Source organism: Erinaceus europaeus, chromosome 20 (assembly GCF_950295315.1).
Source record: "Erinaceus europaeus chromosome 20, mEriEur2.1, whole genome shotgun sequence".
Classification (NCBI taxonomy): Eukaryota; Metazoa; Chordata; class Mammalia; order Eulipotyphla; family Erinaceidae; genus Erinaceus; species Erinaceus europaeus.
This window is the reverse complement of record NC_080181.1, coordinates 24,522,494-24,781,085: the sequence shown is the minus strand read 5'-3', so window position 1 is coordinate 24,781,085 and position 258,592 is coordinate 24,522,494. Positions and strand designations below refer to the sequence as shown.

General features: G+C 42.6%; 1 protein-coding gene and 2 long non-coding RNA genes across 10 annotated transcripts; 2 read left to right on the top strand and 1 right to left on the bottom strand.

Moving 5' to 3' along the window:
• Positions 1-16,102: 16,102 nt before the first annotated feature.
• On the bottom strand, positions 16,103-140,727 carry LOC132535010 (uncharacterized). The gene is made up of 4 exons (XR_009546793.1): positions 140,399-140,727; positions 138,979-139,017; positions 50,768-50,865; positions 16,103-16,585 (listed from the first exon to the last, which is right to left on the bottom strand). It is a non-coding gene; the product is annotated as an uncharacterized LOC132535010 (long non-coding RNA).
• LOC132534913 (uncharacterized) lies at positions 84,209-90,553 on the top strand. Its single transcript, XR_009546670.1, has 5 exons — positions 84,209-84,416; positions 87,338-87,398; positions 88,478-88,567; positions 89,829-89,900; positions 90,048-90,553. It is a non-coding gene; the product is annotated as an uncharacterized LOC132534913 (long non-coding RNA).
• A 10-nt stretch (positions 140,728-140,737) lies between the features above and the next one.
• On the top strand, positions 140,738-251,274 carry CDON (cell adhesion associated, oncogene regulated). 8 transcript variants are annotated; one of them, XM_060180141.1, is made up of 23 exons: positions 140,738-140,988; positions 160,540-160,579; positions 164,414-164,507; positions 179,674-179,785; positions 184,149-184,276; positions 186,051-186,323; positions 187,744-187,890; positions 189,100-189,243; positions 189,920-190,207; positions 191,736-192,005; positions 199,339-199,692; positions 204,388-204,677; positions 206,392-206,566; positions 210,520-210,648; positions 213,891-214,094; positions 216,623-216,804; positions 217,568-217,673; positions 225,090-225,212; positions 228,273-228,494; positions 231,719-231,987; positions 234,668-234,747; positions 246,838-247,112; positions 247,927-251,274. In XM_060180141.1, the coding sequence occupies exons 5-23, from the start codon at positions 184,201-184,203 to the stop codon at positions 248,166-248,168; spliced, it is 3,849 nt and encodes a 1,282-aa protein (XP_060036124.1). In that variant the 5' UTR covers positions 140,738-140,988; positions 160,540-160,579; positions 164,414-164,507; positions 179,674-179,785; positions 184,149-184,200; the 3' UTR covers positions 248,169-251,274. The 8 variants fall into 8 exon arrangements, with proteins under 8 accessions (XP_060036124.1, XP_060036125.1, XP_060036123.1 ...); XM_060180142.1 differs by lacking the exon at positions 160,540-160,579; XM_060180140.1 differs by lacking the exon at positions 179,674-179,785.
• Positions 251,275-258,592: the final 7,318 nt, after the last annotated feature.

The following is a 258,592-nucleotide window of genomic DNA, read 5'->3' as shown; positions in this document are numbered from 1 at the left end:
GTTGTTGGATAGGACAGAGAGAAATCAAGAGAGGAGGGGAAGATAGACACCTGCAGACCTGCTTCACTGCCTGAAGTGCAGTGACACTCCTACGGGTGGGGAGTTGGAGGCTTGAACCGGGACCCTTATTCCTGTCCTTGCGCTTCGTGCCACGTGCACTGAACCCCTGTGCTACCGCCCGACTCCCATGCACATGATTTTTAAGAAGTCAAGCACTAAATAATGAAAAGCAGCATTCCTTGGCCTCTGGGGCTTCTATTTTTAGCTGACTCCCCAGTGCCCCTTGTGTGTCTCTGGCAAGTACTGACTGACTTTGTGGAGAACTCATCCCTGCACTCCCTTGTGTTTGTATGTGTGTATGTGTGTGTGGGGGTAGCGCCCTGGAGCAGTACCTGGTAGACAGGCTGGGTCCCCTAGTTGGGCACACCCATCCAAAGCAGACAAGCCCTTTCTCACTTCTCATGTCTTACCAAAATCAATATTTTGGACTGGTTAGAGTTTTATTACAGTAAAAAGATAGAACCTACACTGGCCAGTCCAAAGAGGACACATGGGGTCAGATCTGTGAAGGTCCCCAACATAAGCCACCATGTCCTGTCCTATGGAATTACATGGGTGAGTGTGACCTACCAAGAAAGTCACTCAAGCTTCAGTGTCTGGAGTTTCCTTATATATAGTTCCCATCTCCATCTTAGGGCCTCCCATCTATAGTCACGTGTTAGTCTGTGGTTTTATTTTGTTTGTTTGCTTGCTTGCTTGCTTGTTTTCTGTGGTACCTGATATGGAGCAGCCTCCTGGGCCCAATTTCTTCAGTTTCTCAACTTAAAGAAAGGAGAGACACCACAGCTCCTCAGGTACTACCCATGGTGCTCCCATGTGATGCCAAAGCTTGAACTCAGGGCCTTTGAGGCTTGTGCTCTGCCAGTTAAGGTCACTTCCTTCCCATCCTGAACCTACCCAAGGGTCCACCATGAGCCACTTCCTTCATCTAAACACCAGGGCCCAGAATGAATAGCACTGACATTCCTGTCTTGGGAAATTCCCAGAATTCCGACCCTACTTCCCAGTAGCTAGAGACAACAGCTGTCCCCAGTTGTCTTCATTGCCTCTTGATTTCCTCTCCTAAATGATATCATCTGCTGATGGGATATTCTAGACAAATGACCTTAAGGTAGTTCTGTTCAAGGAATGTCCTCGGGAGTCGGGTGGTAGCACAGCAGGTTAAGCGCACGTGGCGCAAAGCGCAAGTTCCAGCTTAAGGATCCGGGTTTGAGCCCTCGGTTTCCCACCTGCAGGGGAGCTGCTTCACAGGCAGTGAAGCAGGTCTGCAGGTGTCTGTCTTTCTCTACTCCTCTCTGTCTTTTTCTCCTCTCTCCATTTCTCTCTGTCCTATCCAACAATGACGACATCAATAATAACTACAACAATAAAGCAACAAGGACAACAAAAGGGAATAAATAAATATAAAAAAATTTTTTTTTTAAAGGAATGTCCTCTACCTTGATTTTTATATTGTCAGCATCCCTGACAATATGAAAATCAAAATAAATACAGTAGCAAAAAGTAATTCGTTTTTGGCTTCCAGGGTTATTGCTGGGGTTCAGTGCCTGCACTACAAATCCACTGCTCCTGGAGGGCATTTTTTTAATTTTGTTGCTCTTGCTATTGTTATTGCTGTTGGATAGGACATAGAGAAATTGAGAGAAGAGGAAGAGAGAAAGACACCTGCAGACCTGCTTTACCGCTTGTGAAGTGACCCGCCCCCCTGCAGGTGGGGAGCCGGGGCCTATGGTGGTCCTTGAGCTTCACGCCATGTGAACTTAATTTGCTGCACTACCACCCAGCCCCCACAAGAAGTAATTCTGCCTGCAATGGACCACTCAGGTGGGGGAGCAGCAGGAGTTGTCAGGGTCTGCTGAAGAGAGCCCTGGGTGGGTGGGTCAGGAGTCAGTGCTAAGGAGAACAGATAGACACCACACTATTGGAGGGTGAATCTGAACTCCCTGGCGTTGACTCCTGACCCACCCGGGGCTCTCTTCAGCAGACCCTGACAACTCCTGCTGCTCCCCTGCCTGAGCGGTCCGTTGCATCTGCCCACTTCTCTTAGCCCACCGCCACTGCAGCAGTGAGAATGGATCTCAGTGCCAATGAGGGTGATCATGGAATAGCGTGAAGCACTTCCTGCACCGGGCCTTCACATGGTGTGGGACCCAGTCAGAGTGACTCCTAAATGCACAGGGAGCATCAGTCCACATATGGGCACCTCACCCTAAAAGCCACTGGATTTGGGGAAACTGGATTTGGTCAGGCCTTCCTGCCTCAGACTATCAGGCTTCCCCCTCCTGGGAGTGCAAGTGCCTGCCTGGATAGATAACCAGGTTGGCCAACATGTTCCATGGCCTTGGGGTCATGCCTAATAATAAACATGTCAGTCAGTAGTAGACCTTCTGGAAAGAGGCCACTTTAGTTCTCCCCTCCTATGTGAAGGGGCAGGGAGAAGCCCCTAGAAGAACTGGGGAAAGCTAGGGGGTCTTTGGAGGTCTTTGGAGAACTCTGGGCACCTTGAGATGGGTGCTGTGGCAGCTGACACTGTTCTAGAGCGCAGTTCTTGCTGACCTAGAGAGTAGCTGCCCAGATGTAGAGATGCTGAGAAGGTCTTCAGCTGAGGCCTGAGGTAGCTGCCTGGGAGAGCTGCAGTTAGGAGGTGGACTAGCCCAGCAGAGCCTAGATGAGCTGTGCTACAGGGACTGAGCAGAGGGGAGCTAAGCTCAGATGACTCCCCACCAGAATAAATGTCTATCTCTACCTTGTTGGTTCCTCCTGGTGTCTCCAGATCCCTTCAAGCTCTTATATCCTACTTGGAATTTGTCTGTGCTTAAGAAGAATTCAAGTGGGGAGTCGGTGGTAGCGCAGCAGGTTAAGCGCATGTGGCACAAAGCACAAGGACCAGCTTTTAAGGATCCCGGTTCGAGCCCCCAGCTCCCCACCTGCAGGGGGGTTCGATTCACAAGTGGTGAAGCAGGTCTGCAGGTGTCTTATCTTTCTCTCCCCCTCCCTGTCTTCCCCTCCTCTCTCCATTTCTCTCTGTCCTATCTAACAATGATGACATCAATAACAACAATAATAACTACAACAATGAAAAACAAAGGCAACAAAAGGGAAAATAAATATTAAGAAATTTTTAAAAATTCAAGTGGGGGTTGGGCAGTAGTGCAGTGGGGTAAGCACACATGACACAAAATACAAGGACCAGTTTAAGGATCAGGGTTAGATCCCCCTGCTCCTCACCTGCAGGAGGGTCACTTTACAAGCAGTGAATCAGGTCTGCAGGTGTCTTATCTTTCCATCTTCCCGTCTTCTCTCGATTTCTCTGTTCTATCCAACAACAATAACAGCAATAACAACAACAATAATGGCAACAACAATGAACAACAAGGGCAACAAAAGGGGGAAAAAAATGGCCTCCAGGAGCAGTGGAGGCACCGAGCCCCAGCGATAAACCTGGAGGTAAAAAAAAAAAAAAGCAAGTAACATTGGATTACAACATTATATGAGTTTCAGGTCATCACTGAAAACAATGTGGTGACTCACCTGGTAGAGGCGTATAAGTTACCATATGCAAAGACCTGGGTTCAAGCCCTTGTCCCCACCTACAAAGGAATAACGTCACAAGAGGTGAATCATGGCTGTAGGTGTCTCTTCTCTAGTCCTCTCTTCCTCTCTCTTGTTTCTCACCCTATCTAAAAGAAAGAAAAGGGGGGAAAAAATGAATGGGGGAAAAATGAATGGTGGAATCGGGCAGACACTGAGACCCAATGATAACCCTGTTGGAAAAAGAAAGAGAATAGAGAAATTCAACATGCATATATACTGTTAAATAGTATTATGTTCACAACATGCATATATTAGAATTAAATATTATTAAGCTGACCACCATCCCTCATCACACAATTGTCTTCATCATGAAAATATCTTTACTAAGATAAAATTTACATACTATAAAATTCATTTCTTAAAACAGAGTTCAGTGGTTTTTGTATATTTCACAGAACTGACAACTATCGCCACAATCTTTTTAAGATTATTTATTTGTGAGAGGAGAGAGAACCAGAGCATCACATGATGCCAGGGCTCAAACGCTGGACCTCATGCTTGAGAATACAATCCTTTACCAACTGCACCACCTCCTGGCCTGTTCTGGATAGAATTTTTCTTTATTTTTAATTTCTTTACTGGGGGATTAATGTTTTACACTTGACAATAAATACAGTGTCTGCTTGTTTTGAAAGAGATACAAGGAGAAAGTAAGACCAGAGCACTATTCAGCTCTGGTTTATGGTGGTGCTGGGGACTGAACCTGAGATTTCAGAACCTCAATCATCTGTATAAGTTTTATTTTATTTTATTTCAATGTTTATTCCTTTTTGTTGTCCTTGTTGTTTTATTGTTGTAATTATTATTGTTGTTACTGGTATTGTTGTTGTTGAATAGGACAGAGAAATGGAGAGAAGAGGGGAAGACAGAGACTGGGTGAGAGAAAGACACCTGCAGACCTGCTTCACTGCTTGTGAAGCGACGTTCCTGCAGGTGGGAAGCCTGCACTTGAACTGGGATCCTTAGGCCGGTCCTTGTGCTTTGCACCACCTGTGCTTAACCCACTGAACTACCGCCTGACTCCCAGTTTTTTATTTTTATTTTATCTTACTTTATTTTATCTTATTTGCCTCCATGGTTATCACTGGGGCTTGGTGCCTGCACTACAAATCCACTGCTTCTGGAGGCCATTTTTTCCCTTTTGTTGCCCTTGTTGTTCATCGTTGTTACCATTATTATTGTTGTTGTTATTGCTGTTGTTGTTGGATAGGACAGAGAGAAATAGAGAGGGGATGGGAAAACAGAGGGGAGAGAGAAAGATAGACACCTGCAGACCTGCTTCAATGCTTGTGAAGCAACCACCCTGCAGGTGGGGAGCAGGGGGCTGGGTCTTCACTTGTCTGAGGCAAGGCATACTCTCTTAAGATGGTGAGGGGGTTGGGCGGTAGCACAGTGGGTAAAATACACGTGGCACAAAGCACAAGGACCGGCATAAGGATCCCAGTTCAAGCCCCCAGTTCAAGCTCCCAGTTAAAGCTCCCAGCTCCCTACCTGCAGGGGAGTTCGCTTCACAAGCAGTGAAGCAGGGGTGCAGGTGTCTATCTTTCTCTCCCCCTCTCTGTCTTCTCCTCCTTTCTCCATTTCTCTCTGTCCTATCCAACAACAGCATCATCAACAATAATAATCACAACAATGATAAAACAAGGGCAACAAAAAGGGAAGAAGAAAAAAAAAACAGTCTCCAGGAACAGTGGATTCGTGGTGCAGGCACCGAGCCCCAGCAATAACCCTGGAGGCAAAAAAAAAAAAGATGTGTGTGTGTGTGTGTGTGTGTGTGTGTGTGTGTGTGTGCCTGACAGGACATACACTTTACTGCAGAGTCAGCCTCTTGGACCTAAGTTGCCATTTTTAAAGGTCACATTGGGTCAACTATGGGTATTTACTTATGTTGTAAATTAAGTTTTATTTTGAAGTTAATGTAAGTAAAGCATAACAAGGAAGAACTTGTGCTTTACCACATGCACAAGCCAGGTTTGATCCCAGCCCCCACTGCACTGAAGGAAGCTTTGGTGCTGTAGTCACTTACACTCTCTCTGCTTCTCTATCTCTCTCTACTTTTTTCCCTTTTTTTTTTTCTCACTATCTCTATGTTAAAAATAGGGGAGAGGGAGCAGGAGTGAGAGCAGTGCATCCTAGAGAATTATAGTTGTAGTTCCTAATTTTTCCACTAGATGACAGCAGGCACCCATGTTTCATTTCTCTACTGAGCAACTGGAAAAATTGGGAACAGGTGTTTTTTTTTATAAGGATCTTCCAAAGTTTTTCACTTTCTCTAACCTTGAATTTGGCTATGCCAGCATTGTAGGTCTCTGTTCCTTACTTTTTTGGGAGTAAACCTGTAGTTTTCTGTTATGGTGGAGGGTGAGGGGGTGAATTTGGTGAATAGGGGTCCCCTGGTGAATTTGAATTTGAGTCTTGAACAGTCAAGTTATAAGAGTACTTCAGGTTCAACAAAGAAATGTGGAAAGCAGTCAAGCTGGTCTCCACTACCAAACGCCTATAGGACTTATATGCATTTCCCCATAAATGTCTAGAGTTCTTAGCACCTGGCCAATTTTATATATGGCTCAATATGAAAACAAGACCACCATAAAAGGCTATATCTGATTAGTGGCCTCATGATTCTGTCCAATCAAAGCAGATGGAGAAACTGATAATAATAACTGATAATTTTTTTTAACTGATAATTTAATAGATAATCGAGCCTCAGCTATATGAATGCATTGTGGGTGATAAACTCCCCCCTTCCTCCACCCCTCTCTCCCCACAGGACCCTCTTGTTCCCACAGTTTTCTGAAAGGGATTTGAGTTCCTTGGGCCCCTAAGTCCCACTTCCGTGCATCTGAGCCTTTGTACCCGTTAGAGTTGATTGTGCACCCCTCTTCCCTGTTCCCCTCTACACTTTCTGAGGGAGGCCTGGGGGAGGGGACAGCTTTGCCCAGGCTGAGTCTTACAGTCTTCTTTTTTTTTTTTTTTTTTTAATTTTTTTATTTAAGAAAGGATTAATTAACAAAACCATAGGGTAGGAGGGGTACAACTCCACACAATTCCCACCGCCCAATCTCCATATCCCACCCCCTCCCCTGATAGCTTTCCCATTCTCTATCCCTCTGGGAGCATGGACCCAGGGTCGTTGAGGGTTGCAGAAGGTAGAAGGTCTGGCTTCTGTAATTGCTTCCTCGCTGAACATGGGCGTTGACTGGTTGGTCCATACTCCCAGTCTGTCTCTCTCTTTCCCTAGTAGGGTGTGTCTCTGGGGAAGCTGAGCTCCAGGACACATTGGTGGTGTCTTCAATCCAGGGAAGTCTGGCCGGCATCCTGATGACACCTGGAACCTGGTGACTGAAAAGAGAGTTAACATACAAAGCCAAACAAATTGTTGAGCAATCATGGACCCAAAGCTTAGAAAAGTGGAGAGGAAGTATTAGGGAGGTACTCACTGCAAACTCTAGTATACTTCTGCTTTCTTACTTTGGTGCCATACTCCAAACTCAGTCAATTTCTGCTTTGCGTTTCTACTTCTTTTTTTTTTTTTTTTTTTTACATGCATAACATTCCCCAGATTCCCATTTAGCAATACAACCCCCACTATTTCATTCATCATTTTTCATGGACCTGTATTCTCCCCACCTACCCACCCACCCCAGAGTCTTTTACTTTGGTGTAATACTCCAATTCCATTCTGGGAGCTATTACCATCTGTCCATCAGCAGCTGCTAGAGGCCAGGAGTGATGATCTGGTCCCATTCAGGGAACAGACCTAGGGGAATGGGTGCCCACTTTGATGTGAGTGAGGAGGTCAGGGAGGGGCAGGAGGTGAGGACTGGGGGGGGGGGAGGGCTTCTGGAGACAATCTCCTCTTCCATCAGGGGAAGCCGCCAGCCTGGCTCTGCGCTCCTTTCATCTCTCTCCTGGGGACCAGTTTCCCACCCACACCTCTGAGCTGCTCCTGCAACTGGCAGCTTGGGTCCCAAATGCCCCCCCCACCCCGCCCCATGATGGAGGGGTGCAGAGCTAGGACTGACTGGAGAGCACCTGGGGGTGGGGGAGAACAGGCCGTGGGAATCACTTCCTGCTTGAAATTCCTAGTTCTGAAGTCAGAGGAGACGACCTCCTCCTTAGACTCAGGAATTCCAGTGCTGGCAGGGGGCCTACCTCCAACTGTATTTCCGCCTGCCTTCCTTCTTCCTTTGCTCCTTTCTTTTTCTTTCTCGCCTCCTCTTTCTCCTCCTCTTCCTCTTCTTTTGGTCAGGTCCAGGGCCTGCCACACTGCTCAGTGGCCAACTTCTTCACTTTTTATTTCAGATCAGAAGGAAAGGAGAGAGAGCAGAGGCATCACTGCACTGGAGCTTGCCTGGGCATTGGGACACTCCCCATATGATTCAAAGACTTGAATCTGAGCCTTTGGCCATGTGTAAGGCATGCACTCTACATGGAACTCCTTAATTATATTCTTGACAAGACCCTTCCAGGTCTGGACCCACACTCTTGGATTAAAGGCCTCACCAACTGTCCAGGGTCCCTAATGGGAGAAGGAGCAGAGAGACAAAGGACAGTCGGAGAGAGCATGTTTGCATGTATGTGCACAACCCCTCTGCCCCCATCTCCTCAAGCCAGGCCTGAAGTGCCAGTCTGGTTTTGTTTGTTTGTTTGGGCTAAAGTTATAGAAGTTTCCCTGTTTGTCTCCCTTGAAATGTGAACCAGATTTCCTCTACTTCTCAGGCCTAGGGAAAGAGGTCCAGTGAGAGAAAGAACACAGAGAGAGGCAGAGATCATACCCCCCTTCCACTCTCCCCTTCTCCCCCCACCACCCCTGTAATTTTGGGGACCCAATCCTAGAAGTCACTTCAGTTTTCCACCTGTTTCCAGGGAAGCCTCCTCCATGTGGAGCTGATTCAAAGCTCCCAGCACAGGAACCTGGTGAGGAGCAGCCTACTCGGTCTGTCTCCCTAATCTTCATTGCAGGTGAGGACAATGAAGCCCAGAGTATTTATATGAGCCCACCTCTACTTACAGCAGAAGTGTTTTTATGTGTGTTAATTTCTCTAATAATAATTTTCATTATCAGTGATTTATAAAAAAAAATAGGGGTATGCTTTCACATCTACATAGTGTGAGTGTATAATTTACCACACTCACCCCCACAGTTCGGTGCCCCATTTTTCTGATAGCCACCATAGTTCTTAAAACATTTGGGGGGGGCGGGGCTAGGCAGTGGCACACCAGTTAAGTGCACATAGTACAAAGTGCAAGGGCCTATGCAAGGATCTGAGTTCGAACCCCCAACTCCCCACCTGCAGTGGGGATACTTCACAAGCGGTGAAGCAGGTCTGCATGTATCTATCTTTTTCCCTATCTCTCCTCTCAATTTCTCTCTGTCCTATCTGATATATATGTATATATATATATATATACGTATATATGTATATATATGTATATATATATATGTATGTATATATATCCCTTTCCCCTAACATCTTTAGCCCATAGATGGGAATTTAGATTGATTCTAGAATAGCTGTGCCAAGAAGAGTGAAGCCTGAGTTTGGAGTAGGAAGGAGCTTCCTGTGAAGAAGACATGAACTCAGCTTGCTTTCATTCTGCCACCAGGCAGCAGTGTCACTGCCCTCTAGGACCAGTGTCCGGGCTTGTTGAGCAGGAGTGTGAGACAGAACTTCTGACCTCAGTCCCCTCAGCTAAGACAGTCTACAAACCCTTCTGAATTTCCAGCCTGTGTCTGATCAAGCCAAGACTACCCCAGCCTCCTGTGTGGAACCCACAAATTTAGCATGTTGGAGAAGGGCGGTGCAGCATGTCCACCTGTGGCTCCAACATGGGATTCTTGGCTTTGATGGAGGGTGGGTCTGCTACCCCATGAACAACAAATGAGGAAACTGGTTCCTCCCTCTCCCCCCCCCAAGAAGATGGGGCACAGTCAACCCAGTGGGCCCAGCTCTCCCCACTGCTGGGCATGGTGTGTGGGTTCATCCCTGGGAGTTTGTCAAGCCTTGCCAGCAGTTCCTCAAAGCTGAAAGCAGCAGATACCAGTTCTTTTCCCTGTCTCAAAATTGTGGTGCTTGAAAGGGGTGGGGTGGGGGGGCTTGCTATGACAAAAATGCTTTTTTTCCTCCTGTTGTTCAAGCAGGTAACTCAGCACTGGGTCACTCATCTCTGAGTCATTTCTCCCTTGTTGCCCCACGGCCTGTGGCCTGTGGCTTGGTGCCCATTCGGGGGAGGGGACGCAGAGCAGGAAGGGGAACCCAAGGAAGCTCTGAGGAACACCAGTGGCTTTGTTCCTTGTTCTACCTTTTAGGGAGGCTGAGGCATGACTGGGGTGGCCCTGCCCCGATCTGGGGAGCAGCATTCTCTCTGGCTCAGGGAATTAAGTTGTCCTCACCTCTCCAGCATGAATGAGGCCTTGGGGGCTGTGACAAGACCTGTCAGTGCTGAGGGTCCTGTCCCACCTGTTGGGGCACTTGGGACAAACAGGCCTGGAAGAGCAAGGCAGGCCCATGGGGGCAGGCAACAACGGGAACACAACTACCTTTGTGCTCCTGCCCAGAATCTCCTGTTGGGGGTTGGGTCCTCTCCCTTCAGCTGAGCAGTGCTGTGGTAAAAAAAAACAACAACCAAAAAAAAACCAACTTAATATCTGAGGGTTCAAAGTTGGTTCTGCGGGTGTTTGCAGACCAGCCCTCACCCCCTACCCCCAAGCCAGTCCTGGGGCTTGTTGCACACCCTGCTGGAGTTCCTCCTGGAGGTGATGGGGTCAGGGCCTTTAAGTGCTCCTCACCTTCCATCCCAGTGTCACAGCCATCTCCCTTGCTGTGTAGCTGCTGGCAAGGTGGCGCACTGGCAGATCTCAGAGCATGCATGCACAGCTTCCAAAGTGTAGTTCCCAGCTGCATGTGTGCTAAAGCATATCTCTCTCCTCTCTCTCTCATAGATCTAAAATGTCTCTTACAAACCTGAATTATTTTATTTATTTATTTTTTGCCACCAAGGTCATTGCCTATATTACAAATCTACCATTCCTGGCAGTCATTTTTCTTTTCTTTTCTTTCTTTCTTTGGAAACAGAAGTTGAGAGAAAAGGAAGGGAGCGAGAGATCTGCAGCACTTACTGCTAGTGAAGCTTCTCCCCTCTGCAGGTGGGGACCAGGGGCTTGAACCTGGGTCTTTGAGCATTGTAATGTGTACACTCTGCTGGGTGTGCCACCACCTGGCCCCAAAGCTGAATACCTTTGAGAGCAAAGGTAGGGTCAGTAAACACAGCAGGTGTTATGAGAGATGGTTCACAGGTCCTGAGGCTTTGATCACCTCACTTGTAGGTCACTCAGAATCCAAATTTGCTGCTGTGGAAGCAGGAGTCGCAGGTCCAAATGAGTGACACACTAGTCCTCACTGACAGAGCCTTGCAGGACTAAAGAGTGGCTAAGTGAGGCAGGATGCAAATGGCTCCCCAGAGGAAAGGGGTCAGGAAGAAGTCCAAGCCCAGCTGCAGACTGTGGTCAGGGAGGTGCTCGCAGGCACTGCAAGCTGCTGCTAACCACTCCCCACTGCCCAGACAGAATTAGAGGAACAGACCACAGTGTAAAATCTCCCCATCACCCCTGGGAGCCACTAGGGCTTCGCAAGAGATGCTCTGCTTTCCGGTCACCAGCTGGGGTCAACCTCAGGGTAGAGATTCCTTTTTGCCCCATGGGCCCTCTGGGAAATGTGGTGGAAGTCACAGGCCAGGCCACCACAGGAAGTGCACACATGGTTTTGTAATTCCGGGGGATTCAGAGATCCCGGGTTAAGAATTTTTCTTCTAGGAATTTAGATATTTCCCTCTTTCTCCTTTACTGCAAGTTGACTATACTAGAGAGCTCATTCAAATACCCAAGCCAGTGGTTTTCAGTAGTTGCAGAATTGAGCAACCTTACAATTAATTTAAATTTTTAAAAAATATATAGTTATTTATTTATTTTCCCTTGTTGCCCTTGTTGTTGTTTATTATTGCTATAGTTATTATTGTTATTGATGTCATTGTTGTTAGATAGGACAGAGAGAAATGGAGAGTGGAGGGGAAGACAGAGAGGGGGAAAGAAAGATAGACACCTGCAGACCAGCTTCACCACCTGTGAACTGACTCCCCTGCAGGTGCGGAGCCGGGGCTTGAACCGGGATCCTTAGCCAGTCCTTGCGCTTTGCGCCGCATGCGCTTGACCCGCTGCGCTACCGCCCAACTCCCACAGTTAATTTCAGAGCATTTTAATACTCCAGGAAGAAACTTCTGCAGTCACAAATCATCATTCCCCATCCTGCCTTTCTTCTCAACCTCATTAATGGATTAGACTAATGACCTTGGTTAGACAAAGAAATCTTAGCTGCAACATGCAAAACAGAAGCTACTAAAGGAAAAAAAGATTAATTGGATATCAGCAAAATTAAAAACATTTGTGTTTCAAAGGACACCATCAGGAAAGACACCATCGAATCTAGCCTGGCTGTCCCCTTTTTAGAATCTCCTATGTGCTGGGAGTGGCCTAGGTTGCTGGGAACCATCAGTGGGCTGATTTTTTTCCCCTACAAGTGGGCTGTTTTCTTTTCCCTACTAGAGTTATTGCTAGCGTTCAGTGCCTGTATGGCTTTACCATTTCTGGTGACTAGCTTTTGGGGGTAAGGGGCTGAGAGGGTGATAGAGAAGGAGGGAGAGACATAGAGGAAAGACACCTGCTATACTGCTCTACTGGTCCTGAAGTTTCTGCCCTGCAGGTGGGCACTGTGGGTGTTGAACCCTGGTCCTTGTGCATGGTAATGTGCATGCTCTATCTGGTATGCCACCACCTACCCCCTGAAGCATCATTTTTATGAGGGAGAGAACTGCATGTTGCCCAGAGAGGCAAGGAATAAGAGTATGGGTAGGGATGTCTACTTTCTCTATGGGAGACGAGTCTTGGAATTAATCCAGTTTTTATCTGTAATGATCGGGCTATTCTGAATATTTCATATAAACAGAATTCTATATATGTGGTTCTTTTAAAAATACTTTAAAAGACTTATTTATTAACATGAGAGAGACACTAGGAGAGAGATCCAAAGCATCACTCTGTTATTTGCAATGCTGGGGATCAAACTGGGAACCTCACAACTAGTTTACATTTCTAGCTACTTGCACTTCCTGATGAAGCTACAGAACCTAGATACAGACCAGGGTCCATGAGATAGGGCACATGTGCTCATGTATCCATAAGTTGGGGGAAAATATAGACCTTAAAGTAAAAGTGCGCAATAGTTTGCAGTGACTCAGTAAGTGCAGCAAGCAAGTAGAAAAACCTAAACAAAGACACCATAATGTACTTAATCAAATAGTTTCTACTTAGACCTAGATACCCTCCTCACCTACTTCCCTCAATCACTCTAAGTCTAACCATGTCAGATAAAGTAAGGACTACAAAAGCTAGTTAAGGGAAAGAGACCAGCACACTTTAATGATGGTCCTTTTGGTCACTACCAGGCCACACCATCATCCAGGGCCCTAGACAGGGAATCCTTGGATTCCCACATAGATATGATAGACCTAGAGCTCTAACATATATCTCTCTTTCACCATCACTGGTCATCTCCATCAGAAACAACACCATAAACCCTCTTGTGGGTCTCTACAAGACCTCACCCTCAATGTAGAACAACAATGGTAGACTGCCCCACTCTCCAAAGGGAGGCTGGGTCAGCATACTCTGCCACTCAAGGCAGAAGACCGGTCCTGAAATCAGTGTGGCCTTGAATGTTCCTAGCTATGACTATGGAATGAGAGCTTAGACATACAGGGATGCAAAGGTTGCACAGGCTCCTGTGCTGATTATGAATAGACATGGGCCCCAGATCAGATCAATAGGGTCTATAGTTAGTGATATATATATATATATATATTTTTTTTTTTTCCCCCATATTCGGGAGCTACTCTCTTGCTTGATCCAGTTTTCTAATCCTATTTACAACTCTGACACCATCTCCCCACACAATACCTTTAGCCCACATGTCAGGCTCTGGCAAAAATTAGTGATGTCATGGGTCCCTTGGAATATACCTAAAATAGACTTCCAAGCTTTTTCCAAAATGGAGACTCCAAATCTCATCTTCTTACCTCATTATCTTTACTGTTAGGTTCCTGACTATTAAACAATTTGTTCTGCTTTATAACTTAATGATTTTCAACCACCAAGTTGCAGGTGCTACCATAACACCAACCTGACTTCCCTGGGCAGATGACTTCACCAATGTATCCTAGAACCCCACCTCTCCAGAGCCCTAACCCACTAGGGAAAAATAGAAACAGGCTGGAAATATGGATCTACCTGACAATGCCCATATCCAACAGAGAAGAATTACAGAAGCCAGACCTCCAATGTTCTACATCTCATAATGATCCTGGGTCCATACTCCCAGAGGGATAGGGAAATTTGCAATGGAGGGGATGGGATGGAAATCTGGTGGTGGGAGTTGTATGGAATTGTACCCCTCTTATCCCACAATTTTGTCAATCATTATTAAATCAGTAAAAAATTCTCATCACTGCATAACTTCCTGGGCAGCTATGTGGTCATTTCTGACCACCTTCTTTCATTTTGCTTGTTTTTGAGACTCTGCTGTAGTATGTAACATTAGTTTCATTTTCAAGTGCTAAATAATCGCCCATTGTGTGGACAGGTCAATTTTGCTTATTTGTTGGCCAGTTAGTGGGTATGTGGGTTATTCCCACTTTTGGTTTTGTTGCCCTTAGTTTTTTTTTTATTTTATTGTTGTTGTAGTTATTATTGTTGTTATTAATATTGTCATTGTTAGATAGGACAGAGAGAAATGGAGAGAGGAGGGGAAGACAGAAAGAGGGAGAGAAAGGTAGACACCTGCAGACCTGCTTCACCACTTTTGAAGCGACTCCCCTATAGGTAGGGAGCTGGGGCTCGAACCGGGATTCTTACACTGGTCTTTGCGTTTCATGCCACATGCACTTAACCTGCTGCATTACCGCCCGACTCCTGGCCCACTTTTGGTTTTAATGAGTAATGTAGCTATAAACACTGTGCTTTAAAAAATGCTTTATTTTTGGGAGTCGGGCGGTAGCGCCACATGTTAAATGCACGTGGCGCCAAGTGCAAGGACTGGCTTAAGGATTCTGGTTCGAGCCCCCGGCTCCCCACCTGCAGGGGAGTCCCTTCACAGATGGTGAAGCAGGTCTTCAGGTGTCTATCTCTCCTGTCTTCCCCTCCTCTCTCCATTTCTCTCTGTCCTATCCAACAACAATATCTGTAACAACAATAATAATAACTATAACAACAATAAAAAACAAGGGCAACAAAAGGGAAAATAAACATATTAAAAATATTTTATTTTTTAAATTATTTTTCCTTTATTAGGGTATTAATGTTTTACAGTCGACAGTGAATACCATAGTTTGTACTTGCATGACATTTCCCAGTTTTCCACATAACAATACAACCCCCACTAGGTCCTCTGCCATCTTTTTCCTGGACCTGTACTCTACCCCTCCACCCACCCTAAAGTCTTTTACTTTAGTGCAATACACCAACTTCATTCGAAGTTCTGCTTTGTATTTTCTCTTCTGATTTTGTTTTTCAACTTCTGCCTGTGAATGAGGTCATCTCATATGCATCCCTCTGCTTCTGACTTATTTCACTCAACATGATTTCTTCAGGCTCCATCTAAGATGGGCTGAAAATGGTGAAATCACCATTTTTAATACTTTAATAGTATTCAATTGTGTATATATGCCACAACTTGCTCAGCCACTCATCTGTTGTTGGACACCTGGGTTGTTTCCAGGTTTTGGCTATTAAAGTTGTGCTGCTATGAACATATGTGTACACAAATTTTTGGGATGGTTGTGCTTGATTCCTTAGGATATATCCCCAGGAGAGGAATTGCAGGGTCATAGGGCAGGTCCATTTCTAGCCTTCTGAGAGTTCTCCAGACTGTTCTCCACAGGGGTTGGGCCCATTTACATTCCCACCAGCAGTGAAGGAGGGTTGCTTTGTCCCCACATTTCTCCATAGTCTCCAGCATTTGTTGCCAAAAAAATTTTATTATTATTTTAATGAGGGTGGCATAGACATAGATAGATAGACAGATAGAGAGAGAGGCAAGAGCACTGCTCAGAACTGGTTTATGGTGATGCTGGTGATTGAACCTGGGAGCTCAGAGCCTCAGGCATGAAAGTCTCTTGCATAATCATAATGCTGTCTTCCCAGCATGTGTTTTCATTTCAATAGATATTGAGGTGTAGCAGTGCTGGGTCACTGGGTAAATCTAAAAACTTAAAGGTTTTACCTTTAAGGATCTGCCAGAACTGTTTTCCACTTACATTCCAGAGAGTTCCAGTTTCTCCACACTTATTATCTTTCTTACTTTAGGCATCCTAATGAATACAAAGTATATCCCTGTGTGTGTGTTTTAATCTTTTTTTTTAATTTTTGTGTCTGTGAGAGTGAGTACAGATTATCATTCCATCATTATGCACATGAAGCTAGAGTCTCAAAGGTGTAATTTCACTAATTCTGGTCCCCCTTTTTTTTTCGTTCAGAGAGACAGAGTTAGAAACACCATAGCACTGAAGCTTTCATGTTCCATGGCACTCCCATGTGGTGCTGGGGCTCAAGCCCAGTTTAGAACCCAGTGCTTTTCTGGGTCCACTCTGACCCTTGAAGAAGGGGTGAGCTTAATAGTCATAGGAGTCTGGATGTTTTGTTGTCAGCCAGGGACTTCTCAAGCACAGGATGAAGCCTGGCTGACAACAAATCCGGGGTGCTGGCCAGCTGCTTCCCTCCCGCCTTCTCTTGAGGCTGTGGGAGTTAGGAGTTCATCAGCAGCACGAGGCATCTTGTTCACATTTTCTCGGCTGGGCGGTCCTGGCAACCGTACTTCATTTCCTGTAAGGGAATGAGTTTTTAATCTCTGAGCTCAGCCTCAGTTAGGATTCAGTGGGAGGTGGGGGCAGGCAAACTGAATCCCCAGAAGAACCCCCTTCTCTCTGTCTTGGGTCACTGACAGGCTGATGGTGTCTGGAGTGTGGAAACCAGGGTTCTCATCACGCAGGCTCCTGGCACAGGTCCCAGAGGTGGGAGTAGTAGCAGGGATGAAGCAGGACCACTCCTCAGAGGTGGTTAAACCTGACCTTGGGTTTATAGTAAAGAACTGGTGTCTGTCTACTTCTGCTCTGGACAAGCTGGACTTTAAAAATCATTTTCTGGGCGTCAGGAGATGGCTGACCCTACAGTGCACACACCTTCCATGCTTGAGGCCCTGTGTTCAAGTGCTGGCACTACATGGAAGTACCATGGCACTGGGAAAGCACCACAGATGGTGGAGCAGAGCTGTGGTATCTCTCCTCTCAATAAAAAAATAAGGATGGTGGTGCACCTTGTAGAGTACACATGTTGCAAAGTCCCTGACCCCCATCTGCAGGGGGAAAGTGTCATGAAAAATAAAGTAGTGCTGCAGGTGTCTTCTCTCTTTCTTTCTCTATCTGTGTTCCCCTTCCCTCTCAGTTTCTATCTCTGTCCAAAAAATACATTAAAAAAAAATCATTTAAAAAAAATGGGCCCATGAAGCTACTCAGCAGTATCACACATGCTGGAGCCCTGAGTTCATTCCCCAGGACTGTGCTGAAAAATCACTGTCCCTGGTCCTGCTGTGCTCCAGGTTGGAGCTCACTTCAGTTGCTGCCCCCTTCTAGGAAGCTTCTTTGATCTCCCTCCTGGGTACTACCATGATAACACCCCTTTCCTGGCCCTGTCAGCAATGCCATCTGCTTGCTTGTCTGATAAGGATGCCTGGCCCATGAGTCTCTCTAAAGCTGGGATGGCCCTTCTGAATTGTCGCAGATGTGCAAGGAGGCCTATTAGGTGTCCCCTTAAGGCCCCCCTGGCATCAGGACAGGCAGGGTGTAAGCCACCTGGATGACTCCCTCAGGGTCTGTCAGCATTGAAAGGGGACCAAGGCTGAGCATCTTTGTTGTCATAGTAACACATAGTCCATCGCCAGGTGCTTTAGAGGCATTCCAGAAATATTTGTGTTCTGTTCAATAGGGACAGGAGAAATAGACCTGGAGCTTGTATATGTACCACCACCAAGTCAGCCCAGAACCAGTTTTCTATTCTTTTTATTTTTATTTTGGAGAGAGAGAGCAGAGAAGAGAAAGACATTACAGCACCGCTCCACCATCCATACTGCTCCCCTGGTTGTTCCTGTAGAATGCCAGGGCTCAAACCCAGGACCTCAAATATGGAAGGTATGTAATCTACTGAGTCGACTATCTCTGGGCCTTCTTTTTATTTTACTTTCTTGGGTTTATTTACTTATGAGAGAGAGGGAGATGGGTAGGGAGAGTTCACATGAGCATGCTGCTCATCTCTGGCATATGCAGTGTCAGCCTGGGGCCTCAGGCTTGCAAATCTTGTGCTCCACCACTGAGATCTCTCTAAGGCCCACTGTAAATAATTGAATGTGTAAATAATAGATAAGATAGTGTTTGAGAGGTCTTTTCTTCTCGGTGCTTAAAATATACCAGACCCTCAAGACATCCCTGTGCAACATGATCTTCAGTGCTTATACTACCCTAACTTTGAGTCCATCCCTCGTAACATGTGAGTTCTAGAATGCAGATCAGTCCTCAGGAGTGGTGAGTCAGAGCTTCAATATCACATTCCTTGGTCTGGATGATGCTCTCCTGTAACGCACCTGAGATCTGTGCCGACAGTGACAATGTACTAGAACCCAGAAGGTTTTCTTCCCAGATAGATTCTGCTGGCATCTGTCTTCCTTACCCTTATAAAGCATTCTCTCTATATATATATATGTGTGTGTGTGTGTGTGTGTGTGTGTGTGTGTATGTGTGTGTGTGTGTGTGTGAGAGAGAGAGAGAGAGAGAGAGAGAGAACACAATCATAAGCACTTGAATTTAGAGAAACTGAGAGTGAGAGAGGACTTTGTTTTTCCAACAACATGAGTACTAACATGAGTTAGTACTTTGTGAATATTTGAACCATGCTTGCAGAACAAGGGCTAAGTTTGGATCTGCCCCCAGCCAACCCCCAAGAAGCCTAGAAGGGGATGGAGGAAGCCAACTACTGATTCAGATTCTCACAGAATGCTAAGTCTCCCAATGACCCTCCATGTGTGGTCACAACAGACTGTGCCATTTCAGTTATCCCTGCAACCTTAGCAAGCAACAACAATAAAAACCCCTCCATCTAGCAAATGAGAAGAGCTCATGGAAATGATAAGACTTTTCTAGTGACAGATTTAGATGGGCATCTTGGTTCCCCTGATCTTTGCTGGGCCCTGTGTTTTTCTGCCATGGTTGGCTTCCCCCTCCAGGAAGGTATCCTTGCTACCTTAGGCCGTGGGCCACTGGAATAAGTCTTAAAAACAGGCAACAACACCACGAGGAACTTCATCAATTTGGGGAGTTGCCAGTGTCTTCTTTCCCCAGCCACATGACCATTTTCCAAATCCGGGGCACCATCTGTTGATGATGTGAGAATTGGGCGACTTGGACACTCATCATTAGCTTGGTGGTATGGAAAGTGAGTCCAGAAAGAACCCTTGTGGGTCATAAAGGGAATATGAGCCGTATGTTTCTCATTCATTTACTCTGAAGTCATCAAAATGTTGGTTTTAAAGAGGCTTTTGATGTCTAACTCGATTTCTGCTTTTTTTTTTTTTAATGGGCAGGGAGGGGACTGTCTAGAGACAGAGAGGGGGGGAGGGAGAGGGAGAGGGAGGGAGAGAGAGGAAGTCATGATACTCTAGTTATAAAGTGCTCAGTTTAGAGAAGGCTGGAGGTAGATCCAACACCCCCAAATAGTGAAAGAATAGAGGAAGTGCCAGGCAGGGATATTATCCTCATTTGTTTTTTGGAAGTGTAAGGAGTACAAGGCTCAGTAACAGATATCAGGGAAATAATCATCTTTCCCCATCAGTGTCAGCAAAGTGGAAAGACAGATATGGAGAAACAAGCCACTATGCTGTCCCTGTAGGCAAATGCCCTGTCCATAGTCACCTTCTGAGGTGACCACTGGAAGTGGCCATGCTGCAATGAGACTCTGTGAACTGCCCAGGGTGACCTGGGCTGAGGGTGCAGTCCGGTGCTGGGACTTTATTTATTGACCAGGTCGTCTTTCTCAAGTTCTTCTTGCTATTGCCTTTTTATCCTTGTGTTGTTTGTTTTTGATATGTAGAGCTTTGTAGTTTGGTGTAATTTTGTTTACTTAATCTTGTTTTAGTTAAGAATACAAATATATTTTTAATGGGCCAGCCCACAAGATAGTTCACCTAGAAAGTGTACCTACTTTGTAATGAATGTATCTCAGGTTCAAGCCCAGCCCTCACCACATTGGAGGAATCCTTCATGTTGCTATAATATCTTTCCCTATCTGCCTCTGTCCCTTTTCTATCTGAAAAATTCAGTGACTATCTGAAAAGCCTCAGTGACATGAACTAGAATAAAATAAAACATGAGGTAGGGAGGTTGCTCACTGTTCCCCAACATCTTATTTATTTATTTATTTATTTATTTTGGCATCACTTTAAAAACTAAATTAAAAGGAGGGAGAGGAAGGGAAGATAGAGGAGGAGAGAGAAGAGAAAAGGGTTTGTCTAGGCAGGAATAAGTGAGAGAACTGTAGCAAAGAGTTCAAGCTCCCAGTTCTCCCTTGCAGCAGGGAAGCTTCACTAGTGGTGAAACAGTGCTACAGGCATCTCTCTCTTCCTCTCTATCTCCCCACTTCCCTCCTATTTTCTCTCCTGTCAAACAAAATAAATAAATAAAAAATGAGAAGGTGGCCACCAGAAGTGGTGGATTTGCCATGTAGGCAACACGACACAGCAGTAACCCTCGTGGGCAAACCCGCAATCCTACGGCCTCACTGGGCCGCTCATTGGTTGGTTCAGGAGCCTCATCCCATCTTTTCTTTCTTTATTGGGGGATTAATGTTTTACAGTCGACAGTAAATACAATAGCTTGTACACACATAACATTTCTCAGTTTTCTTTTTTTTCTTTTTGCCTCCAGGGTTATTACTGGGGGTTGGTGCCTGCACAACTAATCCACTGCTCCTGGAGACAAGTTTTTCCATTTTGTTGCCCTTGTTGTTGTTGTTGTTGGATAGGACAGAGAGAAATCAAGAGAGGGGAAGACAGAGAGGGAGAGAGAAAGACAGACACCTGCAGACCTGCTTCACCAGTGGTGAAGTGACCCCCCTGCAGGTAGGGAGCCAGGGGCTCGAACTGGGATCCTTATGCTAACGCCCAGCCCCCATACATGGGCTTTTTATGTAAATTAAACCTGCAGATAAAAATGGGATGAGGGGGTACAGGGCAGTAGTGCAGCGGGTTAAGTGGACATGGAGTGAAGCGCAAGGATCCTGATTCGAGCCCCCGGTTTGAGCCCCAGTTCCCCAACTGCAAAGAGGTCACCTCACAAGCAGTGAGGCAGGTCTGCAGGTGTCTATCTTTCTCTCCTCTTGTCTGTTTTCCCTTCCTCTCTCAATTTCTCTCTGTCCTATCCAATAACAATGACAGCAATAACAACATCAATAATAATAACAACTATAAACAACAAGGGCATCCAAAGGACAAAAATAGCCTTCAAGAGCAGTGGGTTCGTGGTACAGGCACCGAGCCCCAGCGATAACCCTGGAGGAAATAAAAAGCCCATGTATATTTTCTTTTTATGAGAGAGAGAAGCTGGAGGACTAAGTGGTATGTGGCAGGCTCTACCCACTGAACCACCTCCCAGGCCACTTAGCTTACTTTTGTAGATCTTCCAAGAATGGAAATAGTCAACATCTGCTTGGAAACTTCCCCCTCAGTTTTGGGTAATCACCAATGAAAAGTAGTTCCTGCATTCCTACTACATTAAAGGTTCTGGGTAGCTCGAGTTGTAAGGAATTAGAAGACACATTGTTCAGGTGCAAGGTACTCAATCTGGGGAGTAAAGAAATAAAACAGAAAACTAGTAACACAAGGCATTATAGTCAAAGCACTAAAAGATATCTCTCATTTCTTTGGGCAGCCCTAGATTATTTTTGTCATTGCCAGAACTTCACTGCTCTGGTGCAACTTTTTTTTTTTTTTCCTCCAGGGTTATTGCTGGGGCTCATTGCCTGCACCATGAATCCGCTGCTCCTGGAGGCCATTTTTTGTCCCTTTTGTTGCCCTTGTTGTGGTTATTATTGTTATTGTTGATGTAGTTCGTTGTTGGATAGGACAGAGAGAAATGGAGAGAGGAGGGGAAGACAGAGAGGGGAAGAGAAAGATTGTGAAGCGACTCCCCTGCAGGTGGGGAGCCAGGACTCGAACCAGGATTCTTACAACGGTCCTTTCATTGTGCCACATGTACTTTACCTCTGGCCCAACTTTTTTTTAGATTGTAAGAGACAGAGAAGGGGGGGTTGGATGATGGTGCACCAGGTTAAGCACACAGTACGAAGTCAAGGACCTGCGCAAGGATCCCAGTTCGAGTCTCCCGGGGGTGAGGGGTGGGGCACTTCACAAGTGGTAAAGCAGGTCTGCAGGTGTCCATCTTTCTCTCTACCTCCCTCTCCTCTCTCAATTTCTCCCTGTCCTATCCAATAAAAATGGTAAAAGAAAAAAAGAAAAAAGTCTCCAGGAGCAGTGTATTCATAGTGTAGGCATGAAGCTCCAGCAATAATCCTGGAGACCCCCCCCCAAAAAAAAAAATAAGTCATTCTGTTTTTTTAAAAAAAAAGATACCGGAAATCGGGTGGTAGTGCAGTGGGTTAAGTGCACGTGGCACGAAGCACAAGGACTGGCTTAAGGATCCTGGTTCGAGCCCCCCGGCTCCCCACCTGCAGGGGAGTTGCTTCACAGGCAGTGAAGCAGGTCTGCTAGTGTCTGCTTTCTCTCCCCAACTCTGTCTTATGCTCCCCTTTCAATTTCTCTCTGTCCTAACAACGATGACATCAATAACAACAACAATAAAAACAACAAAGACAACAAAAGAAAAAATATATATACTGGTCTCAGACCTGGGTTGTGTGCATGCCAAAGCTGGTGCATGATCCAAGTGAGGTGTTTTGTTGTTGTTGTTTGTTTGTTTTGTTTTTGGCTCCAGTGTTATCACAGGGGCTCAGTACAGACTCTAGGAATCCACCTCTCTTGGTGGCCATCCCCCCCCCCCCCCAATTTTATCTGACAGGACAGAAAAAAATTGAGAGGGGAGGAGGGGATAGAGAGGGAGAGAGAGAGACATCTTTAGACCTGCTTCACTGCTTGTGAAGCGTCCTCCCCCCTCCAGGTGGAGAGTGGGGCTTGGAACCCGGATGCTTGTGTAGGTCATTGCACAGAATATTATGTGCACTTACTGAGTACATCACCGCCTGCCCCTCAAAGTGAGCTATTTTTCCAGCCCCAGAGCTAGATTTTTTTCTACCTGGGCTCCCAATTGTTCTTGGTACATTTTCACATCCACACAGTAAATGTCTTGGCATAATGTAGTTTGTTTTCACTTTGTCTTCCTCTCCCCACTCCTAGTTTATATAGATGAGGCCACTTAAGGCAGAACTGTGTTTCTTCTTTGAGTGGACCCCAATCTCAGTATCTAATTAATAGTAGGTTGAATAGATGGTTGTCAATGACAAGAGCATTAATAGATGACTGACAAAGATAATATGTTTTGTTTAGGGTTTCAGAGGCCATAGGGACAGCATGTTTAGGAAAAGTTTGACAATGGCAGTGAAGATTTACTGATACTTTTTAATATTTATTTATTCCCTTTTGTTGCCCTATTGTTGTAATTATTGTTGTTGTTGGATAGGACAGAGAGAAATGGAGAGAGGAAGGGAAGACAGAAAGAGGGAGAGAAAGACAGACACCTGCAGACCTGCTTCACCACTTGTGAAGCGACTCCCCTGTAGCTGGGGAGCCAGGGGCTCGAACCAGGATCCTTATGCTGGTCCTTGTGCTTTACGCCACCTGCGCTTAACCCGCTGCGCTACTGCCCGACTCCCTGCTGGTACTTTTTTAAAACATGTTTCCAGGAAATGAACCAAGATCTCATGCATCCTTGATGCTATTGAGCTCCTCCCAAGTGTAGTGCTGTTTCTACCCTAACTTTTTGGAAAGGTGAGAGGGAGAGACAGAGAGTGGGAGAAAGACCAAGGCTCTGCTCCACCATTCATGGAATTCTCTTTGATGCCATTCATAGTATTGCCATTGTGCTGCCAGGGATCAAACCCAGGAGCTAGGGTATAGTAAGGCATTTGTTAACCCTCTGAGCCATCTTTCAGTCCTACTACTGGTAAGAAATGAGAATCAATATAGTGATGCTAGAAAATGGTAAATGGGGCAGAAGAAAGTTCTCCCAGGATCAAACTATAGTTAATAATTTTAAGATGGCAGCAAGGCCACTTGTTTGAAATACAAACTAGAACAAGCTATCAGTGAAGTGTGGTAATCTGTGACTAAGTCATGAGGACAACAGTATCCTGGACTTTCTCTTGGCTGCCAGAATGTAAAATGTGTCTTTGTTTTTTTTTCTGGAGTTTCCCAGGCACCCACTCTCTCCATTAGAGACTGTGCCCCCTTCTGAGTCAGTCCTTTTTCCTCTTGCTCAAATTAAAATGGCTAATTTTAGACACTTTCTGATGATTCCTTACTGACTCTCATTAGCAGAATTATAATGGCTGGAACTTCATCTGGAGATGGAGCAACTTCATTGGTCCTGGTCTGTTTTCCATCTCTGCTTTGCTGTTGATGTTGGCTGCCTTGGAGAAAAGCAAAATGAACTCTCTCCTAAAAGCAGGGATCATGGGCTGCTGGCTAAGGGTCTGAGTCACGAGGGGGTGGAGGTGGGGGAATGGAACACATGGCTGAGAGAATATGACCACCTTTGGCGGCAGGCAGGCACATGTTATGCTCACACTACATCGCCAAAGTGCATAGGCATTCATTTTTTTTTTCATTTAGGCATTCATTCAACATTTCATGATCACAGCACATGCCAGGCTCTAAGCTATTTGCCAGGTTTTTAAAAAGACTTATTTATTATTACTAAGAAAGAGAGAACTAGAGAACCACTCTAGCATATGTAAAGCCAGGGATCAAACTTGGAACCTCATGTTTGAGACTTTCACACTATATCCACTGTGCTACCTCTGATGTCATTAACTACGAAAGCATTTAATGAGTGATTCCTGCTCGTTCAGAACTCCCAGTCAGGTGGGTGTGATAGACTACTGACTCACCTGATGCAGGAAGAGGCTCACCAAGGGCACCATGGTGACAGCATACAAATGATAACAAGTCATCTTTGGCTATCCACCTCATTTTGCCTAAGGCATTTTACTTTTAATGCAGTGCCGGGGGGTAAGCCCAGGGCCTCATGCAGGCAAGCTGAGACACCTCCACAGTCCAGTCCTTTGAAAGGGAAGGAAAGATGCCTCAGCACCACTCCACTATCCATTGAGTTCTATTGGTGCTGCCCATGGTGTTCCCATGTGGCACTGGGGCTGGGACCCCAGGCTTCCTGTATGATAAAGAGTGTGCTTTACGTGATGGGCCAGTAGCTCCTGCTCCCTCCCCCACCTAGGGAATTTACATGAATTCACGTAACACTCAGAATAGCCCTTTGAACGCAAAGCTGGGCCACCTAAGTAAAGGGAGTTAGGAATACAAGGTATAAGAGGGAGGGAAACCAGGTAGATGATTATAATACAGAGTTCAAACATCTCCAAGGCATTTTGATTCCACTGACAAACATCTCCTGTGATAACTGCTTCCTGCTGTATTTTCACCTCCTCAGATGGACACATGGCTAGAAGCCTATTAATCTGTCCATCCTAATGTCATCATGTCCTATATATTTTTAAGATTTATTTATCATGGGAAAGACAGAGAGAATGAGAAGGAGAAAGTGGAGGTGAGGAGAAGCCCAAGAACCAGTTCTGGCTTAAGGTAGTGTCAGAGAGTGAACCTGGAATCTCTGGGGGTCTCAGCAATGCAAGTTAGAGTTCTGACAAACTGAGCTATCTCCCCTACCCTCTTTTCCTTCCTTCCTCCTTTTAGATTTATTTGTTTATTTGTGAAACAGAGAACCTCCTTCCTTCCTTGTCCTTTTTTTTTTTTTTTAGATTTGTCTATTTGTGAAAGAGAGAGAGACAGAGAGAACCAGAGCACATCACTCTGGTACATGCAGTGCTAGGGATTGAACTCAGAACCTCATGTTTAAAATCCAGTTCCTTATCCACTGTGCCACCTCCTGGGCTGCATCATGTCCTTGCTTGTTCCTCCCCTGCTCTAATAAATTGCTCCCAGAAGTTCTTCTCCTATTTAATCTAGAGCCTCCCATATTTGCTCTTTTCCCTGCACCTTTAGCTCCTTTCCTAATGAGTCTCTCTTATCTCTTCACTTCCCATCTTTTTTTTTGTTTGTTTTTTTGCCTCCAGGGTTATTGCTGGGCTCGGTGCCTGCACCATGAATCCACCGCTCCTGGAGGCCATTTTTTCTCCCTTTTTGTTGCCCTTGTTGTCGTAGCCTTGTTGTGGTTATTATTATTGACATTGTTGATGTTGTTCGTTGTTGGATAGGACAGTGAGAAATGTAGAGAGGAGGGGAAGACAGAGAGGGGGAGAGAAAGACAGACACCTGCAGACCTGCTTCACTGCCTGTGAAGCGACTCCCCTGCAGGTGGGGAGCCAGGGGCTCGAACCAGGATCCTTACGCCAGTCCCTGTGCTTTGCGCCACATGGTCTTAACCCACTGCGCCACTGCTCGACCCACCATTTCCCATCTTTAAGCAGGTTCAATAAGTAGCCCAGAAACTCCACTGAACACACACACACACACACACACACACACACATACACACACACACACACACACACAAACCTACAGCAAGTCACTGCAATATCCCTCCCAAATGTGACCCAGGATGGACCTTATGGAGTTCAGTGTCACTTTCTTTCTTTTATTTTTAACTTTATTTCAGTTTATTTTTTTTACCAGAGCACTGGTCAGTTCTGGCTTATGGTGTTGTAGGGGACTGAACTGGGAACTTTAGAACCTCAGGCATGAGAGTCTGTTTGCATAACCATTATGCTATCCCCACCCTTAAACTTTTTTTTTTTTTAATTTTTGGTATTACATTTTTTATTTATTGGATAGAGACAACCAGAAATTGAGAGGGAAGGGGGTAAAAGAGAGGGGGAGAGACAGAGAGACACCTGCAATACTGCTTCACCACTCAAAAAGATTTTCCCTTGCATGTGGGGACTGGGAGCTCAATACCAGATCCTTTCACATTGTAACATGTATGTTCAACTAGGTGCACCACCACCTGACCCCAAGTTCAGTGTCACTTTCCATCTGAGAAGTTGATGCTCAAATCAGGATTGATGTGAATTCTAAACCAAAGGCCTCACATGGTGCCCAAGTCAAGCGTAGAAAATGAGGAGGGAGAGGCAGAGGGAGGAACTGTCAGCTCAATCTGGACCAGAAAGGAGTTACTTCTGGAACAACCAAGAGTCCTGGAAAGGCGGCACAAATGCTTTTCCCAGCCCCGGGTTAGGTGGCATGGGAATCTCAGCACATCTGGCTCTTCAAGGACTTGAAGCTCTTCCTCGGGCTCAAGGCCAAAGTAAAGGTGGCCTTTCCTTTTCTTCAGCACACCTTATGTCTTAAATCAGAGAAAAGGAAGTTTCCAGCTCAGGCTGGGACTAGGGAGTCAAGGAGGCAGTGTCAAGCTTCAGAGGGGAAAGGACTTTGCTTCTCCAAAGAGTCAGCTTCCCTCCTGCCTGTCTTGGCTCCAATGACCATCCTCTCAGAGCACTTGAGTCCTAGAGTCTTTTTTAATGGGAACAAGAGACTTGTAAATCCCAAAGCCAGACTCTCTTGGAAGCTCCTGGCTCAGCACTGGCCTCCTGGGCTCTCTGCCACAGGGAGCATCTCCCAATCTGCTCTTTCTCTCCTGACAGACTCACATATTACCTTCTGGTTGTGGAGAGGCGGCTCTGCCTGCCTGGTCTGAAGCCTTGGGCCTGCTCTGGTTACTGAGCAGGTGATGCATTTCTGGGGGGGTAGCTTGAGGCCCTCAAGTCTTTCAAAAACTGGGGCTGCTGGATCCAGAGAGTTCAGCCAGCATTAGGGAAAAGGTCTGGTAGATTAGATTTTGGTGAGGTCCTAGTCAACCATCAGCCCAGTAATTAGGGCAAAGAGAACAGCAAAGCCAGGAAATGGTTCATTGAAATCTACTTGAGCAGAGGCTTAAGATAGGGAGATAGGTTACCTGGTGGTACATATACCTTACCATGCTTGAGGCCCTGGGTTCAAGTCCCAGCATCACATAAGAGCACCATGGATGGTACCTGGGGAGCTCTATGGATGGTGGAGTTGTGCTATGGTGTCTCTCCTCTCTTTCTCTGTTGACAATCTCTCTCCCTCCCCCCTCAGTTAAGAGGAGAAGAATGAGGGGGCCAGGTGGTGGCACACCTGGTTAAGCTCACACATCACTGTGTACAAGGACTGTGGCTCAGGCCCTTGGTCCCCACTTTCAGTAGGAAAGCTTCACAAGTGGTGAAGTAGAGCTACAGGTGTCTCTGTCTCTTTATCTCTATATCTCCCCTCATTTCTCAATTTTTGTCTTTATTCAATAGCAAATAAATGAATGAATTTAAAAAAAGAGAGAGAAAGGAAAAGAAGAGAATGAGAGATTGAGAGAAATTAAGAGGGAGAGAGAGAGGAAGGGAGGGAGAGAGAGAGAGAGAGAAAGAGAGAGAGAGAGAGAAAGAGAGGTTCCAGGAGACAGTATGCTGCTTTCATAAAACCTTAAGGTCATTCCTGGCACCATGTTTTAAAAAGAACTGTGATTCAACAATGGCAATAATAACCGCAACGAGGCTGCAACAACTAGGGCAACAAAAAGGGGGAAAAATGGCCTCCAGGAGCGGTGGATTTATGGTGCAGGCACAGAGCCCAGCAATAACCCTGGAGGGAAATAAATAAATAAATAAATAAATAAATAAATAAATAAATAGAACTGTGATGATCCCAACACTCAGGTCCATCCATCCCTTCTGTGCCCCACCCCAGGATGTGCTGGAGCCCCTGCACCAGCTCCAGCCCCAGCCCCAGGGTATCTGCCTTTCTTCCAGGAAAGCTGGCTGCTTCCCACCCACTTCCTTTCCTTGTCAGCCTTGTCCTTCATCTGAGGTCAGGAGCAAAAACCTCCAGGTGCAGCCCACGCTGGGGTGAGAGGAACTGGTCCCACACTGTCAGGCACATCTGTCAAGAGGGCTTAGGCTTGTAATTAAGAAGGCCAGCTGGGTTCCTTTAGTCTTCAGCCCACTCCCACCCCTTAACCCCCACCTGGCTTAATACTTCTTAAGATGGAACAAAAAATGAAAAAGAAAGAAGAACTGGGAGTTGGGTGGTAGCGCAGCTGGTCGAGTGCACGTGGCACAAAGCGCAAGGATCCCAGGTTGAGGCCCAGGCTCCCCACCTATGGGGGAGTCGCTTCACAAGCAGTGAAGCAGGTCTGCAGGTGTCTATCTTTCTCTCCCCCTTTCTGTCTTCCCCTCCAATCTCCATTTCTCTCTGTCCTATCCAACAACGATGACATCAATAGCAACAATAATAACTACAATAATAAAAGCAACAAGGGCAATAAAAGGGAATAAATAAATAAATATTAGAAAAAAAGAAAACTCAAAAAAAAAAAAAAAAAGAAGAAGAACTATTGTGAATGAGGTCCAGGTTCAATCCTTGGCTCTGAATTGACCAGAGCTGAGTAATGATTCTCATCTCTTTGACAAAAAAAAATAAAACTGCAACCCAGGAGGTGTGTAGTGAACAGTTGTCATGGATAGATGTAGTGGTGTAGTGGATACTTGTAGATAGTTGTAGGATATTGTAGAAGTGTATGGTTGGACTCTCAAGCATGGGGCAGGGGTCTCAAGAATGATCCCCAGAATCATATGTGCCAGAGTGATGCTCTAGTTCTCTCTCATTAATAAATAATAAACATCCCAGAAGAGGAGAAATGTTAGGGAAGATGACCAGAGGGCTCGGAACTCCAATTCTATCAAGACTCAGAGAGAGAAAAGGGAAAAAATAGTTAAAAAAAAATAAAGTGAGCTGGGAGGTGGCATGATGGATAGAAATGGAATCTCAAGCATAAAATCCTAACTTTGCAGGTTAAGCGCACGTGTCGTGCGCTTAACAAGGACTGGCAAAAGGATCCTGGTTCGAGCCCCCGCTCCCCACCTGCAGGGGAATCGCTTCACAGGTGGTGAAACAGGTCTGCAGGTGTCTGTCTTTCTCTCCCCCCCTGTCTTCCCCTCCTCTCTACATTTCTCTCTGTCCTATCCAACAACAACAACATCAATAACAATAACTACAACAATGAAAAAGAACAAGGGCAACAAAAGGGAACATAAATAAATAAAAATAAAATAAAAATCCTGTTTGATTCCCGGCAACACATATGCCAGAGTGATGTTCTGTTTTTTTCTCTTCCTCCTTGTCTCTCATAAAAAAGGGAGAATTACTACTCCCCACTTTCTCCCTTTACCTTTTTTTTTTTTGCAGAGCGTACACATTTATTTATTTATTTATTTATTATTGAATAGAGACAGAGAGAAATTGTGAGGGGACGGGGAGACAGAGAGACACCTGCTTCACCACTCATGAAGCTTTTCCCCTGCAGGTGAGGACCAGGGGCTTGAACCTGGGTCCTTGTGCCCTGTAATGTGTGCACTTAACTAGGTGTGCCACCACCTGGCTCTCAAGCATGCACAATTTTACCACTTCTTAGGCACATTTTCATTCAGACTGAGAGACAGAGCTACACAGAGAGACCACAGTACCAGAGCCATGATAGCTTCTGTGGAGGGATTTGATTCCTGGCAGTTTTCATGGGAGGGAAATGCCATTTCTTTGTGGTATAGCAGGTCTGCAGTGAAGTGGGACTGAGGCATAGACACTCCACATTCCAGCCTTTATGGAATTTTACCCAGTAGGTGGAAAGACGTGGAGGACACCTGGAGGCTAGTTGGGCTCGGGTCCTAACGCGCAGGTAATCTTGGGCCAGAATGTTCTCTCCCCTGGATCTCAGTTGCTTTTCCCCCTTTATTCATGGACATAGGAAGACTTCTGCTTTGCCACTAGCTTCAGATAAGCAGCTATGGGGAAAAGAATGATGATCACTGGTTGCAGCTCATATAAATGGGGAGGGCTCTTTAAAGGACTTTATTACCTGGTTATACTGTCATGTTGTGATTTAAACATGATGGTGCCTGATGTGGGGCCTGGGGAAGTTGCTCAGCAGTAGAGTACCTGCCTTGCATGTTGGAGGCTCTGGGTTGAATTGTGGTAGCAAGAACTCTGCATGGTAGAGCAGTACTTCTCTCTCTCATCCTCTCTCTCTGTCTCGCTCTCATTTCCAAACACAGGAAAAAGATGGGCTAAGGGGGTGGCTCACTGGTTATGCCACTGTGTGAAAGTCTAGGTTTGATCTGGCACTGCATTAAAAATCCAAACGGGGAGTCGGGTGGTAGCACACGTGGTGCAAAGCGCAAGGACCAGCATGAGGATGCCAGTTCGAGCTCTTGGCTTCCCACCTGCAGGGGAGTCGCTTCACAAGAGGTGAAGCAGGTCTGTAGGTGTCTATCTCTCCCCTTCTCTGTCTTCCCTTTCTCTCTCTATTTCTCTCTGTCCTATCCAACAACAAGGAGATCAATAACAACAACAATAACCACAACAATAAGGGCAACAAAAGGGAATAAATAAATATTAAAAAATCTTAAAACAAACAAATAGGGAGTCAGGCAGTAGTGTAGCAGGTTAAGCGCACATGGTACAAAGCACAAGGACCAGCTTAAGGATCCCTGTTTGAGCCCCTGGCTCCCCACCTACAGGGGAGTTGCTTCACAGGTGGTGAAGCAGGTCTGCAGATGTCTATCTTTCTCTCCCCCCTCTGTCTTCCTCTCCTCTCTCCATTTCTCTCTTTCCTAACAACAACAACATCAATAACAACAACAACAATAATAACTACAACAACAATTAAAAAACAACAAGGGCAACAAAAGGGAAAATAAGTAAATATAAAATAAAAAATTAAAATAAAAAAAGAAAAACCCAAACAAACACAGATTGTGTATGTGGGCCGTGGCGAGGAGGCTGTCAACTGAGAGATAAGGCCACAGTGACACGGACAGCTGGTGTCACAGTCTGTGGCAGTCTAAGGTAGATTCCAGGTCTGCTCTCTTGGGCCCATCTCCAAGGAGTTCAGGATCTACAGGCATGGAGTTCTCAAAAAGCATTTCTTGACCACTAGGGTCCCCTTTCTCCACCCTGTCTGCATCTCCTAGGTCTCTGTCTCCGGGTCTCACTCTCTCCATGGGAACCTCCCCCTTCGTGGCCCAATTACTGGAATTTCCAGGAAAGTTTAATTGAATCTTTGTATTGAAACCAGGAGCCAGGGCGAAGTGCCCTGATTAGAGGAAGCCGGGGCAGGGAAAGAGCTGTGTTTGCTTTTCATTCCGGATTAGAGACCTTTAATTGTGCTGAGAGCAGAGAGTAGGTCTGGGGGATAATGAGTCTGAAGTTTGTTTCCCTCCCAGGTTGCTCCTCCTTCGTGTGTGTGTAGTATATATGTGGTGTGTGTGTGTTAGTGTGGTGAGAGTGGTATCTGTGGAGTGTGTGTGGTATAAGTGTGGTGTGAGCATGGCATGAATATGTTGTTTGTCAGGTGCCGGTGGTATTTGAGTGGTGTGATGTGTGGTGTGTGTGTGTGTTTGTGGTGGGAGTGCTCCTTTTCAGTACCCAGCTAGAGGGATGGAGTTGGTTCAGCCTCAGCAAAATGGTTTGTCAGGCCAAGGGAGCATCTGCGATGTCTCTAGTGCCAGTCACTAGAGGGCACATGGGGACTGGTCCCTTCCATACCATTTATCAATAGGATCACTGTAAACCTCTTCTCTGCTCTCTGGGGATGCTGCCTGTGGCCAGACTCACATCCCCTAAGGGAGCTCACAGCCTTGAGCTGCCATGAGCTAAGGGCAGGGCCGCTAGGAGCTCTAATCCTCCCACCTCCTCTGACCAGAGCACAGGCCCCTGGAGAGATAGTGAGCTGGCTGGATGTGTGGAAGTAGCAGGACTGTATGGCTCAGCGGTGAGCCATACAGACCCTACTCCCCTAGTCAGTAAACAAGTGACTCAACATTTTCATGCCTCAATTTCTTTCTTAAAATTGGGTAAAGAAATGCCAGACTAAATTGCCTGATGTCCCAGAGGTCAGTCCCTAGCAATAGCATATGCCAGAGCTCAGCGGTGCTCTGGTCTGTCATGAAAAATAATTAATTCTTTAAAAAAAATCAGGGGGAGTTGGGCAGTAGCACATCGGGTTAATCACACGTGGCACAAAGCGCAAGGATCCCAGTTTGAGCCCCCGGCTCTCCACTTGCGGGGGAGTTGCTTCACAGGCGGTGAAGCAGGTCTGCAGGTATCTTTCTCTCCCCTTCTCTGTCTTCCCTCCTCTCTCCATTTCTTTCTGTCCTATCTAACAACAGCAACATCAATAACAACAGTAATACCTGTAACAACAATAAAAAACAACAAGGGCAACAAAAGGGGAAAATTAATTAATTTAAAAAATCAGGTATGAATCCCTTTGCTATGACTGTGGCGAAGATAAGTGTGTTCCCTGTGTGAGGTACTGGTGAATACCCTGATGGGGTGGGGAGGAGGTTTGAGAGGATCCTTAACGCTTCTGTCTTTCTCTGCTAGTGACTAAGTTGCATCAAGAATTTCATCTCTCTGTTCCTGATCCTTCATCAGGAAAAAATAAATCAAAGAAACAAATCTCTCTCTTTAAAGTTTTACTATTGTTTCTTTTTAGATAGAGATGGAGAAGTAGAAAGGCAGAGAGAGAGAGTGAAAGAGACCATAACACTGAAGCTTCTTGCTTAAATGTTTTGGGGGCCAGGCTAGACCCTGGGTCGTCCACATGGCATTACAGTGCAAGATCCAAGTGAGCTATTTCACCAGGCCCCAAATCTCTTCTATAGCCTAGTCTGAGAGCCTTTGCCCACCATGCTTTTATTTTTGGTTCTCCGTTTAGCATAAGGGAAAGTGTGGGCTGGCTTCGTGGTCTCAAATAATTGACTTACAGATCTAATCATTCTGCATATAAATAAATCATGTACCTGCAGTGGGGAAATGGTAGAGTGCAGGACTTGTATATCTGCGACTCCAGGTTCCATCCCTGACTCTGCATATATGGAGGAGTGCTGTGGTTTCTCTTCCTCTCACATGAAACTGTACATCATCTACAATGAAATAAATATTTAAAATGATGTGCCGGGAGTCAGGTGGTAGCGCAGCGGGTTAAGCGCAGGTGGCACAAAGCGCAAGGACCGGCATAAGGATGGTTCGAGCCCCCGGCTCCCCACCTGCAGGGGAGTCGCTTCACAGGTGGTGAAGCAGGTCTGCAGGTGTCTATCTTTGTCTCCTCCTCTCTGTCTTCCCCTCCTCTCTCCATTTCTCTCTGTCCTATCCAATGACGACGACATCAATAACAACAACAGTAATAACTGCAACAATAAAACAACAAGGGCAACAAAAGGGAATAAAATAATTAATTAATTAATTTTTTTTAAAGTTAAAAAAAATAATGATGTGCCTGTCCTATTGGAGCAGCCCTCACCTCCCTGCTGTTACCCAGGGCAAGTAACCAGCCTGACCAGAGAGGCCTCTCTCACCTGCCCTGAGAGCCTTCCACAGAGGAAGGCCCCAGTTCTGAGACTGGACCTGCACACACACAACCTACATACACCTCACACCACACACACTACATACCACACACAAACTACATACTACATTCACACACTACACACCACACATACCATACACTTACACACTCCACTCAAGCACACCACACACGCACACTACACACACACACACACACACACACATACACACACACACACATACCAAACTCACATCACACACACACACACACACACACACACACACACACACACTACATTACATTCTACATATACCACATTCATACACACCACACCTACACACACTACAAACCAAAGCCCCTTATTGTCTGGGAAGCTGCCCACTGGGGACTTAAATTTGGAGCAGAGTGTTGTAGGCAGGAATGCTGCATGGGCCCCAAGGTCTGCTTCCCTCTGCCCCTTACTGTTCTGCCCTGGCACAATGCAACTGCAGAAGCCTTTGGGTTCTGCAGACAAAGCAGGTCTGTGGGGCTGGGAGGGATATGGCTTTTCTCAGGGACTTTGGGAAACATGACCTGTCATCCTGGGGGTGCCAGGGGAGCCCACTTGAGGATGGCTGGGTCTGGAGCAGAGAGGGGAGGTTCTCTCCCTGGGTGGGAAGGTGGAAGCAGGGGCCCAGTGGTGGCATACCTGGTTGAGCATACATATTACAATGCACAAGGACCTGAGTTCAAGCCCCCAGTCCACACCTACAAGGGGAAAGCTTTGTGAAGCAGAGCTGCAGGTGTCTCTCTGTCTCTATCTCCCCTACCCCCTTGATTTCTGGCCTTCTCTATCCAATAAATAAAGATAAAAAATATGAGAGAGAAGAGAGAAAGAGAGAGAGAGAGAGAGAGAGAGAGAGAGAGAGAGAGAGAGAAGGTGGAAGCAGCTGGGAGGAGACTGGGGATCGATTTGGGAAGGTGACAGTGGGGACAGGGCCCTGCCATCCTAGTTGGCTGACAGGGTATGTAAATCACATGCAAATGACCACTTTCTGTGTGTGTATTTGAGTCAATAGCCAGCATTTTTAATCTTTAACCACAGGCTTTGGTCTCTGTCTGTCCCAGCAGGTCACCTAGGCCCAGTGACTGTCACTGGGGATGGCCAGGCAGCCCCTCTGATGGGGTGCTGACATTTAAAGGCTGGGGTTGGGGTTTAGGGAGGAAGGGGCTGATGGATGGGATCTGGCAGCGGCTCCAGCCACCCTGCTGGGGATGGGGGTCAGACTGAGGGCGGAGGGAGCTGGGGGGGGTGTAGGAGGGGTGGTGGGAGGTGGGTGTCAGGGTATTTCCCAGCTGAAAGTCTGGGGTGGGGGTGGGGGGAAGGAAAGGCTGGTCCTCTGTGGGGAAGGGGCTAAATGACACTGTGGGGCAATGTGGCCAGAGGCCTCTTGGATTGTGTTTCTAGTTTTCCTAGAGGATTAACCTGTCTGGATTTTGTGTGTTTGGGGAGGGGTGAGGTCCAAATACAGTACTTAGGCAAAGCAGATGTTGTGTTTGTTATAGTCCTCTCCCTATCACCCCATGATAGAAAGAGAGGGAGAGGGAGAGGGAGAAGAGAGGGAGAGGAGAGGGAGAGGGAGAGGGAGAGGGAGAGGGAGAGGGAGAGGGAGAGGGAGAAGATCTGGTTTCCAAGAGAATTTGGCCACTTACACCACCAGTGTGACTGAGTCTACATTCTGGATTGCAAACACTGTCTCCTCCCCGAGGTGGTGTTGTTGCCCCCTCTTCCCTGCTGTCTCTAGGAGCTTCATACCCTCCTCCCAGCAGGCCTGAGAGTCTTGAAGTGGGGCTGTAGAGGGGGTGGGACAAGTCCTGTTTGCTCCTTCCTTGTCTCACCGCTGAGAGCCAGTCCTCAGGAGACTACCGCCACTGCACACTGAGGGTGTCCCTGTATTCCAAGGGGTCCCAGCCCTAGGGATTGAAGGGAGTTGGAAAGTGAGAGCAGGTGGTTTGGAACTTATGTGGGAGCCCAGGATACCTATAGCCATTACTGTTTTCTCTTTTGCCAACCCCTCTAGAACCTGCAGCTCTGTGTGAGTACCAGGAGGGGACTCCCCCCACCCCCCACGGCTGGTGACACGCTGCTCCACCCAGGTGAACAAATGCTCAGTGCTGGCAGACAGGCAACAGTGTTGGGAGCAGGGCCGCAGACAGCAAGTCAATCCAGCTGCCTCCTCACTTGGTAAATTCCCCTGCCATTTCCCCTGGATACCTTGAGTTTGACCTTGGTGCAGGAGCAAAGTCCTTTCTTTGTCTCCTAATAAACAGCCTCAGCGACTGCTGGCCTCCAGCTGTTCCTTGAGGCCCTTTGGTCCCCTCCCCCCCAACCCCCCAACCCTCCACCCCACCCCCTCACCCTGTAGGCTCTTTCTCCCCATGAAGTCTCATTAGCTGCCGGCTGAGGCCAGGGCTGGGCTCTGGCAGGCCACTTCTCTCCTTATTAACACAATCATTTCTGTCTGTTGTGACTTCTTTTGGAAACCTGCCTGCACAGGAGGCCACTGGACAACTGGGCCTTGTGTCCTCTGTGGCCTGGGCATTCCTCCCCTGGGGTCACCAGTGTGCAGTGGCTGTGGGGATTAGGGGTGACATGGGTCTTGCAGGCAGCAATGGATGAATCAGATACAGGCAAGGTGGGCCTTTCCAAGCCTCTTTTCAGGGCTTCTTAGGATTTTTGCCCACTGGATACCTATAAGCTCGAGTGACTCAGAAGAGCTGTCTCTGGATCCACAATACTTGACACAGCCAGTATGTTTCACATCAGGCCTCATCATTCTGGCATCAATTCTCACTGTGAGATTAAAAACTACTCCTGGATGGAGAGCACAACTTACACTAGAGTTACCAGTTTGGTGTTTAGACCATTCCATCAATGCTGTGAGTAGGTGGGTTGCTCTGGAAACTTTGAAAGAGGCCTTGTTTCATCCTGGATCTCTGAATCTTGAGCTCCCCCCTCCCTTTTGTTGTACTTGTTGTTTATCATTGTCTTATTATTGTTGTCATTGTTGTTGGACAAGACAGAGAGAAATGGAGAGAGGAGGAGAAGACAGAGAGGGAGAGAGAAAAATAGTCACCTGCAGACCTACTTTACTGCCTGTGAAGTGACCCCCCTGCAGGTGGGGAGCTGGGGGCTTGAACCGGGAACCTTAAGCCTCTCCATTACACTTTGCGCCATGTGCACTTAACTGGCTGTGCTACTGCCTTGCCCCTGAATCTTGAGCTTTTCATCCGTATAATGGAGAAGGAAAACTGGGTGGTGGTGCACCCAGTAGAGTGCACATACTGCTATGCTCAAGGACCCTGGTTCAGACCCCCAGTCACCACCTTCAGGGGGAAGCTTCATATGTAGTGAAGCAGTGCTATAGGTGTCTCTCTCTCTCTCTCCCTTCCTTCCTTCCTTTTTTTTTTTTTACAAAAGATATTTTATTTATTTATTAATGAGAAAGATAGGAGAGATATAAAGAACCAAAGAACCAGACTGGTACATGTGCTGCCAGGGACTGAACTCAGGACCTCATGCTTGAGAATCCAATGCTTTATCCACTGCACCACCTCCTGGACCACTCTCGCTTTCTTTCTTTTTTTTTAATTTTTTTAAAAATATTTTTTATTTATTATTTATTCCCTTTTGTTGCCCTCATTGTTTTATTGTTGTAGTTATGATTGATGTCGTTGTTGTTGGATAGGACAGCGAGAAATGGAGAGAGGAGGGGAAGACAAAGAGGAGGAGAGAAAGACAGACACCTGCAGACCTGCTTCACCGCTTGTGAAGCAATTCCCCTGCAGGTGGGGAGCCGGGGGCTCTAACCGGGATCCTTCAGCCAGTCCTTGTGCTTTGCGCCACCTGTGCCCAACCCACTGCGCTACCGCGGACTCCTTCTCTCTTCCTTTCTATCTCCCTCTTTCCTCTCAGTTTCTGTCTCTATCAAAAACAAAATATTTTTAAAAGAAGAGAAGAATTTTTTTATAAGGGGGGGGGTCTGTTCCTAAATCCAGCTAGTGGGTCTGGGGCTGGGAAATAGCTCTCCACTGGTAGAAAGAACATCAGTCTTTTATACCTGAGGTTCCTGGTTCAATTCTCCATGTCACATGTGCAGGAATGGTGCTCTGGCTTGTCTCTCTTTCCATCTCATGTGAAGCTCTCTTATTTATAATAAATGAGTGATTTTTTTTAACCCAGCTCTTGGTTCTCCCATTCCCCATATCCACTACCTGTAAAATCCTCTTTTAGAAGGAGGGGCCCTTGCAAAATTTGAGCAAAACCTGCCTCCATTGCAATGTCAAATGGCAATAAATGAGCATTTGCTCCTCTTCACCAAAAGTGATGTGACAGTGTTTGACCATGGCACCCTCTCAGAAGCCCCCCTTGTGAAAGACCCTCCAGGCTAGGCCAAGCTCTCAGCTGCATCCTGGGCCTTGAAAGATGCCAGATCTGGCCAGGCATATTGGCTCTCATTTTGAGACCATAGGTGTCCTTGGACCTCTTGTCAGCTCTGCTGTGTCCAGATGTTGCCTTCTGGAAATGCCTGATGAGGCTACTTGAGGCTCTAGATCATGAACTTAGCCAGCTTTAGGGTGGGCTTAGCCCAAGGGAGGTTCCATCATGCATAGTAGTGGCTCCAAGGAATAAAGCTTCCCACCTCTCCTCTGAGGCTGTCCACCAGTATCTCAGGCAAAGATATTTTGGCCCAGGGGCTCACACATGTATGATTCCACCACTCCTGGGATGACTTTTTTTTTTCTTTTTGTTATGACCCACTTTCTACAAAAAAATGTATTTTATTAGTGATTTAATAGTAATTTACAAGATTATAAATGAATACACCACTCCTACTTCTTCTAGCGTTTGCCCTTCTTCTGTAGCCAGTCAACAGCGTCAGGTTGAGCCTGATGTAAAGTTTCGAGACCTCCTTTGAATCTGGAGAGGTGGCAGTCGCTGACTATGTGGGTCATAGTCTGTCTGTAGCCGCAGGGGCAGTTCGGGTCCTACTACCAAAGTTCTATTCCCTCACCCCTCTCCAGTGGCTATAGTTCTGGTTGGACTATATATATATTTTTTTTTCTTCAAATTCATATATTTTAATTCTCTATATTCTACTTGTAAGTGAAATAATCTGAGATAATTTAGTCTTTTTATTTCAGATAGAGAAAGATCAGGGGCTAGGTGGTGGCACACCTGGGTAAGCAGTGCATACACTACAGTATACAAGGACCCAGGTTCAAGCCCCTGGTCCCCAGCTGCAGTGGGGACCAGGGGGTGGGTGAAGTAGAGCTGCAGGCCTCTGTCTGTCTCTCTCCCTCTTCCCATCTCAATTTCTCTCTATCTCTATCTAATAATAAGTAAATAAAAATTTAAAGAGAGAGAGAGAACCTTCCCCTGGTACCATCTATGATGCTCCCATGTTTGTGTCAGGGCTCAAACTCAGGACATCAGAACTGTAAAATTACACACTCTACCAGGTAAATTAGTTCCTGCCCTGAAAGCCAAGTTTTCTGACTCTACCCTGCCTACTTAGGGCACCAGGAGGTGTGGCAAGAGAGGCCCATTGCAAGGTCATCTCTGAGCAGGTCAGTGTCACTCTGAAATGAGAAGATCCTGTCTTCCCTTCCAACCATTTCATTCCTCCTTTCACTTCATGCTATTTGTTTCCCTTTCACTCTCCTATCCTCTTCTCCAGACTATCTAAGGGCTCAGCTCTGCAAGTGGGTGAGGGCCAGGCAGCCAGAACCTAGAGGCACTGGGGCCAGCAGGGAAGAAGCAGCCATTGCTTTCACTAGACACCCACCTCTGGCCCGTCTCCCTGTCCTGTTCTCAGAATTGAGAGGAACACCTACATACCATCTCAGTCATTTCCTCCTGGTCCTCCTGGTTCTGAGGCCCACTGGAGGGCAAGTCTTGCCAAAGTTGTTCTGTGAGCAGAATATTTGTAACGGATAAAAGGCCTTTTATCTAGTGTCCATACAATCTATTCATCCTGCTTCCTATCAGCTCTTCAGTTCTTTCCTCAGAAAAGGGGCCTGTACCACAGAACAGCAGGAAGGGAGGAAGTGGGATTAGGATGAGTGTACAGTGTCACCAAGGGTGGGATTAGGACCTTCATTATGTGGGATGAGGACCACGCCTGTCCTTTCCCCAATCCCAGAGCACACACTGCAGTCTCCCTGGGCTGGCAGAGAACAGGGCAGGATGGCAGCAGCCACCCCTGCACCCATTGCCTGGCCCTGGCAGCACAGCTTCCTCTGCCTCCTCTCTCTCTCTCTCTCTCTCTCTTTCTCCTTCTCCCTTTATGACAGAGTCCTCAGCCTGAGTGGAAGCCCCTACAGATTTATATGGTGCTATTTACTGGCCCTCTGCCAATTAGTGACACTTTGAAACTCCCTTATATGACGCACTGCTGCTCTGACAATAAACAAGTCATTAGCTGGGTCGGAGGGCAGCTTCCAGCTGGTTTTGATTCATTGTTTCTTAACAGACTCAAGAGGCTCATTAGGACACAGGGTCCCCAGTCCAATGCCCAGGAAACCCCCCAAACTGGAGGTAGATGGAGCTACTGTGCACCCAGGCACTGGTGCACTGAATCATCTGCCTTTCCCTCTCATCCCCCATGAGGCTTGTTACCCCACCACTGGAGGGGATACTCATTGCAACCATGGCCCCTTCTCTTTCTTGAGAGCCAGGATCTCATCTGGGGTGATACTCATGGAAGGGCATCAGGAAGGAGGCTGAGTTGAAAGGGGGAGATATGGGTGCTGTGGGAAGGTGAGGCAAGAGGGAGACAGAGACCCCAGTGTCTATGCAGCTTGGGGAAGGGGAAGCCTGGGGGACCCCTGGATGGAAGCCTGACAATTTCCTCCAGTGTGTGGCTTTACTTTGCACCTTCAAAGGCTGAGGGGTGGGCGAGTGAAACAGCTCACTTGAATAGTGTGCTGCTTTGCCATGAATGCAACTTAGGCTGAGCCCAGCCCACACTGCAGTGGAGGAAGCTTTGGTGCTGCTGTGGTCTCTCTAAATTAAAAAAAAAAAAAAAAGGCTGAGAGTCTCTTGGAAACAGCCTAGACCACCTCTCTGTCTCTGCTTTAAAGGCGGGGAATTAGACCCTCTAGAAAGGTGAAAGCAGGTTTCCCACATTCACCCAGCTCAAAAGTCCTTGAGATCAGACTAGAATGAGCTTTTACACTTGGACACTTGGTTTATTTCTCCTTATGACTGTACCACCTCCTGCAAAGGAACCAATCTCCTGGGAGAACAGGTCAGTGCTTATGCTTCTACCTGTTATACCTCCACCTCTGATCACCTAGCATGCCTCTCTGGAGAGAAAATTCTGCATAAGCTAAGGGGATTCTACATGGGTGCCTGGAGGACCAGGCATGACAGAAGAAGCAAAAGTGAATTAAACAGATTTGCTGGGAAGTACACAGTTTGTTTGCAGAAGTTTGTGAACTAGAATGCCAGGTTCAGTGACAGAGTCAGTAGTAGGCAAGACACACACACACACACACACACACACACACACACACACACACACACACACACACACCCCATATGCTTAGTCTCATAGGTGCTACCACTACACTATCTCCCTAGCCCCAGCTTAGTCTAAAATGTCAAGGTCCACAAACTGATACCCTTATCAGGGTGGCCTGGCAGACATCAGATTGGATGCAGCTCTAGATGCTATGGTTCTGCTGCCAACATGGGGGCAGGTGATCATTGCTAGTTCCCAAGAGCTGAATTATAATACAGCTAAAAGCAAAGTCTCTGTAAAAACTGGGACCTACTTTGAGTCTGTGTTTGCCTTGTTGAGTTAGGTGGGATTCCTGCAGACAATATATGGTTGGGATGTGTTTTCCTATCCATCTATTCCTACTCTGTGCCTTTTAATAGGTGAATTCAGGCCATTGATATTTATTGATATTATAGAATGAAGATACGTTAATGCCATTATTCTAAAATTTTAGAGTATTCTGGTATATACCATGTTTATGATGATGTGAAAGGATGGAAAACTTACCATACAAGCCAATGGACCACAAAAAAGGGCAGGAAAAGCTTTTTTCAATCTGACACAATAGACCTTAAAATAAATAAAATTTAAAAAGATAGGGATGGACATTACTTAATGCTTAGAGAATCAATCAATCAAGAGGTCTTAATGATTATTAACATCTATGAACCCAATGAGAGGGCATCTAAATAAATCAAACATCTACTGGAAGGGCTACAGCAATATATTAATAGCAACATAGTAATAGTAGGGAATTTCAATGCCATTTAGATGTTAGACCAGAAACTATCAAATACTTAGAGGAAAATATTGGCAGAACTCTTTTCCATCTAAATTTTAAAGGCATCTTTAAAGAAACGAATCCAATTACAAAAAAATAGTTGAACAATAAACACACAGCAGAACTTGGACTGGGTCTGGTGCACTGCACCAAAGTAAAGGACTCTGGGGTAGTGGGGGAGGGTTCAGGTCCTGGAACATGGTGGCAGAAGAGGATCTAGATGGGGGTTGAATTGTTATGTGGGGAACTGAGAAATGTGAACAGGGGTAGATGGCATAATGTTTATGCAAAGAGACTTATTCCTGAGGTTCCAAAGTCTCAGGTTCATGATGAATTTACCTTCTTTACCTCATATTGGATGGAGCTTGAAATTATCATGTTAAGTGAGATAAATTAGAAACAAAAGGATGAATGAATATGGGATGATCTCACTCATAGACAGAAGTTGAAAAACAAGAACAGAAGGGAAAACTCTAAGCAGAACTTGGACTGGAGATGGTGTATTGCACCAAAATAAAAGACTCTGGGATGGGGGGAGGGTTCAGGTCCTGAAACATGACGGCAGAGGAGGACCTAGTGGGGGTTGTATTGTTATGTGGGAATGTTATGTATGTACAAAATTTTACTGTTGACTGTAAACCATTAATCCACTAATAAAGAAATAATAATTAAAAAAAGCAAAAAACTGGGACCCAACCAGGGATATACTACCAGAGAAATAAGGACTAGAAAAATACCATTTCTAGCTTTAGGGTAGTAACAATTAAGTTTGTCCTTACTGGATTCTGACTAGAAAATGTTGGGGCTGGATATTAGGAGATAGCATAGTGGTTTTGCACAAAGACTTTTGTACCTGAGGTACCAAAAGTCCCAGGTTCAGCCCCTAGCACTGCTAGAAGCCAGAGGTTAGTAGTGCTGTGGAAAAGCAAAACAAAACACAAGCGATCAAACTTTAGAAACCAGAAAACGTTGGGGCCAAGAAGACAACATATTCAGTAGGGCTCACACTCTGCCATACTAAAGTCCCTGCCACCACATGGGAGCACCAGGCACATGAGAAACTTTAAAGAGTAGACCTGTGGTGTCTTCTCTCTGACTGTGCCTATCCAAAATTGAAAGGGGGAGGAGAAGAATGATAGAATCACACAGGGTGAAATCCCAGTAGCAAAGGAAAAGTGTTGAGGCCAGGGGAGATAGCACAGCAGTAGAGCAAAGGCCTTGCACACATGAGACCTCAGGTTTGATCCCTGGCACAGCATAGGCCAGAACTAAGAAGGATGCTATTCTGTTCATGTCCTGTCTCTCTTTTTCTCTCTCTCATTAAAAAAAAAAAAAAATCTTGGGAGTCAGGCAGTAGTGCAGCAGGTTAAGCGCACATGGTGTGAAGTGCAAGGACCAGTGTAAGGATCCTGGTTCCAGCCCCCGGCTCCCCACCTGCAGGGGAGTCGCTTCACAGGTGGTGAAGCAGATCTGCAGGTGTCTATCTTTCTCTTCCCCTCTCTGTCTTCCCCTCCTCTCTCCATTTCTGTCTGTCCTAACAATGATGACATCATCATCAACAACAACAACTACAACAACAATAAAAACAACAAAAGGAAAAATAAATAATAAAAAAAAATCTTAAAGGAACAAGTATCCAGTGAGAAACAGAAACACTGGGTCCAAGCCATATGTGGCACTACAGACTGACTATCCACAGCTGGAATTCCCAATCTAAGATTAATGTAAAAATAGGTCTCAGACCAGTAAAACTCATGGAGTATCAGAAGAAGGAAGTGTAGGACTATTCTGTAGGAATGTGCCTGCAGCAACAGCATTCTCACAGCACAATTTAATCTCCTTTGAAGTTGCAGGAACAGTACAAAAAAACTGCAAACTACCTGAGGCAATGACATACCACTAGACAAAGTCAGGTGACAGAAAGTTAGTTTAGCATTTTGATCACATAAAATAACACCACAATCTGAAAAATTAAAAAATATTACTTTAAAATGATTAAAGGAGGGAGTCAGCCAGTAGTAGCACAGCGGATTATGCGCATGTGGCACAAATTACAAGGACCCGCATAAGGATCCTGGTTCGAGCCCCCAGCTCCCCACCTGCAGAGGAGTTGCTTCACAAGCGGTGAAGCAAGTCTGCAGGTGTCTATCTTTCTCTCCCTCTCTCTGTCTTTCCCTCCTCTCTCCATTTCTCTCTGTCCTATCTAATGATGATGACATCAATAACAACAACAATAGTAACTATAACAACAACAAAATAAAAACAGCAAGGGCAACAAAAAGGGAAAATAAATAACTAAATTTTAAAAATGATTAAAGGGAGGGGGTGCTAAGCAGTGGTACATTGCATCCTGTACCATATGCAAGGACCCAGGTTCAAGCCCCTGGTCCCCACCTGGAGAGGAAAAATTTCAAGAGTAGTGAAGAAGTGCTTCGGGTGTCTTTACATCTTTATCTCCCTCAATTTCTCTTTGTCCTATAAAATTATATATTAAATTAAAAATAAATACTAAAAACTTTAAAAAGAAATCTTAAAAAATGATTTAAAAAAATGGAAAAATTATAAACCTTAGGAAAAGAGAGGCCCTCTCTCCATCTGCAGGAGGGAAGCTCCACTAGAGGTGAAGCAGTGATGCAGCTGTCTTCCTTCCTTCCTTTCTTTCATTCTTCTTTCTTTCTTCCTTCCTTTCTTTCTTTCTTTCTTTCTTTCTGTCTCCCTCTCTAACTCCTCTTCCCCTGTCAGGTTCTTTCTGTCTTATCAAATAAATAAATAAATAAATAAATAGTAAAAGAGAGCCCCCCCATGTGTCAGAAAATGTATTGTAAACCATTAACCTTTTAATAAAGTGATTTGGAAAAGAGAGGCTATTTTTAACTCTTTAAAAATAGAAAATATGGAGTTGGGCGGTAGCGCATGTTAAGCACACATGGTACCAAGCACAAGGACTGGCGTAAGTAACCAGATTCGAACCTCAGCTCCCCATCTGCAGGGGAATCACTTCACAAGTGGTGAAGCAGGTCTGCAGGTGTCTTTCTTTCCTCTTCTCTTGTTTTCCCCTCCTCTCTCCATTTCTTTCTGTCCTATCCAACAATAATGACATCAACAAAAACAACAACAAAAGGGAAAATAAATATTAAAAATAAGAAATAGAAAATATTAAAATTAAAAAATATTGTTAACTCTTTAAAAAATCAAATAGAACTTCTAGAAATGAAAACAGTCATTGAAACATAAGCTGGATGTGTAAAACATCAGATTAGACAAAGCTAAGCAAAGGGTTTGTGAACTGAAAGAGCAAAGGAAATTATGAGAGGGGTGAATAACACAGCAGTAGAGTGCAGGACTTGTACACTGAGAGCTCCAGGTCTGATTACTGGCATCAGAGCTGAGCAGTGGTCTTGTTTTCTCTCTCATAAAAATAAATACATATTTTGCTATCTGGGAGATGCCTCCGTGGTAGAGTTCAAGACATGCCTGCATGAGGTTCTGTGTTCAATTCCTGGCACTGTGTATGCCAGAGGGATACTCTAGTTTGCTCTCTTTCATTGGATGGATGGATGGAATATAAATATAGTTGTAATGAGGGCAGGATACAGAGAGAAACATACAAAAGAAGAGAGACCAGAGCATTGCTTTACTCTGGCTTATGTTGGTGCTGGGTATTGAATCAGGGATCTCAGAGCCTCAGTCATGAAAGAAAGTCTTTTGCACAACCATTATGTTTTCTTCCCTGCCCTTGGATGGATGGGTCTAAAAAAGGAAGGAAGGAAAGAAGGAAGGAAGGAAGGAAGGAAGGAAGGAAGAAAGGAAAAGAATGAATGAACGAAAGAAAAAATGAGTAGGAGGGGGCTGGGTAGTGGTGTACTGGGTTAAGTGCACATAGTATGAAACACAAAGACCTGTGCAAGGATCCCAACTCAAGTCCCTGGTTCCCCACCTGCAGAGGGGTAGCATCACAAGCCAGTGAAGCAGGTCAACGATGTCTTTCTCCCTCTCTATCTTAACTTCTTCTCTCAATTTCTCTCTATCCTACTCCCCCCCCCAAAAAAAAAAAGAAAATATGAGAAGTAAGCTAAGAGGAAAGGAAGAGTAAAACAAGAGGGTCCACATGACCCTAAGAAATAGTTGCACTGGGAGAAGCACAGAGAATGAAGGAATGGTAACATTCCATTTTTCCAGAGTTGGTGGAAGGCATTTATCCTATGCTTGAAGAAATATTGGAAGTTCTAAGGAGGATACATAAAAGTGAATCCACACAGATATTTAGAGTGAAACTGTGTTTAGAGATACACAGTTACTGTATGAGGAACTATACAAAAAAGAAGGGTTAATCTTGTCCAGGAGAATTTGAGAAAGTTCATGAAAAATGGAGGCTCAGAGGCTCGAAGGCCAAGTAGAATTTAAGAGGCAAAGACAGTGGTGATGGTGAGGTTGGTGAGGCAGATATAAGAAAAAGAAGGCAAATATGCAATTCCTGCCTAGTCAGACTAGTTTCTAAGTGGGTTTTGACACAATTTGTTTTGAATTAAGTGACAAAGGCTCTGGATACCTATCTGCTAATGAGAGGTTTCCAGGGCCCCTCCCTTGCTCTAGGCAAACCTAGTCTCTGTTCTTCCTGTCTGGGCCCAAGTTCTGTACCTGGATCCCTGTGACACCATGGTGCCTGGGAAGGCCTGGGGTTCTGCTCATCTTCCGGAGATTGCTCATAGCCACATGGCCTCCCACTGCCTATGGGGTAGACTTGAAAGAGGACTGACCCACCTTCCGCCTCTTTCCCTGGGGTCCTGTGGGGCAGACACAACCCCTGCTCTGAGCCGCTGGTCAGAGGGGCTCACCCTGCTGCATCTGTGCCTTATTAGCAGTGCCCGTGGCTTCAGAGAAGACCAGCCGGGCCCAGGTAATTGGCTCATGAAAGCTGCCTGTCGTTGGAGAGGAGGAAGGGACTGCCGGGGGAAGGGGAGAGGGCTTAATGGGAAGCAAATGCCCGGGGAGAGCCCTCCCCCATTCATGCCATTAGCATTCCTCAGACACCTGCAGGCACTTGGCCCAGGATGGGATGTGCTGGCTCCTCAGGCATGAAGTTTGGTTCCAATTAAGGAGGCAAGGAGGGGAGGGGTGACTGTGAGGCAAAGGACCCCTTTCTTGTCTCTTTTGAGAGCTAAGTTGCCATTTTATTTGGGAGTTGTCAAATTCTGCTTCACTTTCTGGCTGCTTAGGGTGTCCTGGAAAAAGCTGGGCTTTGGGGTTGGAGGCATCTGGTTCTGGGTCCCTTTTCAGGTTTTGCCACCATAGAAGAAGCATCTCAACCTCCTGCTCCACAAGAACCCAGAGGGACTAATAGATACTACATAGGTTTTGAACTGTGAAGAGTAAATAAGGCAGGGAGCAGGGAGATAGTTGGAGCCCTGGCACCACACAGGAGCACCATGGATAGCATGGGGGAAGCTCCACAGATGGTAGAGAAATGGGTGCTGTGGTGCCTGTTTTTTTTTTTTTTTGTCTCTCCCTCCACCACCACCCCCAGTCCCTGAAAAAATTTGGCCCAGGAGCAGTGAAATTGTGCATGCCCAAGATCCCCCCCACCTCTCTCTCTCACACACACACACACATATACACACACACATACACACACAGGAGGGGGGACAAATATGACAGACGAGCTGGGGAGACAGAATAATGATAATGCAAAAAGACATCCATGAAGTGCTAGTTAGTAGCATACCTAGTTGAACACATAGGCCCGGGGTTCAAGTCCCAGTCCCCACCTGCAAGTTTCTTGAGTACTGAAGCAGTGATGCAGGTCTTGTTTTCTTTCTCTCTAAGGTTTTCTTCTTTTAAACTTTTTTATTAATTTTATTTATTGGATAGAGATAGCCAGAAATTGAGAGGAAGGGAGAGATAGGGAAAGAGATATAGAGAGATGCCTGCAGCCCTGCTTTACCACTTGCAAAGCTTTCCCCCTGCAGGTGGAGACTGGGGGCTTTGAACTTGGGTCTTGGCACATTGTAACATGCACTCAATCAGGTGTACTACCACTAGGCCCCTAAATATATTTATTTATTTATTTATTTATTTATTTATGGATAGCAACAGAAACTGAGGGTGGAGGGGGAGAAAGATAAGGAGAGAGACAGAGGGACATCTGCAATCCTGCTTCACTGCTTGTGAAGCTTTCTCCCTGCAGGTAGGGACCAGGGGCTTGAATCCGGGTCCTTGCACATTGTAATGTGAGCACTTAACCAGGTGCACCACTGCCTGACCCCACCCCAGATGTCTCTCTCTGTTTTCCCCTCTCCTGAAAAAAAGAAGGAAGGAAGGAAGGAAGGAAGGAAGGAAGGAAGGAAGGAAGGGAGGGAGGGAGGGAGGAAGGAAGAAGGAAAGAAAGGGAGGATAGATAGCAAATGGTTACGCAAACAGACTCTCATGCCTGAGGCTCCAAAGTCCCAGGTTCAATCCCTGGCACCACCATAAGCCAGGGCTGAGCAGTGCTCTGGTTAAAAATAAATAAATAAGTAAATAATAAAAAGAAAGAAAAGGAAAGACATTCATGTCTGAGGTTCAAAGGACCGAACCCAGGTTCAATCTCTGGTACCACCATAAGCCAGAGCTGAGCAGTGCTCTGGTAAAAATAAAAATGGGCAGACCATCATAGGGTGCCCGGAAGAGAGCTTATTATAGAAAGGGCATTTAGAAAGCATTTATTTCCTTGGTGCTGGGGAGGAAGAGAGCTCAGTGGGTAGAGTGCCCCAGTTTGATCCCTGGTGCTGCATACCAAGAAAGACAAAACAGAAAAATAGAATATCATAAATGGCAGGGCTCTGGTCTCTCTCCTCTCTCATTTAGAGAATAATATGCATTGCCTCTATACCCAGGTTAGAAATACCTTTATGGGTAGAGTAGTGTCTTGCCCGCTAGCAAAGTAGACTATTAAATGAGCGTGTGAACACCATCACGCTGAGCTCTCACACCCCACACATAAAGAGGCCAGGAAGTTGGAGATGCCAGGAAGGAAAAAGAGGCTCTGCAGAGCGGTGAATCAAGCCTGGGAGCAGCAAGTGGCTGAGCCCCTCCAGGCCCTCCTTGGAATCTTGGGAGACTCTGGGTTCCTCTTACAGGAGGGAACAGGCTGGGAGGAGCACCCTGCAGAAGGACCCTTCCCATCCGTGGCAAGGAGGGTGCTTTTTCTCTGGGTGCCCCCAGAATCAGGCTGACCTGTAGCTGGAGGAGCATGACAAGGCAGTGGCTCCCCTCCAGCCATGAAGTCCTCTCTGGCCAGGGCTCCTGTCCACCTGTTCCCCAGCTGTTGCTGAAGGGGCTTGGGTCCACCCAGCATCTTCCACGCATCTTGAATCTGTCCTCCCTCTGTGCCAAACATCTGTAGAGTGGCTTGACCGGCTGGCCATTTTTTTTCCTGTTTGTCTTGGGTGTGACACAATCTCCATTCTTCACTTAAATGACTCTGCTCTTCATTATTATTCTCTCAACCACTCTGTTTATTTGCTCCCCCGCCCCCTTCAGCCCCTACCACTTTCCCTCTCTTCTCCCAGACTGACTGGGGACCGTGCCAGCCCTCCTAGCTTCCCTTCCTCCCCAAGTCCTGGTCTTCTCTGGCCTCCCAGGGCCCGGTGCTCCCTACTGGGAGCCTCACACAAACCAGATGTGGCTTCCTCCTCCTCTTCCTCCTTGCCTGACTCGCCAAGGGCTGCAGGAGAAAAGGGGGAGGAGAGGCTCCCCACACACACATCCTGCACACCCATCTGCTTCCCTGCTCTGCAGCCCACGCCAGGAAGGGTGGAGAGCCATGCGTGACCATGTGCTCAGTGCCAGCGGTGAAGGGCGTGGGCAACGCCGGCAAGAATTGGATCCCTGGGGACCTCGTTTCCATTTGAAGCAGAGCTGCCCTGGTAGGCTTTGGATACCATCCATGACATTAAGTATCCCAGACTCTTCAACCCTGGGTTGTGTCAAAACTAAATATTGCCCAACCTGCAGTGTTTTACAACTGGTCAGTACTTACAGGTGATGACAGGTCACCCTCCCATAGTCCTGGGATACAAGGTGGTTAGCTCCTGGTGATAGAAGGGTCTAGACCTCTGGATTCACTCAGCTAAAGACCTAGCAAAGATATTAAATGAAGCCTGGTTGGATTGAAGGGTAACCACTTAGTTTAAAAATAGCAAAGTGCAAGGACCGCATAAGGATCCCGGTTCAAGCCACTGGCTCCCCATCTGTAGAGGAGTTGCTTCACAGGCAGGGAAGCAGGTCTGCAGGTGTCTATCTTTCTCTCTCCCTCTCTGTCTTCCCCTCCTCTCTCCATTTCTCTCTGTCCTATCCAACAATGATGACATCAATAACAATATCAATAACAACAACAATAATAACTACAACAACAATAAAAAACAAAAAAGGCAACAAGAGGGAAAATATATAAATATATAAAATATATATGGAGTGGGGTTCTGGGTGGTAACTCAGCAGATAAAGTACATTCTTTTCTTCTTTTTTAATTTTTAATTTCTTTGTTGGGGGATTAATGGTTTACAGTAGATAGTAAAATACAGTAGCTTGTATATGTGTAACATTTCTTAGTTTCCACATAACAGAGTACACTCTTTGCAAGCACAGGTATGATCCTTGCCATTGAAGTTATCCGAGTGGTACAGCTCTGGTTTCTCAATGAGTAAATAAATGGAAAAATAGATACATCAATCCCCCTACCACCATCCAAAACACCTCCTCCCCTCCAAACTGGGACCTGTCTCTCTCTACCTGGCCCTCTTCTAACACAGCAATGAAACTCTTTTGACAAAAAAAGAACAAAGTTCGGGCCCCTTGGATGGCCTGGGACTCACTCTCCTCTGTATCTGAAATCATTTTTAACTATGGCAGCGGGAGAGTGGAATTCAGCCTCTGGGGATGTCTACGGTCATCCTGCCCTAAACACTCCTCATCTCAACTTCCGGGGTTTGTTTTTAAAAAGTGGTTAAGCTCTCACCTTGTGCAGAGTGTTGGACACTCTGAGGGACAGGGATACAGAACACACTGAGGATGGGCTGATCAGCAAAGGGGAGAATGTGACAGACTTAAGACTCTATACATCAAAGAGTTCACTCAAGGTCCAAGCCAATTTTGAGTGCTGAATCTACAAAATGGGCAGTGGGTAGCCTGGGAGGTAGTACAGTAGACAAAGCATTGGACTCTCAAGCATGAGGTACTGAGCTCAGTCTCAAGCATCACATATACCAGAGTGATGCCCAGGTCTCCTTCTCCTCCTTCTCTCTCATAAACAAACAAGCAAACAAACAAATCTTTAAAAAAAACATGCAGTGAAACTCTTTAAAAAATATTTGTTTATTTATTCCCTTTTGTTTCCCTTGTTCATTGTTGTAGTTATTATTATTGTTGTTATTGATGTCGTCATTGTTGGATAGGACAGAGAGAAATGGAGAGAAGAGGGGAAGACAGAGAGGGGGAGAGAAAGATACATACCTGCAGACCTGCTTCACAAACTTGTGAAATGACTCTGGTGGGGAGCCAGAGGCTTGAAATGGGATCCTTTCGCTGGTCCGTGTGCTTTGTGCCACGTGCGTTTAACATGCTGTGCTACCACCACCCAACTCCCTTAAATAAATAAATATTAAAAAAGAGAGAGGGAGAGAAAGAAAGATATTCACGAGTATGAACACAGTTACCAGGGTTGTTTCCAAACCCTGTGCTAAAAAGTCAGTGGCTTTCTGGAAAATCTACCCATAAAAGTGTTCGAGCAAGTTCAACCTGCAGGAGAGAAGTTTTAGGAGTAGTGAAGTAGGTCTGCAGGAATCTATCTTTCTCTCATTCTCTCTCTCTCCCCCTCTCCTCTCAGTTTCTCTCTGTTCCATCTAATAAAATATAGAAAGGAAGGTGGGGGGAGAGGACACTGGGAACAGTGGACTTGTGCCAGCACTGAGCCCCAGCAGTATACTTGGTACAATTTAAAAAAAAAAATTAAAAAGCAGACCCATCCATTATGCCTGGGATCCATGTTGCAATACAACCCTAGCCGTTCTGCTTTAGGGAAGCTGCAGTGGGAACCTTGCGACCCTGGAGGATCTAGTCCAGTTTGGTCAGGAGGAAGAGATGGAGGGCAGGACAGTCCCAATCCTAGAGCTAGTATCTGTCCCCCAGTCCCCACCCCCATTCCAGCTCACTGTCCTTTTAGCTTGCTGGGCCATTTTTGGCACAATTCACTTTCTGTGGCAGGTGCCTTATGAACATGGGGGCAGAGTGAATTGACAGATGTGAAGCAGGGGGACAGGGAAGGGAAGAAAGGACACACACGTGCATGTGTGTGTGTGTGCTGCACTCTCAACTAGGAGACTGAGGACTCTTGGAAGGTGAGAGACAGGACCCCCCAAAGGTGGGACTATTTTAAAGCTGCAAGTGCCTTAAGAGTGGGGCCTCTCTGGGGGTGGAAATTCCACAAAAAGGTGGCCAAAACCATCCGGGAGCTCCCCAGGTCAAAGGTTACCATACAAAGGGTCCAAATGTCAAGGCAAAGCTCTCATGGAGTCAAAATACTGACTTGTTTTGTTAGGAACTTTGTTTATTTGTTTGTTTTGGCCAGAGGTTTAGTCTGAACATGAAAATGACTTCCATCTGCTGATGAATGGATCTGTTTCTCCCCAGTAATCTCTTCAAAAGATGTGTTAGTTACCTATACTGAGGAGCCATAGGTGGGGAGACAGGAAGTGGGCTCCTCACGGCCTTGAGTGACAGAAGGGACACGGGAAAAGGAAGGAGATATGGATAGACAGAGAGCCCCTTGGAAAACAGGGCCCACCTGCTGTGTCTGGGCAGAGCAGCCGGGAGAGGGACATTGCTCTCTCAGGCTGTGTGAGCTGTACTTTCACAGTACACACACACACGCACACACATACACACACACACACACACACACACACACACACACACACACACACACCCCAATGTGGAGGAAGCCATTTCACTCTTCCCTCAGGTGACAGGGAGGAAGAAATGGCTCAACGCTGCAGGAGAACTAAAGAAATGGGCCTAGAGTGTATTGACCCAGCTGCTCACTGCACAACTCCAGGAGGCACCAGTCACAGAATGCTTTAGAGTCTGGTGACACATGGCCTGCTCTTGAGAGTGTGGTTGCTTACTTACTCTGCCTGCTTATGGGCAGAAAGGGCTAGTCAGTGCAGATGAGGCAGGGAGAATGGAAGAAAGAAGGGATGGGGAGGAAAGAAGGATGAAAGGGAAGCAGAGATGGAAGAAAGGAAGGAGGGAAGAAAGAAAGGAAAGAGGGAAAGAAGGAAGGAGGGAAGGGAGAAGGGAAAGAAGGAAAGAAGGAAGAAAGGAGAGAAGAAAGGAAGAAGGAAGGAAAGACAGTTGAAAGGAAGGAAGGGCAGCCCAGGAAGTGGTGCAGTGGTTAGAGTGTTGGACTCCCAAACATGAGGTCCTGACTTTGATCCCTGGCATTGTATATGCCAGAGTGATGCCCTGGTTCTCTCTCTCCTCTCTCATGTTAATAGATAAAATAGAAAGGAAGGAAGAAAAAAAGGCAGGAAGGTGAGAAGGCGGGCAGGCAGGTTTTCCCTGAATGCCTGGTGCTTGTCAGCCCAGGATGTGCACTGAGGTGGGCAGCAGAGAGAGAGAAGGCGGAGGGAGCACAGTAGGGCTGGGACTGGAGAGAGAAGCCGCCAGAGGAGGGCCTGTCCCTTGAAAGCTACTATTGTTTGAGGCCTCTGCTCGGAGAAAGAGCTTGTTAGAGAGGGCCAGGCTGGAGACAAGCCACTCTCAGAGAGCCAGTGAACCGTGCGAAATGACTTAAACTAACATCCCTGACTGCACTGGGCCAGGACCCAGGAGTCAGGGCCGCGCTCATCAGAAATTCATAGAAGGTGCCCCGCGGCTCAGCTTTCTCTGGCTGCCTTGTTCATTGAGCGGTTTTTTCTTTCCAGTCCTGCGGCTCTGAAAGGGAGACAGGGGCTGCCTGGTGGGGAAGATCAAGTGGCCTTTGAAAACCTCTCTCGGAGTTTATTAAACCCTGGGGGCTGGGGCAAGCCAACCTGGAGGCCTTGACAGACCTTGACCCACCCCCTGAGCTCCCCATGGGGAACCCGGCCCATTCTTAGGTCCCAAACTGGCAGTCTGTGAGAGGAAAGGGGTGCAGGGGAGCAGGATCTCTGACAGAGTACACACTATTTTCTTCAGAAGACAGGGGAGAATGTGAGGGTGAGAGCCTGGGCCAGAGTAGAGGGCTTTCACCCCAGAAAAGACACTGGCTTTCTCGTTGGCCCCACAGGGCACCCCCTGCTTCCTTGCAGGAGCCCCTCACACCTCACCCTCTGCTGAGTGTTTGTGTGAAAGGTACACAGAGCAAAGCAGGAAGCTGGGAGGGTCCCAGGGCTGGATCCCAGCTCAGTGACCAAGTAAGGGCAAGAATGAGGTTTCTCAGAGGGAGTGGATTTCCCAGCTCCAGAAACTCTCTGAGAGAGAGAGGAGAGAGATCACACCTGAGGGCGCTCAGTGTGCACCCCACAGCTCCAGAGGGGCTGATCTGCACAGAGCCAGGGCTCTAGAGCAGCAGCTAAAGTAAACACACCACACAGAAAAGTGCTCTGTGAACTGCCAAGCTCAAGGTCAATGGCAAAGGTGGATAAATGCACTTGTTTCACAAATGCTAGAGAAGGCCTCCTGGGGTACAAAGTGAAGGGTGTATTATGAGGGGTGGGAGACTCTAGGTGGTCAGTTCTGGAACCATCATTTACATTCCAATTATTTTAAAAGATTTAATTACTAAAGAGAGAGAGAGGAAGAGAGAACCAGAGTGATGCTCTGGCACATGACTTGCCAGGGATAGAGCTCATGCGTGCAAGTCAGGAACTCTACTGCTGTGCTACCTCCCAAGCCACAACATTCCAGCTCTTCCAGTCTGAGAGTATAACAATCCCTGCCCTGGGCACAAGCAGAAGTGGTGAAATTTGTGCTGCTTCTCCCATTACTGAATCAAATGAAAAAAAAAGCAAAATCATGACCCCTAAGGGACTGGTTTGACCCATAGGCCCTAGAGGGAGGAGGCAACTGAAAATCAATAAATTGGGCCGAAGGTAATAGTAATTCTCAGCACTCTGCTTGCAGGAATTATTTTGCATGAAACAGTTAATATACAAAAGCTGAATTTGAAAAGCAAAAGGACTTGCGTCTGAGTAAAATTAGACTGAGAGAATTTAAATTAAACATGACCAAGCTAATTGCACAATCCTTTTGGCAGCAGTGTTGTGCTTACACACCTTCATATACACTACTGCTACCCTGACCTGTGTCCTCAAACACTCTGGCTCCTTGCTCCCAAGCAGTCAAGGGCCACTTGTTAGTCTTTCTCTTTCTCTCTCTTTCTCTTTCTTTCTTTCTTTCTTTCTTTCTTTCTTTCTTTCTTTCTTTCTTTCTTCCTTTCTTCCTCCTTCCTTCCTTCCTTCCTTCCTCCCTCCCTCCCTCCCTTCCTTGCTCTGTCTTTCATTCATTCTTTCTTCCCCCCACCCCATTCTTCCTGAGATGAGAAGACAGAGAGGCAGAGAGAATGAAAGACACCACAGCTCCAGTGTTTTCTTCAATGTGGTAGTGGCTAGGCTCAAGCTTGGGTTACATACATGGCAAAACAACACAGTTATTTTGTCAACTTGTCTTTCTTTCTTAACACACACACACACACACACACACACACACACACACACACACACACACGGCAGGGGGAAATAGCATATGGTTATGCAAAGAGACTCTCATGCCTAAGGCTCCAACGTCCCAGTCCCATGTTCATTCCCCTGCAGCACCATAAATGAGAGCTAAGCAGTGCTCTAGGAATATATAAATATATGAGAGAAAGCAAAGCACTGCTCAGCTCTGGCCTATAATAGTACTAGGGATTGAGCCTGGGGCTCAGGCATGTAAGTCTTGTCTTCTAAGGTTGAGCTGTCTCCCTGCCTCTTTATTTATTGGTTTATTTGATTTATTTATGTATTTACTGAGAGAAAGAACCAAATCATTACTCTAGCACATATGGTGGTAGGGCTCAAACTTGGGACCTCCAACTTGCAAGTTCTGTGCACTGCCACTAAGCCACACTTGGTTTCTAGATGTACCACCCGCTGGTTCTCTTCTGCATTCTCTGCTCCTGTCCACTCCACTCCTGGAAATGCCTTTCTCCTTAACCTTCTCTCCTCCAGTTCACTTGAAGAATGTTCAAAGAAGCCCATTTCTTCCCAGGACTATTCCAGGGCTGAAGAGAGGAAAGCTACTTTGCCCCCAATATTTCAGCCCATCCTCCCTTGCTTAACACAAAACCACCAGCAGATCATGCTGGGCAACATGCCAGGGCTGGTTTATTTCATTTTGGGGTGTTGAGTTCTGGTATCTTCCTGATTTATTTTGCTATCTGTGTGTCCTCTGCACTTATCCACATAAGCTCTGCTGTGCAGCCCCACAGGCAGGCACTTAATAAAGAAAGTGCCCTGAGAAAAAAATAAGCAGAGAAGGCTAGATGACGGCTGCATGTGCAGCAGCCAAGCAGGGACGTGCGTTTGAGGTTCTGTCTCCTGATGGGGAGCTCTGGGTTTCTGTGAGGTGAACTTCCCAGCTTCCATTCTAGTCTCCATATCCTGGCTGGGGGTCAGGGAACCTGACTTTGCTCATAGCCCACTCCTTACCTCCCCATGGCTTCCTCCCCCAAAGACAGCAAGCAAAGGGACTGGCTGCCGCCCTGTGATTGTCAACTAATTCAGTGGGAAGGAAACATTAAACACTCCAAACCCTGCTTATTGGAGCTGGGTAAACTCAGCGCACCACAGTTTACTTTGCTGTCAGAAATCTCTTAGCTTACCACAGAGCAGAACCCCCCAAGAACCTTGCGCCTCAACCATTCCACCCCTCCTTGCTCCCTGTTTAGTGGAGAAGGCACATACCTTGCTTTCTTTTGGACTCTGGACCCTTTCTCCCCAATATTTCAGCCCATTCTGGAGTCCCTTTCTGCTCTTTGCCCCCCTCCCAAATCCCAATTCTGGCTCCTTATTGCTCCCCTCCCCCATCCTGTCTCTTTCTACCCAACGCTGGAGCCTTTCTAAATCCCCTCTCAGACTTGGTGTCTGTTAGCAGCTGAGAGCCAGAGAAGCACCCCTCTTAGAGCGGAAAGATGGAGCATGGGGAGGGGTGGAGGGGAGAGGGGCTCCAGGCACTTTTCGAGAGAGAGAGAGAGAGAGAGAGAGAGAGAGAGAGAGAGGAGCCGGAGTCAGCCCTTTCTTTCCCTCCTCAGTCCATGCAGCTCATGAGCCTTTGATTTAAGAGGGGTGTGAGCTCAGGCAAAGGTGTAGAAATGGAATCAGGACCGGAGGAACATGCAGGTTGCAGAATCTATGAAGTCCAGTGCATGGACAGCAGCCTGGGTTGGTGCCCTCAGGAGCTGGGAGTTTCATAGATTTGGGACCTGCCTTTGCCGAACTGAACTCAAATGTTCCTCAACACGACAGCTTCGGCCGCCCTGTGGCCTCCCCTGCCCCCACCTTGTCGAAGAAATTTGCAGCCTGAGCCAAGGTTTTCTATTTGGCTCCTCTTAGAAGTGCAAACCTCGCAGGCTTGAGATGAAACATATGCTGCTCTGGAATGTGGCGATTAGCCAAGGGAGCGCTCAAAGGCCCCTGCAGAATTTGCAGCCATCTGCCTGGGGCTGAGCTGGGGGTGTGTAACAGACCATTTGGGGCCAGGAGGGAGCTGGGGGTGGAGGGGTGGGGGGTGGGGTGGGGAGGTTGGTGGTGGCGGGCTGCTGAAGGTACCTTCTTTCTCTCTACCCCACTTAGGCCCAGTGCCTTGCTCAACACTCAGTGGATCTCAATGTCCTGTACTTCCTTCCCTAGGGAGACCCAGAGCCAGGCTCAGGCTCCCAGGCCAGGGGCCCAGGCTGCTGGCTTCCAAATCAACAGGTGCTGATTAGTATGGCATTTTTGAATATTCTCTGAATGCTATTCATTTCCTGCCAAAAGACACAAACAATCTCCCCTGCCTCTACCCTCTTGCCCTTGGAACCCACATTTTTCAACCTATCCCTCCAACTCTATGGCATGAATTGTTGTCCATGCTCTCATGAGCCCATAGCTGACACCCTGCTATAGCTTCCTATCCCCAAAAGGCCTGATGGCCCAGATGGAAAAAGTCCCTCTTGGATGAGCCATGGCCCTGGGCCTGTTCTCAGACTCTAGGAAGCTTCTTGAAATGGGTATTCCTGACCCCTACTCACTAGGAAGGCCTTCCCTAGACTTTCCCAAAGATTGCACAGCCAGGCTAGGAGACTCTGGTGAGGACCAATCACCAGAGAGAGACTGCTGGCCTCTCCAGAGCTGTGAGTCAAAGATCTTTGTGCAGGATGCTTCTGGGAAATTGAGGAGGTAGGGTGGGGAGGAGATAAGCTTAGGGAATTCTTAAGGATTTGGAAGGACCCTGGGATTATTTAACTCATCACAGTTCACTCATTTATTTATTTATTATTATTATTACTATTATGTATATATATTTTACCACTATTTTTGGTTATTTCTGGGGCATAGTGCCTACACTCCACTGCTCCAGGTGATCATTTTATTTCCTTCCTTTGTCTTTGAGAGAGGGTGAGAGACAGAGAGAGAGACATAGAGAAGGGGAGACATCTATAGCACTGCTCCACTGCTTGTGAAGCTTCCCCTAAGCAGGTGCAGACCAGGAACTTGAGCTTGGGTCTTTGTGCATAGTGACATGTGCGTTCTACCAGGTATGCCACCACCTGGCCTCTCAATTACTGGACTGTCAGAAAATTCATGATGTATTTTTCTCTTTTTTACTTTATTAATTAATTAATTATTTATTTATTTATCATTGGATAGAGACAGAGAGAAATTGAGAAGAGAGGAGAGGGAGAGAGGGACAGAGAAAGACACCTGCAGCCCTGCTTCACCACTTGTGAAGCTTTCCCCTGCAGGTGGGGACCAAGGGCTTAAACCTGGGTCCTTATGCACTATAATGTGTGCACTCAACTAAGTGCATCACAGCCTGACCTCATGATGTACATTTTTTTGGTTTTTAATTGTTTTAATTGAACATTTTTTAAATATTTATTTATTTATTCCCTTTTGTTGCCCTTGTTGTTTTTATTGTTGTTGTAGTTATTATTGTTGTTGTCATTGTTGGATAGGACAGAGAGAAATGGAGAGAGGAGGGGAAGACAGAGAAGGGGAGAGAAAGATAGACATCTGCAGACCTGCTTCACTCCCTGTGAAGTGATTCCTCTGCAGGTGGGGAGCCAGGAGCTCGAACCGGGATCCTCATGCCAGTCCTTGCGCTTTGCACCATGTGCACTTAACACGTTGTGCTACTACCCAACCCCCTGTTTTTATTTTTTTAATCTTTATTTATTTGATAGAGACATCCAGAAATTGAGAGGAAGGGGGAGATAGAAAGAGGAGACAGAGAGACACCTGTAGCAGTGTTTCACCACTTGTGAAGCTTTACCGCTGCAGGTGGGGACGAGGGGCTTGAACCCAGGTCCTTGAGCACTGTAACATGTGCACTCAACCTGGTGTACCAACACCCGGCCCCTCCCATGATGTCTTTTTTTTTCTTTTTTTGCCCTCCCCCCCCCCCCCCCCCCCGCTTATCGCTGGGGCTTGGTGCCTGCACTATGAATCCACTGCTTCTGGAAGCCATCCCCCCCTTATTTTGTTGCCCTTGTTGTTGCAGTTATTATTGTTGTTCTTATTGCTATTGCTGTTGGATAGAAAAGAGAGAAATCGAGAGAGGAGGGGAAGACAAAGAGGGAGAGAGAAAGATAGACACCTGCAGACCTGCTTCACCACTTGTGAAGTGACTCCCCTGCTGGTGGGGAGCCAGGGGCTGGAACTGGGATCCTTGAGCCAGTCCTTGCTTTTTGCGCCACATGTGCTTAACCCACTGCGCTACAGCCTGTCCCCCACCCCCAAAATGTATTTTTCTATGTAGGATTTGTACCATGTGTTCTTTTTGTTAGTCACAGCTAATTCAATAGGGGCTAGATGCTCAAAGTCAGTCTTGGCTGGACATTAGCAATTCAACTCTACTCTCACAAGAGTTTGGAAAAAAAAAAAAAAAAGCACAGGCTCTGCAGCTATTTAGTTGTAGGGAACTAAACTAAAATCTCATGTTTAATGAAGACTTAAATTAGGACCCTGTGATGAAGCCACAGACACACCAAAATGATGACCCAGAGCAGCTGAGACAGAAGACAGTGGAGCCCAAGAGAAGACTGAGAAAGCCGGGTACTTCATTTACCTGAAGTCTCTCTGTCCTTCCAATAGCTGTGTCTGTATTGACTCCTCATATGTGAAAGGATTTCTCACTTCTGTGATCAAACACACTTGGGCAGAAATGATGAGCTAGGGAACATTTTACATAAAAACCACCCAGACAAGTCTTAAATAAGGCCAGGTGACAGTTGCTGGGGGTGGGGGAAGGAGGGAAGCAGGCTCTCACTCAGTTGAGAAAGAAGTAGAACTGGAAGGGCGGTGAGTTAGGGACTCTATTGCCTATGGCATGTGTCTGGGAGGTTTGACGAAGGACTCCATCCACCATTAGGGAAAATACACAAAAATTGTGTGTGTAGGGGGTCTCCTCTAATTTGAATAGCCTTTTGTTTCTTTTGTTTGTTTGTTTCTTTTTTCAATAAAGATTTATTTATTTGGGGGACAGGCGGCGATGCACCCTGTTAAGCACATGTATCATCATGTGCAAAGACCCAGGTTTGAGCCCCCAGCCCCCATTGCAGCGGGGAAGAAGGTCTGCAGATGACTCTCTCCTTATCTCCCACTTCTTCTCTAAAATTCTCTTTGTCCTATCAAATAAAATAAAGTTTAAAAAGTGCAATAAATTAAATAAATTATTTTTTCAAAAAAAGACACAAGCAACTTCATTTAAGTTGACACCAGGGCTCCAGGATTTGGGAAGGAGGTGACAGACACACCAGCATGCTCCTCACAGACTCTGAGCAACGGCTAGCCTCACCCCAGGACTCCCAGGCATCCTCCCATCTGGAAGACAGAAACAAGAGTCATATCTTAACAGCACAGCTACATCTGCCAGCCAGATGCACAGTACCTGTAAAAACTTCCCACATCAAGCCTTGTGGAGCTAATGCCTCTTCCAGAGTCTGCTGACAACAGGAAAACAATCCCAGAACTACATTTCCCAAAGGACTTGGAGATTCTTGCCCTTGAGGCTGAGGTAGGGGATTCTGATGTTCACAGACATCCGGGGAAGCCCTGGTGGTGGCACAGGCAAGGGCAGGACCTAGAGACAGGGCATCAAAGAACAAACTGGATTCTGAAAGAGAGATCCCTACCTGGTTGACTGCAAAAGTCCTTCCCACTTGCTGAGTGCCATACCTTTTACAGATGTTACTGCATCTAATATTCACAACCCTACAGGTTCTATCTATCCCCTCATTTTTCAGAGGAAGAAACTACAGCTCCAGAAAGGCAAGCTGGTCTCCAGGGATCATAGACTGCCTCCATGCTTACTGTCTCATGGTTAAGTGAAATAGCCATCTTCCAGGTGTCAGGAGATTGATATGGGGACATGCTGATAAAACAGAGCTTGAGGGAGTCGGGCAGTGGGTTAAGTGCATGTGGCGCAAAGTGCAAGGACCGGCATAAGGATCCCAGTTTGAGCCCCCGGCTCCCCACCTGCAGGGGAGTCGCTTCACAGGCGGTGAAGCAGGTCTGCAGGTGTCTGTCTTTCTCTCCCCCTCTCTGTCTTCCCCATCTCTCTCCATTTCTCTCTGTTCTATCTAACAATGACGACGTCAACAACAACAACAATAACCACCACAACAAAACAAGGGCAACAAAAGGGAATAAATAAATAAAAATATTAAAAAAAAAACAAACAGAGCTTGAAGAGAGAAAATCAACCCCCAACTTTGCCTTTGGCCTTCTTGGAACACAGAGACTAAGGAGAAAAGAAAGACAAAGAGCAGAATTCCTGAAAGTAACACGAGTGTCTTTTTAAATAAACATGCCAAAGCTTGACTATCCAAAAATGTGTGCCATGCCTTTGAAAGCAAGCCTTTTGGAAAGCTGCGTTTTTGTTGTTGTTGTTTGCTTTTTGTTTTTTTCCAGAGCTGCTATTGCTTAAGGCATTTTTAAGTTTGCTGGCAATAGCCTTTAGGACTTGCAGCACATTACTCTGAAAAATTTCAGTTGTGGCAAATCTTCCTTTTTCATCCTTTGGGGCAGATTTGGTTTTCTGGGGCAAGAGCCAGAAGTCATTTCAGACTTGGGTGAGCAATCAAACCTAGCTGTATTGTTTGGGGTCCAAATGAGGTGTGACCCTAGCACAGAAGAGGGTCCAGTGTCAATGAAAACACACCTGAGCCCTTGAGCTGGGAGAGATGGGCCCAGGTGTCCCACAGAGGCTGAAATGCCTGGGGATGGGGTGGGTGGAGGCCTTGAACAAGATCTGAAGGTTCTTCCTGGGGAGAGACATGATCAAACCCAATCAGGGCGTAAGTGAAACCACACACAGTCCCATAAAGTGGCCTGGGAAAGATGCCACATTAATAAAAGAAAATAAGCAGAGGAATGTGTGAGGAGGGAGTTGTTAAGAAAATGCAAGTGCCTATAAGCTCTGCTCTGCAAATGAGCACATAAGCACTTAGCATTTAGAAGCTGGGAAGAAAGAAAAAAAATGGCAATGAATGAACTTGCTGGAGTTGCATGGAATCATGGCAGTCTTGGAGAAAAGCTAAGCTTTGCAGCAGAGTTCTGAAGCCAGGACTTGAGGACCAAGGTTGCTGGAGATTGGGGAGATATGTGTGTGGTGACAACATCTGCTATTGTTAGTGACAGAGCTGGGGAGACAGGCAATGATGTGTCCAGCTGAAGTGGATAACTGGGACAAGTATAAGCTATCCAGCAGTTTGTGCGAGTGGTGTATCAGGAGGATGATCATTAGAAGATTCCCACTGAGGGGCCAGGTGGTGGCGCTCCTGGTTAAGTGCACACACTACAGGGGGAAAGAAAGTTCACGAATGGCAAAGCAGTGCTGCAGGTGTCTCTCTGTCTCTCTCCTCTATCTCCCTTCCCCTCTCAATTTCTCTCTGTCTCTACCTAATAATAAATAAATAAATAAATAAATAAATAAATAAATAAATAAAATTTATTTAAAAATACATATTCCAGTTGGATGGGCCCTAGGTTTATCCAGAAGTAAACAGTTAATGGTATTTATATACTTTCTTCATGTTTGGGAGCTACTTTCTGCCCTAATCCAGCTTTCTTACCCAATTCTAAACTTTGACACCATCTTCCCAGACCATATTTTTAGTCCACCTGCATTGCATGTTAGCTATCAGACTCAGACAAACATCATGGAAGTCATGGGCCCCTCGGAACAGACTTACAATAGACTTCCTGCCTTCTTCCCACACAAAGACTCTTAATTTCATCTACTTTATTCCTACATTTGAGTTCCTGTTTATTAAACAATTTGTCCTGCTTTATATCTTACTGCCTTTCAACCATCAAGTTGCAGATACTACTATGATTCCATTCTGACTTCCCTGGGCAGATGACCTGACCTCACCAGTGTGTCCCAAAGTCTAACCTTTCCAGAGCCTTACCCCATCAAGGAAAGGTAGAAACAGGCTTGGGAGTATGGATCAACCTGGCAACATCTATGTTCAGTGGAGAAACAATTCCTGAATCCAGACCTTTCACTTTCTGAATCCCATAATGAATTTTGGTTCTGGGAAGTGGGTGGTGGTTCACCTGGTTGAGCACACATGTTATAATGTGCAAGGACCCCAGTTAGTGCCCCCAGTCCCCACTTGCAGGGGGAAGGAAAGCTTTGTGAGGGGTGAAGTAGTGTTCTAAGTGTCTGTCTCTCTTCCTCTCTATCACCCCCTTACTCTCAATTTCTGGCTGTCTCTATCCAATAAATAAAGACAATAAAAAAAAAAGAAAGAAGGAAAGAAAAGAAAAGAAAGAAAGAAAGACAGAAAGAAAGGAAAGAAGAAAGAAAGGAAGAAAGAACAGACGGAATATAAACTCACAGAGGGATAAAGAATAGGGAAGTTTCCAGTGGAGAGGATAGGACACAGAATTCTGGTTGTGGGAACTGTATGGAGTTGTACCCCTGTTTTCTTACAATCTTGTTAATCATTATTAAAGCACTAATAAAAAATTAAAAAAGATTCCAGTTGCAATGATCACATGCTGAGTGAAGTGACAGTAGGAGGCCACAAAAATCACTCAAATATTTCTGAAACTGTGTCCTGGAGGGAGAGAACCCGGTGCACATGCTCCTTGGGGTCCCATCCACCTGGGAAGTTTCTCTCCTGGCCTTGAAATGATGGTAAGACTCTCTCCCTGACTCCTGGAGGTGGGTCACATGCAGAGCTGGATTGGTTGTCTTTGCTGAGGAATCCATGCTGAGACCTAACATGCATGAAGCAGCTGAGATGCCTCCAGTTAAGACTGCAACCTGACTATGCTTTAAATAAGCCAGGGACCTGACAGGATGTGCATTGTTCAGGGGGACAACTGAGAGCAGCTGCAGGGATTGTGAATAACCTTCAGTGCAGACTGACTGAAAGCCCATGGGGCCCAGGAGGGCTGGCTTGTCTGTGTGGTAATGGTTCAGTCAGTAAGAATCCAGGGTAGGAGTGAGGGGTTGACATCAGGAGCTCATAGTTTTGCCTAAACAAACAAACAAACAAACAAACAAACTCATAATGGTAGACCGGGAGAAGGTTCACTCCAAAGAGGAAGCATATTAAGCATGCACAAGGCCCTGGGTCTAAGTCCTGGTGCCACTTGGGAGCACCACGGATGGTGCTGGGAACTCCAGGGGGTGGTAGAACAGTGCCGTGATGTGTTTCTCCTCACCTCCCCCCTGTCACTCTCCTATCTTTTTAAATAAAAAATGAAAAAATTGAGCCCTGGGAGGCTGGTTCGAGGTGCCCTACATACAGGAGACCCTGGGTTCATTCCCTGGTATTGCATACAAATAAATACAAGACACATTAGAATGTTGTGGTAGGCTGGAGCCAGGCATTCAGGTAGGGTCTTGCTATCATATTTAGAGTAGCTGGTGACATCCTCCCTGCTCTCAAGTCTGAGTTCTAGATGGCCTTAACAGAGCAACAGTTCAAGTCACTTCCTCAATGTCTTGAGAAATTGTCATTCCCTGGAAGGGAGTGCAGCCAGAAGTTGAGTCAAAGCAACTCACAGAGCTAGAAGTGACCTCAAAGATCACTACTTATCATATTTATTCACCATTCCTGAGAAAGTGAGCGGTTTACCTCAAAGTCACAAAGTATCCTAGGTCGTAGCCCTCATTAGTGCCAGCGCCGGGATTTAGATCCTAGGTTTTTGGATTTGTAGGTCAGTCTTTTGCTGCTCGGATGAAGCCACTCACCTCACTGGCTCTTCAGAGGCTGACATGGGCAAAGGATAAGGTGAAAGCCACAGGGATTGGGCAAAATACCATGAACATTTCAACATAAAATGGCCAACATACAAATGAGGCACAAAGTTAGAGACCAATGAACAGTATAGATATGGGGCAGGAAGGGGACTGGTGTCTTCAAGGGTCAACTATAGTTGGGATTCTAATCCTCTGAGTTGCTCAGTGGAAAAGGTAAAGCTAGTCATTGGCATGAATTTCTACTTCATTCCAGGCATGATCAGAACCAGCAAGAGGAACTGAATTAGGGCAAAATCCAAGACCCAAGTAGAAGGCCAGCTACATAGCATGGAACCTTCTTGACAAAGAAAGAGTCAGAGTCTCCAGTTTCAGCCCAAGAGCCTTCCCTGGCAGCCTAGAGGCCTGCATGCTCCAGTCAAAGGGGGCCTTACAGCCTCCTTTTGAGTAGAGCTGAGGGCACTGGTCTCCTGATGGGGTGCCTTTTGGAACAGGCCACAGGTGAGAAGTCAAGGCTCAGGCACTAGGGGTGCAATATAGGGTTCCTTAAAGGGAAGGGCTTAGAGAAGGGAGGGTCCCATTGTGATCCAGCCCTTAGCAGCAGCTATTTCCTAGGTAAGAGTCCTTCTGTGCAGGCAGGCTGAGGTCATTCTTGGCAAGCACACCTCACTCACTGCAGACGCCTGCAGGTCTGTCTTAATATCTGCAGCAACTACATTCCTAAGCAGGGTGGGTAAGAGGCTTTCTGGACAAGACTGCTTTCCATCAGAAATTAGTCCAATTCACCAGGGTCAGATATTTTAGAGAGAGCCAGATTTTTTTTTAAGAAAAAAAAATAAAGTCAGAAGGAATGACTAAATGCAGGAACCTGAAGCAGAGCAAGGTCTTGAGTCCTGGAAGAGAGAGAAAGGACCTGGATCATAAATGAGGGAGAGAGAGGGACAAAAGATTCACCGTGGGAGTTGGGAAAGAGCCCTCTTTTTGGACCAGCCAGATTATTCTCAGAGCCTAGTAAGTTTATATGTTATCATCATTCATCCAGTCCTTTTTTAATCTACTCAACCCATACTTGACTTCCTCTCTGTGCCAAGTGCTGTGCTAGCAACACAAAGAACTTGTATTAGCTATCTATTTTGATGTAACAAATTACCATAAAGCTCAGTAGCACATGTTCATTTCCTCACATTTCTGTGGTCAGGAAGTCTGACACAGCTTAGCTGGGCCCTCAGCTTTAGCTATAAGCCATAAGTAAGGTTTTGACCTGGGCTAGGGTCTTATCTAAAGGTGCAACTGGGGAAGGATCCACTTTCACACTCAGGTGGCAGAATTCAATCCCTCAAATTTCATCTCACTGGATGAAAGTTCTGTTTCTGGTTTGCTATTAGACAGCAACTGCTCTCAATTCCTTGTCACAGTGGCCAAGGTACTCACTTGATTCATCAAAATATGAGCTGGGGTGGCCGGGCGGTAGCGCAGTGGGTTAAGCGCACATGGCACAAAGCGCAAGGACCAGTGTAAAGATCCCGGTTCAAGCCCCCCGGCTCCCCATCTATAGGGGGATTGCCTCACAAGCGGTGAAGCAGGTCTGCAGGTGTCTACCTTTCTCCCTCTCTCTCTGTCTTCCTGTCTTCTCTCAGTTTTTCTCTGTCCTATCCAGCAGCAATAATAACAACGGCAACAAAAGGGGGGGAAATAGCCTTCAGGAGCAGTGGTTTTGTAGTGCAGGCACCAAGCACCAGCAATAACCCTGGAAGGAAATAAATTAAATAAATAAATAAATAAATAAATATACCGGTATGTAAGCTGAGAGACCACTGAGAGTCTGCTAACAAGTCTGAACTCACAATCTTAAGTAAGGTAAAGGTGGAAGTGACAGCTCACTGCCTTCGCCATATTCTACTGCTTAGAAGTCACCCAAACTCAATGGACTTGTGGGTAGGACTAAGAACACTAGCACAGGTTGGAGATGGGGACATGAGGGTGGTACTATCAAGGACTATCTGAATCTACCCAGCACAGAGAACAAAGAGCTTCCTGCTGTCAGGTAACTAAGGGTCAACAATAATGACAGTTATCTTAACAAAGATAGGAATCGTAATAAGGGCAGACGCAGCATACTGAATGCTTTTAGAATTTAGACACTGTACAAGGGCCTTCTTTCAGATACACTCACTTTTAATCTCTATTAAGTAGGTACAATTATTGTCTTATTTTGTGGTGAAGGATGAGAATCTCATGATAATAGTGAGAGATCTAGGATTTTTTTTTTTAGTCAAATTTGTCAGACTTCAAAGGCTTTGAACTTATACTCATCCACCTTCATCACCTTTACCCCTTCCCCCTTCCCTATCATCACGTCTCCCAGAAAGATAGCAATGTAACAAGGAAAGTTCTGTAATGGTCCCCCCTTTGTTTGGGAACCCTTGGGAGAGGCTTCTCAGATGTGGTGACTCAAAAATACTGGACAGACATAATAGCAGCAGCATCCTAGAGGGAATCTAGGGGATAGAAGTGATATGATTTTTTAAAAAAAATTTACCAGAGCACTGCTCAGCTCTGGCTTCTGGTAATGTGGGGGACTGATCTAGGGCTTTGGAGCCTCAAGCATGAGAGTCTCTTTACATAACATTATTCTGTCTACTCCCACCCTCTTTGCTCTTTTTAAAATATATATTTTCTTTATGAGAGAGATAAAGAAAGATAAAGACAGAGAAAGAAACTAGAGCGCTGTTCATATTTGGTTTATGGTGGTGCTAGGCATGAATCTGGGACTTTTAGAGCGTTAAGTATAAACAACTTTTTGCACAACCTTTATACTCTCTCTTCCTTTTTTCTTCTTTCTTCTCTCGATCTTTTAAATTAATTAATTAATTAATTAATTTTGACCTCCAGGGTTATCTCTGGCGCTCAGTGCCTGCACTACGAATCCACTGCTCCTGGAGGCCATTTTTCTCATTTCGTTGCCCTTGTTGTTGCTGTTATTGTTATTGTTTCCACTGCTGTTTTGTTGTTGGATAGGACAGAGAGAAATTGAGAGGAGGGGAGAACAGAGAGGGAAAGAGAAAGCAGACCTGCTTCACCGCCTGTGAAGCAACCCTTCTGCAGGTGTGGATCCGGGGACTTGGACCGGGATCCTTTATGCTGGTCCTTGCACTTCCTTTTTATTTTTATTTTTCCAGAGCATTGCTCAGCTCTACCTTATAGTGGAACAGGGGATTGAACCTGGGACCTCAGAGCCTCAAGCATAATTTTTTTTTTTGTATGCTCATTATGCTATCTCCCCCAGCTCAGACGTATTTACTTATATGACAGAGCTTGAGACCTGAATGCCACTGAACTCTGGCATATGGATGGTACCAGGAATTGAATTTGGGACCTCAAGGACTTCAGGCATGCAAATCCTTTGCTCTGGTGCTGAGCTATCTCTCAGGCCAGATCCTTTGCTCTTGAGGAGCCCTTGAGGCTCAAGTGGAGAACTGGCCTCCGGGAGAAGTCTCCAGGCACTTGCAGGAGCAGCAAGTGCACACTGAACAGCTGTTTGAAAGAGCACTGAAGTGATGTGGAAGCCAGTGGCTGTTTAGATTAGTTTTCTAATTGGCTGAGTGTTAGCAAAGCCTTTTGTGTATACAATGGGAATAGTTAATCTTGTCTATTTGTATATCCACTCATGTTCTGTCACTCCCTGATCTGCTCAGCTGTCTGCCTCTTACTGTGGGTTTTAGGCCAAGAGAGTGTAAGTCTGTGGGACTCCTTTTTTTATTTAAAGATTTTTTAAGACTTTATTTCATTTTATAGGACAGAGAGAAATTGAGAGGGAAGGGGGATAAAGAGGGAGAGAGAGACAGAGACACCCGTAGCACTGCTTCACCACTTGTGAAACTTTCCTCCTGAAGGTGGGGACCAGGGGCTTGAACTCAAGTCCTCATGCATGGTAACATGTGAAGTTAACCAGATGGTTAACCCAGCCCTTATGGGACTCTTTCTATGGGGCTCCTAGCACAGGTGGGAAGCAGGAGGAAAGTCATAAAGAGAAAGCGATTCTAACACTCTTCCCTTCCCCACCCTTATCTTGCTCACCTGCTGCTTCATGGCAACCTTCTCCCAGCCCTGGCTAGACTTCCTTCTGGATTCCTGGCAGCACATGCATTTGCACAGAGTGACCTTATATACATCATATTATAGATTCATGACAAACCTCATTATGAGGTACGTAACTTGCTGGGTGTCAATAATACAGTTAGAATGTTTTTTTGTTTGTTTGTTTTTTGGTTTTTTTTTTTGGCCTGAGTTATTGCTGGGGCTTGGTGCTGGCATTATGAACCCACTGGTCCTAGTGGTCATTTTTCCCATTTTATTTAATAGGACAGAGAAATTAAGAGGAGGGGGAGATAGAGAGGAAGAGAGAAAGACACCTGCAGACCTGTTTAACCACTCATAAAGCGTCCCCCCTGCAGGTGGGGAATGGGGGCTTGAACCCGGATCCTTGTATGAGCCCTTGCATGTAGTACTGTGTGCGCTTAACCAGGTGTGCTACTGCCCAGCCCCTCAACCATACAGTTAGCACATGACTGAGGCAAGATTTGAACTTAGGTCCAGTGCCTTCACCTTCTGCATTGTCTCTGCTGGCCTGACTCACACACATAGCAAGTTCATCAAATAATCTTGCCCAAGAAGCCATAAAGGCTCCTTGGCTGATTGTGCCAATCTATCTACATGCTTGTGTCTACCATTTAGTACTTGCCCTCCTTCCCTCTCCTCATTACAAACCACCTTAACTCTATTAGTATTGAGGCCAGCCTTCCTGCCTCCCCTAAATCACCCAGGTTTGTTTGTTGTTCATTCTTTCTCCAATCAGACTGTAGGCACCAGTAGATCAAGAACCAGGATATGAATTTCTTCCACTAAATTTCAACTATTTATGTCTTGATTGATAATGAAAGGAGGAGAGCTAGATAAGCCTAGGAGATGCTAAGGCTATGAAGGTTTTCATTCAGATGCAGAGATAACCTATGATGGAGGGGTCTCTAGTCTTTGCCATGCTTCACTTCACGTCTCTCCTATTCCTTTCCTGGAACCCTATCTTTGACCTTTGGGTGACTGTTAACGATTTTCTTTTCTTCCTGACTTACATGTATGGTCAAATTCCTCCTTGTAATTGTTCTATGCTTGACCAGAAGCACTTAAACACATGTATTTAGAGTGGGAAACAAGCAGTGGCAGTGAAGTTCTTTACATATGGCAGTACTTATGGCAAAGGCTTGGGGAAGAGACAGTAAAGTGAAAGTACACTATTCAATAACATTCAACAAATAGGACCCACACAACCAGATTTGGTTTTTGAGAATACCAGCTAGAGAATTCTAGAGATTGATATAGTTCCAATGATGCAATCTGTGAGCATACAGCACATGTAAGAGATAACAATCCAAATGAGATAGAAAGGAAATTAGAGCAGGAGTAGGTAGATAGCATAATGGCTGTGCAAAAAGAAATCTTATGCCTGAGGCTCTGAAGTTCCAAGTTCAATCCCCTGCACCATCATAAGCCAGAGTTGAGCAGTGCTCTGGTGAGACACACAGAGAGAGATAAATGGAAAAAAAAAAAGGAAATTACAGAGGTGTTGATTTCTCTAATTGCTACCAGTCTTATACATTACTACAACAACTATTGATTAAAAACTTAATTTTTTATTATCTTTATTTATTTATTGGATAGAGAAATTGAGAAGAAGGGGGAGGCAGAGAAGGAAAGAGACAGAGAGACACTTGCAGCCCTGCTCCACCATTCACGAAGCTCTCCCCCTGCAGGTGGGGATTGGGAGCTCAAAACTGGTCAATCAGGAGCACCACCACCCAGCCCCTGATTAAAAACTTTCTATATGCCAGACATTTTACTAAAGGCTCTACAAAAATGATCATCTTGGAGCCTGAGAAGTGGTATAGTGGCTAGAGTGCTGGCCTTAATAATCATGAGGTCCTGAGTTTGACCTTTCACATCACATGTGTCAAAGTGATGCTTTACCTCTATTTCTCTCTCTATATAAATTAACATAAGCCTTTTTTTTTTCTTATGATGCCATTAGGGTTGAGGAAATAACATAATGGCTATACAGAATCATTTTCATGCCTGTGGCTCCAAGGTCCCAGGTTCAATGCCTGATACCACTATAAACCATGGTTGAGCAGTATTCTGATATTAAAGAAATTAATAAACAGTACTGGACATCTGTAGAATTGCTTTGCTTTGAAAAAAAAATGAAAGAATTATCCTGGGGGGCTGGGCGGTGGTGCAGCAGGTTAAGCTCACATGGAGCAAAGCGCAAAGATTGTTGTAAGGATCCTGGTTCAAGCCCCCAGCTCCCCACCCAGATCCCCACCTGCAAGGGGTTGCTTCACAAGCAGTGAAGCAGATCTGCAGGTATCTATCTTTCTCTCATCCTCTCTGTCTTCAATTTCTCTCTGTCTTATCCAACAACAACAACAGCTATGACAACAATAACAATAATAACTATAAGTGCAACAACAAGGGCAACAAAATGGGAAAAATGGCTTCCAGGAGCAGTAGATTCGTAGTGCAGGCACTGAGCTTCAGCAATAACCCTGGAGGCAAAAATAAATAAATAAAAGTAAATGAATTACTTTAAAAAGTAAGAAAAAAGAATTATCCTATTTAGCCTTCATATATTTTTTTTTAAAAAAACTGCCATTGACAGTGACTTTTTAAATTTTCTTTAATTATCTTTATTTATTGGATATAGACAGACAGAAATTGAGAGAAGGGGGAGCTAGAGAGACACCTGCAGCCCTGCTTCACCACTCATGAAGCTTTCCTCCTGCAGGTAGGGACCAGGGCCTTGAACCCAGTAATGTGTGCACTCATCCAAGTGCGCCACCACCTGGCCCCCCTATTTAGCCTTCAAATCAGTTCTCTAAAGTAGCATTAGTATTATATTCCTGTTGGAAACTGAGGTTAATAGAGATTTTGTAGATTGTCCAAGATAATATAGTAAGCAGAAGGCCCGGGATTTGAACACAGGGCACCTGACTCCAGAACCTTTGCTTTTAGTCTCTGATCCCCCTATGGTCTCACAGTTTTGCTGAGAGGGAGAAGCTGAGGCTGAGTTCACTCCTACTTTCCTAAGAAAGGGGCCTTGGGTCTGGGTTCTGTCCCTGCCTAGCACAGATCTTAGCAATTCTGCAAAACTGAGCAGCTGGCAGGAGAGATACATTTTTTTAAAGCCCCAGGCTGCCTTCTTATCTCAGGGAGGCTTGATTTACAGTTCATCTATCTTATCTCAGGCCTGAGCTATGATGATGGATTTCACCTTCGGCATTTGGAGTTATTGGTCCTTGCCAAAAGCACGTCCCTGAAGACAGATTGAGAAGGAGACAGCTCTGGGATCCGCCCTGCACCTCCAGCCTCCCTAGTCCACAGGAAAACCTGCTCTTAGCACGGATAGCTTTCCTCTCCCCAGATCTGACCTAGGCCTGTCTTTACTTGAGTGGTGCTAGGGGAGAAGGAGGGGAGAAAATAATAGTGTTTCATTAATCTTTCAAATATTTTTTCAACTTTAATCCTTGTAAGAAGAAAAGGACAGTTTATCAACAAGCACAAACTGAAAACCTTCTGTAGACCTCATACTGTTGGTGAACAGAAAAAAGGGTCAGGGAAATAGCCAAGCCTGTTAGAGCACAGGACTTACATGCCTGAGACCCCAGAGGCTGCAGGTTCAGTGGTTCACTGCATCTCAGAAACAGCATCTCAAAGTAACAGATCATTTACTTATAGTCTCCTAGCCAGTATAAGTCAATATTTGGTAGTGAAAATAGAATCCTGGAGTGTAGGGCTGGGGAGGTCTCTCCTCCAGACCCAGAATAGCACCTTACAGACTGTGGCTGAACTTGGTAGCCCACCCTGCCCTGCACACATCCTGAAGACTGAAGTACTCTTCTTTCAGTACTCTTCTGAAAGAATACTCAGCAAAGGAGGCATTCAGGTCACTTACAGAAAGAATGCCAGCAGCTCCCTGGCTGGCTGCTGTGTAAAACTTTAAAGACAGTGTTTATCTTTATTTTTCATGTACTTGGAAAATAGCAGCAACTAAGCTCATGCAGGCTACTAACTTGAAATGGAAAAATATTGAAATTTAGTGACAGAGTTCAACCATGCAGAAGCTCCAGCTGGGGATAGGTCTAATGTCTAAAGTTTAGCGGTGCTCAATTTTGCAGAACAGAAGGAAAACAAATGGGACCAGCTCTTTGAGGAAGGAACTGGGTAATTAGATGGGAGACTTGGAAGTACTGCTACAGAAAGTGCATCTTTACTGGGTTTAAGGAGGCCTGGGCTCAAACCCCAGCTCTGTCACTCACCAGGTGAGGGAGGAAGCTCAGGCCAGTGGCACGACTGACTCTATTGTAAACTGAAAGGCTGGGCCAGTATTCTGAGAGCCCTTTCACCTCTAACTGCCAGTATTAGTCTCTTTTCTTCCAAAACGGCTTCCTGGAAGGAAGGTAAAGAAAGTCATCTTTTAGGGCCAGGTGGTAGCACAACGGGTTAAGCGCACATGGCACAAAGTGTAAGGACTGGCATAAGGATCCCGGTTCAAGCCCCCAGCTCCCCACCTGCGGGGGGGGGGGTCACTTCACAATCAGTGAAGCAGGTCTGCAGGTGTCTATCTTTCTCTCCCCCTCTTTGTCTTCCCCATCTCTCTTGATTTCTTTCTGACCTATACAACAACAACAACAGCAATAACAATAACAGCAGCAACAAGGGCAACACAAATGGCCTCCAGGAGCAGTGGATTTGTAGTGCAGGCACCAAGACTCAAGGATAACCCTGGGGGGGGCAAAAAAAGAAAAGTCATCTTTTGTGGTCCAGGAGGTGGTGCAGTGGATAAAGGATTGGACTCTGAAGCATGAGGTCCTGAGTTCCATCCCCAGCAGCACCAGAATGATGTCTGGTCCTTTCTCTCTCCTCCTATCCTTCTCATTAATATATATATATATATATATATATATATATATATATATATATATATATATGTCATTTTTTAGGGTATAGTGCACAGGACTTGATGCAAGAGGTACCAGGTGTCAAACCTCAACACAGCTGAACTGTGTTTTGGTGAAAGAAGAAACAGAAAGAATAAAAAAGGGAGGGCTAGAGAGATAGCATAATGGTATATTTTTATGTAAAAGCCTTTCATGCTTGAGGCACCAAAGGTCCCAGGTTCAATCCCCAGCACCACCATATGCCAGAGCTGAGCAGTACTCTGGTGTTAAAAAAGGGATGTGTGTATGTGTGTGGGGGTGGGGTGGTGGGGTGGTGGGAATCAGCTTTTAAAACAGGAAGGAAGCTTTGCCTCCAAATAGGATGAGCTAGGGACAAGAAAGTTTACCCTTCAATCTGAAAGCTGAGAATGGGGCAGATGGCATAAGGCAGATCTTACCAAATTTAGGACTGTGGTTGATTTTTAACTGAGTGTGACCCCCCACACACACACACCCTAATCCCTACACCTCATCTCCACAGACAAGTTGGCTTAACCTTCAATGCCACTGGAGAGGCTGTGCAAATGTGTGCAAAGACAGCTCATCCTGGTGTAGGAAGGAGAGCAGGGAAACTACCACTCTTGTGGGTAATTCTCAGCTCCCCAGAATACTGGCCATCTCCATCCCAGGCTTAATTTGCACTGCTAATCTGTTATGTCTTCTTGGTAATTTAGCACTTTCAGACAGTTATGGTTAGATTCTGTTTATTTTTCTAAACCTCACGGAAACCCCATAATACAACAAGGGAGTGAGCAGAGAAGGGGTGGGGAGTCAGGGGAGAAGGAGAGTTCTTTTTTTTCTAGAAATATAAACTCAAGGTTCAAATGCTCATCCCCATCTGCAGGACAGCTGTTGTGGCTCCCAGTCCATCAAAAGCTCCAGCATTCCATTTCAAGGAGCTCTTGCTGGCTCCCCTCCCACCCTCTTTCCTTTGAGACCATGTGGCCTGGAGAACAACGAGTGGAGGCCTCCAGCTCCTACCACAAAGTCTTATCCTTGCCCTTGTCTAGTTCCTTCCTCACTGTGGGGATGAGAAGTGATTCTCTCCTTACCTTTATCAGAGGTAAGAGCAGGGGAGGTTACGACCTGAAAAGAAAACTTCTCTCCTAGAGTAGAAGGAAATTTGGGGTGCAAGTGAGCTATCCCCTCATTTATACTTCTGTTCAATTCTTTGTCCCCTGGAGCTCAATGTGGGTCTTCCATCTTCTTCCCTAGGAAGGTGCCACTGTGTCTCATTGCCCAGCTCTGGTTACAGTAGTGGAGGGTAGTTGGTGTCAATGGATTTTTGTGACTGAATGGGTAGTATGCTCTTAGAGAATTTACTGAAGATTAAGCAGGAACCAGGAACCAAAGCCAAGATCATTTTACTCATCAAGAGCCCTCAACATGCCCCTTGGAAGAGGAAAGATGAATGTGGAAAAGGCAAAATACAGATGAGTTTAAATTGACACATAAAACCAGATAAAATTAGGAGCCGGTGGTAGTGCAGCAGGTTAAGTGCACGTGGTGCAAAGTGCAAGGACCAGCATAAGAATCCCGGTTCAAACCTTAGCTCCCCACCTTCAGGGGAGTTGCTTCACAAGAGGTGAAGCAGGTCTACAGGTGTCTATCTTTCTCTCTCCCTCTCTCTCTTCCCCTTTTCTCTCCATTTCTCTCTGTCCTATCTAACAACAATGACATCAATAACAACAACAATAATAACTATAACAACAATAAAAAAAGGGCAGCAAAAGGGGAAATAAATAAATATTTAAAAAACTATTTAAAAAAACTGGATAAAATCAGAAAGATCCTTAGTTATCATCTATTCCAAACCTGAATATTTCCCTTCCTTCCAGAGAAAAGATACTCAAGGGAGCAGGTGGTAGTGCAGTGTGTTAAGCGCTTGTTGCACGAAGCGCAAGGACCAGCATAAGGATCCTGTTCGAGCCCTCATCTCCCCACCTACAGTGGAGTCGCTTCATAGGCAGTGAAGCAGGTCTGCAGGTGTCTTTCACTCCCCCTTTCTCTTCCCCCTCCTCTCTCCATTTTTCTCTGTCCTATCTAACAATGACAACATCAATAACAACAACAATAATAACTATAACAACAATAAAAAAAAAACAGGGACAACAAAATGGAAAATAAATAAATAAAATATTAAAAAATTTTAAAAAAAAGAAAGACACTCAAACCACAAGGGAACAGTGACCTCCTTGGATCATAGAACAAGAGTGAGAGCTTGGGCCTTTTGACTATCTTGTTCCCGCAAAATATTGTTCTCTTCTTCACTCCATTCATCTCCCTCCCCAGGAAATCTACATGAAAATTTCATCTTCAGGGAGTCTGGCAGTAGCACAGTGGGTTAAGCACATGTGGCACAAAGTGCAAGGACCGGTGTAAGGATCCCAGTTCGAGCCCCCGGCTCCCCACCTGCAGGGGAGTCGCTTCACAGGCAGTGAAGCAGGTCTTCAGGTGTCTATTTTTCTCTACCCCTGTCTGTCTTCCCCTTCTCTCTCCATTTCTCTCTGTCCTATCCAACAACGACGACATCAATAATAACTACAACAATAAAACAACAAGGACAACAAAAGGGAATAAATATAAAAACAATTTAAAATTTAAAAAAAAGAAGAAAATTTCATCTTCAGTTTCCTGGGGATCTGATGTGAGATAAGTAAGCACAACTGAGGCACATGTGATTGGGATCCTATTTCTCCCTGCATTTTCTGAGACCTTGTTTGATGAGCTCTCCCTCTCTACCCTCCATCCCCAACCCAACCAGCAAATTCCACTCTCCCTGGCAGACATAAATGGCCTTTGACTTGTCAAGGCTTGACATAATGGTTTTTCAATTTCATGATGATGTGAAAACCATTTGCATTCTATACAAGCCATACTTGTATTCTGAATTTTGAGATACTGCTTTTCACTTTCAGCACAGTCTTTTATAAGTATCATGTGAAACTCACCACCTAATTGTTATATTGGCTTTGTGTTAGATGATATTGCCCACCTGTCTTCCTAAGTCCTCCATCTTTCCCTGATATCCAATTAGTAACCACGTCCTAAACAGCCACGCCTTCTGCCCTAGTGCCACCTTGACCAGCTGGACCCAGGCTCTCACTCTTGATGGCGGCTGCTGTAGTCTCTTGATTAGCTTCCCTTCAGCCAAGAGTGGCCATGCTCACTCCACACTCCACAGCAGCCAGAGTGGTTTTTTTTTTTTTTTTTTTTTTTGTTTTTGTTTTTTGTGAACCAGATCTTGTCCATCACTCTTTTACTTAACATTCTTCAGTGGCTTCTCATCACTTTCCAGATAAAATCTAAATTCTTCACCAAGGAATAAAAGTCCTTCATGATCTGGTTTCTGTCTGTCAGTCTTCCCACTCCTCTTCTTTATGCTGTGGCAACACTGAACTTCATTGTTCCAGCTGCCAGCACACAGCAAGTTTTCTCATGGCTCTGCCCCTCTGCATTTGCTCCTTTATCTGTCTGTTCTGCCTTTTCTTGGTTTGTGGGCCACGAAAATGCCTATTCATCTTTCCTGGCTCAGCTCATGCACCACTTTCTCCTGGAAGCCTCCCCTGATTTCTCAGTGTGAATTTGAGTGCTTTCATCCTCACTTCCCCCACTGTCTTCATGGCATCACTGTACTATAACTACTACCTTGCATTAGGAACTTCTGCCCACCTCTTTTAGCCTAATCATTAAAAAGTTACTGACTGATGAAAGGAGAGAGTGAGGCAGAGAGAGAGAGAGAGAGAGAGAGAGAACCAGAGCACCATTCTAGTACATATGATGCCGGAGCTCTAACTTGGGGCCTTACGTCCCAAATCCAATGCTCACTATACCACCTCCCCAGTCTAAACAAGTTTTAAAAATCAAACTTACAGGGGGCTGGATGGTGGTGTACCCAGAAGTGCACATATGTTATCATGTGTGGGAATTCAGTTTCAAGAGCCCAAGCCCCACTTGCAGGGAGTAAGGAAACTTCCCAAGTGGTAAGACAATGCTCCATCTTCCACTTCTCTCTCAATTTCTCTCTGTATTAAAAAAAAAAAAAAAAGAACAAAATCAAAGTCAACACTACATTATTTTACATTATTGTATATGTCTCTGAAGTGATTTTTTTCACAGCTCTTTGAAAAGAAGTGGTCATACTATGCCACCACCAAGGTGCGAAATCTCTCCACTGCCATCTGTTGGACCTTCTCTACCTTTTGTGCCCCCCTCCCCTCTACAGTCAGAATCTAAGGGTTGATTCTGTCTATTTCTTTGTCCTGATTTATTACTATTTATATTAATATTCCCATGTGAGTGAGATCATCCAGTATTTGTTTTTCTCTTTCTGATAATCTTTGCTTTGTGTGTAGAATTCATCTTGGCACCTCCCACACAAAGTACAGAGACGGTATATTGTAGATAGTCAATACATATTCAATTAACACTAGTGCTTAGCTTATATTGAGCATTTTCAATAAGTCCAGGCAAAGTGCTAAGCACTTTAACATCCATTATGTCATTTAGTTCACACAGTAACAATTACCCTATGAGGTAGGTGTCATTATCCCTCTTTTAAAGATGAGAAAACAGAATTAGAGAGGTTAAGTCACTCTCCCCAACTAGTAAGTAGCACAGAAGAGATATGAGCCTCACTCTTGAGCTATGATGCTAATGACATGTACTCACACTGACCTCATTCCAAGTGGGGACTTGGGTGTGTCTGCCCAAATGGTTATCCCAGCCTAGTCAGTGTCTCCCTGGGGCTCCACCTATCAACTCAGGTCTTAAGGCCTGCACCTCATGAGCAAGAGTTCAGCACGCCCAGCTCAGTCTTCAGAAATTTCTGAAGACTTCAACTATTTATTTTCATGACAGAAAGAAACCAAAGCACTGTTCAGCTCTGGCATATGGTGGTGCTGGGGACTGAACCTATAGCCTCTGGGACCTCAGTCAAAAATGTCTGATGTGCTACTTCTGCTGTATCTCTTGGCTTCAATTTTATTTATTTATTTATTTACTTATTTATTTATGGATTTATTTTTAGGTGTGTGTGTGTGTGTGTGGTGTAAGAACCTAGTGCATGGGGAATTCCATCACTCCAGTCAACTTTTTTTTTTTTTTTTTTTACCAGAGCACTGCTCAGCTCCGGCTTATGGTGGTGTGGGGACTGAACCTGGAATTTTGGAGCCTCAAGTATGAGAGTCTCTTTGCATAACCATTATGCTCTCTCCACTACCCCCAGGTCAACTATTTTCACCCTTTTAATTTCAGATAGAGACAGAGAAGGAGAAACACCACAGTACCAGAGCTCTCCCTGGTATTATGGCATTCCCATGTGGTGTCAAGGCCCAGACCCAGGCCACAGTGCATAGCAAGACATGGACCCTTACAGGTACACATACTCCCATATAAAATAACATGTCATCATGGTTCGAGCCCTCAGTTCCCCACCTGCGGGGGTGGGGGGTTGCTTTGCAAGCGGTTAAGCAGGTCTGAAGGTGTCTATATTTCTCCCCCCTCTGTTTTCCCCTCCTCTCTCAATTTCTCTCTGTCCTATCAACAACAATAAGAACAGCAGCAAAAACAATGGGAAAATGGCCACCAGGAGCAATGGATTCGTACTGCAGGCATCAACCTGGAGGCACACACACAAAAAAATTACTTGTCACTGCTAGAGTCCTGTGGTGCCCCCAAACTTTTTCAGACCTCACACCTGGTTTTCTAGTCTCCCAGTTAAGAGTTCTGTTTCATGACTATCAGTCAGTAGGAACCAATAATGCTTGTTCATTTTTTTTAATTTCCTTTTGTTGCCGTTTTTTTTTTATTGTTATAGTTATTATTGTTATCATCGTTGTTGGATAGGACAGAGAGAAATGGAGAGAGGAGGGGAAGACAGAGAGGGGGAGAGAAAGATAGACACCTGCAGACCTGCTTCACCACCTGTGATGCGACCCCCCTGCTGGTGGGGAGCCGGGGGCTCGAACCGGGATCCTTACACCGGTCCTTGTGCTTTGTGCCACATGCATAACCAGCTGCACTACCAAATGCTACTCCCGAATGCTTGTTCTTTCAACACCTGTCTGGCCTTCAACTCTCTGGTGTACACATACATACCCCAGCTCTGATCAGACAATGGCCTGTGTAGATCTAACATTATTAGCATGCTTACCAATACCTGTCTCACCCTGAGTTCAGACCCTGTTCCTGCTGACAGTAGTGTGGAGCCAAACCACCAGAGAAGATAAAAGAAGCAAGGGAACACTGAGAACGGTCCGTGAGCATTGATCAGGGTATCTGCTGAGCGCATGAGGACAGATGTGGACTGCCCAGGGCCCTCACTCTTCATCTGTAGCTGGAGAGCAGCACATGAACTGAAGAGCTCCAGATCTGCTTCCTGGGCTTCCTGTCTCTACTCACTATAGCATCTCTAAGGCAAATACAAGGAGCAGGCCCCTTGGAGACACAGAGGTTGGGGCCCGCCCCAGCAATTTGGCTCCACAAAAGACAGAGAGACTGGAAATGGTGGAAATGGCCCTTACAATGCTGCTGAATAAGTTCCCAGCACTGACTTGTGAGCAGGAAGTCACTCTTCTCAAGGAGAAGATGGACCAGTTCCTGGGAAGTTTCAAAGTAAGGACAGAGTTCATGTGGCTGTTCCTCATGGTTGTCCAGGCCTCCCTGAGGGCCTCCTTCCAGAACCAAAATGGAGACTTCACTAGCTAATTTGTCATCTCTTGAAATTCTGCCCTAGGTGGTGTTTGATCTTCTTAAACTATGTCGGCCATAAAGCCACACACACACACATGCACACACACACATGCATACATGCACACACACACATGCACACGCACACATGCACACACACATATGCACACACACATGTACACGCGCGCACACACACACAAAATAAGTACATAAGGGCTGGGGAGACGGCATAATGGTTATGCAAAAAGACTTCATGCTTGGGCCTCTCATGTCCCAGGTTTAGTCTTCAGCATCACCATAAACCAGAGCTAAGCAGTGCTCTAGTCTCTCTCTCTGATAAATAAAGTAAATGAAATATTGAAAAAAAAAGAGAGAGTTCTTATCTTACCTCTATTCCCTTCTCTCCTACACTCTTTTCTTATTTAGACAGAGCACCGCTCAGCTCTGGCTTATGGTAGTACCAGGAATTGAACCCGGAGCTTTAGAGCCTCAGTTATGAGTGTCTTTTGCACAGCCACTAAGCTACCTCCCCGCCTCCCCTTAAGGCCTAGATCACATCTGCAGGGCTTTCACTTGTATAACTAGTTAGTAGATCATTCTGAGGAGATCCTGACTTTCCTAATGTTCTGTGTTTCAAGTTGCTTTCCAGAGATCCTCAGCAGCTCTGAGAAGGCAACCTCCTTCCTGCACATACTGTGGACAAGCCTGGAGGCTGGGGCTGGCTCTCTGTGCAACTGAGGCCCCAGACTGTCCCTGAACCATGGCAGAAGGTGGCAGTCTCCCACCCAATGTTGGGTATGGTGGGTGTGTTTGAGGCCGGGAGCCAGCGGGATCACTAGCACGTGTATGGGAGTGAGTGTATGTATAAGCGTGCAGTGTGTGTGTTTATTTATTCTAGGAGCTGTTGCTAAGTCAGGGGTGTTTGCCAGGAGAGAGCTGCCTGAGTGCTGTTTGTTTACTTAGCAGAGAGCAGGGAAGGACAAGGGGAGATACAAGTGCATGCTTCATAGAAGTAGAGCTGGGGGTCAGGCAGTAGTACAGCGGGTTAAGCGCACATGGTGCAAAGCGCAAGGACTGCATAAGGATCCCTGTTTGAGCCCCCAGCTCCCCACCAGGAGTCGCTTCACAGGTGGTGAAGCAGGTCTGCAGGTGTCTATCTTTCTCTCTCCCTCTCTGTCTTCTCCTCCTTTCTCCATTTCTCTCTGTCCTATCCAACAATGATGATGACATCAATAACAATAATAGTAATAACTACAACAACAATAAAACAACAAAGGCAACAAAAGGGGGAAAAGCAAATTTTAAAAAAAAGTAGAGCTATGGGGCTGGGGGGTGTCTTGCCAGCAGAGCACTTGCCACACTGTGTGTGAGGCCCTGGGTTCAAGCCCCAGCACCCCATGAGAGCACTGTGGATGGCACTGGGGAGAGTTCCATGGAGGTGGAATAGGGTTGTGGTTTCTTTCCTTCTCTCTCTCTCTCTCTCTCCTTCTCTTCACATACCCTTCTGAGTTGGATTAATTTATTTTGTGTTGTGTATTATGTATTTATTTATGAGAGAGAGAACCAGAATGGAATTTAGGAACTCACAAATACAAGTATGGTGGTCCACCCACTCTGTCATCTCCTGGGTCACATTCTCCCCTAGAGAAAGAGAGAGGAAAAAAAAACTTTTAAAAAATTGGGCAGGCAGAGGGTAGACAGCATAACAGTTATGCAAAGAGACTCTCATGCATGAGGCTCCAAAGCCCCAGGTTCAATCCCCTGCACCATCATAAGCCAAAGTTGAACAGTGCTTTGGTTAAAAAAAAAAAAAAATGGGCCAGGGTAGTCATTTATCAGAATCTTGGGTACATTACCTGGTACTGCATTTGAAAAACAAAAAGGGGTGTTGGGGGGCACTCTGAATGGTCCCCTTCAGTGGGCATGCTGGTTCTAGTGGTGCCCTTCAGGGACAAAGGCCTGCCTTCCTCACTAGTGGCTTGCTTCCTACCCAAAGCAGCCTGCCCATTCTCCCACCCTGCTGGGTGATGGGGAGAGAATGTCCAAGCTGCAGGGCTCTGAGAGAAAGTGGAGGAGAAGAAGGGAGAGAAGAAAGGACTGAACAACTGGATTTCTCATCTAAGCTCCTCAGACCAAGATTCAGGGCCTTTATCAGGTGACTTAGCCTCACTAGGCCTGGCCTAACTCCCCTCCCTCCAATGAGGGTGAGCCCAGAGTTCCCTCACAGCTACGCAGCCACTTCCTTAAGAAGGCCTGATGACATGTACATACCAGTGTCCTCCCCACCCCTCTGGACCTGCAGACATAGATTCTCTTCTCTAATCTCAGCCCTTCTCCTGCTCCTGCCAAGATTGTGTCCCCTCTGGCCTTCCCAGCAAGTGACACGGCTGTGCAGGATTGGAGCCCACAGCCTCCTGAGCCCTGCCTTCTGCCATCCAGGTTATATGATGGGTACGTGTCCATGGAAGCATGGGGACATGCATGCATGAGACAGGACACAACAAGAGATCCTTCTGTTTTCCTGTCCCTATTAGACACAGACCTGGCAGGCATAATCTCCCCAGAAGCTTGAGCTTGCTGAATTTCAGGGTGGTACTGCCCATCTGGGTGGCCCCAGGGGCTCCCCAGAGACCTTTAACTCCCTCCCTCTACCCCCAGGCTCCCCAGCAGTGTCTGCCTATTTCTGAGAGAGCACTGGATTCCCAAATACAGGCTGGCTGGCAGCCAGGGGTGGTGTTCTGGCTCCTGTACCAGCCAGAAGGGGTAGCAGGAAGGCCCCATTAATCCCCTAGGAGAAAGCTCCTTGGCAAACAGAGAAGAGTGGCTGCCTGCCCTCTGTCCCTACCCAGGGGCAATGGAATGCCAGACCCCAAAGTCTTTCAGGTAGGCTTTATGCCTAGTGTTGTGCCCACACTCCTAGGGTGCCAGGACTGGGATCCCAGCTGAACCTCTGGGATAAGGGAGGCTGTGGCTTCTTTTTCAGCTTAAGGTTCTTCTGTAATCCACAGTTTACCTCTGCCCCCTCCCCAAAGGAAAAAAAAAAAAAGCCAGAAGAAGGATGAAGAAAGCAGGGAAGTGAGCATTTGCCGTCCTTAGACCCCAACACTCTCTGGCTCCATTACCCTGTAGACACCCCACAACATCTGGAGAAGCAGGCAGGAGTGTTAGACCCAGAGCTAGGAATTCCTTCTCCTCTTTAACCCCCTCACCTCACCACCCACCTCTGCCCCCCAACACACACTTAGCCAGTCCTGTCGATGCCACACAGAAACAGATGAAGAACTGGAAAAATCACCCCAAGGCCAAAGAATCAGTGTGGAAAAAGCAGGAGAGAGTGAAACCGGACACAGAAAAGACAGCCAGTCAGGGAGGTGATAGTCTGCCCAGTGACCTGACACTGTCTCCCTTGGAACCAGGAACTGCATGGGGGTGTCCAGGCCTAGACCCCAACTCAGTCTGCCTTTCTCCCTGCTGACTCAGCTGGTGTGCCACCGGTAAAGGGCTGCTGGGCCCCTGCCCTGATCCCAGATGTGGGGGAAAGTACTCTTCTCACCCCTTAGCCAACCTGTCCACGCATGGCTGGTACTGGGTGAGAGAGGCACCAGGGGTCCAGCTGATTCTGGCTTTGCCGACCCATCTCTTCCTCCATCCACATCCCTTCAGGCTTGAGACCAGAGTAAAGTTTTGTATTTGGGATGTGAGTGGAGCAACTTTCAGCCCTTCCCAACAACACACAAGGAGCAAATCTGGTTTCAATTTGAGAGAACTCTGCATTCCCAAGGGGGCTGGTGCCTTCCACCTCTGTTGAGCCTAGAGGGTCATTTTAAAAAAATTTTTATTTATTTATTTTCCCTTTTGTTGCCCTTGTTGTCTTTTTTTTATTGTTGTTGTAGTTATTATTGTTGTTGTTAATTGATGTGGTTGTTATTGGACAGAGAGAAATGGAGAGAGGAGGGGAAGACAGAGGGGGGAGAGAAAGATAGACACCTGCAGACCTGCTTCACCGCCTGTGAAGCGACTCCCCTGCAGGTGGGGAGCCGGGGGCTGGAACCTGGATCCTTACGCCGGTCCTTGCGCTTTGCGCCACCTGCGCTTAATCCACTGCGCTACCGCCTGACTCCCCCTAGAGGGTCATTTAAGGGCTCACTTCCAGGCCTGGCTGCATGCATTTGTTGAAAGAGGGACTGGCGTTGGTCACCACGCTCCTTGAAGTGGGTCAGTGGACACAGCTCCCCTGCCTCCCACCCCCAGCACTCCCACCCAGGTCACTTGATTTTGGCCTTCCACAGGGGAATACTCTCCAAACGAAGCAATGTCCCCCCACGCCTACGCTTAGGCCCAGGTGGACTATTCCCAAACCCATTTCTATCACAGATCATTTCTCAGAAACTTTCCAAGATGGGAAGTCACCGCCAAAGTGACTATTTAGATCAGAAAATCTGGGTGTAATGTCATGAGAGAAAGCAGAAAGTCTCCTCACATGAACCTTTGCCTGCAACCTCACCCAGCTTCCCCAGCCCATCCACTCCTGGCTGCTGGAGCCAGGACAGCCATCAACAACTTAGACACAGAACTTCAGGGCATGCCAAGCACTCCCAGTCACACTATGATGCCTGCTCCTTCTAAAGGCCAGGAGAGATAAGCAGCTGCTAGCTCCACCCAACTGAGGCGAAAACTGAGGCCCATCCTTAGGCTCTTTCCATGAAATCCTTTCCACTATAGTGGCCCAGAGAAACTTGGAGGGATCAGCCTTCCCCTCAGTGGATGGATGGACCATTAGAGGGTGGGGAGGGAATGACTTGACTGGCTTCCAGCCAGGCCTTCCATGGTGGCCTAGGCTTCCCCAGATCCTCAGGAACAGAGGGGGACTGCCGAGTGATGCTCTCAGGGCACTTCTCTCACCACCTTCCTTTTCTTCTCTTTCAGGGCTGCCTGCCCTCAAAGAGCCACATTTCATCTCAGCTTCACTTTCTTCCCTGGACATCCTTGTCCTTGCTTTGGGGGTGGGGGCAGAGGTTCCCACATGGGAGTGCCAGCCTTCCCAGGACACTTGGCTCTCACACTGACTCCTGTGCACCAATTTTTGAGCTTTGGTTTCTCCTTGGAGCCTGAACTCCATGGAGATGTTTTGGAGACTCTTTGTTTTATGTATGTATGTATGTATGTATGTATGTATGTATGTATGTATTTAGTCAGAGACAGAGGAAGAGAGAAAGAGACTACAGCACTGAAGTTTCCTTCAGTGCAGTGGGGGCCATGCTTAAACCTAGGTCAAGTACATGATGGAGCAGCACACTATCTAAGTGAGCTGTTTTGTTGGCCTGGTTTGGGCACTCTTAAAGGAACCTTCCTGATACCTTCTCTCTGCCCAGGGACTTACTGTGTGACTTCCAACAGGAAGGGAGGCTGAAGTAAGACTTGAGAAGGCAGAAGGTGAGAAACATAAAATCTGCTTTCTTGGGGGGTCGGGTGGTGGCGCAGTGGGTTACGCGCATGTGGCGCAAAGCGCAGGGACCTGCGTAAGGATCCCGGTTTGAGCCCCTGGCTCCCGACCTGCAGGGGAGTCGCTTCACAGGCGGTGAAGCAGGTCTGCAGGTGTCTATCTTTCTCTCCCCCTCTCTGTCTTCCCCTCCTCTCTCCATTTCTCTCTGTCCTATCCAACAAAGAACAACATCAACAATGGCAATAATAATAACCACAACGAGGCTACAACAACAAGGGCAACAAAAAGGGGGAAAAATGGCCTCCAGGAGCGGTGGATTCATGGTGCAGGCACCGAGCCCAGCAATAACCCTAGAGGGAAGAAAAAAAAACTACTTTCTTTTCTGTGGCCTTCACCTGACGACCAGAACACCCCCTGCCCCAGCCCAGGCTGCTCAGGGATGATTGTGCAAAAGTCAAGTTTATCCCAAGCAATTCATGAATCCATCAGAGGGGGTGGGGCAGGGAGGAAATTTTATCCAAAACACATGTTATTGCCACTATTTGAGTTATCTTGGATATTTCCTGCATGTTTGTCACCATGGCAACTGACTCAGCATGGAACCTTGTTTGCTGGGGCCTGAGGTCCGGTCTAGTGGCCATGTGGTGTCAATTTGGGCCTCTGGGTTTCTGTGTCTCCCCCAGAGTATGTCTCACTGTCTTTTTCTTTGTCTCTGTCTTTCCTCTGTCTCAGGTCTTCCAGGAAATAGCTACTCCTGTATGCACTGGTGACAGAAGTGGACGCAGTGTCCTCTGCTACTTCAAGCTCTCAGTTGTCCCCCCCCCCACATCTGGCCACCCTTGGCTAAGGATGTCTCCAACAGATGGGGATGCCTCAGAGTACTAGAAATGCAGGGGGTGACCTGAGACTCCACAAGGGTTGTCCTTTTGTTTGAATAGATCCTTGGTATTCTTGGTATCTCCTGGAAGATACTGAGACTCTGGTAGAAAGATGTGAGTTTCTGACCCTGGTTTTTCCCTGTGTGAGAAAGGGGTGTGTGTCTGTCTACCTCTAGAATGTTGCTTCCTAGATTTCTGGAAAAGAAGGAGGTCTTCTGGAGAAGAAGAGAATTGCAGAAAAGGGAAACAGCTAAAACTCATAGGAGAAAAGTAAATAAAAGGTAAGGAGGGGCTAAGATGCAGTTCAGCAGGTAGAGTACAGGCTTCCCAGCCAAGAGGTCATGGGGTTAAGCCCAGGTACTCCATGGGAGCACCACGGACAGTACTAGAGGACTCCAAGAATAATGGAGTGCTTTCGTCATATCTCTCCCCTCTCTTTCTCTCTAAGAAATAAGGTACAAGGTCAGAAACCAGCTCACCTGGATAATGCACCTGCTTTGCTAGGCTGGAGACGCAGATTTGAGTCCAGACCCACTGTACTGCAGGATGTTTCTATGCTGTAATATCTTTTCCCTTTTCTTTTTGTATCTCTCTTCTTCTCCTTCTCCTTCTCTTTCTCCTTCTTTTTCTTTTTCAGGAAAAATGAAGAGTGTTTTTTTTTTCAGGAGCTTATTGGCGCCAACCCGGAATTAGCTCACTCTACAAGTTTTGTTGGTGTTTCTCTCTTTCTTTCTTTATTTTTTTAAACAATTTTTTATATTTATTTATTTATTTTCCCTTTTGTTGCCCTTGTTGTTTAACATTGTTGTGGTTATTATTGTTGTTATTGATGTTCTTGTTGTTGGATAGGACAGACAGAAATGGAGAGAGGAGGGGAAGAAAGAGAGGAAGAGAGAAAGACAGACACCTGCACACCTGCTTCACTGCTTGTGAAGTGACTCCCCTGCAGGTGGGGAGCCCGGGACTCCAACTGGGATCCTTAAGCTGGTCCTTGAGCTTTGCGCCACGTGTGCTTAAACCACTGCGCCACCGCCCAACTCCCTCTTTCTTTCTTTCTTTCTTTCTTTCTTTCTTTCTTTCTTTCTTTCTTTTTACTGCATAGTCACATTTTTCTATATTCTTTTTTTTTTCACTGTCACAGCCTCAGCCAGTTTATTTACTTTTTTTTTAAATTTAATAATGACTGACAAGATTGTAGGTTAAGAGGAGTACAATTCCGTATAATTCCCACCACCAGATTTCCCTATCCTATCCCCTCCATTGGAAGCTTTCCTATTCTTTACCCCTCTGGGAGTACGGACCCAGGATTGTTATGGGGTACAGAAGGTGGAAGGTTTGATTTCTGTAATTGCTTCTCCAATGGACATGGGCACTGGCAGGTGGATCCATACTCTCAGTCTGTTTTTTTCTTTCCTTCTATCTTTCTTTCTTTCCTTTTTTTTGAGGGGGTTAATTAATGGTTTACAATCAACAGTAAAATACAGTAGTTTGTACATGTGTAACATTTCTCAGTTTTCCACATAGCAATCCAACCTCCTCTAGGTCATCCTCTGCCATCATGTTCCAGGACCTGACCTGGAATTTCTCTTTCATAACAACAACATACAAAGAAAGGTGGAGTATTAATTAAAAATTCTGGGATGCATGCAGTATGTGAGAGGGAGGATGTGTAAGCCATGGGGGTGGGGAAAAAGGAATAAAAAGTTAACTTGTGTAAAAGTCCTCAAGGCCTTGAAAACACACCTCTCTTCTTTTTTAAAGACTTGTTTATTTATGAGAGGAAGAAAAAGAAGAAGGAAAAGATGGAGGAGAAGACAGAGAATGTACCATAGTATCACTCTGGCATATGTGGTGCTGGGTATCAAACTTGGGACCTCATGTTTGATAGCCCAACAATTTACCCATTGTACCACCTCCCAAGACATATCTCTCTCCTTCTATATGAACTAGTCAGCTCAAATCAGTGATGCTTCAGAAACAACAACAGCAACAACAAAAAATAAAGGATGAGGGGGTGGGGCAGTAGTGTAGCGGGTTAAGCACATGTCGCACAAGCGCAAGGACCGGCTAAGGATCCCGTTTGAGCCCCTGGCTCCCCACCTGCAGGGGAGTCACTTCACAGGCAGTGAAACAGGTCCGCAGGTGTCTATCTTTCTCTCCCCCTCTCTGTCTTTCCCTCCTCTCTCCATTTCTCTCTGTCCTATCCAACAACGATGACATCAATAACAACAATAATTACAATAACAACAACAATAAAAATATCAAGGGCAAAAAAGGGGAAATAAATAAATAAATTTTTTTAAAAAATTAAAAATAAATAAAGGATGAAAGGCTGGGCTAGGTTGATCACTCAGTGGCAGTACAACACATATGCAAAGTCATGGATTCACTCCCTGTGACAAGGAGACCTGGCAACTAAAAGGCTGGGGGTCTCTAGGCATTCTGGTCTCTCCGGAACCTCTGTATACCAAGTACCTCCTCCCAGGGCCATGGGTGCGGCAGTGTCCCTGCATTGGGGCAGCGGGCAATAGGGAGAGTGTTGACAAGAGCATGTGAGGGAGCTGGGCCAGCAGTCTGGAAAAGGCACTGTGAGCAGACAGAATGTAAACAGGCAGCGCCCGCCTGGGGAGGTGAGGGTGGCTCCTGGTTCCCTCCCTACCCCCCAGGCCTGGCTTCCCTTCATGCTTGGGAAGCCCAGGCTAGATAGCTTGTGCCAGCTGCTCTCTACCAAGTTCCCCTGCACCTCCATCCTTCCAGAGACACCTCTCCAGACTACCTTCCCAAAATCCACCTGCATCTTAGGTGTTTCTCGACTTGCTCCATCCCCAACCCCCACACAAGGTGGGTCTGGAAATTGTGATGGGTCCGGTGTGGCATCAACCCAGCCCCTTCCCAAACTACCTGAAGGAGAGAAGAGTAAAGGGTACTATATGAATGGTACAGTGGTGCTCTGGTGTCTCCCCTCTCTCTGATTCTCTCTCTCTCTCTCTATTCTATCTGAAATTTAAAAGGAAAAAAATAGATCCATTTATGGCAGAGGAATGAGGAACCTACAGGAAAAAAACAAACAAACAAACAAACAAAATCATTCTTCTCAGGGCTCCTCCAGGCCCAGTTCCCAGCTGTGATTGTACCTGGAATGAACAGGGAGAGGCTGGGCCAGATCCCTGGACCTTTTTCTACTGCCCTGTAGGAATCTAGCAGATTATAGCAAAAGTGGGTCCAATCTTATGAATGAACTAGAACGGGAAGAAACCAGGCCAAAGGGCAGGAGCAGAACAACTCTAGGATCAGCCAGGGCACAGGGGTCCCCTGGGCTTTGGAGTGAGGGGGCTGGATCCAAGAGAAGGGACTGGCAAGAAGTAGGTGGTATGTCAGGGGTTCAGTCTCACTGGAAAAGGTCCAGGAGGAATTTTATTCCCAGTGAGACTCTGAGGCAAGAAGGGGAAGAAAGGTGGCCCTCCTGAGTGTTATGGAGAGAATGAATTCTGACTTTGGGGACATAAACTCTCTCCAGTGTTGTGGGCCCAGCCAGAGCCTCCAGCTCAGCCCACAGTCCAAAGCAGAACTTCAGCCCTCACATTGCCCTGCGACCAGATGAGTCAGCAGTGCCATCCTCTGCTTTCCTACTGGACTCTGACACAGGGACAGAGAGAAACTGAGAAGGGGAGGGAGGGCTGCTCCTAGAAAGGATGCGACCAGGCCTATGGCAGGGGGCTCTGGAGTCAGGGAAGGAGTCAGAATCCTTCATCCACAGTGAAGCCAGCTGGGATGGGTTCAGAAGAAGGGGTTTCTACTCCTCCCTGTGTTTCTAGTCCTCCCCACAGAGACCACAACGCCAGGCCAGGCTGTCCCCTCCCAGTGACTCAGGGTCTGGCTGTGCTCTTGCCCCCACCCCAGGCTAGGCCTGGTGCACCATAACAGGAAGTACTGTGCTATGGGTGCTGGGGGTGGGGGGCTGTTCCCAGTAAATCTCTCTGCTAAGCCTGTAAAGAGAGATTTTGGTAGAGAAGTCCTTTGCACTGCCCTGGCCAGTGTCACTCTGTGCCACCTCAGAATGCAGGTTCTGGCTGTGGTGGGGCTGTCAGCATAGGGGGTGCTTGTTTCTCATTAGTAGACTATGGGCTGGGGGTGCATGTTTGTCCTGCTTGCTGGGGCAGTGGGGAGACTGTGACAGGGGTATGTGGGCTGAGCTGGGACAGGGCCTTTGGGACCCAGACCAGGGGTTGTGGTGGTGACATGGGGCAAAGCCATTTGGTGACCACAGAAAACCACTGTCCCTGCTAAAGAAGCCCAGGGCAGCTATGCAAAGATACAGGGCAAAGGAAAAGAGAAACTCACAATGCTATGATTATAGTTATTGGTTGTAATTGCTGTTATAAGAATAACTGGCATTTGGGATGGTGGCCCAGTGGGTAGAGCACATGTTTTTACAAATATGACAACCCAAGTTTAATTCCCTGTATGTCACATGCCAGAACACTGCTCTGATCTCTCTCTTATAAGGTAGATTTTTAAGACGTTGGAAAAAGAATAATGATACAGGAAATGCCTTAACTGGTAGAACTCACATGTCTGAGGTTCCTTATTTAACTTGTGCACTTTACCAGTTGTGCCACTGCCCAGGCCTACTAACTTATTAAATAACTACTGTAATTTCAAAATTACTATGAATGAAAATGTGTTTGTGTTATGATATCAGCAAAAATAGTAATTTTTGACAGGTGACAGTTACAGGTACTGTTAAGTAAGTTTCAGTTGGGAGACTGTGAAAATGAAGGTGTGATTTTTTTTTTTTTCTCCCCCATCAAAATTTTCAAACTCTGTGTGGCCTAGAAAGTGGCTCAGCAAATAGAGTATAGGACTTAACATACTTGTAGCCCCAGTTTCAATCCCCAGCACTACATATGCTATGGTGATACTCTGACCATTATTTCTTTTTCTTTTTTAAAAATATTTATTTATTTATTCCCCTTTGTTGCCCTTGTTTTATTGTTGTATTTATTATTGTTGTTATTGATGTCGTCGTTGTTAGATAGGACAGAGAGAAAATGGAGAGAGGAGGGAAAGACAGAGAGGGGAAGAGAAAGATAGACACCTGCAGACCTGCTTCACCGCCTGTGAAGCAACTCCCCTGCAGATGGGGAGCTGGGGGCTCGAACCAGGATCCTTTGCCAGTCCTTGCGCTTTGTGCCACCTGTGCTTATCCCGCTGCACTACCGCCTAACTCCTTGGCCACTGTTTCTTATAAAATAAGTACAGAGGAAGATTTAGTGGTTTGGGAGGTGACACAGTGGATAAAATGTTAGACTCTCAAACATGAGGTTTTGAATTTGATCCTTGGCACCACCTGTGCCAGAGAGATGCTCTGGTTCAAATATATTTCTTTTTAATTATTTTCCCAGACCCCTAGAATTCTATCTTTGGCTGCCTCAGAAGATAAGCTCATTGTAGACTGCACCAAAGCAAACAACTCTGGGGAAGGATGGGATGGAAGAGAGCATTTGGGATCCTGATGTATGATGGTGGAAAAGGAGACTTAGGTTAGGGAGAGAATATCCTGCAGATGCCTATAACAGGGAGATGAGAAATTATACCTTTGTGACAGCAACTGTACTGCAAATCATTACCCCCCCCAAGACCCTAATAAAGCTGGGAAAAACTCTTTTTTAGAGAGGAATTGTCACATGTGTGTGAGGTATTGGGCAGGTTCCCTAAGAAAGCTTCTCTTTGGGAGTTGGGTGGTGGCACATCGGGTTAAGTGCATGTGGCACAAAGTGCAAGGACCAGAGTAAGGATCCTGGTTCGAGCCCCTGGCTCCCCACTAGCAGGGGAGTCGCTTCACAGGAGGTGAAGCAGGTCTGCAGGTGTCTATCTCTCTCTCCTCCTCTCTGTCTTCCCCTCCTCTCTCGCTTTCTCTCTGTCTCTGTCCTATCCAACGATGATGACATCAATAACCACAACAATGTTAAACAACAAGGGCAACAAAAGGGAAAATAAAGAATAATAATAATAAGAAGAAAGCTCTTTTTGCACAGGTATGGGAGGTCTGCAGGCCTTTTCTGGCCTGTGGGGCTCTGTGCCAGCTGGGGAAGTCCTGAGTGGCCTGTTGGCCCAGCCCTAAGTGGTCTGTCCTTGTGACCTACCTGGAATTAGGGTTGCTGAATTTAGCAAATGAAAATACAGACTACCCTGTTAAATTTGACTTCCAGATCAACAATGACTAGTTTGTTAATACAGTTAGGGTCCCTGCAGTGTTTGAGACATATTTACTGTATTAGACTTATTTTCTTTTTAATAAATATTTTATAGTTTTTTCTTTTTTTTTTTTTTTTTTTTGCCTCCAGGGTTATTGCTGGGGCTTGGTGAATCCACTGCTTCTAGAGGCTATTTTTTTTTCCCTTTTGTTGCCCTTGTTGTTGTGATTATTATTGTTGTTGTTATTGATGTCGTTGTTGTTGGATAGGACAGAGAGAAATCCAGAGAGGAGGGGAAGACAGAGAGGGGAGAGAAAGATAGACACCTGTAGACTTGCTTCACCACTTGTGAAGTGATCCCCTGCAGGTGGGGAGCTAGGGGCTCGAACCGGGATCCTTACGCCAGTCTTCGTGCTTTGGGCCATGTGTGCTTAACCCACTGCATTACCACCCAGTCCCCTAGACTTATTTTCTTTTTTTTTTTTTTAAATATTTATTTTATTTATTTATTCCCTTTTGTTGCCCTTGTTGTTTTATTGTTGTAGTTATTATTGTTGTTGTTGTTGTTGGATAGGACAGAGAGAAATGGAGAGAGGAGGGGAAGGCAGAGAGGAGGAGAGAAAGATAGACACCTGCAGACCTGCTTCACCGCCTGTGAAGGGACTCCCCTGCAGGTGGGGAGCCGGGGTTCGAACCGGGATCTTTATGCCGGTCCTTGTGCTTTGCGCCACCTGCGCTTAACCCGCTGCGCTACAGCCCGACTCCCTAGACTTATTTTCTATGACTGCATAACAAATTACCACAAAGGTAGCAACTTAAATGAAACAAATTCATTGACTCACAACTCTGTAGGCCAGAAATCACAATGTGTGGCTCCCTTGGGTCCTCTGCTCTGTTTCACAGATTCAAGAGGCTGGCAGGGGTTTATTCCTCTCTGGAGGCTCGGGAATTAATCCACTTCCCGGCCCAGTGAGGCTGTTGGCTGATTTCAGTTCCTTGTGGTTTTAGGACTGAGGTCCATTAGCAGGGACTGGGTTCAGTCCCCATGAAACACAACACACACAAGGGCCTTTCTCTGCCACACAGAGTCCCAGACGTAAGGGTGAAGACTGGCTGTAAAGGAAAAGGCTGGCTAAGAAGGATGCCAGATGGTCTGGGTGGGGACAGTGGGGATAGTCACTGTACCACAAAGAACTGCAGAGAAGAAGGGCCAGGTGGTGGCACACCTAGTTAAGTGCACACATTATAGTGCACAAGAACCCTGGATCAAGCCCCTGGTCCTCACCTGCAGGGGAAAGCTTCACAAGTAGAGAAGCAGGGTTGCAGGTGTCTCTCTTCCTCTCTTATCTCCTCCTCCCTTCTCAATTTCTCTGTCTCTGTCTAATAATAATAATAATAATAATAATAATAATAATAATAATAATAAGAAGAAGAAGAAGAAGAAGAAGAAGAAGAACTGCAAAGAAGAGGGATTAGTTGCTCTCATTGTGGGGAAGGGATTGGGGATATTGGAAATGTTAGGTGAGTTGTAATTGGAAAGAGGCCTTGAGGACTTCCACTAAACTGGGGTAGGCATTTTAAGTGCAGAGGAGCACCACAAGCAAGGCTCAGTGGGAAGGGGACCTGGTACACAGTGGGGATAGGACAGATGCCTGGTGTTTTGGTGTCAAGAAGAAGGGCGAGGGAGCCCGGCGGTAGCACAGTGAGTTAAGCGTACATGGTGCAAAGCGCAAGGACTGGTATTAAGGATCCCGGTTCGAGCCCCTGGCTCCCCACCTGCAGTGGGGTTGCTTCACAGGCGGTTCTTCTTCTAGCGTTTGCCCTTCTTCCGTAGCCAGTCAACAGCATCAGGTTGAGCCTGATGTAAAGTTTCGAGACCTCCTTTGAATCTGGAGAGGTGGCAGTCGTTGACTATGTGGGTCATTGTCTGTCTGTAGCCGCAGGGGCAGTTCGGGTCGTCTCTGGCTCCCCAGCGATGGAACATAGCGGCGCACCGGCCATGGCCTGTTTGATAACGATTGAGGAGGGCCCAATCATAACGTGCTAGGTCAAAGCCGGGTTGACGCTTGCAGGGGTCTGTGATGAGGTGTTTGTTCTTTACCTCAGCTGACTGCCAACTCTGTTTCCAAGAGTCTGGAACAGAGAAGTTCAGTGTAGGCGTAGGGGACCAGATTGGATGACGAGACGTCAAGCGTTGGACAGGGTGGGCGAAGATATCCGCGTATATTGGCAGGTCCGGTCGAGCGTAGACGTGGGAAATGAACTTAGATGATGCCGCATCCCGACAAATATCTGACAGGGCGATGTTGCTAAGAACTGGCAGCCATGGAACCGGGGTGGAACGGATGGTTCCAGAAATTATCCTCATGGAGGAATATAATTTGGAATCGACCAAGTGGACATGGGGGCTACGGAACCATACTGGGGCACAGTATTCTGCAGTGGAATAGCATAATGCCAGAGATGATGATCGTAGTGTGGAAGCGCTCGCGCCCCATGAGGAGCTGGCCAGTCTTGCAATGATGTTATTCCTTGCACCCACCTTTGCTGCAGTTTTTATGAGATGTTCGTGAAATGACAGGGTGCTATCGAGAGTAACGCCAAGATAGACTGGCTGGGCTTCATGTCGGATTCTCGTATCGTCAAGCTGTACATTAAGCTCACGCGAGGCCGAGGTATGGTATAGATGGAAAACAGATGATACCGTTTTTGCAGTGCTAGGGATTAGTCGCCATTTTTTACAGTAATCAGATATCAGAGACCTGTCTTTCGTGAGTGTTTCCTTGAGGATGTCAAACTTGGATGCCTGAGTTGCACAGCAGATGTCATCGGCGTAGATGAACTTCCTTGAAGAAGTTTCTGGAAGGTCATTGATGTAAATATTAAATAGCGTAGGAGCCAGAACAGAGCCCTGGGGGAGGCCACTTGAAACAAGTCTCCATCTGCTAGACTTGTCACCCAGATGCACCCGGAATCTTCTGTTTTGGAGAAGAAACGATATAGTGTTCACAGGCGGTGATACAGGTCTGCACGTGTCTATCTTTCTCTCCCCCTCTGTCTTCCCCTCCTCTCTCCATTTCTCTCTGTCCTATCCAACAATGAAGACAACAATAAAAACTACAACATAAAATAACAAGGGCAACAAAAGAAAATAAATAAATATTTGAAAAAAAGAAGAAGGGAGAACATATACCAGAGACAGGCAGAGGTCAGATTGGAGGAGTATAGACCCCATCTGGAAACTAAGCTCCTATAATATAACACCTCAACTCTGGCAGTAAATAAAGCTGTGGGGCAGGGATGGTTAGTGCCTAGGGCTGCCAGGCAGATGAGAATTACAAAACTACCACATGGTCAAGTCTCTGTCCATAGATGGAGGAGATAAGACAAGGCAACGGAGTGGGGGAAGATAGCATAATGGTTATGCAAAGAGACTCTCATGCCTGATGCTCCAACATCCCAGGTTCAATCCCCCATACCACCATAAGCCAGAGTTGAGCAGTGCTCTGGTTATTAAAAAAAAAAAAAAAAAAGACAAGGCAATTCAAGACAAGTGAACAATCTCACCGGCCTTAGCAAGACTGGTACCACAGGGGAGCACCATGGATGGCACTAGGAGTGCTCCATGAATGGTGAAGCAGTGCTATTGGTGCCTTCCCCGCCCCCACCACTTCTCTGTCTCTCAGCTCCCTCAATAGCAACATGGTGATGACTGACGCCCCCCAGCTTGGCTGCCTGGCCCAGCATAAGAGCAGTGACTAGTGCAATCATTCAGAGAGGCAGTATTGCACCCCTCCTAGAGCAAGGGGTATAGATGCATGTGATGATGCAGGAGGGTACAGGGGTGGTTGATTCCATGGATGGCAGAACTAAGAAGGTATAGGATTGAAGGGATCCCTAAACCTGAACCTTAGCAAAAAGGCCAGAGGCAGGAGTAGCATGTTTCCCAAAGACACACAGGATGAGGTCAGTGTGATATCTCCAACAGAAGCCCCAAAAGCTGAGGACCAGGAGGAGAGGACAACAGAATTAAGCTGGTGGGAATGTCAGATGCTGAAAAGCATCACAACGTATTGTCTAATTGGAGGTGACAGGGGGTGTGGGAGGGGAACCAGAGCAGGGATGAGAAGGAGAAGCATGACAGACCCACAAACTAGCTCAGCCTTTTCCCATCTCTGGCAGGCCTGCTAGAGGGGTGCAGAGTGGGAATGGGCCTAAGCAGGTGTTTGGTACCCGGATTGCCTTGCAGGAGGGGGCCTGTTTTTCCTGAAACCTGATCTTTCAAGCAGCTGTCCCCCTCAGCTCCAGGGACCACAGGAGGGGACAGAGGGGCTGTTCCTTCCCAAGGCATCATTTCCGCCAGCCTCCCACGAGGGCTGGCTCTGGATGGGGTGTAGGAATGGCAGGGCTTACATTCCCATCCCAAGAAAACCTGCAGAGGAAGTGACAGGGTGTTGCCTCTCATAGGTGCAGGCCCACCAAAATTTTAGACCCCACATTTGGATCTATATAACTTCATTAGGTTCTAGGCCAGTGATTCCCAGCTCTGATACACCAAGCCCCCAAATGTCCTTGGCAGTAGTATGGAGATTTTGAAGCTAGTCTAGTATGAAATCCCAGTGAAATCAGATGCTTTTTGCAATGGGGCTGACTCTACTTAGCCTTCGGTTAAAAACTCAGTTATCACCCTCAAGGAAGATTTCCTCGACCTTGTGTTTTGCAAAGTCAAGTTCCCAGTGGGAAAAGATAACTCATTTTACCTAGGTAATTGGGAAGAATTTAAGAAGAGACTATTTGTCACCCAGGAAGTAGATGCAATAGCTAAAGTGCTGAGGTCCCAAGTTTAATCCCTGGAGTGTCCTGTGCCAGAATAATATTCTGGTTCTTCTCCCTAAATTAAACTTTAAAATATTTTTAAAATTTTAAAATTTATTTATTTATTTATTTTTGCCTCCAGGGTTTTTGCTGGGACTCAGTGCCTGCACTATGAATCCACTGCTCCTGGAGGCCATTTTTTTTTCCCTTTTTGTTGCCTTTGTTGTTGTTATTGTTGCCATTGCTGTTGTTGTTTTCGGATAAGACAAAGAGAAATCAAGAGAGGAGGGGAAGACAGAAAGGGGGAGAGAAAGACATCTGCAGACCTGCTTTACCACCCGTGAAGCGATGCCCCTGTAGGTGGGGAGCCAGGGATTGAACTGGGATCCTTGAGCCAGTCCTCATGCTTAAGTACCATGTGTGCTTAACCCACTTCACTACTGCCAGGCCCCCCAAGTAAACTTTTTTAAAGGGGGAGGGCTATTGTAGCTGGTAGGCAGTCAAGCAGGTAGAGCACAGAACTTGTGTGCTGAGGTCCTGGGTTTGATCTCCATCACAGCTTATGTAGAGCAGAGTGGTACCCTAATCTCACTCTTTCAGTAAATAAATAAATTGAAAAATAAAAAGGTGGGGGCCAGGCAGTGGCACACACAGTAGAGAGTGCACATTAGCATGTGCAAGGAGCCAGGTTCAAGCCCCAGGTTTCCACCTGTGGGGGGGGAAGCTTCACAAGCAGTGAAGCAGTGTTGCAGGTGTCTTTCTTGCTCTCTATCTCTCCCTTTCATCTCAGTTTCTCTCTGTCTCTATCCAAAAATAAAATGAAATAAGTAAAAAGAAGGGATTGCTGACAATGATATTGACAGAAGTGAGGACTACAAGCTGAAAGTGGTGAAACAGCTAGAATTGCATCTCAAGAGAAGGAGGCAGTTACTAAACCACTGGAAACAGAAGCAGGGTTCCTTGGCAGGGAATGACACCTTCAGTCAGAGGATCAAGGGTCATAGCCTGTCCACTCATTGAGGCTGATCATGGAAGGAGCTGCCCTCACCCAACTATCAGTAGAAGCTGGACAGCAGAGGAACCCTTCAGATGCAGTCAAACCCTGGGGTTCAGGTACAGAGTAGATCTGGGGGCCAGGGCACAAGGGGAAGAACTGGAATATCTCCTGGATCAGACTGCTCAGGTTGCCATAACAAGGTGCCAATGACTGGGTAGTTTGAACAATAAAAGTCTATTTCTCACTGTTCTGGAGGCTGTAAGTCCAAGATCAAAGTGCCAGCCAATTTCTTTCCTGGTGAGAGCTTTCCTCCTGGCTTGTATTGGGTTTTGGGAAAAGTTATGACACATTTTTTATAGAAAAATACATTATGGCATTCCTGGCAGCCCAATCAATGTGCACTTCTCATTGTGTCCTCATATAGCCTTGCTTCGGTGTGTGTGTGTGTGTGTGTGTGTGTGTGTGTGTGTGTAGCTGCTTGGTGTCTCTTCTTATAAAGCCATTGATTTCAATTACCTCCCAAAGTCCCCATATTCAAATTACACGGAGGGGGAGTAGGTCTTCTGTATTTGAATCAGGGAAGGAGGTCACAAACACTGAGTATATAAAATCTTATAAAGAAGTGTTTAGGGTCTTCCTGAACGTCCCATCTGGCTTTTGTCCTTACCTAGAACTTAATGTTGTCATAGCTGGTGAAATTGGCTTTGTCCTTGTCTGTATTTTCCACGAGTGTCCAATCTCCCCAAGAAAGATGTGCTTAATGAACTTCACGGGGGGGGGGGGATATGAATCGAAAGGTTGCTCAGATGAACTAAATATCACATCTCTTTGCTATGGTTGGAATTATATCATCTCAAGACAATGGCATGAGAAGCCCAGGTTACTAGTTATAAGCCTGATTAGTAAAACTAGAGGCAACAAAGTTAATTAGTAACTTACTGGTTTCAATTTGCTTAGTAGATGAAAAAAAAATCTCCAGAGCAATTTATGAGGTGAGGGTGAGAATAATGAAAGGAATCACAGGAGCTAAAAAATCTCTGAAAACACCCTATCCGTTGGATAAGTGGGTCATGGGATGGCATGTTTGTGTATTTTGCATCATTCAGAGCAGCCCAATGCCTGGTCCTCCAGGGCCAGTCAGACACCCCCCCCCCCCCAGTTACAGACAGAACTTTGGGGAGCAGCCCCTATAGGCATGTCTGCTCCCCTCCATTTTCTTTGTCTTTATGAAGGCCAAGTCACCAATCTAAGTGCAAATCACCTCTTGCTTTGCCTGGAAAGGAAGTCTTAGCACCCTCTCCCTTTGCCCAGTGAGAGAAAAAAAACACTGACATGGCCTGAATTCTGCTGCTTGCTACATGGTTTGGCATGGTTTACTCATGTTCTCTGGACTTCACTTTGTTCATGTATACAACTAGGATACCTGAGGATTAAAAAAAAATTGTTTTTGATAGGACCAGGGATACTGTAGCCCAGTGACAGAGTGTATACTTTGCATGTACGAGGTCATGGGTTTGAGCCCCTGGCCCCCTTTAGGCATGAAGTAAAATAAAATAGATACTATAGCTCCAGACTGGATTGCTGATAAATGCCACTGCTTTCTACTTCCTTTCTTTTCTCTACCACAAGGCTGGGGAATCTTTTTTCTGTCAAGGGCCACCTGAATATTTATAATATCATCATTCACTTGGCACATAAAGTCACCAGCTTAAAAATGAGCACTTATTGGGGGCTTGGTAGTAGCATGCCTGGTTAAGTGCACATATTATGCTGATAGGTCCCAGGTTCAAGCCCCTACTCCCTACCTGTGTGTGTGGGAGGACACTTCATAAGCGGTGAAGCAGGTGTGCAAGTATCTATCTTTCTCCTTTTCTATCTCTCCTCCCTTCTCAATTTCTCTCTGTGCTATCAAACAAAACAAAAGAGGGAAGATGGCTGTCAGGTGTGGCACCGAGCCCCAGCAATAACCCTGGAGGCAATAAAAGATAAAATAAAGTTTTATGAAATTCTATGAAAAAAACTCCACTTGCCTTGGTGGGGTCAGACCAAATAATTCCAAGGGCCACAGTAGCCAAAGGCTGGGTGTGCCACACTCCTGCTCTACCTGATTACACTGGATTGTGCTCTTCTCTGCTCATAGCTTCACCACGGCTCCCTGGTGCACTCAGAACACAATCTGGGTTCCTGATGGGGCTGTGGGGCTAGGACTGTCCCCCCTTCCCCTTGTTCCTCATGTACTTTGGATCTTGGCTTAAATGTCACTTAGAGGAGCCTTCCCAAGGCCCCTGTTGTGAGCTCCTGTTACTTTTCCATCACAGCATGCATTGCAACCAGGGGAAAACTCATTGCAGCTGTCCACGTGATGGATGGGGGCCTGTCTACCCCAGCCTCAGCCTGTGCTACGTGAACAGCCTGAACCTGGAGGACTGGCTTTCTCCCCTGCTGGATCCCTGGGGGCCTGCTTCTCTTCAGCACATATTTGCTGAAGGGATAACAAAGTAAAAGGTCTTTCCTGGAATGCCAACAAGCTTGCCTGCCGGGGAGACAAAAACTGACATCTCCCACTATTCAGAGCAGCACAGGATAATTTGTGTTGAGCTATCTCCAGACAGCTTGGCCCCTCACTCTTGGGGCTCCAGGAATTCAGGGAAAGATGGAAAGAGTACTAAGGAACTTCAAGGCTCTGCTTGACCCCAGTCTTTCCAGGGGATAGGATGCAGGAACATCAGTCATTTGACTCCAACATGACTAAAGCTGCTCATAAGAGATCGGTTGTTTTTGTTTTTTCTTTCAAGGTGGGAGAAATAGCATAATGGTTATGCTAAATTTGAAAAATTTTGCAAATGCAGATTTTCAGAGACCAAGGCTCTGAAATCCAAGGTTCAATCCCTGCACTAAAATAAACAAGTAAATAAATATGATATATATATATATATATATTTATGTGTGATTTTCAATTGTAAGGACTTCTTGAGTTTTCCAAATGAGGTGAGGTCCAGAGAACTGAAGTAAGTCATTTGAGGTCACACAGCAATCAAGTGGCAGTGCCAGGATTCAAACCAGGCAGGTCAGACATCACAGCTTGCTTTCTTATCACCAGGTCTGGGAAAGGGAGGGGATGCCACTCCTGGACAGAGCAGGCAGTGGTTCAAGTGGTTCATGGTAGAAAAGCATCATATCTATGGTAATTGAAAGCTGGGTTTGTCTGGACACTGAAATGCCACCTAGATGTATGTCATGTGGGTCTGAAGGGGTGCACCAACCAATACATAGGGCAGCTGCCCAACCCCTACTCCATGCCACCAGAATAGCTGTGCAACCTTGGAGATGGCCTGACATGGGACAAGCCTGGAGTGAGATCTGGGCACTGATCCCAGCATCTGATCTTGGAAGGAGGTAGTGCAAAAGCCTGGTTTGGGAGATTTTTTTCCTGCCTCAACCAACATCCATTGTGAGGCCTTTTGTAGGGGCACAGGTAAGAAGCAAGGTGAGGTGGGAGTTCTGTCTTGGTGAAGTGGGGGAGTCCAGGAGGGGTGGTGGGTAAAGGGGGTCATCCCTACCAGGCTGACCTCAGCTGGGTAATGTGATCAGCTTGTCATGGTTCTGGGTCCTGATTTGGGGAGAACAAAGAGGCCAGGCCCCTCGGCCTCCTCCAGCCCAGGAATGCAGCTGGGGCCAGGCCGTGACCAATTGGGAATGCAGGTTGGGAGCGAGGCGAATGCAGTTTGTACAGCCAGGCTTTCATGCATTGATGGGAGCTGGGCTCACAAAGCCAGGCTGACATGCCCCCGCGCCTCCAGCTTTGATATCCCAGCCCCGCCTTAGGGGAGCCGTGCATCCCCAAGCTGTCTGGCCCCACAACCCTGCTGTGGCCTTTGAGGTGATGGTGAGATGGGGTGTGGGGCATCCCAATCCGATCCCTCCCCCAACCTCACCAGTGTCCCCAGGTGCCAGCAACTCCTTGTTGGGCTCTGAGACATTGACAGGACAAGAAGGGAACGACTGCAGAGAGATGGATAGACAGACAGATGTCCCAGACAGCTGTTGCTCAGAACAGGTCAGGAATCTCTGGAGGCCACCCCCTCCAGGGAGATGAATAATATTGGAATTGGAGTGGGGTGGGAGGGTCCTGACTCCTGGGTGAGAGGCTGCATACTTATTGCATTCCAAGGCTCCTTGCCTACCCCTCAGCCCAAGCCCCCAGCAGGCAGTCCTCCTACAGTTTATCAGTGTGGGGTCCTGGGGGCCTACCCTTCTCTGCCCTCCCAATTATCCGCTGCTCCCTCCACTTCTACTGCCTCCCCCAGACTCCCTGCATCTCCTCTCTTCCCCAGAGAGAATAGCAGCAGTGCCTAGCACATTTATTTATTTAGATACATCTATTTGTTTATTTAAAATATTTTGCCACTTCATTTATTTTAAGATTTTTATTTGGAAGACGGGCGGTAGCACAGTGGGTTAAGTGCAGGTGGCTCAAAGTGCAAGGACCAGCGTAAGGATCCCAGTTCGAGCCCCAAACCTACAGGGGAGTCACTTCACAGGCAGTGACGTAGGTCTGCAGGTGTCTATCTTTCTCTCCCCCTCTCTGTCTTCCCTTCTCTCTCCATTTCTCTCTGTCCTATCTAACAATAATGACATCAGTAACAACAATAATAACTATAACAATAAAACAATAAGGGCAACAAAAGGGGATAAATAAATTAATATTTTTTAAAGTTTTTACTTATTTATTCATGATAAATCATAAGAGAGAGAGAAAGAACCAGACATCACTCTGGTACATGTGCTGCCGGGGATTGAACTCAGGACCTCAGGCTTGAGAGTCCAATGCCCTTATCCAGTGTGCTACCTCCAGGACCACTTTATTTATTTATTATTCAGTTGCCACCAGGGTTGTCACTCTTCCACTCCCAGCGGCCTCCCCACCTTTCTTTAAGAGGACAGAGAAATTGAAAGAGGAGGGGAAAATAAAAAGGGAGAAAGAGAGAGACACCTGCAGATCTGATTCACCACTTGTGAAACTTCCCCCACACCTGGCCTGCCTGCAGGTGGGAAGCAGGGACTCAAACCTGGGTCCTTGTACATGGTGATATGTGTGTTTAGCCAAGTTTGCCACCACCCAGCCCCCACATTTACTTATTTATATCAAATCACTCAATCCTTAGAAGAACCAATGAAGCTACTAATGAAGGTAGTCAGTCTTATCCTTAGTTTATGCAGGGAGAAAAGGAGGAGGCGAGGAGGAGGAGAGGCATCTGGAGGCAAGAGGATTAGGGCTGGTGCACGGCCTGCTTACATGGATGCTTCCCTTATGCCAGATAATACCAGGTTGGGGCCAGGGTGTTGAAGGGGACCGTCAGGGAGCCAGGTGCTAACATGTGGGATGCTGGAACTCAGGAACATTCCATCTCTGTGCCTAGAGCACTGGAGGCATTTAACACATGTGTGTTGGCTGCCTGGCATATGCACTGTTGTCTTACTTTCTCTTCCCAGCCTGTGCTTGCTGCTGTGAGAGCCAGGCTGAGGTGTAAGTGATGCCTCTCAAAGAAGTGAGCTCTTCTATTAGAGATTTCATTGGGGAGACTTCAAAGAAAAGGAAAAGGGCTTCCTAGAGAGACCCCATCTTCCAGGGCTCAGATACTCCCAAACCTAGTTTCAGAAAGAAAAGAGAGAGAGAGAGAGAGTTTGTGGTGTAGAAAGCAAGCAAGAGGGAGCCAGGCAGTAGTGCACTGGGTTAAGTATACATAGTACAAAGCACAAAGACTAACACAAGCATACTGGTTCAAGCCCTCAGCACCCCACCTGCAGGGGGGTCACTTTGCAAGTAGTGAGGCAAGTCTGCAGGTGTCTATCTTTCTCTCCCCATCTTTATCTTCCTTTCCTCTCTCAATTTCTCTCTGTCCTATCCAACAACAACAAAATGGGAAGAGATGGCCACCAGGAGCAATGAATTCATAGTGCAGGCACTAAGCCCCAGCAATAACCCTGGAGGCAGAGAAAAAAAAAAAGGCAAGCAAGAGGGATCCCTGGTATGCCCTCCATTATGATTCTCCCAGAATTAAAGAACATTAGAAGCACAAAGACCCTTGGGCCAAGTGGTGGTGTACCCAGTAGAGTGCACAGGCTACATGCACAAGGATGGGGGTTCAAGCCCCCAGTCCACACTTGCAGGGGACAAGATTCATGTGTGGTGGAGCAGTGCTGCAGGCAATATAGCTGTTACAAAGACTGAAGCAGAGCTATATAGCTCTAGATAAAAAATAACTAAATACACTAAGAAAAAAGAAAGTACACTTCAGAACAGTCTGAGCAGAGTAAAACCAAGTCAAATACAGCCTTATGCATTTACATATTTCTGTATTTCAAATTAACTTTTAAAACAGTTCAAAGTCTATACACAAAATTGTTAGTAGGATGACTTCTCTATGCTTACATATTTTACTTTAATTTATTTATTGAAGAGAGACAAACTGGTAAGGAAAGGGAAGATAAAGGAGGGAGAACGGGAGTCAGGTGGTAGTGCAGCAGGTTAAGCGCACATGGCGCAAAGTGCAAGGGCCAGCATAAGGATCTGGGTTCGAGCCTCCAGCTCCCCACCTTCAGGGAAGTCACTTCACAGGTGATGAAGCAGGTCTGCAGGTGTCTATCTTTCTCTCTCCCTCTCTGTCTTCCCCTCCCCTCTTCATTTCTCTCTGTCCTATCTAACAATGATGACATCAATAACAATAACGATAATAATAACTATAACAACAATAAAAAACAAGGAAAATAAATAAATACTAAAATTTTTTTTTAAAAAAAGGTGGGAGAAAGACAGATATGTGCAGCACAAGTTTCCTCCCTTCAGGTGGAAACCAGGGACTTGAAATTAAGCATTGTAATCTGTGTGCTCTACCAGGTGCACAGAGAAAAATAAGTAGTATTTAGAATCCTGATCTGTGCTGGGGAGATACTACTTGGAGGTAGCACATAAGACTTATATGCATGAGGCCCCAGGGGTAGCAGATCCAATCCCCAGTACCACCAGAGGCCAAGGTTGAAGAGTGCTCTGCAGTTTGTCAAATAAATAAACAAATATTTAAGAAAACAGAAGACAAAGAAACATCCTGGTCTTCCCTGAAACTCAGATGCAGGGACAGGAAGGAAGAAGCACCAGAGAAACCCTGCCCAGATGGCAACTGAGAGGAAGCAAGAAAGCTTGGAACTCAGGAATGGAGTGGGTGTCACTCCTCTCTGAAACTTACTGATATACATGGACTTCTGCACACCACCCTCCACTGTGCAAGTGTGTGCAGGCCTGGTAACAAACATACAAGGGCGAGGAATGGGTTAAGCCACAGCCTTTGCTGGAGAGTGAGAGGCCTAGGTCTCCTGGAACATGAAAAGAGCTCAGTGGCTCTGGGTGGTAATGAGAAGTGAAGAGGCTGAGGTCTGAATCAATTAGAGTCTCTATCTGAAATGTAAACCAGGTTCCTGACCAAATGCCCTTCTCCATATCCTGGTCCTAGAGTCCCAGAGGCAGAAAAAGAGAACAATTTAGTCTTTGGAGCTGCCATCTTATGGAGGTCACAGCTATTTGCTCCATGGGAGCCCTGGCCCACGTGGGGAGCATTGGCAGCCCAGCTGACACTAACCCCTCAGCAGCCAGAATTGCCCATGCTAACTCTGCCCAGCACCTAGGGATTCACAAAGAGAACTAGGGGCTCTGATGGGCATCAGATGTTGAGTAAAAGTCCCCCAGTAATCCCAGAGACTTGAAGTATGTCCACCCCTCCCCAGTGCTTTGTTTGCATTATTCAGAGGAGATTTGCAATTTCATGAGGTCCCAGGTTTCATCCTGTTACTGCCATACGCCAGAGCGAAGCAGTGCTCTCGTCTTTCTCTCTGTCTCTTATCTCTCCCTCTCTCTCTTTCATAAAAATAAACAGATCTTTAAAAACAAAACAAACAAAAAAACAATGTCCATCCAGTCTAATACGGTTTTGATTTTGTTACTTTTTGCACCCTGCCACTTTTTCTTCGTGCCCTCTGAATCTCCTCATCATAAAGTTCCCTCTGGGTTGTTCCCAAAAACCTATCTCTTCATCCAGTCTCACTTGCCCTGAAATCAGAATTAAGGATACCTCCAATTCCAGAATGTTCTGACTGTATAATTTAACAGTACTTAAAGACAACTTTCTCAGTACATCTTCTTGGGCTTTTTCATAATACAAAATGAGGATTAGAAGTGAGGAATAGGCAATGTTTTGTAGGTGAGGCTCAAACCACTGTAGAGCTAAGCACCGGACCCCAGTCCCCTGCTCCTCTGTGCCTCACTCCCACCAACAGTCAGTGAGGAAACAAGAGGACCTACGAAAGGACAGGGAGGTGGCTGGGGAGAGGAGTCCACAGGAGAATTAAGAGCCAGACAAGCATACAGTGAACCTGACAAGTCACAAAATCTGCAACTAAAGGATCTCAGGTCATATGTGAAGGGAAGCTTTTGAGGTCTCAGCTCGTGATGAGAACAGGGTGGGGGATGTAGTAGGAGACCAGAGCTCCACCATGTATTACCTAGGGCCAATAACTTTTTGCAGGGTGAGGTCATTACTCTGGGTGGTAGTTTTCTCTTTTACTTTAAGATTTGTTTATTTTACTGGCTTATGGTGGTGCTGGGTATGAAAACTGTATAATCATTGTGCTATCTTCCCCGCCCGTATTATCCTGTATAATCATTGTGCTATCTTCCCCCTTTTTTATTTTACTTCATTTTATTATTATTATTTTTTTATCATCAGGCTTATCACTAGAGCTTGGTGCCTGCAGGATGAATCTACCACTTGTAGTGTCCATTTCTTTTCTTACATTCCTATGTATATATGTATATATATATATATATATATATTTATTTCCTTTTTGTTGACCTTGTTGTTTTTATTGTTGTTTGTATTGTTGTTATTGATGTCGTAATTGTTGGATAGGACAGAGAGAAATGGAGAGAGGAGGGGAAGACAGAGACGGGGAGAGAAAGATAGATACCTGCAGACCTGCTTCACCGCTTGTGAAGCGACTCCCCAGCAGGTGGAAAGCCGGGGGCTCAAACTGGGATCCTTCCGCTGGTCCTTGCGCTTCACGCCACGTGCACTTAATCCTCTGCATCTACTGCGCTACCGCCTGACTCCCTCTTACATTCCTTTTTTCTTGCTTCCATTCTTTCATTTCATTCTTTATTTTTCCCTTGCGCCCACATTTTTAAAATATAAAGAAATAATCAAGAGGAAAGGAGGGATAGAGAGAGAAAGAAGGAAGCTTCCCTCCTGAAGGTAGGACTTGAACATGGGTCCTTCTGCATGGTAATGTATAGATTCTACCAGGTGTGCCACCACCTGACCTCCAGGGGAGGCAGTTTTCAAACCTGGCTTGAGGGGCTCTATTCCTACCACTAGACTCCTAAGCTCAAAAAATATGTTTGCAGTTCTGTGGAGAGCAAGGAGTAAGGAGCAAGGAACAAGGGCAAGTGATGAAACAGGAGTTTTATGCATAGAAAGTCTCTTGGAGAAGAGAAAAATCTTATGAGGATGAAAGTTTGGTGGTTAAAGAGGAGATCCAAGACAACCTGCCAATGTCCATGTCCCAGCTTCTGCACCCCAAAAATAATTTTGGTTTATACTTCTAGAGGTATAAGTGATAGGGGAAGATGACCAGAGGGCTCTGAACTCCAATTTCATCAGGACCAAAGACTTTGTCACCAGGAATTTTGTTTTTATACCATCACTGAAAGAGAGGTGACTCTGGAAAACTCTAGAGGAACTCAGGCACTGTTCCTCTTATCTGAGAGAGAGAAGGGGGAAAAAGTAATGATACTTGTGAGTAATAAGATATAGGTGTGACTTAGAAAGGAAGTGAAGGCAGGACCATAGAAAAAATGGGCAAAAAGATAGATAGATAGATAGATAGATAGATAGATAGATAGATGATAGATAGAGATAGTAATAGATATAAAGTCAACCCATACCTTCAACCTTGGGAGAACAGCTATAGTTCCCAGTGGAGGGGATGGGGACACAGAACTCTGGTGGTGGGGTGCCCTTATTATCTATAATCTTATAAATCATTACTTATTATGCCCTTATTATCTTATAATCTTATAAATCACTAAAAAAAATTTATTTTGGGGGGTCAGGCGGTGGCGCAGCGGGGTGAAGCAGGTGGTGAAGCAGGTCTGCAGGTGTCTATCTTTCTCTCCCCCTCTCTGTCTTCCCCTCCTCTCTCCATTTCTCTCTGTTCTACCCAACAACAAACAACATCAGCAACAAAAATAATAACCACAACAAGGCTATAACAACAAGGGCAACAAAAGGGGAAATAAAATGGCCTCCAGGAGCAGTGGGTTCATGGTTCAGTCACTGAGCCCCAGCAATAACCCTGGAGGCAGATTTAAAAAAAAAAAATGATGGAATCCACAAGACAGAAAAATAAGACATAGGATGAAAAGAAAGACAGAGTGGATGAAGAGCACAGGTCCTAGGTCAGATTAGACCAAAGAGGCCTGGATACAGTCATGTGACTTTGGATATGGCTCTTCACTGAGTTTCCTTACTTGCAAAAGGAGATGTTTCCCTGGTAGGGCCTCCACATGAATTTAATGAGCAACTACATGTCAAGAGAGTAAGATACTAGCATAGGAAGTGGGACACAGAGAAAATGTGGTCAAGAAGAAAAACAGAGCCAAAGAGAAAGACACAGAGAAATGTGTCAAATCACAGACATGTACAGACCTGGGAATCTCAGACTAATCCCTGAGGCCTCAGAATATCAGCTCCCTCCCCCACCGCAGGTCTGTCTCCTAGACAGCTCTCCAAAAGTAAGACTCAGCCCTAGGCATGCGCGCACACACATGTGTACATAAACACACACACACACACACACATACATACTTTACTACAGAAGGATCCTTCTGTTCTCTCTATACCAGTTGGCTTTGTTTTTCGGAATGCTTACTATTGGAAAGGCACTGTGTTGAAAGTCTTACTTTCATAACACTGTATAATTTACATAGTAATCCAGTTGTTATCAGAGTTTCACCATTCTGGTGGACTTTTTCTGATAGGGACAGAGTGTGTGTGGGGGGTACAGTACAATAGGGACTGAGCTCAAACCTCAGTTTTAGGGATGTGAACACTGAGGCTGAGAGCAGTTACATAGTTCATAGAGGTGAAGCCAAAATTGAGCCCAAATCATTCCAGAACTTATTCATTGCCATTATATAGTTTCACAAGTTCTTGTTCAGGTTTCCTTGAGTCAGGGGAAGACTCTGAACATAGCCACCAAGTTTCTACAGTGACCCCAGTTGGATGTGGTTGGTGTCCATGTACTTAAATAGTATCCAGTTGATCATAACAGCCCATCCATTGATGATGATTATTTGAACCATTTCTTGAGAGGACAGTATGGAATAAAGGAGTTCATGTCCAAGTTCACTGGCTCGAACTTCCTGTTAAAGATGACTGATGAAACACTCTTAAACTTTATTCCTCCTAAAAACCCCATTAAAACAAAAGCTAAAAGGAAAAAAATGAAGGAAACTTTTGGAAAATATAAACCCGAAAAGAAATGGGTAAGGAAACAACAGCAACCAAACTCTGGAGGTCAGAAAACACACTTAATAAATACTATGTTAGGTAGAAATGGTCTAAGCAGGCTAGAGAAAGTTAAATCCTAAACTCGGGCATGGGAACCTCAAGTTATATCTCAGAACCCCAAAGGTTACTGATACTTTTAGAAGGGGGAGGGCCAAAGTAAGCACTGACAGCAAGAAGACTGAGTCAAAGTTAGCTCAAGAGCAGGTAGACCCTTTTCTTACTTCATGTTTCCAATCCTCCCAAAAGACTATATCACTCTAGAAGGGATAAAACAGTTTCTAGGTCAGAGTCTGGTTCACATAAGCAAAGAGACACAAATACATGGGGCATAAATAGTTACATAGTAAGTGCAAGTTTATAACTTGAATGCTGAGATTACCATCTTCTTCCTCTGGATGGTGAAAGCCAGGCTCACACTTTCCAAGCACAAGATCAGAGAGAATTTCTTGGGAACAATAATAAGTACATAAATGAAAAAAAAAAATCTTGATTTAAAAAAAAAAAAGAATTTCTTGGGAAATTTTTATCAAGGGACATCCAGAGTCCCCCAAGGAATGACCCCAGCTGGATCACCCTAGAGAAAAACCTGAAATTGATAAGTCCTGTCCAAGTAGTGATAAACACAACTTGTTATTACTCTTTCATGAGCAGAGTGATAGCACGTATGTTGAACAGACATGTTATCATGTGTGAGAAGCCCTCGGTCCCCACCTGGTTTAGGAAGGAAAGGAACAAAGTCAGAGTGGGTTAGAAAGCATCTGGTGCCATTTGAGTAAGCGAAGTTTATCTCACTGAGACAAAGAAAGGGAATTTTGAATCTATGCCTGCCCCTGTCTTAGACAAAAAAAACTCAAAGGAGCACTGCTGAGTCTTATCCTAGTCATCTAGGCAGAAGTGGGCCCTTGCAGTGAATCATTTTCTGGAACACTGAACCTTCATTGCTAAACCTTCCTAAACCTTCACTGCTTTTCAGTAACGCTCAGGTAAACTGTGACAGCGTCACAGTCCTACTGTACCTAGTAGGATCAGAAGTGATGGTGATAGGACATGCATATAAATAAGGCTTAAAAGAGAAACTACCCCAAAAACTATATGGAGGAAGAGTGAAACAAAGGTTTATATTGTACATAGTTTAGCTCTGGGCTTCCTGGCAACTAAGCAAAAATGAAAACACTGTGGTTGTCATTGATAAAAAGCAAACAACACTAGAAAAACTTCTTCTGATGTTAAATTCAATTTTTCATAGCCCAGAAAAGTATCTGAATACTCTAAGAATAAACGAGCAACATAATGAACACTATTTCCAACTAAGTCTTTTAAAAGATGCAGAATTATTATAAAAACTCCTTATGGCAATCTGTGACACAAACTGACATTAAAGCAGTAGCTGAGGACAGGAGATAATACTCAGCACATCAGAGCACGGGACCTGAGTGCCTGTGAGCCTTGGTTTGATCCCCAGCACCACCACAGATGTTTAGATGTGTTGCCTCCAACCCTCAGAATAGCCTATGAGGGAGGAGCTACCATTCTTCTACTTCTTTTTTGCCTTCAGGGTTATTGCTGTGGCTCAGTGCCTACACTACAAATCCACTGCTCCTGGAAGCTCTTTTTCCCATTTTGTTGCCCTTGCTGTTATTATTGTTATCATTTGCTATTGTTGTTGGATAGGACAGAGAGAAATAGAAAAAGGAGGGGAAGAAAGAGAAGGGGAGAGAAAAACAGACACCTGCAGACCTGCTTCACCACTTGCTAAGTGACTCCCCTGCAGGTGGGAAGCCAGGGGCTTGATCCCGGATCCTTGAGTCAGCCCTTGCACTTCGCACTATGTGCACTTACCCACTGCGCCCCCCTTCTTCTTTTTTTTTAATATATTTTTTTATATTTATTTATTCCCTTTTGTTGCCCTTGTTGTTTTATTGTTGTAGTTATTATTGATGTCGTCATTGTTGGATAGGACAGAGAGAAATGGAGAGAGGAGGGGAAGACAGAGGGGGAGAGAAAGACACTTGCAGACCTGCTTCACTGCCTGTGAAGTGACTCCCCTGCAGGTGGGGAGCCTGGCTTGAAGCGAATCCTTAAGCCGGTCCTTGTGCTTTGCGCCACGTGCGCTTAACCTGCTGCGCTACAGCCCAACTCCCCCCTTCTTATTTTTGTAATAAAAAAATAGAGAGGATAAATTATTCTACCAAAGGTACATAACCAGAAGGCTCACTAAATCAGACCACCCTCAACATGACCTGGACTAGGTTTAAAAGAGTCGTCAGCATGCCTCTTAGTCTATGTCTTCACACAGTTGTGGTCCATAGTGCAATGCTACTTGTGCATCTCTCTGTTGAAGGGCTTTCTTCTTCTGACTGCTGGGACATGCTCTGCCCACATGCATGGCAGGCTGGAAGTGCCAGGGAATTAGCACTTCCCAGAACAAGCCTTCAACCAATGACTTAAACAATGACTTATAGGAGGTGGTATAGAAAGGTCTGGGTAGGGGAGTCGGGCGATAGCTCAGCGGGTTAAGCACAGGTGGTGCAAAGTGCAAGGTCTGGCGTAAGGATCCTGGTTCGAGCCCCCGGCTCCCCATCTGCAGGGGAGTCACTTCACAAGTGGTGAAGCAGGTCTGCAGGTGTCTGTCTTTCTTTCCCCCCTCTGTCTTCCCCTCCTTTCTCCATTTCTCTCTTTACTATCCAGCAAGGACGACAGCAATAACAACAACAAAAATAACTACAACATTAAAAAACAACAATAGCAACAAAAGTGAATAAATAAGTAAATATTAAAAAAAAAAAAGGCCTGGGTGGAACAAGATCAGAAGAGAAAACAAAAGTAGAACCTGAACTGGAGTTGGTGTATTGCACCAAAGTAAAAGTCTCTGGGGTGAGGTGGGGGGTGGGGGAAGAGTACAGATCCTGGAAAAGGTTGACAGAGGACCGAGTGGGGGTTGCATTGTTATGTGGAAAACTGAGAAATGTTATGCATGTACAAACTATTGTATTTACTGTTGAATGTAAAATATTAATCCCCTAATAAAGGAAAAAAGGAAAGAAAGAAAGAAAGAAAGAAAGAAAGAAAAAAAGAAAGAAAGAAAGAAAGAAAGGCAGGCCTGGGTGGGATAACTCAGGTTGGATGACTCTGAGGCTAGTCTACACCCATAAATCCTGGAGGGGGGCAGTAAACTGAAATTTTCCTCAGGAATAACCAGACTTATGACACATCTTGGAGTGAGGAATTCTTTTCCTTTACTTTTTAAAAAATATTTATTTATTTATTTATTCCCTTTCGTTGCCCTTGTTTTTTTTATTGTTGTAGTTATTAATATTGCTGTTGTCATTGTTGGATAGGACAGAGAGAAATGGAGAGAGGAGGGGGAATGACAGAGAGGGGAGAGAGAAAGATAGACACCTGCAGACCTGCTTCACTGCCTGTGAAGTCACTCCCCTGCAGGTGGGGAGCTGTGCTCCCTTCTTTTCCTTTTCTTTCTCACTCCCCTGCCACTGTTTCCTGGAATCATCTCCAAAAACCAAAACCAAAACAAATAAATAACTTGGATTTGAATCCTTCCCACATGTCCTCCTTTTTCTTCTATCTACCTATCATCTCTCTCTATATATAGATATATATATTTTTTTTCTGTAGGATGGAACCCACTGTCTCATAATTTTGAGACATGAACTCTACTAGAGTTACATCATAAGTGTCCTTATAGTTTTACTTTACTTTATTTTATTTTTCCCAGAATATTGATCAGCTCTGATTTATGGTGGTGCAGGGGATTGAACCTGACACTTTAGAGTCTCCAGCATGACACTCTCTTTGCATAACCATTATGCTATCTATCCCTGCCCTCTTTTTTATTTAGATTTATCTATTTTCTGTATAAGTACCGCGTGCTAACCCATTGTGCCACCTTAGATCCTAGACTTATCTATTTTCTATGAGGAAGAGAGTTTCGCAGGAGACAGACAGAAAGGAAGAGAGAGATCAGAGTACCATTCTGGTACATGTGGTACAGGAGATTGAACCTCAGGATGCAAATATGAACTTCTACCATTTGAACTATTTTCCCCAGTCGTTTTTCCTCAAAATACTTTCTAGGGGAACCCAAACTAAGGCAAATGGGTTATGCTTGAAACAATCTAAAGCAATGATAGCCTACTCTTTTGGACTGCTCTGTCATGTATCTAAACCAGCCTGCTTCTATCAAGTTGCATTTTAATATAAATAGCTTAAGTTTTTATTGGCTAGCCCCACAGGAGTTTAATACTGTAGGAAGCCTATTATTTCTACTACACAGCACTTCCTATATGAAGTTCCCTGTCAGAAATGTCTCTTAAAATGTTAAGCTAGAAAGAGTGTTTGCCACAAGAACTGGGTATATTTTCATCCATTATGACAAAAAGAGTTAGATGTTAGATTGCTCATATTCTCCCTCCCGCCCTCCCCTTGCAGGAAACTCAACCTGGAGTCCAATAATAGTAAATATATAGGACTATACCATATGTGAGCTCCCCCTCCCTAGTTTGCTCTGGTTCTGCTCATTTATTCTCACCTACATTAACCTCTTATTATTTCTTTGTAAGCTGCCTCAACTCTTTTATGAAACAACTAGGTGTATAAATAAGGTGTTTTGTCCAATTCATTTAATGAATTACTTAGATGCCCACTATGCAGGGATTTTTCTGACAACAGAGCTGTGGGAAGTCTTCCCTCCTGAGTTTCTTTCCTCTTACGGCAGTGCTATCATTTGGGAGACTCTGTGTGTGACTGCTTCTTCAAGGCAATCTCACATGGAGGATATGGCAAGTAAAGATGAATAAGAAGGGGTTGGGCAGTGGAACAGTGGATTGAGCACAAATGTTATGCACAAGGACTCAGGTTTAAGTCTCTGATCCCCACCTGCAGAGGGGAAGGTTCACAAGTGGTAAAAACAGTGCTGCAGGTATCTCTCTTTCTCTGCCCATCTCCACTTGCCCTTTCCCTCTGAACTTCCTCTGTCTCTATCCAATAAAATTAAAATATATAAATTTATAAAAAGAAATTTAAAGGGAGTTGGGCAGTAGCACATCAGGTTAAGCGCAGGTGGTGCAAAATGCAAGGACCAGCATAAGGATCCTGGTTCTAGCCCCCTGCTCCCCACCTGCAGGGGAGTCGCTTCACAGGCAGTGAAGCAGGTCTGCCGCTGTCTATCTTTCTCTCCCCCTCTCTGTCTTCCCTTTCTCTCTCCATTTCTCTCTGTTCTATCCAACAATGATGACATCAGTAACAACAACAATAAAAACTACAACAAGGGCAACAAAAGGGAATAAATAAATAAAATAAATATTTTTAAAAAGAACTTTTTTTTTTCCTCCAGGGTTATTGCTGGGCTCGGTGCCTGCACCATGAATCCACCGCTCCTGGAGGCCATTTTTTCCCCTTTTTGTTGCCCTAGTTGTTGCAGCCTCAATGCGGTATTATTGCCATTGTTGACGTTGCTTTGTTGTTGGATAGGACAGAGAGAAATGGAGAGAGGAGGGGAAGACAGAGAGAGGGGGAGAGAAAGATAGACACCTGCAGACCTGCTTCACCGCCCGTGAAGCGACTCCCCTGCAGGTGGGGAGCCGGGGGCTCGAACCGGGATCCTTACGCCGGTACCTGCGCTTTGCGTCACGTGCGCTTAACCCACTGCGCCACCGCCCGACTCCCTAAAAAGAACTTTTAAAAAGCTGCTCTGGGGGGGTCGGGAGGCAACGCAACGGGTTAAGTGCAGGTGACACAAAGCACAAGCCCCCGGCTCCCCACCTGCAGGGGAGCAGCTTCACAGGTGGTGAAGCAGGTCTGCAGGTGTCTGTCTTTCTCTCCCCGCTGTCTTCCCCTCTTTTCTCCATTTCTCTCTTTCCTATCCAACAACGACATCAATAACAACAATAATAATCACAACAATGTTAAACAACAAGGGCAACAAAAGGGAATAAGTAAATAAAAATAAATATTTAAAAAAGTAATAAAAAAAAAGCTGCTCTAGTAGAATGTGCAGGTGAAAGGATGGGACCCATCATCTCCTTCCCCAACTCTCCCTTGGCCATGGGCACTACCTCCTGCAAAGCAAGGGTTGGCAAAAGGGCTTTGGAGAATGCTCAGCAGGGTGAGGGCCTTGGAGCCAGATGGCAGCAGCTGTTCATCCTGGACAGACAGGCCTGACTTCCCACCTCTCAGGGCTGCTGATTTGAGTACACGCCCTACGTGAAGAACCAGCTCAGGGGCTAAGAGATAACACAGTGCTCTAGGACACATGATTTTATTTTTCTTTCTTCCTTTCTTTTTTTCTTTCTTTCTTTCTTTCTTTCTTTCTTTCTTTCTTTCTTTCTTTCTTTCTTTTTCTTTTTTACCATAAAAATTATTACTGGTGCTTGGTGCCTGCATGACTCCACTGCTCCTGCTGGCCATTTTTTCATTTTATTTGACAGAGGGTGAGACAGAGAGATAGAGAGAAGAGAAGAGAAGAGAAGAGAAGAGAAGAGAAGAGAAGGAGAGAAACACAAAGGTGAGAGATACCTATAGCATTGTTCCACTGCTTGTGAAGCATGCCCCTTGCAGTTGGGGACCAGGTGTTTAAAATGGAGTCTTTACACATGTTAACATGTTTACTCTACTGGGTATGCCACCACCTGACCCCAGCACACAGGATTTGAATGCCAGAGGCCCTGGAAGTCCCATGTTCAAACCTGGGCACCACTAAAATCAAAGCTGAGTGGCACTCTAATCTCTTTCCCTTTGATAGTAAATAAGTAAATCTTCATAAGTAAATAAATATTATTTTTAAAAAAGAGCTAGCTCAGGGCAATCTCTCCTCTGGTTACATGTCACTTCTTTTTTTAAATTTTTTTATTTATAAAAAGGAAACATCGACTAACCATAGGATAAGAGGGGTACAACTTCGCACAATTCCCACCACCAGAACTCTGTATCCCATCCCCTCCCCTGATAGCTTTCCTATTCTTTAACCCTCTGGAAGTATGGACCCAAGGTCATTGTGGGATGCAGAAGGTAGAAGGTCTGGCATCTGTAATTGCTTCCCTGCTGAACATGGGCATTGACAGGTCGATACATACTCTCTTTCCCTAGTGGGGAAGAGCTCTGGGGAAGCGGAGCTCCAGGACACATTAGTGGGGTTTTCTCTCCAGGGAAGTCTGGTTGGAATCATGCTAGCATCTGGAACCTGGTGGTTGACAAGAGAGTTAACATACAAAACCAAACAAACTGTTGACTGATCATGGACCTAAGGACTGGAATAGTGCAGATGAAGAGTTGGGGGGGGGGGCCTCCATTTTGTAGGTAGCTAGTAGGCATATTGTAGTTAAATTCCAAAGGGCCTGTGGCTATACTAGTTTTTTGTTTTGTTTTTTTTGTTTTGTTTTTGTTTTTTCCTTTTTCTTTTTGCCCCTGAGCCTGAAATCTGATAGGCCAGTGGACCCAAGTTGTCTGGGGAGATGATGTCATGACTGGAAAAAGGACCAGAAAGCTGGACCAGGGAAGAGAGTAGCTCCCTAATATGGGAAAGGGGTATAAATATTGTTGACTGTAAACCCCATTGATTTGATGTGATCTGGGGCCCATAATTAGCTTAGGAGCCTGTGTGACCTCTGCATCCTGTAGATCTGAGCTCACATTCTGTGGTCATGCGCAGGAACATTGCATGCTGCCCCAGTATTGACCCATCTTCCTCAGGTGTAGCACAGAGTATGTTGTCCATCCTCCCTTTGGAGGATGGAACATTCTCTACCATTGTTGATCCAAGTTGAGGGCAAGGTCCTATGGGAGCCCACAAAGGGGTCTATATTGTTGTTCTTGATAGAAATGACTGGTAACAATACATGTCATTTCTTATCTGTTGAATGCTCTTCTAGCCCACTTGACCCCTCTTCTAGTCCCCCTTCACACTGTGATGAAGATGTAAGAGCAGGAATGGGACTAAGAAGGGACTCAGGGACCCATGGCTGGGGCTTCCTGTGGAAGGATCTTGTGGAACTAGACTCTAGCTCGGCCCCTTTTCTGGAAGTTCCCAGTTCCAAGCTTAGACTCCCTCACCCCCCCACTGTTTGTCTAATAAGGAAACCTTTTTGACCTAGCCAGTTAAAAGTTCTGGCCCTTTGCCTCATTATTGCCAGCCCAGAACTAAAGAGGTGAAAGCTGGCAGCTTGGGCTGCCTTCAACTTGGCAACTGCCTCTGGGGGTCTGTGTCTCCAAGCCCCAGCCTCTCAAAAGGGCTGTGTTTTCAGTCCCACTTAAACAAAGCCCAGCGGTCTCCCTCCTGGGCCTGAGCGCTCCATTCTTATCTTTCTAAGGGGGATTAAGAGCTGCTCTCTTGTTTGGGTGTCACTCTGCCTTTGAACCACTGTGGCTTCATCTGGTTTCAGGCTCAGCTTCCTGCCAGGAAGTGGATTTACCTCTGATTTGTTGTTACTCTCTCCACAGGGTGATGCTGAGGGGGGAGCCAGTCCCTTTCTCCCCAGACATCCCCTCCCCCATCTCTCTCTGTCTGCCTCCTCCTCAATTCTCCTGCCATGAAGGCAAAGGTGGCACTCTGAAGGTCAGAGAGCCCTATGCCCTCTCACTGGGGGGGAGGGGCGAGGTGTGGTTGGGGGGGGGAGGCATGACACCAACACAGATGTTGTGAGAGATGCCTGCGAGATGGAGGACGTCAAAGGCATCCTTGAGACCTTGTTGGGCCATGGCAAAAGTAAGCCCTGGATTGAGTGAGAGGCTGGGCTTGTCCCCTCTGTGCACCAGAAGCTCTGGAGACTTTCTTTTTTTCTTCTTTTTTTTTAATTTTTAAAAAATTTTATTTTATTTTAATTTTATTTATTTATTCCCTTTTGTTGCCCTTGTTGTTTTATTGTTGTAGTTATTATTGATGTCGTTGTTGTGGGTTAGGACAGAGAGAAATGGAGAGAGGAGGGGAAGACAGAGAGGGGGAGAGAAAGATAGACACCTCCAGACCTGCTTCACCGCCTGTGAAGGGACCTGCCTGCAGGTGGGGAGCCGGGGGCTTGAACCAGGATCCTGACGCCGGTCCTTGAGCTTAGCGCCACCTGCGCTTAACCCGCTGCGCTACAGCCCGACTCCCTCTTTTTTTCTTCCAAGAGCCCCCCTCTCCCAAATGGGCAAAAGGGATGCTTCTTCCTTGGCTGTTAAACTGACACTGAAGACCAGACCTCTTAAATAGAAATCTTGTAAAAGCTATTTTTACTGTACAACCAACCTTTTTCCTTTCTTTTGGGAGATAGCAAAGTACTGTTCCAGTATCTGGGGGGTTTTCCTTGGAAAGTGTGCTGCTCCTGCTCGCCAGGGCTCAAGCACAGGTCTTTCTGCATGGTGAGGCATATGCCCTCCATGGTGAGCTATGATGAAGTTCAGGTAGGCTGATGCAACTTGCAGGAAGAGTATAGAGGTGATTGTCCAGGGCTGGTGGGACAGCTCAGATGAGAGGGTGCCTGGTTTGCCATACTTGTGATCCAGCTTTGAACTGGGTCCTTATTTAACTGGGGGAAGCTTAGGTACTGTGGTGTCTTTCCCTCCCTCTGTCCTGACCAAAAAAAAAAAAAAATCATATTGTAGGCATCTGGACACTTTCTTTTTTTTTTTTTTTTTTGGTTGTCATTGGGTTATCACCACTCCAGACTGCCCTTTCAGGCTGAAAAGGAGAGAAAGAGACAAAAGAGAGGGAAAGAAAACATAGCACTGAAGATTTCCCCAGTGTGGTAGGGACTGAGGCTCAAAACACATGGCTAAGCAGGTATGCTGTCAGGTGATCCATCTTTCCAGCCATCAAAATAACTCTCTTATGTTTGTGTTCTCTCTCTCTTTCTCTCTCTGTCTCTCTCTCTCTCATAAAGAAAGAACTCTTCAAAAAATAAACTCAGACCTACAGGGATGCAGAGGTTACATAGGCCCCTGTGCTGAACATGGGCCCCAGATCAGATCAGATCAGTTAAAATATTTATACACTTTCCCCATATTTGGGAGCTACTCTCTTCCCTGATCCAGCTTTCTAGTCCTTTTCCCAACTATGACACCACCACCCTCAGACAATAGCTTAGGTCATCTGCACATTAGATGTCAGGCGCAGGCAAAAGCCAGTTGGGTCATGGGCCCCTTGGAATATACCTAAGATAGACCTACTAGCTTTTTTCAAAACTTAGACCCCAAATCTCAATCCACAGTATTCTTGCTTTTAGGTTCATGATTAGTCAACAATTTGCTCGGCTTTCTATCTTACCCCTTTTTCAGACACCAGGTTCCAGATACTACCATGATTGCAACCAGAATTCCCAGGGCAGATGACCCCACCATGTGTCCTGGAGCCCCACCTCCTCAGATCCCTGCCCCACTAGGGAAAGAGAGAAACAGGCTGGAAGTATGGATTGACCTGTCAATGCCCATGTTCAGTGGGGAACAATTACAGAAGCCAGACCTTCAACCTTCTGCACCCCATAATGACCCTGGGTCCATGCTCCCAGAGGGTTAAAGAATAGGTAAGCTATCAGGAGAGGGAATGGGATATGGCGTTCCGGTAGCAGGAATTGTGTGAGGAATTTTACTCCTTTTATCCTATGGTCTTGTCAGTGTTTCCACTTTATAAATAAAATCTTTTAAAAAATAAAATACAATAAAAAGGGGAAAACTTCATGAGAGGTGAAGCAGTGCTACAGGTATCTCTTTCTCCACCCCTCTATCCCCTTTCCCTCTTGATTTCTCTCTGTCTCTTAAATAAATAGGTAAGTAAATTAAAAAATTTTAATATTTATTTATTTATTCCCTTTTGTTGCCCTTGTCATTTTATTGTTATAGTTATTATTGCTGTCATTGTTGTTAGGACAGAGAGAAATGGAAAGAGGAGGGGAAGACAGAGAGGGGGAGAGAAAGATAGACACCTGCAGACCTGCTTCACCATCTGTGAAGCAACTCTCCTGCAGGTGGGGAGCCAGGCTTCAAACCAGGATCCTTACGCTGGTCCTTGCTACCGCCTGGCTCCCGATAAGTAATTTAAAAAAAAATGATCAGGAAAAGGTGAGCTGTGGAAGCAAGAATCTACACTGGTGCCAATTTCTGGAAACTCAACAGGGGCCTGTGTACAGAGTGGTTCCTGGATGGCCTCTCAGGGAGACATAACAGCCTGGTCCACAGAGAGACACTATCTCTCGATAAGGACATGGTGGCTGTTCCTTGTGCTTTGTGTGCTATCACCCTAAATTGCCAGTAAAAAGAATCTTTGCACCTCAAAAGCAGGAGTGAAGAGGCCAAAGTGCTTGGAGATGAAATAGACTCAGATGTGTGTATTTGTGTGTAAGATAGATTAGATAGATAGATACATAGATAGGTGCATGGAGATGAGGAGGTTTATAGAAAGAAGTTCAAAACACTCCCCTGGGAGGGAGGAAGGGCAGCTGCCAGGGCAAAAGAGATGAAAAGAGAAGGCCCACTCAGGCGGATAAGAGAGACAAAGACTGCCAGCCTCAGCACCCAAGGTCTGGTCTCCCTTGTGTGCCAGTTCATGGGCCCCAAGGGTGCCAGCTCAGTCCCTGTCTGTGTCCTCACAAAGCCTGAGCTGTGCTCTGGCTAGGGCTGGACTCCTGTTGCTGAGGTCCAGGCTAGGGCTGCCTGCCTTGGGAGCAGCCCTCTGCAGCCAGCCAGAGGCCCCAGATTTGTCCAAGTGCCAACATCTAATGAGGAGCTCATTTGAATCTATGAAAGTACCAGAGAGCAAGGAGACATGCTAATTAAAGTGATTGCTGTTCTTTAATTAAGCAATAATTCCCCCCAAAGAGGGCATTCTCATGCAAATAGAGCCCTCTTGGGTGAGGTAAGGGCTTTGGGCAACAGCTGAGGTCTGTTAATAAGGCCCCAGAACACTGGAGGGCAGGGATCCAGAATGCCCCATTGAGCTGGGTGATAGAGCAAGGAAATAATCACCACAGCACCACGCTGCCTTTTGTCTCCCTGGGCTTTGGCTGCAGTGCTGTGGAAGGCAGGGACTCTGCACCCCTCTACTCCCACCCACCCCTTCTCTCCAAGAGATGCTTTCCCGAGCTGTGTAAGGTAAAGAAGTTTGTAGGACGATGTCTAGTTTGACCCTTCATTCACACAACTGGTGTCCCAATTATCAGAGCATTAGCCCTGGAGAGTGGGGATGGGGATTCCTGAGTGTTCACAAACATGGAAGAGTCTTGAAGGGGATGAATTTCACTCAGCTGCTGGGACAGAGCAGACCTGAGAAGCATTGAAATAGTTCAAACACCTGGGCAGTCATGGGCAAACTACTTTCCCTCTCCAAGACCCAGTTTCTTCATCTTCTCAAATGATTGCTACACTGTGAAGAGGGCACAATACACATACCTTTTCTTTCACAAGATACTAAGGTACTCAGGTACTCGATCCTTGGGGGGAAAATGGGTCGAGGCTACAGGTGCTGATATCCCAGCTCCTTGCGCATGCACAGTCAAATATCCACTCCAGCTTAATGTTGGCCCTCTGCTTCTGGGCCAACACTAGTCCCTGTCCCCTTCTTCTTTTTTCTTTCTTTCTTTCTTTCTTTCTTTCTTTCTTTCTTTCTTTCTTTCTTTCTTTCTCTTTCTTCCTTCCTTCCTTCCTTCCTTCCTTCCTTCCTTTCTTTCTTTCTTTCTTTCTTCCTTTATTACTGGGTAGAGAAATTGAGTGAAGGAGGTAGAGCTAGAGGAGAGAGACAGACACATGCAACACAACTTCACCACTTGTGAGGCTTTCCCCCTGCAGGTGAGGACCAGGAGCTCGAACCTGGGTCCTTGCTCACTGGAATGTGTGCCACTGCCTGGTCCCTCCTGTCCCCTTTTTCTTTCTTTCATTTTAAAATGTATTTTAGAGGGCCAGGTGGTGGGCCACCTGGTTGAACACACGTTCAGTGCGAAAGAACCCAGGTTTGAGCCCCTGGGCTCCACCTGCAAGGAGAAAGCTTCCCAAGTGATGAAGCAGTGCTGCAGGTGTCTCTCTGTCTTTCTCCTTCTCTATCACCCCCTTCCCTCTCAAATTTTGGCTGTCTCTAGCCAATAAATAAACAAAGATAATTTAAAAATTTTTAAATTTATTTAAGTCTTTTTAAAGCTTTTTAAAATTTTATTTTATTTGATAGGTCAGAGAAATTTTGAGAGGGAGGGAAGATAGGGAGACAGAGACAGAAAGACACCTGCAACCCTGCTCTACCACTCATGAAGCTTCTCCCCTGCAGGTGGGGACTGGGGGATTAAACCTGGGTCCTTGTGCATAGTAATACATGCATTTAGCCAGATGTGCCACCACTAGGACTCCATTCTTCTTTTTCTTTCTCCCCTACCATCCACCAGACCAGCTAGAAGGTAAGAGACAAGAGTGAGAGACACTACAGCACCACTTCACAACTCATGGAGATTCCCCTATGCATGGTGCTCCTTTTAGTAACTGAGGGCTTGAACCTGGACCCTCAAGCATGGCAAAGTGTTCACTCTACTGAGTGAACTATCTCCCACTCCCTTAATACCCCCACCTTTTTTTAGAGACAGAGAGGCAAAGACAGAGAGAGAGAGAGAGAGAGAGAGAAAGGGACCACAGCACTGAAACTCTAACGTAGTAGGGGCTGGGGCCGAACCTGAGTTGTACACACGACAAAGAAGTGCACTACCCAGGTGAGCTATTTTACTAGCCCTTACCCTTCCCCTCTTTAAAATTAAGTTTCATTCATTTATTTTTCATATGGGGGCGGGGGGAGAGCTCACAGGCAGTGCTCAACTCTGGCATGTCGGGGCCTCACATGAGTCTAGTGAGCTCTCCCACTAGCCTTTCGGTCTCTTGTTGGTTGAATCTGTGAATGCAACAAGTTCACAATGAAGTGGAAGCATATTTCTCAAGGGTTAACAGAACCAACACTTCTCCCGCTTAATGTCTTAGTTCTCTTTCTTTCCTATTTAATTTCTTCCTTTTTTTTTTTTCCTTTGCCATCACCGAGGATTTACCACTCAATGCTATCCCAAACAGAGACAGAGGGAAAGATAACAGAGCACTGAAGCTCCTCCCCCTCCCCATAGTAAAGGCCAGGCTCAGACTTGGGTCATGCACTTGACAAAGCAGGCACCTTCCCAGGTGAGCTATCTCACTGCCCCAACACCTTACTTTTCACACTAGTCTAGGGACATGTATTATTACTGTCTTCATTTTGCAGACACGGGAATTAAATAACTTGCCCAAGGCCACAAGAGCAGGGATTTCACACACAAGCTGTAAAGCAAGTCAGATCTGCCATGAAACTTCCTCCATGGCCACAGATTTAGAGGCATCGTTGGCTTGCTGCTTAGCCCTCAGCAAAGTGCCTGGTGTGTCTTGGAGATAATTGTGTGGACCCCAAGTTGTGTCTGCTTTTGGAGGGCTGGAAAGGGGACAAGCATCCATGACTGACCTTTGGTTTGATTGAAGGGAGACATCAAATGTGGTTTCACCCCTCAGAGTTGGTCTCATCAGCTGTCTATTGACTAATTATGAGCCGTTTTCCTAAATTCTGGGGTCAAGGTGCCAGTGAGGGAGGTGATCTGGAGCTTCAAAAACTTTCTAGAACTGCCTTCACAATGGCAGAAGCCTCCACTAGAGCTCTGGGCTGCTATGGGAGAGATAGAAGGCAGAGTCAACATGCCCCGCAGTCCAGCTCGGGGAAGACCAAGTCTCCTGCTCCCAGGAATCTTGGACCCCTTTCAATTCTGCATTCACTCACTGCAAAATAAATGTTTTGTGTTACAAGGAGAGGGAGATAGCATCTCATCAGCTCTACTAGTTTAGCACTGCCGCTGCCAACCTCTCACTCTGCATTTGGCAAGGGAAATTTCAGAGCGGGGAGAACAGGACCAGGTTCTGTTTGCAAAACATTTTCATCAGTCAAGAGGGAAAAAAAAAAAAAAGAAAGAAAGAAAGAAAGAAAAACCTGCCAGGGTTGTGACTATTAAATAAACCTGACTCACAGAGACATATACCTTGCCTTGCTTTGTGTAGTGGCTGGGGAACAGAGTTACGTTACTCTAGAAGTGACAGCTCTAACATTCTGCAGACTTCTCAGAACTGCTCTGGCTTTGACTGAACAAAGAACAATCCACAAAAAAGCCCATGGTTCGCACAGCCTAGAAGTCTGTTTACAGGACTGCAGGCTAAGGCTGTCTTCTTAGTCAAAAGGGAATGGGTGAGATCACCCCCTCCAGGTGGGGCTGGGCAGCCTGAAGGTCTTCTGCCAGTGGGGCTGAGCGAAAGTGTGGCCCATGCCTGGAGCCCTTACAGTGGTCCCTAAGGACTAGCCCCCTTTTTTCCATTGCAGAATTTGTAAGTGGGCTTGAAATGAGAGCACACTATAACTTGGCCATGGACAAAGGTTTTCAGTGTGTTTCAGTCACTAACCTAAGACATCATAATATAAGCCAGGTTCTCTCCTCAGCGCTAGCTGTCTCAAAACTAAACATCCAAGAACAAAAACATTAATGGTATAGTCAACACGTACATAGAGTTTACTTCACACATGCTAGTGTTTTAATCATCCCAGTAACCAGGAGGGAGGGATCATGATTACAGCCATTTTGCAGAGAGGATCTAACCTGGTTTCCTTAGTTTTAAATCAGGTGAGGTTCCCACCCTACCCCACAGCTTTTTCCCTTGAGAGCTTCCTTTGGTGCTTGATCACCTCCCATGTGGTTCCAGGGCTCAAGCCTGGTATGGATTTCTCTGGTCCCCATAGTTTCTCTTTGGCTCACAAGATTGCCCTCTTCACTTTGTATAAAATGGAATCTACTAGTCTTGGAACAGTCCAGTCCAGCTCTTTCTGTTCTCTTTCCCTAAGAACTGAATTTCCCTTGCTCTTTAAAACTGTTCCAGGAATGGTGGAGTGATGCATTGGTGTCTCACTCTCTCCTCTGTCTCTCCCTTTCCTTCCCCTAACCCTATTAAGTACAGAATTTAAAAAATGGGCTGGGAAGGCCGTTGGACAGTATCACACGTGTGAAGCCCTCTGCTTATTCCACAGGACCACATAAAATGCCAACCCACCTTTGTGTGGAGACAATAAATAGAACCTGAGGAATAGTGTACTAGCAACAGATACAGCCTCCCACACCACGGCTCCTGAGTGGTAGTAAAAAAGAAAATTATAGGGGACCAGGAGGTTAAGCATACACATTACCATGCATAAGGACCTGGGCTAGAGCCCCCACTCCCTACCTGCAGGGGGACACTTTACAAGCAGTGAAGCAGGTCTGCAGGTGTCTTTCTCTCACCATCTCTATCTCCTCCTCCACTCTCAATTTCTCTCTAGCCTATTTAAAATAGAAAGGAGAGAGAGAAAGAGAGAGAGAGAGAGAGAGAGAATTATTTCACTCTGGAAAAAAAAAGCCCCTGAGTCTGATTTTAGTATCAAGGGCATTTATATTTCTCCCTCCCTTCTTCTTTCCCTCTTCCTTTCCCTCCTTCCTTCTTATGTTTCTTTCCTCCTTCCTATCCTCCTTCCTTGTATGGAAGAGCCCCACTGCCCTGTTCCTCAGGCATGCTGTGAAGAATGTTAAGCACATAGCCTCCTGTCTCCTTGGGCCCAGTCCTTTAATCAAGGTGGAAGCCTTTTGTGCAGGAGCTAGACTGCAGGAGGGGCTAATTGGCTCAGTGTTGAGCTTTCGACAAATCCATGAAATAAATACAATAGAAGAATGGGGAAAGAGGTGTTCCTGAATGCAGGTGGGGGTGTGTGGAGGGGAGGGGGTGGTGAATAGGCTCTTCTACAGGCGTTCTCATGCCCACTCCCAGTACAGGACCTTTCACCAGGGAAGGTGTGTGTGTGTGTGTGTGTGTGTGTGTGTGTGTGTGTGTGTGTGTGTGTGTGTGTGTACACGCTAATCTCAGTCCCTGAAGCAGCGGCTGTCACCAGGGGGATCACTGGCTTTGGGGCCGGTAGAAAGAGTTCACCAGGCCTTAAATGTAAGTAGCACAGAAGTGTGCTGTGATCCCAGAGGTGGAGGAGACAAAGAGTTCCACAAATGCCAAATATTTCCCTGTAGGTCTGCTCAATAGGCTGAGAGTTTGCTCCTGGAGAGTGATGATGGCTTTTGATCCTAGGACAACAAATTATAAAGCTGTTATCAGTTAAGGACACCCCAGATCAAACTATTGATAGTTGTTCTGAAAACATGCAGAAAAGCCCATGGTCAGTTTACACTTCATTTCGAAGCTGGAAAAACTGAGAGCTATTTTCTCTTTTTTTTAATTTGTTTTAATATTTACTTATGTATCCCTTTTGTTGCCTTTGTTTTAATTGCTGTAGTTACTATTGTTGTTGTTATTGATGTTGTCGTTGTTAGATAGGACAGAGAGAAATGGAGAGAGGAGGGGAAAACAGAGAGGGGGAGAGAAAGATAGATACCTGCAGACCTGCTTCACCTCTTGTGAAGCGACTTACCTGCAGGTGGGGAGCCGGGGGCTCGAACTGGGATCCTTACCCTGGTCCTTGAGCTTTGTGCCACTTGCTCTTAACCCACTGCACTACCACCCAGCTACTCTCTTTTTTTCTCCATTGCACACCCCTCTTAACTAAGGCAGCATCTGATGCCAGGAGGCAAGAGGCAGTGAGCAAGGGACAACTCTGCAGCAGTGCAGGGAGGATGGGTTGCAGGGCAGGGGAAATGATCCGCATCTAAATTATTCTCAGTCCCTGCCACCCCATGTAAATATCACTGACTCAGGTATCTAGCATAACTGTGAGCTCAAAGGCTGTATCTGAAACTGTGGTGAGGAGTGTAGTAGTTCAAGACTCAGGTTTTGCTGGCCCTTCAGCTCTTCCCTAGATGCCAGAGCACCAGGGGAAAACATTTAACTTCTTTTTTTGCCTCCAAGGTTATTACTGGGATCTGGTGCCTGCACTATGGATCCACTGCTCCTGGAGGCCATTTTCCCCATTTTGTTGACTTTGCTATTGCCATTGTTGTTGGATAGGACAGAGAGAAATCGAGAGGAGGAGAAGACAGAGAGGGGGAGAGAAAGATAAGACACTTGCAGATCTGCTTTACCGCATAGGTGGGGAACTGGGGGGCTCTAACCAGTATCCTTGCCCAGGTCCATATGCACTTACCCACTGCGCTACTGTCTGGCCCCCAACATTTAACATCTTTTAATTGAGAGAGAGAGAATGAGAGAGAGAGAGAGAGAGAGAGAGAGAATACCATGTTGCCAAATTAAAAAAAAAAAGCAGAACTCTGCTAAACTCTGGTTTACAGCGATGACAGGGTCTCTGAAACTCAGGCTTTAAAGTCTGTTGCATAAACTACTGTGCTGTCTCCCTGTCTCTCCCCTCAATTCCATCATTTTCTGTGGGAAATGAATGCTGGGAGTGAATCCAGGGTTTCACACCCGCAAGGCATGAGTTCAACCACTGAGTCTCCTTAACTAAGCCATTAACTTACAAGCTGTCTGCTTTGATGCTCTTTGCAGATAGATGTCTTTTATCTAATCAAGAGAAAACACTGGACTGAGTATTTTGAAAGCAAGATAAGGATAATGAATCATGAGGTTTCTTTTTTCTCTGTATACATGTATGTTTAGTTTGTTAACACACTAAATAATGCTCACCATATGCCAAGCTTATCCTCTAAATTTATATCATTTATGAATAAGTATTAATATGTAGAGCCACCATTATCCTTATTACTAATATGTGGATGATTATAACACAAGTCAATAATTCTGGAGTGATCATTCTCCTATTGCCCACATAGCGCAATACCTGCTTCCAATTAGAACAATTAAAGAAAACTTGGGACAATGTGAAAAGAACTCACAGTGTTCTTTACTTACCACAATGATGATGGTAACAATAATAACAATAATTTAAATTATAGAGGCCCAAGAGGTGGTGCAGTGGATAACTAGTTGGATTTGCAAGCATGAGGTCCTAAATTCAATCCCCGACATCACATGTGCCAAAGAGATGCTCTGGTTCTCTCTCTCTTTCTTTCTCCCTCATTGAAACATGTAAATGTAAAATGTCTTTACATTTTAAAAGTACAGTTAGAACAATAGTTACAAACGTAAATTCTTGTCTCCAAGCCAAGCCTTCATCTTTACCAGTGTTAGAAAATAGGTATTAACACTGTCTCCCACATGAGAAAAAAAAGACCACAATGTTACGTAATCTGCCTGACATATTACTTATGTTTTGTTTATTGGTTAGTTTGTTCTGCCATCATTGACATGTACCATTCCACTGTTCCCATCTGGATGCCCTTTTTTTTTTTTTTTTTTACTTTATTTGATTTGATAGGACAGAGAAATTTAGGGGAGAGAGAAACTGTAGCACTCACTGCTTCATCACTTATAAAGATTTCCCCCAGTAGGTGGGGGCTGGGGAATGAACCCAGATCCTTATGCACTATAATGTATGCACTTAACCAGGTGTGCCACTGCCCAGCCTCTGGACTTTTTTTTTCTTTCAGAGAGAAATAAAGAGGGAGAGGAGAGGTACCACAACACCACTATCTCTTCTGTGGCGTTTTCCCTAGTGGTGTGGTACTCCACATGCGGTGCAGCGGGCTTGAACTCAGGTCATAATGAAGTGTGCACTCTACCACGTAAGCTATCTCCCATAGCCATGAGTCAGTTTTTTTTTTCACAAGTCAGTTTTAATACCATTCTTTGCTGTTGTTGTAAGAAATTGTCACAACTAATGTAGAACTATGGTTGTTTACACCAAGCCCATAGGAACAATCATGAGTGGCATGCCTATTATGTATCAGCCCCTTTACAAGATGTGTCACACACTTTTTTTTTTTCAAATTTGTACAACTTTAACTCTTCTGTGCCTCATTTTTATGAGGAAATTAATATGTTATTTTTTATGTGACAACTGATTTTCTTTCTTTTTTACAGTTGACAGTAAGTACAATATTATGTACATGCATAACATTTCTCAATTTTCTACATAACAATGTCATGCACTTTAAGTCCTCAAAATGACCCAGCACCCTAGGGTATATTCATATCTGCTTTCCTGACGAGGGCACTTGCCCAAATCTACAGAGCTATGGACAATAGCACCAAACAGAAGACCCCCAGCGCCTACTTAGACTAGTTTGCTTTTGCTGTTGCTTGTCCTAAGGGGACTTCTAAAAAATCCTTCAAGCAGCTGAGACACTCTGTCAAACGTCTTTGTTTCAAGCTATGCTCAAGCTATTAAAGTTGCTAGAACTTGCTCTAATAATGCCAACCCCTTCAAGACCTTGACATATCTTAGCTCATTTTTCCTGAGAGGAAGAAGGGCCATTCTGCCACAAAAAGGAAGTGATTGGCCCAAGTTCACATAGCAGACAGGAAGATAATGAGGAATCTGGGAATAAATTACACTGGCGAGGTTTTCCAATCCTTAGTTCAGTGTTTTTTTTTTTCTATTGGACCATCCAGCCTCAAATAAATCCTTCATTAACTGCTTCCCTCTGCAAATGTCCCCAATTCCTCATCATTCTCTTTCAGCCCCTTGGCTGGTTTTCATGTTTCAGACAGGGGCTCCTTTGCCAAATGTCACAACAACAAGGAGGGAGGCGTCCTATCTGTTTAGTGTGGGCCTCCACTACAGACTTGTCTTCTCTTAACTGAAAGATGAGCTCCATGTTCTTTGCTGGCACAAAAAAGATGTGTAAAGTCATTTTCCCCTGACCTGGTGCGTGGGTAAATTAATCTACCATCACAAACCCAGTCAGAGTTAGGTGATCTGTGTGTAATGGGTTTAGGCAGTGAGTCTCCAGGGCTTAGCCTGTTCAGCATAAAAAAGGCCATAGAAATCTCCCTTTCCGTGAAATCCTCTTGCACACAATTCAGGAAATGTTCAAGACAGTGAGAATACAGTCAACCTATTGGAATTTCTTTTTGAAGGCACACACACACAAAAAAAAGATTGCAGAGGAAAACTCCTGATTACCAATCTTCTAATGGTGCAGGAAAGTTATTCTAGTCATTAGAAGTAAAATTCCAAAGGCTTTGTGAGGAGGGGCAAGTCATTTAATGACATGTCAATATTAAGTTACATCATAAATAATCAGAACTTCCTGCACATTTAAGGGGAACTTTGTTGTATAAATTTGGAAATTGTCCAAATAGAGACAAGCAACTTCTGTTATTGTTTAGCCCTCTGGGTTCAGCTTAAAGTAAGAGTTTAGTTGTTTTGAACTCTGGAACCTTTAGTAGAAAGCTAAATCAACTGACTTTTAAATAGTCAGTTTCTCTTCCCCTTTTCAGTCCTAAATTGATCAATATGTTTTCTTAAATAAGTAAGATTTAAAAACATCTGAGGCTGTAACCAAGAGTAAAACAAGTGAAGCCACTGGTTAATTTGAAAACCTTCAACAGACTGAGCAGGTTTGGTAATGACCAAACCTGACCTCTCATACTGCGGCTAGAAAGGACACATCTTGACTCGTGTCATGTCTATTAAATAATTTTCTCACCCGAGCATATTTTAGAGACTCATAACATTAAGTTGAGTAGTTATAAACTCCAGATAATTGGCATGGCAATCTATAGTTAAATTTCATGACATTGGGAAAACAGAGAGATTCGTCACTGCTGCTATGGCCCAAAGAATGAAATCCCAAGTTTTCAGCTGACACCCTCCCAGTGAGTTCCCAGGTTATTAACTTCATTGCCCATTGCTCCATGGTACCCAACTCTCTCTATTCTCATGGGCAATTTGCTGCTCAGAACTCCACCTGCAAACCTACCTTCACAACTTTGCTCCCCTTGTCCTTACCCAGTGTTGGGAATGGTTCCCCAGGTCTCTACTGTCCTCTAAGTCCTGCCCGGCCTCCAGATGGAGGATGAGTTCTCTTTCCTTCTTGAAACCTTCCTTCCTTGCTTCCTCCACTTAACTGGAAACTGCCATTTACTGAGATCCTGCTGTTAGGCAATGTGCAAGGAATGTGACATATTCATTCACTGAAACCATAAATAGTGAGCTTCATTTTCATACTGTTTAAAAAAAAATTTTTTGGACAAGTAATCTATTTGAATGCTTAAAATATTATAAAGTCAAAAGTCAAAATATAAGTCAAAATATTATAAAAAGCTATACATTAAAGTCTCAATTTTGTCCCTCTTCCTGCTACACCCTGTTATTCCTACTACCAACCTTCCACTAGAATAACCGTTTTTAAAATCACTCTTTGAATCCTGCCAATGGTTCTTTATGCAAAACAAAACAAAACAAGTAGCAAATATACGTTCTTACTTTCTCTTTCTTGAAAAATGAGTTGGGAGCTGGACAGTAGCGCAGCAGGTTAAGTGCACATGGTGCAAAGTACAAGGACTGATTCAAGGATCCCAGTTCAAGACCCTAGCTCCCCACCTGTAGGGGGGTCGCTACATGGGTAGTGAAGCAGGTCTGTAGATGTCTCTCTTTTTCTCCCCCTCTCTGTCTTCCCCTCCTCTCTCAATTTCTCTCTGTCCTATCCAACAACAATGACAGCAACAACAACAACAATGATAAACAACAAGGGCAACAAAAGCGGGGGTGGGGGGGAAGACCCCTAAACACAAGTAGAACCTGAACTGGAGTTGGTGTATTGCACCAAAGTAAAAGACTCTGGGGTTGGGGGGGGGGAATACAGGTCCAAAAAGGATGACAGAGGACCTAGTGGGAGTTGTATTGCTATGTTGAAAACTGAGAAATGTTATGCATGTACAAACTATTGTATTTACTGTCAAATGTAAAACATTAGTCCCCCAATAAAGAAATTAAAAAAAAAAAGAAGCCTTCAGGTGCAGTGCATTTGTAGTGCAGGCACTGAGCCCCAGTGATAACCCTGGAAGCAAAAAAAAAAAAAAAAAAAAAAAAGAGAGAGAGAGAGAGAGAAAAAGAAAGAAAAATGAGTCACAATATTTCTTACATCATTCTGCATATACATCCCCTTTCCTCCTCATTTGACATTGTGTTCTAGAATACTCTCTTACTCTCCTCCCCACTCCCCTAGGTTTATTGAGATGAAAGTGACACATAGCATCATGTTAGTTTGGGTATATAACATAAAGACTTGATACAGATATATACTATAAACTGATTATCACAAGAAGTTAATACTTATCACCTCATATTTTTTCTTGTGATAACTTTTAATATCTACTCTTGCAAATACACAACTTTCAAAAATGCAAAATGGCAGTGTTAACCATGGATGCCATACTGTATGATGGACTCAGTCACTATAACTGGAAATCTGTACCCTTTGACCTCAATCTCTGCCTCTGGAAACCATCCATTTGTTCTGTTTTTATTAAGGTTTTTGCTCTTTTTTTTTTTTTTTTAAGATGCAATATATAAGTGAGGTCATATAGAGAGCATCTTTTTTCTTTTTCCAGCATCAAAGTATTTCATTATGTGGATATAGTTCCTCCTGATAACACTCTGGGTTGTCTTTAATGTGTTATAAACAACACTGTCGTAAATGGGGTTTTACATTTGACATTTCAATCAGATGTGGTCTCTGAAGGTAACTCAGAGATGGAGCACAGGTCTCACATGTGTGAGGCCCCAGGTTCAACCCCTGGCACCACATGTGCCAGAGTGGTGTTCTGACCTCTCACTCATAAAATAAATCTTTTTATTTTATTTTTTCAATTTTTTAAAAATAAACAAATCTTGTGGAGAGTATATAGCATAATGGTTATGCAAACAGACACTCATGCCTGAGGCTCCAACATACCAGGTTCAGTCCCCTGCACCACCATCAGCCAGAACTGAACAGTGTTCTGGTAAAACAGAAAAATAATAATAATTAAAAAAAACCCACAAATCTTAAAAGAACAGAAAGGAAAAATTAAAGAGGCCTAAGAGATAATACACCCACAAGGGTGTGCTTCTCATCATACTTAAAGCCCTCAGTTCAAGCCCTACAGACACTGAGGGAAGCTCCATGGACGATGGAACAATGCTTCTTTTATTATCTCTTTCTGTCTGTCTCTAACTGAAATAAAAAACATGAAAAAATTGGCCTAGGAATGGTAGAACTGAGCAGACACACAGAGAAAGGCATGTTAAATTTTGAATGAGATTGTCCAAATTTCTTCTCTGAAGGTTTTATCATTTTTTAATTCTCAGTATTAATATATGAAGACAAGTATATATTATCTTGTTTTAAAGATTTATTTGTTCACGAGAGAGAACTAAAGCATTGTTCTGGCATAAACAGTGATGTAGAGGATTGAACTCAGGAGCTCTCACATGTAAAGGACGCTCCACATCACTGAGCCACTTTTCTGGCCATACTGCTTCCAATTTATGTATGAAAAATTTAGGTTCTGAAAATCCAAGATCATGTAGTTAATAATATTCAGGTGTTTTTACTTACTATATTAGACATTATAAAGTCTTATAGTGTAGAGACTCTCTAGCAAGCAGAGACTGAAGCAGTTTAGTCAGTTCCTAAAGAGAGTAAAAGGAGGAGGGAAGGACAGGAAAAATAGGAAATCAAGTACAAGGGCTGGGAAACAGCTTACCTGGTAGACTGTGCACTTTACCATGCACCAGCACCTGAGTTTCTGTGCAAAAGGAGTAGTTCAGTAACACTGAAGAAGTGCTGTGATGTCTATCCTTTCTCTCTCTCTCTCTCTCTCTCTCTTTCTTTCTCCCTCCCTCCCTCCCTGTCATTCTGTATCAAAAATAAAAACTAGAAGAGGTGCCTCAACAACAGACCTGGTGGTAAAAGAGAAAAGAAGGAAAGGAAAGTGATGTTTCATTGCTGACCACTGTTTCTGACAGGTCACAAAGAACATAGCTGACCACTCAGTTGGTACTTCTGCTTAGTCTTTTGGGGTACCCAGAAAAGATGTAGTGAAAACCATGTACTACATTGGAAAAATCCACTAGACAATAGAAGGCAGAATCTGGCTGGTCAGCTGCCCCCAACCATACCCTTTTCACATTTGTTGGGAACATGACACAGCTGTACCTCATGGCTGGATCACTTTGCCGTGTCAACATGCTGGGGAAGCCATCCATAAGCTTTGCAGTGTCCAGGATGGGTGAGAGGAACATGGTGCATCATTGTGCCAGCTGAGGGACCTAAAGATGGGGGAGGCCCAGGGCCCCTCATCAGGCCCAAACATGTGTTTCATCCAGGCATTTCCTTATACTGTTTTGCTCTTTTTTGAATTTAATTTTTAATTTAATTTATTTTTTCTACTTTTAAAATATTTATTTATTTCCTTTTGCTGCTCTTGTTGTTTTATTGTTGTAGTTATTATTGTTGTTCTTGATGTCATTGTTGGTGGATAGGACAGAGAGAAATGAAGAGGGGAGGGGAAGGCAGAGAGGGGGAGAGAAAGATAAGAAACCTGCAGACCTGTTTCACCGCTTGTGAAGTGACTCCTTGCAGGTGGGGAGCCAGGGGCTCGAACCAGGATCCCTGCACAGTTCCTTGTGCTTTGCACCACCTGTGCTTATCCTGCTGCTCTACCACCCGACTCCCAATTTTTAATTTTATTTCTGCAGTTCTTTACACTTAAAATATATCTTTAAATAACTTCACTTGAAGTGATATTAATAAAGATAAACATATTTAATGTGGAGGGACATTATATATATGTATGTATACATAGCTGAGAATTGAGCCCCAGAGCCACAGTGCCTGGTATGAACACCAGTCCACTTGTTGACTAGCTGTGTTGATCCCACTCAGGATCACTCATGTTTCTGGGCCTCCATTTTATCATTTGTAATTAAGACCAACGCTTCCATAGTACTCATAAAGTTATAGGTAAGGACTTCGATTATTATATCTGACTTTTATTCACTGTTTGATTGTGCCAAGTACTGAGTGGTATAGATAAAATATATATCTCTACCCTGTGAATGTAGGTCCTGTGAGTGACTCTAAGTAAGGTTTGTCTCACTGAGACAAAGAAAGAGAATTTTGAGTCTATGCCTGCTCCTGTCATAAACAGAAAAACCACAAGCAAACAAACCAAAACCAAAACAAACAAACAACAAAAAAAACCAAACAACCAAAGGGATAAGACCGCTGAGTCTTATCCTAGTCATTCAGGCAGAAGTGGAATGCATTGGATCGACCTTCCCGTGGTGCATCCCGTGAGTACCCATTCATTGGGGAAACTGACGATCCTTCCTAGCTGACTGAATCCACATGGATCCCAGTCACTTTCAAAGCCATTAACTGGCTATGGAAGAAGGGCAAACGCTAGAAGAAGGCAGAAGTGGGCCCTTGCAGTGAACCGTTTTCTGGAATACAGGATGGAGGATTCCTTAACTTTAACTGCTTTTCACGTAAAGCTCAGGTAAACTGTGACAGGGTCTAGTAGGATCAGAAGTAATGGTGATAGTACATGCATATAAATAAACCTTAAAAGAGAAATTACCCAGGTGCCAGGCAGTAGCTCAGCGGGCAAAGCTCAAGGACCAGCATAAGGATCCACTCGGCTACCCACCTGAAGGGGGTTACTTCACAAGCAGTGAAGCAGGTCTGCAGGTATATGTCATCGTCTCCTCTTTTGATTTCTCTCTGTCCTATCCAACAACAACAACAACAGTAACAACAAGGGCAACAAAATGGAAAAAACAGCCGCCAGGAGCAGTGGATTTGTAGAACAGGCACCGAACCCCAGCGATAACTCTGGAGGCAAAAAAAAAAAGTCACTTCAACAAGGAAGCAAGTGATTCATGAGTGAAAAACTACTTGCATCTGAAATTTTTTTTTCCACTTTTCAAACAAGGTAGAAAGGGAGTAATCAGTACCAAGAAACATGATGTTTTTTTTTTTCAGGTTTAATTATGAGTAACTATAGGCATAGTGATAATCAAATGATACAGACTTAAGGGTGCCCAGAGTCAGAGGGACTCCAAAAGCTGGAAGTGTATGTGGCGGGACTGCTGGTGGAGGGCACTGCCAGGGTCCTCACAAAGGTCACATGAAACCTGCAAGACATTCATAAAACTCTCCTCTCAGCTTTACCTTTAATGTTTATAGGATGTCTTACATGTGGAATAAAAAAAGAAAGATAATTTCTTATACCTTGTCAAGATAACAGCACAGATCCTTGGTTTGAATAAGCTGAAAAGAAAGAGAAAAGAACACTGAGGAATAAACTAGGGCTAGAACTCCCGTTTCCTCCTTCTGTACCGACTTTCTCAGGACCCAACTGCTTTCTTCACCAAGACCCCAGATCTAGTTGAAGCTGGAAGCCAAATCATTCAAACACTTCAAAGCAAGATTTTGAAAATGTAGAAATTCAGTTAAGATGGTAAGGGACTGACCTATCTTTCTAATATTCATTAGGTACTAGGTGTTTTGAACTTTCAAATAGTCTTACAGCTCCTCTTATAGTTTAACTCAGGAAAGGATGATGGTTAAAGAAAAAGGGAAAAGGAACTACCTGCTGCTAATAGTAATAGAAATAGATAGAAGTCAGTCTATAAATGCCCACGGAGTAGCAGATTCTTTCACTGTGTCATATTTATACCTTACCACAGGCTTTTAAAATATTTTAAATGTTTTATTTATTTAGTACTGGATAGAGACAAAGAGAAATTGAGGGGGAAGAGGGAGGTAGAGAGGGAAAGAGACAGACACCCCCAGGCCTGCTTCACCGCTCCTGAAGCTTTTCCCCTGCAGGTGGGGACTAGGAGCTTGAACCCAGGTCCTTGTGCACTGAAATGTGTGCGCTTAACCAGGTGAGCCATGGCTTGGCTCCCCATAAACCTTTTTTTTTCCCCAGTCAGAATTATCAGGAGTTCGGTGCCTGCATGATGATTCCATCGCTCCTGGTGGCCACTTTTCCCTTTTATTCGCTTTCTTTTATTTGATAGGATAGAGAGAATTTGAGATGGAAAAGCTGGTGGTTGTGGCTGGGGGAGAGGTGCAGACCTGCTTCACTCACTGCTCATGATGCGTCCCCCCTGCAGGTGGGGACCAGGGGCTGGAACCCAGGTCCTTAAGCACGGTAATGTGTGCGCTCAACTGGGTGCAGCGAACTTTTAAACAGAACTCCTCCCTTCCTTTTTTTTTTTTTTTTCTGCTTTCTTTCTTTTTTTTTCTCACTGAACGCCTGCAGTTCAGTGAGATTAAATAACGGGGGCAGGTCCAGTGGCCCTGCTGAAGAGACTCTGGGGCCACAGGCGACCCTGGCTGGTCTCGAGGGCCTGAAGGCAGGGCAGTGCGCAGCTCCCCCGGGAACTAAATTGAGAGCGGCACGGAGGGGACAGACCCTGCGCAGCCCGAAGCTGCAGAGGCAGCGGGGAGAAAGACTGGAGCCGCAGGCTCCTCAGAGCTCAGGGAGGGGCGGGGCCCCGGAGAGCGCAGCCCGCTTGTGGATGGGCCACAAAAGCCGCTGCTCCGGGAGGAGAGCGTGAGTGCGGGCACTACAGGAGCCTCCTCCTGTGACTCAGGCCACTTCTGCTCATCTATTTTAACTCCACGCAGGAGCCGACCTCACCTTTCCCGGGCTGACTTTCCCTCAGAGAAAGCGGGAAGCCGGGCAGGGAGCGGAGCCTGCGTTGATGCCCCCTCCTCCGCGGAGTGGTACGGCCCGACCCTCCGCCGCTGATCTGGCAGGCTGCGCGCGCACCCTCTGGCGGGGCGCCGGCGGGCGGAGACTTGTGGCCTCCACGGCCGGTTTCCCTCCTCCCGCGCCTCGCGTGCTCTTCGCTGGCCCGGCGCCCGCTGGGGGACGCGCCCGCGCGCCTAGACGGGGAGGAGCGCGGCCGCGGGAGCGCGCCCTGGTGACTCCGCCCCCCCAGCTCCCCTCCCCTGAATCTCCGAGTGCCCTGCTAGCGCGACTCGGTGCGAGGAGACCGGGACTCTGCGCGCGCCCGCCCGCCCCTGCGCTCCCACCCCGGCGAGCGAGGCGCCGCGCCCTCCTGCTGCTCTGCCCGGTGCATGGAGGGGCGCGTTCGGATCGCAGCCGCCGCCGCCGCCGCCGTAGCCGCCGCAGCCGCCGCCCGCGAGCGGGGGATGACCTGGGGGTGGCTTTCGGAGCCGGCTGCCGCGCAAGAGGTCCGGGGGCTCAGCCAGCCGCGCTGAGAGGTGCGGGGCCAGGGGTCTTAACCTCGGGGTGGAAGGGTGGGAGGCCGGGGCATGTGGGGCTGGGGGCCGCGCGACTTGGGGGCTGCAGATTTGCGGTGCGCGCCCCGCAGGGCGTGTGGGTCCTGGGTTGCGCGCGGGGTGCGCGGGGGAGCTGATGGATGTCCAGCGGGGAGCCCGGGTCCCCGCGGACTCTGAGCCAGCTCGTGGGAGGAGGCGGGGTTGAGGTGTCAGTGACACGACTCCGTCTCTGACAGTGATCCGCAGGGGCAGGTGAGGTGCAGCCTAACGGGGAGCCTGGGGCTCCCGCGCCTTTTCCCCCAAGAGAACGGGGTCCCTCTCCCCCTCTCCACGACTCCATCCTTGCAGAGTGCCCGCGAGAGACAGTGATTTATGTGCAGGGAGAAGCAAGAGAAATTTCCTTCACAATGTATCTTTCTCTGCCTTCACAGACTCAGTGCCTTCCCAGCCGCAGGGAGTGTATTTTTCCTTCTCCTCTGTAAAGCCTTCTGCGGATTGCATTATCATTTGCTAAATACATTACAGCTCGCTATTTATTTCAGCCTGCAGCATCAGACCTTTGTTGCTTTCTGTGCACATCGAGGACTTTGAGTAATAAATCACGGAGGGGGATAGATAGACTCTCTTGCCCTTCCCTTCATTGTTCTCTCTAACCTTACCAAATCAGGTGGAAGGCTCTCTAAAAGAGCTTCTCCAGAATGCTGGCCTTTCCTGGACACAACTACAGAGGGTGGCAGGTGTTTTAGGGCAGGCTGCTTGCCCCGTTGAGATCTAGAATTTCGGGATCCTTACTGACAAAGTTCAGCCTCTATCTCCTAAATCACACACCTTGAGAAACATGAGATTTATTCCTAGGCCAATGGCTGGTAAAGATGAAAGAGGCCAATTCTAATCCCATCCCTCAGTGATAACCATAAACTCCAGATTCCCAGATGACACTTGGCATACTTAATGGGCAGTGTCTGCTTGGAGAAGGTAGGGAGGTGAGTGGAGAATTAAATGGGTTTTGTGATTCTAAACATTCAATTACATATTATAGTTCTTTTGTTTGTAGTCTTACGTTAGCTGAAAACGTACAGAAAGAGTACCCATTCAACTTATAGGATCAGATGAAAGTAAACTTCAGAAAATTTCTGGAAATTTAAATTCATATGTAACTAGAAAGCATTCTTCAGAACTCAGAGTCTCCACATACTGTACGTAGTTTCTGTTATGCACATGTTGAAATAAACTGCCTCTTACTTGGAGTTATATGAGAAGGATGGAGAAAACCTGTTTCATTTTGTAAAGACGTGCCCTGGGTGTGTTCGGCAGCATGTAGAACAGAAACATTTATATTTCTGTAAAAAACACACAAGTGTATATTGTTTAACTTTTCATGCACAAATTCGGATGTAGTATTTGGGAAATCCGTCTTTGTTTGAATAGTTTAGTCAACCAGGAAAATCAGTTACTAGAGGTCCTGTGCTATTGTTTGTGTAGTAACTCACTAGGGATGCTTTGATTGATTGCTGTGGTTCTCATCAACCTCCTCTTCTGTGGAAAGTACTTAAACAGCTCTGACTCTCAAGCCAGGAAGTACAAAGAACCCTTAGGAGGTGAAGCATACTGATCTAGCTTGTGTAGGTTGGCTTCTAAATCAATCTTGTGCCTTGCCTTGTCTGCAGGTGGTTTGACTTTGCATGAAAGGATTTAGGTTAATTTTAGATAGGACCTTTCCCCGCCCTCTTCCTCAGCCCCCTCCCCATCAGCAAGGTATATATGTAGATGAAGACTTTGTGTGGAAATTGGAGCTTCTGTCAGTGGGCTTTGCTCTAAAGAAGTCAGGTAAATTTTGTTCACTAGTTCTTCCATTTTTTTCACTTTGCTTTGATGCTTTCATGACTTTCTGGGTGATATTTCATTTATGGTTTTGTCAGACTATAAATTGAATTAAAAGCTTCTATTCTCCAGATGTGTTTCTTTTGCATTTAGGCTAGAAGATTGGTGATTGTTTCTAAATAAATTCTTAGGCAAGTGATTTAGAAATTAAGCACTGTCTTAGATCAGACAGGTTAGGAAATTAAAAATAATTAATTGCAATTATGGGTATTTGTAACATGTAATTACACTAGCCTTATTATTACTGTTTGTGCTATGAAGAAGTACAGATAAGGCAACACATCAGATGTAAAGATGGACTGTCTACCAGGCAGTCTTATCTGTGGACATATGGCCTTACTACTTTTAGGAACCAATTAGATTACAAAGGAAATTTGGAATCTGGTTGCTTAATGTATTCCTTTGAAGGATTTGATTTTACAGTGATTTTTGGCTGGTACTTTTTATTTTCCAAAAAAAATTGTTGACTTGGATTAAAGAATGCTTTATTGTTTTCTATATTGTATGTAAACATTTCACTCATCAGTATCATCCCATTTATACATTTTGTTGTGTATATGGTATTAGTTCACATTCAAGAGAATTGAAGAGAAAGACTTTACTTGGTTCTTTTAAATTAAAGCTAAATAGTATATGCAATATATTTGATGTAGCTTTAAAAATATTGGATTGCAAATAAATGCAAGACTTTTTTTAATCCTTCAAGCTTTCTCTCATTTTTATTTTTTTGGTACTCTTTTCCTCATTGCCAGGCTCAAAACATACAGTATCGTTGTCGTCTGTCCCCTGAATAATGGTCCTGAGGTGATATTATTAATGTGGCTTTTTAAAATCAAACTAATTATACTTGCTTAAAAGAGCCACATGTGTGTGATTCTAGCTGCTGGTGCCTTTTGAGAGCCCTGGAGACAGGCTAGTGAATAGAGTTGAAAATTCATTCTGTATTTGATTAAATGGAACAGACTCGCTGCTCCTTACCCCAGCAGGGGCTATGAGATCTCTTGATCCCCGAAACGGCTCCAAGACCCTGGGAATTCCATTAGTGAGCACCTGAGGAATTTCTGCCCTGCAGGTCCCCCCCCCCCCCCCCCCGTGTGTGTGTGTGTGTGTGTGTGTGTGTGTGTGTGTGTGTGTGTGTGTGTGTGTGTGTAGAGGGATAGAATCAAGAGTGGTGATGGTGAGGGGGGTCTAGTGGCCTGAGAGAGTCTACATAAGAAGACTCTATATGTTAGCAGATCTAAAATCAAGGCATGACTTAACAGTTTATCCTGTATGAGAAAAGCCCAACCCAAAGGCAGATTGCTAGTCAGGACTTTCTTGCAACAGCATCAGAATGATGTTTTCAGCACTGAAGTGAACGCTACTGTAAGTACAGAAAGCCACTTCTCTGCTTCTTCAACGTACTCTCCCCAACCCCCTGTGCAAGCATATACATGTTGTAGACTTGGTAAGTTTTCTTTAAATGATCTTTTGATAAACATTTAAAGTTATGGTATAGTTTGGTCTTGCCTATAAGAGCTGATATAGTGTTTTAATATAACTTTTCAAACAGAGCAAAATCAGATTTTTATGTGAGACAGATTGTACTGCAGAGAGGAGATGCTTATTTGGATAGGTATATTTTAGTATACTACTTTTTTTTTTTAGTTTTTTAAAAAATATTTATTTATTTATTCCCTTTTGTTGCCCTTGTTGTTTTATTGTTGTAGTTGTTGTTGATCTCATTGTTGTTGGATAGGACAGAGAGAAATGGAGAGAGGAGGGGAAGACAAAAAAGGGGAGAGAAAGATAGGCACCTGCAGTCCTGTTTCATGGCTTGTGAAGCGATTCCCCTGCAAGTGGGGAGCCGGGGGCTCGAACCAGGATCCTTACACTGGTCCTTGTGCTTAGCGCCACCTGCGCTTAACCCGCTGTGTTACCGCCGTGTTACCGCCCGACTCCCACTACTTTGTTTTTATATGCTTTTTCTGTTACATTATTACTATAACTTAAGAATGTAAATTCAAGAATGTGTATTTGTCTTTCTTTTCTACTCTTGAGAATTCTCTTTAATTTTTATTACTTTAAAAGCATTACTTTGAGACTTATTAGCTGGCCACAGTTAATGAGAATATAGCTACTAAAATATTCTATAAATTCTTTACAGAAAAAGTTTTGAGAAACCTTGTTATGTCTTTTCCCCTCTGCTTATCTTCACCCACCCCAAATAATTTTTGGTTACAAACATTTCAGCATTTCAGCCTAGCTCATTTCTTGTTAGTTCATTACTCTTGTTAGGAAGAGTAGTTCTGAATCTTAGGTGCTATAGTCAGTAGTTTTCATCTTCTAGGAATTATTATTTTTTGTTCCAAATCACTTTATTGGGGGTGGAGGGGTAATTACAGTTACTGGTTTATGGGTACAATTTATCATCTCCCCATGACAGGTGTCTTTATATCACTTGCATCTCCAAATTAGGCCCTTTTCATAAGGATTTTTAGTAATTCCAAGTCTCTAAGACTTTGTGAGGTTTATGATGGTTATTGCTGGGAGGGTGGGGATACAGGAATTATTTTTAAAAAGTGATTTTGGTGCTTGTAGTTTTAACTAGTCCAGAATACAGTGGCCTGTTTGATGGTTAATTTGATATATTTTGAACCGGATTAAAATCAGATTACGCATCACAATTCTTTCTAGTCTAATACCATGTGGTCCTCTACCAATTTCTCCTTATAGTGTTTTAAAAATAAGGCTTTTAGAGAATATGTTTTAATTTTTTTTCTACCCTAGTCTTGGGCATACAAGTATAGTCAAGTTGAAAGAACTTTTGCATAGATTGGGGTAAACACCAAAGTTAACATCATGCCTGTGTTGGTTCACAGTTTTTTAGTGGCTTGCTATAATGTATATTTTGTTGGCCAGACATAATTAAAAAAAAGAAAACAACAACAACAGCCCCAAGGAACATTTTGTTCTGCTACATATCAATTGGAATGTGAGTAGAGACTTAATTTTTGAGAGCTGGTAGTGATGTGCCTTTTAATCAGAATCAAGGATCTGTGAAGTTCTTTACCTCTTACTTGAGAGGAAAAAATGCAGGTTATGCTATTGAGCTTAAATTGTATACTCTGCTTAGAAGTGTGTACTTAATTTGATTTGTGTATTATTCTAATGTAAACATAGCTAAGCAGTTGACACATAGCTTGCTTTTTAGTTGTTCTTTGTTGTAAAGAAACTCATCTCTTTTTATACGCATAAATTTGGGTGATGGTCTTGACCTAAACCATCGTTTCCACCACTGGAAAATTGGAACGATAACAATATCTTTTTGTGGTCCGGGAGGTGACACAGTGGATAAAGCATCGGACTCTCCAGCATGGGGTCCTGAGTTCAATCCCCAGTAGCATATGTACCAGAGTGATGTCTGGCTCTTTCTCCTCCTATGTTTCTCATTAATAAATAAATAAACTATTAAAAAAAAACAATGTCTCTTATCTCTGTTGTGGGATTAAATGAGATAGTGAAGCAGTTGACATGTAGTATAACCTCTATAAATGTTAGCTACTGTCATTTTTAACCTATTCTGTTCGCGTTAATTTACCATTTTTATCCAGAAGGAATTTCTTTGAGTACTAAATAGTAAGGAAATCTAATGTAACTGTTAAGGTCTTTGCTACATTTTTCTTAATCTTGCAGTTGATTCTTTAAAAGCACTTGGAAACAATGTGTTTATATTCTTTTACAACTGAGATATGAAGTAAAAACGTGTATAGTTAACTTAGACTAAAAGTGAACAGTTGATGAATTTTTACATGTGCACATATTTGTGATAAAAATTCCCCAAGTCAAGTTATAGAACATTTCCTTCAGGGCCAGGTAGTGGCATACCTGGTTGAGTGCACATGGTACAGTGCACAAGGACCCAGGTTCGAGCCCCCAGTCTCCACTTGCAGGGGGAATGCTTTGCAAGTGGTGAAGCAGGGTTGCAGGTGTCTCTTTGTCTCTCCCTCTCTATCATCCCCTTCCCTCTCAATTTCTGGCTGTCTCTATCCAATAAATAAAATAAAGATAATATAAAAAATTATAAAAAAAAAGAACATTTCCTTCGCCTCCAGAGACTTTATGGTGCTCCTTCTTAAATAACTTGCCCCTTCCTCCCACCCCAACAGTTATTCTGACTAGTCTCACTACAGATTAATTTTGCCATGATAAAAGTGGACTCATACAGTATGTGGTGTCTGATATACCTGGTTTCTTGCACTGCTTATTATGTCTGTGAGAGTCATCTATGTTATTGTGTGTGCAGTAATATTCATGTTTTTAAAATTGTGGTGTCTTTTGATATCAATTATAGTTCATTTTATTGGTACATTGGATATGTGGTCATTGAGGTTAATAAAAAAATAAGTTCCTAAGTTGAAATCAGATCTTGGTGGCTGTCTTAGGAAAATAAACCATGATCTTATTTTTATGACTAAAATTGGGTTGAAATAATATAATTAATTACCTTCAGCCACAAATCCATAAACCAAAGCCTTTGATAATTGCATTCATTTCTTCACTTCTCCCCTTACCCCCGGAAAAGAAGGGAAGGAGCAACAGAGTAAAAAAGGATCATCTAATGTAGCTTATCAACAAATTTAAGATTTAATGCCACTAATCTAATCCTTAGAATTCTTTTTTTTTTTTTTCCTTACCAGAGCACTGTTCAGCTCTGGCTTATGGTGGTATGGAGAATTGAACCTGGGACTTTGGAGCCTCAGGCATGAGAGTCTGTTTGCATAACCATTATGCTATCTACCCTCCGCCATCCTTAGAATTCTTTAGAAATAACCACTATTACATTTTTAGTCTAATATCTATTAGAAAAAAATTGAACTAACATAATGTACTTTTAGGGGGAAATTTTACCAAAAAGTGGAGAAAGTCAAACTAGGCTACTGTATATTACTAGAAAATATTTTTTAAAGAATGGGACTCTACATTTATATCAGGAAAGAAGAATTTTGGCTACTAGCCTTAACAATTACTTTCAGGCATTATCAATATGTTTAGAATTTGTTTGAATTATTGACATTTCTTAATATGCCAAATATTATCCACTTCACAGAACAATAAAACAATAATATATCATGTTGATGAGTCAGAATGTTTTCTTTTTTCTTTTGGAGAGTGTTGTGGTTGAGGCTAATAGCTTGTATTTCTGTTTTTGGAAATGTTGATGAAGACTTTTCTTATGTTCTGCTTGAACACAAGCCACTTCTCTCTTGTGAGACATTGTTTTCTTCAGTATTTGGAATTTTATTAAATCTTATTACTCATCACTCTTTTCCTCACATGCAGCCATGTGCAGGGATGGGCTCCCCTGGACTCCCAAGGGTCAAGTCACCCCCCCTTCTGAACTCAGAGGACCATTGGCCAAGATTTTAATGAGGGTTGAGAGAGTTTATACAGTGATTAATGCTTAATCTTTTGTTCCATAAGGTCACTGAAAAATATATATATAATTTTTTTTTTTTTATCAGATCACTGCTCAGCTCTGGGAGTGGGGGGGGGTTGAACCTGGAACTTTGGAACCTCAGGCATGAGAGTCTCTTTGCATAACCATTATGCATTCTGCCCCCTCTAGAGTTTGTTTTAAAAGGAAGAAAACCAATGTACAAAGATGCCATATGATAAAAAATGCTCTGCAAAGACACGAATTTCCTGTTAGTAGATGTCTTCTAGTGTTGTCTGTAAAAGATAACTGTGAAAAGAATCTCTTCCTTGATGAGAAATTGGGCCACAGGTCTTCTGAAGGCATTTGCACTACTATTAAATAGATGTTCTCAAACCAGCAGCTCTAGCTTAAAACTGAGGACTGCTTCTAATTCCTGGCTGTTTTCATTTCAAATATAATTCTCAGGTTAACACTAACAAGTAGATGTCAGACATTCCAAAAAAGGTCTTTTCTAATATTCTGTCACTATCAGAAATGATAATACTTTATAAGTACAGTACTATTTGCTACCTTTTTGTATAGGTACATGTTTTGAGAATTTACCTGAAACCATCAGTTGACCTAGCTATCTCTCCTTTAAGTGTTTTTGCACTTGGAGAGGAATAACTCATGGACAGTATCATTGACTTATCAAAGCAATGGAACTATATTCTGGCTATTTTCTGGGGCCCACAGTTATTTAGCCTAGTTATATGCATATCTTATATCTATAATTTGATGTTGATGTTAACAATTAATATTTGGAATCACTGACATCTAGAATCTCAAATTCTTAAAATATTTTATCCATTTTATGAAGCAGGAAATACGGAGGTTTTACTGTTTCATATTTATGTGTATACATATCCTTCTGCATCTTCTCTAAAAACCTTTAAGCAACTCTCTCTTACCTCTTATCTGTCACCATTACCTTATCCTTCTAGCTTCCCTTTCAAATTTTGGGAGGTGAATGAGAGGTCAAATTATGACACCAAAAATATCTCTTGACTACCTAATAGCTTCTTGAGTTACTACTAACTAGCACATCACCCTGTCTCAGCCTTGGTGTCTCCCTCCCCCATCCCCTCCATGTGAAGTTTCCTGTTTTTCTGCGTTTTGCAAAGTAATGGTCTGTCTTCCTAAAACATAAACCGATCCTGTTAGTGCTTCCCTTAAAATCATTTCTCTAAAGGCCTTGAGTCACTCTCACTAAAGCCCAAGTCCTCAGCAGCTTGTGCAGGGTTCTAACCTTCCTGGTACTTTGCCATCACCAACCAACTTTTTTTGCAGCTCTTGACTATACTATACTTCCTCTCCTGAAGACTGGGAAGTCATACGCAGATATTGTATCTTCTTTGCATATGTATATATGCCTCACCCTTTCCTTACTCCTTAAGGACAGTGTGATATTCCCCTGTATTTGATCATCCCACTCACTTCTTTTCATTGTGCCTGACAACTTACTAGACACCTAAATGTCCCGAATGAAAGAGTGCTACAGTAGTACTTCCCACAGAGGATGTTACAGTACAGATTCTGATTTGGTATGTCTGGGCTGAACCACAAGATTCTTTTGATTTATTTTATATAAATAAAATGTTTATATATGTATATTTATTTATTATTATTGGGTAGAGACAAAGAGAAGCTTCACCTCTTGTGAAGCTTCCCCCCTGCAGGTGGGGACTGGGGGCTTGAACCAGGGTCCTTGGGGACTATAAGATGTGCACTCAACTAGGTGTGCCATCACCTGGCCCCTGACTTTTACTCTTTTTTATATAATCTTTATTTATTTATTGGATAGAAACTGCCAGAAATCGAGAGGGAAGGCATGACAGAGAGGGAGGAAGACACTTGCAACACTGCTTCACCACTTGCAAAGCTTTCCTCCTTTAGGTGGGGACCAGGGGCTCGAGAGAACCTGGGTCCTTAGACATTCTAACGTGCGCACAAGCAGGTGCACCACCACCTGTTCCTCATTTTTATTTAATTAAATTAATTAATTAATTTTTATGGAAAGCAGAGAGGAAGGCTCTCTCTGCCTTTTAAATTTTTTATTGGATAGACACAGCCAGAAATTAAGAGGGAGGAGGGTGATAGAGAGGGAAAGAGAGACACCTGCAGCCCTGCTTCACTACTTGTGAAGCTTTCCCCCTGCAGGTGGGGACCAGGGACTTGAACCTATGTCCTTGCTCAGTGTAACATGTGCTCAAACAGGTACACCACCACCCCACCCCCATTAAAATTTTTTTTTAAATGAGATTGAACTGAGGACGGGCACACATGCATGACATCATTCCACCATTCTTGGGAGTTTCACTTGTTTTTGGCTCTGTTTTGTTTTGCTCTCTCATGTGGTACTGGGGATTGAACCCTGGGCCTCATAGAGTGCAGGGCTGGTACACTACAGATTGAGTTACTTTCTTGACAAGTTGTTAAATAATGTTGGTGACACTGGACAGCACATTGAGTAACAAGATGCGAAACGGTCTTCTCTAGCTCTGGGTGGATCATTTCAACACATAGTTCTTTTCTTACAGATCCAGCAAAATTGGTTCAGGACTGTGTGGTTCAGGTGTTCCATAGCTTCATATAATGAAGACCAGAAAGCTTTAGTTATGTAAAAATGAGTTAAGTGCTGGTATTAGAACATCTGTTGTTAACATTATTACTAGAATGTCTGCCACATTGTTTTACTACTTTTTTTTTTGCCTCCAGGGTTATTGCTGGGGCTCAGTGCCTGCACCATGAATCCACTGCTCCTGGAGGCCTTTTTTTTTTTTCCCCTTTTGTTGCCCTTGTTGTAACCTTGTTGTGGTTATTATTGTTGTTGTTGATGTTGTTCACTGTTAGACAAGACAGAGAGAAATCGAGAGAGGAGGGGAAGTCAGAGGGGTAGAGAAAGACACCTGCAAACCTGCTGCTTCACTGCCTGTGAAGCAACTCCCCTGCATATGGGGAGTCCGGGGCTTGAACGGGGGGATCCTTACACGGGTCCCTGCGCTTTGCGTGGCCACGTGCGCTCAACCCATGGCGCTACCTCCCGACCTCTGTTTTACTGTTTTAAATGTTTAAAAATAAATATTTATCCTGTGCAAACTAGTTAGTGGCTACAGAGGTGATGTCATATTTTTGTCTATTTTTTTTTAATATTCAGTATTATGAGTGTTCTGAGTATATAGGTACTAAAAAATATATTCTGGTTCCTGACTTTTGCCAGGGAACTTTCTAATAGATACTAGATTTTGTGGCATTAGAATAAAAAAGATTAGCATTCTCTAATTTACTGTAGTTTCCTATCTAGCAAGTAATTGTACTTACTACTTGGTTGGAGGTAAGATTGGCAAGTGAGGCAGATGTTTAATGGAGCGGGCCAGGTGGTGGTGGAGTGGGCCAGGTGGTGGTGCACCTAGTTGATCACACGTTACAGTGCACAAGGACCTGGGTTGGAGCCCCAGTTCCCACCTGCAAGGGGAAAGCTTTACAAGTGGTGAAGCAGTGCTGCAGGTTTCTCTCTGTCTCTCTCCCTCTTTACCCCCTTTCCTCTCAATTTCTCTCTGACTCCATTCAATAAATAAATAAAGATAATACATTTTTTAAAAAAATGTTTAATGGATAAAATACTGCTTTTATCAGGCTATGAAATTACTATCGTGACATCAGAACTTGGCAGCCTCTTTCATTCCAATAAAATAAAGATAACATCATAAGCTAGGGATAAGACCTTTTTTTTCCTTGCTCATTTATTTTGGCTTGTTTTCATGGTTTGGGCCTCAGGGCACGTATGTAAAAAAAATAACACACTGAACAACAGGTAATAGGAGTTTAGGGTGGGACTATAGTTTCAAATGAAACTAACATACTGCTCACCATTTACCTTGATTTTAGTTATTTAAACTATTCCTCTTGAGATTGCTGAGTATGACAATAGATATGAGGATTCCTCACCTATAAAATGTCATTAAGCTTTATTGTTTGGCTTTAGATTGCGCAGCTTGCATTATATTGAGAACATTTGATGACTGGCATATAAAATGATCACCTGTGGGTAAATGTTTAAATAATTATAAATGTGATGGTACAGTTTTGTAGGACAAGTACTATATATTCCTTTTTAAAAACAACAATGAAGGGAGTCGGGTGGTAGCGCAGCAGATTAAGCGCAGTGGCGCGAAGCGCAAGGGCTGGTAAAAGGATCCGGGTTCGAGCCCTCAGCTCCCCACCTGCAGGGGAGTCGCTTCACAGGCGGTGAAGCAGGTCTGCAGGTGTCTGGCTTTCTCTCCCCCTCTCTGTCTTCCTCTCCTCTTTCCATTTCTCTCTGTCCTATCTAATAACGACGACATCAACAACAATAAAAACACAAGGGCAACAAAAGGGAAAATAAATATTTAAAAAGACAAACAAAAAACAGTGAAATAATAACTTATGACCAATCAAATAAGTATTATTGAATATAGTGTTTGCCCATTCCTTCTTTGCTTTGTTCATCCCCCCTCTGAAATTAAGATTTTCAGATGTTACCTTGACTTAATGTCAGCTCATATGCCAGAATTTCAGTGTGGTGACTGGACATCCAGTTACTAGCTCTTGAGACTAATACTAACAATACAGTTGTTAGTTCTTAATGGATTTGTAAGCTCCTGAGTAGAGCCACACTTACCCATGGGTTCATTTTGTGATCGCTTTTTTTAAAAAAAAATTTTTTTTCCTTTTGTTGCCCTTGTAGTTATTATTGTTGTTATTGATGTCATTGTTGGATAGGAGAGAGAGAAATGAAGAGAGGAGGGGAAGGGGAGCCGGGGAGAAAGACACCTGCAGACCTGCTTCACTGCTTGTGAAGCAACTCCCCACCTGCAGGGGAGTCAGAGCTCAACCCGGGATCCTTCCGCAGTTCTTCGCTTTGTGCCACGTGTGCTTAACCCGCTGCGCTACCACCCGACTCCCATAAATCAGTTCTTTTTTATGCCTCTTTATTGAAGATTAGACATACTTAAATAAAAACACCCATTCTTTTTGAGATTAAAACAAATGAAGCATCAATCTGATTTAAGGTGATGGTGGTGGTGTGGTTGAGTTGAACCTGAGACCTCAGAGCCTTAGACTTGAAAGTCTTTTGCATAACCATTATACTCTGTCTTCCAAGTCCAAAAAATTTTTTCCTTTCTTTTCAAATTCCATTACTAAGTATGCCAATTTTGAATCATAAATTATAAGATGGGTTGTTAACTATGGTCTTTTATTAAGCTTGTAAACACAATTGTCACTATTTGTTATTTCATTTGTGTTTGAGAATGTGTTTTAAATGAACTATTGCCATGGTGGTTAGGTCTTAAAGTAATTTCACATTTGTTATTCTGACAGCAGCTTCAGAGGAGTTATACAGTACAGCTTGTGCAAAGATTTGATATCAGTGTTGTGCAGCATCAACTGAATTTTAGCTCTGGGATTTGACTACTTACATCTTCCTAATGGTAATAGGGGATCTGGTGACTAACTCCCAAGGTGGGTTTTTAAAAATTTATTTATCTTTTAATTATTGATTTATGTATTTTCCCTTTTGTTGCCCTTTAAAAAAATTATTGTTGTAGTTATTATTGTTGTTGATGTTGTCGTTGTTAGATAGGACAGAGAGAAATGGAGAGGAGAAGACAGGGGAGAGAGAAAGACACCTGAGACCTGCTTCACCGCTTGTGAAGCAACTCCCTTGCAGGTGGGGAGCTGAGGGCTCAAACCGCGATCCTTACTCTAATCCTTGAGCTTTGTGCCACATACACTTACTTACCCACTGTACTACCACCTGACTCCCCCAAGGTGGGTTTCTAATGTGAACCTTGTAAATCCAGGTTGTACCTCAGTCCACATGAAAAATAACAGAAATTGTTTTAAAGAGAAATTGTTAATGTTTTAGTTACTTTGGGGTTTTCCTTCTAGATAGGTAGATTTGTTAGAGAAAATATGAAGAAATGATTAGCTTTGCAGAAAATTAGCTTTGCACATTAGTGCTTGATCAAATCATTATTTTCTTAGCCAAGTTAGATGTGCACACATACAATGTACATGTGTTTATGTATGTGCACAATACATATATACACAGAATATTTAACTAGTTGTGATTATGAATGTCTGCTGGTCAGGGAGTCAACAGGCACCACATACTCTTGAGTCTTCAACAAACAAAAATGGAAACTGGGTTTTTAAGTTCTTTGTGCAATTAAGGCTTTTTTTTCTTTATATTAAAATGTGAAGGAAAAATCTTTTCATTTGACATTTAGTAGGCAAAATCCCCATTTGCTTGTGAAAGTTCTTTCTAGTTCACTGAGGAGTACTAGCCTACCATCTTTTGTGTCTGTTCTACTTACAATGAACGTATTGCAAGTGTACTTGAGCTGTTTGACAATAAATAAGGTGGTGACAAAGGGATGAAGTACTGCTTTTACAGAGCAGGACTCTTGTCTGTTTGGGTACCCTGCAGAGTTCTCTCAATGGAGCCTCTGGATAGCTTGAGGACAAGGGCAAAAGCTCTGTCATGGAGCTGAATGCAGGGACAAGCATTGGAGGGAACTACCACACTCCCTGGGCCCACTTACTTCCTTGCTGCAAGAGTTGCTAGTCAAACATAACTCCTATCTTGTGATTCTTTGTATTCCACCTAAGGAATAGTTCACCTTCTTCTGTGTCTGGTGGTGTTTGTTAGATAACTTGTATGGAATCCTTTGTATTTTGTAGAATGTTTTACAGTTTCTTTTTCTTTTCTTTTTTCTTTCTTTGTTTTGTATTTTCAATAAATGTATGAGCCAGTAAACTATTCATGGGACTGGATATCATGAGGACATTAATGACTGAGCATTGGTATCAGATGCAGGAGGAATTTGATGTAACCCAAAGTCAGGTGGTCCTTAAAATACTGTTGAAAAGGGATATTTGAAACTTTAGTCTCTTAAAGCTTCCTTTCAGCTATAATTGCACACCTGTGCTTAGTAATGGATTTAAATGTATTAAATTTTAGGGTAAGACTTTTAAATTAAATATTTAAATACTTACAATTTTAAATATTTGTTTATTTAATAGTGGTTGGGGGTTGGACCTAGGACCTTGGAGCCTCAGGCATAAGTATCTGTTTACAAAACCATTATGCAGTCTCCCCCACCCAAGATTAAAATAGTTTTAAAATATAAAGTTTAGGGAGTTGTGCAGTAGTGCAGTGGGTTAAGTGCACGTGGAACAAAGCATAAGGACTGGCCATAAGGATCCTGGTTTGAGCCCCTGGCTCCCCACCTGCAGGGGAGTCGCTTCACAGGTGGTAAAGCAGGTCTACAAGTGTCTATATTTCTCTCCCCCTCTCTGTCTTCCCCTCCTCTCTCCATTTCTCTCTGTCCTATCCAACAATGACGACATCAATAACTAGCAATAATAACTACAACAATAAAACAAGGGCAACAAAAGGGAATAAATAAACATTAAAAATAAAGTTTATTTTATCTTTGACATTTTAAACCACAGATTCTGAATTCTAAATTTTGTTGACCTAATTGGAGATATTGAATTGAATTTTTCCTATGGGTAGATCGATATAGATATAGATAGATAATTTTTTTTATTTCTTTATTGGGGAATTAATGTTTTACATTCAACAGTAAATATAATAGTTTGTACATGCATAACATTCCCCAGTTTCCCATATAACAATACAACCCCCACTAGGTCCACTGTCATCCTTCTTGAACCTGTATACCCCCACCCCAGAGTCTTTTACTTTGGTGCTATACACCAGTTCCATTTCAGGTTCTACTTGTGTTTTTTTTTTTTTTATGATCTTTTTTAAACTTCTGCCTGAGAGTGAGATCATCCCATATTCATCCTTCTGTTTCTGACTTATTTCACTTAACATGAATTTTTCAGAGTCCATTCAAGATCGGCTGAAAACGGTGAAGTCACCATTTTTTACAGCTGAGTAGTATTCCATTGTGTATATATACCACAACTTGCTCAGCCACTCATCTGTTGTTGGACACCTGGGTTGCTTCCAGGTTTTGGCTATTACAAATTGTGCTGCCAAGAACATATGTGTACACAGATATTTTTGGATGGATGTGTTGGGTTCCTTAGGATATATCCCCAGGAGAGGAATTGCAGGATCATAGGGTAGATCCATTTCTAGCCTCCTGAGAGTTCTCCAGACTGTTCTCCACAGAGGCTGGACCAATTGACATTCCCACCAGCAGTGTAGGAGGATTCCTTTGACCCCACACCCTCTCCAGCATTTGCTGCTGTTACTTTTTCTGATGTATGACATTCTCACAGGAGTGAAGTGGTATCTCATTGTTGTCTTGATTTGCATTTCTCTGACAATCAGAGACTTGGAGCATTTTTTCATGTGTTTCTCAGCCTTTTGGATCTCTTCTGTGGTGAATATTCTGTCCATGTCCTCCCCCCATTTTTGGATGGGGTTATTTGGTGTCTTGTTGAGTTTGGCAAGCTCTTTATATATGTTGGTTATTAAACTCTTGTCTGATGTATGGCATGTAAAGATCTTTTCCCATTCTGTGAGGGGTCTCTTGGTTTGGGTAGTGGTTTCTATTGCTGAGAAGAAGCTTTTAAATTTGATGAGATGGATAAAATTTTAATGAAAGAAATAGACTAGAGCACTGATCAGCTCTTGCATATTGTAGTAGTTTGGATTGAATCTAGGGCCTCTGAGCCTCAGACATGAAAATCTTAAATTTTTAAACATTTATTTTATTTATCTTTTTTCTTTTAATATTTATTTATTTATTCCCTTTTGTTGCCCTTGTCATTTTATTGTTATAGTTATTATTGATGTCGTTGTTGTTGGATAGGACACAGAGAAATAGAGAGAGGAGGGGAAAACGGGGGGAGAGAAAAGTAGACACCTGCAGACCTGCTTCACCGCCTGTGAATCAACCCCCTGCAGGTGGGGAGCCAGGGGTTCAAACCAGGATCCTTACGCCAGTCCTTGTGCTTTGCGCCACATACCCTTAACCCACTGCGCTACCGCCCGACTCCCGAAAATCTTAAATTTTTAAATATTTTCCTTTAAAGGGGATCCTCCTACCCTTATCCCACTTCCACCTTCTCCTCTACCCTCAATCTTAGGGATCCTTTCCTTCTAATATACTTCTTTAGAACAGGTAGAATGTTTGGATGCATAGAAATTCTTTTAATAGTGTGTACCAACTGAGCATAAAGTTTAAAGGTCCTTTTCAATTATATCTAAAGCAAGAAAAATAATAAAAGGAGCCTTTTAGAAATAGATCCATTTTATACTTGTGCCATTGATTATGGAGTGAATAAAAAATCTGATTTGATAAACTTTTCTTTTTTCTTCCAGAGTTATTGCTGGGGCTCAGTGCCGGTACTACGAATCCACTATTCCCAGAGGCTATTTTTTCCCCTATTTTTTTTAATAGGATAGGACAGAGAGAAATTGAGAGTGGAGAGGAAGACAGAGGGGGGAGAGAAAGATAAGACACCTGCAGACCTGATTCAATGCTTGTGAGGTGACCCACCTGTACGTGGGGAGCCAAGGACTCAAACCGGGTTCCTTGCACAGGTCCCCATGCTTAGCTTTATGTGAGCTTAACCTGATGCACCACCGACCAGCCCCCCTGATTTGATAAACTGTTAACCATAGCTCTATATCCAGTTTTTTCCATTGCTTAGATTTATTTCATGAATTCAAACTTGATAGTTTTAAGTAATTCTTTTAGTATTGCTTTGACTGTTAGCTATTTTTTTTTTTTTAGCTTTATATCACTGTGTATAGTGTTGGCAAAAACAAATGTTAATGCTAAAGCATTTAAAGATACCTAATTTGACAATAGTCATGTCAAAATAGCTATTAATTGTTTAATAAAATTCATAAAAAATGACCAGCTTGAGAGGGAACAAACGAAAATGGGTATTCTTAAGAGAGATTTTGCCCTTCCTCCTTCTTTGGGCTAAAGACTTAGTTATAATAGCAACAGAACCCAGCTCCCAGTAAGAGGTGTGAGGCTGTTTATTTTCACTCTGGAGATGTATATACTACAGAAGGAAAACTCTGGCGTTGCTTAACCTAAGCAAGTCATTACTTATCTACGATCTGGCAAGCAATTTGATTAAGGCTGACAGTGCTCATATAATATTAGAACCAGGCCGCCTAATGATTGATGAGATTATTCTTCAAGGTTTTTCTTTTTTTTAAGAGAAAAATTGAACAAGAATAAAAATAGTTGTTCACAGCTTTAGTTGCCAAATATAAACCAAACCTATATCATAATTTTTATCTTTAATGACTAATTGGTATTAATTTGTAAGTTATATTTAAGTTGTAGTTGAATAGCTTTAAAATAACATAACAGTAGATTAATTTGGCTTTTACATGATTAAATTCTGAAAATTTTACGGTGCTGCCTCGTATCTTATTATCTTTCTTAGAATGGTTCCTTTTGAAGCTATATTTCCTTTAGTATAGTGTGGTCTTAGCTCATAGGGAATTTTTGAATGAGACACAGTTATTTAAATGTCTTTGGCTTTAAGGAATTTGAACCTCTTGCTTTCTACCTGCATACAGTTGATTTGGACAATTGTAATAGCGTAGCTGGACTCCTAGTTGTGGCACTCAACCTCTTTGCTATATGTTTTGTTCCTTATCTCATTCTTATCACAACCAAACTGATACTGTAGTCACAACTCAAATGTGCTACATTCCTTTTTTCAGATGTTCTTGGTAACACTTTTGTCATTAGTAAATATGTAGTATTAAATCCAACTAAATTTTTTTTTTTAATATTTTATTTTATTTATTTATTCCCTTTTGTTGCCCTTGTTGTTTTACTGTTGTAGTTGTCGTTGTTGGATAGGACAGAGAGAAATGGAGAGAGGAGGGGAAGACAGAGAGGAGGAGAGAAAGAGAGACACCTGCAGACCTGCTTCACCGCCTGTGAAGTGACTCCCCTGCAGGTGGGGAGCCGGGGTTCGAACCGGGATCCTTATGCCGGTCCTTGTGCTTTGCGCCACCTGCGCTTAACCCGCTGCGCTACAGCCCGACTCCCCCAACTAAATTTTCTTATCAACACATCAGTCATATTGTTTAATAGGAATGGAGAGAGGACTAGAATGTTTAGAGCCCCACTCCATACACCTTACTTTAAATAAATTTAACTTATATGTAATTTCCAAATTGATGGTTGAATTGAGAAGTCATTTTCTATAAATGAAAGGTTCAACTTGAGAATTATATGGTTTTTAAATGTTTATTTATTTATTTACTTAGCACCAGAAAGAGAAAGAGCAAAAATGAGAGAACCAAAGCATCACTCTGGCTCATCATCAGTGATGCTGGGGACTGAACTCATGACCTCATGCTGGAGAGTCCAATAGTTTATCTACTGTGCTACCTCCCAGATTTCAGGCAATGTAGATTGGGGTAAAGTCTCAAATTTCAGTGTCAGGATCAAAGTGAAAATCCAGTATTCAGGGCTGGGTGGTGGTGCACTTGGTTGATTGCACACATTACAATGCACAAAGACCCAGGTTTGAGCCCCTGGTTCCCATCTGCAGGGGGGAAGCTTTGTAAGTAAGTGGTGAAGCAGGTCTGCAGTGTCTCTCTATCTCTCTCCTCCTCTCTCTCTCTTCCCCTTCCTCTCAGTTTCTGGCTGTCTCTATCCAATGAATAAATAAAGATAATTTAAAACATCCACCTTCTGCATCCCACAGTGACCTTGAGTCCATACTCCAGAGGGTTAAAGAATAGGAAAGCTATCAAGGGAGGGGAATAGGATACGGAGTTCTGGTGGTGGGAACTGTGTGGAGTTGTACCCCTCTTATCCTATGGTTTTGTCAGTGTTTCCTTTTTATAAATAAATAAATAAATAAATAATAACAAAAGTTTTGACAGTAAAAAAAATTTTGATATTCTAGTAATGTAACCTCTACATTAGTTTCCTCATCTGGCTACAGGGAATGGCTGTTGAATCATCTCAGCAAGTGATGGGATTTGCCAGGTGCTTCTTGAATGTGAACAGTTGCTTTTACTGCTCCCATTCTTGTTATCTGTGAGATGAGGACTAGAATTGATGGAATGTGTTATAGCTGGGCTAGTGACTGTGAGCATAAAATAGAGTGAGAAGAATTAAACTTTGGGAAGCATCAGTGTGGGAATATGGTAGAACTGATAATATATTTTGTTCTAGGGCTGATTAGGACATGGCTTCTAGAAAAGAGAGCAGTTAGGTGAGTACTGTAAGTGTTAATGGTGGACTTTTAAATAAATTCTCATATCTCCAGAAATTGAACACTCTCTTGACTGTCTTGCCCTAACTTTTCAGTTTTATTATTTTATGATCTGACCCCTCTGCTCACCTCCCCAAACTCAGCATTAACACATTTCAGTTTAATAGCAACGAAGTAAAAATTATTTTGTAAGAGATGCACTAGTCTCCTGGCATACTCTTAAAAACAGGGTATAGGGAGTCGGGCTGTAGCGCAGTGGGTTAAGCGCAGGTGGCGCAAAGCACAAGGACCGGCATAAGGATCCCGGTTCGAACCCCGGCTCCCCACCTGCAGGGGAGTCACTTCACAGGCGGTGAAGCAGGTCTGCAGGTGTCTCTCTTTCTCTCCTCCTCTCTGTCTTCCCCTCCTCTCTCCATTTCTCTCTGTCCTATCCAACAACGACAACAACAATAATAACTACAACAATAAAACAACAAGGGCAACAAAAGGGAATAAATAAAATAAATATTAAAAAAAAAAACAGGGTATAATGTACTTATGTACATATTGCCTGGGAAGGTACTTGCTTTGCAATAGGCCTAACCAAGATTGAGCTTCTGATTCCTATGGCACAGAGAGAAGCTTAAGTGCTTGTGGTGGCATCTCTTCCCCTTCTTTCTCTCTGAAGGAAAAAAAAAAAAAAAACAGAGCAATGAAATTCCAGTAGTGACCGGAATCAAACAAAAGGGATAACTTGTTTTGATTATAGTTGTATTGCTTTGGTAATTTTCTATTCATAATTTTTTCACCCCAAAGTTTTGTCATATGAAAACTCCAGTGCTTTCTAGAATTCTTACATGTGTATTTAAATAATAAGAACATTCCAAGCCAGGGATCAAAATCAGACCTCATGCTCTTGAGAGCTTTATCTATAGTGCCATCTCCCAGGCCACATTTATGATGACTTGTATAGTAGAAAAATAGTTATGTTTACTTTTTATTTCACTTGGCTGTTTGGTTTAATTGGATTATTTTATTTGACTTCAGTTTTTCCTCTCAAATAATGAATTTGGGGGTTTGGGCAGTAGTGCAGTGGGCTAAGCACACATGGCACGAAGTGCAAGGACTGGTGGAAGGATCCTGGTTCGATCCCAGGCTTTCCACCAACAGGGGAGCCGCTTCATAATCACGACAGTATAGAAACACAGTCACATGAAAAAGTGATTTTTTTTTCACACGTCTAAAAATCAATTTGCTGTTTAGAGAAGAAGAACTAAATGGACTTCACCATAAATAACTACAGTGAAGCAAATAAATATCAAAACAAACCTGTCATATGTTGGTCTTATTTTGCAAGTTATATGTAAAGTGGGAAAAGTTTCCTAGGTTTACTTTGGATTCAGATTTCCATCAGTTATTATCTGTGAACATCAGTTATTATCTGTCTGGACTTTCTGCATTTTCATTTCCTGGAATGTATAATTAACCTATTTTTTAAAATTAACCTCATTTTTCTGCAAATGATTAGCAAATTGATATTGCCAGAGAAAACCAATTCTTCCACATGTCTATTAATGATTTTGTGGCAGATTCTTTATTTGCTTGATTTTTGTACATGATTTTTGAGTACTCATTTTTTTAAAGAAGATTTTATTTATTTACTAATGAGAAAGACAGAAGGAGAGAGAGAACCAGACATCACTCTGGCACATGTGCTGCCAGGGATCGAACTCGGGACCTCCTGCTTGAGAGTCACTGCGCCACCCCCCGGACCACAAGTACTCATTTCTTTATCATACTCAGGACTTTGTTTTATTAGCATGAAAGAAAGAAGGAAAGAGCATCACTTGGACTTATGCTAGTAAGTCCAAAGCTGTAGCCACTGTGCCACCTCCTAGACTACATATTCAGGACATTTTACAGCATTGGCAAGAATTGAAATAGATTGACTTGATTTTAAGGAAATTTACAAGACTGTTCGTAGTTTGACCTAGTTAATTTGGCCAGTACTATTTTGCGTATTTGAAACCCCTCTTAGAGAGTTCTCTTTCTAGAGAGTTCTGTGTGTGTGTGTGTGTGTGTGTGTGTGTGTGTGTGTGTGTTTGTGTATTTTTCCACACCAGGTTATTGTTGGATTCAATACTTGCATAACTCCTCCACTTCTGGTGACCCATTTTCTTTTCTTTTTTTCCCTTTTGATAGAGGGTGAGAGACAGAAGAAGAAAGACTACCACACTAATTATGAAACTTTGCCACTCAAGGCATTCCCATGTGGTGGTCCAGGGCTCACACACAGGTCCTTCTTCTTCTTCTAGCGTTTGCCCTTCTTCCGTAGCCAGTCAACAGCGTCAGGTTGAGCCTGATGTAAAGTTTCGAGACCTCCTTTGAATCTGGAGAGGTGGCAGTCGTTGACTATGTGGGTCATAGTCTGTCTGTAGCCGCAGGGGCAGTTCGGGTCGTCTCTGGCTCCCCAGCGATGGAACATAGCAGCGCACTGGCCATGGCCTGTTCGATAGCGATTGAGGAGGGCCCAATCATAACGTGCTAGGTCAAAGCCGGGTTGACGCTCGCAGGGGTCTGTGATGAGGTGTTTGTACTTTACCTCAGCTGACTGCCAACTCTGTTTCCAAGAGTCTGGAACAGAGAAGTTCAGTGTAGGCGTAGGGGACCAGATTGGGTGACGAGACGTCAAGCGTTGGACAGGGTGGGCGAAAATATCCGCGTATATTGGCAGGTCCGGTCGAGCGTAGACGTGGGAAATGAACTTAGATGATGCCGCATCCCGACGAATATCTGGCGGGGCGATGTTGCTAAGAACTGGCAGTCATGGAACCGGGGTGGAACGGATGGTTCCAGAAATTATCCTCATGGAGGAATATAATTTGGAATCGACCAAGTGGACATGGGGGCTATGGAACCATACTGGGGCACAGTATTCTGCAGTGGAATAGCATAATGCCAGAGATGATGATCGTAGTGTGGAAGCGCTCGTGCCCCATGAGGAGCTGGCGGGTCTCGCAATGATGTTATTCCTCGCGCCCACCTTTGCTGCAGGTCCTAGTGCATGGTAACATGTGAGATCTACCAAATGAGCAACCTGCTGATGTGGTAGCATTTTTTTTTTTTTTTTTTTAACAGAGCATCAAGTAGCTCTGGTGTATGGTGGAATGGGAGATTGAACCTGGGATTTTGGAGCCTCAGGCATGAGTCTCTTTGCATAACCACTATGCTATCTACCCCTGCCCAGTGGTAGCATTTTGTTTGTGGTTTTGGATAAAGAAAGTCCCTATCACTTGTAGAAACCATGATTATGTTAAATTAAAAAAAGATTACTTTTAGTTAGTTTGATTTCTAATATGTTTGTGAATGAATCTGGTATTTCTTTTAGAGACAGATCCTTATAACAGTCGTAAACACAGTGATTTCCATTTACTTACTGTTGGTCTTATGCCCTTAGAACTTTTAAGATCAGGTGAGCAGGCAAAGCATTTGTAGAATTTTTTAATTCATGATGAATGTTTTGCAGACTACTAAGTCATTCCTGTTTGTGAGCAATGAAATCTGTTTTTCCCTCCTTGGGTAACTTTGATTGCTTTGATAACAAGCATTATTTAAACTCTTTTCACTGTTCATATAGGTTTTTTGTAATGCTGCATCATGTATTTCTCAGTAATTTAGCACCTACATTATATATTGTATAACTGTTATCTATCGATTTTTAAAATTTAACGCAAAAATAAATAAACATGGGTATTCACTTTCACAGACAAAATAAACTCAATGAATAGGTCATAAAACATTAGTGCTGATTCTCTCAAACAGCCTTTTAATTATGTTGGACTGTTTTTCTTACAGATTCTCTTTTGGCTTACTGGAATGTTTTTAAGCATTGCATCAGTAGTTTAAGAAACTCATAATCCCCAGAAAACATTGCTGAATTTCTCTCAGTGTAAGTTTATTCATTTATCAAGACTTATTAAGACACTGTTTTGTGTAAGATAATTTCTAAGTGTTGGATAGACAGTGGTAAGTAGAAGAGACGTGATTCCCTTTTTTTGGTTTTAATTTATGGTTAATGTAACCTATAAGTATCTAGTCCAGTTCTTGTTTCTTTATCACAGGTCAGATAGAATAAGGTACTGTGTATTCCCTTCATAACTCTTCTTTGACTATAATTTTACCCACCGGAAATCAGATTAAAATGAAAATCAAGTCCATTAATAATTTAAAAGAAGTTTTAAAACATGAAGTGCCCCCCACCCCCCCAGATCACTGTAATAGGGAAAATTGTGATTAACAAGACTGTTGTTGTGACATGAGTACAGTTCTTGTCCCCACAATAGGTGTCTGCACAACACTTTACCACCAGCTTAAATCTTCCTCCACCATAGTGCACTCCCCTAAACCCCAAGAAGTTTTAGAGCTGTGTGCAGAGAGTGCCAGTGGGTAGTTGGGTTTTTTTTGGTTGATCATAGGACTGTATATAACAAGGTTCCTGCCTCTGGAAGCCCAGTTTCCCACCCAGGTCTGTCTAAAAGTTTGACTTATCTTGAAGAGAAGTGATTAACAAAGAGCAGAGTGGCACTTTGGGCCAGTGGAGTTCAGATACCTATCAATACCAAGAAGAGTTGAAAATGTTGCTTTAGGTAGATTATACTGACTGGAATTTCTAGTGCAAAAGCTACATACTTATTTGTGCTTAATGCTCCACTAGGAGACATGTGGGTTAGTCCACTTTATAACCAAATATTGTCTCTGAGTTGTAACAATCTACTGATTGAAAACAGTAATGTTTAGGTCAGTTGCTTCTCAACACCAATGTTCAATAATGAAGATTTTACATTTGTTTAGAGTAAAATGAGAAATTGCCAATGAAAAGACATTTAATAATTGCTTCCTGAATATTCTGCAAGTATTTTTCACCTATCCTTTTGTTCTGTCCTAATGAAACTGATAGTTGATGGCAGTTTTAATTTAAAGAATTCTTAATGGCAGATTGTTGGAAATCTTACATCTTATTTATATTTAATTTTTTAAAATATTTATTCCCTTTTGTTGCCCTTGTTTTATTGTTGTAGTTATTATTGTTGTTATTGATGTCATTGTTATTGGGTAGGACAGAGAGAAATGGAGAGAGGAGGGGAAGACAGAGGGGGAGAGAAAGACAGACACCTGCAGACCTGCTTAACCGACTGAGAAGGGACTCCCCTGCAGGTGGGGAGCCGGGGGATTGAACCGGTATCCTTAAGCTGGTCCTTGCGCTTTGCACCACGTGTGCTTAATCTGTTGCGCTACCGCCTGACTCCCAAGGGTTATTTTTCTTTTTTAAACTGACTTTTTATCCTTCAACAACAGAAATGGAAAGGCTTCACTTAGCTTTAAGTGCTTCTTCGTTGTTTCACATATTAAGGCCAGAAGCCAAGCATCTAAAAAGTTTCTCTCTATATAAAAGCCACCTTTGAGATGTTTTATAGTACTGCTGTTGCTTATTTTAATTAGTACTATGTTTTATTTGCACCCCGAGGGTGTTTAAGCAAAGAATGTAATTCAAACAAACAAAATAATACCTGATATTTTGGAACACCCACACCTGCCATCTGGGCCTTAAGGTACTCAGTCAGGTTAGCAGAGAATCTAAGAAGAGAAAAAGGAGATTATTAGGTAGTTAAGAAGTACTTTAAACATAAATTCATAGAAAGCTTGACAACGAAATAGTTTTTAAACTACCAATGCTGCTTTTCATTAGCCATAATTCTTTTTAAAGATAATAAATAATTACTGAATTATAGTGAGAGCTGTCTTTTCCTTTATATACATGTTTCTAACAGTGTTTCCAGAATCCCAGAGCTACCACACAGTAATAGTGTAGATGCCTTCACTATGTAAGAATACTGTAACTAGGACAATTTCTCCAATTTCTTTACCTGAATGTAAAATAAAGGGGTTATTTCTCCAGGTCGTTACAATGAAATAATAAACTAGCACCCTACTTTTTTTCTTCTTCTTCAACTGACCTTTGAAGTGACCTTTGCAAGTGCTGGATTGTACGCATTTAACTTAATTTCTAGGGCTGAAATTTTGTTGATTTTGGATACTTTACTTTTTTCCCCCCTTTCCTCATTCATTTGTGCAGTCATTTCAAGAGTTTGCCAAAGATGAGGCAAAACTAGTGTAAGAGTTTATACACACTTCTAAGTGTATTTTCTTTTAAACATAGCACTTGTAAAATGTTTGTCATAGATTTCTTAAGGTGGAAAAAATTATGTAGTCTTTTTCTCCCCCTTGCAGACATAACCTAAGCCACTTTAAATTGATGAATGTTCTACCTGACTGATGATCTCTAGGAAAAAAATACATCTGCTTAGATCTTTTAATTAAAATCATGCTTAAAATATGTTGAATTATTAGCGTGTATTTAAATATTTTTGTAGACATGATTTAAAAAAATTGGGGCTCGTCACTCTTTAAAATATATTTATATATGAGTAAAGTTATTAAAACTATTGTTATATTTAATCCAAGAATTTAAAATGTAAGATATTTAGGAAATGAAATTAAAGTCTCCAATATTTTCTTCTACTTTAACACTCCTCCCTCAAATACCTTGACTTATAGGTACTCATTATCTTGTTGGATAGATAAATTAGAAACTACCTTTTGAATTTTTCATGCTGTGGATTCCAGTTCTACCAGTCTGTCTTAGAAAATGGTTAGGATTGGGAGCCAGGCAGTAGCTTAGCAAGTTAAGCACACGTGGTGCAAAGCGCAAGGACCAGCATAGGGATCCCAGTTCGAGACCCCGGCTCCCTACCTGCAGGGGGAGTCACTTCACAAGTGGTGAAGCAGGTCTGCAGGTGTCTGTCCGTCCATCCGTCCGTCCGTGTCCCCCCCCCCCCCCCCCCCCCCCCCCCCCGTCTACCCTTCCTGTCTCAATTTCTTTCTGTCCTACCCAACAACAATAACGATAAACAACAAGGGCAACAAAAAAGGGAAAATGGCCTCCAGGAGCAGTGGAATTGTAGTACAGGCACCAAGCCCCAGCAATAACCCTGGAGGCAAAAAAAAAAAAAAAAAAAAAAAAGGAAAAGAAAAAAAAAAGGGGGCCAGGCGGTGGTGCACCTAGTTAAGTGCACATACTACAGTGCACAAGGACCTGTGTTCAAGCTCCTGGTCCCCACCTGCAGGGGGAAAGCTTCACAAGTGGTGGGCAGGGTTGCAGATTACTCTCTCTCTCCATTCTCTATCTCCCCTTCCCCTCAATTTCTCTTTGACTCTATCCAATAATAAATAAATAAAGTTTAGAAAAAAGATTTTAAAAAATAAAGAAAAGAAAAAGAAAATGATTAGGATGAAGAATTTTAGAAAATTAAGCTAAGGATTCAATATATGATACACAAAAAAATGTTAAAATTATTCTTCTACATTTCACCAAAAAAAGCAGAACAAAGTCCCCTCATGTTGTATATTGATGTCCATGATGATAAATCCTGTGCAAAGGTCCATGTATCCTACAGATAGACGATGTGTAATAGAAAACACGTGTCTAGTGTAATAAACAAGTTCTCATATATTTCTTTTATTTTTTTATTGCCTGCAGGGTTATCGCTGGGGCTCGGTGCCTGCATTACAAATCCACTGCTCCTGGAGGCCATTTTTCCCATTTTTGTTGCCCTTGTTGCTGTTACTGTTATTGTTGCCATTGCTGTTGTTGGATAGGACAGAGAGAAATGGAGAGAGGAGGGGAATACAGGGAGTGGGAGAGAAAGATAGACACCTGCAGACCTGCTTCACCGCTTCTGAAGTGACGCCCCCACAGGTGGGGAGCTGGAGGCTCTAACCTGGATACTTACAGTGATCCTTGCGCTTCACACCATGTGCACTTAACCCGCTCTTCTACCGCCTGGCCGAGAGTGACTTTTATACCTGCTTTACACACTGACACTAGTTTTCATGAAAATTTTGCACAGAGGATCATCATTGTAATAAATTTATCTGTCTTCCAGGGTCGATCTGTCTGCTTCTGTGACCTTTCCAGTAGTTTGTGTGTGTGTTGTATAAATATATATGTGTATCTCCTCTATCACTATACCCTGAATTATTTCTTTGAGCCATTCCTTTTACTGTTGTTCAGTGTAATGTCACAATCAACAGATGTTATTTTGTACATGTTCAGTCCAACAGAGTTCTTCCAGGAAGCTTCGCTTCATTTCTAGTAGCCACACTGCACCTAATGCCAAAGCTCTTTCTCTCCCAATTGGATGAAAACATAATACTGTATTGTGTTGTGTTGACAACAGAGATACCAGGTCTAAATAGATTTGTCTTTCTATTTTCTAGCTTATCAGGACATTGTATCTTGATCATTTATTAGATTTCAACTGCCTATTAAAAGTTTTCTGGGGAGTAAGTATTCATTCATATAAGCCTATGTATATTTTTATCTTTAAACTTAGCAATTCACTTGTGGTGATTATGTACTGACTGCAGAGTAATCTCTGATAGACTTGTATGTCAGTTTAGGAATATGCTTGAAGAGTCCTACTCTTCCATAGTACTATGACAGCTTTAATGAAACTGTTTCTGAGTTAATTCCCACTACTGGTTTCAACAAAGCAGGGGTGCCTAAAAAATCTAGACTTCAGTTTTTTGTTGTCATTGTTTTATGCATCCAAATTTAAAGATAGAATAAAGTACTTGGAAACTAGTATCACTAAGTGCCAGGCCTCTGGGAAACACATAACTCAGCAGGTTGCATAATGTAAAACCATTGTGCTACAGGTCCATGGTTCCACCAGTTTATTTGCAGTAAAGTTATTTTTCTTAAATATCTGTTTTTTTCTTATTTTATGTTTTCCCAGATGCTCATACACACTGGACTATATTACACAGAAATGAGTTTCTCCTTAAAGTTCTATTTCCTTGTTATTAAAGTGAAATGTAAGCCAAACCCCATGAGGGTGAGTCTTTTGTGACTGCCAAGGAAAATGTGTTTCATTTGGTAAAGTCTAAGCAAAATACTGGACTTATTAACAACTATATTAATTTTATTACCTGACACTTATCTGGAGCTCTTTTCCAAATGTTTTCATATTTTCTTTCTCATCCTCCATCAAAAAGGAGTGGACAGATATCTACTTGGATCTTTACAATATCCATCTGTTCAAGCTTCACTAGTTCTTTGCAAACTTAAATGCTTTGCTTTTAGCATTTATTTTGTGGTTACTGTAACCCTTCATTTTTTCCCAGGAGACTAATCCCAGTGATAAAATTGAAAATCTACCGAGTGTTGGATTTGCAGTAAATGTTGAGTCTATGATGCTTGCAAAATAATTTCCTTGGAGCTTGTTATATTTTTGTCTTTTTGTTAATTTTTCCCAAGTCACTTTTTAAAATTTCATGTCTGCAGTTGTGTTTAAAATAAATTACTCTCCTGTACTGCTCACTGTGGATGCCAGAATTATCTTATCTCCACAGTTCTTGGTTTCCTGTGCTCTAGAAGCAGGAAGAAATTGACTCTTTGAAAGAGAGTAGAACAGGAACACTTGACTTTTAATTTTTTTTTTTTTTAACACCAAATATTATGAATTGAGCCTAGCTCCACTCTCACCCAGACCCTTTCTGGTTGGGTGTGTAATTAAGACCACATTGACTCCTATTGCAACTGGCAGCCCTCACTGTTGCCTTTCTTTTCTTGTGACCTTTGATCTCAGTGACCTTTCTTGGGGTTACTTCTAGGCCGTTTTTATTGTATTGGAGCTGAAGTGGTTCATGTGGAGTTGATTATTTCTTTGCTCATTTGGCCTTTTTGGTGCCATAACTTCAAGTCACTTCCATTTTCTTCCTCCACTTTTGACAGTCCACAGTGAAAGGAAATGCTTTTGCAGGCAGCAGGATCAGCTCATATGCTTGGCTGACTCAATTGAGTCTCCAAAGTGGGAGGAAGGAAGGGTCATGAAATCTGTAGGTGTCAACATTTTTTTTAAAAAAGTTTATCAGAATGCTTTTGTAGAGCACTCAGTGCTTGCAAAATGGTACAGTGAAGAGCTGCCATTCAGACTCAGGACTCTGAATTCTGGTAGGAAGACAGTACCACACATTACTGATACAGCCCTAGCTATTTGATATTCTGCAGCTCTGCTTCCTTCTTTCCTTTCTTTTTTCCCCTTTCTCTCTCTCTCTCTCTCTCTTTCTTTCTTTCTTGTTTATTTTTTCCCTTTTACAGAATTTATACCTGTGATTCTTTTTTTTTTCTTCAAAAAAACAGGAGTATAATTCCATACCATTCCCACCACTAGTGTTCTGTGTCTTTATTCCCTTCATTGGAAACTTCAGTGGTTCTCCCAGGGTCACAGATATGGGTGAATATTACCTCTATAAATATGTCTGTCTGTCTATCTATCTGTCTATATTTTTGCCCATTTTTTTTTTCTATGGTCCTGCCTTCTCTCTCTCTATCTCCCTTAATTTCTTTATTGGGGAACTAATGGTTTACATTCTACAGTAAAGTATATTAGTACATGCATAACATTTCCTAGTTTTCCACATAAGTCAACCCCCACTAGGTCCTCTTTTGCCATCATGTTCCAGGACCTGCTGCCTTCTCTTTTTATTTATTTATTTATTTATTTATTTCCTCCAGGGTTATTGCTGGGCTCAGTGCCTGCACCATGAATCCACCGCTCCTGGAGGCCATTTTTCCCCCTTTTTGTTGCCCTAGTTGTTGCAGCCTCGTTGCGGTTATTATTGCCATTGTTGACGTTGCTTTGTTGTTGGATAGGACAGAGAGAAATGGAGAGAGGAGGGGAAGACAGAGAGAGAGGGAAGAGAAAGACACCTGCAGACCTGTTTCACCGCCCGTGAAGCGACTCCCCTGCAGGTGGGGAGCGGGGGGCTCGAACCGGGATCCTTACACCTGTCCCTGCGCTTTGCGCCACGTGCGCTTAACCCACTGCGCCACCGCCCGACTCCCCTGCCTTCTCTTTTTAAGTCACACCTACTACTACTTCCTATTCTCCTCTTCTATATCCAGGTACTTATGTAGTTACCTTCCCCTAACATTTCCCCTCCTCTGAGAGTAGGAGTTCTGTCTGTAATTGCTTCTCCCCTGGGTGTGGACATTGGTAGGTTGGTTCATACCCCTAGCCTATTTCTATCTTTCCCTAGTGGAGTAGGGCTCTGGAGAGATGAGGTTCCAGGACATATTGGTGAGGTTGTCTGCCCTGAGAAGTCAGGATGGAATCATAGTAGATCTGCAACTTGATAGTGCCTGAAAGGCAGTAAATTATGAAATAGGACAAACTGTTTAATAAGTAGGAGCCGAAAAGTAGGATAGAACAGGCGAGAATAGAGATAAGAAGCTAGAAAGTCTGTTTTAGATAAGTTCCTGGGGGCCTATGACTTTAGTAATTTTTGCTTGCGCTTGATAATTAACATGGAGCTGGGCTAAAAATACTGTCTGGGAAGATGGTGTCAGAGTTGAGAATATGGCAAAAAAGCTGGACTAAGGCAGAGAGTAGCCCCCAAACTTGAGGAAAAACTATAAATACAATTAACTGTTCACCACATCAATCTGACCCAGGACCCATATATATTCATATTTAACACAGGAGCATGTATTTCCTCTGATTCCCTGTTAGTCTACTGCAGCTCTGCTTTTATAAGATTCATACGTTCCTCCTCCTGCCTCAGAGCTCCATGGCAGTCTAGAGAATGCATCATTGTCAATTGTACATGACTACTTTGAGGAACGCTTTAGTTTCTTAGAGAACGTGAAATAACCTCCAGAGGTCAGCACGCTATTAGATGGTCTATCTGTTGCAACTGGACTTCTTTGCCTCCATTTCTTCACCCTCCTCCTGACCCTATCCACTCCTCCAGTAAAATCACTGAGAGATATATGCCAGCTACTGCTCTCATTTTCCAGACTCCACATGGGCAGCATGTAGACTGTCACAGATCAAAAATACTAGTGATCATGAGGGCTCAACAGTTAGGGGATGTGGCTGATCACCATACATTGCAGTATCTTTCAAAGGTGTGAGGTGTGAGGTTTGGAGACATTTTCAAAAGTTTGAATGTTTGATTCTGTCCCTGAAATACTATCTTCTTTCTGGTTTTTTTTTTATATAAATATTATTGATAATGTGGGCTATTTTACATAAGGGTTTCTACTGCCTTCAAAGGTGGAACTTTTTTTTTTTTTTCCTCCTCCAGGGTTATTGCTGGGCTCGGTGCCTGCACCATGAATCCACCACTCCTGGAGGCCATTTTTCCCCCCTTTTGTTGCCCTTGTTGTAGCTTCGTTGTGGTTATTATTATTGCCCTTGTTGACGCAATTCGTTGTTGGATAGGACAGAGAGAAATGGAGAGAGGAGGGGAAGACAGAGAGGGGGAGAGAAAGATAGACACCTGCAGACCTGCTTCACCGCCTGTGAAGCGACTCCCCTGCAGGTGGGGAGCCGGGGCTCGCACCGGGATCCTTATGCCGGTCCCTGCGCTTTGTGCCACAAGGTGGAACTTTTTAGGGCTCAGTTTGAGAACCCATTCTCAGTCTAGCACTTCATTTTACTTGCCTATGAGGTGTCTGTTTTAGAGTATCACTTGTGTCCATCCCAACTCATCTCCACATTTGAAGATAGATCCATTCTCTTCTTCTGAGGTATTTCCTGCTTGAGTACATGCACATCAGCAATTCACTCACTTGTCCAAGTCAGAAATTTGGACAGCAACCTCAGTTTCTTTATGATCAAAGCAGTGTGGAAGCAAAATGGGAGAGAGAATGGATTCCAAAGTCTAAAGGAACAGTCAAACAGATGTCTTGGATAGTGTGCTGCTTTGCCATGTGCTTAACCATGTTCAAACTCAGCTCCTACCACAATGAAAGAAGCGGAGGTGCTGTGGTCTCTTATTTTCTCTCTGCCTCTATATATATTGAAAAGAAAGAAAAAGAAAAAAAGTCTAAGATGTGTGTTTGTCCCAGTCCAAGTCAACCACAAGTGCTACCATTTCTTCACCTTTGCCATTTTTTATTATGTTCATTTCTTAATTTTTTAAATTAACATTTTGTCCTGATGATGTTCCTCAAGGACATGTTCCCATCCTCATTTTTTAATAGTCTTCTACCCCTCTTCATCTCTTCAGCCCTTCTACACATTGTAGCATCAGTGAATTTTCTTTTTTTGTGTTCTTTCATAAATGAATTTTCAAAGCTACATGTCTCAATCCTGTCCCTTACCTGATTATAAGCCATTAACACTCCCTCTCAGTATAAAACCTGAATGTCCTAACCAGATAACTTGTTGTTTATGTTCTAGATTTTACTTACCTATGTTCTCTCTAGCTCTGATTCTGCACATACTTCTGCTTGGTGTACCCCCTGCTCTTTGCTTTGCCTCCCACCCTCCATCTTCCCCCACTCCCCCATGTGTACATCAGATTCATTTATTGTTTCCTCTGAGAAATCTTTTACCCTCTCAGTCTAGGTTAAGGGACCCTTCTATTTTTTTTTATTATTATTTTATCTAAGTCCCTTTTTATTTATTGGGTGTAAATGTTTATTACTGTTATGTTCTGTTGTTCACCTATCCCACAACAACAGCCATTCCATGGGTCTTTTTGGAAAAATCATGCTGTGTTCTATCTACCAAGATACCTGAACAGCTTTTGCAAACTGAACAATAAACTCTCTCATAATTTTTTAAAAATTTGCATTGAATTAATCTGATAGTTAACTAATGTTTAAGTAAATATATTTCTTCTTTATTGTCATAGAAAATTCATTTTTAAATGGATAGTTGTGAAATAGATTGCTTGAAAATTGGGATAAATTGTTACTTTTAAAAAGGGAACTTACAATTTCATGCAGATTAAGATTCTTTTAAAAAACATTCTTAAAAATAGTAGAATAAAATCCCCTTACTAACTTAAAGTATCTTCTACTTTGAAGACCTATATTGATTTCAAACCTAAGTTTTTATTCACAAATTGGTCAAAGCTATTCCTAAAACCTGAAAGAAAACTATGAGAAAGTTTAATATAGGATTTTTGGATGAAGCAATTCAGAGAAACAGTTTAGAGCATCCTTGGGAAAGCAAAGACTTCACTTCAAAAACAAAGGAATTTAATATAGAAATTCAGGAAAGACTTTTCCCAAAGGGTTATTCTGGCAGCCTGTTGAAAAGGGGTTATAAAAGCATTGAGTTCACAACCTGAACAATAAGTTAAGTAAATGTTAGGGAAGTATTTCCTTTCTTATTCTAAGACAGGACATATCTTTGCCAACAGAAATGCTCCAAAGCCTGGGGTGACATGAAAGTATAGTTTGTTATATAAGACAAATTGCCTTCTAAGTAGATTGAAGGAAAGATTTAAAGAAGGTAACATAGGAAGCTACCAGTTTTAGTAACTGTCAGACCAGGACCCAAGGACCCATACAAGAGCAGGAACCCCTTCGAAGAATTTTGCAGCATGAGGGAAAGAATTGTATCCTGATTTGTAGATTTAATGGGGCACAACACTTTACCATTCTACTTTTTTCCTAAGTGCATGAGTGGGGAGAAGAAAGGGTGAAGTACCAGTGTGCTGCTTCACCATACATGCCACTATGCTGGTGCTGTCCACAGTGCTCCAGGGACCTAAACCCAGGATTTCACACATTGGTGTGCAACCTACCTGCTGAACTATCTTCTGACCCCTCTATTTTGATTTGGGTTGTTTGTATTGGGGGCCCTGCAGTCTTTGTTTCCTGGAGAAACTGCTCTCTTGGGATATCTCTGAGACTTGTGAATCAGCTACTCAGAACTGCTGTAAATATACTGAAATTATGCCGACTATTAACTTCCTCTGAAGATATGAAGAGGGTAGGAAAATCGTCTTAGGATAATAGCATAATGGTTATGCAAAGAGACTCTCATGCCTGAGGCTCTGAAGTCCCAGGTTCAATCCCCAGCATCACTATAAACCAGAGCTGAGCAGTGCTCCGGTAAAAAAAGAAAGAAGGGAAGGAAGGAAGGAAGGAAGAAAGACCTTTTTGGTCATGTTAATTCTTTCTGAAGATCAGGAAGAAATGTCTTCTTAATTGTCAGTTTTTTACATTGGGGACTCGTCATGTGTTGCCTCAATCCAGTAGAACTCAATTTAGAATTCAGCCCCTTGAGTCATTTTACTACCTCTGATAGTTTGGGGGGAAAGTGGTGTTTCTATGCTCTTGGATAGGGAAAGCAGTAGGAAAGGGAGAAAAATGTTTTATAAGGAGTAGTAATTTACTTATTAATACATGCCAGCAAATATTTCTATAAAATGCTAGCAGTTTTTACTTACAAATCTATTTTTAGAGAAGTAGATGTTATAAATTAAAGTCATTCAGTGTAAAGACAGCAACCTTTTATCCAACATTATGAATAGGTTCTGGGTAAAAAGCAGAGATTTCATGTCTAATGTGCTTTTTATAATTGAATGTGGTCTATTGTTCTCTCCCTTTTATTCTTTTTGCAGATGCCTTCATGTAAATTTAAAGTATATTAGAAAAGTTCCTAGTTGAGTGTTGCCTTATGCTCTGTCAGATATTTTTAACTACCCAAGTTGGTCAGACTCACACTTTATATTCACACTTTGCTTACCACAGAGGAAGGGTCTAAACCACATGTTTGTGAGTAGAAGTTACCCCTATGTACTGATGTTGGATATTGGGCATAGAGTTGTAAATTTTGCCTTCTTTTTGGAAAGCTACTTGATGACATATATATGTTAAAAGTCTTTAGGGAGTTGGGCGGTAGCGCAGTGGGTTAAGCGCACGTGGTGCAAAGCACGAGGACCTGTGCAAGGATCCCAGTTTGAGCCCCAGCTCCACACCTGCAGGGGAGTCCCTTCACAGGCGGTGAAGCAGGTCTGCAGGTGTCTATCTTTCTCTCCCCTTCTTTGTCTTCCCCTCCTCCATTTCTCTCTGTCCTATCTAACAACAATGACATCAACAACAACAACAATGAAAAACAACAAGAGCAACAAAAGGGAAAATAAAAAAAAAAAGTCTTTAGTATGTTTGTTTTAGGGGCATGACTAGGACAGGGTGGGGGGAGATAGCTCAACATGTTAGTGTACTAGTTCTTATGCACAAGGCCCCAGAAGCTATAGGTTCAATCCCTATCACCACCTTGTGCCAGAGCAGAAGAGTGCTCTGGTTCTCTTTCAATCACCCTATCTCATAATAAATAAATGAATACATAAATCTAAATAAGTTTGTACCCCATAATTCACTAATAAAACTTAAAATATATATTCTGAAGCTCTAATTGAAAGGGTGATTAAGGATTCTTGGACACAATAGTCATAGAAGCATGATCTTTAGGGGATACATATACATACACATATACATATACATACACACTTACTTTTTTTTTTTTCTGCCTCCAGGGTTATCCCTATTGCTCAGTGCCTGCACTATGAATCCCTTGCTCCTGGCAGTCATTTTTTTTTTTTTTTGATAGCTCAGAGAAATTGAAAGGGGAGGAGAAGACAGAGAGGAAGATAGAACGATAGACACCTGCAGAACTGCTTTACCACTTGTGAAGCAACCCCCCTGCTGGTGGGGTGATGGGGGCTTCAACCAGGATCTTTGCATGGGTTCTTGTACTTTGTACTATGGGTACTTAACCTTCTGTGCCACTGCCCAGCCCCCTATTTATACACATATTTATACACATATTTTTAAAATGTGATTTATTTTAAAAGGGATAGCTAAATAAAAAATACATCCTAAAAGTAACTAAAGGACATACCTATGAAATATAACTGTTGGGAGTAGGGCAGTAGTGCAACAGGTTAAGCACACATGGCACAAAGCGCAAGGAAGCAGGTCTGCAGGTGTCTGTTTCTCTCCCCCTCTCTGTCTTCCCCTCCTCTTTCCATTTCTCTCTGTCCTATCTAACGACGACGACATCAACAACAACAACAATGAAAAACAATAAGGGCAACAGAAAGGGAAAATAAATATAAAAAAATTAAAAAAAGAAATATAACTACTGCAAATTATGTTTATGTACAATTTTAATAAGTAAAATGGCCATTAGATAATATAGCAAGATTTAAAGTGGTATTGCATACATGATCTGACTTCAGTATTTATTTAGCACGGAGGCTTGGTGCCTGAACAACACTAGTGCTCTTGGGGACCATTTTTTCCTTTCTTTTTTCTTGTGAGAGACAGAGAGAAATAGGGAGATAGAGACAAAAGGGAGAGACACCTGCAGCACTGCCCCACTGCTTATGAAGCTTCCCCCTACAGGTGGTGATCAGGGGCTTGAACCAGGGACTTCCTACATGGTAAAGTGTACACTCTACCAGGCACACTGCCTCTTGGTCCATATACATATTATGATTTCAATTCTGTAAGTGGATGAAAAAGGTTAAGAGGAAATAGATCAAAATATTGATATATTATCTTTAGGTGGTGGAATCTGTGTCTTGTTTTCTTTTTTGTACATTTATGTATTTTCCACAGTTTCTGTGATGTAAATTATTTCTTATGAGTGTTTGTAGAAATCTGTTAACAATTTTCCACTTGCAAAAATAATATATCCATTGTAGAATGTGTGAGGGGAAACTCAAATAGTGTCTTAAAAATCACCTGGCATTATGTTAAAAGCATTGGGTGCTTTAAAAATATTCCATAAGAGAAAAAAATCAAGGCCTAAAAAATGACAGCATGATCTAAATCAAATTCTATTCCATCTACTACGATTTAAGTCAGAAATCTGTTTTTAATTTTTGCCTGAAAATATTTGGATGTTATATATGCTAAAATAGAATTCAGAAGGCCTTTGGCCTTCTGATATATGGTAGAGTGAGCAGGTGTCTTTTTTCCAAGGACCTTTTCCCAGCTGGCCAGTGTTTGCTTGGTAGGAGGAAGATGGGTTAGCTATATGCATATACTAGCAAGTATCATTAAGCATTTCCTTTTGTAACAAAGATAGTCTTTTTGAAAATGATATTAATTGAGCAGTTTTCCAGCAGTGCTAACAAGTATACTCTGATTTATATATATTTATATTTATTTATAGATTTATATATCAGAGTATACTTCTGTGATCCATGGTGCTTATGTGCGAGGCTAAAAGACAGGGGTTGCTGTTAGTGGCTATTGGATAGAATTTTTAAATTTTTTTTTTTTTTAACCAGAACACTGTTCAGCTCTGGCTTATGGTGGTGCAGGGGATTGAACCTGGGACTTTGGAGCCTGAGGCTCCAAAGTCCATTATGCTATCTACCCCCCTCGGATAGAATTTTTAATCTACCTGACCCATATGGCAATAGACTCAGGTCCTTGTTCTCATTATCACAATTTTCTAGCAATGAGCGAGTTTGCTAGGAATAAATAGAGATCACATCAACAAGCAAATGCCTATGATGGTCCTAAGTTTATTCCATCCTCCAAAGTCAATCAACAACATGTTCAGAGTAACCTAACAGAAAGAGAGGAGTACTACTCCTAGGTAGCAATATAATGAACTGTGAACTTTTAAAGGACAGCTGCAAAGTAGCTTAGTAAGTCATGTGCTAGGGTTAAAGTTGGCTCTGGAATTTGTTTCTCTGCTTTTTAATAAATAAATAGTAGAAGAAAGATTTGGCAAAAGGAAGGAGAATTCCTCCTTGCCCTCATTCTCTCAGCAAAGTGTCTCCTGTTAACAAGTTGTTTGAATGTTTACATTGCCTTGATTGCTTTCCAGAGGTATGTCAGTTTTTACCCTTGAACCAGGCAAGAGTTCAAATAAACCAAAAAGAGTTCTCACACAGCTGGCTCCTTCTGCCCGTGAGTGATACCAAACTAGCCCATCCCTCTGTAAAAAGAGGTCAGCAATAAATAAATAAATGAATAAATAAAGGCAGCCCATGAATTGATAGCTTGTGATCATTTGATGCCCTGTGATAAACTGTATTTGCAACATGTTGGTATAGAGAAGTGAGCAGATCCTGGGGGATATTGTTTCATGTATTAAAAAGCCATGCTTAAGGTAACCCTGTAATTTTGTCAGTGGTTAGAATTGCAAAGTAAATATTCATGTGAGATTCTCATTCTAAAATGTCATTAATGTTCTGTTGTTATATTTTATTGTATTTTATAGTCACAGATTCTGTGTCCAGTCCTGGCCAGGCAGGAATGTGGGGGAGAATTTGATGACAATAATAATTGCCCTTTGTATCCCTAGCCCAACATAGTACCTGTTCATATCATAGGTAGGCACTTACTAAGTGTTTGCTGATTTTTAAAATAATATGAATAAATGAAGGCAGGAATAATTAATGTGGCTAGAATGTGCTGAGTTCAGGTGACAATTCTCATTAAATATGACTCATGTGCTTCTGTAAATTACACATTGAAGTATTGCTTTCATTTTAAGAGACACATATTACATGTCTGCTTTCTACTGGGCAATATAATTTACAGACTTAATTATGATGTAATCTATGCCATCAAAGAGGATCATATAGATTACAGAACAGAATAATGAGTACAATGGTAGTAGATAGGTGTCCAAGGTGTAGAGGTCATAGAGGGGAAAGAAAGTGTGAGCCCTATCTGGAGGACGGTATGGGAATTGTTGATTTAATTTGTCTTCTTGTATTTGTCTGCTATTAGAATGTAAAGTACAAGTTTGTGTCTTCTTTTTTCTACATATTTTAATTGCATTGTCCCCAATTCCTAGAAATTGTATCAAACATAAGTACTTGTTGCATGTATGGATTATTCTTTTTTATTATCATTTATTTATAAAAAGGAAACACTGACAAAACCATAGGATAAGAGGGGTACAACTCCACACAATTCCTGCCACCAGAACTCTGTATCCCATTCCCTCCCTTGATAGCTTTTCTATTCGTTAACCCTCTGGCAGTATGGATCCAAGGTCACTGTGGGATGCAGAAGGTAGAAGGTCCAGCTTCTGCAGTTGCTTCCCCACTGAACATGGGCGTTGACAGGTCGAGCCATACTCCCAGCCTGCCTCTCTCTTTCCCTATGGGGCAGGGTTCTGAGGAATCGGAGCTCCAGGACATATTGGTGGGGTCGTCTATCCAGGGAAGTCTGGTTGGATCATGTTAGCATCTGGAACCTGGTGGCTGAAAAGAGAGTTGACATATAAAGCCAAACAAATTATTGACTAATCATGAATCTAAAGGCTGGAGTAGTGCAGATGAAGAGTTGGGGGCGGGGGTCCTCTGTTCTGTAGATAGCTAGTAGGAATATTTCAAAGGGCTTGTGGCTTTACTAGTCTTTTTTTTTTTTTCCCCCTAAGCCTGAAATCTGATATGCAGGTAGATCCTAGTTATTGTCTGGGGAGATGTCATGGCTGGAAAAAGGACCAGAAAGCTGGATCTGGAAAGAGAGTAGCTCTACAGTGAGTCAGTATGAAGTTCATAATGAAATAGTGTCTACTTAGACTTAGATACCCTCCTCACCTATTTCCTATTATACTTCCCTCACTCCCAAGCTATCCTTATCAAAGCAAGGACTGCAAAAGCTGAATAAGGGCAAGAGACTGGCATACTTTAATGATGACTCTTTAGTCACTATTGGGCCACCCCATCAGCTGGGGCCCTAGTCAGGGAGTCCTGAGATTCCCAAACAGACATGATGGGCCTAGACCTCGAATAAATAGATCCCTCTCTCCATTGTTACCGGTCATCTATATCAGGAACGACAAAACAGACCCCTTTTGGACCCCCATAGGACCTTGCCCTCAACTTGTATCAACAATGGTAGAGAATGTTCCATCCTCTGAAGGGAGGCTGGACAACATATCCTATGCTACACCTGAGGAAGATGGGTCCTGATATTGGGGCAGCTTGGAATGTTCCTACTGATGACCACAGAATGTGAGGTCGGATCTACAGGAATGCAGAGGTCACATAGGCTCCTAAACTGAATATAGGCTCCAGATCAGATCAAATCGTTGGGGTTTATAGTCAACAATATTTGTACACCTTTCCCATATTTGGGAGCTACTCTTCCAGGATTATTATTTATAGATACTATCACATTCCCTTTAAAAGAAATTCACTGGTAATCTTCTTTCCTTCCTTCCTGCCTTCCCATCTTCCTCCCTCCCTTCCTTCCTTTCTCTCTTTCTTTTTATAAAATAAAAAGACCGACAAGACCATAGGATAAGGTGGGTACAGTTCTACACAATTTCCACCACCAGAGTTCCATATTCCATCCCCTCCCTTGAAAGCTTTCCTGTTGTTTATCCTTTTGGGAACATGGACAAGGATGTTGGTAGGTCGATCGATACACCCAGCCTGTGCCTATCTTTCCCTAGTAGGGCAGGGCTCTGGAGAGGTGGGAGTCCAGGGTACATTGGTGAGGTCCTCTGTCCGGGGAAGTCAGGTTGGCATCTGCCGTGATAGCATCTGCAACTTGGTAGCTAAAGCATAAAAAAATATATAAAGCAGAACAAATTTTTAATAGTCAGGAACGTAAAGGCAAGGATATAGCAGATGAGTTTTGGGATCTCCTTTTTGGAGAAAGCTAGTAGGTCTATTCTAGATATAAACCAAGGGGCCTATGACTTTTCTAATTTCTACCAACAATATACGCTAGTGACTTATTCAATCCTTGCCAGTACTGGGTTTTGTAAAGCTCTCTTACTTTTGCTAACATGTATAGTATTTTTATATGAAAAATGTATAAAAAGAAACTTTTCCCTCAACTGTCATCCACTTTCAGTACTACTCCCTATGTTTATGGTGCTCTTTGATTCTTTTATTTATCTATTTGTTTACTTCTGTGTGATAGACCGTGAGAGAATACAAAGCACTGCTCCACAATCCAGGGAGCTCTACTCGTTCTGAACTGACTCATTCTTCTTGAGTCTGTTTCCCTGCTCTGCAGCCTGCTCCATTTCAGCAAATGAAACTCTTATTTATTTATACTTTATTTTATTTTTTTCCTTAAAAAGTATATATATTTTATTTTTGGATAGCAGAAATTGAGAAGGAAGAGGGAGCTAGTGAGAAAGGTGAGAGAGACATTTGAAGCACTGCTTCTCTACCACTCGTGAAACTTTCTTCTTGCAAGTGGGGACCAGGGACTTGAACCCAGGCAGGTCCTTGTACATGGCAATGTGTGCACTCAACTGATTGTGCCACTGGCCTTTTCTTACTTATATTTTTACACCAGAACTAGAGGTTCTCCTCAACAAATCTCTTTATCTCACACTCTCTGTCAAAGCCTTCAGCAGATATAGAGTATATTTTGATTGCAGTTACTTTCCTCCTTCTCCCTAGTTCACTCAGGGGCCTAAACCACCACATGCTTATCTCTTTCATTCTTGCCCACTTCAGTTTAGTCTCTCCCAGATAGTGGTTCTTTTCTTTTCTTTTATCATATTTACTTGTTTATTTATTTAACCAGAGTATTGCTCAACTCTGGCTTATGGTGGTGCTGGGGATTAAACCTGGGACCTTTGGTGCCTCAGGCATGACAGTAATTTGCATAACCATATGCTATCTCCTCCACCCCTGGGGTCTTTTAAAAACATAACTGAGTGGCCCAGGAGGTTATGCAGTGGCCAGAGTTCTGGACTTACAAGCATGATGTCCTGAGTTCAGTTGCTAGTATTACATGTACCAGAGTGATGCTCTGGTGTTATTTCTCTCTCATTCTATCTCTCTCTCATGTATGCTTTCTCTCATAAATCTTTTAAACAAATGTAACTGAGACCACACCACTCCCCTTCTCTAAGTGCATGCTGTTGCATTCAGAATAAATTTCAACATCTTTACCACAGCTTTTGGGGTTGGGAGAGCTCTGTCCTGACTTTCTACTGTGCTCTCTGCCTGGTTCAACCCTCTCTCACCACAGTGGCCTTTGATCTGCAGACACCTCAGTCCCAACACAGGCCTGCTCTGCATATTCTCTCTGAATGATCTTTAGTCTAAGTTCCACATCTGAAAAAGGGAAGACCTGCCTCATAGAATTATTATGAAGATTATTGTGCTCTTTGTAAATGCTAGCTCCTATTTTATTTTACTATTATTTCCCTAACAGGGAACACTGAGAAGGAATGCATTTTTGATTGCTTTGAATTTTAGATGCTTGAGAAATGTGTCAGCAAATGGATGAAAGGCAGTTTACTATATTCATTTGGGTGATAAGAGATGCAGAATTACTTTGTAAAAAAAAAAATAAAATAACAGGGTTTCTAAGTTTAAGTCAGTGCCTAGAGATTAATTTGTCAAGTGATTTACCCCCTCCCTTTACTAGGGCTTCACTGCTTCAGGAACTTTTTCAAATAGAAAGAGATCGGGCTGGGCAGAGACACTACAGCAGTGCAATCTCCCCATAGTGCTGTGGGGACTGGGCTTGAACCTGGGCTGCTTGCTTGACAAAGCTAATACACTCACAGATAAACTATCTTGCCAGCTAAAAAAAATAATAATAAGATCATGAAGTGTGTTGCATTCGATGCACACTATGTGCACAGCTTTCAAAACAGATGGCAGTCACTACATGTACAACTCTAGTTACTCAAATAGAAAAAAAAAATCCAGCTGTGTTTGTGGTTTAGATGTTCTTTGCTTTCTTTTGGGTATCTTTTAGATAAGGCCTGAGTTTTGCTCTGGAAGTCTGGCCTGCTCTGCCATCTGGCGCTATGCATCCAGATCTTGGGCCCTTACACATACTGCTGTTTGTGATGCTGATGAGTCTGTGCTCCTCTGTGCATTCAGGTAAGATTACAGATTGTGTGTGCTTGAGTTGAAGCTTTCTTCATCTTAACCCCACTGGAGAAAAAAGAGAAAATAAAAAAAGCTTTCATTTTAATATTTTTCTGGTAGAAATTAATTTTAAGGATATTTTTTAAGGATATTTCTAAGCTTTGTTTGGTTTGCCAGAATCATTAAAAAACTTTGAATTCATTTTATTTTATTTTATTTCTAGTGAGGGACTAATAGTTTACACTATAGTCATTGGCATAGACACAACCCCTCTTTCCCCAGTGATAGGTGTCTAGGTGTATGAACTTTAATCTCTCTGTAATGCATCTCAGGCATTCGAAGGCCTGCTCATCATTGTCCTTGTAATTCATTCCTTTCATTGTTTTAAAAAATAGTTTCCTATCATGTGTTTTCAAAGTAAGAGATATGTTATGAATTTGTGAATTTAGAAATTATAGCATAAAGAAAATGGTGACTACATACCGCCATAGAGAAATTTTAGAATCAGCTTGTAATAGTGCCCTACTTGGAGCAAGAGAATTTGGTTCATATCCCACATCTGCCACTTTCTTTCATGACCTTGCCTAATTTATTATCTAACTCTGTGAGTTGCTGAAAAGCTCAAGTGTGTTTATTGTTAAGTGTGTGCATTGCATAAGCCTGAGCCTAATGCATGACCCATGTGCATTTCTATTTTTACTGTAGGCTTGTGCTAAAATTGATAGAAAAGTATACACAAATTTAATGTTTGTTTCTTAGTTATTAGCTCTGTGAAAAATACTGTCTGTTGAGCCTGGCTCCTACTGCATTGAAGGACGTTTCAGTGCTATGGTCTCTTTTTAGTCTCTCTCAGCTTGTCTACCTCTTTATCTCTAGGAGAAAATAAAAAAATAAACTAAATAAACAAAATAAAAATATTGCCTATTACAGCTTGATAAAGGAAAAATTAATGTAGTGGTTTTATTTCTGTTTTTGAGTTGCTAAAATCCACCTCAAATTGAGTCAAAAGGTGCATTTCCTTTGATCTTCATTTCTAATTAAGTAGCTGGTAAAAGTAGATCCAGCAACTTGATTTCTTTAAGCATTTTAATCCGCCAGATTAATGGTACGCCTAGATCTGTTTTTAATAGTTTAGTGTAAGAGCCCTGTCCAAATTCTTTGAGGAATTGACATAAGAAATGCAACTATCCTAAACATCTAAGCAAACAAAAAATTGATAATCTATTTAATTTCATATCCAAGAAAGTAGACTTTGTGCTTCAATGTGGCTTCCTAACTTTGTACTTCTGCTTTCTTGAGAAAAATTGAACATTATTTTATATTAAAAGGGAGTAATAAAGAAGTACCATTAACTTTGTTTATAGAATAATTTGCTCTTAAAGTCAAATCCTGTTGGTGATATATCAATAGAAAAGTTTTTTTTTAATGAAAATTTTAACTTCAATTTCTTAAAAGCTGTTTTATTAAAAGACAATTTGGCATTCCTCATTTATAAAATTGGCATTTTGTCTAGTTTATAGCACAAGAACATTCATGTATTTTATCCTAAATAATTTATTAAGTGCTAGGTTAACATGTTGCCTTTTTCCTTACAAAAATAGACTTATAAGAATGTTCCTAGAGTTTTTTACAAGCATTAAGCACCATAATATATGTAGAGAAAGTATAAGTTTGCTAAAGTTTTTAACTAAAGTTAAATTGATTCAGATATACTCAGTATGCTCTTCTTTCTCTCTCCTCTTATTTCTCCCCACCCCCTTTGCACATGGGGAATGTTTCCTTTCAGATTTGGCACCTTACTTCATTTCTGAGCCGCTGTCTGCTGTCCAGAAACTTGGTGGAACTGTAGTATTACATTGTTCTGCTAGACCTGTGACTGCTCATATCTCATGGCTGCATAACGGGAAAAGATTGGATAGAAACATGGAACAGATTAAGATTCATCAGGGGACTTTGACTGTTCTCTCTCTTAACTCCTCTTTCTCGGGTTCCTACCAATGCATTGCTAACAATAGCATCGGAGCAATTGTGAGTGGCCCTGCAATAATATCCACTGCAGGTGAGTTGAATTTTCACCTTCTTATGTAGGTTTTTTTTTCTCCCTGAAATTATTTAGTCCTTGCATTTTAAATAGAGAGAAGAGTGTGAACTTTTTTGTAAGGACACATAGGGGTTCTTAACTGCATTCTTCACTGCTGTGTGTTTAATGTGGTGTACTTGAACCACTGTGAGTCTAGCCTATTGCTTTTACCCTGTAGCAGTGAGTTTGTACACTGAGCAGTTTTCTAATCTGAATCCTAAATTTGCTAGTATTTAAAAGTCCTTAATATCAGCAACTAAAAAAAAAAATCTATTGTTTACTTTGACACTCAGTTATTTCATGCAGTTCTTTATCTTTGTTTCATATCAACTTGTTTTATTTGCCTTGATTACTGAATGAATTTAATTTATTTAATTGAAACCAGACTAAAGAAGCAGGAAAAAAATAACTGACTGCAAGAAAAGGAATTTTGAGTATTGAACTTATGGAAAATCTGGAATGCATGCTTTTCTTAGTCAGTTTGAGCCATCTGCCTTTCAGTTGGTGATGGCTTCCAGTAATGGAAACCGTCAATGTAAGGGCACCCCCTATTTATAGAACAAATCTGGATTCCCTAGGAGTAGTAAGTTTGTCATAACTGAGAAGAGTAAATGTTTTTATAGAGCTGTGACCCATGGACACACACTGGAGGGCTGAATTCCTAGTGGCAGACTGCTGAATGCTTTCTGCATTGGAGATAATAGAGTCCTTCCATGCTGACTCCATCTGTAGTAAACTTACAAGGAGAGGAATGGAGACCAAGTTAATATATTCAGATAGTTCAAATGGTACACTATTTTGTTTCTTCACTTCTTAGGTTCATTCCCATAAACTATTTTATTGCAATATGAGTAGCTACAAATGGAATAAAGATGTCTGGAAAGTGAATTTAGATGAGGGTGGGATTGAAAAGGATATACCTTGACAGAATCACAACAATTATGCTTTATAGTTCTCTATAATTTTTTTTGCTTGTTTTGTTTTGTGGGGGCTGGGGCCTACTGCATGTGAGACTTCATTACTCCTGAGCCAACTTTCATTCAGAGAGAGGGAGAATGGTACCATGTTGAGGCAGGTACCATACCTAGCGAGCTACCACTCAGCCCCCTTTCCCTAATGTTTGAAGAGCACTTACTTTTCTCTGAAGTCTCCTGTGTACAATGACTTCCAGAAGAAGTGCCATGACTTACTTGAAGTCCTCAACCATACGATTCTGCCACAGTTGTTTTCTGATATGAAAAAGTCACGTCATTCTGTGAATTGGGGTTCATTGCCCCAAACCAGCGGAGGCAAATATCCCTCCTAGTTTTTAAATGTCTTTTGAGAAGGGAAATTCAATTTTGCATTTATACTGTCTACTTACTTATTTACTTTGTTTTACCTACTTATTTATTTTTAGTTCTTGGTGATTTTGATTCATCAGCAAAGCATGTTATTATAGCAGAAGAAAAAGATTCTGGCATCATTGACTGCAAGGTACCAGACAGTAACCCCAAAGCTGAGGTGCGCTATAAAATCCGGGGAAAGTGGCTGAAACATTCCACAGGTGAGAGACCCTTTGCAAAAAGCCAGTGGTACCTAAAGAACAAACATCATTAGACCACCTACTATGAATCTGTGTATGGATACAAAAATACCCAAGAGATAATGTTTCTATGCTCAAAAGTCTAGTGGAAGTGACTGAAGCTCATAGTTACAGCTCCACACCCCCCGGGCTCGCTACCTCAATCCATTCTTTCTCAGTTCTCACTGTTAGGTGTAAAGTAGTGTGCCTTGTTGCAATGTGACCCCATCATTCAACTTTATTTGTTTTCTATAGCATTGTATTACACAAATTTTGTTTGTTATTTTATGCATTATATTTGTCAATATGCATCTTTTGTTTGTTATTTCTCTGATGTCTCCATTCTCTGCACTGAAATATTTGTTGCATGAATGCAGGGCCTTAGTCTGCCTCCTTCATTGCTGTGTTATGTGTCCCTGGGCCATTGTTGGCAGGAAATAGACACTCAGTACATATTTGCTAAGAAAAAAATAAATGAACACCAGGTGATCAGTGCTCTAGGGAAAGATTTGTCTAGGGTGGCAGCTGTGGTCATTATATCTTTGTCTAAATATGCTTCCTGTGTTTTTAGTGTTATTGATGAGTAGTTTGTTGTTAACATGTTTTGATGGCTTGAGTTTGTTATTCTAGTATATTAGTTCACCTTTATTCATAGGGGATACTTTCTAATACCCTCTAACCCCCTCCAATGTCTAAAAGGGTGATTTGTATTACAACCTATGTATACTATGGTTTTTCTATATAAATACACATACCTATGGTAAAGTTTAATTTATAAATTCTGTACAGTAAGATATTAACCATAGGTAAAAATAAAGCAGATTTATAAAAATATGCAACATATCAATAGTACAGTGTATTAAAGTTAACATGTGATCAAAGTTAACATGAATATGGTATCTTTCTGTCCCTCTTAAAATGTCTTATTGTGCATAGTAATTTTGGACTGTGGTTGACTGAGGATAACTGAACTGAGAAAAGCAAAACCATGGATAAGGGAGTTCTACTAGACTAGTGACTTTTTTCCTTTTCTGCCTGACGTTCTCTTTGCTTCATTTAATGAATTTTCTTTTATTGCTTACTTGCTGTTAGTCATATGTTTAAATTAAAGCATAAAAGCGTTCATTACTCTTAGTTGTGTTGACGCCTTTCTTGAAAAGAGGCCTTGACTGCATTCCCTTCCTCCCTCAGAGAATTACTTAATCCTTCCATCAGGAAATCTTCATATTTTGAATGTATCCTCAGAGGACAAGGGATCATATAAATGTGCAGCTTTTAATCCTGTCACACATGAATTAAAAATTGAGCCCATTGGCCGAAAGCTTCTTGTGAGTCGTAAGTATTGGGGGGGGGGGGAGTGGTAGTTATGGTAACTGTAAAGAATCCTTGAAAGTGTACCTGATAAACAATTGGGAAATGAGAATTCATTTTTCTTTCAGATCTTGTTTATCAGAAGAAAGTCTTATTAAAAAAGAAGTACATAAATGTATTATAGAACAGTGCTTTGCATGTTCAAAATACTGTTGACTTTTTAGAAGGGAATTTTGTTCAAGATGCTAACAGTGGAATATCTATGGAGGAGTTTGCCCTTTATACAATAAAATAATTTGCAGATAAAATTAAATGTTTCAATTAGTGATAATTAAATTGAGGGTTGCTACATTATGAAATATGTTTTTTCTTTTAGATACAATATGAAAATCATAGCTGTTTTTAGATTATGACAGTTAAGTTGTACAATTGTCATTGTATGCTAAAGTACTTGTTTACAAATACCATTCTATATTTGTTGAGACATCTGCATTTACAATCTGTTGATTCAGAAGTAGTCCTGAAGGATTACAAAATCTTCTCATTTTAATTCTTAACTAAAAACGACTTAGTTACTAAATAGCACCATGTAGTGTAAAGGTATACAAATGGGGGCAACAAGGAATATTTACAGCTTTACTTAGGAGATTGGAAGAAATACTTAATCATTATAATTTTTTGTTTTCCTTTCTTTTTCTAGGCCCTTCTTCAGATAATTTTCACATACTTCACCCTACCCGTTCACAGGCATTAGCTGTTCTTTCTCACAGTGCTGTTACCCTGGAGTGTGTGGTGAGTGGGGTTCCAGACTCTCAAGTATACTGGCTGAAGGATGGTCAGGATGCATTGCTGGGAAGTAACTGGAGAAGACTGTATTCTCATCTTGCCATAGACAGCGTTAACCCAATGGACTCTGGAAACTACTCCTGTATGGTGGGAAACAAGTCTGGAGACATAAAGCATGTGACTTACATGGTTAATGTGCTTGGTAAGATGTTACTTATTACATTTTTTCCAAGTTATGCTTTTTTTTTTTTGTCTAACAGATGTCTAAATTCAAGATATATTTGGAAACTATAGATTAAATAGAAACTATCTAGAGATAGCCACACCAGTAGTCAGAAAAAGCATTTTTCTAACAAGATCAGAAGAGAAAACACAAGTAGAAGCTGAACTGAAGTTCGTGTATTGCACCAAAGTAAAAGTCTCTGGGGTGGGTGGGGGGGAGAGTACAGGTGCTAGAAAAGGATGACAGAGGACCTAGTGGGGGTTGTACTGTTATGTGGAAAACTGAGAAATGTTATGCACGTACAAACTATTATATTTACTGTCAAATGTAAAATATTAATCCCCCAATAAAGAAATTAGAAAGAAAAAGAAAGAAAGAACATTTTTCTAATGAATTAATGAAATCAGGAATGCCTCTGAGGGCCACAGAACATTTCCTCTGGAGTCTTCTTGGGAGCCTTATCCCCAACCTGGTTCTGAAATGCAGATCTTGTTCTTCCTTCTTCATGACATGGAGTACAGAGACTGGATGGAAGAATCCAGGCTGTATTAGTGTGTGGTATCCAATAATCAATACAGTAGAATACTGAGGAGAAAATATAAATTCAAAAGGGATCTTATTTCTTTTCCCTTTTGGAATGCTTTCACCTATATCTGGCTCATACAGATTTGCATTATTTTCACTCATATGTCTGAATATGCTCTTGAATGTCAAAGCTGTGTCTTTCTCTACTTCCAACCCCTCAGTCCCACTTTCCTGTGTAGCAGCAGAAAGTATTTTCCTTTGCCCAGTGTTTCAGGAAAACAGAAGAAAATGGTCATAAGTAGTTTCATAGTCAATGTAGTTTTTGTAAACTTTCAACATGCGTTTATTTACAACAGTGGTTTTATGTAGGTTACACTGGAATTAGTATAAGTGTGTGGCAAAGTAAAAACTTTAAAGTTTAATGATAATTAGGGCTACTTTAATGATGCATAATTTTTTTAATTGGGTTTCTGTTACAATGTTCAGTAAATGATTTACTCTGGCTAGATATAAAATGACTTGATGGAAACTAAAGAAATTTTGTGCACCTAAGCACAATTGTCCATAAAAGGAATTTAACTTCTGAATAAGCATTCTTTCGTTTTAGCTCTTGTTTAGACTAAAATCAAGGGAAACTGTTACTACATTTCAAAACAATCACCTGAGACAAATGCTAAGAGAACTCCAAGATTAGAAACTATATGTGTATGTGGGTGTGCATTTTCCCTGTCTGTTGAGGGGAGTTAAGAGAATGGAAAGATCTATAAAAAGAGACTATGTAGCATATGGTTTATCCTATTAAATGAAAGTTAAAATACATTTCAGATTTTCCTTAATGACCACAACAGATGGGAGAATGTGAATAAACAATATAGTTTAGTTTTAACTAGTTATTGGTACAGAGAACATTTTATGTGACTTGTGTGATAATTGAAAAGTGCATCTTGAGGTCTAGAGTATAATTAGTGTGTTTTATTTTCAGAACATGCTTCAATTTCTAAAGGACTGCAGGACCAGACAGTGTCTCTGGGTGCCACAGCACAATTTATTTGTGATGTTCATGGGAACCCAGCCCCCAACAGGACCTGGTTTCATAATGCACAACCTATTCATCCTTCTCCCCGACATCTAACCACAGGAAACAGTCTGAAAATCAGTGGTGTTACCCTGGAAGATTCTGGGTTATACCAGTGTGTAGCAGATAATGGGATTGGATCTGTGCAGTCTACGGGGAGGCTTGACATCAAAGAAGGTATGCTTTCAGTTTGTGGAATCAAAGGGAATCTTATTTTATAGATAGCCCCCCCAACCCCCTTGGGTTAAAAATTAAATCAGGGGAGTCGGGCAGTAGCGCAGCGGGCTAAGCACACATGGTGTGAAGCGCAAGGACCTGTGCAAGGATCCTGGTTTGAGCCCCCGGGTCCCCACCTGCAGGGGAGTAGCTTCACAGGCGGTGAAGCAGGTCTGCAGGTGTCTTGTCTTTCTCTCCCCCTCTCTGTCTTCCCCTCCTCTCTCCATTTCTCTCTGTCCTATCCAACAATGACGACATCAATAATAACTACAACAATAAAACAACAAGGGCAACAAAAGGGAATAAATAAATAAATAAATCTTTAAAAATAAATTAAATCAGGAGGCCAGGAACTGGCTCACTCAGTGGAGTGTGCACTTTAACCATGCACAGTGACCCCAGGCCAGCCTCCCCAGGCACCACATGAGAACCACATACACAGGGAAGCTTCATGGGCAGTGAGGAAGGCCATGGTACCTGTTATCCTCTTTCTCTTTGTCTTTCATCCTATACCAGAAAAACAAACAAAAATACTAAAATAAATAAATAAAGCCTTCTAAAGCAGTGGAATCCCCAATGAAGCCCTGGGTGCAAAAATAAAAATAAATTAATTAAATCATGTCTATTATTGGGTTGTATAGAATATCATAGAAAAAAATTATCATGACTTTTCAAAGAACCCAATAAAAGCATATAACATCATCACCATAGCAGAACCTACCCATTTTCCATATCCCTTTTTAGTTGTTGATAGGCATTTCTGTGAAGCAGCATCCTTATAAATCAAGCTTATTGAAATTTTAAAAATTGTTTTCAGTAGATACTGTATAGTTTAAAAGTACGTATTGGGTTGTCATTTTTATTCTTGCATAGAAAACCAGAAAAATACAGCATGACTTTTCTGACAACCCAGTAATGTTGATAAATCTCTCTTGTTTATTCACAATAAGACTGAAATTTACTTAACTTACTAATTAAAACAGAAAAGAGGGGCGGGGATAGATAGCTTAATGGTTATGCAAAGAGACTCTCATGCCCGAGGCTCCAAAATCCCAGGTTCAATCCTTCGTAAACCACCATAAACCAGAGCTGACCAGTGCTCTGGTTTAAAAAAAAAAAAATGTGTGGGGAGTCGGACTGTAGCGCAGTGGGTTAAGCGCAGGTGGCGCAAAGCACAAGGACCGGCATAAGGATCCCGGTTCAAACCCCGGCTCCCCACCTGCAGGGGAGTCGCTTCACAGGCGGTGAAGCAGGTCTGCAGGTGTCTATCTTTCTCTCCTCCTCTCTGTCTTCCCCTCCTCTCTCCATTTCTCTCTGTCCTATCCAACAACGACAACAACAATAATAACTACAACAATAAAACAACAAGGGCAACAAAAGGGAATAAATAAATACAATAAATATTAAAAAAAAATGTGGGAGTCGGGTGGTAGCACAGCAGGTTAAGTGCAAGGACCCATGTAAGAATCCCAGTTTGAGCCCCCAGATCCCCACCTGCAGGGAAGTTGCTTCACAAGCGGTAAAGCAGGTATCTGTCTTTCTCTCCCCCCCTCTGTCTTCCCCTCCTTTCTCTATTTCTCTCTGTTCTATTCAACAACAACGAAATCAATAACAACAATAATAACTACAACAATAAAACAAGGGCAACGAAAGGGAATAAATAAATATTTTTTTAAAAATGTGAAAAGAGCCAGCCAAACGAACAAACCAAAACATAATAATGAAAAGGGCACATGTTAAACAGAAAATGAAGAGAAAATAGAGATCAATAAAAATAAAAGTTGGTCCTTTGTAAAGTCTAATAACATGGACAAATTTTTGGCAAAATAGAAATAAACAACATTGGGGCCAGGTGGTGACTCATTAATAAAGTACACGTTACCATGCTCAAGGATCCAAGTTTAAGGGCCTGGACCCCACCTGTGGGGGTATGCTTTGCAAGTGGTGGAACAGTGCTGCAAGAATTTTTTATGCTCTCTTTCTCTCTTCCTCACCTCTTTCAGAAAATAAATAAATAAATAAATAAATAAGTGCCATTGGGAATAGTGGATTCATGCAAGTATCAAGTCCCAGCAATAACCCTGGTAGCAAAAAAAAAAAAAAAGAATAAAAAGAGATTTTTTTCTTTTATAAGAGATTAAAAATAGGGATTGAGTGTTGTCACACCCAGTAGAGTGCACATATTATTATGCACAAGGATCTAGTTTAAACCCCCAGTGTCCACTTGATGCTTCATGAGTGTTGCAGATGTCTCTCACTCCCTCTCCTTCTCTATCTCTTTGTCTCTTACCCTCTATAGAAAAAAGGGAAAAAATTGACCACTGAGAAATGGTAATGGAGTTGTATAGGCACAGAGCACCAACAATAACCTTGATACAGAAGAGAGATTAAAAATAACAAGATATGGCTATGATAATCTTTATGTCAATATTTGTAAATATGTACAAATACTTACAAATTTGTAATAGACAAATTATTAGAAAAGTTCTAACTTAATAAGTCTGTCTTAAACTAAATTAAAAGTCCAAATTGTCCTATACCTACAAAGGGAACTTTTTAGGAGTTAAAAAAAAAAATCTCTCAAAGAAAACATCAGGCCAGATGGCTTTATGGGAGGTTCTACCAAACTTTAAGTCACAGACCATTCCAAGTAATACACTAACTCTTCCAAAGAAAAGGGGAAAAAAACCAAAAAAAACTCTTCAGTCAGTACAATTTTTTATTCCAAAATGGCAAGGAAAATCAAAGCCCAGTCTCATCTCAGATTATAGGTGAAAAATCCTAAATAAAAGATTAACAAATTGGGATGAGGAGATAGCTCACCTGGGAGTGCCCTGCTTTGTCATGCATGTGACCCAGCTTCCAGTCTCTGTCCCCAGAACACTGGGGACAGCCTCAGAACTGTGGTGTCTTTCCCTTTCTCTGTCACTGTCTCTCTCTTTCTGAAAAAGTCAATCCAAAACAGTGAAGCATTGACAACAGCAGCAAAATTAGAAAATCATCAGTATAGCCAAAAGAAAATATATCACAACTCAGGAATTACCTACCCCTAGAATAAATCAAAATTTATTTTAAATTTTTTAATTTTTAAAATATTTATTTATTAATGAATAGAGACAGAGAGAAATTGAGAGGGGAGGGGGAAATGGAGAGGAAGAGAAACAGTTACCTGCTGTCCTCCTTCACCACTTGTGCAGTTTCCCCCCTGCAGGTGGGGACCAGGGACTTGAACCTGGTTCCTCCTGCACTGTAGTGTGTGCACTTAACCAGGCACACCACTACCTGGCCCCAGCGGATCAATCAAAATGTAAAGTATTATCCATTGAATTTATTAAATAAAGGAAATAAAATAATGTCTCCATCTTAAAAGAAGCAAAAATACAGTTGACATGATTCATTTGCTATGCTAGACACTCTTAGGAAAATAAGACTAAAAAGAAGCTTTTTATTTAAATGCGTTAGTGGATATTTAACCCAGGGCCTCTCACATGTATTTAATCCCTCAGCCATCTACCTTGCCCATGACCAATTTTTATATTTATGCTTTTTATAAGAAAGAAAAGAGAGACCTAAGTAACATTATTTCATTCATGGAATTTCCTTAATGCTATCCTTTATGCTTTCATACCATGCCTGAGATCAAATCCAGAGTCAGAAGGCATACATCCTACCCACTGAACAACCCTAGCCCCAGAAGGGAACTTTCATGGTTTAAAGAATATTTAATAAAAGCTTTCAGGAAACATCACTTTTTAAAAATGATTTATTTTTATTGATTTTTATATTGGTTTCCAGTATTATGAGTTTTTAGGAATATGCATGTGTGTTCATATACAATTTACTATACCCACTGAACCATTACACCAAATGCAGCCCTCTACCTAACCCCACCACCCTGAGGGCCAACATAATTTTCACAGAATCTTTAGTCAGTTTGGAGGGGTGTGTCTGTGTATGTAGATTCTTTTGGGAAGCATTGCTTTTAATGTTGAAATATTACAGGCATTCCATTTAGAATCTCTTCAATTCGTAGCTGGACTGGAGATTCTTACCAGAGTAAGATAGCAAGAAAAAGTAGTAAAAGATTAAGCAGTCAAATTGTTAATTTACAACTGTTATAAATGTAAACAGAATCCTAAATAGTTTACTGGCACATTATTTACATTATTAGAAATAATAATGACATTAAGCAAGGTGACAATTGAAAACTAATAATGTTTCCTTTTTGTGGAGCAATATCTCAGCTAAGTTTCTTTCAGAGAAACAAAAGTAAGAGATATTTAAAATATAGGAGGAGATGTGTTATAGAAATTGGTCACATGGTTACAGAACCCAGGAAGTCCCAGTCCACTATCTGTAAGCTGCAGGAGGAGCCAGTGTTGTAATGCATTTGTTTGAGGAGAAGTAGGAGAAGGGCTGATGATATAAACCTCAGCCTAAGACCAAAAGTCAGAGAATCAGGAGAGCTAATGACCAGTTTCCAAGGCAGAAGTTGGATGGCTCAGTTCAAGCAGAGAGCATTTTTGTTCTATAGGGACCCTCAACAGATTGGATGGTGCCCACCCACATTGGAGAGGGCCATCTGCTCTACTCAGCTCACTAATTCATATGCTAATCTCTTTTGCAAACATTCTAACAAACACACCCAACTATCTGGGCAGCCCATACAGTTGACACAAAAAATTAACCATCACAATCAATATTTAAAAGTCACCTTTTAAAAAATAAGAGCAGCCTTACAAAGACCCAAGTACATAGAATAATACAGAACAGTACAGGAGTAACAGAACTTGGTGCATGCATCTTTGCTGGGTCTTTCAAAACTTGTTTTGTGGATATTTGTGATTCCAATTAAAATCCTATCAAAATATTTTGAGAATCTTGACAAACTGATGGTAATTTGTATGTATATTAAAGACCAAGGATAGCTAAGACACTCTAAAAATAAAGATAAAGAACATAGTTAACTCATCTTCCCAGATATTAGAATGTAGTAGACCACATCTGATAATTTAGACAATATTGTATTAGTGCAGGAACAGAAATATAGACTCCTGGAACTCACCAGAGACTGCCAAAAAAACATTGCATATTGGCTTATCTGGCACTGTAGGAATACCAAGGGAGGATAGCCATTTCAGGTTTTGATGTGAGATAATTAGTTATCAAAACAGAGAAAAATTGAAATTAATCCAAAAGTCAAATCTAGAGACCTAAATATGAGATGCAAAATCAAAAATTTTGAAAAGAAAAATATAGGTGAACTGGGTAAAACTCCTAAGCAAGACATTTTAGAAATCCAGTTTTTTAAAAAGATTGAGTTGACTACACTAAAATTAAAACATTATTAAGAGATACTGTTAAAAATGAAAAGCAGGGAGTCTGGCGGTAGGGCAACGGGTTAAGTGCAGGGGTGCAAAGCGCAAGGTTTGAGCCCCTGGCTCCCGCCCCTGCAGAAGAGTCACTTCACAGGCGGTGAAGCAGGTCTGCAGGTGTCTATCTTCTCTCCCCCTCTCTGACTTCCCCATCTCTCTCCATTTCCCTCTGTCCAACAGCAACATCAATAACAACAATAATAACTATAGCAATAAAACAAGGGCAACAAAAGGGAATAAATAAATAAATAAACACTGAAAAAAAATGAAAAGTAGTAAGCTAATAAAGAACAGTATTTAGTAACAAGTGTATTCAAAGAACTCTAAGCCATTATAAGGAAGATAAATGGACAAATGTCATTTCACAGAAGAGGGAAAATACAAGTGGCACATAAACATGCAAAAAGGTGTTCAGCCTCAATAGTACTTGGGGAAATACAAGTTATAGCCAGTGAGATAGCATTAGTTGGGTAAAAATTAAGAAATTTGTTAATACCAAGTGTTGGCTGACTTTCTCAGAAGAAGTAGAACTGGAAAAAGAGAAATATGTATTGAAAAAAAATCTCATTTTTAGTCAATACTACATTGTAGACATGCATAAAAATAGCCTCAGAGAATACCTGGGTTGGGGGCCAGCTGGTGAGTAGCATGGAGGGTTAACTGCACATGGTGTGAAGCACAAGGACTGGCTCAAGGATCCTGGTTCGAGCCCCCAGCTCCCCACCTGCAGGGGGGTTTGCTTCACAGGTCTGCAGGTGTCTTTCTCTCCTCCTCTCTCGATTTCTTTCTGTCCTATCCAATAATAACAATAACAACAACAAGGGCAACAAAAATGGGAAAAATGGCCTTTAGGAGCAGTGGATTCATAATAGTGCAGGCACCAAGTCCCAGTGATAACCCTAGAGGAAAAAAAAAGAGAGAGAGAGAATACCAGGGTTCAGATGAAAAGAGGTGATGCTACTTTAGAAACAAAAATGTTACTCATCTGTACTATAAGAAGCATGGTTATTAACTTTTTTTCAGAACAACTTTTCTCCCAGGCTATTTATAATCAGACCACACACACACTGAAACTTTTTTTTTTAATTTATTTGTGCTTTGATAATGGTTTTCAAGATAATAAGATTATAGAGTTATAGTTCCACACAGCACCCATTACCAAAGTTCTTTGACACCCCCTCATCCCCACCCCACAATATCTACCACAGTTCTCATAAAGTCATAAAGTTTGGTTACTTTTTTTCTTTTTCAAGTTCCTGTGTTTCAATTCCCTATATTCTACATATGAGTGAAACCATCCAGTAGTTAGTTTCTCACTTCTTTCCTTACTTCACTAAGCATAATCATCTCCAGACCTAGGAACTATTTTTGTTCTGAAAACCCAGAGACCCTAGCTAAGGAGAAGAGCTACTGTACTAACATTACTATATCAATACCTGTGCATAATGTTTCAATCACTACTACTTCAGTAAATGCATGTGTCCCTCACACTGTTGTGTGTTTAAAACGTGATTTAGCACAGGTGGCGCAAAGCGCAAGGACTGGCTCAAGGATCCCGGTTCGAGCTCCCGGCTTTCCACCTGCAGGGGAGTCTCTTCACAGGCGGTGAAGCAGGTTTGCAGTTGTCTGTCTTTCTCTCCCCCTCTCTGTCTTCTCCACTCTCCATTTCTCCTTGTTCTATCTAACAATGACATAAATAACAACAACAATAATAACTACAACATCAATAAAAAATAACAAGGGCAACAAAAGGGAAAATAAATATAAATTTTATTTTAAAAAGTAAACATGATTTAGAAGCACATCTGTAAGAGATGTATCCAAGTCTGGTATTTGCATGGGACATTGAGAACAGTTATGCAATAGGATGAAATTTTGCATGATAGAGACTATAGTCGTACTCTGTTGATTTTCATTAGGCAGCAGACTGAAGCCAGTTATAATTACAGCACCATCAAGTACAAAAGTGGTAGATGGAGACTTTGTTACTTTGTCCTGCAATGCCTCTGGAATGCCAGTTCCAGTCATCCGTTGGTATGACAGGCATGGACTGATAACCAGCCATCCATCTCAAGTCCTTCGATCAAAATCTCGGAAATCACACATGTTAAGACCTGTGGGCTTTGATCTGGAGCCTGCCTATTTCATCATGTCCCGAGCCGGCTCAAGCTCTCTGTATATCCAGTCTGTTAGTCAGGAACATGCTGGCATGTACACCTGTGAAGCTACCAATGAACATGGCACCACACTGGCAGAAGCCGTCCTCACAGTTGGTGAGTTACCACAACAGTTTGTTTAATTTTGATGGATCCAGCAGCATTTTTTTCCTGATGACTATGCAACGTAAAACTTTTTTGTTTGTTTGCTTGGTACTCGGTTTCACACGACTGGCTAAACCTTGATCTCCATTTCTAGTACTTGTTAAGCTTTTGGTTGTCAGGTAGAAAAATCTTATTTGGAAGCAAGCCCAAAGTATACACTTTTATTCCCCCTTTGGGGCTGAGGGGACTAATGCTTTTGATTTTTCTAAGTTACTAAAAGAGTCATTGCACCTGTTTTTTAGGCAAACCACTCATTAAGAATAGTCTTTAAAGATCAAAAGGTTGACTTTCCCGAAGAATGTAGCATCATGCTACTGTCAAACAATATATGTAATATCTGTATGCTTATTCCCCTATCTTATTCCAAGCTTAAAAAATCATTTTTTGGTACGTATAGATTGAACTAAGGAGTCTCAGACATGCGAGTCCAACATTCTACCAGCTGAGATGCCTAGAAGTTAGTTGAATGCTATACACATGCAACTTTATATGTATAAATATGTGTATGTTTATATATCTGTTCTGCCAAGCAAAAATAAGAATAGCTTTACTCTAAATTGTTAGCTGTGAGGCAGGTGTAATGCAGGTGTTGCTTGAGTAGCACTTAACTGAAATGCATGTTTTATGTAAATATAGAGTAGAGGGAGATATAGACTTTATAGTTCATAGCTGATGAAAGATATTTTGTCTAACTGGCTCACTTTAAATTTGAGGAATTCATATACTTAAAAAATTTTTCTTTAGATTGTATCTTTAAGACCTCCCCTTCCAGGATTTATGTCTTAATAAATACCATTTTATACATAGAGGATCACTACATCAGCTGTGTCCTGTCCAAATGATCCTGTATTGCCTCTTTTGCATACTGTATAATAATTATGAAGATGCAGCTGTTACTAAAGTTCAGAATAGCATGTGATGATGACCTTTTTTCCATAAGAATCTGTGTCTCATTAAATTTGAGCATATTGATAACTCTTGGATTTACTTATTGTGAAAGGTTCACAAGAGAGATACCCCATCTTTTTTCAACTTTTTTTTTTTAATTTCTAGAAACCTTGGATTTTTTCAGGTTGTAGATGTGCAAATATGTGTACAGTGAGTTTATAAGTAACTACTCAAAACTGTAACGTGAGTTTCCCTGGGCTTCCTAAATAGTTTGGGGTGTATGTTGCTGGTATGAATGAGCACAATGGAAACAGCTTTGACAGATCTGATTATATTCCCTGTCTAATTAGTTCAACTCAGTTATTAGATTCATGTATACTACTATAACCACAGTACTTGGAAAACCGGAGTTTTTATCTGCCTCTTTTCTTATTAAAAAAAAAAATCCTATCTTAAAAATTTCTATGTCTATTTTACTTTATAGAATTGTTTTGAAAAAATTGAGGCAACTATGCAAAAAAAAATTTGAAAGTACTATTAAAGTCTTTTAAATTTTATCTAATGGTCCAGGAGGTGGCGTAGTGAATAAAGCACTGGATTCTCAACCGTGAGGTCCTGAGTTCGAATCCCAGCAGCACATGTACCAGAGTTATATCTGGGTTTTTCTCTCCTCCTATCTTTCTCATGCATAAATAAATAAATTCTTTAAAAAAATTTTATCTAGTAAATTATAAGTGTTGCACTTATATATTATTGAGAACAGAGGAAAATTGGTTGAAATTCCTTTAAAATTAAATTTGCAGAGAGGTTTTGTTGCATGCTTAATAACACAAATGGAATTTTGATACTAGGAAACATGGGCTATAGCATCAAATTTTCTCCTGCCTTTGTATAAACTGAGGTGTGTGGTACTGTTTGAAATCCACCACAGCCAAATGCCACTTCCGAGTGGTAAACTACCCAGAGGATCCACAAAACTACCAAAGATTGAAGGATTCTATCCTGGTACTCGAAGCCACAAATAATAATCCCCACTTGCTTGAGTCCATCCCCACATTAGCAGGTCCCAGATCACACCCGAAACATTCACCCCACACTCTGACTCACTAGATAAACATGGCTGTTCCAGGAACAATATTTTGAAGTTGTCTCAGTGAACTTCATGAATTTTCTCCAATCTTATTTTCTTGCTAGCTTCTTGTTTTCTTTGATAGAAGATGCTTCCAGAATGACCTTTCTCTCCTCTAAACAGGTAGCTGATCTTGTATAGTTACTCCTGTTTTGTTTTTTTTTTTACTTCTCTATTAAACTGTAAGTTTTTAAAAAACAAAAACCTTTTACCAGAAATCTGACTTCACTGTGGAAAAAAAACTACAATATTTCTTCAGCACTCTTCCTCCTCAAAAGTAGTGAAAAATTGGAGACATTTTTCTTGCCAGTATTAAAAGCATTCTAGTGAAACCAAACTGTCAGTCTTTAAGTTTTATTGTACTGGTGATATATTTGTTTTTCTAAGTTGCTTTCATTTTTTTCATCCACAGTAACATCACTAGCATTATTACACCAGCTGTTGTCACATAGTCTCTCAGAACCCTAATTTCTTCTTCATCTGTGAAATTGGGACTGTCACTATCTGCCTAAGAATGTTGTTTTGAGAATTAAATAATCTTATGTTATCTAGCAGAATGCTTGGCACATAATATGTGCTCAGTATTTTCTTTTTATTATATGCAAACTATTTTTTAGTGTGATTAAACTTTTTTTCACCTTCCACTGGATATTCTACATTTTTTTTTCCCCCTCCGCTGGGCTCGGTGCCTGCACCACGAATCCACCGCTCCTGGAGGCCATTTGTTCCCCCTTTTGTTGCCCTTGTTGTAGCCTCGTTTTGGTTATTATTATTGCCATTGTTGATGCTGTTCGTTGTTGGATAGGACAGAGAGAAATGGAGAGAGAAGGGGAAGACAGAGGGGGAGAGAAAGAGACACCTGCAGACCTGCATCACTACCTGTGAAGCGACGTCCCTGCAGGTGGGAAGCCGGGGGCTCGAACCGGGATTCTTACGCCGGTCCTTGCGCTTTGCGCCACATGCGCTTAACCCACTGTGCCACCGCCAGACCCCCATGACATTCTACATTTTTAGAAGTATTGAACTTTCTGCTTCTTTTATCTAGCTTTAGATTGACAATTTCATTATTTTTTTGCCCCCAGGGTTATTACTGGGGCTTAGCGCCAGCACTACAAATCCATTGCTCCTGGTGGCCATTTTTTTCCATTTTTATTGAATTGGACAGAGAGAAATTGAGAGAGGAGGGCTAGATAGAGATAGGAAGAGAAAGACACCTGCAGACCTGTTTCACCACTTGTGAGGCAACCCCCCTGCAAGTGGGGAGCCAGGGGCTCGAACTGAACTTAAGCCAGTGCTTTACCCCCCCATCCCGAGACTGACGATTTCTTTAGCCAGTTTTCAGTTCTACCCAGGAAAAAGGGATTTGTTTGTAGCTAAGGAAATTCCTTCTTTATCTTTACTAGTCTTGTTTCATTTCTTCCCTTTTCATGAATGTGGAGTGTTTTCCATGTGTAGCATAGTCATTTTAGTTATCTGTTGTTGTATAACTACCCAAAAGATTAATATAAAATAGTAACCCCTTTATTATCTCTTACAAGGCAATGGTTAGCCAGATGCAGCAGGCCAGTTCTGCTGACTTTGCTTAGGATCTCCAATCTACTATCTACTCAGATGGTACCTGGCACTGAGACAACCAGTGTATCTTTACTCACATGCATGGCCCCTTTGTGAAGTTGGAACCATGCCCCACCTCTCTCTCCCTCTCTCTCCTTCTCTTTCCTTCTCATCTCTCCTCAGGGCTAGCTGTGTGCCATGTGATACTACAAAGCAGAGATGCTAGGCCTTCTTAAGTCTTCATCCTGGACGAGTCCAACCTCACTCCTGTCTTCTAGTGGTTAAAGTGAGTCCCAGGGCAGCCCAGGCTCTGCCTGGGAGAGGACTGACTGCCTAAAAAGTATCTTTTGAAATTATCTACCCAGTAGATAATAATAGCTGAATTCTCAATCATTTCCTTATTATTTATTTCACCTTGTTTTCAAAGAATGCATTGCTCATTGTGACTTAAAGTTCCATATTCTTCAAATTAAAATCTTCTGTGGTTCAACTAGTAAGTTATTATCCTAAAAGAGGTCTAGTGGTATAGCTAAAAAATAATGATAATAATAAAATCTGTTAAGACAGTCAGCAGTGATGAATCATGTAATTGATTTCTCAGAAGTTCATTTGCTTATTCATGAACAAAGGAATGCTATTGAAGGCTAGATGTCTCCATGAATTTAAACCGGAAATGTTACCTGCTTTATATAATCAGACTCAAGCTGCAGTAACAGTGGGTACTTGCTTATACATCACACTCTTTTTTTTTTTTTTGCCTCCAGGGTTATCGCTGTGGCTGGGTGCTAACACTATGAATCTACTGCTCCTGGAGGCCATTTTTCCCATTTTGTTGCCCTTGTTGCACTTATTGTAGTTGTCATTGTCATAGATGATGCTGTTGGATAGGACAGAGAGAAATCGAGAGAGGAGGGAAAGATGGGGGTGTGGGGGGGAAGAAAGATAAACACCTGCAGACCTGCTTCACCACTTGCGAAGCTACCCCTGCAGGTGGGGAGCCAGGAGCTCGAACCATAGTTGTCCCTCTAATAGTGAATCTTCAAGCTGTCCCTTTCTTTTTCTCTTATTCTATGCAGTTCCTTTTGAAACAAATACGAAAGCAGAAGCAGTCACACATTCTGATGCTACTCAGTATGCGAAAGGAGAGGGTTCAGAAACCGAACCATTGAGCTCCTTTCCAGCAAAGGAACATGCCAGTGCACTGGAGTCTTCATCAGAGAAAAATGCTGGTGGCACCTCTGTCCCCGATGCCCCTATCATCTTGAGTCCACCACAGACCCACATGCCAGATACCTACAGTCTCATGTGGAGGGCAGGGAAGGATGGCGGGCTGCCCATCAATGCCTATTTTGTGAAATACCGAAAGGTAATGCTTTCTAATTTGACATCATTTCCTTCTCACACGTTCAATCATTATCTTTGCATTTGTGGAGTGAAAAACAGAACAAGTATGCTCCAGAATGATGGGCTTGCTTGGGAGAGATGCCCCAGCATGTCCTAGCAAACTAGCCTTAACAGTCTCATAATGGCAGTGAAAACAAAGTATAAATGATATTCCCCAAAACTGAAATTCTAGGCATCCAGTAATGTGACATTTTTCTTTATCAAACATGTTGGCTTCTTGCATGTAAAACTATAAATTGCTTTTGCCAAAGTGATTCTTTCCCCCCTCAAGGATAGTAGAATACTATTTATTTAGTGACAAATGCAGCTTCTTATTAGAAACAATTAAACAAAATCTTCTGACACAATCTCTGATGATTGAATTTCAAGTTATCTTCTCAGTTGTGTTAGAATTTTACATTGTTTGGTTACCTATTCGTGGTGGGCCTAATTCCTCTCTCAGCTGATTTTACAGATACTAAATTTTAAAAAATAGTTTCATTTATTTTATTTTATTTATTTATTCATGAGAAAGATAGAAGGAGAGAGAGAAAGAGCCACATAACACTTTGGTACATGTGCTGCTGGGGATTGAACTCAGGACCTCATGCTTGAGAGTCCAACACTTTATCCATTATGTCACCTCCCAGACCACAATACTGAATTTTCTTCAGAGGTTTGTATTAAAGCGGTATGAGAAACCCTCCTCCCTTTGTTGTATAAGACTAGTTAATGAATGGAATAGGAGGAGGTACACACATGTTTAATGTGGGTTTTTTTTTTTTGTCCATTTAATAGCATCTATCATTTAATAGTGATAGTTTTAATATCTGTAAAATATTAACATAGTGATACTCAAAAGGTTACTCACTATTTCTAACCTGATGATTCCAGATAGTTTCACTGATAATCTTACTACATAAAACCAGCCATGCAGTGTTGTCTTTTGATCCCATTAGCCAAGACACAGTGGATTAGATCTCCCAATTTATTTCTTGCAACATATATAATTCAGATAATCCAAACATATACAATTAATATTCTAGTTTATCATATATATTTAGAATAAAAGGCTGGGGGGGGTTCACCTTCAATCCCCAGCATTGCTTATTACATTATATTTATTATATTATTATTCTTAATTTATTCTTTCATTAGTGCAGTTTGTTTCCCTTGCAAGGCAACAAATTCTGGTAGGGCAAATAACTTACTTGAGACCATAAATTTGTGAAATCAGTGAACCAGTTATCTTTTCAGTGAAAGTTCATGAGTTTTTGCTACAGGTCTCCCCATACAGTCTGCACTTCCCAAAATTCTTCAAGAATTAATTGGCTTGGAGCCATACAGTGGCATACTTATGACAGTGCATAGGACTCAGGTTCAAACCCCCAAACCCCACCTGCAGGGGGGAAGCTTCATGAGTGATGAAGCATTGCTGTAGGTGTCTTTCTTTCTCGCCCTCTCTCTATCTCACCCTTCCCTCTTTATTTCTCTCTGATCTATCCAGTAAATAAATAATAATACAAGTTTCTTGATGTCTTTAATTTTTTTTTTTATTTAGAATAGAGACAGTTTGTTTTTTTTTCTAAGAATCAATTGGCTTTTGGTTTTCATTCAAATTGAGTAGAAGAATCAATTGGCTTTTGGTTTTCATTCTTGCTTCCTTTAAAAAAAATTACTTCCTTTCTCCTGATTAGCTGGATGATGGTGCTGGTATGGTAGGAAGCTGGCACACAGTTCGAGTCCCAGGAAGTGAAAACGAGCTTCATTTAACAGAACTGGAGCCATCTAGTCTGTATGAAGTTTTGATGGTAGCCAGAAGTGCAGCAGGTGAAGGCCAGCCCGCCATGCTTACCTTCCGAACCAGCAAAGGTGAGTGTCATCTTCCTTCAGAGGCATGAGCTGACTGGAGTGCTGAATGTCACTTATTAGTACAGGGTATCCTTTTGAATACTAGAGCTTCTTTTTTTTTAATTTCTTTACTGGGGAATTAATGTTTTACATTTGACAGTAAATACAATAGTTTGTACATGCATAACATTTCTCAGTTTTCCATATAACAATTCAACCCCCACTAGATCCTCTGTCATCCTTCTTGGACTTGTATTCTCCCCCCCCCCACCCCAGAGTCTTTTACTTTGGTATAATACACCAATAGAGCTTCTTAAATAATACATTCATTAAATAAGATTGTCATAGTGCCCATCTGTGGAGCACATTTGGCTAACTATATTATTTCATGTAATCCAATATTCCCTGATTATTTTTGAGAGTATATATTAATCCAGGTGATGCAGGGAAAATAAACTTGATCATGATAAATAGGTAATTGTTGAGAATAGATAATAATAAAGCTTCTGCTTTGCTAAGGAAAGCAAGACATATACATCAATACCAATAGAAAGTAAAATTCTAGTTCAGCTAATATCTATTGGATGCCTTCTGTGTGTTGAGCAAAGAAAATAGACAAAACTCCTTGCCCTTGTGGAGCTTGGATTCCAGAAGGGAGAGACTTATGCATAACTTGTAAGTACATGGGAAGATGATGAGTATTGTGGCCTGGAAAATGGTCCAGTGACTAGAGCTTTGAAATTAAAAGCACAAGTTCCCAAGTTCAATCCCCGACCCTCTCATATAACAGAGTGGTGCTCTGTTTCAATCTCTATCCTTCTCTTGTGTTAGTGAATAAATAAATATTTGTATTAATTGGTGATGAGCGTTAACAAGATAAATAAACCAGAGGTTGAATATAAGAGAACAGTTGTCATAGTATAAGCAGGCAACCAGAGAAGTCCTCAGAGAACAGTTAGCAGCACAGAACTTAGAGGAGGTGATGTGAAAAAATGGAGGTGTCTGGAGAGAGAATATCCAATGTAGAGATTTGCAAGTGTAAAGACTTGTGTGGAGTGTTCTTGGTGTACCCTTCAAACAATTGAGGCAGCCATTGAGACCGAAGCAAAGTTAAGTAAGGAGGCTGTAGAAGAGAGTGCTCAGTGAGACTGACTGACTGACCAAATCACACAGTTTGTTTTCAACCCTTGGAGGACTTAACAGTAAGCTGTAAGTATTGGAGAGTTTACAGAAGAGTTACACAATTTTCTGCTTGTCTCAATAGAATGATTCAGGCTATACGGTAAGGACAAACTAGAGGAGGGCAAAAGTGTATAAGTAAAGGCCAGAATATAACAAGTAACATGGAATCTCACAGAAGAAAATGCCAAAGGAGTACAAAGAAAGGACAGTTGTTCTGTGTGATAAGCTATTATGAGGGTAGAATTGGTTGAAAAGAAGCCATATATGGATAAAAAGACCTCAGTGAGTGAAGATTGGGAAATGGCTAGAAGAATATTTTTGTATGGTATGATAATAAAAAGGAAATATAATTGAAAAGGAATTATCTAGGCTTTTGAAAAAAAAGAGCCTTCCTTTTTTTGTAATTTTTTTTAAATATATGTTTTTTTAAATATTTATTTTATTTATTTATTCCCTTTTGTTGCCCTTGTTGTTTTATTGTTGTAGTTATTATTGTTGTTGTTGTTGTTGGATAGGACAGAGAGAAATGGAGAGAGGAGGGGAAGACAGAGAGGAGGAGAGAAAGATAGACACCTGCAGACCTGCTTCACCGCCTGTGAAGCGACTCCCCTGCAGGTGGGGAGCCGGGGGTTCGAACTGGGATCCTTTGCCGATCCTTGTGCTTTGCGCCACCTGCACTTAACCCACTGCGCTACCGTCCGACCCCCCCTTTTTTTGTAATTATTGAAACAAGCCAAAAAAAATGAGTATTGAGCTGAATAGATAGCAGCCTCGTACGAGATCATAGGACTTGCATGCTCAAAACCACATAGACCCAGGTTCAATCCCTGGCACCGCCAAATGCCAGAGCTTTGCAGTGCTTTTTCTCATAAAAATGGATAGGGGGCTGGGCAGTGGCACACCTAGTTTAGTGCATAAGTGACTATGCATAAAGACTCTGGTTTAAGCCCCCAGTCCCCACTTGTAGGGAGGAAGTTTCATGAGTGATAAAGCAGGGCTGTAGGTCTCTCTCTTTTTTTCTCTCTCTCTCCACATATATATATTTCTGCCTTCTCAATTTTTCTCTAAAAGGAAAATATTTTTAAAGACTCTGTAGTTCCTATTTGAGTTACATTTTTTTAAATTTATTTAAAAAAGGAGACATTAACAAAACCATAGGATAAGAGGGGTACAACTCCACACAGTTCCCACCATCAGATCTCTGTATCTCATCCCCTCCCCTGACAGCTTTCCTATTCTTTAACCCTCTGGGAGTATTGCCCAAGGCCATTGTGGGATGCAAAAGGTGGAAGGTCTGGCTTCTGTAATTGCAGAACATGGGTGTTGACTGGTCGATCCATACTCCCAGCTTGCCTCTCTCTTTCTTGAATAGGGTGGGGCTCTGGAGAAGCAGAGCTCCAGGACACATTGGTGGGATTGTCTGTCCAGGGAAGTCTGGTTGGCATCATACTAGCATCTGGAACCTGGTGGCTGTAGCTATACTAGTGTTTTTGTTGTTGTTTGTTTGTTTGTTTTTTTCTCTGAGCCTGAAATCTGATATGCAGGTGGATCCAAGTTATTGTTTGGGGAGCTGATGTCATGGCTGGAAAAGGGACAGAAGGCTAGATCAGGGAAGAGAGTAGCTCCCTAATATGGGGAAGGGCTATAAATATTGTTGACTGTAAACCACATTGATTTGATTTGGTCTATGGCCCATATTTAGCTTAGGAGTCTATGTGACCTCTGCATCCCTGTAGATCTGAGCTCACATTCTGATTCTGTCGTCATGAGTAGGAATATTCCAAGCTGCCCCAATATCAGGGGACCCATCTTCCTCAGGTGTAGCATAGAGTATGTTGTCCATTCTCCCTTCGGAGGATGGAACCTTCTCTACCGTTGTTGATTCAAGTTGAGGGCAAGGTCCTATGGGGGGCTCACAATTTTATAAGGAAAAGAGAGAGACCAGACTAATGCTTCATCATATGTAGAAATGAAGATTGACTCCAGGACCTTGTGCATACAAAGAATGCACTCTACCCACTGAGCCACCTCTCTTCCTACTTGAGATGTATTTTGAGTTAAACTTCATGATTAGTCTTAGTTGTTTATAGTCTGACCTATGATGCTGTTTTAAGCATTGCATTTCAGTTTTTAAATAACTACCCATTTTTGACACTTGATACTTTAAAACTAACATGGTAGTTTTCCTCAGAAAAAATTCAACCAAAGTTATTTAATGATGAACTTTATGTTTTAGAGTTCACCATATATACAGTAAAAGCCAAGTGAACAAATAGTTTGAAAACCTTTAGCTAGTCAGTTGACTCCACCACTTATGTTATATTTCTATGTGTAAATTTAAGTTAGTCCACTGAGGAAAGACACTTTTTTAAAGTTTTCATAGTACTTCACCTCTTCAAGTCAACATTTTCAGATAGAAAGTTGGAGAGAGAGACAGAGGGAAAGACACCATAACACCATAGCTCGGCCAAGTGCAGTGGGGGGTCAGGCTCAAATCTAAGTTACACACATGGCAGAGCAGGCACAGTCTCATATGAGCTATTTTGTAAGGCCAGAAGAAGGACACATGGGACAGCAAGTTGCTGCACTTGGATAGTGTTCTAGCTTTGTCATGTGGTGACCAGTGACGACCAAGAAGAAGGAAGACACATTTGAAAGGTACTCAAAGTAAAGCCATTGTGAAGTCAGTTCCTTATATTTATCTATGTCCGTACTGAGTTTCATGGTATTTTTTCTTACTTTACATCTACACCTAAGCTTATGTTACAGTATATGTTCTTTAATCTTTCTAGAGAAAACAGCATCATCAAAAAATACCCAGGCATCCTCTCCACCCATGGGCATCCCTAAGCGACCTGTTGTCTCAGAGACTGCAGACAACTTTGGAGTGGTCCTCACAGATTCCTCCAGACACAGTGGAGGTAAGGCAAAAGATCTTCATTCTATTCATTTTCCTTGTTTACAAATATAACCAACATATTCAGATTATTTGCGTGATAGAGTGGGACAGGACATTTATTTAGTATTTAGACTCTATGCTACTACATATCTCATCTAGGTCCTATTTCAAATAGTCTTAGTGTATTGTATTCAGATCACAGTAACACACTCACAATCACAGTAACACACTTTTATAATTGTTATTTAAGGAGATAGGTTTAGGTTCAAATGTTCTGATAGTTAACTTAGCTCACAAAATTTTTTTGTCTGTCCCCACTCTGACAATGTATATGTATGTGCACACATGCTGTTTGTTTTATAATTCTGTATTTTGTTCTTATTCTTCTAAATTGAAATATAATTCACAATAGAACATTTTTAATTTTAGATACACAGCATGATTCAACATTTATATACACTGAAATTTGTATCATAATATAAGTATTTGCTATCTTTTCTTAGTAACCTTCAAATTTTCAATACCATGTTATTGATTATAGTCCTTATGGTATGTATTATATCTAACTTATATATTTTATAACTGGACAACTGTGCCTCTTGGCCCCCCTGCGCCCCTTTGCCCATTTAGCCCATCCCTCAATCTTTCATCTCTCAGGCAATTGCCAGTTTGTTTTCTACATTTTAATTTTGCTAATTTGTATTGTCACTAGCTATCCTTTTTAAACATCGAAGATGCTCTTCTCTCCAGAAAGATGTTTCTCCCCTAAATAACTTTCCTTTCCTGACTGATGTGTTGTGCTCTTTGGCAAGTATTAACCTCATGTCACTCAACCTGGAAATGAATTTGTTGTCTAATACTAAAACAGAGATTCACTAACATTTCTATTTATTCTATTTTCATTGCTTTCTAACTTGAAAGGAATAAAGTAAGTATCACTCAAAGTCTCCTACTTTGAATGTATCTTTTTATCTGTTAAGCAGTTTGTTTTTAAAATGTCACCATTTCCTCCATACAAGTGCCAAAGGCCACATTCTTTTCTTCTTTCCTGTGTATTTTATTATGGGGTCGAAGAGATGTTGAGGTTGAACTGGCTCTACAAGAAACATCTCTGTCTCAACATCTCTTCAACTCCATAATAAAATGCAGTGTAATTGTGCCCCAGAATTGCCCTTACTATTTCAGCTCTAGATAGTTGGTCTCTTTAGACCCAGTTCACTTTTGCAAAGTTCATAGGTAATAAATACCACAATTAGGGGCTGGGCAGTGGCGCAGCGGGTTAAGCACACATGGCACAAAGCACAAGGACTGACACAAGGATCCCGGATTGAGCCCACGGCTGCCCACCTGCAGGGGGTTGCTTCACAAGCAGTGAAACAGGTCTGCAGGTGTCTGTCTTTCTCTCCCCCTCTCTGTCTTCCCCTCCTCTCTCGATTTCTCTCTGTCAACAACATTAAGCAACAAGGGCAACAAAAGGGGGAAAATGGCCTCCAGGAGCAGTGGATTTGTAGTGCAGGCACCGAGCCCCAGCAATAACCCTGGAGGCAAAATACATACATACATACATACATACGTACATACCACAGTGACAGCCTACTGATTTGTGATGTAACTGTCACACAGATCAGATTGTTTCTTTCAGTCTTCTTTCACCTCAGGAACCAAGTGGGAAGCCTCTTAGCATTACAAAGCTGCTTGGTCAGCAAAGGGGTTTAGGTATGTGGTTTACATGACTGGTGACCTTCATCCTGGAGTTTCCACCTGCCACAGAATCCATGTGATCTCATTTGTGGCTTGGAACATCCTAACCCCTTAACAGTGCTAAACAAAAAATGCTGACTCTGGCCCCCGATTTGTACATGTTCTTGAGACTTAGCTGTTCCCTGTAGTATTTTTCTTACTTAACTGTATGCCTTCTCTCCCTGCTTTCTTCTGAGCAACATTCCTTATTCCATTATATCAGTATTGATTTTATTAGTCAACTTTTTTCTCTATTTACCCGTTACCATCTGTCTTTCAGAGTAGCACTCCTGAAACCTTGAACTATGTTACGACAGAATCTAGTGTGGACAGCTGTGTTATACACTATAGATCATTTGCTGAATGCACTTTGGGTAGCTTGAATCAATAAAGATAAAAATTGAAATAAATAAGACATGTAACTGTGAAATTTTATTACAAATTATGGTCAGATTTAAATCACTAGATAATAATTATTTTATATGCCATTGTAACTATGAATCTAAAATATTATGGTCTCAGATATCATATTCAGTAACTTTCAGTTTTTCAGAGCTAATTATCAAGTTTACAGATTTTGCTCTTTCCTTTTCTTTATTTCCTGTATTTGACCATGTCATTGACAATTAACTTTTTTTTTTTTAACCAGAAAGGCAATCATATTGTTAGCTCAAAAAGTTTGGTGAATAATCTTTTTTAAAATTTTTTAAATTGTCTTTATTTATTGGATAGAGACAGACAGAAATCAAGAGGGAAGAGGGTGATAGGGAGGGAGAGAGGGAGAGAGACACCTGGAACACTGGTTCACCACTCAAAAAGCTTTCCCGCTGTAGGTGGCAACCAGGGGCTCAAACCCAGGTACTTATTCATTGTAACGTGCACTCAACCAGGTGTGCCACTACCCAGCCCCGTGAAGTATCTTTTTTTCTTTCCTTTTCTTTTTCTTTCTTTTTTAAAAATAAATATTTATTTTATTTATTCCCTTTTGTTGCCCTTGTTGTAGTTATTATTGTTGTTGTCGTTGTTGGATAGGGCAGAGAGAAATGGAGAGGGGAGGGGAAGACAAATGGGGAGAGAAAGGCAGACACCTGCAGACCTGCTTCACCACCTGTGAAGTGACACCCCCCCCCCCCCCGGCAGGTGGGGAGCCTGGGGCTCAAACTGGGATCCTTACTCTGGTCTTTGTGTTTCGTGCCACCTGTGCTTAACCTGCTGCGCTACCACCCGACTCCCTCTTTCTTTCTTTCTTTCTTTCTTTCTTTCTTTCTTTCTTTCTTTCTTTCTTTCTTTCTTTCTTTCTTTCTTAACCAGAACACTGCTCAGCTCTTTTTTATGGTAGTGCGGGGAACTGAACCTGGGACTTTGGAGCCTCAGGCATGAGAGTCTCTTTGTATAACCATTATGCTATCTACCCCCACCCAAGTATCTTTAATAAAATGAAGTTTAGGATGTTCCTTTTAGTTTCTTTGAGTTATTCTTGTCTCTGATACCATGGGTTATTAAAATGAATGTTTACATTTTTAGTTCCAGAGGCACCAGACCGGCCTACTATTTCTGCTGCTTCGGAGACATCTGTCTACGTCACCTGGATTCCTAGAGCAAATGGGGGTTCTCCCATCACTGCCTTCAAGGTCGAATATAAGCGGATGAGGACTAGTGACTGGCTGGTGGCAGCTGAAGATATTCCTCCATCCAAACTCTCTGTGGAAGTTAGGAGTTTAGAGCCAGGTAATAACATTCAAACATCCCCCTACACCCATGCCCACCTCCACCCGCACCCCTCCCTCCCGCCTTTTCACCCTCAGTGCTGACTTTATTTATTTTCTATCTGTGATTTAATAATGGTTTTTGCAAGATTATAAAATTACAGGGGTAGAATTCCACTCCACACCCACCACTAGTTTTGTGACACCTCACCAGTACTTCCCAATCATAACTACCATAGTTTTTCCAAAGTTTCACAGACAGGTGTTTTTTTTTTTTAAGTTAGTGTATTTAAGTTCCCTATATTCCACACATAAGCAAAACCACCCAATGGTTGTCTTTCACTTCTTTCCTTACTTCACTAAGCATAATCACCTCTAGTAGCATGCATTTTGTCTTAAAGATATATCATTTTTTTAAAAATACAGATTAAGAGCGGAGGAGATAGCACAGTAGTTATGTAAACAGCACTCATGCCTGAGGCTCTGAGGTCCCAAGTTCAATCCTCTGTACCACCATAAGCCAGAGCTGAGCAATGCTCTAGTATAAAAATAAATCAATCAAATAAATAAACAAAGAAACATAGAGTAGTAGTCCATGGACTATATGTCCCATAAGTTTGTCTAGTTATCTGTCTTTGGGCACTTAGTTTGCTTCCACTCCTTGGCAACTATGAATAAAGCAGCTGTGAACATAGGAACATGTGCTTTGGATATATGCCTAGAAGTAGTGTTGCAAGATCATAACATATTTCAAATTTTATTTGTTAAAGACTCTTCAGAATGTTTTCCAAAGGGGCTGAGTCAGTTTCCTCAGTACTGATGTAAACTGTCAATTTTTAATTATTATTTTAGTTATTAAAGTAATATAGGCATTTTATATAAAATTTTTAAATTAAAAAAATGGCAGAGGATAAGCCACCTAATGTCCTCCCATCTAGAGGAAACCATTGCTCCCATTTTTGGTATATTTCTATTAACCTCTCTTCTATGTTTAATACAAGCCAGGACCATAACCTAAATAATTTTCTCTTCCCTATGTACTTCATATATGTTTCCTGATATTATTAAAAATTCTTCAAAAACTCAATTTTTAATATTGTACATTACCATGCAAACATAGCATAACTTGCTTAGCACAATCTTTATTTCTAGGTTTTAGATTTGTCCCACTTATTTTCAGATAGAAATAATGAAGTAGTGACATTTTCTGTGTATATGTGTTTTGCTATGAATCAGTAAATTCTTATTTGACTAAAAGTGTTTGATCTGGCAATGAATCACAACACTGTAATATTCCATGTTTAATCTTCAGAAGTAAGATGATTCATAACACTTCTTTTTCTTAAAAGTTTTGTCCTAGCAGAGAAACTCACCTCCCTCCCTGTTACCTTGAGGCTTTACTAAAGGAATGAAGCAGTAAAAGAAAAACAGTGATTACAAACAGACTTTCTTTACCTTTATTCGTTTAAGTTCCATTTAACATTTTTGTTTATAGACTTTTAAATGTGCCTTAGTAGCAGATGCCTATGTTTGCTATTGAGGTAGCTTGAGAAGTTTAGGAATATACTGGAGGTATAGCTGGGAAATGTAGAACTGTGGAGGTATAGTGGTCAGTTTCAATCAGTGGGTGGGTGGGGCACAAAGTATCAATTTACTGACAGAAAACATTGTCCTCAGAAACCCAACAGTTATTTTTGAGCACTTGGGAAACTTGCGTTGGATTTCCTTTTAAAATTATGTTTTAGATAGAGTTAGAAAGGCAGGAAGAAAGAGAAGAAAAAGAGAGACTACAGTACCAAAGCTTCCAAACCTGGGTCTCACCCATGGTAAAAACCAAGTGATTTATTTCACTGGCCTAGATATCACATTCACTCTTTAGATTCAGATTTACAGGAGCTCATAATTCTTAGTTTTTAAAAATGAGTTCTTAATATGCAGTCCAAGTAAATGCTTTACGTTGTAGTTTAATTCTGCTCCCTCTGATGCTATTGGGTTGTGGAAAAGTCATGACAGTTTTCTTTGTTTTTCTATGCAAGAATGCATCATGACTTTTCTGAACAATCCAAAATTATTGGCAGAATCAGAGTGACATTGCCATTATCCACACAGCAACTCAGCTTACATGTATTCACCATGTAAAGCTTTGCTTAAGTGGTTTCTTTCAAAACAAAAAAGAACTTATTTTGGGGTACAGATACTTCAACTAGTACTGTTATTTGATGAGTCTCATCTGAGAACAGGATGATAAAAAGAGTACATATGTTCCTTTCCTGTTCTCTACCAGCCTTCTATGACAGTCAACAATAATCATTCATGACATTCACTCGAAGTGACTCCTAATTAGATGTTGGAATTTTGACACAATGCCTTGAGTAGCTACCACCATTGGTAGACATTGACAAATGAGTTGAAAGTTATTTACCATATAAGGTTCAAATTATATTACTGCTATTTAGATATAAACACAACTATCATATTTTGTATATTGTACCTTTAATTGTCTTACTGTAGATTTTACTTAGTTCTGGTGTTTTCTCTCCTTCTCAAAAGGTTCAACATACAAATTTAGGGTTATTGCTATTAACCATTATGGTGAAAGTTTTCGGAGTTCTGCATCTCGTCCTTACCAGGTGGCTGGGTTCCCCAATCGTTTTTCTAACCGCCCAATAGCTGGACCTCACATAGCATATACAGAAGCCGTCAGCGACACTCAGATCATGCTGAAATGGACAGTAAGTAGAACTTCTCTAGTGATAGGATGTTCTCATTGACCAATTTAACAGTCTCACAACTGGGTACCTTGAGCAGTGAATTTTTGAAATTATAGTTGAGAAAATGTAGGGTACAGGTACATATCTGAAAGCACACATTATAAATGGGGTAGGGTTAAAAATATAATTATTGGGGTTTGGGTGGTTAAGCGCACATGGCCTGAAGCTCAAGGACCGGTCTGGGATCCCAGTTTGAGCCCCCAACTCCCCACCTACAGGGGGGTTGCTTCACAAACTGTGAAGTAGGTCTGCAGGTGTCTGTCTTTCCCCTTCTCTGTCTTCCCCTCCTTTCTCTCGATTTCTCTCTGTTCTGTCCAACAACAGTGACAGCAACAACAATGATAACAATAACAACAATAAACAACAAGGTCAACAAAATACCCTCAGGAGCAGTGGATTCGTAGTGCAGGCACCGAGCCCCAGCAATAACCCTGGAGGCAGAATATATATATACTTATTGTTTTCGCAGCTCTCAGAGGTTTGACTTACTTGCTATTTTATGATTTATTCATTGTGAACTACATTCTATACCTTTGAACCCTCAGGAAGCATATCACTTTCTTTTTGTTTAGCCCTACTACTAACTAACTACTCTTAGCACCTTCGAAAATCTTTGAATTAAATTTAAATGGTCATCAGAATGTTTGTAAGATGAAGTGGAAAATTATAAGTAGATCTTAATGGATACGATTATGTATTTTTTGTCTTTGCTTCTATTTTCTAGTACATTCCATCAATTAATAATAACACTCCGATTCAAGGATTCTATATCTATTACCGGCCAACTGATAGTGACAATGACAGTGATTACAAGAGGGATATTGTAGAAGGTAAGTTCTCATTGATAAAGTGGAGTCCCAGTAAATGAACTTTGGAAGGAAAAGACATAAATATTATGGAAAGCATCCCTTAAAATAGAGTAAGAGGAAATGGCAGCATGACTAATGGTATAGTAAGTGGACACTCAAGCATGGGGACCCTAAGTTGATGCCCAGCATTGCATGTACCAAAGTGATGCACTGGCTCTATCATCCTCTGCTTCATTAATAAATAATTAACATCTTTAAATAAATAAAAATGAAATGGTATATATGCACTGTTGCTTTGAGTTTTTCTCCAAAATACTAGTTTTTGTTTTTTTTTTCATGAGAAAGATAGGAATGAGAGAAAGAACCAGACATCACTCTGGTACATGTGTTACCAGGGATTGAAATCAGGACCTCATGGTTAAGAAGCCAATGCTTTATCCACTGTGCCTCACCCCAGACCATGGGTTGTTTTTATTTTTCTGTGCAAAAATGTGTCATGACTTTTCTGACAACCCAATAGATAATTTCTCTCTCTCTCTCTCCCTTTCTCTCTCTCGTGTGTGTGTCCTAAAATGGAGGAGGGAAGAAGTATAATTTGTTAGTATTCAATAGTTTCATCTGAAAAAAATGTTTAAATATGACTCAGTATGAAATCCATGACAGCTTCTATTTTTCTTGTCTTCCTATGACAGATTTATTTCACTAACATGACTTCTAGCTTTGTTTATAACATATATCAGAATTTCCTTTGTTCTTAAAAGTTGAGTAATATTCCATTGTACATCTATACCGTGTTCTGCTTATCCCTTCATGTATGGATGATCACTTGGGCTGCTTCCATCTTTTGGCTATTGCAAGGTATCCTGCTATGAAAATGAATGTACAAATAACAAATCATGTCTCAGTCAGCATTTCCATTGGCATCTGTAGTAAGAAGATCACATCTTGAACATTTTATCTATCTTTAGGTATGCTGAGAAATATATGTGTGTGGGGGGGGACATTAAATAATAAAAAAGGAAGAAAGCCACCCAAGCTTGTAAAAGGTGTTGCAGCTGCCTTCCTACTGCATTTAAAATGCAATTCAAAATTTTACTTTATAGTCTGAGATGATCTGGCTGGCCCTGCCAAGACTTGAGCCTGCCCTAGGCTCTGTCTTTCTTCTGCTATGCACTGGCCTTCCTCCAGCTTCCTGCTGTGCACCAATATTTACCTCAGTTCCTTGACACACAGCAATTCCTACTACCTGTTGTGCTTCTCTCCCCAGACCTTATCTAGATGGACTTTTCTCTGCCTTGTGCTTGAGTTACTTCCCCAGATAACCTCCTTCCATTTATATAATGTATCCTTGTGGCAACTCCTAACTGCACCCTATATGTTTATTTCATTGACTATTATAATTTAAGTTTGTGTGTTTGAAATTATTTGCTTTAGTTTTATCTTTTCCAGTAAGTTATCCCTTATGGATAAGAGCCTTTTATTTATTTATTTATTTTTACTTCCTACCACCATATCCCCAGACCAATGATGAAGTGTTCAGTGTTTATTGAATGAGTGACTGAAGAGTCTAAAAAGAACAGAGGAATGCTTAAGGATGGTCAGACTGGGAGAAAAAAAGAAGTAACAAAAGCAACAGGACAGCTGTTCTAAAGGGCTACTGTGTGGAAGAGAGGAACAAAATAAGTTGTGGGAAGAAACAGTTAAAAAGAAATAGTGTGATAGAACCTTTTGTTTTGTTTTGTTTAATAATTTATTTCTTTATTGGGGAATTAATGTTTTACATTCAACAGTAAATACAATAGTTTGTACATGTGTAACATTCCCCAGATTCCCATTTAACAATACAACCCCCACTATGTCCTTCATCATCTTTCATGGACCTGTTATTCTCCCCACCCACCCACCCACCCACCCCAGAGTCTTTTACTTTGGTGTAATACTCCAATTTCATTTCAGGTTCGACTTGTGTTTTCTTTGATAGAACTTTTTTTTTAAGTTCCTTCTTTTTAAAAAATCTTTATTTATTTATTGGATAGAAACAGCCAGAAATCAAGATGGAAGGGGGTGATAGAGAAGTAGCGAGACACTTGCAGCCCTGCTTCGCTGTCCCCCTGCAGGTGGGGACCAGGTTTGAACCAGGTCCTTGAGCACTATAATGTGTGCACTTAACCAGGTGCACCACCACTGGGCCCATGATAGAACTTTCTAAGATTCTCTCCCTGCCCCTATCCCAAGATTTTGCTTCTCTGTGGTACCAAGAAATGAAGTAGGGACCTTATGCATGCAGAATATCACCAAGTAGTATTTTTCAAATTCTTTATGTCTAGAGAGAGAGAATGGAAGAGATGAAAGACAGAAATAGAGAAAGGGAGGAGCAAGACAGAAATATCAAAGCACCATTCTACCACTCATGAAGTTCTGTTCCAAGCTGTGCCTGTTGCTCCCATATGTTGTAGGGAATGGAACCCAAGGCCTCATGGTAAGGTATGCACTCTAGTAACTGAGCTATCTTCCAGTCCCAAGATTCTAATTTTTTTTTTTTGTAATGATTTACTTTATTTCACCTGAGGTAGAGTTTCACATGGGGTTAAGGGGCTCAGAGCACCACTGCATACATGTGTTGCTAGGGGTCAAACTAGGAACCTCAGGCATTCAAGTTCCATTTTCTACCAATTGAGCTACTTTTCCATTATTAATGTTCATTTTATTTTATTATTTACTTTTATTTTAACCAGAGCACTGCTCAGCTATGGTTTGTGGTGTTATTGAGGACTGGAATTGGGATATCAGAGACTCAGAAATGAGTTATGCTTTCTTCCAAAGATTCTGATTCTAAATGTCCTAAAGGATTGTGTCAGAACATTGTCATAGGTGTAGATTATTTGCATAGATTTATTATCTTAATATATTTTTAATGAGAGAGTTGTCTTTAAAGTTTCAGATTACTTAACTATATTGGCTTAAAACTTTTGGGGGAATAAATGGAAGTCAAGTTGTTAAATACAGCAAACGGTGAGTCGAGTGGTAGCGCAGCAGGTTAAGCGCATATGGTGCAAAGCGCAAGGACCGGCATAAGGATCCTGGTTCAAGCCTCTGGCTCCCCACCTGCATTGGAGTCGCTTCACAGGCGGTGAAGCAGATCTGCAGGTGTCTATCTTTTCTCTGCCCCTCTCTGTCTTTTCTTCCTCTCTCCATTTCTCTCTGTCCTAACAACGATGATATCAGTAACAACAACAATAATAACTACAACGACAGTAAAAAAGAAAAAAAAAGACAAGGGCAACAAAAGAGAAAATAAATAAAATTACAAAAAAAAAAAAAAGAAAGATTTTTTAAAAATACAGCAAACAAAGAACAATTATATTAAGTTATCATCTGAATTAAGTTCCATGCTTAGATAAGCTATAAATGTGTCCAGAACACTAAATGGTTTTGCAATGAAGTTTTTATATTGTAAAACTAAATTGAATTCCATACTAACCATAATATCAGTCATCTTGGAATTTTAGTCCCACTTCTTACCATTTCTAAAATAGCCTTTGTGTGAAATTAATTTAGGTGATTATGCTGAGATAAGAAGTGAATGACAACTACCAGATGGGTTCACTCATATGTGTAATACAGATAACTAATCAAATAAACTTGCAAATATATATAGTATCCAGGCTGTCACTAAGGCATTGAATTAATGTACACAAATTAGTGGCATTTCTTTATGCAAACAATAAGTCCGAAGAAGAGGATATCCAGAAATCACTCCCATTCACTATCACAGCAAAATCAATCTAGGGATAAACCTGACCAAAGAAGTGAAAGACTTCTATAGTGAAAACTATGACTTGCTGTTCAAGGAAATAGAAAATGATACAGAGGAATGGAAAGATATCCCATGCTTATGGATTGAAAGAATTAATATCATCAAAATGAATATTCTACCCAGAACCACATACAAATTTAATGTGATACCCATCAAAGTCACACCAAGTTTCTTTAAGAGAATAGAATAAAGATTCCAAACATTTATCTGGAACCAGAAAATACCTAGAATCACCAAAACAATCTTGAGGAAAAGAAATAGATAGAAATGGAGTCATCACACTAGATGATGACTAGATCTCAAACTATATTATAAAGCCATTATAATCAAAACAGCCTGGTACTGGAACAAAAATAAATACAGGGCACTGGGCAGTGTCGCAGTGGGTTAAGCACACATGAGATGGAGCACAAGGACCATCATAAGGATCCTGGTTCAAACCCCTGGCTCCCCACCTGCAGGGGAGTCACTTCACAGTCGTTGAAGTAGGTCTGCAGGTGTCTATCTTTCTCTCCCCCTCTCTGTCTTCCCCTCCTCTCTCTCTTTCTCTCTGTCCTGTCCAACAACAATAATAACAATAATGATAACAGCAACAATAAACAATAAGGGGAAAAAACAAATAAAAAAAAATAAACAGAAGGGGAAAAAATAGCCTCCAGGAGCAATGGATTCATGGTGCAGGCATCGAGCCCCAGCGATAATCCTGGAGGCAAATAAAAATAACAAATAAATACACAGACCAGTGGAACAGAATTGAAAGCCCAGAAATAAACCCCCACACCTATGGACATCTAATCTTTGATAAAGGGGCCAAAATTGTTAAATGGAGGAAGGAGAGTCTCTTTAATAATGGTGCTGGGAAAACTGGGTTGAAACATGCAGAAGAATGAAACTGAACCACATTAATCTCACCAGAAACAAAAGTCAACTCCAAATGGGTCAAGGATATGGATGTTAAATAGACAAGGCATTGAAAGCTTAGGGACCTGTGCTCAAGGCCCTGCTCCTGACCTTCAGGAGGGAATCTTCACAAGTAGTGGAGCAGTGCTGTCAGTGTCTCTCTCTCTCTTTACTTTCTGTCTTACTCTGTATCAAAAAACAAAAAAAAAAAAGAAAAGAAAGAAAGAAAGAAAGAAAGAAAGAAAGAAAGAAAGAAAGGAAAAATTTTGGCCACTGGAAGCAGTGGAGTCTGCAGGTACCAAGTCCCAGCAATATTCTCATAGCAAAAAAAAAAAAACTTTGAAAACTGTAGTGCTGGGAGGGCTGCAAGGCAAGGGACAGATCATCAGACCTTTGATGGTGAGGGTAGTGATGTACATGTACCTATCTGGATGTAAAATTGTATGCCTGAAATATAGTAATTTTATAAATTAATGCTAGTAAGCCACTAACAATAAAAATTAAGTTTTTAAATTTTTAATAAAATATCCTTTGTGGTAGATAGCATGATGGTTATGCAAAGAGACTCTCATGCCTGAGGCTCCCAGGTTCAATCCCCTGAACCACCATAAGCCAGAGCTGATCAATGCTCTGGTAAAAGAAAAAAAAAAAACTTTGTTGAAAAACATGGCTGTTAAGCAGTGGATCTACTGTTTAGTTTAGTTGATTTTAAATCTGATACTGCATTTAATTGTCTTACTCAGCAATGACCATTAAAAAACTTTCTCTGCTGATTTCCAGTAATTTTAGTCATTGGAATGGTTACCATAACAATGGATTTTTAATCTAACAATGTATGTATTTTAGCTATTTTCTCATATTAGTAACGTCAGAATTTTAATTTAATTTTCCATTGTTATTAGTATAATGGAAGGAAAACTTCAAATATACTGTAGTACATTCAGGGGAATGCTTATAGTTAGCTGAGTGTGAAACTAGGCTAAGAAAAACCCACAGATAAAAAGAAATGAAGGAGTCGGGTGGTAGCGCAACCGGTTAAGCGCAAGTGGCGCTAAGCACAAGGACCAACTCAAGGATCCTGGTTCGAGCAATGGCTCCCCACCTGCAGGGGAGTTGCTTCACAGGTGGTGAAGCAGGTATGCAGGTGTCTATCTTTCTCTCCCCCTCTCTTCCCCTCCTCTCTCCATTTCTCTCTGTCCTATCTAACAATGACGACATCAACAACAATAATAACTACAACAACAATGAAAAACAACAAGGGCAACAAAAGGGAAAATAAATATTAAAAAATGAGAGGGCTTTTTGTTTGGTTGGTTTTTGCAGTTTAGAAATGGATCTTTTCCGATGCCAATCGGATTTTGAGTTATCATTCTTTCAGGATTCTCTTTACAGTTAAAAATAGGACAAATTTTATCAGTTCTCAGGTTTATCACTTCTTGAGTCTTTGATGCTAAACATGAGATTCTCTTACCTATAAAATATAGGTCATATGAATGCAGGGTTTTGTATTAGTGACCTATCTGGAAAAGGGGCTGTGCTTTCTGATGAAAATTTTTTATCTGTGTTGAATTAGAAAGGAGCCTGGTGATAGTGATTCTGTCAACCAAGTAGATTTAACTTGCATTTGTTGTTTAGCTTTTAAAACATTTTTTCTCCCCCTTTAATTAATTCTTGAGTCAGTTGGTGATATTATTCAGTTTCTCAGGCATAGTGCAATCAGTTTGAAGAGATATTTTCTGAGAGAAATTGAAGGTGTTTGAACAGTTAATTAAAGCTGGCAGAGTGTCCCTGCTTATTAAAGTTTGTCACAGGTTCATGGAAGTAAAATTAGAGAGTGATTTATATATGAGTGTTCAGTTTAGGAGTGATTCTAAATGAAATGTTGGCTGTGTGCCATGGATAACAGAAATTCTATTAGAAATACTTGTGGGATTTGGAGACTCAAAAGAAAAGAAATAGTGGGAGCAGTAGCGAAGAGTTTCCCATAGTAGATTTTGCTTTTTGATTATTCTCAACCATTCAGGCATTTGTTTACATGTCAGTTCATGCCACTTCCATTATAATAGAATTGAGTGTTTTGCTAAGGCCTGTCTTACAAATGGATAAATGGTGCTCTGGGTAAGACACCATTTGATGATCTCATGAACAGTATTGCTTTCTGCTGGGTAAATGAGAGTGGATTGACTTGCTGGACTGAAACAGGGGGTCAAAAGACTTTGAAGTTTTTTCTTTCTTTTAACTTTTGTATAAAATGAACATGTATTTTAGGAAAGACTCACCACTGATTATATTGAAACCAAATATTGGTACCAATGCTCACTAATAGCTTTAATTCAGTTTATCTCTCCTCTTTTTTATGGTGTTTGTATATTTTTATTTCCACCAAGGTTATCATTAGAACTCCATGCAAGCACTAGGAGTTGGCCATTCTTTTCTTTTAATTTTATTTGATAGGACAGGGGATAAAAAGGGAGAGCGAGGGTCTTTACACTTGATAATGTGTGCACTTAACCGGTTGCACCACTGCCCAGCCTCTTTACTGTTTTTTTATGAGGTAGAATACTGTTTGTGTACGGTGCATTACTAAAGTGCCTCTGTTGCATTTTTATTGTATGAATGGTTATAGTAGGTGCTGCTCCGCCTTCATTTTGAAAGGATCATCTTGGCACCATTTACACAATACAGTGTTTAAAACTTAACCTTTTCTTTTTTCTGTCTAGGTTCAAAGCAGTGGCACATGATTGGCCATCTGCAGCCAGAAACTTCCTATGACATTAAAATGCAGTGCTTCAATGAAGGAGGTGAAAGCGAGTTTAGTAATGTGATGATCTGTGAAACTAAAGGTAAGAGAGGGGTGAAAATGTGTACTGTTTTCTCCCTACCCTATCCCACCCCCAAATTTCAAACCCTAGAAGATTCCTTCTGACTGTTGATGGATTTACCTAAGGAAATTTCTGCTTTGGAACATTTCCAGGTGCTGCCTATGTAGACTGTCCCAACAGAAAAGTATGATGTGTTAACTAGAACACTTGTCTAAAAAATAGTTTACATGAGCATTAATCTTATTCATTAATTTATATGTGATTTTATGTAAGCCATGTCCCTTTTATCTATATCCATGAAGAAAATAGAAATATTTGCTGACTAACTTCTGAGATTACTGTGAGAATGAGAATACTTTTTTTTTCGATATTTATTTATTTCCTTTTATTGCCCTTGTTGTTTTTATTGTTGTTGGATAGGACAGAGAGAAATGGAGAGAGGAGGGAAGACAGAGAGGGGGAGAGAAAGACAGACACCTGCAGACCTGCTTCACCATCTGTGAAGCAACTCCCCTGCAGGTGGGGAGCTGGGGGCTTGAACCATGATACATATGCTGGTCCTTGCACTTTGCGCCACACGCGCTTAACCTGCTGCGCTCCTGCCCGACTCCCAGAATACTTTTTTTAAAAAGAATATTAAGGAAAAGTGTTGCATGTGCTGATAGTGGTTTGTTGAGTGACAGATAAGCATAGGACTATTTTCTTGCTTAATTGCTAAGCTAGTTAAGTATAGAATTAGAACTTACTAGTTCTAAATAAAAATTCTCAACCATAGATGATTGAGATTTTTTTCTTTAGTCTTTAAGTTTCTCTTTATTTTTACATACCACCTTTCTCATTTCAGGCTCTTAGCTTCTTATTGTTATAACTGGATCTGTTTCACTCTCCTTCCATTACAAATCTTTTTTTCTCTTGTCTTTACTAGGGGGATTAATGATTTAATTCAAATTTAATTTAAGTCAACAGAAAAATACAGTAGTTTGTACATGTGTGTAACATTTCTCAGTTTTCCACATATCAATTCAACCCCCACTAGGTCCTCCTCTGACATCATATTCCAGGACCTGAACCCCCACCCTCCCCCTACCACAGAGTCCTTTACTTTGGTGCAATACACCAAACCCAGTCCAAGTTCTGCTTTGTGTTTTCTTGTTTTTCAACTTTTTAAATTGTTATTAGTGATTTAATAATGATCTACAAGATTGTGAGATAAGAGGGTTACAATTCTATACAATTCCCACCACCAGAGTGCCATATTCCATCCCCTCCATTGGGAGCTTCCCTATTTCTTTATCTCTCTGGGAGTATGAGCCAAAGATCTCTATGGGGTGCAGAAAGTGGGAGGCCTGACTTCTACAATTGCTTCTCCACTAGACGTGGGCATTAATAGGTCACAACATACCCCCAGCCTGTCTCTACCTTTCCCTAGTGGGTTAGGTAAGGTTCCGGGACATATCACCACAAACCATTTTTTTTAATTTTTTTGTTATCTTTACTTGTTTATTGGATAGAAACAGCCAGAAGAAATAAAGAGGGAGAGAGAGGGACACCTGCAACACTGCTTCATCACTCACAAAGCTTTCCTCCTATAGGTGGGGACTGGGGGCTTGAACCTGGGTCCTTATGCATTGTAGCATGTGTACTCAACCAGGTGCACCAGCACCTGGCTCCTACAAACCATTTTTAATATTAGCAAGAGCTAGGAAACCAGATCACCAAGCTTGGCAGAATTATTAGTAAATTAAGAGTAAATAAACCATGAATAAATGGAAAAGACTTCCCTATGAGTAATCATGCTCTCTCCTATGCTCTGTAACATCCATTTTTACTTCCAAAACTTGTTTGTTTTCTTTAGAACTGGCATGAACCTTAGATTTGTATTATCCAGTGCACCACCTGAAGTAGAAATTTCCTTTAGTGTCTCTGCCAAGTATTCAGCTAGCTTTCAATGATGAACAGCTCTTTCCTTTGAAAGGCAGCTTCTTCTTCGCTGATTCCCAGGTCTGCCTTTCATAGTTCAGGTTGCTAGAAAGTTGAATCTCAATGTTTGTTGAAGTAGATTTTGTTGTTGTTTAGGGAGAGGGGTAGGGTGGGGGAGGGGAGGGGAACAGAGAGAGGGGAAGGGAGAACTGGAAGTAAATTTTTTAAAAGGCTGCTCCTATGGGTTGTTAAGAGCCATAACAGGAAATAGCACAGCTTATGATAGTAGCAAAATTGTACCAACTGCCAGGCTCTATTTTAAGTGCTTTACATGAATTAACTCATTTACTCTTCACTACAACCTTACAATTTTATCTTCACTTTACACATGCAGAAACTGGTTTGTAGAAGAGAAAATCATGAAGCTAAGGGAGGGAGGGTGGAGACTGGAACTGAGATATAAACCCAAACAGTCTTGTTGCAGACTTAGCTGTCAGTCACTGTTCTCCTTTGCTCTTCTGTGGTATCTAGATCCTTCAGAGCATGTTATTTGAGGATAATAAGAATGGAATTTGAGTCCCTCCTTCCTCTTTTTAGCTTTTATGATCACTATTTTGTAGAAGACCAATGAATATGGTAAAAATACTGCATTTATATGGAGTCTAAAAGTTCTTCGTTTGGAGGTGCATAATGTTATGTTTGAGACCTTTGGAATTTTACAAATTTTTCTAATAATTCAAAGTCATTCCAATAGTCATCATGTGATGATGGCTTTAAAAATATAATTCCAAGTCTTACTCAGCTCACAGTATATCAGACAGAAAATAATTTTGTCTCATCAGTAAGTCAGAATGCTTTCATTTCTATTCTTTGAAGTCTCCTACAGTACAATTGAGCAAATAATCATAGCAGTTTGGGCTAGACCAAATGCATATGTTTCTCTGATCATGTGATTCCTCTAGCATTTGTGGGATAAAACCTTGGCACCTCAAGTCTTTTAACTTAAGAGTTCTCTTTATGACTCACTGGTGGTCAGATCATCTCAGTAACAAGTGTAAACATACTGGCTTGCATTCCTAACCAGACCTCCTTCAGAGAGTAAACTGTTTCACAGAGTCTGTATTCACACTGACATCATGTTTTCCTTTTTATTCCCACTAGTGAAACGTGTTCCTGGGGCTTCTGAATATCCTATCAAAGACTTGAGTACCCCTCCAAATTCCTCAGGAGGTGGTGGAAATGTAGGGCCTGCAACCAGCCCTGCCAGAAGGAGTGATATGTTGTATCTGATCGTGGGCTGTGTGCTAGGTGTCATGGTCCTCATTCTCATGGTTTTCATTGCAATGTGCCTGTGGAAGAACCGCCAGCAGAGCACCATACAGAGTAAGTCATTCATAAATATTTCCTTCTCTTTTTCTAGAGATGGGTAGAAAATATTGCCAGAATAAACATTGATTCCAAACACTTTCCAGTAGTAGTGTTATGGTACACAACACAGGAGATACTCTTCATTCAGTTTCAAGAGACTTGAAAACTGTTCTAGCTGTCAACCAAAGTTAGTGGAGCATCAAATTAAATCACCTAGTAGAAATAAACAACAAAGGCCAAACTAAGTAGGTCACTAAGTAAATAGCTGGCTTAGTGCTGGGAAACTATGCCTTTGTCAGACCACCAAAGAGGATGAGTACTTGAAACGTGAACTTTGGAATTGCTGCAGCAACACCTTCATACTAGCACAGCAGGGAATAGAAAAGTAGACTGGGCTGGGGTTCAGGCTGTGGTGCACTCGGTTCAGCACACATAGTATGAAGTGTAAGGACCAGCACAAGGATCAAGCCCGATTCCCCACCTGCAGTAAAGCAGGTCAGCAGGTATCTGTCTTTCTCTCCCCCTCTCTATCTTCCCCTCCCCTCTCAAGAGGAAGGCGGTGAAGACTTTCTAAGTCAGTGTCATTCAGCAACACAAATGATATGCCACGGTCCCTTTTTCTGTGCCTCATGTACCTAAACTGCTCCAGAATGACATCTTCTCCAGTCTGTCTGATAATATGAATGCTGGAACTACCAGTGGTGGCACTGTTTAAAAACAGGTAACTGTGGTCTGAGAGGTGGCGCTGTGTGGGTAAAGCACTAGGCTCTTAAGCATGAGGTCCTGAATTCGATCCCCAGCAGTACATATGCCAAAGTGATGTCTGGTTGTTTCGCTCTCCTCCTATCTTCCTCATTAATAAATAAATAAAATCTTTTTAAAAAAATAAATAAAAATAAAAACAGGTAACTTTGAACCCTCTTCCCCTTTCCTCACTTCTCCCTTATCTTCCTACCTTTTCCATTCCCTCTGTTGTTGTATGATAGGATAATCAAATCAGGCAGGGGCTTTATTATCTATTATAGCTGTTTTTATTTCTTCTGTGGCCTAGAGTACGGGGTGAAAGAAAAGTGAAGGAAGAAGTGGCCAGGTGGTGGCTCACCTGGTTGAGCGCACCTGTTACCATGTATAAGGACCCAGGTTCAAACCCCTGGCCCCCACCTGCAGGAGAGAGCTTTAAGAGAGTGCAACAGAGTCTCTCTTTCTGTCTCCTCCTTCCCTCTCAATTCTGTCTCTATCCAATAAATAAATATTTAAAAGAAAAAGAAAAGGGAAGGAAGATACCAGCAATGACAGGCACCATGGCTGATGCCAGCCAGGTCCCATATATAGTACCTTTTAGCAAATACTTGGAGGTGGAGGTGGGAATGAGGAGATGATTTGTTTTTGCCAACTTGTTTATACCTTCTATAAAATGGCCTGGGGAGAGGTGGTGGAGATGATGGCCCATCTGAAAGGCTGGAGATCATTTGATTGGGCCTTTTTTTTTCCAAGCTCTTTTGATATCATTGACTTTCATTATGTGAGCGTGAACTGAATTGTTTAAAATCCAAGTCTGAGCAAGATGGATCTGATGAAAGTCATTTTTCCTATGTAACTTGATAGTAGTTTTTAAAATAGGCATTTGTGATAGTAACAGTTACTCATTCCTCTAAAGATGCACATTAGCTGTCTCCATGTGCCAGGCACTGTGAACAGCCATAGAAAAGTAGGGGCGGCTCTCTGTCTGCCCAGGTCAACATGAGTAGTAATTCTCAGGAGCTTCTTTCTTTTCTTTCTTTCTTTCTTTCTTTCTTTCTTTCTTTCTTTCTTTCTTTCTGTCTTTCTTTCTGTCTTTCTTTCTGTCTGTCTTTCTGTCTGTCTTTCTCTCTCTATGTGGGTCTCTCATCAATATGTAAGTAGAGGGCTTCTCTCTCTCTTGGCTTAGGTTGCTGTGTGAGTAAGCTGCCTTTTGGTCTCTCTCACTCTCTAGCTCTCTCGCTCTCGCTCTCTGTCAGGCTCCTGACCCTAGATGAGCACCCCATCAACATGTTAGTAAGAGACCTCTGAGTGCTTCTCTACCATTCTTTCTCTCCTTCTCTCTGTCTCTCTCTCTGTCTCTCTCTCTCTCTCTTTCTCTCTGTCTCTGTCTCTCTCTCTCTCTCTCTTCCTCTTTTGGCCTAACATGTGAATGTTCTCAGTTTTCCCGAATAAAATTTAAAATTCCTAAAAAAAAAAAAAAAAAAAAAAAAAGCTGGGTGGTGGAGCACCCAGTAGAGTACACGTTATCCTGCACAAGAACCCAGGTTCAAGCCCCTGGTACCCATCTGCAAGGGGCATGGGAAATTTCACAAGTAGTGAACCAAGTGCTCCAGGTGTCTCTCTATCTCACCTTTCCTCTCAATTTCTCTCTGTCTTATCAAATAAAGAAAAAAACTATGGAAATGTAATAGTAAGTGAAGTACATGTAGCCTGTGCTCTCCACAGCCTATAGTTTAGAGGACAAGATAAGCAGGTATTCTGGCAATATAGCAGTAAGGGGGGAGAGGAGAGACACAGAGACACACCCTATTACTCTTAAAGAATTTATCAAAACTCTGCAAATTTCATCAAAACCAGCTTGAACTCAATAGCTGACATTGCAGGTGAACTAAAAATATTGTCTAGAAAGATGGTGTCGGAGTTGAGAATAGAGCAAGAAAGCTGTATTAGGGCAAAGACTAGCTCACGAACTTGAAGAAAGTATATAAATACAATTTACTGTTTACTCCATCAGTTTGACCCAGGGCCAGTGTATATTCATATTTAGCATAGGAGCCCATGTAACCTCCAAGTCCCTGTCAGTCTGAGCTTGCAGTTCATGGTCACAGCTGGGAACATTCTAGGCTGCACTCATTTCAGGACCAGGAGTGTGGGAATTAAACACTTTCTCTTATCATTGCCAGTACTTTGATAGCTTTTTGGATTACATAGTTTATTGATTCTCTTGAGTAATTTCACTCTGACTCATTTCTCTTTCCATTAACAGAGTCATAATTGTAATTAACTCAAAGTTCCTAGCTATTGTCACACTGTAAAGGAAATAGCAGCAATCACTTTATGAAACCTATCTCACAAGTAGACTTTAAGTGAACATTTAAAGTCTTTTGGAATGTTCTTAGTGTATTTGTAGTCTCTTAGGGATTTCAGAAATCTAGTAAGAAGATTGTTCTCCTTTGTATCTTACTTTTTCTGTTTCCTGTCTCCTTCTCTATTAACAGAATATGATCCACCAGGGTATCTCTACCAAGGTTCAGATATTAATGGGCAGATGGTGGAATATACCACTCTGCCTGGAACAAACCAGATAAATGGAAATGTTCATGGAAGCTTCATAAGCAATGGGGGTCCCCGCAATGGCTGTTCCCATCTCCACCATAAGGTGCCTAATGGAGTCAATGGAATCATGAATGGAGGCCTTTACACTGGGCATATGAACTCACTCACCAGGACACATGTAGATTTTGAACATCCTCATCATCTGGTAAATGTAAGAAACCTAATTTTAAATAAAATTTCTTTTTGATGCCAATGGTGCCAAGGTAGAAGACAAGATTGGCATACTTTGATTTTTGTCAATATAGAGCCTTTACTGGCTCCCTAGCTAGAGTGGAAATAGTATATATTGTGGGCAATCCCTTGATCCAGAGTAATCCGTATAGGATTTTTGTTAGCAAGCTATTGTTATGTTAGTCACTTTGGTTTATGTTTTAAAATTATTTACCACTGGAAGTGGAATATCAGTAATGATCAGGCTGAAAGTGATTTTTGAGTTAAAAGTGGAATACCATTTGATCATGGAGCAAATCAAATACCTTAAGTTTGATTTTTTTTTTTTTTTTTTTAAGAACAGATCCTGAAAACCCGTATGGTTAGAGGAGTCAGATCATAAAACTGAGTGAAGCATGTTAGCAGTGAGACAGACTCAGTAGAGGCAAAGCAAACTCGAGGGCACAGATACTGTTTTTTTAAAGTTGCTGTTAATTCAGCTCCTATTGTTAGCTATAGACTGAGGACACGATGTTACCAGATTACTCAAAACCAGATCTGTAAAATCTAGGTGAAGTTGCCAAGCATTTTACATGTTAAATACAACCTTAAGAGACTCAGACCCACATGCACATTAGCAGCTAATGCTAATTTTTGAAGACACAGTAGAGACCATCCAGAGCATGTCTGCAGGTTGCCAGTGTGATTTCTGACCTATTATGAATTCCTTTTATTCAAAAAAAAAAAATTCCTTTTGTTCAGTGTGTTTTGTTACTGTTGCCTGTAAAACTATTTACATTTTTCAGTATTCATATTCTGTAGGAATGATAAACCTTTAAAACTACTTTATTTCAGAAATAACTAGCTGATAATTTAATTTGTGAAATGGGATTAGGATAACTATGTTAGTCAAAGAAGTTCTCTACATTAGGAAGTTAGACTTACGACATCAGATACACATGCACATACTTCTCTGGCAAATATACAGTTTGCTTAGTTAATGAAATTAAGTACATGCTTAGTTTTTGTCATTGCTCCGATTACATGTAAATTTACCACAACTCATAGCTGGGCTAAAATTTGACAATATTTAGAAATTTCCAACTTTAATAAAGATTTACAATAATGTTGTATTTGCAGAACAAAACCATAGCATATATTTGTATCTTAAATTAAAAGTCTTATAACTTCATGAGACCTGCTTTTAGTATATTATTACAGAAAAAAATATGTTTCATTTGCTTTAGTGTATCTTATTCCCCAAAGAGAATAATGATTTCATTCTTTGTGTGGAAAGACATGGCTTATGTTCAGGCTTTGTGAACTTTTTTTGTCACCATTCCTAGTCTAAACTACTCCCATTGTCCAAGAAACTGAAGGAGAAAGCATTAATGTTTGAATAGCACATGCTGTTTCCATAAAAAGAAGGAAAAATAACTGATGTTTGTTTAAGTATTTTAGCACAGTACTTTGGGGTTTTGAATAATGAATTGCTATTTAAATAATAGTTACCCTAATAGGAGTACAGTTTTAAAGATTATCATCTATAATTTTCCTTATTTTTGGGGGGGAGGAAAAGAGAGAAATTTTCTTAATGCTGGTGATGATGAATTGAATTAACTTTCATATGTTTTATGATTCAAGCAAATATGTTACCCTGTCAGTTGTTAGCACTATTTTTAATTTTGAAGTTTCTTCTCATGGACTGAATATAGTACAAGAATAGTCTTTCTCTTACCGTTTTCTTAAAAATTTCTATAGCTAGTTAGATCAAGAATATTGAAAGAAAATTTCAGTACTTTTGGTTTGCTTGGATTCTGGATGTTATTATGAGGTAAATGGAAAATATTCTGGGAAAAACAATTGCCTGAACTTTTTCTAACCTTGAAGGCCAACCTCGTTTTGGTTGCAGTATGACAACATATTCCACCTTTATCAAATTAAGTTTTGCTGTCTTTTATCTGAAGGCAAGATTCTGGGTCAGGTTATAAAGACTAACTCAATTCTTCAGTTTCAAAGAATTCTTGCTATTTTATATGCCAAGTGAACATTTTGTAATGAGGTATGTGTTAATCTGGGCATTTTTCTTAATTGCTAGGCAGTTTCTGCCAAAAGCAACATTAGAATATATTAATACTCCCCTCCAAGTCATGGCTGGCTGATGGTCTACTCCATCTGGAAAAATATGACATGCATTAAAGCTTAGTGTAGTCAAGTTAACAGACCTAATCGAAATAATTACAGGAAAATGAAGATGGGTTTATCTTGTGACATCATTCAAACAGATTTCCACCATGTTTCTCCAACTGGCATTATATAAAATCTTCCATGATTGCTAGGAAAGTAAAAATGAGTAGGCTGTTGCAATGTATAGTGTATTTTGGGCCGTAGATTTAAAATAATGAAGAAAAATGACTAAATTTCTCCATTTATTTGCCTCTCTCCAGTATGAAAACATATGAGAAAGCGTGACAGTTAAGTTTTTGGAGTACAGTTTTAAGATTGTGCAAAACTCACTTATGGATCTAGGCAAATAATGACAGGCATAACATTGCTCAGAGAACTGATAGAAGATACTATATATCCATTTATTATTGGCATGACTTTTAATTTAGATATATTAACAAGTGTATCACACATTGAACCCTTGTTTCCTTCTCCCTCTGCTTCCTTCCTCCAAGGGCGGTAGAGTTTACACTGCAGTGCCTCAGACAGACCCATTGGAGTGCATTAACTGTCGAAACTGTAGAAACAACAACAGGTATGTATCTATGCATTTGCTCGGCTTGTCACAAATAAGGTATAGAACTTGTTTTTATTTTCTCCTTCACAAGGGAAGTTCTTGAAATTTCACCTAAGATATAAATCTTGGATTGATTTGATTTATTGTTTTTTGCCTCCGCTTTATAATATTTATCTCTCTTAAGTCTTGTTTTCTTTAGCTTTGTCACCACAGTGTTTAAAACCTTGTTTCTCAACAAATTATTATTAGAATGTCTGGGGGAAAAAAAAAAGAATGTTTGATGTTTTTTGAGATCTTTACAGTCATTCTCTGAATACAGACCACTTATTCTCAAACATTATTTCTATACAGTGTTTAATTAGACCATGTTTGAATACTAAGGAAAAATTCTAATTTGAGTAGTAATGCTGTTTCATATAAATATTATTGAAATTTTCTTGATGGATTATTTGATTTTTATTTATTTTTGTTTTTATTTCCTTAAACCTCTAAGATAACTTAAGTGGCAAAATCTTGCTTTCTTTTAATTTTCTGGGGTTTGTTTTTCATTCTAAAAAGTTGTACAATATTTCAAACAAAATAAAAATATATTAAGTAACCTGTGCATTTAAATTTTTACAAATTATCAGAAAGCTACCTCTCTACTTAATTCCTATTTGAATGATTAATAACTTTCTGCAATATTAAAGTCCGATGTATTAGAAATCATGATTCTTTCTTTTACATAATAACGATAGTGGATCACAAAATCTCAGCCCAGCTCTAAAACTATAAATTAAAAAAGTGTATTATATAGTTAGGATATAATATAAGTGGATTATTACAGTAATCTAGATGTTTCTTTTCTTAATTTTGTTTATTTGTGGTGAACAGTGGGTTATAAGATTACAACGTATAGTTCCACACCACACATACCACCAAAGTTCTGTGTCCCCATCCTCCTACCTCTCAATGACAACCACATAGTTCTCACAAGTCTTAAAAAGTTTGTTCACTTCTATTTTGTTTTGCAAGTTCATATGATCTCTAGATGCCACATATGAGTGAAACCATCCTGTGGTTGTCTTTCATCTTTTTACTTATTTCATTAAGCATAATCACCTCCAGTTCTATCCATTTTGTCCCAAAAGACACAAAATCTTTTTTTTTTTAATTTTAGACTAGTATTTCATGGAATATATACCCCATAATTTAGCCAATCATCTGTCGATGGGCATTTAGGCTGCTTCTACTCCTTGACTATTGTGACTAATGCAGCTATGAATATAGAGGTGCATATGTCTCTTAATTAGTGTTTGAGTGTCCTTTGTATAAATGTCTTAGCGTGGTATCACTAGATCATAAGGTACTTCTATTTTATTTCTTTAAGGACTCTCCATACAGTCTTCAGAGGGACTGCATGAGTTTGCATTCCCACCAGCAGTGTTGCAGAGTTCCTTTTCTCCATAACCTCTCCAACAATTGTCATTTCCTGTTTTGTTGATATAGGCTATCTTCACAAGTGTGAAATGAGATTTTTCTTGTGCAGGGTTCTGTGTCCACCGATTCAAACAAAGACAGACATTGGCAGGTTCAGTCCCCAGATGCAGAGCCTGTGGTGATTATATGAAGATTTTCTTTACCTCAACCCCCATGTTATTCAAAAGTCAACTATACATAAATTCAGTATGTGTTATAAGGAAACATAACTAAAACAATGAAACTTCTTGGAGGTCTTTTGTTCTCATTTACTTAACCATCATAAGGATCCTGGTTCAAGCCCCTGGCTCCCCACCTGAGGGGAGTCACTTCACAATCGTTGAAGCAGGTCTGCAGGTGTCTATCTTTCTCTCCCCATCTCTGTCTTCCCTCCTCTCTCCATTTCTCTCTGTCCTACCCAACAATGATGACATTAGTAACAACAACAATAATAACTACAACAATAAAACAAGGGCAACAAAAGGGAATAAATAAATAAATAACATTAGAAGTTGTTTTATTGCACCAGAGAAAACTCATTAGAGACTTTAACCAGTAACTGCAATTAAAAACTTGTCTGAAAAACCCAAATAGTGAAATTACAAAGTCTTTGTGTTATATAAACTATAAAAGTTGGGTTGTTGAGAGCATTTTACTGAATGTCATGTGTTTGCAGACAGACATTTGTCTTGTTCCTTCCTCTTTCTTTGCATGTGGATCTGAGTCTCTTAAGGTTGCATATATACCAAATTTTTGTGATTATATAGTTACTTCAGAATTTTCATCTAAGGCATTATTGTAAATTAACTCTTTTGCATCTTATATACTTGGTTTTGCTCAGAGCAATTACTATAACTCTTTGACAGACTGCCTCCTCTGTGCTTTATATCTTAGCACGTAGCCAGAGAGATCATTTATGCCCAAATTAAAGCCATTTTCATCCTGTTATTAACTTCTAGAATGAGATTTAAAATAATGATACTGAAACATTAAATGTGGTGATCGAACTGGGTTAGATTGTATGTTGGGGCTCAATGTATTAGAAAATCTTAAATCAGCTTGGTTTATCATGGAGAAATTTGGGTGGTAGTCACTCATGATCTGAGTCACATTGTGATCTTCACTCTTAGCACCACTCTGTTAATTGAGAGTCATGACACTCAAAGTCAAAGTATGCTCTGCATTTGTTTTCTATTTCACTTATTTGGAAAACAGTTCTCAGACAGTAGTATGAAGCAATTATACATTTCTCTTGATGAGTGTGATTTCTTTTAATACATGTGAGACCAGGGAGCGAGCGCAGCAGTTGTGCACAGAACTTGCACACAAGAGGTTGGACTGGTAGCACCATCAACAGCCAGAGCTGAGTGCTGCTCTGGTAAAAATAATAATAAGAAGGGAGTCAGACTGTAGCGCAGCGGGTTAAACGCAGGTGGCGCAAAGTACAAGGACCGGCATAAGGATTCCGGTTCGAACCCCGGCTCCCCACCTGCAGGGGAGTCGCTTCACAGGCGGTGAAGCAGGTCTGCAGGTGTCTATCTTTCTCTCCTCCTCTCTGTCTTCCCCTCCTCTCTCCATTTCTCTCTGTCCTATCCAACAACAACAACAATAATAACAACAACAATAAAACAACAAGGGCAACAAAAGGGAATAAATAAATAAAATAAATATTAAAAAAAGAAAATAGAAAAATAATAAGAAGAAATCTAATAAGTAAGTAAAATGGACCTGGAAATAGCTCACCTGGTAGAGCACATGCCTGATCATAGACAAGACCCTAGCTTCAAGTCCCAGCAGCACATGGGAACACTATGCATGGTAGAGTAGGGCTGTGGCATCTGTCCTCTCTGTCTAGATTTTTTTTAAAAAATAGGCTTTGACTGGTGATTTCACTCATGAGCAAGGCCCTAGTGTCACTTAAAGATATTCTTAATAGTGGTCTGGGAGGTGGCACAGTGGATAAAGCTCTCAAGCATGAGGCCCTAAGTTCAATTCCCGACAACACATATGCCAGAGATGTCTGGTTCTTTCTCTTCTGTCTCATTAATAAATAAATAAAATGTTTTAATATATATTTTAATAATAAATAAACAAAAATAAACCACATGTCTCTAAGTTTGTTTGTTTCCTCACAGCACATAAACCAGGTAACTGTCAATACACAAGTCAGTATTTCTGTAGTTGATCCTGGCTCTTCCACTGATCATTTCTTCAGGGCTACCCCCTTACCCCCTTCCATATAATTAGACTTCACTGTCATTCTCACAAAAATGCCCTTGACCACATTTAAAAGTTTCATCCTTTGCTTTAAATTAAAGAGATGAGCAGAAAAGAAAGAAAGAAACCAAAAGAAGAATTTATCACATCTTATTATATGGTGAGTTATCATTTCATGTCAGCTTGATAAAATTTCATCTGTTAGAGTCATGTGAACAAATTAATAATTTCTAATGTTTTGTCTTTAGGGAACTGGCCTGATTTTTTTTCAAATCCTGGTAAGTTGTTTGCTTGTTTATTTTCCTACAGTTCAATTTGGTTTCTCTCACATAAAAACTTCTTTCTGACCAGATATTTTCTCTCTTTTTCATCTCTGGTACCTTTTAACTGCTGTAAATTCTTACACAAAAGAAGGACATCAAACCAGATGCTCACTTATTTCAGTATATCACCATGGTGGAGTGGGCCTTATCAAGTTCCTGATTGTGCTAAGTCAGACTTAGCATTGTCCTAGTAGGAACTTCATAAGAGTCTCAGTATTCTAAGAGCACTCTAACACTGAGAGCAGTCATTATCCTCTAAGAGAGTGAAATTTACATCAGACAGCTTTGAAGCCAATAGATATAAGAACAACAGAACCATCCAACAACAGATGAGTGGCTGAGCAAGTTGTGGTGTATATATATATACAATGGAATACTACTCAGCTATAAAAAATGGTGACTTCACCATTTTCAGCCAATCTTGGATGGACCTTGAAAAATTCATGTTAAGTGAAATAAGTCAGAAACAGAAGGATGAATATGGAATGATCTCACTCTCAGACAGAAGTTGAAAAACAAGATCAGAAAAGAAAATACAAGAACCTGATCTGGAATTGGTGTATTGCACCAAAGTAAAAGACTCTGGGGTGGGTGGGTGGGGAGAATACAGACCCAAGAAAGATGACAGAGGACCTAGTGGGGGTTGTATTGTTATATGGAAAACTAGTAAATGTTATGCATATACAAACTATTGTATTTACTGTTGAATGTAAAACATTAATTCCCCAATAAAGAAATTTTAAAAAAAAGAACAACAGAGCCATCAAACACTGAACAAGAATTGAGCTAACTACTGTCATGATGCTGAGATCTAAAGAGGTAAGTAAACCAGTCCTTTCTTAGATAAAAAAAGAAAGAAAGAAAGAAAGAAAGAAAGAAAGAAAGAAAGAAAGAAAGAAAGAAAGAAAGAAAGAGTCTGGGCCAGGTGGTGGCACACCTGGTTAAGCACTCACATTACAGTGCACAAGGATCCAGGTTCAAACCTGTAGGGGGGAAGCTTCATGAGTGGTGAAGCAGGTGTCTCTCTGTCTCTCTCCCTTTTTATTTCCCCCTCCCCTCTTGATTTCTCTCTGTCTCTATCTAATAAATAAAAGACTTTATCTAATAAATAAAATAATAAAACAAATTTTAAAAGTCTTGCCTTAACATTCTCTATAATCTTTTATAAGGTGTTTTGATTAATTAGCCAGTTTCTATTTGGTCATAAATCTACTTGCTTAAGAAAAGGATATAAGGGCTAGGAAGATAGCATAATGGTTGTGCAAAAAAATATATACTTTCACGCCTGAGGCTCTGAGTTCCAAGGCTCAATCCCAACATCACCAGAAGCTAGAGCTAAGGAAGGCTTCACTGCTGCAGGCTGACTTTTTCAGATAGACACAAAACTTTAACAATTTTAGAAAGTCTGTAATTTTTTTATCTCTAAATATATGGCTTCTGTCCATTCTTTTTGTTCCTTCACAGAAACTTTAGCTATACATATTTTAGAGCTTTTCACTGTGCATGGTGTCTTTTAAGTCTTTTTGTATATTTTCCATCCTTTTGTTTCTTTGCTGTGGTCTGAATCCTGTACAATAACAAGTTTTACATTTAGTAGAACTTCCATTCATCTGTGTCCAGTTTGCTATTAACATTATGAACAGGGTTTTGTTTGTTTGTTTTTGTTTTTGTTTTTTTACAGCTTGCAACACTGAGACCTCACATGTATGTAATGTCCAGGTTGACTTTTTTCTTGTCAGAGAGTAACAGGGAAAATTTCCACAACATTGCTCCACCATCCATGGAGCTCCCCTGGTACTGTGATGCTCCCATGTGGTACTGGGGCTTGAACTACATGGTAAGGCAAGTGCTCAACTGGAAGGATAAGCTATTTATTACCAGAGCACTGATCAGCTCTTATTTATAGTGGTGCTGGGGATTGTACCTGGGACTTTGGAGCCTCAGGCATAAGAGTCAGTTTGCATAACCGTTATGCTATGGACCCCCACCTGAGTTCTTAATTTTAGCTACTCTACATTTTAGTTTAGATATTCTCATTATTTTTACTAAATTCTAGTTATTTTGTTAAATTTCTCCATTTTGTAATTTGTTTTCTTGAATGTACTCATCCAGTTCTCTTAAAAATTCTTTGTCTCTAACTTAAAATTTGCAACACTAGTTTCCTGTTCTTCCTGTATTCTAATCTGCTTGGTAATTTTTCAGTGAGTTCTGGACATTTTATAAAGTTCTTAAGAGAGTCTGATTGTATTTTCTTCGCTCAGAATGAATTTCCTTTTGCTTTTGGCAGGCAAACAGACAAAGGGCAAACCTCTTTAACCAGACAGGGACTGAGCTAATTTAGTAATAAGTTTCAGTTTCTATGTAAAATCCTTCCTACTTCCACTGCACCATTATTTTTACAGTGTTAACAGGGTTCCAAAGAGAAGTCTAGGGCATTTTCTAGGCCTTTTCTTTTTGGTAGATGTTGAACTCAAACTTCTGTCTTTCCAGTCCCATGAAACTGTCAAAAGTTCTATTCAGCTTCTTATCTTCCATTTCCTGCTTGAAGTCTGAGTGTTTCAGCCAAGTACTGCACTGAATGGGGCAAATGCCTCAAGAGCAAAAGTGCTAAAGCTCATCTTTACTTTTACCATCTTGCTGGAATTTCAAGCCATTCAAATGCTTCAGTAGCTCTCTGAAGATTTCAACAGATTTGAATAAAATTTTTCCCCCCTCAGGGTCACAAATTATATCTGATTTTCCAGCCAAAGTGAATGGGGACAGAATTGTTTTTCTCGTCTGTTAACTTAAAAACATAACAAAACTGGTTAACATGTAGACATGATTCAGAAAGAAAGCCAACCTGCCTGACCCTTTCAGTATGCAGGTTCCCAAAGTATTTGTTCCAAGGCCAGGAATTTGGCTTTTAAGAATTACTAAAAAAAAAAAAAAAAAAAAAAAAAAAAAATGGTGGGAATATATATTGGACACTGGGCATAAACTGGAAATTGGGAAACCGAAAACATTTCTGGTGTTTTTGAAGTCAGATGCAGAAGTGCCCCATTTTCATTTACCACATTTACCTATCTCAATCTTGTGTGTCTTATCTTCCTATGTGAACTTACTATTGATACAGTCTACTACGACTATTTATTTACTTGTCCATTTTCATTTGCTCTGCTAAAATGGGAGCTGGACCAATGACATGTATATATGTATATATATTTTTTCAAAATTTATACTTTTATATTTTCAATATTTTAGTATATACCTTTATATTTTCAATACGACCCATAGCATTTGAAGTTTACAGGTGCTTAGCAAGTGCCTTTGAGAAATAAGGCATCCCTCTAGATAAGGTGATATATAACCAGTGGAATCTCATTACTTGAATACATTCAGGGGAATTTGGGAGTTTCCTGATATTAGGATGGTGAAAAGACTAATGTAAAAATGTAAGGGAAAAGAATGATAGCAGGGATGGCATCCCAGCAAAAATTCAAGTTCAGATTTGGATCAAATGTAGCAACAGAGCAAGTTTGAGAATACCATCCTGTCCCAGAATCATCAGCCATTTAGCCTACTATTCTGATTCTGGTTCCAACAAATATCTTTCTTTCTTTTCTTTCTTTTTTTTTTTTTTTTTTTGCCTCTAGGGTTATTGCTGGGGCTCTGAATCCACTGCTCCTGGAGGCTATTTTCCCCCTTTTGTTGCCCTTGTTTTTATTGTTGTTGTTACTATTGTTCTTGTTATTGCTGTCATTGTTGTTGGATAGGAACCAGAGAAATCAAGAGAGAGGGGGAGAGAAAGATAGACACCTGCAGACCTGCTTTGCTGCTTGTGAAGAGACCCTCCTTCACCTCCCCCCTGGGGAGCTGGGGACTCAAACCAGGATCCTTACACTGGTTCTTGCACTTTGTGCCATGTGCATTTAACCCACTGCCTACTGCCCAGCCCCAACAAACATCTTTCTATACCAGTGCTCCTTCACTTTTTTTTAAAAAAATAGTTTTATTGAGGAAATAATGGTTTACAGGGTGGTGTTGACACATGGGTAGCTCTGTCACTTTTTATTAACTTGAGATGTACATGGCAACACTTAAATTTTACTTGAATTGAGTATTTCTGCTGTACTGTTAAAAGTATAGTCATATCAGGTTATTGTACTCAAATGAAAATCTGACGTGCATTTCTTTCCTTCCAGACTGGTATCTGAAATTCACTAAATATATAGTGAGTATATTTCTCTACTTGAAATCAAAGTTATATTTATTTAAATTAAGGATTTGATTTACTGACAGATATCTTACTCTCTTTCAGGTTCCTATCTTTCTTCTTGGTTAGCACTTGGTATTTTCAACAACTTGAACCAACAAAATTGGTAGTAATAATTGTATGAACAACCTTTTACTTATTTTCACATGACCTAGAAACACACCATTTCATGTTCAAAGTATGGAAATCCAAAGATTCATTGCCTGCTCCCAGAATACTGCTGAACAGATTTATGTTTTTACCTACTTTGTCCAAGTCAAAGCCAGATAAAGTGTGCTCTCCAAACTTGTCCTATTTCCAGTTTTAGAAGTAAAAAATTACTTCTGAGATACCAGCTTTTGTTAGCAGTGGAACAGCTTGATTAATCACAGGTAGTAATGGTGACACCTAAACAATTTGAAATCGTGGAAAATAGCCAGAAACGCGTGGACACTGAATAAGTCTAACCTTGAAAGACAATGGGTAACATTTATTTTTTTTGGGTTTTTGCTTGAGGTCATTCTTCAGTCTTGGATTAAGGACTGAATCACAAAGTGTCAGAGGATGGATGGAGTTCAAGACCAATAAAAGAACCAGAAAATTAGAAGTGAAAATTACTATACATGTGATGACATAAGAATATGTGATAGTTACCGAAGGAGGGAAAAGTTAATAGGTGACCAAGATGTTGCAATTAGTAGAAAATGAATGATATTACGGTAGTTATTGTAAATATGTCCAGGAACTTGAAGGAATGCACATAATTAATTCACATATGGGAATTTCAACAGAAACTATAAAAATGATCACGTAGAAATCCTGAAGTGGGAAATTACAATAACTGGAATGGGAAAAGTTATCAAGTGAGTCTAACAGCAGATTGGAGATGAGAAGAAAGGGCAATTGAACTAGAAGTTCAAGAGAAAGTGAAAGCAAAAAAAAGAATAAATTAAAGAAAACTATCTTAGACGCAGGACACAAACGGAGAAAATTAAAGTTTTTTGAACTCAGATACAGAAGTGCTAAGTGCTAATGAATGCTACCAATTCATTCTGCAAAAGACATGAACAAATCCTGGATTTTTTTTCCAAGGCAAAATGAGTTTCCTAATGGCAGGGGACATCAGATAAAGATGAAACGGTTCATCAGAACAGATTCCATTTTAAATGGTTTGCCTTTTGATGCACTCACTACTGGAATGTATATGTAATTTATATATTTTTAATTATATGTGACATATATATATATATATATATATATATATATATAATCATTATAGTTCTTGACTCACAGTTCCCAAAATTCTTGGAACTTCCTGTAATGTGAGCAAAAAGTGTACCGTATTGTTTATTATATTAAAAAATGGCTTTGGGGAAATACCAGTGGATGGAGCTGGTTGCCTGGGTAGGTTGTGATTGCAAGATTGGAATTTCCAGTCAGTCCCTCCCTCTGACCTCTGAGGAAGGCAGAGGGACTGAACATGAAGTTTAATAACCAATAGTTACTAAGCGAATACTCAGGCCCATGAAATGAAACCTCCATAAAAACCACAATGGAGGGGGTCGGCGGTGGCGCAGTGGGTTAAGCGCATGTGGCGCAAAGCGCAGGGACCGGAGTAAGGATCCCGGTTCGAGCCCCCGGCTCCCCACCTGCAGGGGAGGCGCTTCACGGGTGGTGAAGCAGGTCTGCAGGTGTCTGTCTTTCTCTCCCACTCTCTCTGTCTTCCCCTCCTCTCTCCATTTCTCTCTGTCCTATCCAACAACAAAAACAACGTCAACAATGGCAATAATAACCGCAACGAGGCTGCAACAACTAGGGCAACAAAAAGGGGGGGAAATGGCCTCCAGGAGCGGTGGATTCATGGTGCAGGCACCGAGCCCAGCAATAACCCTGGAGGAAAAAAAAAAAAAAACCACAATGGACTGGGTTTGGAGGGCTGCTGGGTTGGTGCACACACAGTGGTATTAGGAGAGTGGTGTGCCTGCAGAAGGCATGGAAGCTCTCCACCCTTTCTCCTTATCCGGCCGGATGCATCTCTTCCATCTGACCATTCCTAAGTGATAAACTTTTGCAATAAACTGATAGTCTAATAAGTAAGTTATGCCACTTAGTTCTGTGAACTGCTCTATCAAAATCGTTGAACTCAAGGAAGGAATAGGTAATGGTAACCTCCAGTTCATAGCCAACTAGTCAGAACTACAGATGACAGACAGAACTTGTAGCTGGAAAGTATGTGTGTGGATGAGATGTGTAGGACTGAACCTTGAACCTCTGGGACCTGATGCTTGCTGTCTGCAGGCAGATAGTGTTAGAATTAAGTTGAATCCTCAGACAGCCTGGTAGGGCCAGGAACTACTCATAGGTAGTGTGGAGACACCCCTCCCCCCACTACTGAGTTCACAAATTGAGTGAATTGTTTAGTTCTTGATACTTCATAGTGAATCACTTAGTTTTTTTTAAGAATTAATCTGGGAGTCAGGCGGTAGTGCAGCGGGTTAAGCACAGGTGGCGCCAAACGCAAGGACCGGTGAAAGGATCCCGGTTCGAGCCCCCAGCTCCCCACCTGCAGGGGAGTTGCTTCACAGGCGGTGAAGCAGGTCTGCAGGTGTCTGTCTTTCTCTCCCCCTCTCTGTCTTCTCCTCTCTCCATTTCTCTCTGTCCTAGCCAACAACAATGACATCGATAATAACTACAATAAAACAACAAGGGCAACAAAAGGGAATAAATGAATAAATATAAAAAAATTTTTTTAAAGTTTTAAAAAAAATTAATCTTAAGAATCTGTTAATGGGAGCAATACATAAGGATCTAGATTCAACGCCCCACCCCTCCCTTCCCCATCCCCACCTGCAGGACACTTCAGGAACAGTGAAACAGGTTTGCTGGTCTCTCTCTCTCTCTCTTTCTATCTCTCTCTCTTTCCCTCTCTCTATCTACCTTTCCCTCTCAGTTCTCTCTGTACTGTCAGATAGATAAAATAGAATGGAAAAAAATAGCCACCAGGAGCTGTGGATTTGTAGTGCAGGCACTGAGCCCCAGTGCTAACCCTGGTGGCCAAAAAAAACTAAAAAAATGAATCTGAATGCTAAATAGTGCATAATATTTTAGAATAAGCGTATTTTTATTCTTTTCAATTTTTGTAGTGACTTAGTGTTTTACAAAATTATGATTACTTATATACCCCCCATGTATAGGTTTAAAATCAGAGTTATGGTTTTAAACCTATACATGGGGGTATATAAGTAACTCTCCAGCAAAGTTCTGATTGCCTTTTTTTTTTTGCAAATTTACTTTTTTTAATTGTCTGTATTCCCACAGATCAGTGGTAGTTGTTCCTTCACCTCTTTACTTACCTCACTTAGCATAATCATCTTCAGTTCCATCTGTTTTATTCCAAACAATGCAATTGTGTCTTTTTTTGATAGCAGAGTAATATTCTGTAGAGTATGTATGCCATGATTTCTTTATACAATCATCTGTCATTGGGCATTTAGTCTGCTTGCATACTTTGGCTATTGTAAATAATGTAGTTATGAAATAGAGTGCATATGTCCTTCCAGATTAGTGCTTTCATGTCCTTTAGACATATGACCTGGAGTGGCATTGCTGGGTCATAAGGTATTTCCATTTCCCTGTATTTAAAGATTGACAAACTGTTTTCCATAAGAGCTATACCAATTTAACGTTTCCACCAACAGTGTATCAGGATTCCTTTTTCTTTACACACATCACCAACACTTGTCATCTCCTGTTTTGTTGATGTGACCAGTCTCACAGGCGTGAGGTGCTATCTCATTGTTGTCTTAATTTGCATCAAAATAAGCATGTTTCAGTTATTGAGTCCTGTTGACAGTTTTTTTTCTTTATATTTTGTAGGTGTTTCACCAAAACCAGCAGCACTTTCAACAACAGCTCCCTACCCATGGTCCCAGTAGTAGCACCTTATCCTCAGGATGGTTTGGAAATGAAGCCCCTCAGTCACATGAAGATGCCTGTGTGTCTGGCCTCCACAGTCGCCCACTGTGGCCAGTCCCCTAAGGACAGTGTCAAGGATAATGTGGCACCAAGACCTGCTGAGCACTCTTGCTATCAGGACAGTAGTAATGAGATCAATTCTGAGTGCACAGAAGATACAACAGAATTTAACAGAGGTACAGGAAATGTTATACATCTTAATCTTAAATTCCTAGGTGACCTTCAGTTAGCTAAGGACTATCTAAGGAAAACAATAGTATTGTCTGTGATCAATTCATATATCTTAAGAGGTTAAGGGGGAAGGAAGTTGTATACTTCAAAATCTATTAGCTAGATAAAGAATTCTTTGAAAATCTCAGACTGTTAATCCTCATTACATTTTAAAAAAGCAATCCAGGTAACTTTTGATTCATTTCTACATGAGCAATAAACTTCCTAAAAGAATACATGTTGTGTTCATGGGTGTCTTAGTCATTCGCATGGACTCTGGAGGTATGGGCTTCCTCTTAGGTGGTTATTTGGTTCATGAAAGTGTTCACTTTAACCATCAAATTGTACAATGGATGGCTGGAGAAACAGCCCAACTAGTATAGTTCTATTCCCAGTGCCACATGTACCAGAGTGGTGCTCTGATCTGTGTGTGTGTGTGTGTGTGTGTGTGTGTGTGTGTGTGTGTGTGTGTCTGTGTGTCTGTGTGTGTCTGTGTCTGTGTGTCTGTGTGTGTGTCTGTCTCATGAAAAATTCTCTATCTCATGAAACCAATAAAATAAATCTTTTTCAATTGTATATCATTCATAATAATTCATCTTTATTTTAGACTTCATTTTAAATCGCCATCTCCCTCAAGTTTCTTAAACATTGCCTGGCTCTACTTTCACTCATCATTATTTTTTAACTGTCCAAATTAAGTATTTAGTCTACTTTGTAAAAAAAAAAAAAAAAATCAGCCATTGACATTTCATAATGTTCCCAAATCCTTGTGTTTTTCAGGAGACAGCTGTGTCCATTCAGAAGCAGAGAACAAACTTTTAAGTTGGAATCATCTTATTTTGCAATCTGTTTCAACAGACTGTACTGAAAAGACAACTTGGTCTCCTGATCCTCCTTTAGACAACCCTTCAGAGGTCCTTCACAGCCCCAGGAAACCCGAGGATGTGCAGACAGTTGTGTCCCACTGCAAGCCAATAACTGCACAAAACAGGCCTGGAGGTGGACTGTGTGAAGAACATTAATTCAAATCAGAGAAAATCGTTATTTATTTTTTGTAGTAGTGTCATATGAATGTACCCTAAAATGTGTGTCCTTTTATATAATTTATGCCTAAAGATTTTCCTTCCCAACCCTTTTCTTCCCCTTACTAGGGAACAATCTAGTTTTACATAGTTTTCAATTAGAAAAAGCAGTGGGATCATTCCATGTTTTCTGTGGATCTCATCGACAGTACGAGCTCCTCCTTAAAGGATTCACTCTGTTGGGTGATAAAGCTAAGAGGGGATTGCCTAGGCTGTTCAGGCTTTCTGATGGAAAGCTGTCTGTTGTGCTACCAGAGTTTCAGAGATTAGTGGTTGACATCAGCCATAGCTATAAGCTCAATTTTATAACAGCAGATCTCTTGGGATTTGGTGAGTACCAGTCTCAGAAGTGATAGTTGACTTGTTTCACTCTCTGCACATGAGTACAAGTTATCTTCCATCTTCTAGGCACTAATCAGCAGCCTCATGGACAGGTCTAGTTGGAGTATTGCTATATGTAGAAAGGGAGCCAAGGCCTTAGAGAAAGAGAATGTCTTCAAATCATATTATTTTAAATTTGCATTTGTTTATAAATGGTGACCTTGGGACTCTTCTTGACTGTTTTTGAGAGTATGAGTAAAATAAGAATTTAAAATGACAACTCCAAGAAAAAAATAACTTCTAAGAAGAAAGGGAAGAGTCCCTAAGAGGTCATCTTAGTAGAAGCTCTCTCCCCTTTGGTAAAAGAATGTATTTTGGGGGGCTGGGGAGACAGTATAGTGGTTATGCAAAAGAATTGCATGCTTGAGGCTCTGAGGTCCCAAGTTCGATCTCCACCATCACCATAAACCAGAGCTGAGCAGTGCTCTTCTTCTTCTTTTTTTTTAGAAAGATTGTGCTCTTGGTTCCACCACCTGAAAGTCGCCATTCATTAATTTACAACATGGGCAATAGTTGGAATATGTGAGTTGCAGAAAAGCCTTAATTTGGAAGGAAAGGAGTATGGTTTGAAATTTCCTGAAATTTTTTCAGAATGTTGTCATTGTAAACAGGCACCTAAATCTTTAGTTAGCAGTGTTCATAAATCACAGTTACTGGTGCTTCTGAGTGACAAGAACATTTGCAGCTGCATTTGGAAGGCTTTTCTTCTTCATATGTAAAGAAAAAAAAGTAAGTGTGTTTAGTAGCTTGAGTCAAGCTTTAATGGATCTCTGCTCTTTTTTGGGATTGTGCATCCCTTTGGGAAAAGAAACAGAAAATGATTCTCTTTTTGTAGAGTCAGAGTTCCAGCATGGATGAAAAAAAATTTACAGTTTCCCAGAAATTGCACGGAAATAGAGTAGAAAGCTGTGTTAATCAGCTCTCTATATAAAATACATCAGTATTCCCTTACATATGTCTATATTTTATGAATAAAACTATTAGTGGAATATGCTTTTTAAGCTGGGTTAATCATGCAAGAATTACTTCCAGTAGAAATTAGTTGCAATCGGCTGTTAGGGATGCTAGAGAATCAAGTTCTACATTCCAAACGCCCAGGTCCATAGTATACTGGACTTATTCTTTGGGTTACTAAGACTAAGTCAGATTTGGAAGGGGATAGATGTATCCCTCACTTCTGTGATTAGTAAAGGGCAAAATCCTAGTATGTGGAACATGAGCACAGATCCTGTCTTTGCCAAACAAGTTACAGTGTTCCTGTCACAAAGGGAGTTTTAGAAAACTGGGGAGTGACCGTAGGTAGTCATTTCAATTCAGGAAACAGAGGTGTATTAGCATGAGCCTTAGGTCATAAACTGCTTTTAAAGATTGAGTTTCAATATGGGATTTGTTCTCTAGGACGAGAAAAATGTCTATGCCTTTGGGGCAATCTCATTGTGGACTGCTTTATTTATATGAATAGTAACGCTGTTTTAAGTGTTATCTCTATTGTATTTTATTTATAAAAATGCCTTTATATATGGAGATATATAAATATATATATATATAATTGCCTTTATGTTAAGGAGTTATAAGTTCTCCTTAACCAGGAGTCGTTCTGAACTTTTATATCCTGCACAGTCACCAGAAGGAACCCTACCCAGTATCCCTTCACCAAGAAGACAAAGTGCTGTGTGAGAGATGGCACTAGTATTTGTGGGAGAGCAGCTGTGTCCTGCACACCATGCTGTGTGCATTACTACTGTCTCATGAACCCACACAACAACTCTGCAAAGTAGAACCATCAAAGTCCCCAAGTCACATGGTCAACCACAGAGTTTGAACGCAATTTATCTGGAGCTGTAATCTGATCTCCTTCTCATTTTCCATACTGCTTTCCAGAAGCATCATGGCTCCCTCTTGATAAAACCAGCCCAGTTCTGGATGCTCTTGCCACCCCTGTGGGCTGTGTGATTCCTCTGAGGTGCTAACTTACAAAAGGAACTGCCTTCTGTCTTCTGTGCACAGAGCTCTGTGCTTATTGCTTCACACACATGTCTCCCCATCACCCCCTCACCCTGCCCCCATGCAGGCATTTGACTTTTGACTGTAATGATCCTGTAGTTCCTCAGGTCTCTTCAGGCTCTTTGACCTCTTAGAAATCTCTGTGAGATTCTTTGTTTTAGCATTAAACTTTCCCCTTACTGTTCTGTCATTTCACACACACACACCCCCCTTAATTCCCTTCTTTCACTGATACACTGAGAGTCTGGCAATACGTGCTGTACAGGATGTAAGTTAGGCTGTAGTGTTTTGAACCTCTGGAATATATCTTGATTTTTTTTTTTATTCTGCCTTCTGATTTTGGGGAATGGCTCTACAAAGATGGACACATCCAGGTTGGGCTGATCATTGTTGCAGATGTCATTCCAGCTACAGAACAGTGCGATGCTCACTTCATCACTGAGTTCCACTTGTGTTGCTGGCTCCCTTTTCAAGCAATAGACTTTGAGATGCATGTTTTTGTATCATATTGAAAAGTATATTTTATTTTCCTTCAAGTTGTAATGTTATGTCTGAAAATGTACAGATTTTAAATAATGTAGCTTGGACAGGTTTTATTTGATTGATATGATTTTATATTAAAAAGAATGCTGCTTTCATGTGGAGTAGCACATGAAGATGAGGTGACTCTGATCCTTATTTGCTATGTATCTAAGGCCGCTTTACCTTGTGGTTGGGGTGGGTCTGGATGTCTTGGAAGGTTTGTCATCCCCTGCAAATCCCCTGTGGCCCCTACCCCACCCAGAAAGGAGCTAATCCCTTCTGATAGCTGAGATCCAGGCCCTGAGGGAACAGGATCCTGGACAAGTGTTGGGGGTGGGGGTTGGCTGGGAAAATACTTGAGCCTGAGAGCTGTGTGGGAGCAGGCAGACCCCCTGAGGGCAGCACACTGTGTCTTCAGCAGGACAAGTGGAGGGTGGGAGATTATCAGACATTGTCTATGTATTTAAAAAAGATTTTTGGGGCAGGGGTAGATAGCATAATAGTTATGCAAAGAGGCTTTCATTCCTGAGACTGAAGTCCCAGGTTCAATTCCCCTGTACCATCAAAAGCCACAGCTGATAAGTGCTCTGGTTTAAAAAAAAAAGATTTTGGGGGGGAGTAAAAACAAACATTAGCACAGCGGTAGCACAGTGGGTTAAGCACACGTGCGAAGCACAAGGACCAGCGTAAGGATCCCGGTTCAAGCCCCCATCTCCCCACCCGCAGGGGAGTAGCTTCACAGGTGGTGAAGCAGGTCTGCAGGTGTCTATCTTTCTCTCCCCCTGTCTTCCCCTCCTCTCTCTGTCCTATCTAACAACGACAACAATAATAACTACAATAATAATAAAAAGGAAAATAAATTAAATAAAATAAAATTAATTAATTAAAAAAAACATTAGAGGGAGAGAGGACACCATTCCTGAATCTTCCCACCTATAGGTGGGGGAAATAGAGGGTTTGAATCTAGGTCCTTGTACACCCATGTAACATGTGCACTCTACTGGGTGCACCAACCACCCAGCCTCCATTTTACCACAAGCCTAGTGTGATATCTGTATGAATGTCAGAGAAGATCTCCAGCTTCCATGAGGAGCATGTTTTGTTTGCCCAGCCTAAAAATCAGTGCTGGGGCTGCCCTAACCAGCAAACCTGCCAGGTCATTGACATTGACTAGGGCCATTTTTCTGTGTGTGTGTGTGTGTGTGTCCCTGTATTTAGGCTTTCCTTAAGCCTTTGTCCTGGTCCTAAAGATTTAAAGGGATTTGAAATCCCTTTTTGTAAAAAGCCTGAATCTGGGAGTCGGGCAGTAGCACAGCAGGTTAAGCGCAGGTGGCGCTAAGCACAAGGACCAGTGTAAGGATCCCAGTTCAAACCCCCAGCTCCCCACCTGCAGAGGAGTCGCTTCACAGGCGGTGAAGCAGGTCTGCAGGTGTCTCTCTCCCTCTCTGTCTTCCCCTCCTCTCTCCATTTCTCTCTGTCCTATCCAATAACTACAACAATACAACAACAAGGGCAACAAAAGGGAATAAATAAATATTAAAAAAAAAAAAAAAGCCTGAATCTGTGAGAAACAGAGGAGCAACTTGAGCTGCTTTCAGTATCCCACCTCCTCCCAGGCAGGCGCCACTTCCTTATTCCTGGCCAGACCATCCCTTGGTTCCACTACCCGTTTCTTCTCATCTGCCTCCCCTGTGGCAGCAGCGCAGAGCCCTGCCTTCCAGTCAGTTGAACAGGCTTTCATTTGTGTGTCACCCACATTTCAAACACACGCTTGGAGACAGTGAGTCATTCTGGCAGTTGGCAGAGTGTGACTGAGACAGCCCTGTCCTGTCAGCCAGCACCCCCAGACCTGGTGGCAAGCAGCTGCATGTGTAACACTTCAGCTCCATCATGCTGGCAGATTCCTGAAGTCTAACCTCAGCGTTCCTTGTGGCCACTGCAGACCAGTGACACTTCTAACCCAGAGGCACAAGGGAGGCCAAGCCCTGGGGATGGGCACTAGGCTCTGCTCTTGGCCCAGATGAAACCGTTCCTGTCGTGGTAGCTTGTGTACTTGGGGGAGGAAATGGAGATGTGTGAGGTAAAGAACTCTTAGGAAAGCCTTAGGCGACACAGGCCTACATTTCTTGCTGCCCCCTAGCTCTCCCCCTGGGACCCATCGGATTTTGGGGCCAGCCTCCCCCTGTGGGTGCTGCAGGTAAAATAAGCCCCTACCAGGAGGACCATCAAACATGATTTATTTAGGAATTGCTGGGTTCATGGGCTTTATCTGGAAGTAGCACATGTGCTCTTTTTCTCTATCACCAAATGCTATTCTCAGTGCTGTGGACTTGCCTCCTATTCTTTTCTCCAATGGATGGTTCACTCTTCCTTCCACCTGTCTGGAAGCTGGGCCAGGCTTTCTCTTAGAACCAAGTCACTCTGAGGCCCTGCAGCTGAGCACGGCACCAGCTATAAAGGCATGGGGTGAATTGGAGAAAGGCTGGTTATTGTCTTGGTCTCCAAGCTAAGGGTAACAGAGGGGCTCTTCCCTCCCCCACCTGTCTCCCCTGAGATTTGCACCCTTCTCCGGGGCCTCATGGTATTGCAGTCACTGTGGTGGAGACATTCACTGGAGCATCTGGGGATTCCAGCACAGGATCTGAACCTGGGGCAGTGGGTAGTTCTTCAGTGGCTACAAAGAGCAGACAGGGGTAAAGGAGAGAGAGATGCCTGGTGGAGGAGGGCGTCCCAGTTTGTCCTCAAAGGAAAAGAGGAACAGACCATGGAACCCAGCACTGTTCTCGTTCCACCTGAGTCATCTCAGTCGGAAACCCTGCTTACCTGCCTGTGACCCAGGGTCTCCCCTCCAGCCCCTGCATTGCTGGTTTTGCTCTCTGAGTGGCAGATGAGAGAGTAAAATTGGAGCCAACTACACTCCCCAGCCCTCCTTTCCAGAGGGAAATTGACTCTCAACCCCTCCAGCATGAAGGGGTTCCACACTCACATGGGAGCCAGCAACTGATGAAGACCTGTAGGGAGAAGAAGAGGTGTCTTACTGAGCAACCTGGCACAGATCATTGGGGAACAGCCCTTGATTTCCCACGATCACTGAAGTCTTAGGACCCAAAAGCCTAGCCTAGACACCAGTGTTGGACCCAGCAGGATTTCCAGCCATGGGGAGAAGCCACATGTAAGGCACCAGCAGGACCCCTTGCCAGGGGAATTCTACATCCCTCTCTCCTAGGAACATGTCTAGACTTGGCCACTGCAGGTGGAGCTTTCCACTCACGGGGGAAGGTCTCCGGGTGCCGGGCAACATACTGGAACACAAGCAGAGAGGCCACGGTCGCCACCACCATTCCTGTGCCGGCTGCACCCAGCACAGCAGGATAGGTGCTGAATGGAGGGTCCACTAGGAGGGGAGAGTGCCTTAGAACTATGGCTGAGCTTGGCAACTGTGCTCCTAGGACACCCAGAGGACACTACCCTGCCTCTTCCGTGTATGTGGGGGATCCAGAGCAAGGCCTGCCCTGGAGAATCTGGAGACCTGGTCTCCCCCAAAGGAAGGGCTTTGAGGTTTCAAGGTCCCAATCAAGACCCTATTTCTGGCATAGAAGGAAGCAGTTGAGGGGCTGGAGGGAAGATTATCATAAAATAAGGAATTCCCAGGGAATTGGTGAGGACCAGCCTATGCCCACCCCCACTCCTCCACCTCCACCCCCAGGTTGGAAACTGAGGCACAGAGTGGGCTCCCTATTTCATCAGCACCCTGGATCTTCCTTTCTTGGACTCCTCTGAGTCAAGCTAACCCCAGCCCACTTGGGGTGTGGACCCCTAGTGCTCCCAGAAAGGGCTTTAAGACAACGGTGGGGGTCCCCGAGTTCTCTGAGGAAAACGGGAGGAGTGGGGAGGTGTGGGGACAGGTGTCCCTCAAGGCTGGCCCAGCACCTGGTATCTTCACCTCCAAAGGATGTCCAGCTGTGTGGTGATTCAGAGCCAAGACTCGGAAGGCATAGAGGACACTGGGGTCCAAGCCCCCCAGCCGCTGGCCCCTGCTCTCTGGTTCAATGTCCTGAGCAGCTGTCTCCCAAGTGCTGGCTCCTGGGCCTGGGATGCCACTGGGCCTCCGCTGCACCAAAAAGCCCGTCAAATTCCCGGAGCCAACAACAGCCCAATGCAGCTGCACCTCCCTCCGATGGCACCCATAGATCAGGCGGCTGATGGTGACATTGGGGGGAGCCGGATATCCTGGGGGGGGGGGCAGTGGAGACACACTGAAGCCCGCAACACTGTGTCTGTGGAGTCCTGCACACACTTTGCTCTTTGAGAAAACCCTTAATGGCTTGCTCAACTCTGTGCTTTCCACCTGGGTTGCCCTAGATTTAGCTTCTGCATTAGTTTCCTCATTCTATAAACTGAAAGGAAAGAAGGTAATTGTGGAAGCAGGTTGGTTGCACACCTGATTAAATGCACACATTACAGTGCGCAAGGACCCAGGTTCAAGGAGGAGGAAGAGGAAGAGGAAAAGGGAGAGGAGAAAAAGAAAGAGGAGGAGGAGGAAGAAAGGGAGGAAGATGGCTGTGACTGCATGAAGGCCTATTTGCCTGATTCAAGAGTCCGTCAGAATTACAATCTACACGCACACAGCTCACATTCGCTCATGCTTTTCAGGGCCTGTCTGTTCCTACCACTGTGTCTAAATGAGAGGAAGGGAATTCCTGTGCTTTCCACCTAAGGGTCCTGGTTGGAGTCCTCCCTCTACACTCTTCTCTGCCATACACCTGCGCGCGCGCACACACACACAACCAGCCCTCACTCACTCAGGACCTCCAGCTGGACGCTCTGACGGCTGCTGCCCACGGCATTCCTGCCCTCGCATTGGTAGATGCCCCCATGGTGAGCTGGGTCAGCACTCAAGATATGAAGGTGGAGCTGGGGCCCCTCATGATGCAGAGTGAATCCTGAAGTGTCTGGTTCCACCAAATCCCATCAAATCCCTTTGAGTGTCCCTCATCACCCAGATTCTGTGGGGAGACTGATGGGGCAGGAGAAGGAGCTCTGGAGTCCAACACAAACTCAGAGGCTGAAGTTGACAGGCAAACTGAAACTTGAGGAAGCTTCTCAGCCCCTCTGAGCTTGTCTGTTCACAGATAAATGGAGCTGATAGCAACGTCTTTCTTGTAAAGATTATTGTGACTATTCAACACAAGAAAAAAAGACTTACATAGAATATGGGATGGGCTTTCTTATAGCAATGATCTGTTTCTTGACTTTGGTAGTTGGTTATACTGTCCATCTTTTATGTGTCTTTATGCATGCTTGCTACATCACTCGCTTATCTATGCACACACACACATACACACACACACACACACACACACAGAACCCACAATGTCACAGGTATATTACTCACACTTCTGACAGGGAGTCAGGCCCTGACCTGCCCAAAACCACACACATGCTCTCTCATGCTCTGCACGTCCTGCTGCCTGAGCTATCTTTGAGTGGCAACCCGAGATGAGGTCAGAGTTGTCCACTTTCTGGTGTGTGTGTTGGGGGGTGAGGCGTAGGGATGGGGGGAGGTGCCCCTATCCCCCGGTGAGATGGGATCTGATGTCTGGTGTCAGGTTCATCAAGGCTAGATCAGAACAGGATCTGTCAGAGCTGAGCCAAGCTATTCCTCTTTGGGCAGGGGGGTGCTCTCTGACACATTCTTGGTCAACACATACCCTTGGACAGAGGCCTGAGGACAGTAGACAAACCCCTGCTCCACACCCAGTCATCCCATATCCAAGTCCTGCCAGCCCTCCTTGGAGTCTGGAACCCTGATTCCCTCCTAACTCGGCTTGGAGGGAAAGGGCAGATTAGCCCTGGAGGTGGCAAGCTGACCTGACTATAATATCCAGGCCACGGTCCACTCATTTCAATCCCCTGAGCACCGAACTGGGAGCATCTTCAGTACTGCATTAGCCCTTCCTGGGAGCAAAACATGGAGGCCTAGCACTGGCAGATCAGTTTGGTCAGCAGCCCCTTCTCAGGAGAGAACTGAGAATTCAGGCAGGTTGCTCAGCCCTGCAGTCAGGGGCAGTACTAGCCCTGAACCCCATCTATTGTGCATTTAGCTGCTGCAGGCTCTTCTCATCTAGGCCACTAGGGTCACAGAAGAATTAGGTGTCAGGGGCCGGGTGGTAGTGCAGTGGGTTAAGCACACATGGCGTGAAGCGCAAGGACCGGCGTAAGGATCCCAGTTTGAGCCCCTGGCTCCCCATCTGCAGGGGGTCGCTTCACAAGCGGTGAAGCAGGTCTGCAGGTGGCTATCTTTCTCTCCTCCTGTCTTTCCCTCCTCTCTCCATTTCTCTCTGTCCTGTCCAACAATGACAGCAATAACAACACAATAACAACAACGATAAACAAGGGCAACAAAAGGGAAAAAAATGGCCTCTAAGAGCAGTAGTGGATCCATAGTGCAGGCACCGAGCCCATTATAACCCTGGAGGTAAAAAAAAAAAAAAAAGAATTAGAAGGTGTTGCTCAGCCTACATGTCTCTATTGGAAGGGAGGCCCTAGGAGGGAGTGAGGAGTGGTGTATTGGTAGAATGCTCCAGAGACAGACCCAGAAGCTGTGTGTATGTTGGGAAGGGCTATTATTATAAAGAATTGGCTCCTGTGGTTATGGAGGGCTGGCAGTCTCCAAGACCTGCAGTCAACAGGTTGGAGGTTCAGCTATTCCACTTCCTGGCTACTTCTAGCCTGAAGCTTTGCAAAATTGTTGAAGTCCCTCTTCTAAGTGAAATCCAGATGACACTTGAAATGACCTGTCCAGCAATTTCCCTCTCCACCTGAACAATAAACTACAAAGGCTCCCTTTTATTGCCAAGCCCATGCTCAGCACGGGGTGTCCTTAGTTGCTCCTGAGCCACCACTGTCACCCACAGGTTATAAAGAGGCTCCAACTTGCTCTAATTTCTTCCCCAATGACTTGATTTCTCAAATAGCTTCTGACCTGTGGACTTTCTCCAGTTTTATCCCTCACCACCTGAGGCTATTCACTTGTGCACACGCTGGACTGTCTGGGAGACTACATTCTGCTTGCTAACTTCATTCTCAGCTTCATACTGTGTGAGAGCTTTATCCAGCTAGCTAGCCTGACTAAGCTGGCCATTATATGGCTCTGCTGAGGTCTCTCCTAGGCCTGCCCATAGGGAAGGCTGGGCAGAACTCAGCATCTGGGGAGGAAATGACAGCTTGGCAATGCTCCCCAGTGATCCCCAAGATTTTTGTTCTTTTCTTTTTAAATACAGAACCAGGAATCAAGCACATGTATAACATCACTGCTGAGTAGGACTCCTTGAGTCAATTTTCACTTTTTTTTTTTTTAATTTTGGAGAGAGACAAGCAGAGAAAACAACACCACAGCACTGCTCCACCATCCATGGAGCTCCCACATGGTATTAGGTCTGGAACCCAGGGCCTCA

Bases quoted from the DNA above. Each gene is read 5' to 3' on its own strand.
- CDON (XM_016184933.2), top strand. From the start codon at position 184,201: ATGCATCCAGATCTTGGGCCCTTACACATACTGCTGTTTGTGATGCTG. The intron at 210,649-213,890 runs GTAAGGCAAAAG...TTACATTTTTAG, and splicing joins TTCCTCCAGACACAGTGGAG to TTCCAGAGGCACCAGACCGG. The intron at 214,095-216,622 runs GTAATAACATTC...CCTTCTCAAAAG, and splicing joins AGTTAGGAGTTTAGAGCCAG to GTTCAACATACAAATTTAGG.